The sequence below is a fragment of the Peromyscus californicus genome, unplaced genomic scaffold (genome assembly GCF_007827085.1).
Source record: "Peromyscus californicus insignis strain IS unplaced genomic scaffold, ASM782708v3 Scaffold_19__1_contigs__length_69161282, whole genome shotgun sequence".
In the NCBI taxonomy this organism is placed as follows: domain Eukaryota; kingdom Metazoa; phylum Chordata; class Mammalia; order Rodentia; family Cricetidae; genus Peromyscus; species Peromyscus californicus.
Window position 1 is genome coordinate 68,711,987 of NW_026294491.1, and position 288,358 is coordinate 69,000,344.

The following is a 288,358-nucleotide window of genomic DNA, read 5'->3' on the forward strand; positions in this document are numbered from 1 at the left end:
AGTTTTTATTGTAGATATGAGGGAGAATACAGCCAGAGCACAATAGCACAGAGAAAGAAAGAAATCTAAAACATTTCAAACTTTTTTACATACTTTAAATCACTTTCTTAGACCCTTACAACTTACTTAAGCTTTCACATCCCCAGACCTTTATAACTTATATTTACAAACCTTAAATTAACTTTCTTTCTTTCTTGGGGGCGGGGGGGGGGGGGGGGGGGGGGGGGGGGGGTGAGGGGGGGGAGGTGTTTGGTATTTTGAGACAGAGTTACTCTATGTAGTCCTGACTGTCCTGGAACTCACTTTGTAGACCAGGCTGCCCTGGAACTCAGAGATCCACCTGCCTCTGCCTTCTGAGTGCTGGGACTAAAGGTGTGTGCCGCCACCACCTGGCTATTAAACTAACTTTCTTAGACAGTTAAAACTTACATCAGGGGCTGGAGAGATGGCTCAGCGGTTAAGAGCACTGGCTGCTCTTCCAGAGGACCCAGGTTCAATTCCCAGCACCCACATGGCAGCTAACAACTGTCTGTAACTCCAGTTCCCTAGGATGTGACATCTTCACACCAATGCACATTAAATAAAGTTAAATAAATTATAAATAAAAGAAAACTTACATCAACTTCAAACCTTTTCTTTCCATCCAATCATTTACCATGAGACACAAGTGGTTGATTGCAAAGGAGGTTCCTTTAAACAAAGGAATAGTAAAAAGTTACATTGAAACCTGTTTTGAATTTATCTTTCAATATCAGCAAGGCAAACTATTTGTGTCTGCCTTTCTCAGTAGGAAACCTAACAGCTCTAGAGCAAAGTAAAGCCTGATTTTTACATATGAAATTCATTGACACAGCTTAGGGAGAGGAACTGGTTTGCTTGCTATTGTTAAATGGATAAATCTACAGTTGGCCATCAAGATTAATCAGAGATCTGAGAAGGATAGATTAGAGCAGGAAGTATAATGACTTCTGAATCAATTAAAATGATAGAGACTTTCTCACTACCTACATGGTTACCGTAGGCTCCCAGATGGTTTCACTGGGGGCAGAGTTTGTGCTTGGGTGTCACACAGGAGAGCATTACATCTTCAGCAGCATTGGCCTTCAGCTGCCAGACCTAGAAGCTCAAAGAGATTTTACTGTGGAGGAGGAACTTGGGAAAACTGACCTATTTTGGTGAGATAGAGTAGGTCAGTCAACCCAATAGTGTTCACAGTCTGGCCAGAGCCCTAGTGGTAGGTAAGGCATGGGCCAATTCTTGGCCCACATCACCAGACTATCCAGGTGGAGTCTGTCAGGTCGAAAATAAACCCAGGACAAATAGCTAACTGAGGTGCCTATTAGCATACCAAAGTGTATGCTAGGTCTACTTAGTACCTGTGGCTCCTCTCAGTTCCTCTCCCACCCCCTACCTAAACTTCTCCAGCCTATGAGCTTCCTCTAGCTTCTGATTCCTATATAATCCTGACATTTTTACCATGAGCTCTCCTGGTTCTCTTTGCCCTTTCTTCTCTTTCTTCCTCCCACTTTCCATCCCCCTCCCCCACGGTGGCCCACTTCAGTCTGTTCGACATGTTCCTTCTACCACTCTCTCTCCTTGCTCTGGACTCTTGCAGATGCTTAATTAAGTTAGCAAAGACAAAGAGGCTAGACACATATCTTTAAGTCAGTTACTGTTAACCTGAATAACCTTAAGAATTTATAAACCTTATTTATTAAATATACTTTTGTAGCCAGAAGGTTTCCTCAGTCCAGCCCAGCCCCACAGTCACTTATAAAATAATCTGTCAGAGGCTTAATATCATTTACTAACTGTATGGCCTATGGTAGGCTTCTTGCTAGCTGGCTCTTATAACTTAATCCATTTCTATTAATCTATAAATTGACACATGGCTGTGGCATTACCAGTCTACTGGCATCTTGTTGCTCCTTCAGTGGCAGCTGGCATCTCTTCTCTCCTTTTTTCTTTCCATATATCTGCTTGGATTTCCCACTTGCCTCTAAGCTGCCTTGCCATAGGCCAATGCAGGTTTATTTATCAACTAATCAGAGCAACACATATTCACAGCACACATAAAGACACCCCACAGCACATTTTATTCATCAAACATATGTTGTTCCTTGTTTAACATTTGCTTTTGAACAGTAGCAAAGATATAAGTAGTTATACATACCTAAGTCAGAATTTGTTAATCTGAGTAGATCTTTATAACCTAAGGAATTTAAACCTTATTTATCAAATATACTTTATTCATCAAACATGTTGTTTCTTATCTAAAAAATTCTAGAAGCCTGGTATTGAGCAGTTAGCAAAAACATAAGTAGTTAGACATACATCACTAAGTCAGTTTCTGTTAACCTATATAACTTTAGGAATTTATCATCACACAAAAATTTATCCTAATTCAAAATATTTTGGTGACATGCTGCTGCCTCCTTAGTCTAAAAGGGAGATACAATGATAAAAGTGCTCAGTAAGACTAAGGAGTTTTATCTTTGTTGCTTTAGTTGGTTTATACCATGTGGTCATCTTAATCAAGATGGTGGTAAAGTTTCACAGCATGGATTCTCTTTTAACCTCAATAAAGATGGCTGTCAGCCACATAGTTGCTCCCATCCTGATGAGGCTATCAGCCAAGATGGAGGCAAGTCACATATTTGTTATGAAAAACATTTATTTCCCTAAACAAGAATCCAAGTTACAATTACAGTAAGTAGTTCTATTTTTCTGAACAAGAATTGAATCACATACACAGAATGCTGTACCAAATTAAGATTTACCTATGGGTCCTGCCCCGGACTTCCCTTCTGGACCACAGGTGAGTGCCCTGGCTTGGCCCGGACCTCATCCCTGGGCACCAGCCACTCCTGGGAAGACCTGCCCAACTTGGCCCCAGGTTCTGGCCACCGGGCAGGTTCCCTTCTAGCCCCAACGGGAAGGATCCTTCTCTCCAAGACCCCCGGCAGACCCTGCAATCTCCACGCCCTGCCCCCATGCCCATCCGCCTGAGCCCCCAGCCACTTCCTGAGACTTAGAGACTGGCCCCCAGCTCCCATCTTGCCCCGGACTTCCCTTCTGGACACGAGAGAGAGAGAGAGAGAGAGAGAGAGAGAGAGAGAGAGAGAGAGAGAGAGAGAAGAGCTCCCATCCTGCCCCCAGACTTCCCTTCCCTTCTGGACAAGAGCGCCCATCCTGCCCTGGACTTCCCTTCTGGACAAGAGTGCTCATCCTGCCCTGGACTTCCCTTCTGGACAAGAGCGCCCATCCTGCCCTGGACTTCCCTTCTGGACAAGAGCGCCCATCCTGCCCCGGACTTCCTGTCTGGACAAGAGTTCTCATCCTGCCCTGGACTTCCCGTCTGGACAAGAGCTCCCATCCTGCCCCAGAGTTCCCATTTGGACAAGAGAACTCCCATCTGGACAAGAGAGAGAGACTTCCTGAATCTGTCAGCTCTGTCTGAACCAAGTGTGCTGATAAGACCAAGAATGAACCACAAGGAGATGGGCAGACGTCAAGGCAGAAATACATACAACAAAATGAAGAGCAATACAGCATCACCAGAACCTATCCCTCCTCCAACATCTAGACCTGAACATCAAAAATTGGAAAAAGCAGAAGAAAAACAGCCTTATGAATGACATCATGAAGAAGGTAGAGGCTTGTGTAGAGGAAAAGACAAAAAAATGGGAAGAACGCTGTAAACAACTAGAGGAAAGGGCAAACAAATTAGAAGAAAACAATAAAGTCCTGGAAGAAAACAATAAAGTACTGAAAGAAAATCAAGAAAAAGCAATGAAACAAATGAAGGAAAAAGTCCAAGACCTGAAAAGGGAAATAGAAAAAATGAAGAAGACACAAACAGAGGGAATGCTGGAAATAGAAAATCTAAGTAAATGATCGGGAACTTCAGATGCAAGTATAACCAACAGAATGCAAGAGATGGAAGAGAGGATCTCTGGCGTTCTTCAACGCCAGAGAAATAGAAGAAATAGATTCATCAGTCAAAGAAAACACTAAAGCCAACAAAGTCATGAACCAAAATGTCCAAGAAATTTGGGACACCATGAAAAGACCAAACCTATGAATAATAGGGGTAGAAGAAGGAGAAGAATGCCAACTCAAGGGCACAGAAAATATATTCAACAAGATCATAGAAGAAAACTTTCCCAACTTAAAGAAGGAATTGAAGATACAAGAACCCTATAGAACACCAAACAGACTAGACCCCCCAAAAAAGTCCCCTTGCCACATAATAATTAAACAACTAAACGTACAGAATAAAGAAAGAATATTAAGAGCAGCAAAGGAAAAAGGCCAAGTGAGTTATAAAGGCAAACCCATCAGAATAACACCCGAATTCTCAATGGAGGCTTTGAAAGCCAGAAGGACCTGGACAGATGTAATGCAGACACTAAGAGACCATGGATGCCAGCCTAGACTAATATACCCAGCAAAACTTTCAATCATCATAGATGGAGCAAACAAGACATTCCAAGACAAAGCCAGATTTAAACAATACTTATCCACAAACCCAGCCCTACAGAAAGCACTAAAAGGAAAATTCCAACCTAAGGAAGTCAGATACACTCTCCCAAATCGAAAATTAACAGAGAAATAAGGACTTAACTGATGTCATGACTCAAATGGACTTAATCGATATCTACAGAACATTCCATCCCAACCAAAAAGAATATACCTTCTTCTCAGCACCCCATGGAACCTTCCCTAAAATCGACCACATACTTGGCCACAAAACAAATCTCAACAGATACAAAACAATTGGAATAACCTCCTGTGTTCTATCAGACCACCATGGTCTAAAGTTAGATTTCAACAACAACAAAAACTACAGAAAACCTACAATCTCATGGAAACTGAATAATACTCAACTGAATCACCAATGGGTTAAGGAAGAAATAAAGAAAGAAATTAAAATGAAGATACCACATACCCAAACCTATGGAAATTCATAGCACTAAATGCCCACATAAATAAGTTGGAGAAATCTCACACTAGTGACTTAACAGCACACCTGTAAGCTCTAGAACAAGAAGAAGCAAAGTCTCCCAGGAAGAATAGACGCCAGAAATTATCAAAGTGAGAGCTGAAATCAATAAAATAGAAACAAAGAGAACAATACAAAAAAATTAATGAAACAAAGAGTTGGTTCTTTGAGAAAATCAACAAGATAGACAAGCCCTTATCCAAACTAACCAAAAGACAGAGAGAGAGCATCCAAATCAACAAAATCAGAAATGAAAAGGGGGACATAACAACAGACATTGAGGAAATCCAGAGAATGATCAGGTCATACTTCAAAAACCTCTACTCCACAAAACTGGAAAACCTAAAAGAAATGGATAACTTTCTGGATAGGTACCACATACCTAAGTTAAATCAAGACCAGATAAACTATTTAAATAGTCCAATAACCCCTAAGGAAATAGAAACAGTCATTAAAAGTCTCCCAACCAAAAAAAGTCCAGGACCAGATGGTTTCAGCGCAGAATTCTACCAGATCTTCAAAAAAGAGTTAATACCAATACTTTCTAAATTGTTCCACACAATAGAAACAGAAGGAACATTACCAAACTCCTTCTATGAGGCTACAATTACCCTGATTCCTAAACCAAACAAGGATACAACAAAGAAAGAGAACTACAGACCAATCTCCCTCATGAACATTGATGCAAAAATACTCAATAAAATACTGGCAAACAGACTCCAAGAACACATCAAAACAATTATCCACCATGATCAAGTAGGCTTCATTCCAGGGATGCAAGGGTGGTTCAATATACGAAAGTCCATCAATGTAATGCACCATATAAACAAACTCAAAAAAAAAACCACATGATCATCTCACTAGATGCAGAAAAGGCATTTGACAAAATCCAACACTCCTTCATGATAAAGGTCTTGGAGAGATCAGGAATACAGGGAACATACCTAAACATAATAAAGGCAATTTACAGCAAGCCAACAGCCAACATCAAATTAAATGGAGAGAAACTCAAAGCAATTCCACTAAAATCAGGAATGAGGCAAGGCTGTCTGGTCTCCCCATACTTATTCAATATAGTACTTGAAGTTCTAGCCAAAGCAATAAGACAACATAAGGAGATTAAGGGGATACAAATTGGAAAGGAAGAAGTCAAGCTTTCCCTGTTTGCAGATGACACGATAGTATACTTGAGTGACCCCAAAGATTCCACCAAGGAACTGATACAGCTTATAAACACCTTCAGCAACATAGCAGGATACAAGATCAACTCAAAAAAATCAGTAGCCCTCCTATATACAATGGACAAAGATGTTGAGAAGGAAATCAGAGATATATCACCCTTTACAATAGCCACAAATGACATAAAATACCTTGGGGTAACACTAACCAAGCAAGTGAAGGACGTATATGACAAGAACTTTAAGTCCCTGAAAAAAGAAATTGAAGAAGATGTCAGAAAATGGAAAGATCTCCCATGCTCATGGATAGGCAGGACTAACATAGTAAAAATGGCAATCTTACCAAAAGCAATCTACAGATTCAATGCAATCCCCATCAAAATACCAACACAATTCTTCACAGACTTGGAAAGAATAATACTCAACTTCATATGGAAAAATAAAAAACTCAGGATAGCCAAAAGAATCCTGTACAATAACACAACGTCTGGAGGCATCACGATCCCTGACTTCAAGCTCTACTATAGAGCTACAGTAATAAAAACAGCTTGGTACTGGCACAAAAACCGACATGTAGACCAATGGAATCGAACTGAAGACCCTGACATTAATCCGCACACCTATGAACATATAATTTTTGACAAAGAAGCCAAAAGTGCACAATGGAAAAAAAGAAAGCATCTTCAACAAATGGTGCTGGCATAACTGGATATCAACATGTAGAAGGCTGCAAATAGATCCATATCTATCACCGTGCACAAAACTTAAGGCCAAGTGGATCAAGGACCTCAACATAAATCCAGCTGCTCTGAACCTACTAGAAGAGAAAGTAGGAAGTAGTCTTGAACGCATTGGCATAGGAGATTACTTCCTAAATATAACACTAGTAGCACAGACACCGAGAGAAACAATCAACCAATGGGACCTCTTGAAACTGAGAAGCTTTTGTAGAGCAAAGGATACAGTCAACAAGCAAAGCGACAGCCTCCAGAATGGGAAAAGGTCTTCACCAACCCCACATCTGACAGAGGACTGATATCCAGAATATATAAGGAACTCAAGAAATTAGACATCAAAATGCCCAACAGTCCAATTAAGAAATGGGCTATAGAACTAAACAGAGAATTCTCAACAGAGGAAACTCAAATGGCTGAAAGACATTTAAGGAATTGCTCAACATCCCTAATCATCAAGGAAATGCAAATCAAAACAACTCTGAGATACCACCTTATGCCTGTCAGAATGGCTAAGATCAAAAACACTGAAGACACCTTATGCTGGAGAGGATGTGGAGCTAGGGGAACTCTCCTCCACTGCTGGTGGGAATGCAAGCTTGTACAACCACTTTGGAAATCAATATGGCGCTTTCTTAGAAAATTGGGAATCAATCTCCCCCAAGATCCAGCTATACCACTCTTGGGCATATACCCAAGGAATGCTCAATCAAACCACAAGAGCACTTGTTCAGCTATGTTCATATCAGCATTATTTGTAATAGCCAGAACATGGAAACAACCTAGATGCCCTTCAACTGAAGAATGGATAAACAAAATGTGGTACATATACACAATGGAATACTACTCAGCAGAGAAAAACAATGACATCATGAGGTTTGCAGGCAAATGGATGGATCTAGAAAAAAATCATCCTGAGTGAGGTAACCCAGACTCAGAAAGACAAACATGGTATGAAATCACTCATAGGAGGATACTAGATGTGGAACAAGGATGACTGGACTGCTACTCACATCACCAGGGAGGCTACCTGGAAAACAGGTCCCCAAGAAAGACATGGGGATTGCCCAATGACGGATAAATGGAAGAGATCTACATCAACAGCCTGGACATGAGTGGGGGTAATGAAGGGCGAGGATCGAGGGAAAGAGAGCTTGGGGGAGCGGGAGATCCCAGCTGGATCAACAACAGAGAGGGAGAACAAGGAATAGGAGACCATGGTAAATGAAGACCACATGAGAACAGGAAGAAGCAAAGTGCTTAAGAGGTCCACAGAAATCCACAAAGATACCCCCACAACAGACTGCTGGCAATGGTCAAGAGACAGCCCAAACTGACCTCTTCTGGTGATGGGATGGCCAAACACCCTAATCGTCATGCTAGAAACCCCATCCAACTACAGAGGGATCTGAATGCAGAGATCCATGGCTAGGCCCTGGGTGGAGCTCTGGGAGTCCAATTGGCGAGAATGAGGAGGGTTTATATGAGCGAGAATTGTTGAGACCAAGGTTGGATAAAGCACAGGGACAAATAGCCAAATGAATGGAAACACGTGAACTATGAACCAATGGCTGAGGGGTCACCAACTGGATCAGGTCCTCTGAATGGGTGAGACAGTTGATTGGCTTGATCTGTTTGGGAGGCACCCAAGCAGTGGGACCGGGTCCTGTGCTCATTGCATGAGTTGGCTGTTTGAAACCTGGGGCCTATATAGGGTCGCTTGGCTCGGCCTGGGAGGAGGGGACTGGACCTGCCTGGACTGAGTCTACCAGGTTGATCTCAGTCCGCGGGGGAGGCTTTGCTCTGGAGGAGGTGGGAATGGGGGGTAGGCTGGGAGGAAGGTGAGGGGGGCCAGAGGGGGGAGAACAAGGGAATCCGTGGCTGATATGTAAAGCTGAATTGTACTGCAAAATAAAAATTAAAAAAAAAAGATTTACCTATGTATAGATTTTTAAAATATCAACCTTTTGTTACAGGTTTTAAACTAGCTTTTTGTTACAGATTTTTTAAATCATACTCAATGAACTGACAAATCCTGAGATAAAAAAAATTTATACAATGATTTTAGATTTCTTGAGAGCAGAGAGCAAAGAAATCACAGAGATAAAATATTTTCAAGAGTGGAAAGTAGAAAAAAATTAGAGATAAGAGACTTTTGAAAGTACAAAGCAAAGACTATTTAGATATGAGAGACTTTGGAATCATTTGTACAATACCAGAAGTTATTACTATATGCAAGAACTTGGGAATTAAGTGTGCCATTTTGGGCCATTGAGCAAGCAAGCAGTCCTGAGGCCAAACTGTTTGCAGTAACACAATGAGGCTTTAATGAAGTCTCTCAGTCTGAGGAGGAAACTGAGTCTAAAAAGAAAAGGAGAAAGGGTTGAAAACTGAACTCCACCCAAGGGAAGGTTCCAGTAAGCTCCAGGAGAGAACTAAGAGACAGAGAACAGGGTTGCCATGAGGATGAGGATCACAAGTAGAACCTCCAACCAAGGAAGGATTTCAATATCATATAGGCCCAGGAGGGCATAGAGAAGCTGCAGGACTTCCAAAAGGGACAGGGTCTCAAACAGAAATTCCACCAGAAGGAGGGTTCCAGTACTGTAGAGGCCCAGAAGGGTGTTAGGAAGCTGTTGGGTTTAGCAGGTAGCTCCTAGGGGAATTGAGAAGGAGAACAGAGTGACAATATATAGGCCCAAGAAGATAGGCATAAAGATAGATACAGCAGATAGCTCTAAGGGGAAGGAAGAAAAGAAGGAGTCACAAGCAGGAACTCCACTCAAGGGAGGCCTAGGAGAGAGTAGAGAAGCTTTGAACTACAGCTCCTGGGGGAGGCAAGGAATCTCCAGGAAGGAGCTGAGAACAAAGGGAACAGAGGAAGGTAAGTGTTGGGTGACAAGAATTTCAATCTAGAGTGTTCCCAAGAGGACTGAGAGACTTGCCAACTAGAAATGTCCCAAATCACAGAGCACAGGCACCACTTTCCACATGATAAAGGCCCAGGAGGGCAAGAGGAGCTTTTGGCACACTGGTGTGTCTTTTGTAATAGTCTAACAGAAACAAAGCAGGAAGCTCCAGGGTGACACTTTCCAAGTAGAGAAGGGCAGACAAATGGTTAGAGCAGTTAGGAGAAAAAGAGCTAAAGACGTGGACTAGGAGAGGCTTTGGGGAAAGGGAGGGTTCCAACAGAGGCAGAGGAGAAAGTTTCTTAGTAGAGATGCCCAGGTGACAGGCGCCCAGGAAAATGTAACAGGCTCCAGGAGCCAGAGAGAATGAGAAGACACTTACCAAGTGGTCGAGAGACAAATGGTTAGAGCAGGTGGAGGGAAGAAGTAGCTGAGAAGATGGATTCTAGAATTCAGAGTCAAATATGATGAGTGTCAGAAGCCAGCAGAAACAAATGATCCATACATACTTTAGGAGAGCCAAATTAGCAGCTTAGTTCGGTAAGGAGAGGCTGAGCCGCTTGGGAGGGGGCTCATCTATGCCCCTCCTGGTTTTAGTCACCAAATGAATTAAGTGAGAAATGACCGCTCCAAGGTATAGTTTAAGAGAAGGTTTTTATTGTAGATATAAGGGAAAGTACCACAGAGGCACCTGGGTAAGTCCAGAGCAGGGAGAGAAAGTGCTAGACTGAACCAGGCCATGGGGTGGAGGTGGGGATGTGGTTAATGAGAGTGGAAGACAAAGAGAGTGTGGGCTAAGGAGACCAAGAAGAGAGGGGAGGAAGACAAAGGGGAGAGCATGGCCAAAATAGGATTATATGGGAATGAGAAACTGGGAGAGGGAAGAGCCTAGCAGAGCCACAGATACTGAGTCAGCCTGGAGACTAGCATGTGCTTCCCTAAGCTAATAGGCGCCATTGATAGCCATTTGTCCCTTCTAGTGGTGACCTCCTTTTGGTCTAGGGAAACAGGTGTCAGAATTTGGGGGAGTGGAGTTTCTTTCGGACCCGACAGTGTGAGGATTAACAGAATGCTTTAAATAGGTGTGCTGTGGGGAACCATGAACATCTTGGGCTGCTGTTCACTAGAAATTTAAAAAGTAGTGTTCTGGAGCCAGCTGCAGCATAGAATCTTCATCACCAGACAGACAGCGATCTTGGCCATGTTACTTGCTTGCCTCCCTCATTCATTCCACAAACACGAAAACTCCTGGCTGCCGGGGGCGTTGCTAGACACGGGTTTGTAAAGGTGTGAATCAATGGGTTGGGGGTGTGTCTGATCCTAAAATGGCAATATGTTGGTTTCAGAAAAGCGGACTCCAAAGTGTTTAGTACTTAGTTCAAAGGTAAATTCTGAATAAACGCAATTATTAATGCGTTTGCTCCTTTCCACTCCTTATGAAACACAGGTAAACCATCAATAAAAGCGAGTTATTCTTTTGAGGTTTGTTGTATAAAGTCAGCTTCTGAACGGAAAGAATCTTGATTCTCCGAAATTACCGACACACCATTTCCAGGGACACACCAGCCCCTGGCCTAAACTCCTTTGCTGTACTGCTGCTGTTAATCCCCACCAGGCGAAGGACCACTCCCTCAACTGCTATGATTAAGTGATGTGAGGCCTGTGAGTGAATCCTCGGAGCGAATCTCGGCACAATGGAAGTGAGGCTGCCAGTACCTCCGCCTAGCCGACAATGGCGATGAGGACTAAGGCGCCAGTCCTGAAGATACCCAGGTGACTCAGGTCTGGCCCACGCCCCTCAGGCTCACAGCCGGCGCAGAGCGATGCCCGCCCAGATAACAATGGCGCTAGTGAGGGCGGGGCCCGTAGAAGGCCGAGCAAGGATCTGAGGAGGCCGGGCCCCGGCTGCTGGCGAAAACACGTGATACAAGCCCGCCCCCTTCATTCCTGACGCTCCGACCGGCCGGGCAGCCAGAGCCGAGAAAGATGTCTACTCAGATGAAGAAGGCGTTTGCGAGGGCCCGACCCGTCGCCTTTAGCGGACAGGCAGAGGGCGGGGGCAAGATCGCGCTTGGTGAGGTCACGTGGCGCCGGCCCCGCCCCTTAGGAGGCCTTTGCCGGGCCCCTAGGAAGGGGCGACAGCGGAAGTGACCACACGGCGTACTTCGCTGCGTGCGGCTACGTGGCGGAGCCGGCGGAAGTAGTTTCTTCGCTGGACCCTGCGTGTTTGTGTTTTGGTTTGTGAAGGAGCCTGGCCGCCTGAGGGGAGGAGACGGAGGGAGGAGGAGGAAGAAGTCGTAGGAACTCTAGTGCGGCGACTGCGGAGGAGGAGAGAGGAAGGCGGAGCGGAGAGGCGGAGACGCAGCCCGGCAGGGGCGGCACGGCGCTCGGAGCCCCGCGCCGGCCAGTGTGAGAAGCGGCGAGCAGGCGACGCCGCTGCAGCTGCGGCGCATCCCATCTCCGGGCCGTGCGTGGACTCGCTGCCGGGAGCCGCGCCCCAGGTAAGCCGCCGTCGGGGCGCGTCCCCTCGGCCCCGGGCTGTGCCCGGGTCTCCAAGCCTCTGCCGGGCCTCAGCTCTGGAGCCTGGGATGCCGGGACCCGCTGAGGGAGAGGCGGGTGTCACCCTCTTCCCAAGATGGCGCCGTGGGCCGCGGCGGTATCCGGCCCGGTTCTGGGGTCTCAGTCCTGGCCGGGCCGTGTCGGAGGTGAGTGGGTGGCTTAGGAGCACAGCTTCAGGGCTCGGCCGGACTGCTGGCCCTGACACCCAGAGTTGGTTCTCGAGTGCTCCGGGAATCCAGGCCTACAGCAGGTGGGGTTTGGGAGCTCCGCCTACCTCTGACTGGCTTGGCCGAGCTATGCGAATGGTGGGATCTTCTTGTCTCTTCCGTGGGAGATGGTGAACCGAAGCCGCGGGGTTCTCTGCAAGCAGGTTAACATCCTGACACTTCCAGAAGTTTAAAGCTCGGACTGTCACACTTGGCATGTTTAGTTTTTGTCTAGCTGAAGTGGATTCAAAGTGCTGAATCAGTTGCCTTGCAGGTAACTAAACAACAAAAAACTCTGTACGTCTCTCGGTATACTCAGGACTGGCCGGATCATTTTTAATGTAAAATTTGAACCCGTAGGGTTGTCAGCAAGTACAGACAACAGTGCCTGGCACAATTTAAGGGCTCAGTAATTTTTTAAATCAAAGATAAGAACTGTATAAAATAATTACCATTTTCAAGATTTAAGATACATATTATGCAAAAGTTTGTTTTGCGGGATAAGAAGTACAAGCAGTGAGTACAAAGGATTGCATGTATCGAGCTTCTGTGTGTGTGTTTTGCCAGGGGTTGAACTCAGAGCATCTGTGTGCTGAGCAAGGGCTCTACTGAGCTACTCCCAGTCCTTGCACTTAATTTTTAACATTAATATCATGGTCAATGTGTGTATGTTTATAATTTGACTTATTTCCTGTTTGAGGTCTTTGGAAGTAAAGATTCAGTAGCTTTGAACTTTAAAAGGCGCTGAATATGGAGGCACCCATCTGTCATTCCAGCACTCTGGAAGCTGAGGTAGGAGGATCTGGAGTTCTAGGCTATCCCTAACTTACCCCTGTGCTTGCCTAGGCTACAAGTCTCTGTCTCAAAAAAATGAGGTGGGGAGGGGAGGGAGTACTTCAAAAAGCAAAACTAAGTATAAGTTTTTGTTCAGTTTTTCTGTGAGAATCAGATGTTTCCTTGAAATTTTGGAAGTACCGTGGACATTCACAGTTTTGTCCTGGATAAGTCATTTGTTTTGTAGGTAAGGAACTATTGGTAAACGTTTAGGCTGAAAATGTATCTGAAGGTCTGTATGACAGTCTATTGATCTACAGCATTATCTCACCAAGAGGCCATTTAAACTGCCAATTTCAAACACTGTGTACTTAGTATTAGTAGGTACTGTATTAGAGACTACGTGGGTTGTCTTACTTAATTCTCACAGTAGCTATGCAATGTTAGAATATAATGGAGATTGAGATTTGGAAATTAAAACTTTGCTCTGGCAGAAATTGGCATATCCAGGAATAGACTTCAGTGTGGTTTTGTGGGTTGAGGAGAAATGGGAATTTTATTTATTTAGAGACAAGCACTGACTGCGTAGGTCTGGATAGCTTGAAACGTGCTTTGTAGACCAGGCTGTCCTGGAACTCAGATTCATCCACCTTACTTTGGACCATGAGTGCTGGCATTACAATCTTGGACTGCCAAGTCTCTGTAGGGGGTGGGGGCGGGTTGAGACAAGGTTTCTGTGTGTGACTTGACTATCCTAGAACTGGCTTTGTAGACCAGGCTGGCCTCGAACTCAGAAATCTGCCTGCCTTTGCCTCCCTAGTGCAGGGATTAAAGGAGTACACCAACAACAACCAGCAACCATATCTGTTGTTTTGAGACAAGGCCTTGCTATGCCTTTCTGACTGACATGTTTTTATCTTGGCTTCCCAAGTGCTAGGACCACAGGCAAGCTCCATCATTCCAGGCTGGAATGATAGTTTTGTGTTCTGTTGGTTAGAAGCAACTCAAATATCATTTTATCTGTAAATGTGTCAGTATTTATTGATAAAGATAAGGAACATTCAAAGGTATTAACTAGATCACGCCAAGAGGTGGTATCTTAAAATCTAAGCTGGGCTTGGAGATGTATACCTTTAATTTCAGCACTTGGGAGGTAGAGACAGGGATCAGTCTCTCTGAGTTCTAGGACAGCTAGGATTACATAGAGAGACCTTGTTTTAAAACAACAACAACAAAAATAACACGAAGGTCTTATGGATATATTTATCAGTGAATTAGCCATTATCAAGAGTGTTTCAAGTATCAACTCAAGTTTTATGGGGAAATATAAATTTCTTACTTGAAGTGTAAATTAAATGTAGCAGCTTTGGGGCAGAGAATTTTCTTTTAGGGAAGAAATCCTTAGTACGTTTTTTGTTTTGTTTTGTTTTTTAATAAGCTTTTTTTTTTTTTTTTTTTTTTTGGTTTTTCGAGACAGGGTTTCTCTGTGTAGCTTTGCGCCTTTCCTGGAACTCGCTTTGGAGACCAGGCTGGCCTCAAACTCACAGAGATCCGCCTGGCTCTGCCTCCCGAGTGCTGGGATTAAAGGCGTGCGCCACCACCGCCCGGCTTTAATAAGCTTTTAAACCACATTTATTTTAGTTTATGTGTGTGATTGTGTGTATGTGTTTCTGTGTGAAGGTGTATGCATTCCACAGCATTTGTGTGGAGATCAAATGGACAACCTCAGGTCTTGGTCCTCACCTTTTCACTATACATGGTTCCCTGGATCCAAACCCAAGCTTACACTGCAAGGGCCTTACTCAGTGATATTTCTTCTTCTTTTTTGAAACAAGGACTCTGTGTAGCCCAGGCTAGCCTAAATAATACTTCACAGCCCTCCTTCCTCAAGGTCCTTGGGTACTGGGATTACAGGCTTGCCCCATCCATGTTCCATATATTGATAAAAGGTTGGACTAAAGTGTCCAAGTTGACTTGTAAACTGAAAAGACTGTTTTAAATATTTGCTGGTTCTACTGAGATTAAAGACAAGCTGGATGTCTTGGTGCAGATCTTAAGAGCCTGAAGTATGAAGATTACCATCCTGTGCTACTTTGTGACACCCTGTCTAAAGAGGAGGGGAGAAGACTGCCATTCAGGTTTTTTCAAATGCAATGTTAAACAGATAATACACATATTTTTAGCCCAAAAACTACCCCCCAAAATTACTGTAAGTAAATAGATCACTCCTAATCCTTTTCTTTTTTGTTTTGTTTTGGTTTTTTCGAGACAAGATTTCTCTATGTTGTTTTGGTACCTGGCCTGGATCTTGTTCTGTAGACCAGGCTGGCCTTGAACTCACAGAGATCCACCTGGCTCTGCCTCCCAAGTGCTGGGATTAAAGGCATGTGCCACCACTGCGAGGCTCCTAATCCTACCAAATAGAGAAATCCTTATCAGCCAGCCATACAAACTTGGGAGTTAAAAAATATTTGGTGTTTGGGAATTACTATTAAATGAAAAATGTATCATTTAGTGGAGACCTTCAAATAGTAAACTCTAGGATTTGTTCTAAAAGCTTTCCATTTACTAGCATAATTTTCTTCAAATAATTTTAATCCAAGTAGTATGACAGTAAGAACCTGATTTTCTTTTCTTCATTTTAAAGATTTTTGTGGTTAAAGTTACCTTTATGTCTGTGGGTGTGTACGTGTGAATGCCAGTGCCCAAGAAGTCCAGAGGAGGATGTCATATAACCTGGAACTGGTGTTGCAGGTGGTTGTGAATCACCCTATAAGCTGAACTCCAGTCACCTAGAATAGCAGTACTCAGGCTAAGATGCTCTCTCTCCAGCGCCCACAACCTGAATTCTTGATTGACCTCTCAAGTTGCTCTGTCACAGTTGCTCTGTGATCTCAATGAAGTTACTTAACCTTTTGGTACCTGTTTCCTCATTTATAAGAAGCCAGCCTGCCGGGCGATGGTGGCGCACGCCTTTAATCCCAGCACTCGGGAGGCAGAGGCAGGTGGATCTCTGTGAGTTCGAGGCCAGCCTGGTCTACAGAGCTAGTCCAGGACAGACTCCAAAGCTACAGAGAAACCCTGTCTGGAAAAACCACAAAAAAAAAAAAAGAATTGTAAGAGTACTTGATACTGTTGAGTGACTGTATTAAATACTTAAAATACTAACTGGCACAAAGCCAAGTCTTTCTTTCTTTCTTTCTTATTTATTTATTTATTTATTTATTTATTTATTTATTTATTTATTTGGCCTAGAGCCTGCTGTTTGCTGGGCAAGCACTATCCCAGTCCCTAGCCCCAAAGTGAAATTGTTAAAGGTTAGTTGTTGTGTTTTGCAGTTAGGTCTTATATGTTGTTTGTGGCTTGAGCTCCTGCTTCAGCCTTCCCACAGTGGAATTGGTGTTGCTATCACACCCTGCTGAAAGCTTGCCTCTTCCTTTTATTAATTTTTTTTTTTTTTGGTTAACATACAAAGATGTGGGTTACAGGTGATGTTTTCATTTGTGTCGTTCTTCCCTGTCTTCTCCCATCCCCTTCCTCTCTGCAGATTGTCTCCCTTTTGCTTTCATGACATATAGATTCTGTTACTTTCCTCTTTTTTTAGACTTCTCACCCTTCTGTTGAAGGTTAACTTGAGGTGATTTTAGTTCAAATCTTGTACCATTATTTCCCTTGAAAAGTGCTGAAATAAACTAAATGACCTTGGCTGTCTACTTGTCATTATAATACTCTATTATTAAACTTATTAAGTGACTAATACTCATTTATTTAGTTTTGATTTGTTTATTTAATTATTATTTGTGTCTCCACAGGTATTTTCTACAGAAAGAAAACAAAATTGATACCTTGCATCCTGGAAGTTCATTTAGGAATTTGAAATTAGGGACTTCTTTCAAATTTGGACATGGCTAATCGAGGAGCAACAAGACCCAACGGGCCAAATACTGGAAATAAAATATGCCAGTTCAAACTGGTACTTCTAGGAGAGTCTGCTGTTGGCAAATCAAGCCTGGTGCTTCGCTTTGTGAAGGGCCAGTTTCATGAATTTCAAGAGAGTACCATTGGGGGTGAGATTGTTATTTTCTTTTAATCATTTAACTGAATCATACATTAATAAATATTTGTTCTAAATGTGATCTTGAAGAGCTAAGTAGATCATACAGGGAAGGAAAAAAAAACTTTCAGCAGACCTTGGACTTTAAAATATTTTTGTTTGTAAACAAGGTATTGTACCCTTAAGCTATTCTGAAATTTCTATAAACTTATTATCAAGCATGGTTTGGGGGCTTAAAAGAGTATTTAATGGGAAAACTTTGAAAAACAAGCTAAATGGGGTGGCCAGGTTTATCATTCCAGCATTCTAGAACCTGAAGAGGGAAGACTGAGAGTTTCAGACCAGTGGCTGTGACACAGTGGGATCCTGTCTCAAAAAAGGACAACGGAACACAAAATTGAAATGTCTTATTTATTTAGGTAGGAAAGTCTTTTCAAGACAAGATCTTGCCCTATATCCCATGAACTCTTGGTGATCCTACTGCTTTAACCTACCAAATGCTGGGATTACAGGTATAGTCACTATGCCTAGCCTATTTTGTTTTTGAGACAAGGTCCCAAACCTAGCAAGACTTTATTTCATAGGGTTCCCCCCCCCCCCCCAGGGTGGGCTGGAGTGGGATGGAAGGGAGGGCATTCATAAGATAGGTTTCATGTAGCTTAGGCTGGCCTGGAACTAAGCTAGGTAGTTGTGGAGGTCCTCTGCCTCCTGAATGTTGAGATTACAGGTGGTGCTGGGGATGAAACCCAGGATTTTGTGCATGCTGGGAAAGCATACTACCAACTAAGGTATGTCTCTAAGCCTCAGTCATTTTTCAGTGTTTTTAACTTAAATCCTTCCTCTGTTGACTATTACTTTGGTTAGGTTAGGGAAGTCACATGTTTATTTTCCTTTTACATGAAACAGAAATATCAGTACCTTGCCTGAAATGAAAACAGATGTCTTAATTAATGTCTTAACTGGCAGAAAATAAATGCTTAGTAAGTGCATCTAAACAAGTACCAGTGTAGCTTTTTGCTGAGTCATTTCTAGCATTGTTGATATGTTACATAATAATATTTTGGGTGATAGCTGCTTAATATTTGATTTGGGGTTTTAAAATTTTGTTTGAGTTGGGGCTGAAGAGATGGCTAAGCCAGTAGGAACACTGGTTTCTCTTCCAGGGGTAAGAACTTTAGGCCCAGAGTTTTCTTTACTTAGACCAGTGGTTCTCAACCTATAGGTCGAAACCCCTTTGGGGGATCAAATATCCTTTCAGAAGGGTGGAATATCAGATATTTACATTACAATTCATAGTAACAAAATTACAGTTAGAGAGTAGCAACAAAATAATTTTATGATGGGGGGGTCACTGCAGCATGAGGAACTGTATTTAAGCATAGCATTAGGAAGGTTGAGAACCACTGACTTAGACAATAAAGTTTCTTAATAAAATTTACAGTTGCTAGGCATGGCAGTGCATCCCTTTAATCCTAGCATGAAGAGGTAGAGGCAGGTGCATCCCTCTGAATTGAAAGGTGGAAGCAGGAGAGTTGGAGTTCAGGCTAGGCTTAGGTATGAGTCTGAGGCTAGCCTGCTCTACATGAGGTGCTGTCTCAAACACAGTACCATTAACCATGTGAGAGTGGAGTGTAGTCGAACACACCTATGAATCCCAGTCCTCAGGAGGCTGAGGCCAGCCACCGCTGTCTTAGTTAGGTTTTCTATTACTGTGGCAAAACACCATGACCAAAAAACAAGTTGGGGAGGAAAGGGTTTATTTGGTTTATATTTCAGCATTGCTGTTCATCACAGAATGAAGTCAAGGAACTCGTACAGGGCAGGGTCCTGGAGACAGTAGCTGATGGGGAGGCCAGGGAAGGGAGCTGCCCATCTTCTTATAAAACTCAGGTCCAGCAGACTAGGGATGGCACCACCCACAGTGGGCTGGGCCCTCCCCCATTGATCACTAAATGAGAAAGTGCCTTACAGCTGGATCTCATTAAGGCATTTCCTCAGCTGAGGCTCCTTCCTCTGATGACTCCAGCTTGTGTCTAGTCGACACATAAAACCAGCTCTTACAGAGACCCTGTCTCAAAAAAAAAAAAGTAACTATTTACAATAACATACTTGTGGTTGTTTATGTCTGTTGTAACCCTAGTACTTGGCAGTTGAGAAATGAGGATTGCTGTGAGTTTGAAGGCAGCCTAGGCTTGCATGAGACATGGCTCAAAACAACAAGAAACACAAGAACCAAGTAAACCAATAACAAATGAAATACAAAAATGTTAAAAATACAGAGAAACCCTGTCTCGAAAAACCAAAAAAAAAAAAAAAAAAAGTTAAAAATCAAATATTACCTAAACCTGAGACTACCTAAAGAAATTAGTTCTGCAAATTCACTTGCACAGATGTATGAGCATTTTGTAGCCAAGTTTCTGGAATTAGGTCTGGTAACTTCTTGTAGTCATTTTAAGTTCATTTCTTTTTTTTTCCCGAAAGTGTGCCTAGTCGTGTAGATTGCATTAAGTGGCTTTCACTCAACAGCAAATGAGTTACTTGTTAGAAGATTACTTGGGGGAGAAAGTACAGGTAAATGGAATATTACCTATATATATGTTAATTCTAGTTATTACAGTTAGTGATAATGTAACTAAAATATTAGTGGTATAGATCTTTTGTGCTCACAATTTTAAATGTGGGTATGTTTATTGGTTTAATGTCTTTGTTTGTTTTTGTTTTAGACACAAGACTTTGTAGCCCAAGCTGACCCAAACTCACTCACTGTGTGTGTAGCCCAGCCTGGAATTGAACTCATAACCATCTTATCTTACCCTGTTGGAATTATAGGCTTGGGCCACCACACCAAGCAGTTTTTTTGCTCCTTAAGACAGTGTCTATGTATATGATCTCTGCTGGCCTTACTTTATTTATCATTATGTTTATGCATTGCATGAGTATGGACAGAAGTGTGCCACAATGCATATTTAGAGGGCAGAGGACAACTGTCTGGAGTTGGCCTCATTCCACTGTAGGTTTCCATAGATCAGACTCAGGTCATCAGGGGCTTTTTTTTTTACCCACTGAGCCATTTTGCCCACCCTAAAATTAGTTTTCATTGATAGATAACATGATAGTTTCAGTCATCGAACAGTATATGCATGTATCAAAACTGTCTATGTTGTAAGTATACTTAACTTTTATTACTCAATTATACCTTTGCTCTGTCCTTGCAGGGCTCCAGGGACAGACCTGGCTAGGACAGTGAGGGATGAAGAAAAGGCAAATAATGGACACACAAATTGCTAGGATTGGGTGGACTGGGATCTCTGATGGAGAAACCACTGTACCCTAGAAGCTCAACGAATTTATTATATAGAGTTGAACAGGGAGGCAGGGCTATTGCATACAGCAGAGCAAGGAGTAGGGGTTATTACATACAGATAAACAAGGAGGCAAGGTTTCTGCCGTACGACTGGATCAAGGAGACAGGTTTGGCTAATCTTGGTAATGATAGTGGCTGTATCGGAACCGTCCTCAGGCTATAAAAATCCCAGGGGAAGAAAGCTATGGTGGAATTTTCTGCGCACACTGTCAAAACTCACACTCTTCCCTCTGAGCCTGAGGCTATGGGGTCCTGATGGGCTGTGTCTGACAAACCTATGTCAACAACACACATTCGATTAGGACCTTACACAATCAGAGCTTCTTACAACACCTTAATAAAACTAGGGAGAAATAAGTTTATTCCAAAATAAAAAGAAAAGCTAACTGAAATTTTTACATTTAACTATGTTTGTCTTTGTTTTGGTTTTTGATAAAGGGTCTCTGTATTATAAGCTGGTCTAGAATTCAAAGCAGTTCTGCATTAACCTCCTGAAGGCTGGTATTTATAGGTATGTGCCACCATACTCAGCTTTCACATTGTTGATGGTACTATTTGGTTTTTGGTTTGTTTGGTTTTAGATAGGATCTCATATAGAGCAGACTGGCCTCCGACCTACTGAGTGAGCTAGCCTCAACTGATTGTCTCCTGTTTCCACCTCTCCAAGTTCTGAGACTACAGATGTGTGCCAGTACCATCCCCTACTTTTTGTTAAAGCTACCTTTTAAGAAAATGGTAGAACACCCAGATGTGGGAAAGGGTGTTACTATTTGAAACAAGGGTAGCCCAGACTGGCCCTGAATTCCACGTCCTCTTGATAGCTGGACCTGGTTTAATACATAGTTTTTATACATGAATAAAGGGTGCTGATAGCTGGACCTGGTTTAATACATAGTTTTTATACATGAATAAAGGGTGCTTTTAAAATGCTTTCACTGTTTAAAGATTATTGTTGTTGCTGTCTGGTTTCTTGTTTGGGCATTGAGATGCTCTTGATCTGTATGTAGCCTAGGTAGCTTCCTGCCTCAGCTTACCTGAGTAATGAGACTATAGGCATCAGCCACCACATCTAATTTATTGTGTTTTTTAATACAAAGATAAAATTAGTGTATGATGTCCATTGGTTTTAAGTGAAAGAATATTATCTTTATGCACATTATTTCCTCTTAGAACATTTATCTCCATGGAGTTGTAGGTTGTATTAGATGGTAGAAATTTGGTTTTTCATATTAGTTTGTTCCATTTAGGACCTTAGGAGATGATGTTTCAGTAGTTATAGTATCAGTCCTCACTCTGTATAATTGAAATATTACTGTTGTGTGGTGATATATTGTGCACCCCAATAAAACTTATATGGGGATCAGAGGACAGAGCCAGCCACTAGATTAGACATAGAGGCCAGACAGTGATGGCACACATCCTTAATCCTATCACTCGGAAGACAGAGCTGGATCTCTGTGAGTTCAAGGCCACACTGGGAACAGAGCCAGGCATGGTGGCATATGCCTTTAATTCCAGTACTTGAGATCTCATGCCTTGCTACCAAGTATTTGGGAAGCACACATGCCTTTAATCCCAGCACTAGGAAGGAAGGGAGGGAGGGAGGGAGGGAGGGAGGGAGGGAGGGAGGGAGGAAGGAAGGAAGGAAGGAAGGAAGGAAGGAAGGAAGGAAGGAAGGAAGGAAGATGGCAGGGCACAGAAAGTTATATAAGGTGTGAGTAAACAGGAAGTTTTGCTCTTGAGACTGAGGATTTCCTAGAGGTAAGAACTTGTGGCTGGCTTGCTCTGCTTCTCTGATCTTTCAGCTTTCACTCCAGTATCTGGCTCCATTTTTTTGTTTTTAATAATAAGACCTTTTAAGATTCATGTTACATCTCGAATTACAGAGTTGAGTAGGATTGATTGCAATCCTAAGATGTTTATAAACACTTGGGCCCTGTTTACACAATTTGCAAATAAGAGTATTGAACTGGATAAGGATTTCTAAAGAACACCTTTTGTTGATGTTCTGTTTTGTTGACAGTACTGGAGATTGAACCTAGTTCCTCATGTATACTAGGCTAGTGCTCTACCGCTGTGCTGCATCCCTAGCCCAGGTGTTCTTTTAAATTGCATGTGGTGGTGCACACTTTTTATTCCAGCAGTTGGGAAGCAGAAGCAGGCAGATCTCCTGAGTTTGGGGCCAGCTTGGTCTACATAGTGAATTCTAGGACAGCCTGAGCTGTATAGTAAGACCATGTATTAAAAACAAAACAAAAAATATTGGGACTATATTTGGTGGTAAAGTGTTTGCCTAGCATTCATAAGGTCTTAATTTCAGTCGTCCCCCCCCCCCACACCACCACAGAAGATACAGTCACACATATACACCCCTACTATGGTCAAGATTATTTATCTTTTTACCCTCTTAAAATTGATTGCAAAGAATCACTATGAATCATGAGTATTAATTTTTGCTCTGTCTCAATTTTGTTAGGGTCAGAGTGCTGGTACTGTTCAAGTATTTGAAGCTGCTCAGCAGAATAGGTTGACCAAGGAGCTCTAAGCTAGTGTATTGCCTCTGCTGGTTCACTTGACTGTTCTGTTGTGTACTGAGGCATAGTAGGTTGTCTGAAATTCATTACCTGTCTGCAGACACTATTCTACCTGAAATCACATGTGACTTAACTGTGTTAGCTGAGTATAATGATACATATCTATAATCCTGGCAGTTGGCAGGGAGGATAAGTTCAGTACTAGCTTAAAGTATATAGTAAGTTTGAGGTCATGTCTCCATATAAAGGAAACAATAATTCAAGATTTTTTTTGTGGTTGATATGTTTTTGAGACAGGGTCTCTTGTAGGCCAAGCTGACCTTGAAATCACTGTGTAGTGATGGCCTGTTCCTTCTGTTTTTACCTTCCTAATGCTAGAATTATAGGACAATGAGACTGGAGTATATAGTGGTGGGAACTGAACCCATGGGTTAGTATGTGATAATACGAACTACTACCACCTAAGCTACATTCTTGGCTCAATTTGAGAAATTTTTGCTTTTTTATTATTATTATTTTGTATGTATCAGTGTGGGTACTCTGCATGTTGGAGGACTCTGAGGGTCAGAGGACTAATTTGAGGAGTCAACTCCTTCCTTTTGCCATGTATTCTAGGGACAGAACTCTGTTTATCAGGCTTATGTGGAAGGCACCCACAGCCGTTTTTTGCTGACCCAAATTTTTGTTTTTGAGTAATCATCTAGCTTGATGTAAGCATAAATTCTAGCTACTTAATGGCTAATCAGTCAAGAAGAGATTTTGGTTTTTCAAGACAGGGTTTCTCTGTTACAGCTCTGGCTGTCCTGGAACTCATTTTGTAGACCAGACTGGCCTCAAACTCACAGAGATTCCCCTGCCTCTGCCTTCCCAAGTGCTAGGATTAAAGTCGTGTGCCATCACCGCCCAGCTAAAGAAGAGATTTTTTATTGGTATTGCATATTGGACTTTTTTCTCTTTGTATTTTTAACATTAGGGATTGAACCTAGAGCCTCACCCATGCTAAACAAGAACTCTTCCACTGAGTTATAGCCCAGACGGTTTTCCTCATTTTTATTTTGAGACAGGGTCTCAGTAAATTGTTCTGGCTGTATTTCAACTCACTGGCTCAGAGCAGGACTTGAACTTTGAATCTTCCTCCTTCAGCCTCCAGAGTAGCTGAGGTTTTTTTTTTTTAAAGATCTAGTGTAAATCTCTCTGCCTCTCCCTTCTTGATTTCTTTTTCTTTCTTCCCCCTTTTCTTTCCACTCCTTCCCTTTACTTTTTGAGACGGTCTTGCCATATAATCTAGGCTGGTCTTGAAATCACAATTCTCTTGCTTCAGCTCCTACTACTGAAATGACAAGACACTGGGGCAGGGTGGTTATGTTTGAAAAATAAAACATAAAATAACAAGAGTACATTTTGAGGCTTTTATTACATTTGTATCTAATTTGTAAATTAAATTTCAGAAAGATGTTACTTTTCAGAAACAATTTGACTTAAGACAAAGTACCTTAAGTGTATACATGTGCACCCATGGGATTTAGACCATGTATTTCCAAGTTTCATCAGTATATTAGCATGGTTGTATAAAAACATTAATAGTTGAGGAAAGCAAGGCAGTAGCTTAAATAGTTTGCCTCAGGTTTTTGCAGTTCACTCAAAGCAGGTCCTTCTTCAGTGCAACCATTGTTCTGTAAGTGTGCACATGGGTTGTTTTTTGTTTGTTTGTTTGTTTTGCAAGAATTTGAGACTAGAAAATCAGAGTACACATGACAAGCTTTGTGTTGTGTAATCGAATATTTGGAAGTTATTGACTCCTCTTTTACGTGTCAGCTAAAGAAAATAATGTGAAAGTGTTTTCAAAAACTTTGCCTTACAAAAAGGAGGTAAGAGAGCTGGGTGTGGTGGTGCCTTTAATCCCAGCACTTTGGAAGTAGAGACAGGCAGATCTCCATGAATTCCAGGCCAGCCAAAACCACACCTTTACTTAAAAGAAGAAAAGGGGGTTGGGGGATAAGAGATAATGGACTTAAGAAGGTTTCCAGTGGATCTCCAAGATACCACTTTATTGTTTGTCCTTGGAGGCTGCTGTTTTCCCTCTACAGCTGTACATTGTTTTATAAATTTTGTTTGCATATGGTTACATATATGGGGATTGGAGGATGACTTGCAGGAGTTCTCTACTGCCACCATGTGGGTGCTCGAATTGAACTCAGTTGTAGCAAGCTGGCTTTTACATTAATTCAGCCTAGGTTTTCCCTGACAAGAGCTGAGTTCAAGCATGAACATTATGAAAGTACCAGGTAGAAGCTAGAGGCTTTTTTATGACCAAGCTCAAGTTATAGTATCAGTGCCAGTCATGTTGTAAGAAAAATGTACTGTGACACCATTGCTGGTAGGTCTCCTGGAACATAGTCATTGGCTGTAAGATCTTAACAGAAGAGCTTCCTCAGTTTTCTTTATAATGGTCATATGATATAACTGTTCCTTTTTTTTTTTTCTAATGGTAAAATTTCTGTTCTCTTTGTCATCATATTTTCTTTAGTACCTTACAATCTCATTTTTGTGGTTTCTTGTTTTTCTTAGGCTACTCTTACACACACACACACACACACACACACACACACACACACACTCACACTCACACCACACTCAGACACACACCTTCCCTCCATGATGTCAGGGACCAGACCTAGCACCATGTTTGTAAGTTATGCAAAACACCCTACTGCTGAGCTATGTCCCCTGCTATGTGTTAGACATTTAACTCTTGCTTTTCTGTTTGTGGTTTCAGGTTACAGTCCTGTAGTGGATGTCATCTTCAAATGTTTGCTCCTGAACTTATTTCTGTAATGTGATCCTTGCACATGGTTATAAAGCCAAAAGAAGCTTTAATGACTAAGATTTAAAGGGTTCCTGGCTTTTTATAAATTTCCTCCCTTAGAACACTGCTAGTTTCTATGGGTGTCTTGGCTTAATTCCTGTTAATCTGGGTGGATTTGGGAGGTTACTTTAATTTTTTGTTTTGGACCGGCACTCAAAACATCCTCACATCTCAGCCCCTCAAGTACTGATGTTATTAGGGTTATGTGCCACCACCTACATCCCTTATCTATGCTTTGTTCCTATCTCTGCTGGGTGTGGTAATGGAATCTCAGCATTCAGGAGCCAGAAACAGGTGGATTACTGCCAAATTCAGGGCAAGTCTTTTCTACCTAAGGAGTTTTAGCCAGTCATAGTTACATAGTTTCAAAGTCCTGGTTTTATTTATTTTTTGAGTGTGTGTTTTTTGTTTTTTTTTTTTTGAGCTGAGGATCAAACCCAGGGCCTTGCGCTCTACCACTGAGCTAACTCCCCAACTATTTTTTGAGATTTTTAAAATATGTATGAGTATTTTGTGTGCTCAAATGTGTATATCCACCTACATGTCTGGTGGCAGAGGAGGCCAGAAAGGAGGGCATTGGATCCCCTCCAACTTCAGTTACAGGTGGTTAACTGCATGTGAATGCTATGAAGCAAATGTGGGTTCCCAGAATCCCAGCTTCCAACCTCATAACTTTTTTTTTTTTTTGCCATTTCTATGTTGTAAAATTCTCAACTTTTAAAGTATGCTAAAGAGTTTTGTAGACTTTTTCCACATACAGCTAAACCCCTTAAGCCTAACTTAATTGCATTAACTTTTTCTGTGGTGAGTATGTTCAGGACTCATGATACTACTAAGGCTTGGCTTTTGTTTGTTTTTTTAACTATAAGGAAGAATTTTATTATCAGATGACCAGATCAGGAAGCAAAATATTATGAAATGTGATATTAGGCAGCAGATAAGTAATTAGGTGACAAGCAAAATCATTAATTCAGCATTTCAAAATATTTCCACTTTATTGATACTATCTCCCCTCTCCTGGTCCACTAAGAATTAATATCAAGGAATTTACTGGTGCTCCTTCAAAGTCTCTGTCTTACTTGCTTCTGTTTTGTCTCCATTCTCTATCTTCCTTTCCCCTTTGCCATTTTTCTTATCTTCCCCCTTCTTTTGTTTTCTTCTCTCTTTCCCTTTCTCATTTAAAAAAAATCGACCAAAAATATGTATAAAATCAAACCATCAAGATAAGTAAATTGTGACTAATTTTTGGGATTGTGGTTAAAACCTTTCTGTGGGTGGGCCTAAATGGATACATGGTCAGACATCAGTTGTCATGGGCTTATGTTCTTGCCGAACAGTGGGGAAGAAGGGATGGTAAAGTGATATTTTCATGTTTATTTTGTGGAAAGGGGTAACAGGGACTGATGAGGCATAAATACTGCCACAGAAAGGAGAGTAGTCGAAACCCAAATAGGAAATGAATGTGCCTCCCATGCAGCATTTTCTGCTGCATCTGATGACTGAATTCAGTAACAGATTCCCTGAGGAAAATAGATCAGCAAGTCACATAGTTGCTGTTGAATTTCTACTCTTCAAAGAACCTATTTGCTTAAGGAAGCCCATCTTACTGTGCTTAGGACCATAAAGATGTCTGGGTGCCAGAACTAGGATGTGACATATAGTGTAAAACCAGGTGTAAAGTAAATACCTAGTAAATACCTATTGATGGTTGGGTAATTCATCTAATAGGAGAAATAATTAAAGCAAAGAACCTAATTTAGAAAGAAACAATCCTAATTTAGAAAGAAACAATCCTAAAAGTTAATAGACATGAAGCATATTCTTAGTACACTTTATAAAGGCAAAAGAGACTGGGGAAAGAAAGAGGAGAGGAAAGGAAGTGAGGTAAGGAAATGTGTGGACGTAGAATATCTGAGCAGTAGCATAAACATTTTCACCTCTGTCAGTTCATGAAGTAGTTAGTGTAAAACTAAAAGTCCTGTTGGTATTATTTCAGGGAGTGAGGAAAGGACCAGAGAAAAAAAGCAGTTCATTTAACCTCAATAGTATTGAAGCTTTAACATTAGCATATGCCTGTGTACTCACATACGCATAGCCTGGTTGGGTTGGGTTTAGTTTTGTGACAGGGTCATGTGTAGCCAATGATGGCCTTGAACTTTAGGGTGATCTGGAACTTTATATTCTATTTCCCTCCCCAGCTCTCACTGCTGGGATTACAAGTGTGTACCACTATACCCTGGTTTTTTTGGGGGGTTTTTTTTTGGGGGGGGGCGTTGATTGGTTGGTTGGGGTTTTTTTTTGGTGCTAGAGATGGAACCTAGGACTTTGTGCTTCCTAGGTAAGCACTTTAGCAACACAGCTATATCTCTGATATCTACTTAATAAGTTTTAATAATCTCTTTCCTTTTCTCTTTTATTTTTTATTTTCTTGGTGTGCATGGGTACTTTGTCTGCATGTATGTACACAGTGCCTGTAGGGACCATAGGAGGGTGTTAGATCCCCTGGAACTTGAGTTACAGACATTATAAGCCGTCATGTGGGTGAAGGAATTGAACCCGTGTCCTCTGGAAGAACCAACAGTACCATTAAGCACTGAGCCATCTCTCCAACCCCATTATTTCTTTCTTTCTACCTTATTCTGCTTCAAATAAAGGAAATGAATTCTAGTCCTGTGAACAAAGACTTCATTAGGATTACACCCCTTTTTGAAGATACATCAGTGTTTTAGCTCTGAAAGTTGAAACGCTGACTTGGTTTGGTTTTGATTTTTAAAAAGACTCAGTCAGGTGATTGTGGTGGCACACACCTTTAGTCCCGGCACTTGGGAGGCAGAAGCAGGTGGATCTCTGTGAATTTGAGGTCAGCCTGGTCTACAAAGCAAGTTCCAGGACAGCTAGAGTTGTTGTTACACAGAGAAACCCTATGGGAGGTGAAGTGGGGGGCACAAGGCTCACAGTGTAATCCTAGCTGGCTTTGTACTTGAGACAATCCTGCCTCTCCAGTGCCAGGATGATAGGTCAAGTATAAGGCACTAAATGTTAAACTCCTAAGACTAATTTTAAAACCATATCCATGTACTAGCAGATTTCCCCCATATTACCATATGTTCAAACGATAACATATGACTAGTTTATGCCCCCTGGCTAGTTGACTGCTTTAAAATACTTTTTACACAGTTTTAATTGCAGCACTCAGATGGCCAAGCTAGGAGGGGGAGATCCTCCCATCTCTGCTTCTCAACTTCCAAGGTCATAAGCATGTGGGTTCATACCTCTATTTTTCCTTTTTTCTTTTTTTTCAGTGTGGAAGATTGGACCCAAGGCCTCAACTATTGAACCAGTCTTCAGCCTAGTCCATCCATCTTTCTTTCTTGAAACAGGGTCTTACTATGTAGCCTTGACTGATCTGGAGCTCACTCTGTATACCAGAATGGTCTTAAAATCACAAAGATCTACCTGCCTCTCCCTCCTAACATCTGGGACATACATTTTTTATAACCTCAATTACTTCCATTTTTTTTTTCTTTTAATGGTGAAAAAGTATATTTAGAAGCTACACAGAGAAACCCTGTCTCGAAAAACCAAAAAAAAAAAAGTATATTTAGAATTAGCCAGCTGGACTCAGTTTAGATGATCCCAATTTTGTTGGCAACATCCAGAGCATCATAGTCAGGAGCCAACCAAACATATGCCGTCTTCTCTCCATCAGGCCTTATGAGGGTGCTGACTTTGGCCACATCAATGTCATAGAGTTTCTTCACAGCCTGTTTGATCTGGTGCTTGTTGGCCTTGACATCCACAATGAACACAAGTGTGTTGTTGTCTTCTATCTTCTTCATGGCTGACTCAGTGGTCAGGGGGAATTTGATGATGGCATAGTGGTCAAGCTTGTTTCTCCTGGGCACGCTCTTTCGAGGATATTTAGGCTGCCTCCTGAGCCGAAGGGTCTTGGGCCGCCGGAACGTGGGTGACGTGCGGATCTTCTTCTTTTTGTGGCTGTGGATGCCTTTCAGCACTGCCTTCTTGGCTTTCAAGGCCTTCGCTTTGGCTTCGGCTTTGGGAGGTGTAGGAGCTTCCTTCTTCGCTTTCGGCGCCATCTTGGCGAAAAGGATTGCTTATTCTACTTCCATTCTTTAGTAGCTATTGTGAACAATGCTGCCTTAAACATTGGCATACAAATATTATTCGATACTCTTTTTATTAATATTGGATATCTGTTACCTACAGAGGTCAGAAGAGTGTATCAGGTGCCCTGGAACTGGAATTATGGATGGTTGTAAACTGCCATATGGGTGCTGGGAAGTAAACTCGGTTTTCTATAAGAGCAGTGAGTGCTTCTAATCGCTGGATCATCTCTCCTGCCCCAACTTTGTGTTGTATGAAGAATGGAAGTATTTTTGTGGACAGAACACACCAGACACCAACTGCCAGCATATCTGGGGCTTTTGATATGAGAAAGGGTCTCACTGTATAACTGAGATTGACCTTCAACTCTAACTCCTTTTTGTTTAAACCTCCAAGTGCTTAGATTACAGGCATGTGGCACCATGCCCAGCTTATTTTCTACACACTAAAAATCACTTCACCTTCACCATAGGAATTTTTTTGAGTATATTCACCTGCATTTTGGGTGTTTCAAAAACTTAGGAGTCTTAGGTTTTTGTATATTTAAATCCAGTAGTCTTAAGGATGTGTGTGTGTGTGTGTGTGTGTTAATTCTAATAAATAATTTTTAGTTGAATTCAATACCTAACTTAGAAGCCTGAGGATGTAACTTGCCTGAGGATGTAACTTAGTGGTAGAGTGTTTGGCTAGCAGTAGTCAGGTCTAGAGTTCTGTCCTCAGCATTACAAATAACCATCTCGATGTGGAGTGGAATTAATTCCTGTAGTTTTTCTATACCCTCTGTGTTTAATTGGTACAGTTGTAGGAAACATTAACTGTTTTTGTTACTCATTTCTCATAATATTGTTACTCATAATATTAAAATATTAAATTATGGTGATGTGGGCATTATTGTTCACAGAGTCATAATTCCTAAGAACCTTGCTATTGGGTGGTATGCTAGTTTCGTGCTTATGGATGAATTAGTTGCGGTGTTCTAAGAAAGAACTCTTAAGGACTGAATATTAATTCCAATGCCTTTCATAGTTTATGTAGATGAAAATGTTATTTGTTTTAGACTATTAGTATAATGGTTTACTGCTTCTGAAAAGAACTCTTAATTGAGTTATTGTTATGCTTTTAATGTATTTAATATTTTTTGTATGTACTTGGCATTTTTAACATTTATGAATATGATTGGTTGTCTTTTTAAATATTTTTCCTTTTTTAAAAAAATTTATTTTTATGTGCATTGATGTTTTGCCTACATGTTGAGGGTGTCAGATCTTCTGGAACTAGAGTTACAGTTGTGAACTGTAGGTGTTTGGAATTGAACCCAGGTCCTCTGGAACAGAAGCCAGTGTTCTTAACCACTGAGGCATCTCTTCAGCCTTTTTTTTTCCTTTCTTTATTGTATACATGTGTGCATGTAGCACAGGGGTATAGAGATCAGAGGATGACTTTTTCTTCTTCCTTTTGAGGGTTCCAATAATGGAACTCAGATTTACCTGAGCCATCTCACCTACCTAGATAAGTGATCATTTCTTATAACATAACTTGTTTGAGAATTGGACTGGACTTTTGTTAAAGTAACTTAATTGACAGTTATCTCCATGTACTTAGAATTGATTCCTATTTATGCACATTGTATGTTTGTTTGCTTTGCCTTTTTGGAGTTTGGGGTGGGGGTGTTGAACAGGGTGCTATTCTGTAGCCCAAGCTGACCTGAAACTCCCTGTGTAGCTCAGGCTAGCTCCAAGCTTGTAATAGTCCTTTTTATGAGTGCTAAGATAACAGGTGCTGTGCCTGCCTCTGCCTCTTCTTGGCTTTTTGAGACAGGATTTCATTCTGCATCCCAGGCAAGCCTGGATCTCAGTAGATATCCAAAGCTGGTCTTGAATTCACAGTAGTCCTCCTGCCCCAGACTACTGATTATGATAGAATGTGCCACCACACTAGGCTAAAATGGAATATACAATAGGATATATTCTAGTACTAAAGTTAAAGTAGGAGAGGAATTGCAGGGTGCAGTGGAAATGGCTTAAAAGTGGATGGTGCATGGGTTTGATGGTTAATTAAACTGAGGGCACATATATGAACCGAACTAAATTGTCAGCCCTTGTTTATTGCTCTAAGGGCAGTGGGATATGGTAGAGTGGAGCCTAAAAATGAGGTGGACTAAAGTCTCGTGCAATAACCATTCAGAGCATCAGGCAATTTATACTCTGAGGGTCAAGAAAAATCACTTGAGTAAAGTTCTCATGAGTTCAAAATGTATACAATAACAAAGACAAGGTGCATGTGGTAAAAACGAGTTTTTCCATAGAGGCATATGAACAAATAGCAATAGCCAGTTGTAATTAGTAATCTAAAATAAACTCACTCCTATCTGCTATACCTAGGAGGGGCATGAAAGCACAATCCAAGAACAGTTCCCTGTTTTTTGAGGAAATATGTCAGAAATCTTGGCTTGCTTTCTTGGAGTTTTCTCACAAGTACTCAGACTTCTCATACAACTCTATTCTTGGACATGTTCTGACAAACCCTTAGGTTTATGTATGGATTTTAGACCTAACTGGCCTCAAATTCATGATTCTTCAGCTTCCAGTGAATAAACACTGGGATTACAGTTTTGTGTCACCATGCCCGATTAAAGTACTCTTTTATAGTGGCACTTTTTGTTAAAATTAGAATCAGAATAAAAAAAAAAGTCTCTTGCCACATAGCTTGACCTGAATTCAGTCAGTGTAGCCCACACAGTGGAAGGAAAGAACCAATTCCTGAAAGTTGCCCTCTGACCTATACACATACTGGGCACACACATACATGCACAGAGTATTTTTAAAGATTTGTTTTACTTTATGATGTGAGTATTCGCCTGCATGTATGTATCTGCACCTTGGATATCAAATCTCCTGGACTGGAGTTACAGATGATTGTGAGCGTCCATGTGGGTGCTGGGAACTGAACCCAGGTCCTCTGCAAAAGCAGGAAGTGCTCTTTACTGCTGAACCGTCTCTCCAGCCCCATTTCTTATTTTTTTTTTTTTTTAAAGACTTCTTTATTTATTATGTATACAGAAGAGGGCGCCAGATCTCATTACAGATGGCTGTGAGCCACCATGTGGGTGCTGGGAATTGAACTCAGGACCTCTGGAAGAGCAGTCGGTGCTCGGTGCTCTTAACCTCTAAGCCATCTCTCCAGCCCTTGTTTTGTTTTTTATTTCATCTATATACAGAGTTCCAGTACAGCCAGGGCTACATAGTGATACTATATCTCAGAATAAATAAAAAGGAGACAGGGAAAGGAAAAGTTAAAAATTCTTAAGATGAAGGAGGAGAAGGGTGGTGAAGAACTGGTGGCTCAGTGATGCAAAGTGTGTACTGCTTCTGCAGAGGACCAGGTTTGCTTCCCACCATCTTCTCACATAGACTAGCACACACAGTAAACAGAGCATCATGGCACACCTTTAATTCTGGCATTTCTCTGGCAGAGGCAGACAGATCTTTAAATTTGAGGCCAGCCAAGGCTACATAGTGAGAGCTTACATATTTGTGTATGTGTGTGTGTGTAATATATTTTTTTTTCCCTTAGAATGAGAGAGGATCTAGTGACTTGAGTTTAAACTCCAGTGGTCTTCTGAATTAAGCCATACACACACGAAAAATAATAAACTTGTTTTTAAAAAGAACATAGGAACTCAGAGAGACTAACAACATGCACAAGGCCTGCACAAGTTCAAATCATGCAATACCCCAGCAAGGAGAAGGAAAGTCTTATCCCTAACTACAAAGAAGCTATTTTCAGTTGATACCTTCGGGGAAAGGGAAATGAATTCTATCCAGTGAGAGACACTGGGTATTATCAACCACATTCTAGCACAGGCCCCATGCCCAAAAGTAGTTGGCCAATATAAAATGGACTCCATAATATGTGTGTGTACACGAACTTAATGTTTTGGGTTTTTTTGCTTTGATTTGATTTTCATTTTTTGAGAGAGAGAATGTGAAGTTTGGGGGATATGGAGATTTTGGGGGAAGTTGGGAGGGTAACTTAGTTAGGGTTTCTATTGCTTCAACAAAACACCATGACCATAAAGCAAGTTAAGAGGAAAAGGATTATTTGTCTTACACTTTCAGATCATATAGTCCATCTTTGGAGGAAGTTAGAATAGGAACTCAGGCAGAGCTGGAACCTGGAGGCAGGAGCTGATGCAGAGGCCATGGAGGGGAGCTACTTACTGGCTTGCTCAGCCTGTTTTCTTGTAGAACCCAAGACCCACCTGTCCAGGGATGGCCCCACCCACCATAGACTGGGCCCTCCCCCATTGATCACTAATTGAGAAAATGCCTTACAGCTGGATCTCATGGAGACATTTCCTCAACTGAGACTCCTTCTCTGATGGCTCTAGCTTGTGTCAAGTTGACACACAAAACCAACCTGTACGGAGAGGAAATATGATCAATAATATATTGTATGGAAAAAAAGTGTAAATAAAAAGAGAGGGAGTATTGGATCTGTTTGACAAATCAGATATGTACAGAAGCAATGATGAGTATGTATTTGTGCCTAGATAACAATAAGGGCTTGGTTTTAGGAAATTCACAAGTTCTTTATATGAAAGAATATTGTTTGTGTGTAACTGTACTTCTGTGTGGGTTGTGGGGGGCGGGGTAATTGGTTTTGTGAATTCTCATGTAGACCAGGATGGTCTTGAACTTACTATGTACCCAATATTGACTTTGAACTTCTGGTCCTCCTGCCTTCCACCTCTTGTGAGCTAGGCTTACCATCATGCACCACTACACCCAGCTTACTAAAATGTAAGAAAGAACTTAATCTGATTTCACTACTAAGGTCTTCTATGAAGAAATGTATTTATCTAGTTTCAAGCAAGTTTACTAGGTCTACAGGGTTGGGGCAGTCAGTGAGATGGCTTAGCAGGATCTGAGTTTATTCTTTCTCTCACAGTGGAATAAGAACACCAACTCCTGAATGCTGTCTTCTGATATCAATGTATATCCATCATTCACACAATAAATACAATAAAAAAAATATGAAGTGGTAGGCTAGGGTTTGGTTCTGTTGGTAGAGCACTTGTCTAGCATGCATGAAGCCCTGAGTTCTATCCCTGGCACCACATGTGGCATCAGTGGAGAGGGAGAGACAGGAGGATCAAAAGTTCAAGGTCATCCTTGGCTATGAAGTGAATTCCAGGCCAACTTGGCCTTCATGTCTTAACAAAAAGTTGAGAAAAAGGATAAACTTATTACAGATATTTTCTTTTTCAGCTGCCTTTCTAACCCAAACTGTGTGTCTTGATGATACAACAGTAAAATTTGAAATATGGGATACAGCTGGCCAAGAACGATACCATAGCCTAGCACCAATGTACTACCGAGGAGCACAAGCAGCCATAGTTGTGTATGATATCACAAATGAGGTGGGTATGAAATCTTACTACCCTGACTGAAGCCAGTTGGAATAATCATTTTTCGTATTCAGAATTCAATTCCTTTGTAGCCAATCATAACATTTCTGCCAAAGCTCTTGTGAGTGAGATATAAGATGAAGGTGTCTAAATGATGCAGGAATCCTAAGAATTTTCTTCCCAGGAGGCTGGAGAGATGGCTCAGCAGTTAAGAGCACTGGCTGCTCTTCTAGATGTCCTGAGTTCAATTCCCAACAACCACATGGCAGCTCACAACATCTATAATGAGATCTGGTGCCCTCTTCTGACCTGCAGACATATATGCAGGCAGAATACTGTAAACATAATAAATAAAATAAATCTTTAAAAAAACAAAAAAAAAGAATTTTCTTCCTACAGGGCATGCTAGACCAGTGGTCCTCAACCTGTGGGTCGTGACCCCTCTGTGAGTGTGAATGACCCACAGGGGTCACCTGAGACCATCCTGCATATCAGGCATGGACATTACAGTTCATAAGAGTAGCAAAATTATAGTTAGGAAGTCGCAACAAAAATAATCTAATGGTTGGGGGTCACCACATCATGAGGAACTGTATTATATTAAAGGTTCACAGCATTAGGAAGGTTGAGAGCCACTTCTCTAGAGTCTTTAAGCCTTGTTTCATAGAAGATGCTTCATAACTCTATTTTGAGCCTGTGCCAAATAGCTTTTTTTTTTTGTTTGTTTAATAGGAGTCCTTTGCAAGAGCAAAAAACTGGGTTAAAGAACTTCAAAGGCAAGCAAGTCCTAATATTGTGATAGCTTTGTCAGGAAACAAGGCTGACCTAGCAAATAAAAGAGCTGTTGACTTCCAGGTATGTGGAATTTTACTTTAACTTAAAAGCATATTTAAAGCAAGAGGATCAAGAGTTTAAGGATAGCCTGAGCTACTTGAGACCCTGTCTCTTTCCCAAAAAATAATTTCATGAAAAATTACAGAAATACTGTTCTGTAACCTTCCACCCCTCCACTCATATTCACACCTGAGAAAGGCTAATGTTCTTCCTACTTTCTCATGTACGTGCATGCTTCATATATTACTACACACACATACACACATGCACGCATGCATATTTAGATAGCTGTCCTTAAAGGAAAATTTAAAAATAGAAGCGCAGCTGCTCTTCATTTGAGGCCGGGCAATGTGACTTAGCATATAAAGGTGCTGAGTTCTATGCCTAGAAATGCAGATTTTCCTCTAACCTCCATATGCATACTGGCACGTATATACCCCAAACATATGCATACACACACAAACACATGTAAATTATGTATGTGTAGTTATGTATGCAAAAATAACAATGTTTGAGCCAAGTATGGCAGTTCATCACTATAATTGCACCACTTGGGAGGCAGAGGTAGGAGGATTGCCATAAGTTTGAGACCAGCCTGACTTTGCATAGTTACATGGCATCCAGGGCTACACAGTAAACCCATCTCAGAAGAGGAAGAAGTAGGGGGAAAAAAGCCTTAAGTGTAAGAGAGGCTTCATGAGCAAAGGTGCTGTCAGTCATGACAAGTGACAATCTGGATTTCTAGAAGTGAATATACTGATTTGTCATCTGACCTCTAGGCTCCTCTATCTCCAAATAAATTAATGTAAAAAAAAAATTTTAAGACCTCTAATTTGTGTATATTTAAGATAATTCTGAATGTCCTCCACTACAAAACAGTGTATGAGTGAATGCTAGTCTTTTAGAAATAAAACAGATCTTTCTAGATTTATGAAAACTGTTTCTATTTCTCTTGCTCAGAAAGCTCTAGCTGTGGCCTAATATGTACATCAGTGATGAAATTCTTTCTTCTTGACATTACAGGAATAGAGAGAAAAGGAGCTACTGTTACATATTAAGCAGAACACTTTGCACTGTGACTTAAGACAGCCATGTGAGGTTTTGTTATCTGCTATGCTGTCCAAACAGTTAAGCTCCCCAGCAAAACATGTTAGAGAGCTTCAATTATGTTCAAAAGTGGCCCTGTGCTCTAACAGCTCAAAGGGGCCTCAGTTGTTCCTACTCAGAAGAGCTGTGGGAACCAAAGGCAACAATATAGCTAAACTAGTAAGTGTGACAGAAATATAGGGCAGTTTGTAATTTTGAAGGAATTGTTCATAATATAGTTGGAATTTTAAATCTGTATGTCATTGAAAATTAAACATGAGGGTGTAATTCCAGAGTTGTTGCCAATGTTCAGACATTGGATTTCCATATTTATTGCAAATTCTATCTTTTTTTTTTTTTTTTTTTTTGGTTTTTTCGAGACAGGGTTTCTCTGTGTAGCTTTGCGCCTTTCCTGGAACTCGCTTTGGAGACCAGGCTGGCCTCTGAACTCACAGAGATCCGCCTGGCTCTGCCTCCCAAGTGCTGGGATTAAAGGTGTGTGCCACCACCACCGCCCAGCCGCAAATTCTATCTTTATCTTTAAAAGGCATAATAAAAATTGCCATTGAAAGTAAAGAGTATTTAGAGTAGTAAAATTATACGCTGTCCCCAGTTATTGTGATTAGATTTAATATTAGACCTGATGACCAAAAGTGGAATAGGCAAAAAGTTAAGGTTAAAAAAAAAAAGTCTGGTGAATTATCCCACTCATTGTTTTTTCCTTTGCCACAGCATATTCTCTGACTCTTAGTAATAAGTAATCAAATAAATCTATGAAATAAAGCAGGTATACAGTATATGTTCAAGGGACAAATCTTTTTTTATAAACAGGAAGCACAGTCCTATGCAGATGACAACAGTTTATTATTCATGGAGACATCAGCTAAGACATCAATGAATGTAAATGAAATATTCATGGCAATAGGTAAGATTAATAATAACATTCTTCAAATGATAAGCAAAATACATTGAATATTTGGTCCATGCCCTCTAAAACATTATTTGGTTTTCTTAACTGATTATACTTTTAGATCCTTTCCACTAAGCAATATTTTGTTAGTAATACTGTAAAGACTGGTTGGGAAGCAGGACATACTAGCCAGCCTGGGCATAAGACCCTGCCTCTTAGTGGGGTCTTAGTGGGATCTTAGAGTGGGGAAGAAAAAAAGATTGATTGATTGTCAAAAGGTTCCTCCTCTTCCTCTCCTCTTTTTTCCCCCTCTTCCAATTTTATGAATTAAATCCAGGGTCTCCAGCATGCCAAGCAATCTCTGTACCTACCACATCACATTCCCAACCCCAGTAATGTCAGATTTATATTGATTCATGAATTCAGGGTTATATAATACATGTGAATTAAAAGTTGATCTCAGATAAGAGGTAGATTGTCCAAAGGTTTCACTAAAAAGTTTGAGCAAATGAAAGTTTTCCTGTGTACAATAGTTCCTCTTACCTGTAGGGACTATATTCCAAGACACTGTGGATGCCTGAAACTATGGGTAGTGTTATAACGCCTTTGATACTTTTTCTGTCCTAAGTATACACAGAGATGGAATAGCAAAACAAGCATAGATTTCCTTCTCCTTCCCATGTACAGATTTTTTTCTGCATGGGAAAGAGATCAGACTCCAAACATTAAATATGGTAGGCAAGTGCTGTACTTTTGAACTACGTCCCCACTGTTGAAGATTTGTTTTCCTGAGTTTGAGTTTTGTTGATGCTGAGTTCAAGTTTAGGCTTGGTTTTTATCTAGGCTGGACTAGAACATGGGGTCTTTGTGCCTCAGACTCTAGAGTGCTGGGTTTATAGGTGTACCAACAGGCCTGGCTTGGAAGTTTCCTTTTTTAAAAAATTTTTATTTATTTGTTTGTTTATTTATTTATTTTTATTTTATTTGTTTTGTTGTTGCTTTGAGATAGGGTCTCACGTACCTGAGGATGACCTTGTACTTGTGCTTTAGGGCCATTCTAAGTAAAATAAGGTCATGTTAACATGAACACTATGATACCAAGGTAGTCTGATAACCAAGCTGGCTACTAGTAGGTAGGTAGTTGGTACATATTGTTGATATGTTAGACAAAAATGATCCATTCCATGTTCAAGGCAGGAAGGTGGGGACAATTTAGAATTTCAGCATGTGCCTTAGAACAGCGTACACTTTTGTTTCATATACATACACCTGCACACAGGTACTCTTGCTAGTGTGAGTATACATAGAAGCCAGAGGTTGACACTGAGATATTTTCCTCCGTTGTTTCTCCATCTTTCTTTCTTTTTTTTTTCTTCTTTTTTTTAAAGATTTATTTATTATGTATACAGTATTCTGCCTGTGTGTGTCCTTGCAGGCCCGAAGAAGGCACCAGATCTCATTATGGATGGTTGTGAGCCACCATGTGGTCACTGGGAATTGAACTCAGAACCTCTGGAAGAGCAGTCAGTGCTCTTAACCACTGAGCCATCTCTCCAGCCCCGTCTTTCATTTTTAAACATTTATTTTGTGTCTTCCTCAGCACAAATGTGGAGGGCAGGACAATTGGCTCTACTCTTTATAGTAGATATGGAACTGAAGTCATAAAGCTTGACAGCAAGCACCTTTAACTCCTGAATCATCCTACTATCCCATTGTTTTGACCCTGAGTCTTTCAGTGAACTCTGAGCTCTTTGAAAAATCCCAAGATATTTCTATTCCTACATGATCCACCCCAGTTCTGGAGTTACATGTTCATGTTTTTTTAACTTGGGTGCTGAGAATCCAGACTCAGAACTTCATGGTTACACAACAAACATTAACTGAACCTGTTTTATTTTTTTTCAGACAGAGCCTCACTGTATGGCCAAGGCTGGCCTGGAACTCCAGCTCCTCCTGCCTCAGTCTCCAAAGTGCTGGGATTACAGGATGGAGCAACCATTCCCAGTTAGGCTATACTTTAGACTTGTTTAAGACTTGTAGGCTGGGGAAATAGCTCTGTGGTACAGCACTTGCGTTGCATTCTTGAAGCCCAGTTCTGTTCCCAGCTTCCAGGTTCTGTTTCAAATTAAACTCTTTCCCTTTTTAAAAGAAATCTCCAGTGTAAATAGAACTATGGTCTTTTCTTAATAAAGTTAGCATCTCAAATCACATAGTGCAGTCCAATTAACAAAAACAGTCCTTGGTCCTGTTTGCTTCCTTCTTCCTCCTGATTTCAGTCAGATATGATTAGAGAAAGTCCTTAAAGGAGTAGGCTATAGGGAGAAATTCTGCACATTCCAAAACCCAACTCTGTATTTATTATAGTACAGTCTACAGTGCTAGCTTATTCTGTGTCCATAGTACAATTGTTAATCCACTTACTGGGCATTGTTTGTAAATACATATGACTGAACATTTGTCTTTATTGTACTTTATGGTACCATCTCTAGAGCCATTCCTAGGGTGGCCCAGTGGAAGCTCTTTCCAAACGTCAGTGCTCACCAGACCTGCTTCTAACATCTGAGATTCTAAAAATAATATTGATGTGGGAAAAGTAAGAAAAAATAGAGCGTTAAAAAATGCAGGATGAAAAAAATGCAAGATGAGGGAGTGTGGCTTAGTGGTAGTTGTTAATCTGTGTAACGTGTGCAGGGTCCAGGATTCCAGGGGGGGATTGGGCATAAAGTACTACTCTTAGGAATATTGCTACTTTGTCCTCAGGATTAAGCCATGGACCTAGCAGGTAAAGTTTTAGTGGGAAGCATACTCCATAGAACCGCTTTTAATTGTAAACTCACAAAGCTAAATCTATTTGTGTATATTAAGTATCACTATTTTTGTAGATCAGATCGAGATTCTCAGCCCAAGAGGGAACAACTTAGATATTTGAAGGTGTGGAAGCCAGGAAGGAAGTAGATGCTGTGTGTCATCTAGTTCAGTTTCTGATTAGGTTGCACAGTAATGGACAAGTTTGGTTGTGTTGGTGTGGTGGTTATGTTTATAAAATTTGTTCATATCCTGGGTTGTTCTCAGATTATTTGGGACAACCCAGAGAATGCTGCCATAATGTGAGCTTCTTTATAAACTTTATAGCTGGCCATGATCTATTGACTGAATTTTATGTCTCTCTTGATAGTTTTGTTTTTCAAAATGGAGTCTTGATGTGCTTACTCAGGGTAGTTTGAACCTCCTGGGCTCAAGTGATTGTCCCAACTCATTCTCTAGAGTGAATCATGGGAATTACTGAGAGCTGCTCTAGCATGCTCTCACACCATGTCTCATCATGTCTAGCAGATTGTATATAGTAGAAATTTAATGAATATAAAACAGTCTGAGTATAGCTAAGTGGTAGTGGACTTGCCTATTTTGCATGTGAACCAGCACAATGCAAAGTATTAATACTTAAGTAAAATATGCTATTTCTAAGGGAATTGATGTAAAAAATTGTGTATAGTTCTAGTTAAATTTAAGTTTAAATGGTATGCCTACAATTGGCCTCTTCGCAAACACTAAGTAATTAAACTTTAGTACAGCAACCAGTGGGGTGTTTCTTGTGGGTTATTTTGGTATTTTGTTTTGCTTTTGGCATTTAATAGACGATAAACATTTGAAAAGAGCAAACATAAGTCAGTCACATAAAACTTTGGAGATAGCCCAACTGGGAAAATAAGCAGGTCTAAGTGATTTTAATATGAATATTATAATTTTATTTTGGTCATTTCTTTCTTAGCTAAAAAGCTGCCAAAGAATGAACCACAGAATCCAGGCGCAAACTCGGCCAGAGGACGAGGAGTAGATCTTACTGAGCCTGCACAGCCAGCCAGAAGCCAGTGTTGTAGTAACTGAATTCCAGTGTGAACTTCCTAAATTGCAAAAAACGTGGAGTGGGAGCATTTAGCCGGCCCATTGTGACTTCCAAAAAGAGACTTATGGTAGAATCAAGTTTCTAATACTGAATTATTTTGAGTGTTTTGAACTTAATTTTTAATAACATGCATGTATTCTTCCGACTAATGTTTCGGCAGTAGAAAGGGAAATGAGAACTGTGTACAATTTTTTCCATGGGAAAGTACAGGGGAACCATTCGTCTCCAGTTGGTATGGACCCACACTTAACCCACCTAGTCTCCAAACTGGGATAATAGTCAGGTGTGAAAGACTCAAAATTACTAATGTGAGCTTTAGAGAAACATTTTTAGAAGACTAAAAATATTTATGCTTAGCAACAGAAGCCAAGCAAATGGTAATTTCTTCTATTGTCTAATAAGTGTACATTCCACATATTAATAAATAATCCTAAGAAAACAGTCCTACATCTCCAGAAAGAATGAATATTAGTAACATCTTACTCAGTCCTGTTATTTCTTAAAATATGATTGAAAAGAAGTCATGTGTAACCCCATCTTGTTTTAGGAATATAAAAACTGATAAATGCATCTTAATGGATAATGGTCCCTTCACGGGAGCTCTTCAACAAAGTGGAAATAAACCAGGTGTCTGATTTCTCTTTAATCACTGTTGGCCATTACATAGAGGTCTGTCTGGAGCAGGGAGGGAGCTCTGGTTCCTTTTGGACATGATTAGTCAGTGCACTAACAATTATGTACATTCAAACTTGATGATTTTAAATATGATCTTCAGCTGTACTGTAAATAGAGTACTGCATTATAGTCTCCATGTTTATTATTTTCTGTAATATTTAAGAATTGCCTAAGAGTATACAAAATGTACAGTTACTAAAACAGCTAATTATTTCTTTCTCCCCCTATGAAAGGAAGGGGCTTTGCTGTTCTTTCATGGCTAGAACCATAATAAACACTGTACCTGTAATTTGTAACATAAGTATTACAATGTTATTAGTAATAATCTTGAAACCTTGTTTTTCAAAGTCCATTTTATTTTGATCAGTATATTGCACTAATTATTTTAGGTATTTTCATTATATGAAATCTACCATGTGTCAGATGATTTAATCTATTTAAGTGTTGATCTGCTAGCAGAACTTGTACATTTTACAGTAACTCAAAATTAGTAAGGAAAACAGTTCACCAGTGTTTAGTTTTATATTGAGGTGCTCAGGTTGGAATAAAGTGGTATAAAAAGCAACATTGAGTTTTCTTTCTCTTTAACATAAAGTAGTGAGCATAACACGCATGGTATATAACTGGAAGCTTTTGTATTTTCATTCCCTTTTCTTAAGAATGATTCTCACAGTCATTATCTGTCCTAGAGTCTGACGCACTGAAGTCTTTGTGGTACTGTTTGCTGCTGTAGGTCTTCAGAATGTTTTTATGACAGCAGCTGATACTCACTGCCATTTAGAAACATTACCATAACAGTAATGCTGTCTCTGGAACCACCTTCTAAAGCAGTATTTATAAGTTCACGGCCAATGTACTCAGCTGCACCTCCATAGAAATTCTTAGCATATAGTTCTTCCTTGCTGCAAGGGTCATAATTAGTCACTTCTGGAGGAAATGTTTCTGTATTTTTAGCCTGATAAATGCAAGCGTCAGAAAATACTGAATTAGATGACCTTTTCATTAGATTAGTAGTTGACATAACTTCTTCATACTCAGGTTTGTACTGGAACAGCACTCGGATGTTACTGTCTGATGGCGAAAGAGGCTCTTTAGATGGCCAGGATTTGTTTTTAGGGCCAGAAGCACATGTTTGTTTATATGCATGAAACAAGGTTATTACCAGTGCAGTGACTTCCTTCTTGTCCAGAACTTCCCAAAGCCCATCAGTGGCTAAGATGAGAAACTGACATAAATCATCTATAGGGACAGAAATCGTTTGGGGTGCTGGAATAATGAACTTCTTCAGTGTGAGGTTTCCATGGAATCCAAGACCTCTGGTGGTTTTTATGTGCCCTTCCAGGAGGCCATTTGAACTGATGACTGCTCCTCTCTGAAGGACTCTTCTTCTCTCTTTGGTGTTTCGTGTAGTGTGTTCTTTGGTCAGGCAAAATCCTTTTCCATTTCTGCATAAGACGGCTTGCACATTGCCTAAAAGGGTGGTTTGTTTGTTTTTTTTAAAGAGAGAGACCTAATTATCAGTTTGTGTTAAAGTATGCTACTTACTAATTCTGTTTCAATACTAAACACAAAGTATGCCATGTAAATATATTTAGAATACTTAAGCTGATCACTGTACAAATACGATTTTGAACTGGGAAACCACCTAATTCAATTATCAGTGATAACCAGTAGCATTTAAAATATTTAACTAAAACTACAGGTCATGAAAAATAACTTCTGAATCAAGTTTTTATGAAACTTATCAAAATGATTTTTACTATTTCTTAACATCTATGCAGATTTTTTAAATATTCAAATAAAGTTTTTTTAATGACTAAATTATGTGTATGTGTGGGTATGTGCACATGAGGAGGGTAGAGGCCAGAAGAGAGTATTGGATCCCCTAGAGCTGAAGTTACAGTTGGTTGTGAGCCACCCAGCATGAGTGCTGGGAACTGAACTCTAATCCTCTGGGGAAGCAGCAAGTGTTCTTAAACACTGAAACATCTCTCCAGCAACAAGTTTTATTATTATTATTATTATTATTATTATTATTATTATTATTATTATTTGTTTTATTATTAAAAAACAAGGCCGGGGGTGGTGGTGGCGCACACTTTTAATCCCAGCACTCGGGAGGCAGAGCCAAGCGGATCTCTGTGAGTTCAAGGCCAATCTGTTATACAAAGTGAGTTTCAGGAAAGGCGCAAAACTACACAGAGAAACCCTGCCTCAAAAAACCAAAAAAATAAAAAATAAAAAACAAAATTTTGGGGGGTTGGAGAGATAGCCCAGCAGGAAAGAACACATACTGGCAGAGGACCTGCGTTCAGTTGCTAGCACTCACGTAGGTTGGTACACAACTGCTTGTAATTCCAGGTCTAAGGAGATCTGATGCTCTTGTATTTGTGTGCACAGACCCACACACATACACATAAAAATAATAAACACTTAAAGCACTTAGGGATTGGTAAGAGGGCTAGTAGGTAAAGGTACCTGCTGCCAAGCCTCATAAACCTGAGTTCCATCCTTGGATCCCATGTGGTGAAAACAACTGGCTTCTGCAAGTTGTCCCTGTGTGTTCATAGGTACATAGGTACACACACAGACACACAAAGTAAAAAAAAAAAAAAAAAAAAAATTGTAACTGGTTAAAGTTAAAACTTGAATATATTTAGGATATGGATCATAAAATTGGCTTCTGTAAATGTGTGATTAAACTAAGTTCTGTGAAAATTCCTATTAGGGAAATAGCCACTTTAAACCCTGTAGTTGAAAACTGAAGTCTTCAGTAAATGATGGCAGTATAATATGATCATAGTTGAGATGAACCTGTGATATTTGTGTCATATTGCTTCATGGATGTTCTGAAGTCTAAACATGGTCTGAACAGATTGAGATGCTGTTAAAAGAGGGGTCCCCCCCAAGATTTTAGAATCATCATTATGTTTAAAAACAAGCAGTGGTTCTTGGTACAGAATTGTGATTCACAAGTTACTTAAGCTGGCATTGGTATCTGAATACTCTTATCCTTGAAAATTAAAATTCCTACTTTAATATGCCAATTCTAAAAGTAAAATATTGTGGGACCATTGAGATGATTCAGTGAATAGAGGCACCTGATGACCTGAGTTTGATTTCCTGGAACCCATGAGGTGAAAGGAGAGACCCTGCTTCCAAAAGCTGTCCTTGACCTCAACATATATGCCATGGCATATATACACACGTACCACACATTTTAAAAATAAGAATATTTGTTGGGTGGTGGTTGCAAGCCTTTAATCCCAGCACTTGGAAGACAGGCAGGTGGATCTCTGAGTTTGAGGCTAGCCTTGTCTGTCTACAGAGCGAGTTCCAAGACAGCCATGGCTATACAGAGAAATCCTGTCTCAAAAAAAAAAATAATAATAATAATATTATGGTCTTAAACCTAGAGCTATACTTGGAATCAGAATTTTGTTGCTAATGAGTTTAATTCTATTCCTTCTACTTTTAACTTATTTTTGTTTTGAAATAGAATCTCAGTATATAGCCCAGGCTGACCTAAACTTGAGATCTTCCTGTTTCTGCCTCATTTGCTGGAAAAGCCTTCAATTTTTTTTTTAGACAAAAAAAAAAAAAAAAAAAAAAAATCTAGGCTTAGGAGCCTGAAATACATCAAACTAGTATGATTGGACAGAAAGCCTGACTTGGTATCAGATATACAATGGAATTGGCTCATTAACATAATGGAATGAATGATTATTTGAGCTCGTGGTTTGGTTGCAAAATGTGGCCCTAGAGGTAATGCAAATGATGTTTCTGCAAATTGCATGGCTTTGTGTTTTGGTTATTCTTTTATGCTTACTTGCGGACTTTCTGCTTTGATTCTGTAGCAGGTAAGTCAGTAATTCTTGGATGGGGGTGGGAGTTATTTTGGGGTTTTGTTTGTTTTTCGATTTTTCAAGACAGGGTTTCTCTGTGTAACAGCCCTGGCTGTCCTGGAACTCACTCTGGACCAGGCTGGCCTTGAACGCACAGAGATCAGCCTTCCTCTGCTTCCCAAGTGCTGGGACTAAAGGCATGTGCCACCATCACCCAGCTTTGTTTTTGTTTTGAAACAAGCTTTATGTAGCTGAAGCTGGCTTTGAACTCCCTTTGTAGCTGAAAATGTCTAAGCTCCTGGTCCTTCTGCTATCATGTGCCATCATGTCCTATTCGCCTGGGTCTTATGCATGCTGCAAACTGAGCTATGTCCCTAGCTTTAAGTCAGTAGTTGAATCCTGTCAGGTTATAAGTAACTGTCACCAGCAAAGCAACACAGAGTGGCACTTAACATGGCAACTTGGATGAACTATTAGGATGTAGGACCTCGTTTAAAACGGAGGAGATAATGTGTAAATAATGCTACCATAGCTTTAAAACTATGGAGGCCATAGTTCTACTCCCTAATGTTGATTACCATGTGGAATTCCTAAGCCCACTCAGTAAAAGAAGTCATTGCTCCTTGATGTTGCAGAAGAGCTTGAATTCACATACCAACTTAAAAGGGAAGGTGGTAGGCAAGCATTTTGACTTTATTTACTTCTATTGAGAGAGGGCTTGGTAAATTTAGCCTTATATCATGGTGTGTGTGTCCCCCTGCCCTAACATACACAAAATGTAGATAAAGGTACTGAAATGGCAGAGAGATGAGAATAATTCAACTGTTTAGAAGGAGTAGTATCTTGGGAGGTTAAGGCAGGTGGACTGCGAGTGTGAGGCCAGCCTGAGCTTAATATGAGACCATTGTGTCCAAAAAATTAAAAGGGGGCAGTAGTAGTCTGGGTCAGGCACTAACCCATCTCACCAAACAGGGTCCTGAGTAATGTACTGTTAAGTCCCCTATATTGATGAGCTGATGAACAAAGTACGAAGTTCTTAAGTCAGAAAGTAATAATAGATTTCAGAGATGGATCGATGGCTAAGAACGCTTGAGGCTCTTCTAGAGGACCCCAGTTCAGTTTCTAGCACTCTATCCGGTGGGTAACTCCAGCTTCAGGGGATCCAGTGTCCTCTCTTCTGACCCACTGGCTACCTGCACATGGTGTGTTAAATTAACAAAAATGCAAAAAAAAAAAAAAAAAGTATTGTTTAAAAAAAAAACAGGCCGGGCGGTGGTGGCGCACGCCTTTAATCCCAGCACTCAGGAGGCAGAGGCAGGTGGATCTCTGTGAGTTCGAGGCCAGCCTGGTCTCCAAAGCGAATTCCAGGAAAGGCGCAAAGCTACACAGAGAAACCCTGTCTCGAAAAACCAAAAAAAAAAACCAAAAAAACAAAACCTGGTGCAGGGTGGTGGTTGTGCAAGCCTTTAATCACAGCACTGGGGATGCAGAGCCAGGCAGATTGCTGTGAGTTCAAGGCCAGCCTGGGCTACAGAGTGAGTTCCAGGAAAGGCGCAAAGCTACACAGAGAAACCTTGTCTTGAAAAACCAAAAAAAAAGCAAACAAAAACCTGGTAACTGACCAAATCTCAGAAAATGAAAAAAATAAATAAATAAAAGGGAGTAGGAAAGGGAAGGAGAAAAGGTGAGGGGAAAGAGAAGAAATGGTAAGTGAATTTGAGAACAGTCAAGGAGCCCTGTGTAGTGGTGCACACCTTTAATCCATGGACTAGGGAAACAGAGGCAGGTGGAACTCTGAATTGTGAGTTCCAAGCCAGCCATGGCTACATGTGATACCCTGTTCCAAAAAAAAGGTAGTGGTGATGGCTGTGCTCAAGGTTGTGTCTCATACTTGGGAGACTGAGGCAGAAGGGTTGCCACAAGTTGAAGGCCAGACTGGGCTACAAAGTGATGAGATCCTGTCTCACAAAAACAAGGGTTGGAGAGATAGCTCAGTGGTTTAAAGCACTTATTGTGCTTTCAGAGGATCTGGATTCAATTTCCCACACTCACAACTGTTCATAACTCCAGTTCCAGAGGATCTAAAACCCTCTTCTGAGTCTACCAAGTATGCACAAACTGCACATACATATATCCTGTCAAAACATTCATACATGTAATTGAATCTTTAAAGGTTTTAATTTTTTATGATTTTAAAAAAAAGAAAGAGGAGGGAGGGAAAGAAAGGCCAGTGAGATGACTCAGTGGGTGGAGGTGCTTGCTGCAAGCCTGATGACCTAAGTTCAATTCCCAGAAGCTACACTGTAGAAAGGAAGAACTACCTCCTGAAAGTTGTATGGCCTCCATGTATGTACCATGACCGGTGAGCACATACAAACACTGAACTCAGGCCAATATATATATTCAATTGAAAGAAAGAAAACAGTGAAACAGCATAAAGCGAGAAATGAAAAAGCTCAATCACAGGCAAATGACTTAAAACCAGAGAAAGTAATACTCTAAAGCAGCCACAAGGGGGAACCACTTTGTGGATAGAAGAGCAAAAGTGACAGCAATGCCAGCCAGGTTCCAACAACGCAGAAAAACCTCCAGTCTGGAATTCCACACCAAGTGAATATTTCCTTTAAAAACGAGAGGCAAATAATACCTTAAGAATTCATCACCAGCCTATGTGATGGTGAATGCCTTTTTGCCTAGCACTTGGAAGGCTGAGGCAGATCTCAGTGAGCTTGAGGCCACTCTGCATTATATAGTGAGTTACAGGACAGTCAGGAATACATAATAGAGAGACCCTGTATCAAAAAAACAAAAATTCATCACCAGAAGACAGACATCACAGAGACCAAGGAAATTTTCCAGGCAAGGAACACCAGATGAACAAGTCTGCACAAAGAACAGGAGGAGTATGAGTTCCTGAAAGATGCAGTATTTTTTCTTATTGAAATATATAAAAGATAATTGACTATTGTGGTAGTTTTAATGTAAGTGGCCCCCATAAACTCATAGGAAGTGGTATTATTAGGAGGTGTGGCCTTGTTGGAGTAGATGTGGCCTTGTTGGAGGAAGTGCTTCATTGTGGAGGCAGGCTTTGAGGTTTCATGTTGCTGGAGCCATGCCCAATGAGACAGTCCACTTCCTGTTGCCTGCAAAATGTAGGATTTTCAGCTCCCTACCCAGCATCATGTTGTCTGCATGCTGCCATGCTCCCTGTCATGATAATAATGGATGGAAACTCTAAAACTAAGCTACCACCTCAATTTTAAATATTTTCCTTTATAAGAGTTGCCATGGTCATGGTATCTTCACAGCAATAGAAACCCTAATTAAGACAACTGTTAAAAATATAAAACTATACAGAATATACAAATATACATCATAGAAACATCATTTACAAATAAATGTATTATGTAATCAAAATAATGACTGAACCAGGTGTAGCTATACACCTGTAATCCCAGCATTCTTGAGTTGGAGGGAGATTCCAGGTTAGCCTAAGCTACCTAGAGTCAAAAAACACAAAACAGGGCTGGAGAGCCAGATCAGGGGTTAAGAGCACATACTGCTATTGCAGAGGACAACAAACAACATGACAATACTCAAAACATTAATACATGTAAATGAAAAAGCTGTTAAAGGAACATGGACAAATAGGAATTTTAGCCATTGCTAAGTGGGTAGTGTCATGGCGTCACCATTCTGGAAAGCTGTGATAATTCCACCCCCAGTATATGTATGTGTGTGAGCATTTTAATCCCATAAGGATTTAATGACGTACAGAAATAGAAGATCAAGAAAGATTGTAAGATAGAATATAAATGATAAGGACAAAAACTCAGCCAGGGCTGATTATAGGCTGGCACCCCAGTTTTAAGAGGCTGTGGTAGCAAGATTACAGTCAAGACTGTAGGTCAAGTTCAAGACCACCCTTGAAATGTAGTGAAACCCTGTGTTAACGTGAAAACAACAAAGTGGGCTAGGAATGTAGCTTAGTAATAGAGGATTTGCCGAACATCTTAGCTAGTAGAAAACCTGGAAAACTGAAGGAAAAATGGTTATTCTACTGTTAAAAAATTGATAAAACATGGATGCTGAGCATGAAAACAACCTGTTACACATGTATTAGTCTCTTGTTGGGAATGTAACTCTATTAGAGTGGTTGGCCAACATTCACAAAACCCTAGGTTATACTCCCAGCACCAAGAGTAATGGCACATGTTTGCAACTCCAGCTCTCAAGCGGTGGAGGCAGGAGGATCGGAAGTTCAAGGAGATCCTCCTGGGCTACTTAGTGAGTCTGGGGCCAGCCTGGGATACAAGCTATAAAGCTGCTGAGAGTCACTCTCTGACAAGCCAAGCAAAGATGACTCTCAGATGAGACAAGCTACAAAAAAGGCCCAGAGGCCAGCCCAGCTATTTAGAAGAAGCAGAAACGACCCTGTCTGCCTGGGAGAGGATTAGGCCAGAGTCACTTGGAAAGGATACTCTCCATCCTGTTGAGCTGACTGCAGGCTGTGCAGTGTGCTCCAGGTTCCCAGCTGTCACCCATGCTGGTGTGGACTTTGGTGATGCAGCTGCCTGTGAGTCATTTCTGCCCCTGTAAGTAACCCTTCATCCATATTCCTATAAGTTACCTCAATAAAACTAATTGGTTCACCAAGTTGGACTTTGGTAGTATCTGTACTTTGGTCTATCATGGGCTCCTTATCTGGGGTGAGTAGATGTGTGTGTTGTGTCTCCCCAAGAAAAGTTTTGTCACATAACTAATATCAATGCCTATAAAAATAGTTACAATTATTTTTGTACCTTCGATCTATATTTAAGCTGGCATTTTTTGTTTCTTAATTGTTCTGTGCAATGTCTAGACATTAATAAATCACTAAATGACTGACTAATTCTGGAAGCAGGAGAGGTTTTCTGCAGGCATTTACAATATTTAGGTGTCATGGATACACACCAGCATTTGCAATGTGTAGTACGCCAGAGATGATCTGTGGGATCTTTTGGGAGGGAAAACTGTCAGCGCACTGCTGATCCATTTTTGCCCAGTCCTTATTAGTGTATGGGTTCTTAATCACACCCTCTAATATACAAGTGAGCGCGGAGCAGCCACTCCACCGAACCCGGGAAACCTCGTTCCTTCCAAGCCGTAGAAGCCTATCCATTCTCCAAAATGCCTTTGCAAAGACTTTGTGTATTTCTTCATACTCCCGTCTATTGGTTCTGAAGGTTTTGTATGTGGAAGAGAAGGCCTCTTCTGCGCCTCTGTATTCTTCCCTGAACACAGTCTGAAAGGAATCAATCAGTTGCTGCTGCTCAGCTGTCATTTGGTAGGAAGGATCCTGTTTAGACAGTTGATGGAGAAGTAAAACCTGGAACTCCTTTGATGCCAGATCTGCTGCTGCATTGCCATGATGGCCATCAAACAAACCAAAAAAGCACACATTGGCTTTATCACCAAAATCATTCATGATCGTGAATTTACCATCTGGGTCAGCTTTCCAGGTTGAATTAGTATTGCCACAGATGGCTACACCTTTAATCAGCAGGTGGGAGATATTTGGAGAATGTGTAGAAGTCTGGCCAACCTTATCACAGAGTCTGAAGTATGATGGGACTTGTTTCTTCCAAAGCAGCTCAAATGCGTAATTCAAACTCTGAAGAACTTTTTCACTGAACATAAAAGATGTCAATAGTCTAGAAATCACTAACTGTCTCTGAATACTGACCACAGAGGGCTTCGGTTTCTTCCCTCCCATCCACTGGAAACCCAGCATACTCAGAGCATTGTGATGTTTCTTATGGAGAAAAGTTTGAGCTGCATTGATTTCTTGGTGGCAGACAGAGCAGGGGAATGTGACTCTTTGACTGGAACTCAGCTGCTCATTACACTCCGAATGGTCACTTGGGGTTCTTCGTCTCTTACGCTTTCCCTTTTTTTTACCACTAATCTTTTTGTGTTGTGTCAGCGACTCCTCTGAAGCAAATTTTGAAGCTTTGGAATCCCACTCTTTTGATCTCCAAAATACTCTGGAAGAAAGGTGAAATATGTTTACTGATCAGGAACTAGAGAGGTGGCTCAGTGGTTAAGAGCACCTATTGAGCCAGGGCGGTGGTGGTGCATGCCTTTAATCCCAGCACTCAGGAGGCAGAGCCAGGCGGATCTCTGTGAGTTTGAGGCCAGCCTGGGCTACAGAGTGAGTTGCAGGAAAGGCGCAAAGCTATAAAGAGAAACAGAGAAACCTAACTTTTTTTTTTTCCATTTTGATCATTATAGGACCCAGGGTCTTGTATGTGCTAGGCAAGTGCAGTATTTCTGAACTATAGTTATAGCCTGTAATTAACTATTCATTCATCCTTCCAAATGAATGGATGAAGAGAGTAGAGGAGGAAGGGAAAGAAGAAAGGAAGAAAATATTTGCTACAAGCCAGAAGTGATGTCAACCCAGCACACTTATAATACCAGTACTTAGGATGCTGAAACAAAATAGAGAGTTTGAGACCAGCCTGGGGTATGTACTGAGACCTTGACTTAAATTAAATACACACATATCCATAAACTTCCTGAGAGTCCTGCTTCAGGAGCCCCTCTGCTTGCCCCATCTCCATTACCTGGGAACTCCACTTCTTGGTGAAGAGCTGGGGTCACCCTAACCCTTTTCCATTGAACACATTCCCTTGTATCATCTGCCAGGCCACAGAAACACTTTATACCAGGGACCCTGAGTGCCATACTATGCTGACTCAGGTAGGTGGTCTTCACTGTTCTTCCTGTCTCCCATTCTGGTCTCTCCAGACCTTATTTGCCCCACCTCCCACCCTACTTCCATTTTCTGGGTACTATACCTCTTGGTGCACACCCAGGTATCAGCAGCCTTTGGGAGAGCCTGCTCCAAGACCACACCACAAATAAGGCAAGGGCTAGACTTCTTCTATCTGAGGAATATTGGCAAAACACACAGGTTTTGATGGTAACTTTCTCTTTTGTTTCATTTTAAAAAATCTTCTCTGAAAATCTCTTTGTCTCCACACAGCTACATTCTCCACACAGTTACATTTTTCAAACACCTCTTCTATGTAGCTATACATCTCATCTACATAGCTCTCTTCTGTTTATACATTTCTCAACAGCTACATACCTTCTCTCCATACATCTCTTTTATCGAGCCACACATCTCTACACACAGATCACTTTTCACACAGCTACACATCTCTCTCTACACACCTCTCTACACAGCTAGTGCTCCATCTCTCTACACAGCTCTCTTCTACATAGCTGCTTATCTTCTACACAGTTCTCTCAGCACACATCTCTTTAAACAGTTACATCTCTTCTCTCCACACATCTTTCTTTACCCACGTCTCTTTCCCATACACACATCTCTCCCCTACATACACACATCTGTTGTTCAAATCTTAGATGGTCTTTTAATAAAAAACAACAAACAAACCAAAAAAACAAAAAACAGATATCAAGGTGAAAGCTGAAAGATCAGAGAAGCAGAGCAGTCAGCCACTAGTTCTTACCTCTACGAAATCCTCAGCCTAAAGAGAGTGAGTTCTTGTTTCCTCATGCTTTATATTTTATATGCCTTTCTCTGCCCTGCCATATTACTTCCTGGGATTAAAGGCATGAGATCTCAAGTGCTGGGATTAATGTGTTTGCCACCACTGCCTGACCTCTATGCCTAATATTTGACTGTGGGTCTCTTCATCTGCTCCCATCAGCTACCTGAGGCAGCCTCTTTAATGATGATTAGACTATAGTAGAATATCATTAGGAATCATTCATTGATTTTTTTTTCCCTGCCAGTCATTGTTTGGTTCTACTCTAGGTCTCTGGTCTAACCTCCTGTTCATCCAACCCTTGTTAGGTGTGTGCTCCCTCTGGTGGCATGGACCTCAAATTAGACCCTCAAATTAGTCATGGTTGGCCACTCCCACAAGTTCTGTAGCAACATTGCCCCAGCACATCTTTCAGGCAGGACAGATTGTAAGTCAAAGGTTTGGTGGCTGGGTTGATGTCCCAGTCCTAACACTGACTGCCTTGCCTGGTTAGTTCAGGCTTCATATCCTCCATTACTAGGAGTCCTTGCTGGGGTTACCCTTGTAGATCCCAGGAAGTTTCTACTACACTAGATTTCCATATCACCTCTCAAATGCCCTACAATTCCAGTTGTCCAGCTGGTATTCTCTTCCTCCATCCCTCCCACCTGATCCCTACTATTCCCATCTCCACCCACCCCCGGTCCACCACCAAAACCTACTCTATTTCCCTTTCCTAGGGAGATCCATGAATCCCTCCTAGAGCCCTCTTTGTTACTTAGCACTTCTGGGTCTGTGAATTGTATCGTGATTATAATTTACTTAACATCTAATATCCACTTATAAAAGTACATACCATGTTTGTCTTTCTGGATATGGGTTATCTCACTCAGGATGATTTTTTTCTATTTCTATCCATTTTTCTGCAAATTTTACTTTTTTAATTGCTGAGTAGTACTCAATACCATATTTTCTTTATCTATTCTTTGAGGGACATCTAAGTTGTTTCCAGTTTCTGGCTCTATGAACAGAGTTGATCGAATATCCTTGTAATAGGATGAAACATACTTTGGATATATGCCCAAGAGTGGTATATCTGGGTGCTGAGGTAGATCAATTCCCAATTTTCTATGGAACTGCCATATTGATTTCCATAGTGGCTATACAAGTTTTTACTCCCATCTGCAATGGAGGAGTGTTCCCCTTTCTCCACATCCTTGACAGCATGAGTTATCACTTGTGTTATTGATCTTAGTCTTTTTGACAGGTGCAAGATGGAATCTTAAAATAGTTTTTATTTGCATTTCCCTGGTGGCTAAGGATGTTGGACATTTCATTAAGTGTTTTTCAGCCATTTGAGATTCCTCTACTGAGAATTCTCTGTTTAGGTCTGTACCCCATTTTTTGTTTGTTTGTTTGTTGATGTGTAGTTTCTTGATATATATTGGATATTAGCTCCCCATAGGATGTGGAGTTCGTGAAAATCTTTTCCCATTCTGTAGATTGCAATTTTTTGTCCTTTTGACAGTATCCTTTACCTTACACAATTTTTCAGTTTCATGAGGTCCCATTTATTGTGTTGATTTTAGTGCCTGCACTAGTGATGTTTTGTTCAGAAAGTCATCCCTGTGCCAGTGCGTTCAGGGCTATTCCCTATTTTCTCTTCTATCAGGATCAGTGTATCTTGTTTTATGTTGAGGTCTTTGATCCACTTGGACTTCGGTTCTGTGCAATGTGATAGATAGGGACCTATTTATGTTCTTCTACATGCTGACATCCAGTTAGACCAGCACCATTTGTTAAAGATGCTTTCTTTTTTCCAGTGTGTCTTTCTGATTTCTTTCTCAAAAATCAGGTGTCCATAGGTGAGTGGATTTATGTCTGGGTCTTCAGTTAGATTCCATTGATCAACGTGTCTGTTTTTATGGCAATACCATGTGGTTTTAATTACTGTAGCTCTGTAGTACAGCTTGAAATTAGGGATGGTGATACCTCCAGAAGTTCTGTTATTGCTCAGGATTGTTTAAGCTATCCTTGTTTTTTTGTTTTTCCATATGAAGTTGAGTATTATCCTTTCAATGTCTGGGAGGAATTGTGTTGGAATTTGGATGGGGATTGCATTCAATCTGTAGATGGCTTTTGGTAGGATGACCATTTTTACTATGTTAATCCTCCCAATGCATAACCATGGGAGAGCTTTCCATCTTCTGACATCTTCTTCAATTTCTTTCTTCAAAGACTTGAAGTTTTTGTCATACAAATGTTTCACTTGCTTGGTTAGAGGTACACCAATATATTTATATTATTTGTGGCTTTTGTTGTGAGGGGTGTCATTTCTCTGATTTCTTTTTTTTTTTTTAAAGATTTATTTATTTATTATGTATACAGTATATATGACTGCAGGCCAGAAGAGGGCACCAGATCTCATTACAGGTGGTTGTGAACCACCATGTGGTTGCTGGGAATTGAACTCAGGACCTCTGGAAGAGCAGTCAGTGCTCTTAACCTCTGAGCCATCTCTCCAGCCCTTCTCTGATTTCTTTATCAATCTGTTTGTCATTTGTATATAGAGGGCTACTGGTTTTTTGTTTTGTTTTGTTTTGTTTTTTGTTTGTTTATTTTAGTTAAACATGTATCCAGCCACTTCACTAAAGATGTTTATCAGCTATAGGAGTGCCCTGGTAGAATTTTTGCTTATGTATACTATCATATCATCTTGCAAATAAGGATAGTTTGACTTTTCCTTTCCAATTTGTATCCCCTTGATCTCCTTTATTTGTCTTATTGCTCTAGTTAGATCTTCAAGCACTATATTGAATAGATATGGAAAGAGTGGACATCCTTGTCTTGTTCCTAATGGTAGTGGAATTGCTTTGAGTTTCTCTCCATTTAATTTGATATTGGCTATAGGCTTGCTGTAAATCACCTTTATTATGTTTAGGTATGTTCCTTGTATCCTTAATCTCTCAAGACTTTTGTCATGAAGGTGTGTTGGATTTTGTCAAAGGCCTTTCAGCATCTAATCAGATGATCCTGTGGTTTTTTTTCTTTCGGTTTGTTTATATGGTGGATTACATTGACTGATTTATGTATGTTGAACCATCCCTGCATCTCTGACATGAAGCCTACTTGGTCATAGTGGATGATGCTTTTGATGTATTCTTGGATTCAACTTGTATTTTATTTTTTAACCTTTATTGGTTCTTTGTGGACTTCACATCATGTATTTCAAATCCATTTATCTTCCTGTCTCCTCACATCTGCCCTCTGCCGTTGCAACCTCCCCCACCCCCAAAAAAACCAAAACCAAACTTAAAAAACCCAAAACTAAACAAAACAAACAAGACAGAACAAAAACAAAAACCCCAACAAAACAAAACGAAAAAGAAAATTAAAAGAAAGAAGAATTTTGTTGGAAGCTGTAGTGTGGCCCGTTGAGTCACACAGTTTACCCTTTAGTCCATTCAAGTGTTCATTGCCAGAAGTCATTGATTGGTCTGGCTCAAGGCCTCTGGCTTCTGCTATGAATGGGCTCTCACTGGGGCTCCTTTTGCATATTCTGTTGTTGTCTGGTGTTGGGGAGATTCTGCTATTTTGGTTCTGTAGGTTTGTCCCCTTCACATGCTCCAAGAGTTCTTAGATGAGCAAGTACTTTATTAAGTATTTTTGCATCTACATTCATAAAGGAATTTGTAATTCTCTTTCTTTGCTGAGTCTTTATGTCGTTGGGGTTTCAGGGTGACTGTGGCCTCATAAAATGAATTTGGCAATGTTCCCTCTGTTTATATTTTGTGGAATAATTTGAGGAGTATTGGCATTAGTTCTTCTTTGAAATCTGGTAAAATTCTGCACTAAAACTGTCTGGCCCCGGGCTTATTTTTTGGTTGGGAGACTTTTAATGACTGCTTCTACTTCCTTGGGGGTTATAGTTCTATTTAAATTGTTTATCTGATCTTGATTTAACTTTGGTAGGTGGTAACTATTGATAAAATAATCCATTTTATTTTTAGATTTGCCAATTTTGTGGAGTACAGGTTTTTAAAGTATAATCTAATTCTTTAGATTTCTTTGGTGTCTGTTGTTATGTCCCCCTTTTTGTTTCAGATTTTGTTAATCAGAAATTTTGGATATTCTCTCTCTGCCTTTTATTTAGTTTGGATAAGGGTTTATCTATCCTGTTGATTTTCTCAAAGAACTAACTCATTTCATTGATTCTTTGTATTGTTCTCTTTGTTTCTCTTTTATTGATTTCAGCCTTCAGTTTGATTATTTACTGCTGTCTATTCCTCTTGGGTGTAGTTACTTCTTTTTGTTCTAGAGCTTTTAGGTGTGCTGTTGTTAGTATGAGATCTCTTCAGTTGTTTTGTGCATGCATTTAGTGCTATGAACTTGCCTCTTAGCACCACTTTCATTGTGCCCCATAAGTCTGAGTGTTATGCATTCATTTTCATTGAATTCTAGAAAGTCTTCCTTTCTTTGTTTCTGTCTTGATCCCTTTTTCGTTCAGTAGAGAGTCATTCAGTTTCCATGAGTTTATAGGCTTTCTGTTATTTCTGTTGTTGAAATCCAGCTTTAATTCATGGTGGCCTGATAAGATGCAGGGGTTTATTTCAATTTTCTTGTATTTGTTGAGACTTGCTTTGTTACTGAATATGTGGTCAGTTTTTGGAGAAAGCTCTATGAGGTACATACTGAGAAGAAGGTATATGCTTCTGTGTGTGGATGAAATGGTCTGTAGATATCTGTTAGGTCCATTTGGTTTATAATGTTTGTAGCTCCAGTATTTATGTGATTAGTTTTTGTCTAGATGACTCGTCCTTTGGGGAGAGTGGGGTATTGAAGTCTCCTATTACTAATGTGTGAAGGTCAGTGTGTGATTTAAACTTTAGTGATGTTTCTTTTACAAATGTGGATGCCCTTGAGTTTGGGTCGTAGATGTTAAAAATTGAAACATCATCTTGGTGGATTTTTCCTCTGATAAGTATGAAGTGTTCTTCCTTATCCCTTTTGATTAATTTTGGCTTGAAGTCTGTTTTGTTAGATATTAGAATGGCTATACCAGCTTGCTTCTTAGTTTCATTTGCTTTGAAAATCTTTTTCTAACCCTTTACTGATGTAATTTCTATTTTTGATGTTGAGGTGTGTTTCTTATATATGGCAGAAAAATGGATCCTATTTTTTGCATCCATTCTGTTAGTTTGTGTCTTTTTATTGAGGAATTAGTGTTATGAATTATTATGCAGGGACCCCAAGGGTATCCTGCACTTGCAGGGAAACATGCTGGCATGCTGGGTAGATGCAGTGGTGGGCTGGCGGGCAACCCATTCCATATGGGCATGGCGGCAGGGTGGCAGGTGAACATTCACAACCCAGATGCTACATCTGCATGGAAATGATTCATTATAATAGAGAGATCAAGAGAAGATAGGAAAGAAAAGAGAAAGAGAGAGGGAAAGTAAGAGGAGTCAAGGGGTGCACACCTCGTGGGAGTGGAGGGAGAGAGAGGAACAAAGGGGTGGAGGTTTTCCTTAAGAGGCTTCTATGTCAGGATGCAGGGCAGCCCCAGCATTAATATTCTGACCCTCGCCGTGGGTCATTCAGACAGGTCACCATAGTAGCTCTCAGGGTTTGTAGCTCAGTTGATGTTTACCTTTGTCCTTTGATATCATGTCCTTTGATATTATGCAGAGTACCTTCTAAGCCAAATTCTAAGTATAAATAGCCAATATGTAGAGAGTGAGAAACTTTGTAGCTTAGTCTAAATTAGGATGCCTTCATTAAACCATTTCCTTTGATGCTTGGGGAGGAAAGACTGTAGGAGTCAGAGGTAATGGATAACTCCAAAGGAACAGTGTATTACAGACACAACAAGTCTGACATACATATGAATTCACAGAGACTGTTGTGGTGATACTTTATTTGTGCTTTAATAAAGCTTGCCTGGAGATCAGGGGGGAAAGACCAGCCATTTTAAGTAAATAAGCAGTGAGGCAGCACATGCCCTTAATCCAATCACTTATCAGGCAGGGTCTTGGTGTGTTCAAGGCCATACTAGGGAACAGAGCCAAGCATGATACATGCCTTTAATCCCAGTACCAACCATAGAGACCTGGAGGTCTGTACAGACAGGCAGTGACAAGGAAGTGAGGTAGCTGGGCTAAGATAGCCAATGAGTGGGCAGAACAGCAAGGCAATAAAGGCATGGGTATGACAGGAAGTAGCTTGCTTTTGGAAGTTGCAGAGTTGGTGAGGTAACGTTGGCTGGTGGCTTTCCCTATTTCCCTGATCTCTCCAAGGCTTTCACCCCTATATTTGGCTCCATGTTTTTTATTTGATAAGACCATTTAGAAATTCATCTACAAATGGCACCAAAATGTGGGGCAAGAGTTTCCACCTAAAATCTGAGAGATCTTAAAAACAGATTATAAATGTAGCAAAGAGCAACTTCCTAGTTCATGTCGCTCATGGCCGGCCTAGGTACAATGATATGTCCCTTGGCTGTGGCAGGTTCATGGCATGTGGACTGGAGCTACAGCATGGCAGATTCACACTGAGTTACACAGAGGTTTCTACAAGCCACACAACATGGTATGTGGTGGATATAGCTTTTGCTACTAAAAAAAAATTTTTTTTCTGGGCTACATACTGCTTTAATGGAGGCACAGACCCACTGCTTCTGAGAGTTGGTGGTACACATGGCTTCCAGAGTCAGAACTGGCAGTAAACATACCACTGCCATGCTGGAAAGCTGAGGTGGGTGGAGCCAGCAGCCAAAGCTGCCATTTCAGTCCTAGTAATGCTGCAGTTTAAAGCAGTAGATTCACAATAAGGCAGATTCAGATGGAACAAGACTTTAAATGGTTTACAGTGTGTATAAAAATGTACGTAGGCTTGGAAGAGAGAAGAAAATGAATATAGATAGTTATATAAAGAAATCATTTTAAAAAATAAAGTCTTTAAAGAGGCAGTAAAGGTAATATAAAAAAATAAGGCACATAAAGATGGAAATCACACAGAGTCTGGATTATATTGTCTTTGATATCTTTAACTGCAGAAAGACATTTGATTGTAAAGACTGCTCAGTTAAACCAATATGTATATTTTAAAAGTATTTTGACTTCAAAACTTGGATCTAAGGATATGTTGCTTCAGAAAGGAGGCTCTGCTTTTGTTTTCACAGGAAGCAAGAAGCTATGGATTTGTTCCAGGTTAAGATGGATCAGATTTGATCAAGCCAGACTTCCTGAATCTTAACAGATGGTACTTATCAACAAAGGTTATAGCTGGTCTTCCCAGGACTTGACCATTATCTCGAATTTTCTCAAGATCCCCACAACACTACCAGCACCCCCATCAGCAGGAAGTAGCCTAGAAAACTATACCCACATTCGCCCCAAAAAATGGATTATGGATGTTTGTCTTTGTTTAGGTTGTTGATTACAAATTGTTATTGGTCATAGTCAATCTCTTTCTAAAAAAGAAAGAGGGATATGATATAGAAATATAGGATATAGAAATGGTGGGATAAAAGAGTAGATTATTGAATTTACTTTTAAAGAGCAACAACTTGTTTGAAATGTTTTACATTGCTATGGATTTTAGTTTATTGATACAAATTTAAAGTTAATTTTGTTATACTGTATGTGTATTTCTACTCTTGTATTATGTTTAAGGTATTATGTTTATGTAACTCATTTAAATTATAATGGATAATTAAGAAATACAGATTAATAATTAGTCATCTATGATAATCACACTTGTAATCATATTAGTTAAGTTTTCTAGATACACATAGATATATTTCAGTTAGGTAGGTAATCTTCAAACACTTCAAAGACCTACAGAATATGTTTTAAGAACTTTGACTTTTCTGGACAATGAGACACATCTGCTCCTGGCAGCACTGTTTTACTTCAAAGAGAAAGATGGGCATTGAAGACACTCCATATAGAGTTTATCTTCTTCTTGGCAAAATAGCCATTAGGGCAAGAAACTGTTCTTGCCTGGACTGCTTGACAAAATATGGTATCCACTGGACATGCAGGACCCATAGGAAGGTGACCACTGAAATTGCAAGACGAGAGGGTCCTTCAGGTTCCTGCTTTGCAGAAGAAACTGCCAGACATTCTACAGAACACAGAGAAAAGTGACTGAGAGACTAGGCCTATGGGCAAAGATGGATGCCACAACGCTACAGAGGAACTTTGGATGACTGTCCAGGCAGGCAGATGTCTCTGTCATTTCTAGAGTTTTGGAAGTTGCTTACAATGCTCTTCCTATTTACTTAGGTAATATATCCTTCGAGGTCTCTGATATAGTTGAAGACTAGATAGTTATAATTATGGTTTTCCTTGCTTATGATAAAATTAAATTAGACATGAAACTTTAGACTTATAAATATAGGATAGATAGAATATTTTCTTTAATTTTGTCAAATACAAATAGACTAGATATTATAACTGTAATTCTTGCTTGATTACCATTCTATTATATGTAATTTTACTATGTTAAAGTTAAAACCTTCCTTTTTGATTAGACAGAAAAGAGGAGGTGCTGTGGGACGTTTTGTATGCTATGAAAATGTTGCTCTGATTGGTTGATAAATAAAATGCTGATTGGCCAGTAGCCAGGCAGGAAGTATAGGTGGGATAAGCAGACAAGGAGAATTCTGTGAAGAGTTAGGCTGAGTCAGGAGACGCCAACCTGCCATCCAGGGAGCAGTATGTAATGGCACACAGGTAAAGCCACTGAACATGTGGCAACATATAGATTAACAGAAATGTACTGAGTTTAAGTGTCAGAGCTAATCAGTAGAAGGTCCAGCTAATGGCCAAGCAGTTTTAATTAATATAAGCCTCTATGTGTTTACTTAGGTCTGAGCGGTTGAGGACCAGGCAGGACACAGGAAAACTTCCAGCTACAGACTATAGCAGCATGTACAGGGCCTGTACAAGTCCAAACCAGACAAGGTCCCAGTGCTAAGAGGGAGAAGTAGCCAGAAGCCCCCATTTCTAAGCTAGAAATTCTTTCCAATTGATAACCACTTGTAAAGTTAACTTTTGCCAATGGAGTATCTTGCTGGGTATATAAACCACACATCAAGGCAAGCCTCAGACCAAGCAGTAGATGGCCAAGACAAATTGAACTCAAAGGTATTTCTGCAATTTTTTTTTTGCCTTATATTGCTTTGTTTAGGCACTGTTTAAATCTTACTGGTCTTTTGCTTATGCATTACGGTTTATGATTTTGTGTTTTTATGAGGTTTGTTTGTATATGTGTGTTTCTTGAGGTTTTGTTTATTTGTTTTTATTCTATTTTTTGTTTTGTTTTTTGTAGTTCATGGGATTTTTGTTTTCTTGGCCTGTTTTCTAGAAAGAGAGAGAGAAAGGAAGTGTGGAATTGGGTGGGTAGTGGGGTAGGGAGGATGTAGAAGAACCCATAATCAGAATAAACTGTATAAAAATTATTTTCTATTAAACACTGAAAAAAAGAATACTGTGGATATAATTATCTATTGATGATATTTCTTATCTAACCAGGGTTGGTTTTTTTTTCAGTGTAAAAACATTTATTATTTATTTTTATATATGTGTGTGGACATGCATATAACACAGCCTAAGTGTGAAAGTTAGAGTAAAATCTACAGTAATTTCTCCTTCCACTATGTAGGTCTTGGGAAACAAAATCAGACAGACTATCAGGGTTGGTGGCAAGTGCTTTTATCCTCTGAGCCATCTTAGGCCCTTTTTTAGTGTAGGGATTGTGTTTGTTTTGCTTTTGTTTTTGCAACAGGATCTTATACAACACTCTCTTGCCTCTAACTTGCTAGGTAGTCAAGTCTGGCTTGGACTTCTGATCCTCCTGTGAATCACTATGCCTGGCCTTTGACTTTTCACTTCCTTTTTTTCTTTTTGTAAAATTGCCAAGCATCACCAGTGGCTCATATCTGTAATCCTAGCACTGAGGAAGCTGGGGAAGGTGGATTACCAAGATGTCCCAGGCCAGCCTGGCTAATAGAATGAGGGATGCTGGAAAGATAGCTCAATGGTTACAAGTATCCAGTGTTCTTACATAGGACTGGAGTTCAGTTTCCAGCACCCATAGTGGGCACCTCCCAACCCTCTATAATTCTACTTCTAAGGACATTTCCTATCTCTAGTCTTCATGGGTACCTGTACTTATGTGCAAATACACACACATACACATAATTAAAAATGTGAACTGGGCTGGGCTGGGTGCTGGTGGTGCACGCCTTTAATCCCAGCACTCAGGAGGCTGAGTTCAAGGCTACAGAATGAGTTTCAGGACAGCCAGGGATACACAGAGAAACCCTGTCTCAGAAAAACAAAAAACAAACAAAGAAAAATGTGGGCTGGGCATAGTGGAACATACCTTTAATCTCAGCACTCAGGAGGCATAGGCAAGTAGATCTCTATCAGTGTGAGGCCAACCTGATCTACAAGGTCAGCCAGGGTATCATAGTGACACTCTGTTTCAAAGGCAAATAAACAAACAACAACAACAACAATGAAATAAAATAAACTGTAACAAGGGCTGGAGAGTTGACTCAGTAGTTATACTTTATACTCTTGCAGAGACCCTGGGTTGAGCTCCACCTACATGGCTCTAGTTCCAGGGGGTCTGATACTCTATAACTCCAGTTCCAGGAGATCTGACACCCTCTTCCAGTTTCTGAGGGCACCAGGTATGCACATGCCTGCCAGCAAAACAGCCATACACATTAAATTAAAAAATAGAAAATAAGCCGGGCGGTGGTGGCGCACGCCTTTAATCCCAGCACTCGGGAGGCAGAGCCAGGCGGATCTCTGTGAGTTCGAGGCCAGCCTGGGCTACCAAGTGAGTCCCAGGAAAGGCGCAAAGCTACACAGAGAAACCCTGTCTCGAAAAAACCAAAAAAAAAAAAAAAAAAAAATAGAAAATAAGTTAAAATAAGGCGGGGGTAAAAACTGCAGCTAGTGAGATGACTCAGTGGTTAATGGTACTTACCACACGAACCTAACCTGAACTCCATTCCAGAAGTACAAAGGTGGAATCTGTCCTCTGCTCTCCACATGTGCACCAATAGTATGTATGCACACACACATCAGGACCACACATATATAATAATACATTTAAATGGATGGGCATTGTGGGACATGCCTCTAACATGGCACTCAGAGGCAAAAGCAGGAAGCTATCTGGGTTCAAGGCCAGCCTGTCTGTATAGCAAGTTCCAGGACAGCCAGAACTATAGAGAGACACCCTATCTCAAAAAACCAAAATAATACTAATAATATATTTTTAAAATTTTTAGGGAGCTAGAAAGATAGCTCAGCAGTTAAGAGTACTGCTCTTCTAGAGAGCCTGAGTTCAATTCCCAGCACCCATGTTAGAAGCTCATAACTCCAGCTCCAGGGGATCTGATGTCTTCTGGATTCCTTGGGCATCTGCATTCACAGGTGCACACACACACACACACACACACACACACACACACACACACACCACATATATAAGTAATTAAAAAATAAATCTTGGGGCTGGAGAGATGGCTCAGAGGTTAAGAGCATTGGCTGCCCTTCCAGAGGTCCTGAGTTCAATTCCCAGCAACCACATGGTGGCTCACAACCATCTATAATGAGATCTGGTGCCCTCTTTTGACCTGCAGGCATACGTGGAAGCAGAACACAGAACATAATAAATAAATCTTAAAAAATAAATCTTTAAAATATTAAAACAGATGACTCAGAAGTTAAGTGCACTTGCTAAGCAATCATGAGAACCACAGTTCAGATTCCAGCACCCTCTAAACAACTGGGTATCACATGCATACCTGTAACCCCAATGACGAGGAAAGTGGAGACAGGAAGAAGATCACTGGGGCTTGCTGACTTGCAGTCCAGCCAAGAAAGCCCCAAACTCAGGGTCAGGGGACAGTGCCTCACAAGCAATAGACAAGGGGTGATAGAGGAGGACATTGGTGCTCTCTTTTGGCCCCATAGGTGTGTGCACACATCAGTCAATCAAGAGTCAAATAATTAAATCTTAAGAGTCAAAATAATAAATACCTTAAAGGACCACTCATTTCCGAATCTATGTTCCTTTGGACGTTATCTTTTTCTCTGTCGTTACTTTGCTCCATTTGCAGAGCCTTTGTTCTTCTATATTGAGTACAAGTGGAGGGAAGGGAGAAAGAAGTGGAGGATAAGGAGGAGGGGACGTGGAGGAGAGGAGGAGTAAAGTGGAAGTTGTTATGGCAAGCAGTGACGGGGGTGGTGATGGAGGAGGTAAGGTCTTCTCTGAGTGATGGAGGCTCCCTGTTAGAATGTTGACAATCTCACCTGGAATTTCAGCCTCAGCAACCTTTGTGATCCAGGACTTGAAACAGTAGGTCACAAGAGTATTAGCAAACTTTGCTGTGGAATTTCTAAAGGAGGGCCCAAGCTTCAAATGCATCATCTTATACCTATTCCACAGAATAAAAGTATCAGTTGTGGGTTTTCTTATTTTTTTTCTGGTTAATTATGGAATTTTGAAAACAACAGTTATAGGGGGCTAGAGAAATGACTGGGGAGGGGGTTGGTGGTTAAGAGCACTGAATCCAAGTTTGATTCCTCCTACTCAAATGGTGGCTCACAACCACCTGTAACTCTAGTCTCAGGGGATCTGACACTTTCTTCTGTCCTCCTTGGGCATCACCATGCAGGCACATAGCAGGCACATACAGACAAAACACCCATACACAAAAATACCTTGACAAAAGTAACATAAGGTAGAGTGGTTCATTTGGCTCATGATTCCAGATGACAGTCTATCACTACTGGGAAATCTAGGCAGTAGGAACTTGTAAGAAGCAGAGAGCTGGCCAGTGAGATGGCTGGCTGGTCACATTATGTCACATCACGCTCACAGTCAGAAGGGAGGGCTGGCCAGAGATAACTTGGTAGCCAAAGGCTTTGCTAAGCTTGACAACCTGAGTTGGATCTCAGAATCCACGTAGTAAGAGAGCTGACCCACTATATTATCTCTGACCATAAACACACACACACACACACACACACACACACACACACACACACACACACACACAGAAGAGAGAGAGAGAGACAGAGAGAGACAGAGAGAGAGATCACACAGAGAGAGGTTGGAGACAGAGATTTTTTTTAGGAGAGATTAGTGATTTTGGTGATTTTGGTCATGAAGTTTTATCACAGCAATAGAAACCTTAACTAAAGCAGATTTGGCTTGTAGACACAACACAGGATCTGCCTCAGTAGTCTATTCTTTTTTTTTTATTAATTTATTTATTATGCATACAATGTTCTGCCTGCATGTATGTCTGCAGGCCAGAAGAGGGCGCCAGATCTCATTACAGATGGTTGTGAGCCACCATGTGGTTGCTAGGAATTGAACTCAGGACCTCTGGAAGAGCAGTCAGTGTTCTTAACCTCTGAGCCATCTCTCCAGTCCTCAGTAGTCTATTCTATCCTGCAACTTGCTATTCTGCCTCTACTTGTAAGGGATTATACCACCTACTCCCTACTTCTTGTCATGTGATGCCCGGGACCACCGTGGGACTCCGTCAAGAAGGCCATTACCAGATGCAGCGACTTGATCTTATGTTTGCCAAATGGAAAGCCAAGATAAACAACTTTTTTAAAAGATGAGTTTTCATTGTGGCCTCACACTCAATTTATAGCACAGGCTGTCATTTGATTTGAGGTAATCCTCCTCCCAGGTACTGGGGCTACAAGAATACACCAACATGACCAGTCTGTAAACTACTTTTCTTTCTGGGGTTAAACAGCCGGGCGGTGGTGGCGCCCGCCTTTAATCTCAGCACTCGGAAGGCAGAGGCAGAGGCAGACGGATCTCTGTGAGTTCGAGGCCAGCCTGGTCTACAGAGTGAGTTCTAGGACAGCCAGGGCTACACAGAGAAACCCTGTCTCGGGAAAAAAAAAAAAAAAAGAAGAAGAAATCACTATGATGTTTTCCAAACTGCTAATTTGAGTTCTATCTTTCGGACTGAAAGATGAAAGTCAAAGACAGCACTTACTACCAGATGTGAGGCTCTCGAGTTTATTCTAAGCACCACATTTTTTAAAATGTGGTATATACACCTCTAATCCTATAACCCCAGCAGAGAAGCAGGAAGAGCATCAAGAGTTCAAACACGCCCGGGCGGTGGTGGTGCACGCCTTTAATCCCAGCACTCCAGAGACAGAGACAGGCAGATTGAGGCCAGCCTGGGCTACAGAGTGAGTTCCAGGAAAGGTGCAAAGCTACCCAGAGAAACCCTGTCTCAAAAAACCAAAAAAAAAAAAAAAGAAAGAAAGAAAGAAAGAAAAGAGTTCAAGCCCACTTGCCTGCACAGCCACATAGAGCCGTCTCAGTGACCCTCTACAAAAACAAACAAACAGTTCCTGTAACCCCAGCTCTTCGGAGGTGGAGGCAGGAAGATCAGCTCATCCTTACGAGAAAATAATTGTTTTAAAACGTAAAACAAAACAAAGAACAGGCTGGAGAGATCATTCAGTAGTTAAGAGTGTGCACTGCTCTTTCAGAGGACTAGAGTGTGAATGCCAGCACCCATGTTGGGCTCATAACTACCTGTAATTCCAGCTCCAGGGGATCCAATGACCGCTTCTGGCCTCCATGGACACCTGTACACATGTGCACATATATACAATAAATAATAAATAATAAAATAATTTTTTACCACTAAGTGTCATCTCCAATCATTAGTTTTGAGATAGTGTGGTGGTATTTTACTTGTACTGAAATGTGATTTTAATTGTATGTTAATAAATAAAGTTGTCTGGGGGTCAGAGCTATCAGAGCCATAGCAAGTGCGTGGCGGCGGTGGCGCACGCCTTTAAGGACCTGGAGGGCGGTACATTCAGGCAGTGATGAGGCAGTCACATGTTTGGGTTTACAACCAATGAGAAGGCAGAACAGCTAGACTATATAAAGACACACACAGGAAGTAGGTCCTTTTTTTTTCGGAGAGCTCTCTTGGCTGAAGAGGATCCCTGAATCAGGAAGGGTGAGGCTCTTAGCTCTGACCTCTTGGCTTTCTTCTCTGAATCGGCTCTGTGTTTCTTATTTAATAAGACCGTTGGTTACATCTACAAGATAGTATCTTGTAATATATCCAGACTGGCCTTGAATTCCTGTCCTGCTGTCTTGGCTTCCACTTGTCAGGATTGCAGGTTATAACACCATGTCTTACTCTTTTAAATATATTACATATAAACTTTAATGAATTTCTGTCTTTTGAAAACAACCCATGTTGCCTTGATGGTAAAGGCCTGTAATCCCTGTACATGGACTGTGCGTTCAGGAGAATGTCAAGTTCTAGGCCAGCTTAGGCTATGTTTCAAAAATAAAAGTGAGCCAAGTGTTGGTGATGCCCACTTTAATCCCACCACTCAGGGGAAGCAGAGGCAGGTGGATCTCTGTGAGTTCAAGGCCAACCTGGTCTACAGAGGGAGAGCCCAGAACAGCCAAGGCTACATACAGAAAAACCCTATCTTGAAAAACCAATCAATCTGCTAGGTGTGAGGGAAGGGATGGCCAGACTGCAGCCCACAGTTCCAGAGAGGCTAGCTAACAGGGAAAGACCCTAGAAGGGACACATGGATGGCCCAGTGAAGGAGAAGTGGATGAGATCTACATGAGTGGACTGGGAGGTGGGGGTGGGGTGGGGTGGGGTGGGGTAGTGGAGGTCGAGGATTGGGGGATGAGAACATAGGGAAATGGGAAGGTTGAGCTGGAACAGGGACAGAGTGGGAGGGCAGGAAGGGAGATACCATGATAGATGAGGACATCATGGGAATAGGAAGAGGCAGAGTACCAGGGAGGCTCTCAGGAATCCACAAGGATGACCCCACCTTGGACTGCTAGCAGTGGTCGAGAGGGTGCCTGGACTGGTCTACTCTGGTGACCAGTCTAGTGAATACCTTAACTGTCATCATAGAGCCTTTGTCCAGTGACTGATGGAGGCAGATGCAGAGATCCATGGCCAGGCGCCAGCCTGAGCTCCAGGAATCCAATCGAGAGAGAGAGAGAGAGAGAGGAGGAGGGATTCTGCAGGCAGGGGATGTCAAGATCATGATGGGAAGACATGCAGAGATGACTGGCCACACTAGTGGAAACCATGAACTGTAGACTAGTGGCTGTGGAGCCCGCATGGGACTGGACTAGGCCCTCTGGATACTGAAGACGGTTGTTTGGCTTGAACTGTTTGGGGGGCACCCAGGCAGGGGGATCAGGATCCATCCCTGGTGCATGGGCAGGCTTTTGGGAGCCTAGTGCCTGCGGTGTGATGCCTTGTGCAGCCTTGGTGAAGTGGGGAGGGGCTTGGACCAGCCTAGGCTCAGTGTGCTGAGCTCTGCTGACTCCCCATGTGAGACCTTGATTTGGGGGATGTGGAGATGTAGAGTAGCTTGGGAGGGAGGGCTGGGGGTTGGGAGGAGGGAAGAGGTGGGATCTGTGGGTGGTATGTAGAGTGAGTAGAAAATTTCTTAATAAAGAAAAATGAAAAAAATGATATAAAAAAACCAATCAATCAATTAATAAGTGAATAACTCACTGAGGAGATAGAGTACTGGCCTTTGGTTTAATTATCTAATTCATATATATATATTTGGCTTTTTGAGAACATATTGATATATTTTTAAAGTTCAATTTTAAAATCTTTTGAATTGGGGCTTGCTCACTTGCTGCTCTTTTAGAGGACCTGAGTTCAGTTCCCAGAACCCATATAGGGCAGCTCACAACTCCAGTTTCAGAAGACTCAGTATCTCTGGCCTCTGAAGGCACCTGAACACAGGTACACAGACACACATATAGGAATAATTTAGAATAATTAAAATAAATTTCGTTAAGACATAAAATTCAGGTGATTTAAGCTGGATCTAATCTGAAGGCTTCCTTCCTTTGTCTAGCTTCCATAGTACCAGAAGGCACCATGCAAACAGCCAAGAGAAGAAAGCGGTCCACAACCCTCTAGCTGTGTTACCTATGAACCACAACAGTGACCAGCATGGCAAGACATCCTTAAAGGTGCCATTGTTAGTGGCGACCAACACTTGTCAAATTGTACTTGAGGCCCAGTCAACAGAAGAGAAACCATGCCTGATACTAGAAACCTAGCCAACTATTCAGGGATAGTGAGTCATGGATCTACGAAGTGAACCTACCACTTTATTAGACCAGCATCCTTATACTCACAGATAAGTATAGCTTTTACTCTTCATCAAAGAAGTTTCTCTTTACATCAAATAGAGATGATTACAAAAAAAAGAAAACACACACACACACACACACACACACACACACACACACACACACACACAACTGAACACAATACAAAGATCAATCTTGAGCAGCCTAGCCCAGTGGATACATCTACAACACCCTATACCTGAGGCTCTAGGAAGAGAGGGCAAAAGGGCTGTAAAAGCAAAAGGCTGGATGTGGTGGCACACACATTTAATTACAACGCTTGAGAGGCAGAAGCAGGCAGATCTGATTTTGATGCCAGCCTGGTCTACACAGAGGGTTCCAGGACAGCCAGAGCTGCATAGAGAGACCCTATCTCATAAAACCAAACAAACAAACAAACAAATAAAATGACTGTAAGAGCAGAGGGGTTGGGAAGTCTGTTGTGAGACTAGGTATCCTAGAAATGACTGTCTTAGTAACATTCACCAGGGAAGACTGCTCAGACATGGGTTTAAGTCAAAGTCTTTATTAGATGGCCAGCAACTACACTGGGTGTTCAGGATCCCAGTGTAGCACTGACCCTTTCTTAGGGTTTTGTGTGTGTGTGTGTGTGTGCGCACACACACACACACACACACACACACACACACACACACACACACAAAACAAAACACTGTTCTGGGTTGACATACTTCAGTTAACAAGAACAGTTAGCCGGAAGTGGAACTGCAGAAGCAAAAAACCAAGGTTAATACAAACGAACAACAAAAGTGGACCTAGCAGGATGTATTATATATGTATGCATCTCTCACTATATATGAAACAATAATGAAGGAAAGACCATCAACTTAAGCATTGGAAAATTGGAGGGAGGAAAGGGAAAAGGGAAGTGATGCGATTATAGTTTAATTTTTAAAATATATATAAAAATAAATCTTTTTAAAGAAAACACCAATTTTTGAGACAGATCTCATGTAGCCCAGTCTGGCCAAGAAGAGACAAGGTCTCATCTAATCCAGTCTGCTCTGGAAGACACTGTGTGTTTGTTGCTCTAGTTACGCTAATCCCACTGAAAGAGAATAAAGACCATGATCCAAAATCTTTTGGTCAAATTAAGCAAGTTTTATTTTCTGTCAGACAGGGCTATCTCCCTAAAGCAGGATTTGAGAAACTAGCAGTGACCATAGGAGACAGTGGGGTTTTTATAGCCCCCAAAACTGTAAGGGGTTTTCAAGGGTTGGAGGATTTCCAGAGGAATTTTGGTTACATAGGAACTTGACTAAACATTTCAAAAGTACTTAACAGAACATCTTCTAAAGGTAGTGGTCAGGGTATGGGGGTGGAACATATTAAGTTCCAGAAAATGGGTCAAGATCTGGTCCAACCCAAGTTTTACAAAAAAACAGAATGAATGTATTTTGACCTTGTAACAAGATGGCTTTTAATCTTAATGTGGAGTCAGGCTGGTCATCACTTGGCAGTGTGAACCTGGGAGAGTGGAGCCTAAAATTAAGGTGGACTAAAGTCTCATGCAATAGCCAGCTTTACTCAGAACCTCAGACAGTTTATACCCTAAGTGTTAATTAAGAAAGGTCACCTGAGTAAAGTCTCTTGAGTTCAAGCCATAATCAGGGTATAATCACAGGGACAAGCTGCATGTGGCAAAAACGTTTTTCCATAGACACATATAAACAAATAACAATAGCCAGTTGCAATGGATAATCTAAACTCACTCTATCCACTACACCTGGGAGGGGAACGAAAGAACATTACAAGAACAATTCCATATTTTTAAAGAAACTGAGGTCACAAGACTTGCCTTGATTTCTTGGAGTTTTCTCACAAGAACTCAGAATTCCCTTCACATGACTCCATTCTTGGACCATGTTAACAACTATGTGCTTCCAAGGATCACCTTGAACTTCTTTTTATTATTATTATTATTATTATTATTATTATTATTATTTTATTTTATTTTACAATACAATTCAGTTCTACATATCAGCCACGGATTCCCTTGTTCTCCCCCCTCCCGCCCAAAGATTTATTTATTTATTTATTATAGTGTTCTGTCTGCATGTATCCCTGCAGGCCAGAAGAGGGCACCAGATCTCATTACAGGTGGTTGTGAGCTACCATGTGGTTGCTGGGAATTGAACTCGGGACCTCTGGAAGAGCAGCCAGTGCTCTTAACCTCTGAGCCATCTCTCCAGTCCCTTCACCTTGAATTGATATACTTTCTCTTCCTGGCATGTGTCCCCAGAGGTTTTAGAATGGTTAAAGGGAGTCAGACAAGCAGAACCCCAAACGTGAGAACTCGGCTAAGAGCTTGGCTACCACGCAGTGTTACTCTTTAAACCTTATTGTTTTACTTGGACCTGAAGTTTCAGCTTCTGGGACGTCTGAGCTAGGACGACCCCCAAGTTCAAAGCCTAGCTGGATTACAGAATGAGTTCAAGGCCAGAATGGGTATTTTACTGAGACCCTGTCTCAAAATAAAAAATAAAAAAGGCCTGGGATGTTTCTCTCAGTATGCATTTGCCCCATAAAGTGCACGGAGACCCACCTAGTTCAACCCCTGGTGTCACAAGAAAGCTAAACAAACACAAAAATATAGTGAGGGTGTGTGTTGTCTTGGCTGAGGGTGTAGTTCAGGGCAGTGCTTAGCACATGCTGGGTTTGATCAGAAAACAATATAACTGCAATACCCAACAGCGAAAGAATTCTGTTGTTTAGGTTATTGTTAGAGAGCTTGTCTATCATGTGTGAGCACTACAAAACAAAACAATCACAAGAAAACGAAGCCTTAGCGATGGAGAGATGGCTTGATAGAAAGATACACACTGTGGCACAAGTTAGCCCACACTCATATACTGACATTCAATAAAAAAAAATGTAAAGAGGCATATGTTGTGGCTTGAGAGAGGGCTCAACAGTTAGGAGCATTTATTATTCTCAAAAAAGACTGGAGTTCAAATCCCAGAATCCACAGGTGGCTTACAACTGCCTGTAACTCCAGTTCCAGGGCACCTTACATCCTCTTATGGCCTTTTTAGGCACTACATGAATGTTACACATGTACAGGTGTGTACTCTGGCACACACACACACAATAAACAAAACAAATCTTGTTAAAAAGCACCTGTTAAGTTCATTCCACAAAGATCTCTTCTATCTCTATCTGTTTAATATCTGTCTATCTATCTACCTATCATCTCTCTCTCTCTCTCTCTCTCTCTCTCTCTCTCTCTCTCTCTCTCTCTCTCTCTCTCTCTCTCTCTCTCTCTCTCTCTACCTACCTACCTACCTATGTGTGGAGGGAACCATCAATGCAAACTTCTAGCACTTTCCTGCATTTTTGCCAACAACTGGCAAACCAACATGAAGTCACACTGTCTGAAAAGAATTAGCTTCTCCTTTGCCACACCCACATGAACTCCTCATGAGGCCTAGAAGTTCCTAGTCTGTGTTGGAAGTCAGAGCTCTGCTAACAAGAGTCAGCTGGTTTGGTTAGACAGCTGTGTTGTCTTCTCTTCTCAGACCTATTTTAATAAAGGAAACTCAGTTCCAAACAGGCTATGTGTGTATGTATGGAGGAAGGAAGAAAACAAAGAAGAAAAGCTGTATTTTAGCTGATTTCAAATTAGAGTACCCCAAGATTTACTGAATATCCACTATTTCTAAACATGGCTCTGATCCTTATTTGTTGGTTTGTTTACTCATTTTAGAGATGATTTTTAGTGAATTAATTGAGATGTGGTTTCATGTAGCCCAGGCTGGCCCAAACTCTATGGAGATACCCTTGAAGAACTTCTTTGATCCTGATGCCTCCACCTCTGCTTGCTGAGATCACAGGTGAATGTCACCACAGTTTATGCAGTAACTGACCATTGAACCCAGGGCTTCATATGTTCACTCTACCAACTGATATACTCGTGTGTGTGTGTGTGTGTGCGTGTGTGTGTGCGTGCGCGCACATGCGTGCTGCATGGGTGTGTGAGGGTATGTGTATGTGTTTGTGTGTCCTATGTGTGAGTGCATGCATGTGTGCTGTGTGTGTGCTATGTTATTGTTGTTGTTGTTGTTATTGATATAGCTGATTCTCAAATTCATGGGCTCAAGAAATCCTCCATTCTCAGTTGTCTGAGCATACCCATAGTTAGCCTTTAAAAACAATAGATTTTCTTTGTATTTGTTTAATTTTTAATTCAAAGTAATAATGTGTATGTATGGTTTACGTGTTACTACATTTATATGGCTTAAAACTTAATTATAGGCTGTGTAGGGCAGCAAATACTTATAGTTTCAGCATTCAGGATCCAGGTCACAGACGGGAATATAGCTCCTAGGTTGAGCACTTGGTTAGTGTACACAAGGGCTTGATTTGATCTGCAGCAGCACAAATAAAAATAAAAGTGAAACAGAGTTTGTGATGGTGTGAATAAGATTTACCCCAACTGCTCATATGTTTGAATGCTTAGTCATCAGTGAGTGACACTATTTGAGAAGAATTAGAAGAGGTTTATGGCCTTGTTGGAGGAAGTATGTCACTGGGGGTTGACTTTGAGATTTCAAAAGTCTATGCCAGACTCAGTTCTTTCTCTCACTGCTGCCTGCAGATCAGGTTGTAGAACTCTTAGCTACTTCTTCAGCATCCTCCATGTTACCCAACATGATGATAATGGACTAAGCCTCTGAAACTATAACCAAGTCCCCAGTTAAATGCTTTCTTTATAAGAGTTGTATTGGTCATGATGTCTCTTCACAGCAATAGAACAGTGACTGAGACAGTACTTAAGGTCAGTCTGGACTCTACAGTAATTTTAAGGCCAGCCCAGGCTTACTAGTGTGGATTACTGGTCACAGTGTAACTTACATCAAAAACTCAAAAAAGAGAAGGTGTTCTGAAGTATTCAAAATCAGGACTGAGGAATTACCTCAATAGCAGAGTCCTGGCCCACCCTGGCTCACCCTGGAATCTGTCCCCAGCAAGTGTGTGTGGGTATGGGTGTCAAACTCACAGAAAGACCAAACAAACAAAAAAAAAACCAAGGCAACTTAAATATTTTAAAAAAATCTATTAAAACTCTAAAAACAAACGGCAGAATGAAATTATAGTTAAGTCACTATCACACTTTTAGTTCAATTAAACCGTAAAGAAAAACAATGAATAAAAAATATAAACCCCTAGAATTTTGAGTCAAGTCACAAGATATTTAAGCACAGCTGAACACCACTGGCTTTTACTACAGCAGCTCTACACAGATAGCTGATTTCACAGTCATTATCTCTGGACTTGCCAAAGACTCCTACCACGCTTCCTGTAAAAAGGTTTGGGTCTCTCTGCCTATGAAGCTGAGGGTGAAATGAATCCATCTTACCAAGAGTTTCCCAACCCCACTCTATTCAATCTTACTGCTTGAAGAGGAGCTAATTCATAAGATCTACAGGACCATGAACTGAGTACAAAGGAAAAAAGAAAAGAAAAAGGGCTGCTTGGCATGCTGGGAACAACACTTTGTTATGCAAGAGTCTTTCACATTCATGTTAAGAAGGAGGATTTGACAAGTTAATTAATTTGTCTTTTTACTTACCTAAGTACTTCTGCCACTCAAATCCTTTATGCATTTCCAGGCCAGGCTCTTACCAGCAAACTGAACACATCAATGCAAATGTCTTTTGTCTTGAGGATTTGAGACACAGAGATGTGAGTAGGGTGGGAGGGTGAGTATCTAGATTTATGAGGTCGCCCTGTCTGAAAGTGACAAACACCCCCACATTCACTGATTTTTTTCATGTAATATGAGGCACTCTCTGAACTATGTCTCCCAGAGGAGGGTCCCACTGTCTGAGTTCCAGACACAGCTCTCTAAGTAATAATTCTGAGCAGGGCTCAGGAAGGCGCACCCTGTAACTACAGCTTTGAGAAGTGGAGGCAGGAGGATCACTGAGTATTCCAGTATAGCTTTAGTTACAGAGTGAGATGCTGACACCCAAAGCCAAAAGGAAAACAAAACAAAACGGCTCAGTTCGGGCTGAGGGTGGTCACGCAGTAGTCTAAGTGATAAAACAACCAATAATCAAAGGCCTGTTCCTGTGGATCGAACCCAAGGCTTCATGCACTTAAGACAAGTAAGTGCCTTACCACTAATCTATACCTTAGGACACTTTTTACAGTTTTTCACTTTTTAGACAGTGGCCTTGAACACACTCTGTAGCTCAAGAAATGTCTTGAGCTTTGAATTCTCCTATCTTACCTGAATAATTGGAATTACAGGTCTGAAACGCAGGCTTAGGCAGACTATTTATTTTGCTTTGTTTTGTTTTATTAAATGGGGAGTGCAGCCACCATGGTAAAAACATATTCTTAATCTCACCACTTAGGGGGAAGACCTAAGAGGCCTCTAAGTTTAAGGCCAGTCTGCCTACCTAACAAGACCTTTCCTTTATTTTTCCTTTGAGACAGCATTTCTCTGTGTAGCCCTGGCTGTCCTGAACCTGGCTGGCCTTGAACTCAGATCTGCCAGCCTCTGGTTCCCAAATGCTGGGATCAAAGATGTTGCATTACAATGCCTGGCTAAATCTCTTTCCAAAAAGCTAGAAAATGGAAAAAAAGGGAGTGAGTTAGATGGCACAGTGGGTAAAGATGTTTGTTGCTAAGCTGTATGACCTGAGTTTGAGCTGGGGACCTACTGATGGACAAAAAGAGCCAAGACAGTGAATGAATAAATAAGGAAATGTTGGAGCCTGATTTAATGGTGCATGCCTGTAATCTCAGCATTTTAAAGGCTGAAGTGGGAGGAGTTCCATGAATTCTAGTTTAGATTGGACTGCCTAGTGAGTTGCAAGCCAGCCTGCACTACAGAGCTAAATCCTCTCTCAAAAATAAATAAATTGACAGTATTCAAGAAGCAGAAAGAAGAGGATTGATGCAAGTTAGAGCCCACCCTGTTCTACATAGCAAGTTCTAGGCCAGTTAGGGCTACTTGGCAAAACATTCTCTCAAAATGCAAAAATGAGGCCAGTGATACAGAGCATTGGGTAAAGGTACTTGTTACAAGACCTGACAACCTGAGTTTGATCCCCAGAACTCACATGGTAGAGGAAAAGAACAGACTCCTGAAAGTTATGCTCTGACTTCTATGTGTGGGTGTATGCACAGACACCAGTACTCTAAATAAATAAATACATGTAATCAAAATAAAAAATACATAGTTTTAGCAGTACAAGGAGAGAACTGGCTCCCTTAATTTGTCCACTGACCTCCATAGATGTCATTGCATTCATGATGCCCTCATATAAATGAATAAATTGTAATACTTTTAAAAAATATTTAAAAACAAAAATTCTAGGACTGGAGATATATTCAACAGAGAGAACATGAGCTTAGCATGGGCAAAACCCTGCCATTCCCAGTTACATAAGTTAATTAATTAAAATTTTTAGACACTATGAAGAAGGAACAAGGGGGCTGGGCAGTATACACCTTTAATCCCAGCACTTGGGAGGCAGAGATGGTCAGACATCTGTGAGTTCAAGACCAGCCTGATCTATAATATAGTGAGGTCCAGGACAGGAAGAGTTGCATAGTGAGACCTTGTCTCAAAAACAAAACAAAACAAACAAACCAAAAAAGAACAAACATGGGGATGTTTGATGGGATTGAACCCGGTGCTCTTAAGATCAGCCAGTTGTTATGTAAGTTTACTCTGAGACTGAAATATTCCACCTTGCAACAAAACTCCTTAAGGAAGGTAAACAACTCAAAATAGATTCAGAAAATCTCTGACACTGTCCAGTTTCACTAGGACCCTCCCTGCCAGAGTTGCAAAGAAGACTCCAAGACCAAGCCAGCTAGCTGCCTGGAAGAGGTTTGGACCAAATGAAGTACCTGGAAAGGACATCCTCTATCCCATTGAGCTGCCGATATACTGTGTAACATGCTCCAGGTTCCCAACTTTTTGAACCATTGCCCATTCTGGAATGGGCTTTGGTGATGCATCTGTCTTGAGTCATTTCTGCTTCTGTAAGTAAACTCAATAAAACTCATTGGTTCACCAAATTGGACTTTGGTGGTATCCATACTTTGGTCTATTATAGGTTCCCTATCTAGTGTTGCATCTCCCCAGGAAAGGTTTTGTTTCAAAACTCAGTGCACTTACCCACTGAGCCATTTCTCTAGTCCCTATTTGTTTTTTGAGACAAAGTCTTACCATGTAACTCCTGGTAGCCTGGAACTTACTATGTAGCAATGGGTTATCCTGTAATTCACTATGTAGACATGCTGGCCTCTATCTCACTGAGATCTGCCTACCTCTGTCTGCCCTGAGTGTTGGAATCAGAAGCATGAATTCACACTTGTCTGATGAGGGTTTTTTGTTTGTTTGTTTGTTTTGTTTTATTTTGTTATGAGACCTAGCCTCTCAAAGCTCAGGCTGGCCTTGAATTTCTGATCCTCCAGCTTCTGACTCCCCAAGGCTGGGTTACATGTAGCTTTGGTAAGTGCAACCAAAATTTTTGAAATTAGGTGTATTCCATCTGCAATCCCCAAACTCCGGATGTAGAAGAAGAAGGATCAGGAGTTCTAAGTCAGCCTGTGCTACATACATGAGACCTGTTACAAAGAAAGGAAATAGGTAAGGGAGGGAAGATTTTACTTGTACAGCAGGCTTATAATCCCAGTTTCTCTGCTGAGGCAGGAGAATTTCAAGATCAAGGCCAGCCTACTCAACTTTGTGAAACACTGTTGAAGCTCTAGCTGTTCCGATCACAGCAAGCATGGCTCTGGCAGGCCTTGCCCTTTTCCTCTATTCCCTCTGCCTTGCTACAAACCTTTAAGTGATATTCCCAAAGATAACCACCAAGGTTTCCCTGTTTACCTTTATAAACTGCCATTTGCCTATGGGCCACATCTATCTCCTCTCTATCCAGAGGCAGTCAGTTGTCTCTCGGACAAATATCCCTTTCCTCCATTCCTTGTCCCCTTTCTTTTGTCCCTCTTCCTCTCTCTCCTGTCTTTGTCTCTTATTCCCTGCCCTTTGTCCCTCTGGGACAAATAAATCTCCTTTGTGCTGAGAACTTGATGTTGAGTTGTCTTGTCCCTTAGCTGTCTTAACAGTTTTGTAAAAATTGATGAGGACTGAGGTAGAATGCTTGCCTATCATGGACCAGTACTATAAATGTTTTAAATGAAATTTTAAATATGTATGTTTAAACCTTTTTATAGATAGGATCTAGAATCATTCTTAAGTTACTTTAAATAATTATCTAGCATTAACAATAATAAAATTCACAATATTAAGATTGTTCAGAAAATCTAGGTCATACAATGTAAATGGAAGTTTCTGTACCACCAGCAACTCCCAAATACCCAGCAGCTGCTTCCTGAATTACCACACAGAGGCTTATATTAATTACCAATGCTTGGCCAGTAGCTCAGGCTTACTACTAACTAACTCTTACACTTAAATTAACTCATAATTCTTATTTATGCTTAGCCATATGGTTTGGTACCTTTTCTCACTACAATATCCTCACCTTGCTTCTTCTGTATCTGGCTGGCAACTCCTGGCTCCACCCTTCTCCTTCCCAGCATTCTCAGTTTGGCTTTCCCACCTAACTTCTTGCCCAGCTACCGGCCTGTCAGTGTTTCATTAAACCAATTCTCGTGACAAATCTTTACAGTGTGCAAGAGGATTATCCCATAGCATTTCCCCCTTTTTGTCTAATTTAAAAAGGAAGGTTTTAACTTTATTATATATGACATTATATATAACAAAAACAGTTATTAAGAATTACAGTAACATTATCTAATCTATTTGCCTTTAGAAAAATTAGAGAAAATACTTAATTATCTATCTTATCTTGGTGAGTCTAAAGTTTTGTATCTAATTTACTTTCTATTATAACTAAAGAAAACTATAATTATAACTATCTAGTCTTCAACCATCAAAGACTCCAGAAAGATGAAATGCTACCTAATGACAGGGACATCAGGCTGCCTGGACAGTCACACAAAGTTCCTCAGGAATGCTGGGGCATTCAGCTCTGGCCTACAGACCCAGCATATCAGACAGACCTTTTTTGGAAGCAGGAAAATTTGAAGGACTGTCTTAGCAAAGTTCAGCAGTCACTTTTCTTTGTGTCCTGCCTGTCCAGATTGGACAGCATACTTACTGTCAGCAGTCAAGTCAAGAACAATTTCTTGGCCCACAGAGCTAGCTTTTGCCATAAAGAAAACAAACTCTACACAGAGTTTCATTAATGCCCATCATCTTTTCTGGATTATATTGGTGCTGCCAGGAGTAGATGTGTCTCACTCTTATGAAAAGCCTAAGTTCTTAAAACATTTTAAATGCCATGTTCTGTAGGTCTTTGAAGTGTTTGGAGATTGTCTATCTAGCTGAAATAAATCTCTGTATGACCTTAAAAACATACCTAATATGACTATAAGTTTGCTATTATAGATTACTATTAATCTGTATTTCTTTTTTTTTTTTTTGGTTTTTTCGAGACAGGGTTTCTCTGTGTAGCTTTGCGCCTTTCCTGGAACTCACTTGGTAGTCCAGGCTGGCCTCGAACTCACAGAGATCCGCCTGGCTCTGCCTCCCGAGTGCTGGGATTAAAGGCGTGCGCCACCACCGCCCGGCCAATCTGTATTTCTTAATTATACATTACATTTTTAAATGAGCTGCACTAACATAATACCCTAAACAAGAGTAGAAATATACATACAGTATAACAAAATTAACTTTAAATTTGTATCAATAAACCAAAATCTTTACCAATATATAATATGGAACATTAATTGTTGTTTTTTGGATTAAAGTAGATTTAATAATCTACCCTTTTTTCCCATCATAATAATCTACTCTTTTTGTTGTTGTTGTTTTAGTTTGTTTTTTTCAAGACAGGGTTTCTCTGTGTTGTTTTGGTGCCTGTCCTGGATCTTGCTCTGTAGACCAGGCTGGCCTCAAACTCACAGAGATCCACCTGGCTCTGTCTCCCAAGTGCTGGGATTAAAGGCGTGTGCCACCACCGCCCAGCTAATAATCTACTCTTTTCTGCCCTCATTTCTCTATCCTATCTTCCTTTCTTCTTTTAGGAAGAAATTGACTATGACCAATAACAATTTATAACAACCCCCTCTTAAGTGAAAAGAAACATTTATAACCAATATTTTGGGAATGTGGGCATAGTTCTCTAGACTACTTTCTGCTGCTTGGTGGCACTGGTTATCTTTGGGAGACCCTGAGAAAATTTAAGATTATGGCCAAGTCCTGACTGGAGTATTCTGTGAGGCTGGCTCATCTCAGCCAGCAGCCTTGAAGCTGTTCTGAATGCAGAACTCAGAGGAAACTGCAACAGAGGTGCTTTGAAATGCTGGATCATCTGGGCCATCCATTCCCAGAGATTTTTCAGGGGTCTTCCTTGATCAAACCTCATTTTTCTTAACTCAGAATGAATACAGAGCTCCTCACTTCCTATGGAAATAAAAGCAGATCCTCTTTTCCAAAGTAACGTATCTTTTGACTTAAAATTTGAAGTCAAGATATTTTTAAAATATATAGGTTGGTTTAATCTAGCAGCTTTTATAATCAAATGTCTCTCAGTAGTTACCATTTGTTCAATAGCCATCAAAAAAATTTAAAGACAGCACAATAAAGATACAGTATTCAGACTCTGTGTATTTTCCATCTTTGTGTGGCTTATTATAGTTTTTTATTACTCTATTTCTTTTTTAAGGACTTTCTTTACCCTTTTTCTTTTTTCTCTTCTTAGCCTACACATATTTTTAAACATACTGTAACCTGATTAGAGATTTTTTGTTTTGTTTTGTTTTTGTCTGAATCTGTCCTTACTGCCTATCTTTATCTTTTTGAGACCACATAAGCATTTAAACTGCTAAGTGTCATGGCTAGGAATAAGTGGCTGGCTCTGCCCTACTCCTTGGCTTCCTGAGAGTCTAGCTTCATGGCAGAGGTACTGGTGGGAGCCACACATATTGCCCCAACTCTGGGGAGTTTCCAGAACCATGCCACCACTGAGTAGCACTGCTCATAAACACCATATAAGTGTTGGTAGCAGGGCCTTTTTTTTTTTTTTTTTTTTGAGCTGAGGTTCGAACCCAGGGCCTTGTGCTTGCTAGGCAAGCGCTCTACCACTGAGCTAAATCTCTAACCCAGTAGCAGGGCCTCTTAAAAGAGCCACCTGTTTTTACTGCCAACACTGAGTTAGGAAGCCATCTTTTTAAGGAGCTGTGTCTTTGCTCACCACCAGCAAATAGGGCCCAACCAGAAAAATGTGGTTACCAAGAAGCTGAGTTTGATTCCATTTTTGTGTGTTTAGAATTCTTTTTCAAACTTTTTCAGGCTTTATGTGGAAATTCTTGCCAAACATTTAGGTGCCATATATAAACAGAAGTTTCTGTCCCACCAGCAACTCCCAAATACCCAGCAGCTGCTTCCTGAGTTACCACACAGAGGCTTATATTAATTACCAATGCTTGGCTGGTAGCTCAGGCTTATTACTAACTAGCTCTTATACTTAAATTAACTCAAAATTCTTATCTATGTTTAGCCACGTGGTTTGGTACCTTTTCTCACTACAACATTCTCATCTTGTCTCTTCTGTGTCTGACTGGCAACTCCCAGCTCCACCTTTCTCCTTCCCAGTACTCTGTTTGGCTTTCCCACCTACTTCCTGCCCAGCTACTGGCCTGTCAGCACTTTATTAAACCAGTTCTCATGACAATCTTTACAGTGTACAAGAGGATTATCTCAGAGCAATACAAAGTTTTGTTCTTTGATATTTAATTTGTTTCTATACTTGTCAGGTTGCTTAAGAGGTACTCACATTTGGCTTTCCAAAAGCAGCAAGTCTGTCAGCCAAAATCAGAAGGTATGAGCTTCATTTCTTCTACTTGCACAGCACTTTCTTCCCAGATAGGAGATACACTGGTAAAATATCTATGTGTTTGCTTTATACATAGGAAGACACTGTCTCAAATGATATTTAATAGACCTAACTTACAAAACACCACAGAAAAACGCAGCCTACCTTAGGCATGCTTGGAATAGTTCATGCTAGTCAGCCTGGTGGTGCGGGCCTGGAATTGTAGCTTCTTGGAAGTCTGAGGCAGGAAGATTGCCAAATTAAGATCAGCCGGGGTTACAGAGCAAATTCAAGGCCCACCTGAGATAATTCTTGAGACTGTCTCAAGATATAAAGTACATGGGCTGAGGCTATAGGCTGTTTTTGTGCCTAGCAAAGGGAGAGCTCCAGGCTCAATCCCTGGCTCCCCTGTCCTTGGCCCCCAACCCAAGAAAACTAGAACACTAACCTTAATTTACTATTTCACAAATCATCTAGCATAAATCCTGTTTTAATTAAAGCACTGACTAGCTCATGTAGAGCTGTATTCAGTGAGACGGTTCAGTGGGTAAAGTTGCTGCCAAGACAACTTGAGTTTAACCTCCAGGACCCATGTGGTAGAAGGAGAGAACTGACTCTGGCAGGTTGTCTTCTGACCTTTACATGTACAAAGGGACTTTGGAACACACACACACACACACACACACACACACACACACACACACACACACACCAGGGAGTGTGTAATGAATAGTTTATGTAACTTATCCAAACTTCATTGAAGATGAAAAGCAGATGGATGTATGGGTACAACTTCACACCATGGTTGTGATGACTAAAGAAGCTCCATTTTATACTAGGCATCTGTCTTGGTACCCACTGGCTGTTTATCTCTGACTCCAGTCCCTGGAAGATAAGTTCCAAGTAACACTGACTAAGGGGCCCAAAAATGTACAGCCATGACATTTATGTATCACACAGTTATGATATGACTAGCTGATTTTTTGCTTCTGTAACTTGTGTACACAGATACCCAAAGATTATTTTGAGTTGCCTTAACCACTTAACTTAGCAAAATACACCAGTTTTTGCTTACTTGCATAGATAGTGAAGGTCTTCTTTTTGCCTTTAAAAAACCCTTCCCTAGAGCCCTCCTTCACAACATGCCTGAGATTTGGCTTTAAGGCTGATGTCCTGCCAGCAGCTAATCAATAAATCTTTTAATTATAATTGGATTGAGTCTAGGCCTTTTCCCAGGGGTTAGGAACTCTATAACACAGTGAAGAGAAATCAGAAAGCCACCTTTTTTTCTCTTTTTTTTTTCAAAGATAAGATGAACCTTTGAGTTTGGCGATTACAGGTGTGCACCATCATGCCAGGTCTAAATTCTTTTCTTTTCTTGCTTGTTTGTTTGTTTGTTTGTTTGTTTGTTTTCTGAGTATCCTGGAACTCATTATAAAGATGAGGATGACCTTCGACTCACAGAGATCCACCTACCTCTGCCTCCTGAGTGCTGAGATTGAAGGTATGTACCACCACACCAGGCTAAATGATTTTTGACTAGATAGTTTCTTTGGTTTAAAAAATTATTTTTAGAATTATTTTATTTTGTTTGCATGGGTATTTTTCATGGATGTATATATATGCACCGTATGTGCGTGCTAGGGATAGAACCAAGGTCCTCTGCAAAGTCATTACATGCTCTTAACCACTGAGCATGTCCAGCTCCATAATTAATCTGTTTCTTTTATTCATTGCTTTCCTAGGAGTGGACCCCACAGTTTGCTGTGTGCTAGCTGAGAACCACATCACCAGTCCATTCCTCCTCTCCTTTTTTTCATTTATGAGACCAAATCTCATGTAGCGTAGCATGGCTTTGAACTTGTGATCCTTCTCCCTCTACCTCCTAAGTGTCATACCTATAACCCCAACACTTTGGAGACAGAGGCAGAAAGATTGCCATAAGTTCTAGGTTTCCAGGGTCTATATAGCAAGTTCAGGGCTATAAATGAGGGCATAGTGAAATCACCAAACTGGAACTCTCCATGGGTAGAAAGAAAGGCTTATTGGGGATCAAACTGTCAAGGCTATCTCCTGGGGGAGGGGGCAGACTAAGATGCACCATTACAGTCAGTTTTACACAATGCTGGGATGGAACCCAGGACCTTACCTCCTGTTTGCTAGTCATGTACTCTGACTGAGCTACATCTCCTAGCTCCCTGATTTTTGCTTTTCCTATAGGATCTCACTCTATAGTCCTGGGTGACCCTTGTTAGGTCCAAAGCAGGCCCCCCAAAGTGGCAATGCTGGTGACAATGTCTTGAACTGAAGGACTCTGACTAGGTAAACAGAAGCCTAAATTCTGCATTCTTCAGGATCTCCTAAAACTGATTTCTATTTATCAGAAGACTCCTTTAATCTGACATCAAAGGTCAACTACCTAGGACAAGGTCATCTAGTTCTTGATTAGTCCTAACAGCCTGCATCAGCTCAAAGAGTCTCATCCCACTGACTCAAATAAAATCTGCTTGCTTTCCCACTATGCTGTTTCTCTCTGCCCACCCCACCCCCCACAAGATAGCCTTGTCAGTCGGATCCCCAGTAAGCCTTTCTTTCTACCCATGGAGAGGTCCAGTTTGGTGATTTCACTTTGCTATATGGACTCTGGAAACCTAGAATGTATGGCAATCTTTCTGCCTGTCATCAAAGTGCTGGGGTTAGAGGTATGAGAAGCCAGGGACTATTAGTCCTGTATATTTTGAGACGGACAAGGAGAAGAGGGCTTTTTCAGCGTAGCAGGAATGTAAACATGTATTTCATTTACCCCTCTAAAACTTGATACTATGGAGAGTAATGTGAGACCAAAACAGGAAAAATATACCTTGCAGGTTAGAGTTCTGTTTGCAGCTAAGAATAAGTTCTTGTTTGTTTGACCCATTTGCATCAAATGTGCTTAATCACATATGAGTAGAAGGTACATGAGTAGGACATATGTCAGCATGCATACTTACCCCTGATTGGATGTAGGCAAGAGGTACATAGGCAGGAAATACATCAGGATGTATGCTTGCCCATGATTAGACCTAATGGGAAATTCAGGGAATTACTGATTTTACATTTTTTTTTTTTTTTTTTTTTTTTTTTGGTTTTCCGAGACAGGGTTTCTCTGTGTAGCTTTGCGCCTTTCCTGGAACTCACTTGGTAGCCCAGGCTGGCCTCGAACTCACAGAGATCCACCTGGCTCTGCCTCCCGAGTGCTGGGATTAAAGGCGTGCGCCACCATGATTTTACATTTTTAAGCCCTTGCAAAATGTGATTTGTGGCCATTTTCTGGGAATCCAGTGATGGAACTGGCCAGAGTCCATCCACCTAGCCAGTATTTAAGTAAAACCTGCTTCAAATTGGGCTTTAAATTGTGGTAGTAGTTTTATTCTTGACCATGGATTAACATTTTCTGAAGGCCCCCAGTGAGATTCAGCTCACCTGTAGCTAGAAGTTTTCCTGTGTCCTGCCCAGCCCTGAGGTCCTTCAGCCACTTGCAAAATAATCACTCAGAGGCTTATATTAATTACTAACTGTATGGCCTATGGCAGAATTCTTGCTAGCTGGCTCTTTCATCTTAAATTAACAATTAAATTTATTTATATAATAGAAATTAATTAAATTTCTATTAATTTATATTTTGCCACGTGGCCTTGGTGTTACCAATCTGCTGGCATCTTGTTGTTCCTTTGGTGGTGGCTGGCTCACTTCTCCTCGACTCACCTTTTTTTTCCTCTCTCTGCAGTTCAAATGTATTGCCTAACCTTATTCTGCCTCACCATTGGCCAAACAGCTTTATTTATTAACCAATCAAAGCAACACATATTCACAGCATACACAAGGACATACCCATAGCACTTCCCCTTTTCTTTCTAATAAAAAAAGGAAAGTTTTAACTTTAACATAGTAAAATTACATATAACAAACAGTTATCAAGCAAGAAAATTACACTAATATCTAGTCCATTTGTATATGGCAAAATTAAAGAAAATATTCTATCATCTATCCTATTTTTGTGACTCTAAAGTTTCATATCTAATTTATCTTTTATCATAACCAAGGAACATTATAACTATCTAGTCTTCAAATCCATTGAAGTCCCCAGAAGGATATAATATTACCTAAGTAAACAGGAAATGCATTGTAATCAACTTCCAAAATTCTGGAAATGAAAGACACAGCTGGCTGCCTGGACAATCACCCAAAGTTCCTCTGCCATGTTGGGGCATCCATCTTCAGCCTATTGGCCTAGAGTTCCTCAGTTGCTTCTCCCTGTGTCCTGCACAATGTCTGGCAGTCTCCTTTGTGAATCAGGAACCTGAAGAACCTTGTTTTGGCAAAATTTAGTGGTCATTTTCCTATGGGTCCTGTATGTCCAGTTTTTACAACATCCAGGCAAGAGCAGTTTCCTGCCCAAGTGGCTAACTTTTGCTATAAAGAAAGCAAACTCGATATGGAATTTCTTTGATACCCATAATCTTCTCTGAAGTAGATTGGTGTTGCCAGGAGCAGACATGTCTCAATGTCCAGAAAAGTCAAAGTTCTTAAAACATTTTAAATGCCATATTCTGTAGATCTCAAGTTTTGAAGATTACCTACCTAACTGAAATATATCTGTGTATGCCTAGAAAATTTAGCTAACATGACTGTAAGTTTGATTATCATAGATGACTATATTTAATCTATATGTCTTAATTGTACATTACAATTTTAAATGAGTTGCATAAACATAATACTTTAAACAAGAGTACAACTATATGTATAGTATACCAAAATTACTTTAAATTTGTATCAATAAACTAAAATCTATAGCAATGTAAAACATTTTAAACAAATTGATGCTCTTTAAGAGTAGATTCAATACTATACCCTTTTATTCTTTCATATCTTTATCCCCTTATCTTCCTTAGAAAGAGATGGCATTTATAATGAACCCCCTTTAAATAAAAATAAACATTTATAAACAATATTTTGGAAATTTGGGCGTAGCTTCTCATACTACATTCTGCTGGTTGGGGGCACTGGCAATCCTATGGGGATCCTGAGAAATTTAAGAATTATAGTTAAATCTTGGTTGTTGTAGTCTGTGAGGCTGAATCTACCTTTCAAGGGGTCTTGGTTGATCAAACCATATTAGTCTGGAAACAATCCACAGGTTCTCATCTTCTGTTGAAACAAACGCAGAACCTCTTTTCCAAAGAAACATATCCTTAGACCCAAATTTTGAAGTCAAGATACCTTTAAAATATATATACTGGTTTAACTCAACAGCTTTTAGAATCAACTGTCTCTCTCCAGTTAAAAATCACAAAGACAACACAATCCAGATGCTCTGTTTAATCTTCATCTTTTTGTGGCTTAACTTTTATATTATTCTTATTGTCTCTTGAAAGACTTTATTTTTTAAAACTATTTCTTTATATAACTGCATATATTACTTTTTCTCTCTTTTCCAAGACTATGTACATTTTTACACACACTGTAAACTGTTTAGAGTTTTATTCCATTGGAATCTTTCTTATTGTGAATCCTTCTCTGACCAGGAGAGATTTTAAATTGTTAAATTGTTTTTTTTTTTTTTTTTTTTTTTTTTTTTTTTTGGTTTTTCCGAGACAGGGTTTCTCTGTGTAGCTTTGCGCCTTTCCTGGAACTCACTTGGTAGCCCAGGCTGGCCTCGAACTCACAGAGATCCGCCTGGCTCTGCCTCCCGAGTGCTGGGATTAAAGGCGTGCGCCACCACCGCCCGGCAAATTGTTAAATTGTTAAACTGCATGGTGACTTTGGCTGTTGACTCCACTCCCCTCAGCTTCCCATCATGACAAAGATATGTTTACCACTAGCTATGGGATCCATGCTTACTCTTGAGTCTGAGAAGCAGTGGTCTGTGCCTCCATCCAGCAGTATGTAGCTCAGAAACTTTTTTCTTTATACTAGCAAAAGCTAAATCCACCGTGCAGTGTGCTGCACAGCTTCAACCACCCACTCAAATTCCAAATCCAGACCTTCACTCTTGAACTCCAGGGTCGAGGGGCCACTTCAGGGGGCACATGCCTTGGGATGTTCCAAAGGTTCAAGGCTGTCTTTGGTTCTCAGACCCTCAGGGTGAATTTCTGTGCTGAGAAGAGCAGCAAGCACCTATGGAAGCCCCCTGGTGAGTCGTAGTCTGTTCTGTTCTGTGGGATTCCTATCTGGGATGTGGAGGGGCTTTGACAGGACCCCAGTATTCTCCCTTCCAGGGCAAATGCTGAGATGTCACTGGCCTGCCTGCTTCTGGGTGGATGGATGGAAGGTTTTATCCATCTGTGTTATGCAGAAAGCTTTGTCTGTCTGTTTTATATACTTGGACAGGTCTGAGTTTTCTGGTGTGTCTGTAAGTTTTGTTGCAAAATGTATAAACGAAGAGTGGCTACCACATGTTTCGTTTCTGACTGCTCTTCTTTGAGTATATGAGTTTTCTGTGTTCTGTGTTTCTCGGGTATATTTTTGCTGTCTCTGCTGTTGCCAGTCACCAGCCACCACGACTGTCATGACTGCTTTTATGGCCAGGGCTCAGAATTTATCTCTGATCTCTGAGCTCTGTGGTCACTGGATTTGGTTAGCAGGATTTCAGATGTCTTTTGGGTGTGGATAGCATTAAAGTTGTTTTATGCTGTTCTATTTTATTGGAAATCCAGTCCTAGAGTTGGGTTGTGGTTCTCCTTTCTCTAGACCCAAGCATATTTAAAAGTTTCCTCTCTGTCGTGTGTCAGTCGAGTCACCCGACACTGTGACAGGAGGAAGAAAACAAAGCAGAACAACCAAAAATTAGACTTGGTTTATATGAACATTCTGTACCTCAGGATTTATAAGTTTATTTTATTGGGTATGGTTAAAAATCTGTAAAATCTGTGAAAAAAGTTAACTTAAACTTGTAACAGGGAGCCAGGCACTGGTGGCGCAAGCCTTTAATCCCAGCAATCTCAAGAGGCAGAGGCAAGAAAGTCTCTTTGAGTTAGAGGCCAGCCTGATCTACAGAGCTAGTTCCAGGACAGCCAAGGCTACACAGAGAAACCTTGTCTCAAAAAAAAAAACAACTTGTAACACAGGGTTGACATTTAAAAATCTATGCATAGGTAATCTTACAGGAACCATGTGACATGATCCTATTTTGGAATATAAACAACACATGCCTTGATGCCATCTTTAGGCAGCAGTGGCTGGCTGCCAACTTTGCTAGGGTTGGAGTGGGTGAATGTCATGTGACTTCACCACCATCTTTTGACAGCCATCTTTGCTAGGGTTAGAGAAGACGGATCTCATGTCTTGATTAAAAGAGACTATGTGACATGGGCCAACCAATGAGGCAACAACACGTCTCTATACAATTTTGGATTAGGATGGATTTTTATATGATAATTTCTGTCCTGAAAACAAGGTTGATAAAAGATAGGATTTAAAACAATGCATGTTTAATAAGGTATTAAAATAAAGGTATTTGCTGGATGTAAAACTTTGTAACACTAGAGTCACCCAGGTAGTATTGGTTTTAAAGATAGGAAGGGGTCATGGAGAAAAGCTGAGGCTTGCAAGTGTGTAGCAGGGTTGGAGTTCCTAAAGAGAGCCCAATTGCAATGGACCATAGCAGTTTTGGAGATGCCTGTTCCATGTGATAGTCAGTAGAAATACCAGCTGCATTGAAATGGAACAGGCTGGGATCTAGAAATCAGGCTGTATATGCTACCAAGAGTGGAGCCAGAGGGGTGACCCAAGGAGAGTGAATGAATCCCAGATATTGAACACTGAATTGTTTGTACTACTGGAGGGTGATTTTGCCTTGTGCAGATTATGGTTGTGCCATGTGTCTTTCCTCTTGAAGTAAAAAAGGACTTAATTTTTTGATATTGCAAGAACACACAGTTGCCTGGCGGTGGTGGCCCACGCCTTTAATCCCAGCACTCGGGAGGCAAAGGCAGGCGGATCTCTGTGAATTCGAGGCCAGCCTGGTCTCCAAAGTGAGTCTCAGAAAAGGCACAAAGCTACACAGAGAAACCCTGTCTTGAAAAATCACACACACACACACACACACACAAAGAACACACAGTTGAGAGACTACAAACTTTTTTAAGAGGAAATTTTGGTTACAGAAAATTTAGGTTAAAATAACTTGATTTTTTTTTTTTTTTTTTTTTTTTTTTTTTTTGGTTTTTCAAGACAGGGTTTCTCTGTGTAGCTTTGCACCTTTCCTGGAACTCGCTTTGAAGACCAGACTGGCCTCGTACTCACAGAGATCTGTCTGGCTCTGCCTCCCGAGTGCTGGGATTAAAGGCGTGCACCACCACCACCACCACCACCACCACCACCACCACCACCACTGCCCTGCCTTGCATCTTGATTTTTTTAAGGAACAGCTTTTAAAATATTTAACTTTAAAAGACTATGGGACACTTTTAGTTTATAAAATGATTTATATTATTAATATATGATCTTAAAAAAAATAAAAGAACAATTAGGGCCACACCTATGAGCACCAAACACTAAACACCAGCAACTGGAATATTCCTAACTTATTATGCAGCAAGAAAATGACCTAAGCAGTCTAGCAAAGAGCTTGGAGCAATTTTCACCCTATGGGTCTCAACTCTTTGGGAATTGAAAGACCTTTTCACAGGAGTAGCCTAGGACTAACATGTTGGATGTTTGGACTGCAATTCATAACAGTAGCACAATTGAAGTTGTACCATGGCAGTGAGAGTGACTTTATAGTTGGGGGCCACCACAACATGAGGAACTTTTTGAAGGGTCTCAGTTTTACAAAGGTTGAGAACCACTGGCTTAGAGAATGTCTCTCATTACTTAAGGTGTTTTCAGGCTTGTATATATGTATGTATGTATGTATGTATGTATGTATGTATATATGTATGTAAGGATGTATGTCTAGCCTCCTTATCTTTGCTAACTTTGAGCTTTAGCTATATTGATAAACTGAGTCATACAAAAAACTGTCATATTCTGTGATGGTGTACTATAAAAAGATCATGAAAGTTCCCAGTCTCTCCCATGGACTGTATTTATAAGTTAAAGATTTATTTTGACACTAAAAGAGCTTCAATTCATAAATTGTTATATTTTTAAAACTCAAGCTTAACAGAGATAAAGCTGTAAAATCCCAATCTTTATAAAAGCTACTAACTTACTGAAAACTGTTAAAGATAATTAAAACATGGTCAGTCACCTTATAAATGATCAAACTCTTAAATGTGTTCATAACTATACTTAAAGTTATTCTAAGTAATAATGCAATTAATTACAGGAAAAATTTAGCCTCCTGTATGTATTTTCAAGAATAAGACCAAAACAAGTAACTGAAAACAAGCAAGTTTATTTAGCTCAGATATACTTAATAGATAATAGTCTTCAAACTTGTCAAAGATCTGCTGAATATGGCATTTAACGTGTTTAATGGAAAAAGCTTATTATAACAGAGACCTCAAGTTCTCCAAAGAAGAAGATGGGGCACAGCAATGACAACTCCACCTGGACTGTGGTAATGCTAACCACTGGGCTAGAGTGCCCCGTTGCCTCCCCCAGCACCAGGACCCTGCCCAAACTGTGGAGAAGCAGGACACTGGAAAGTTAATTGTCCCACTTTGCCTAGGCAAACTAAAGTCAGGCCCCCAAGTTCCTCCTCCACAGGAAAAGCCTCTCAGGTCTCCTGGACCTGGACACAAAAGACTGATGCTACCCTGGTACCTCTGCCCCAAACAAAGCTCTAAAGACAACAGGAGCCTGGGATGACCATCTAGGTAATGGGTAAACCTCCGTCATTTTAAATGATACATAGGCCATTTGGATTATACTTCCTGCTACAATTTATCCTTCTCAGATCTCTGATGCCATTGATGATGAGGCCAGCTATAACTTTGTCAGCTTGGGAGTAGCAGGCAACCAGGTTCTTAGCCAAGGCTGCAGCCACCTTGTTAGTTCACTTCATATGTTTAAAAAAAAATCAGGTCTTGCTTTTTGTAGCTCTACTAGGTCTTTTGTTAAGAAAAGAAAGTCAGACACAGAGAAACCCTGTTTCCAAGAAGGAAAAAATTTGAGAAGAAAGTCAGGTTTGCCTTGCTTCATATTAAAGGATAAACAGGTTTCAGATATAACTTTTTACTAAAAGACCATACTCTGTGGTTACTGTTCTCAGGAATAACTACTAATGCCTCTGGTAAATGATTAGATGGGGGGAGGGGAAAGGCTTAAAGTGGATGCAAGAACTATTCTAAGGTATATAAAGTTTTGAGGTTACAAACACTTAGTAAGTCCTGAGGGTCTAAGAAATGTTTTAAGGTATGTAAATACAAGTTGTAAAGGTACAAGAAAGTGATTTAAGGTATGTGAAAAATGGGAAATGCTTCAGATTTCTTCCCCCCTCTATGCTGTTATTATACTAAGATTTCAAAAGTTCAGAGTTTTAACTGATCAATGGAATTCTGATACTCTGGTAGAGCACTGATTGCTATTATCAGTCACAGGCTCAAGATTTCAAATTTCCTTTGGTTGTTGTGGTAGTTTGAATAGACATGGCCCTCAAAGACTCTTGTGTTTGAATGCTTGGCCCATAAGGAGGTGTGGCCTCATTGGAGTAAGTGTGTCACTCTGAGGGTGGGCTTTCAGATCTCAAAGGCTCAAGCCACTCTCAGTGTGGCTCAGTCTTCTTCTGCTGCCTACAGATCAAGATGTAGAATTCTCAGCTCCTTCTCCAGCACCATGTCTGCCTGCATATCACCATGATTCTCACCATGGTGATAATGGACTAAACCTCTGAAACTGTAAACCAGCCCAATTTAAATGCTTTCCTTTATAAGAGTTGCTGTGGTCATGGTGTCTCTTCACAGCAATAGAAACCCTAACCATGAGAGTTGTCTTCTTTTTGTGTTTTTTTTACCAGTATCTCAAAACAGTATTTGTTTTTATTATTATTATTATTATTATTATTATTATTATTATTTTGTAATTAATTTAATTTTACATATCAGCCACCGATTCCTTTGTCCTCCCTCCTCCCACCCCCCAGCCTTTCCCCCCAGTCCACCCCCCATTCCCACCTCCTCCAAGGTAAGGTCTCCCCTGTGGATTCAGCTCAGCCTGGCAGGTTCAGTTGAGGCAGGTCCAGTCCTCTCCTCCCTACACCCAGGCTGAGCAAAATGTCTCAGCATAGGCCCCAGGTTCCAAAAAGCCAGCTCATAGAGGAGGGATTATATGAGCAAGAGATATTGAGACCATGATTGGAAAAAGCACAGGGACAAATAGCCAAACTAGTGGAAACACATGAACTATGAACCAATAGCTGAGGAGCCCCCATGGAACTGGATCAGGCCCTCTGGATAAGTGAGACAGTTGATTAGCTTGAACTATTCAGGAGGCCCCCAGGCAGTGGGACCAGGACCTGTCCTTAGTGCATGAGCTGACTGTTGTCTTCTAAGTATAGACTTAAAGATGCTTCTTACCAGACTAAAAATATCCCTGTTCTTTGTAGCACAAATTCTAATTGGTCTTAATAATGAAAACCTGGAGTCAGATTTAGTGGTAAATGCTGAAAGATCAGAGAAGTAAAGGAGCCAGCCACTAGAGAGACTTCTTACATCTACCAAATCCTCAGACTGGTTAGGAGTCTGAGGAGCTCCCATCCCTTTCTGCCTTATATTCCTCTCTCTACCCAGCCATATCACTTCCTGGCTTCACCTCCCTAGTCCTGGGATTAAAGGTGTGAGCCTCCACTGCCTGGCTCTGTTTCTCTTTTAGACTGGATCAATCTGATGTAGCCCAAGATGGCCTTGAACTCCTGATCTTCCTGCTTCCTCCTCCCAAGTGCTGGGATTAAAGGTGTGTGCCACCACTGCCTGGCCTCTATGATTAACTGGTGGCTAGCTCCACACTCTGATCTCCAGGTAAGCTTCATTTGTTAGAGCACAAAAAATATCGCCACAGTTCATGCTTTTTAACCCAAATCTATAGCTTTTGCTAAGATTCAAAGGTGTGAGTCTGCTCAGATCTTTTACAGACCCCTGTCAGCCACTTTTTCTACAATGTGGATTTCAGTACAGACTACAAACAGTAGATATCTAAAATTTTTATCCCTTTTTGTAAACTAAAAATTCAGGTAAGCTTCAGGGGGTCAAAGAAGTCACAAGACCTGCATATACCTCTCACAGATCAAAGGACTCCAGATAAGTACAGCCTAAATTTCCACACATGCCTATTCCTGAAGGTGGGATCTCTCTCCTGGTCTTTGGACTCCTCCCATTCCCAAATTACTAGGACTATGGGCCTGAACATTCCAAACATGAGATTTTCCTTTAATTAAGTTCCTAAACTTTAACTTCTGTCCCTAATCTATATTTGTCTCAGCAGATTTCCACTTGCCTGATAGACACCATCCAGGCATCAGCTGCTGACTACTGTAGCGATAACATCCATACTATCACCACCTGTTCATCATGTCCGAGCGAGGGCCTGTGGATCGAAAAACAGAGACAAAAGACAGTGGGTCACTTGCCTCAGCAGAATGCCGAATGCCAAATGCCGTTTATTGAAAGAGGGAGGAAACCTTAAATACAGGCTTACAGCACAATGGGAGAACCCCAGAGGGCAGAAGTTCACTACTGATGTTTACAATCTTGCATCTAAGCTATTAACGCCCAATATGCAGGATACACAAACAATGAACTTCCCTTAAGCATTCAGGAGGGTGGAAAGTGGCAGGGAATTAGCATAGGGAGGACATCTGGTCAAGGTCAGCAAACAGGCAACAGCTACGCAAATTGGGAAGGCCAGGGCCCTACAGGTCACCCCTTTTTACTAAAAACTGAGCTTCTGACTTTGGTTGCGTGGGACATCAGCAGGTCACCTTACCCGTCATGGAGACACCTGCCCAGGCCACACAGGTGCTCTGCCTTAGGTTAGTGACTGCCCCCCAGGCATTACCTGTCTCTGAATACTCATTATCATACAGGCTCAACCATGTGAGCTGTAGAGTTAACTGCTGCCAAAGATCTCAAAGTGGCACTAGGCTTGCAAACTGTGTGTTTGACACAGAAAAGACCAACAGAAGTCCTAACCCACCCATAGCCAGGAGGCTAAAGGCAATTGAGCCATTCCCTTCCTTGGAGCCTTATGCAAATTGGAGTCCTCATAAGATGGTATCCCAAAAGTAAATGGAACTTGAGTTTTACAAATTTCAAAGCCAATCAAAATGTATATAACTACTGAATTAAATTTATCATGTTCAATAGAATGAAAGAGTAATTAACTGCAGTAGCTACTTTTGCTGCCAGGGTTTCCATTATGCTAGCTGTAGTAACCAATTATGAAACGGCAATCCCAGAAATAATAGCAGCAGTGGCCACCACTGCTATAACAGCAACAAGGCAGCAGTGGTGTCAAGTTCTCTTCTGGAGCATGTGAGCATCCACTGGCATGGATACAACTCCAGGAACATGAACCACCAAGGCCCATATTTTTTGATCCCAGCACGACTTAAGCTGGCAGTTCTGCAAATGAACAACTAAGAACCATAAAGAAAAAACAGACAGCACACAAGGAGCAGAACAAATGGTCTCAATAATGGCTACATTAGAGAAGAATATGTATCAATAGACACATGGACATATTGTAATTTCCCAAAGGAAGGCACGTGTGTGACATTCATCTGCCACACATGATTAGGTAAAAGTCCTCGGGGATTAACTCCCAAGTGAGGAACAGGTAAAAATTCAACACAAGTAGGACATGATTTAACTATCTGGATGGCTTGTTCCTGGGTTATGCCCGTATGATGACGGAGAGATCCAGCATTAAGATGATAACATTGATGCAACTGAGTAGCCTTTTCAAAGGCACAACAAATGAATGTGACAGCCATATGAGTAATGGCATCAGCCCTCTGATTACCTTCGCTTAGAGGTCCAGGCAATTGGGTATGAGCTCTAATATGGCCCGCATAAAGGTTATGTGAGTGGGACCATATGAGTCCTTGCACTTGCAATAAATGTTCATGAATGGGAGAAATGGATGGTATGTAGGCTGCTGTCTCCAACGGCATAACTGCATGTGCCACATATTGGCTATCATATTAACACTCTCATCAGAAAACATCTGTAAAGCAAGCAACAGTGCCTGTACCTCTGCCATCTGGGCAGAAGTGCCCTGGACTTTCATTCTCTTCACTATGTTACCAGAACCACCATAGCAAAACCACGTGAAATGCCATCAGTAAATACCACACAGGCCAGAGGAATAGGAGTCATCTGTACTATCTTGGGAAATATAACAGGATGCAATTTAAAAAATTGACACACATCATTGGAGGGGTAGCGTGCATCAAACAGACCCTGCATGGAGCATGTCAATATGGCCCAATCATTATATTAGCTTGCAACCATGCTATTTGAGACTGGGTATATGGGGTCACCACGATATCTGGCTCCTTACCAAAAGTTTGAACACTGATCTTGATTCCCTTAAATATAATCTGAACAACAACCTGAGGACAGGAGTAATGGTTTTTTTGTTGTGGTAACGCCCACGCTACTGCCACCCATTCACCATGTCCGAGCGAGGGGCTGTGGATTAAAAAATAAGAGACAAGAGACAGTGAGTCATTTGCCACAGCAGAATGCCGAATGCTGTTTATTGAAGGAGGGAGGAAACCTTAAATACAGGCTTACAGAACAGTGGAGGATACCCGACGGCAGAAGTCCGCTACCCAATGTTCTACATTCTTGCATCTAAGCTGTTTACACCAAATGCAGGATACACAAACAAAGAACCTCCAGTGATGGTTCAGGAAGAAGGAAACTGGCAGGGAATCAGCATAGGGAGGATATCTGGTCAAGGTTGGCAAGCAAGGTGGCAGCCACTCACAGTGGGGGGCCAGGACCCACAGTTTTTGCTGGAGAAGCTGGGGAATGTACCCATAGAATAGGACCTGTTTGCCATAACACTCCAGTAGGTGAATGAGAAAAACAAAATATCAAATACAATAAGGAAGAAGAAAGATCTATCTATATATTGCACTTGAGCCTGCTCGAGGGCCTCTTGCACATTGTAGGGCTGTATGCCCTTCAGCTGTTAATTCACAGGGAGATAAAGGGTCAGGGTTGCCCTTTAAGACATCATACAAAGGACGAAGTTGACCTGTTGGAATCTTTAAAGTGGACCGAAGCCATTGAATATCTCCCAGAAAGGTTTGGAAATCATTAAGTGTGCGTAGCTGATCCCTTTGCAGAGTAATCATTTGTGGACATATGCCTGTGCATAATAATTCATGACCTAATAATGATAGGGAAAGGATACCTGTACCTTCTCTGGAGCTATTTGTAAAATAGCCAGGCTAAGAACCTCTTGTAATTTAGAAAAGGCATCAAAAACAAGTTTTTTATCTTTAGCAGCCAATAATATATCATCCATATAAGTCAATCACAATTAAATGTCAATGTTAGGAATTGCCACAGGGGCAGGCAAGCCAGGCTGTGTTGCTCCCATGAGAAGCATGGTTCCTGACTTCTTATAGAGGCCAGTTGGGATCTCAGGATTCTTGTGAAATTATAGATATATCCAATACCAGAATCCACTAATCTTTTAATCTCAATCCTATATAATTTTATTTTTAATTTAGGCTGTTTATCATTGATAACTGTTTGTCAAAACACCTTTTTTTCCTGTACTTCCAAAGCCCCCAGTTCTACATATAGGTGCCATTTTGCATTTAAAATATGAAAGCAATAATAATTAAGCAATTCTATCACCATCTTCTGTTTCCATGGTCCTTTTTACATATGCCAATTATAAAATCATTAAATACAATCTCTATAGGATTTGAAGAGGTAACTTTAGGTAATACTCGAGTATTTTTATAAAATCTTAAAAAGATTATCCTTTTTTATTGATTTCAAGTAACACATTAGCACAATTAGCCAATTATTAACAATGTGGACCAAACAATTTACCTATATTTTATTTACTGGAAAGATAATTTTGTAACCTCTTTATCAGTAAGAGATTATTTTTTATGGGTTTATCTTAGCAACATTATTTAATAAGCTAATAACCCAATCCATTTCAGGTGTTACATTTCTATAGAATTCTAGAAAGCAACTTAAAGAGCAGAGCCAAATTTTCAGTAATGATCAACAGACAAGAGCATACCTAATATATAATTCAAAATTATGAATTCTGTTCCTTAGTTTATCTACCATGAGAATCAAACATTCATCTAAACATTTTTTTAAGACATCAAAAGAACAGAATATCCTTTATACAATGAATGATTAATATCCCTAGAAATTCAAACAGCATTGACTTAGCATTCCGTGTCCTGACCGAAACCATTTTTCACCAGAAGTTGGGCCCGTTTAAACTTTTAGTGCCTGTCCCTCTCCCGGCCTCTGCTCACTTGGCCGCCTGAGAGTCTGTTCCCCTCATCGGCCTCGTGGCTATGCCTCCCGCCTGGGCGTACCTGCCTGCCTGCTGCTCTGGGCTATCTCGCACATGCCTTTGCCACCATGCTGGGCGTGTGCCCTGCTCACACACTCCTGTTTAAGCTTTCTCTAACTCCCATGAAGAGATTACCTAATAATGAGTTATTCCCACCGTAACGGAAAAAACAAAAAAACATTTCCCACGAAAGGATCCTAAATATCGAATTATTCCCACTCTGAGGGGAAGAAATGAACATTTAAACCAAAATTAAGCAAACAGACAATGAAACTTCTATGACTCTTTGTAATTCAGATGCTGCCGCTCTGTGCTGGCAGGCAGAAAGAGCTCAGAGTTTTAGCTTATCCTAAATTGAAAATTCTAAAATTGGAAGGAGCCTTTTCTTCCTCTGTTACCACTGGGAAGAGGCTTCTCTCTTTCCGTCATCCTTGCTCTATAGGGCCTCAAAATCCTTAAGCCTAGTTTCAAAATTTTTCCCCTTTTTACCAGGAAAATCTTTTTTTCTCGATTAAAATTTTTCTCCCTTTTCTAATGGGAAATTTCCTTTCCTTCCCTCTTCTCTATTGGGAAGATTTCCTTTTTATTTAAAATCTTTAGCTGTCTTGCCCTATCTTAGCCTCAGTGCCCTCCTGCTTCAACAGTCCAATTAACTGACTGTGAGCTAGCTGCACCCGTTTCAATTCACCCTTATCTTTTCTTTTCTTTTTTCTTTAAATTGCTGGCCAGCCTTACCTTTCAGGTGTCCATCAACAATGTCCCTTCTTTCTCGGATCTCGGTGGACCCTCCATTCATAGGAATAACACCTGTGCTACCACCACCATGTCCAAGCGAGGGGCTGTGGATCGAAAAACAGAGACAAAAGACAGCGGGTCACTCGCCTCAGCAGAATGCCAAATGCCGTTTATTGAAAGAGGGAAGAAACCTTAAATATGGGCTTACAGCACAATGGGAGAAACCCAGAGGGCAGAAGTTCACTACTGATGTTTACAATCTTGCACCTAAGCTGTTAATTCCCAATATGCAGGATACACGAACAAGGAACTTCCCTTAAGCATTCAGGAGGGTGGAAACCAGCAGGGAATTAGCATAGGGAGGACATCTGGTCAAGGTCAGCAAGCAGGCAATAGCTACCCAAATTGGGAGGAGGCCAGGGCCCTATACTCTAGCAGTCAAATTCAATCTCACCTGCACAGAGACTTCTGCCTACAAAGACAAGCAGGCCACATTATTAACAGACTGGGTGTTAGAAGCAAACAAATGGTCTTGGTATTGCACAAAGGAACACACAAACAATTCAGAAGTAGCTCCACAAGAAAATTATTTTTGCAAAAAGGATGTACCAATACCCAAATGGGGCTAATAAGCACACAGACAGGAAATGAACTTGATTTGTATTCTAACACAGATCATGACAGTGTCTTTTCCCCATTGACTGGGGTCGGACTTCATATTCTTTCCTGATTGGCTAGTTTTAAAAGAGTTAATATGAAGGAAAGCAGGAAGCTACCAGTTAAGACCTAAATCACTCGCTGGGCAATGGTGGCACAAGCCTTCAATCCCAGCACTCTGGAGGCAGAGGCAAGTTGATCCCTGAGTTCTAGGCCAGCCTTGTCTATAGAGTGTGTTCCAGGATAGCCAGGGATACACAGAGAAACTCTGTCTTGAAAAAAAAAAAAAACCAAAAAGTTATTTTCAGAGCCTGACCTTTAATTCCAGTCATGAACCTGCCCTAGCCACTCTGCAAACCCTTATTATTTTCTCAATATAGCAAATAAATGACAGAAGCTTTGTAAACTGAAACATTGGCTTTTATCTGGCACTCCCTGCAAATGCTCTCTGCAGAAGAAGATCCCTTAAAAGCTTATGACAGCCCATTATGAAGAGGAGCAGACCTAAGATCTTTTGCCCTTGAGATTTCTCTGCCTGGTCCTATCATGTGTTTCGCAGAGACCTTGAAATGTTGAATCTTTGGCCTAAGGCACTATGTCATGTGGGTCCTCTGAGCAGGGAAACAATGAAAAAGAATGCTCAATCAATGTCAGAAGTCATTCAACATTCAAACAGTGATGGTTTCCAAGGAGGAGACAAATAAAGCTGGCAAGCTTCTCCTCAGAGCTTGGAGAAGCAGCTTGTCTTCCCAATTAAGAGGGGGAATGGGTCTGGAGGGGGAGGTGAGTTGACATCAAACCTTAGCCTCATCCCCTCCATTAAAGAATATTTGAAACACACAGGAAAGCTGAAGTAATCATGACTCCATAGTTACAGTGTTCTGCTCCCTTCAGTGTCTCTGTTCACCTGTCCATGTTGTTTTCTCTGACATAGCAGTAAGACATTCCACATGAAGATATTGTGTAAGTAGACTATGCATAGCAAACGTTCAGGCTCCAGCAATCCTGGCAAGCTATCCTGAGATACATACATTAATCAAAAAGATCAAGAATATTGAGAAGCAGAGATTTTTACCCTGTTTGATTTGTTTTTGGGGTTTTTGTTTGTTTGTTTTGAGATAGGGTTTCATGTAATCCAGGCTGGCCTCAAACTCCCCAAGTAGCAGAGGATGACCTTGAATTTCAGATCCTCTTGCCTCTACCTTTACAGTGTTGGAATTACAGGCTTATGCCACTACATCCAGTTTATGCAGTGCTGAAGATAGAACCTAGGGCTTTGTACAGGCTGGACAAGCACTCTACTAACTAGACTACAGCCCCCAACCCCAGGAGATTAAAAAATTAAGAATTAGCTGGCAGGTGGTGGTACACGCCTTTAATCCCAGCACTCGGGAGGCAGAGCCAGGCGGATCTCTGTGAGTTCAAGGCTAGCCTGGTCTAGGAAGCGAGTTCCAGGAAAGGCCCAAAGCTACACAGAGAAACCCTGTCTTCCTTCCTTCCTTCCTTCCTTCCTTCCTTCCTTCCTTCCTTCCTTCTGGCATGTCTTTATGGGATGTGCATACAGGCATTTCACCTCACATGTGTGGAGGTCAGAGGACAACTTGTATGCCTATATTCTTTCTTTTTACTAAGTGGGTCCCAAGGATTTTACTTGGGTCATCAGGTTTGGTGGCAGGGTACCCATACCTGTTGAGCCACTTCACTGGCCCCCTAAAGAGATTTTTTTCAACACTGAAAAAAAAAAAAGAACAGATAAAAAGGTCTCCAGTGACCCTGTTAAGCAATGTAGAAGCCATGGTTCTTGCCCCCTCTCACCAGCTCAGGTTATGCAAGGTGGTTATATGTCCTTATTGTTTGAAGAGAAAAGATGGTTCTCAGGAGAATTCATTTCTGCTTCAGAGTAAGGCCTTGACTTTGTAGATAACTGCCCTCCTGCAGGAGGGATTCAAGGTGACTCAAGAGGAAAGTTTAAGGAGAACAATTTGGTGCCTTCTGCTAAAATGAAAGACAGGCATAAAATGAAGGTAGACATGACACTTTCATCTTGCTTTTTTGTGACCTGATGGGCCCAAGTTACTAGCCAGTGCTTTTTAGCAAAGACCATAGATACTCGTTTATTTCAACTGCAACCTTCTTCAGCTCAAACACTATTGCCTCCAATAATGTATATAAAATGTATATACAATAATGTATGTGTATGCAATATATGACACATATATTCTGTATGTAATGTATTTATAATAATTATTATTGGAGTCTGGAGAGATGGTTCAGGAGTAAAGAATATTTGCTGCTCTTGCAGAGGACCTGGTTCAGTTTGAAAGGTTTACAACACGCCCCCACGGTCGGGCGTGTTCGCATATGCCCAACAGACACTTCCACCTAGCCAGTTCCAGGTCAGGATAGCCATTTCCGGGTCAGGCCATCTCACGTGACCAAGATCCATGACATTCCATTGGCTACGTAGGCGTGCAACATGGCCATGTGATCTACGCGCTTGTGTGTAGTAGTGACGCTGATCTGTCCACGCCCAGCCTTTAAAATCTGGCGCCATGTTTCCGGTTCCTTCTTCTTCGTCTTCCTCCTTCTTCTCCACACACGTGTTTCCCGCAGGCCTGTTCACTCTCTGTCCCTTTACCTTTAATAAAACTCTTGTTAGCGGATTCTGTCGTGTTTCGTGGCATTTCCTTGCAGGGTAAGAACACAACGCAGCCGAAAAACTAACACAGTTCCCATGAGGAACTTATTTTGAAGGCAGGAGCCATTATGCTGTATTGTTAAAAATAAGTTTACATTTACTGTAAGAGCTGTGTTGCTGTTTTTAAGTCTATTTCCTGGAGCCTGACCTTCCCCAACCTATGACCTTGACTTGTTTCTGAGAAAACCCCAACCCTCCCTAATCACCCTCCCTAATCACATGTCGACCACCTGGTGGGTTTTGTTGTTCTTGTTTTGTTTTTCCTGTATTTCTTTATTGCCCCATTGTCTTTCTTCTGTAAACTTGCTTTGCAACTACTTGTGATTTTACTCCTTAAAAGGGGCCCAAGATGTTAACAGCTTAGATGCAAGATTGTAAAACATTGGTAGTGAACTTCTGCCCTCTGGGGTTCTCCCATTGTGCTATAAGCCTGTTAAGACCTCCTCCCTCCTTCAATAAATGGCATTCGGCATTAAAAAAAAAAAAGAATAAAATATTGCAGTGCTGGAAAGACACACACACACACACACACACACACACACACACACACACACACACAAAGGGGGGGGCAAGAAATAGATGCTGGGATATTCTCTTTAATACAACTTAGGAAGCATCAAGCTTGCTTCAAAATTGACCCAAAATTGCAGACCACCCATGCAAAATTCTAAAATCAGAACTCTGGAACTGAGGGGCTACTTGAGGAGGCACATGCCTTAAAACATTCCAAGGCTTTGAGGCAGCCTTTGGTTCTCAGACTATCAACGTAAAGAACTTCCATGCCTAGAAAAGCTGCACGCATCTATGGAGGCCTCCTAGTGTGTCTGGTTCTGTTTTTGTAGGATCCCTATCTGGGATGTGGAGGGGGTTCAATGGAACCCAAATGTTCTCCCATCCAGGGCAAAAAGCAAGACATCACACCATCCACCTGAGGTTCTTGGTCTGGTTTTATGTACCATTTGTCTTGTCTTTGTACGTCTTGTCTTTGGCTTCATTTTTACTATCTCCATTCTGTCTTTTGTACTTTCTGTGTTAATTGGTTTATCTTGGACTTGGGATGACTGAACTGATGGACAGTGTGGGTAATAAGACTAGCAAGCCTAACAGCCCTCTAACCTGTGTTCTAAAGAATTTTGATAAACTTTAACCCCCTATAGTTAAGGAGGATTATGATTGTCCTATCAACAAGAGTCATCTCCAAACGTTCTGTGAAACTGAATGGTCCACATTTAGGTTGACTGGCCCTTCCAGGATACTTTTGATTCTCAGATAGCCTGAGCATGGTTAATGTCACTCTTGGTAAGTCTGGCTATCCAGATCAGATTGGATACATCTTGCTTTGGGCTGAAGCCAACTTCCAACCCGACCCCTTGGATGAAGGTCTGTATGGTGTTTAAAGGGCAAGGTAGCTTGATTGTTGGCAGATGGGCCCTTAAAGGGCCTGTAGCAGAGACCCAGGAACCTCTTCTAAAAACTATTTTGCAGAATTCACAGGAGGAAGTGTTATTTATTTAATGACGTTATTTACCAGGCATGAGAAAGCACGAGGTACAACAGAACCTACTATAAGAGTTTTTATTAGAGAAGGGAAAGAGGTGGACAGGAGTAGGCCTACTGGTGAGGAACGTGTGGAGAGAGAGTGGGGAGCAGGTGGAGTCTGCTACTATAGGTCACCTCACACATGCATTTGACTTATGTAGCTACGCCACACATGTGCGTAGATTACATGACCATGCTGCCACTGATTACATAGGACATAAGGCCCCGGAGTGACTAAGCATTTTGCCTGACAGCTGACAGCACGTGCACGGTCATGTGACCCCAGAAGCGGCTAGGAGGGTGTTGGAAATAGTAACAGGAAGAATCCCTCCTCTCTCCATATAACCATCTTAACCACCCTCCTCTCCTTACCTCAACCTCCTCCTTTGCCACCACGGTCCTCACCACTATGGCCTCACTGTGCCTCCTGTCCACATATACCCTAGTCTTACCATCTAGCTCTTCCCTACCTCCATCTGTCTTCCTTCCCTAGCTCTTTCCTAACTCCCTATCTTTTCCCCTCCCCACATCCACCCACCAGGGGGGTCACACATGGCCCTCCCAACTACTCCTCTGATCCTGGTTCTGGGGTGGCACCTCCTTCAGTCCTCATTCTCCTACAGTGTGGAGGCCCAAATTAGTCAGGGTCAGAGAATCTGAGCTTGCTTCACCCAGCAGGGCTGCATGAGGGGATGATTTGATCACGGGTGTGGTTACCACGTGTTTGGAAGGGTCTACGCTTGGCTGTATGGTGTGCTTTGATCTTGCAAGGGGGAGGTCTTTTGCCTCTCCCCTTGGCATATTATAAAAAGCCCTTTGGAATAAACAGAAAAGGCCATTGGGTTTTGATCCAGGTCCTCCCGAAGCTATCCTGTGTTTCTGTCTTTCTCCACTTCACTCTCTTTCTACCTCTCATTTCTTATCCCTCTCTCCTTCTCATAGGAATCCTTTAAAAGGTGGGAGCTGGTCTCCCACATTACAGCCTTTTCCTGACAATTGCTACCTGTCCCTTTCTCTACTACAGATCTCTACAACTGGAAGAACCAGAACCCCCCTTTCAGCACTAACCCTGATACCTTAGTTTCAACTAACTGATTCCATGTTTTTCAATCATCTCCCCACATGGGGCAACTGTCAGCAGATTCTCGATACCTTTCTCACGAAATCAACTGAAGGACTTCCTGGAATAGCTTCAATGGCTGATGACCAGAGGGCAGAGTCAATTGACTCAGTCTTTTATTAGTAAGATCCTTTTAAGATTCATCATACAAGCCGGGCCCTTCGTAGCCCTGTCTGTAAGTAATATATGGGGTATAATCTCTGGGTCCATCTAGCACTAAAAAGCCAATGAGGAAATTCCTGTGTCAGAGGAGATCCCTCTATTCCCTGGCTCTTAAAAAGAAATTTGTATAGAATAGGGGTTTCATATGAAAATTATACAAGGATAATGAGGGACAAAATGGAACATGTCCCCACTAATGATTTAGAAACTGTTGCTGATGTTCCCATTGATGATGTCTTTTCCCCCCACTGACTGTGTTTTGATTGGGCTAATGTCCCTTATTGAAATTCCACTTCTTATCTCACCCTTCCCTTTGGTAAACAATTGCCCTTAGGACTTTTTTTTTTTCTATGAAAATATTTATTTTGCACTCCCTGCAGGATATAAGGGTTTATGTAGGACAGGGTGTGTTATGCCTATTTTACTCAGCAAATCTTTACAATCTGTAAAAAAATTACAAGAGCTCTTCCTGAAAACTGTGATGATTCCTCACATCTAATAGATCCTGCAATAGTAGCCTTTCTGTTGCTTATCCCAGAACTTCTTGTTGTTGGACTACAAAGAGAGGTTTCTGAAATGGCCTGTTTAATTAAAAAAACTACCAATATTACAGCAAAAATATTAGCAGAAATTAATCAAGAAATGGGAGAACTGAGAACTGTTCTTCAAAATAGAGCTACTATAGGTTACCTGTTGCTTATATAATCTTAGTTGTCAGCAGCTTACTGGAATATGCTGTTTTAATATCTCTGATTTCTCTCATACTATTGACAACCGAATTGATGATCTATATAAAAAAATTAAACAAAATCTCTCAAATATTTAGACTGGCCGATGGTTCTCCCCCTTCATTGACCCTCTAATATTATTTCTACTGGTTATCATAATTAGGCCCTGTGCCCTCCTATGTGACACTAACTTGATCACACATCAGATGAACAATTCTAGAATCATTGCCAGTTGACAGCATTATTAGGACATTTCCTAGCAAAGATTAGACAGGGAAACATAAGTCACTGTGTAAGGAACCTGTCTGACTCCACTATGAAGGCAGGAGCCATTTGCTGTATTGTTTATGGTAAGAGGGGAGTTGCTGTTTTACATCTGTTTCCTGGGGCCTGACCTGCCCCACCCCATGACCTGGACTTCTTTCTGAGAATTCTCTCACCCTCCTAATCACATATGGACCACATGGTGGTTTTTGCTGTTGTTGTTGTAGTTGTTTTGATTTTTCTGCATTTCCTTATTGCCCCATTGTCTCTCTTCTGTAAATGTGCTTTGCAATTACTTGTGATTTTACTCCTTAAAAGGAGCCCAAGAAATGGATTCCATGCTGTTCTCTTTAATCTGAGGGCAGTAGCCAAGCTTGAGTCAAAATTGGCACTAAATTGTAGTAGTGATCCTATTCTCACCTGATGGGACTGACATCCACTATCCACATGGTGGTTTGCAACTATCTATAACTAGTTTCAGGGAGTCTGATACATTCTTCTGACATTCTTGGGTATCATGCATACATGTGGTGCACATATATACATGCAGGAAAACAAACAAATAAAAATAAATCTTTAAAAATAATTGTTTGATTTTTGTTTAATTTTATTACATTTTAATTTAGTATGTGTGTATGTGTGTGTGTGTGTGTGTGTGTGTGTGTGTGTGTGTGTGTGTGTATGAATGCACAAATATTTAGAAGGTAAAGATGACAGCATGTCTGTCCACTTGGCAAAGCAACAGTGAAAGGAATCTTCTTGGGGCCTGTGACCTCCAAGCCATGGGCTTTCTTCCGCGTTTATAATACCAGGCATGAATTCCCTCCTGTGGAGCTGGCTCAAATCCAAGGAGAAAGTGGTTAACTGTGGAGGCCCACAGAGGCTATCTAGTGAGACCTTATTCAGGGTCAGAGAATCTGAGCTTGCTTTACCCAGCAGGGCTGCATAATGGGATGATTTGGCCAGGGACATGTTTACCAGGTGTTTGTCAGGGTCTACACTTGCTTGCATGGTGTGCTTTGATCTTGCAAGTGGGAGGTCTTTTGCCTCTCCCCTGGAAATATTATAAAAAGCTCTTTTGAATAAAGCTCTGGGCAGCTGGGTATTGACCCAGGGTCCTCCCAAAGCTATCCTGTGTCTCTGTCTTCTTTATCATCTCTTTCTACCTCTCTATTATTTCCTCATTCCTCTCTCCTCCACCCAATAACCCTTCAAAAGATGGGAGCAGGTTGGAGCTGGACTCTGACAGACTTCCACAGTTAACTACTCCTATAGCCTTCCTGCTACTCTAGGCAAGAACCTGTCAAGATGGTATTGTAACATTCAGGCTTCACCACTAGATACCACTGTAGCTAGAGTTTTCCTGCCTGGCCCACAGTCAGGACAAATCTCTCTCACCTGCCAGTCCCAGAGCCGCTCAGACCCAACCAAGTAAACACAGACTTATATTGGTTACAAACTGTATGGCCGTGGCAGGCTTCTTGCTAACTGTTCTTACAACTTAAATTAATCCATTTCTATAAATCTATACCTTGCCACGTGGCTTGTGGCTTACTGGCATCTTCACATGCTGTTTGTCATCATGGCGGCTGGCAGTGTCTCTGACTCAGCTTTCCACTTCCCAGCTTTATTCTCCTCCTTGTCCCGCCCACACTTCCTCCTGCCTGACTACTGGCCAATCAGTGTTTTATTTACCAACCAATCAGAGCAACACATTTGCCACACAGAACATCCCACAGCATACCACTGATTTCTTTTCTCCCCCAGCAGCCTATATAGCACCTGTGTGGAACTATGAAAACTAGTCAGCATGGAATTAGTTTCTCAGATTAGTTCTAGCCCAATTTTTCAAATGTTCTGCAATCAGAATATGTTGTGTCTTCAGCAATAGGGTCTTGCCTTCTAGTTATGGTGGGTAACCAAGAGCTATGACAGTAGTTTGTGCTGTTTTGGGGGCCTCTGGAGCCTCCCTGACCAATAATTTACAGGGAGGTATCCTATGCCTGGCACTGAGGTTTTCATTTAATAACTTAAGTCTTCTTGAGGAAGAATTGTCCACTCATGTAGGGTATGGATTTGTTTTTGTTTCTGGCTTTTAAAGGCAGGGGTTTTTCTGTGTAGCCCTGGCCATCCTGGAACTCACTGTATAGACCAAGCTGGCCTCAAACTCAGAGATTTGCCTGCCTTTATCTCCCAAATGCTGGGATTAAAGACGTGTGCCACCACTGCCCAGCATGATTTGTTTTTTCATAGATAATATCTTGCTATGTAGTTTGGGCTAGCCTCAAACTTCCAACCTGCTTGACTCAGTCTCCAAAGTCCTGGTGTTAGAGTAAAAAAAAGTCTCCAAAGTCCTAATGTTAGAGTAAAAAACATCTGATCAACAGAATAAAATCTCAAGTTTGGGTCAGACCTAACATTTCAGTTGTGCTGGTTCATTACCTAGCTTAGAGACCACCCTAGGAAGGTGGGCACATCTTAAGCCATGCTAAAGAGATAGATGGAATAATGAGTCCTTTAATGAGATACTGTGCTTTTCCTTCCCAGAATCTCCACCCCAGGTGCAGTGGCTTATGCACTGGGCTGTGGCTTGCAGTTATATAGCTTGTAAGTCTGTCAGGTTTTCTGAATTATTCAGTAAAGTATAACTTTTCCTCTACTTCTCTTTCTATTTTTTTGTTTGTTTGTTTGAGACATGGTTTCTAGACTGGCTTGTCCTGGTACTCCCTGTGATGATCAGGCTGGTCTTGAGTGGGGAGATCTGCCTGCCTCTGCCTCCTAGTGCTGGAATTAAACACATAAACCAACAACACCTCCAGCCTCTGTATCTCTTTTCTTTTGTTGGTTTTTTGAGACAGGGTTTCTCTGTGTAGCTTTTCGCCTTTCCTGGAACTCACTTGGTAGCCCAGGCTGGCCTTGAACTCACAGAGATCCGCCTGGCTCTGCCTCCAGTGCTGGGATTAAAGGCATGTGCCACCACTGCCCGGCCTGTATCTCTTTTCTAAGCATGCTTTCATCAATACTTTGGGCTTCCCTCACAGCATATTAGGCTTCCTTGACTCTCTAAAGTATCCCTTCCTGTTATGTGGCTGTTTGTCCACTATGTGTCTGACCTACATGTCAGCTTCCATGTCATGATCTTTTCCCTTCCGCTTCTGTTCTTCAAGCAGGGACCTGATGTCCTTGTATCATCTGGGCTGTACATGAGTATTACCATGTCCAGGAAATCTTCCTTCTTTTAAAAATGTATTTAATTAATTTATTTTGGTTTTGAAACAGGGTCTTGCTATGTTGCTTGAACTGTCCTGGAACTGTTTATGTAAGAATAGGCTGGCCTCAAATTTGAACTTTTTGATTTTTTGTTTTTTTTTTCCGAGACAAGGTTTCTCTGTGTAACACCCCTGGCTGTCCTGGAACTCATTCTGTAGACCAGACTGGCCTCGAACTTATAGAGATCTGCCTGCTCCTGCCTCCCAAGTGCTGGGATTTAAGTTATGCATCACTATTTCCCAGCAAACTTTTTGATTCTTAAGAAAGCTAATTGTTATTGTTTTAAAACAGAGTCTTACGTAGTGCTGACTTGCCTGGAATTTACTATGTAGACTAGGCTAGCATTGAACTCAAAGAGATCCACCTCTCTCTCACTTTTGCTTCCTTTCCCCCCAAAGCATGCACCACCACAGCTGACCCTCCTCCCCACTTGAGATAGTATTTACATCCAGTAGCACATAGAAATCTCAAGTGGACCATTCCATCAGTGTAATAAATGAACATAGGGTGGAACACAATACCCTATCATCCTTTGTTAAGGTTGTGATGTAAGAAGTTGTCTGATCTGAAAACTATGGTCACTTAGTCTTTTGGGTAGCTGGATAGGCATTAGCAGGCCAATCCTTGAGGATAGATCTCCTCCTTCACTATAAGCCTCAGACTCCATCTCCTATCTACATGGTGTCTTAGGGTTTTATTGCTGTGAAGAGACACAATGACCATTGAAACATTTAATATAAAGGAAAACATTTAATTCAGACTGACTTACAGTTTAGAGGTTTAGTCCATTATCATTATGGTGGGAGGCATGGCAGCATGCAGGCATGGTGTTGGAGAATAACCTGAGTGTTCTACATCTAGATCTGCAGGCAGTGACACACTGGCCAGGCTTGAGCTTCTGAGACCTCAAAGCCCACCCTCTAGTGGCACACCTCCTCCAACAAAGCCACACCTACTCCAACAAGGCTAGACTTCCTAATAGTGCCACTCCCTATGGGGCTATGGGGGCCATTTTTATTCAAACTACCACACCTGGCAACACAGCTTTTAATTTAATTAAGTAATTTAAAGGTAACATCTCATTATGTAGTCCAGCCTGGCTTTGAACTGGCTACCATATGCTTCCAGAGTCCTGGGATTACAAGTAGGCATTGTCACCCCTAGCTACCACAACCATTTTGTAGAAAGGGAACTATCACAATTGCCCCTCCTTAGAATTTAAAATACTATATGAAACAGAGGAAGGTGGAAGTAGCAGAGCTTTGTTGAAGGCCATTTTGGAAAGGGGTGTTTTCTTCTCTGAAAGCTTGGCTATTTAAAAGGAATTGTTTTGGGTTTATTGATTTTTTATGTGTATTTGTGTTTTGCCTGCATGTAATGTATGAATGCACACCACGTGCATGACTGGTGCTCATGGAGGTCAGAAGGAGTGGATCCACTGGAAGTAGAGTTGGGATGGTTGTGAACTGCCATGTGATGCTGGGAATTGAACCTGGCTTCTCTGCAAAAGAAACAAGTGTTCTGAACTGCTGAGCTATCTCTCCAGCACCAACCTTGGCTATTTTACATGTTTGTTTTTGTTTTTTGAGGCAGGATCTCACTATGTAGCCCTGCCTGATTTTGAACTCACAGAGATTCACCTGCTCTGTCTCCTGAGTGCTGGGATTACAGGTGTGTGCCATCACACCTTGCATAGATTATTTTTTAAAAGATTATCTTTAATATACTGTGTTACTTGTTTTTTTGTTGTTGTAGAGAGAATAGAGAACTTAGATGTGTCTCTGACTCTGGGTGGAGATAAGACATTTTAAGCTGCTCAAAACAAAATACAAAGGTTACAAAGACAAACTATTGTTCTCTTCCAACTGGACTTGTCCAATCACTTGACCAGCAGCAGATGGTAGAGGAAACACTGCCTCAAAAAAAAAAAAAATTGTTCCATTGGAACCTCCAGCTTACTCCTGAGTGATCTGAGAAGCCCTATCTCTCTTTCTCCAACCCCACCCTCTCAGATAATCTCCAACAAAGAAAAGGTAACAAAAAGCCCAGTTACACATTCTGGGCAGCTACAGCAGCTCCTCCCCTGAAGTTGCCAGCAACCCAATTCATGGTCTAAAGTGTTCAGTCTTTGAACTTGGGCACAAACCTAGCTTGTGGCAGACATGTGATCACCCCTCACCTACAGGCTATATAACCTCCCCACTTTAGTTCAGGCACGTGACTTTTCTTGCCTCCATCTCTGGAACTGGAGAACTCACTTTTTCATTTAGGCTTGATCTGGTTTACTGCATCAGCAGAGAAACCTATTATCACGATACAGAAAGCCTATTAAAAATCCCACCCCCCAAATTTGATCACCTCTTAGGAAATCAGATATACCCACAACATATTAACATATTAAGTAAGGAGACGGGAAAAATTCTCACCTCTTTAAACGAGATGATGCTCTTATACCTACCTACCCATAAGCCCCTCTCTCTGAGTAGATGCTTAAAGGTCTGCATTGTGAAGCTTGCCTGAATTTTTGACCTTTAACTCAGCAGATTTATCTTTTACTTTCCCACCCTTTCTATCTGCCGTTACTGGCCAAAAGCAAAAGCATATTCTCCCTGACACTCTGGGTGGGCATTCTCCACTTTTCTCTGAAGGATGCACCCTCTTAACCCACCCTTCAATACAGCTGATTACACCCCCCACTCCAATTGCAGAACAGGTTTATTTTTCTGGTTCTAACGAAAAAGGAGCCCGTTTCTCTCCTCTTCTGAGTCTTCCTCTTGGCAACTGCCAGGATTTACAGCTCACTACATACAGTGGACATCAAGCTTCCTTCTGAATCCATTTAAAAATTCTTGGAGGAAGGACACTAAGAACATGTAAAAGAACCTGGATTCCCCAGTAAAGTTATTAAAAACTCGAAGAACACCGGAGAGCAACTGTAGAAAGGAAAGTGCTGTAAATCCTGAGGTTTTTGTTGTTTTGTTTGTTGGTTTATACACAGGGTCTCTCTGTTGTCTCAAACTCACATAGACTGGCCTGTCTTTGCTTCTGTAGTTCTGGTATCAAAGGCATAGGCCACCTGGCCTTGTTGATTTATATTTTTGAGGCAAGAGTCTCACCCTGGAGCCCAGTATACCCTGGAACTCATGGCCAACCTACTGCTTCAGCCTCTCAGATACTGAGATAATAGGCATGAGCCTCCACACTGGGCTAATGCCAAGCCTAGGAAGGACGCAATCTATTAAGAGGCTGCCATTTCACAGCGGCAGGCTTCACTGCTCAAGAGAAGAGACTTCCTTTTCCCCAGCGGCGTAGCATCGCCCTTAGAAACTGTAACCACAGTCACACGTGAGCCCGCGTTAAAAGGACTGAGGATCTTCAAAGGGGATCTCGGAAAAACAAACTGCAATAAACAAGATGGGCAAAGGAGGATTTACAAGGGAAAGTACATGCCTTACGGCTGGAGTTGCGAGACAACCAATCACAAACACATTGCGACCCATGTCCCAGATTATGCCTTTGCTTGCTTCGCAGAATTAGGGCACTTGCTGGCGGTGCTGACAGTCAATGCAGGGCTTTTTAAGTCGTTTTAGGAGGGTAGACAACCTGCCATCAGTGACAGGCAGAGTTTTGCTTATGAAGTTTAAGTCAAAATCAGCATCACTCCCGGACACTGTCTTTCCAGTTAACACCAGCGCCGGGGTTTCACCTTTGAAAACATAATAGACAAGAAACTAACAGCAGACTATAATCCTGTCAACCCGGGTGAACCCTGCAGACAGATTCATTTCAAACTTTTCCCACGCACTTAGCTTTCATTTTGCCGACCCGTAACGTTCTCTAATCAACGAAGGGGTGTGTGTGTGTGTTTAACAGGGCCCATTGAGTTTTCTCTCTCTTTGGGCAGATTCGGTTCAGAAACTACCAGGGGAAGAGAATGGGGAAAAATTCTTAAAAGAAAAAGTTTGACCCAAAGTCTCTTAAAAAAAAAAAAATGGAACCTCTCTCGCCATGATTTGGGTGAATTAGCAACAAAGAGGAGGATTGGCCGCTGACGGATACTTCTGGAAAACATTTTTTCCTCCGGCTCCCGCTAGGGTGGAGGAAGTTGGGTCTCGGCGCGGGAGGGTGTCAGGCCCAGGAACGCCGCAGCGCAGGGCGGCAGGTGCCTGGGCTGCAGCGGCCCAGCCTCTCGGGTCGCTGGTCACCCACGGGCCCTGGCGCGCCGGGCGGGTGGCCACGCTCGCAGCAACATGCCAGCGGCCCAGGGGAGCAGAGAGCGGCCCCGGCGCTCAGGCCCGCTAGCGTCCTAGCCGCCCCGGGCGGCTCGGGGGCCTGCGAACGCCAGCGGCGGAGCGCGGCGGGGGCGGGGAGGGCTCAGGGCGGCGGCCGTGGGGGGGGGGGGGGCAGGGTCTCGGCTCCGCCACCGGCGCCGCGGGGACCCTGGCGGCTGCGGGTGACACTCGGGGCGGCATGGCCGAGGCTGGCGGGGCCGGCCCCCCCGCACTGCCGCCCGCGCCCCCGCACGGCTCCCCCCGGACCCTGGCCACTGCCGCCGGGAGCTCTGCTTCCTGCGGGCCAGCGACCGCGGTGGCCGCGGCGGGCACAGCCGAGGGACCCGGAGGCGGTGGCTCGGCCCGGATCGCCGTGAAGAAGGCGCAACTGCGCTCCGCTCCGCGGGCGAAGAAACTGGAGAAACTCGGCGTGTACTCCGCCTGCAAGGTACCCGCTGGGACGCGCGCAACCGCGGGGTCACGGGCGGGCCCGGACCCCTCCTCTCCCCTCCCCCACCCTGCTCCGGGCCTCCCGCGGGCACCGCGGAAGTGCTGCACTCGCTGCGCGCGCTCCGTCGCTGAGGCTTGCACAGCGTCCCGCAGGGGTGGGGGTCATCCAGATCTGCCCAGTTTCCCTCTTTTGGGAATGATGAATCTTAGCTTCCAAGCGCCGGGGCTACCCTGGGGCTTTGTTGCTCTGTAGGAGTTCGCGAAAGACCTTTCACGGGTAGCTGAACTGTGTGCTTGGTGTGGCGAGCCAGTCGCGGCTGGGAAGCATCTTTTTGGGGTGGGGGATCTGCGTGTGTCTCCCTGAGCACGCCCTCCCCACTGTGCCCCGCTAGGAGGAGCTGGGTTCCGGAGTGAGCGCGCCGAAGAGTCTCGGAATCCTGGCGCTCTACGGGAGCAAAGGGGCGGAGCTCGGGGTGGGAGGTGGGCACAGCCCCAAGCCCGGGTCCTTTGGCGCCTGGCGGCCTCGGCCGCGCGGCGACAGCCCTGTCATTATTGTGTTATTACTTGTTTAGTGAAAGAGCGATCCTGGCCGCGTAGTGTGTAAACAAGGTCTGGCAAGGTGACGGCCCAGGCGGCGAGTACTTGTCAGTTTGAGGACAGTTTTCTTGCCATTCTCTCTCTTTGAGGGCTCCCGGCATTCCGCAGCCTCCAGCTGGAGATACACGTGTAGGGGGTTTCGCTCCCTACGCCGCAGGCGAGACTGGCCAAGAGGTGTAGGCAGCGGCTTTGTTTTGACAGGGTGACAGCAGAAGGGGGCGGGGACTTGGCCTTGTCAGCTCAAGCGGCTTGTGGCTTGGTCCAGGAAGAGGCGCACTCACTCACACCTCCCATGTTGCTGCTCCTGCCTACTGCAAAAGAGGTCAAGTTCCCAGCATCCGCATTCTCACCCCCACCCCCCACAGCGAGGATGGATAAGCCTAGTAGATGACATTCCTCCCGGGGAATGCTGGTTGCAGTGTTTACTGGAGGGCCTCAGATGGTCTCCTGCAGGCCCTTTCAATGCGGCTCCTCCTGTTTAGGTCGGGCAGTCACTCTGCCTTCCTGTGGAGGCTCTAGCGCGGTGCTTTATGCACATTAGTGTGCGCTGGAATTGCTGAATGAGCTGATGGGAATGCTGATGCTGAATCAGGTCGGGGTGGGGGTGTTTGAGGATCTGCATTTCTAACAAAGCCCCTGGAGATGCGAGTGGCAATTGAGAATACTTTCCACGAAGCAAGTATATTACTACTTTTGAATTCTGTAGAGGAGCTATGAAATACTAACATCATGTCATATATCCTAAAAAGGAATGCAAAAAGGTGAATCAGGAGTATATGTCTAAGAAATGGGAAAGGGCTGGAGTTCTACTCCAACAGCTACAGACTAAGGAAGTCAGGACCCCTCGTGTAGCACGAAGGCATAGGGAGAGAGAGAGTGGCAGACAGGACCCGGAGCAAGCTCAAGGACTTAATAGGCTTGGCCTTTGCAGCTGCTTTGGGCTCATTCAGAAACCCAGTCAGCTATGTTAGTCCTGCTTAGGATTTAGTCTGTTGCCTGAGTTCCCATCACTGGCATCTGCTGTTGTGTAGAATCTGAAAACTTTCCTGATGTTGCAGGCATGCATTTTTTTCTTTTGATTTTCCCCAGGTCTCCCTGTGAAGCCCAGGATGGCCTTGAACTCCGATCTGCCTAAGATTACAGCCCTGCCACCATGCTCCTCCACTGGCCTTGACGTTTTCTCCCCAATATTTTAGCATTTTCTTGAGTAGTGAAACATACTTCAAGTGTATAACTTTGGTATTTCTTGGCCATATTTTTTGACAAACTCATAGGAAAAGAAAACCTTTGTTATTCAAGCCTTTCTGCTTCTGAGAAGCTTTGAAAGTATGGGAGTTTTGTGTGCGTGTGTGAGTGTGTGTGTGTGTGTGTGTGTGTGTGTGTGTGTGTGTGTGTGTGTGTGTGTGGTGGGTATACATGTGCCAGAGCACTCATGTGGAGGTCAGAGAGTAATGGTCAGTTCTCCTTCCACGTGGGTTCTGGGATTTGAACTCAGGTTGTCAGGCCTTTGAGATGAGTGCTTTACCCCCTGAGCCTTCTCACCAGCCTGAAAGTGTGTGTTCTTAAGTGCTGATTTGTTCAGTAAATGTTATGAGGAATTCTAACTGGGGGCCAGGCTGGACTTATGACACCAGGCTTTGTCTTTGGAGTTGTTGATGGAGTATGTGTGTGTTGAGATTCTGGGTAAAAGCAGTAAGCCATTTTCAATGGAGTCCTGTGAAGCCTTCTTTGAGTGTAGGGGCTGGGAGTTGGGGAACTCAGGGCCTGCAGCTCCAGTGGGTGACTTCCTGGAGGATGTGCCATCCTGATTTACAACTTTTGCTGGCTGGTGTTGGGTGGGGTATGGTTTCTTGCTGTGAAGAGAAACTGAAAGCTGTTTTGAAAACTTGGAGTTGGACCAGCTAGAGCCTGCCCTTTGCTGGGGCCACTGGATTGGGGGAGGGGTAGGTGTGGCCTAGTGGGCACTTGGGGATCCAGAACTAACCTGGGAGGGACATTATCTTAGATTTTAAAAAAAGATTTATTCCATTTTCAATTATGTGCATGTGTGTGCACATGAGTGCTCAGCTTGTGTCTTCTTTAGACTGAGTTGGTTGGTCTGACAAGGCTTCCTGTGTAATCTGTGGCTTTATCCAGCTTGTCTTGGTACTTAATATGAGCAGGCCACAAAAGACAGATGGCTCGACCTTTGCCAAGGGCTCCTGGGCCAGTGGGAGAGCAAGGGAGCTGGAACAGCAGAGGCTGGGAAGACACAGTTTCCTAGGGGCTGCCGGAAGAAGAGCAGGCCTGGAGACCTAGACAAGATCTGGCCCAGAGAAAAGAGTGAAAAGTCTGTGTGTAACAAACGAACTTGTTTTACAGGCTCCAGCCTAGAGTTCTTTGAACTGTGCCTGGTAAAATTGCATCAGAACCACTTGACTTGTGTGACACAGCCGGAGTGATAAGGAATATGTGGTTTAGACCTTGCTGACGTCTGATCCTTTAGTTCCCATTGTCTAAGTCCATAATCTGTGCCTGGCTTGGCTGATGTCTCAGGGCCTTGCTGAACAGTTTTTTTTCTATCTCAGGTCTTTGCATGGTTCCTTTAGGATCTGAAAATTCTTCTTCCCTCTTGAAAATTAATTCCCTATCCTGAGGAGGTAGTTTATCTCAAGCCCTCTCACGGTTCAGCATTGATCTGACATGCAAACACACACACCAAACCTAACAAAAACCAAATACCACCCCCCAAATTTGATCTCAGATATCTTGTCTTTCCTTTGACCTTAACCAACATTTTTGTTAGGAGTTACTCAAATTTCTTCTTCTGGCAGATTTGATTGTGGTATATGACTTACTTATTTATTGAGATAGGTATGTAGCCTTTATGTAGCCCTGGCTACCCTGGAACTCCATTTGTAGACCAGGTCAACCTTGAACTCACAAAGATCCTCCTGTCTCTGCCTCCTACTGGGATTAAAGGTATGTGCCACCTTGCCCCAGCCTTATTAATTTATTTTAATCCAGGCTGATTAGGAGTTCAAGGTCCCACAGACTGAGCTTGGTAAGTGCTGGAATTATAGATTTGCCCCACAGTGTAATTTCCTGCTCTGTTTAAATCAACTGACTGGATTCTGTGTAGAGATTACTGACTGAATGAATGAAAAGAGATGAAAAGATCAAACTGCAAAATTCACAACATTTCCCATCAGGTCCAATCAGGGGCAAGCATACATCCTGACATATTTCCTGCTTATGTATCTCCTGCCTATATCCAATAAGGGGCAAGTACACATGCTGACAATTTCCTCCTGCCCACATGTGATCAAGCACATCCTGTGCAAATGGGCCAAACAAACTTGTTTAGGGAAGTGAAAACATAAACAATAGCCTCTAGCACTTAACTTTGATTCTCACATTCCACCTTTGAGTTATATCCTGAGTCAAATCCTTGACTCTGTGATGGGTACCTATTTATATTGGGATTTAATAACCATCATCTTAGTGGTACCCAGACAGGAATTATCATCTAGTTAAGGCATCAGTGATGTAGGAGCCAACTGAAAATAGCAGAAACAAAAGGGGCAAAAGCCCTATGACGGCTGACATCATAGAGTCACTGTCTAGAATGAGCCAGGATATGGACGAGGCACAATTTATTTCATCTCAGGTCTACTTTTTTGCAATGCTTTTTTGAGTACATCCAGATTATTTCTAATGATTCCTGAATGTTTTGTATAGTAACATTTTTTTTTTGTTAAAATCAGATAATACCTCCTTGTTCTGCTTAAGCAGGCAAAGTGCCCTATCATATTATAGACATATTTCAGCTAATTTATCTACCTATTGATTGATCTGGATTTATTTGGTTATAACAGATACCTTTCCTGGTAGCCAATAGGCACTACGGTAACCATTTGTCCCCTATGCCAGGGAGTTTCCTTTTGATATAACATCCCAGCCTGTTGGGGGACATGGGGTGAGATACTGTCTTCTGTAACTACTTCCTAATGAAACTAGGGTGTCATTGTCAATACCCAGGAGGGCTGGAATGCTGGTCAAAGGCCAGGAGAGGATTTGGGCAATCATCAGAACCATCTGGTTAGGTGACTCATCTGAAGAGACAGGGAGAAATCCGATTGGTTGGACCAGTCCACATCAGCTTTCAGCAAGTCCAGGGCTCACAGATGTTTGGAACAGGTTGTAGTCAGCAGCTGATGCCTGGATGGTGTCTATCAGGCAAGTGGAAATCTGCTGAGACAAATATAGATTAGGGACAGAAGTTAAAGTTTAGGAACTTAAAGGAAAATCTCATGTTTGGAATGTTCAGGCCCATAGTCCTAGTAATTTGGGAATGGGAGGAGTCCAAAGACCAGGAGAGAGATCCCACCTTCAGGAATAGGCATGTGTGGAAATTTAGGCTGTACTTATCTGGAGTCCTTTGATCTGTGAGAGGTATATGCAGGTCTTGTGACTTCTTTGACCCCCTGAAGCTTACCTGAATTTTTAGTTTACAAAAAGGGATAAAAATTTTAGATATCTACTGTTTGTAGTCTGTACTGAAATCCACATTGTAGAAAAAGTGGCTGACAGGGGGTCTGTAAAAGATCTGAGCAGACTCACACTTTGAATCTTAGCAAAAGCTATAGATTTGGGTTAAAAAGCATGAACTGTGGTGATGTTTTTTGTGCTCTAACAAATGAAGCTTACCTGGAGATCAGAGTGTGGAGCTAGCCACCAGTTAATCATAGAGGCCAGGCAGTGGTGGCACACAACCTTTAATCCCAGCACTTGGGAGGAGGAAGCAGGAAGATCAGGAGTTCAAGGCCATCTTGGGCTACATCAGATTGATCCAGTCTAAAAGAGAAACAGAGCCAGGCAGTGGAGGCTCACACCTTTAATCCCAGGACTAGGGAGGTGAAGCCAGGAAGTGATATGGCTGGGTAGAGAGAGGAATATAAGGCAGAAAGGGATGGGAGCTCCTCAGACTCCCTAACCAGTCTGAGGATTTGGTAGATGTAAGAAGTCTCTCTAGTGGCTGGCTCCTTTACTTCTCTGATCTTTCAGCATTTACCACTAAATCTGACTCCAGGTTTTCATTATTAAGACCAATTAGAATTTGTGCTACAAAGAACAGGGATATTTTTAGTCTGGTAAGAAGCATCTTTAAGTCTATACTTAGAAGACAACAGTCAGCTCATGCACTAAGGACAGGTCCTGGTCCCACTGCCTGGGGGCCTCCTGAATAGTTCAAGCTAATCAACTGTCTCACTTATCCAGAGGGCCTGATCCAGTTCCATGGGGGCTCCTCAGCTATTGGTTCATAGTTCATGTGTTTCCACTAGTTTGGCTATTTGTCCCTGTGCTTTTTCCAATCATGGTCTCAATATCTCTTGCTCATATAATCCCTCCTCTATGAGCTGGCTTTTTGGAACCTGGGGCCTATGCTGAGACATTTTGCTCAGCCTGGGTGTAAGGGAGGAGAGGACTGGACCTGCCTCAACTGAACACTGCCAGGCTGAGCTGAATCCACAGGGGAGACCTTACCTTGGAGGAGGTGGGGAATGGGGGGTGGAGCTGGGGGGAAAGGCTGGGGGGTGGGAGGAGGGAGGACAAAGGAATCGGTGGCTGATATGTAAAATTAAATTAATTACAAAATAATAATAATAATAATAATAATAATAATAATAATAATAATAATAATAATAATAAAAACAAATACTGTTTTGAGATACTGGTAAAAAAAACACAAAAAGAAGACAACTCTCATGGTTAGGGTTTCTATTGCTGTGAAGAGACACCATGACCACAGCAACTCTTATAAAGGAAAGCATTTAAATTGGGCTGGTTTACAGTTTCAGAGGTTTAGTCCATTATCACCATGGTGAGAATCATGGTGATATGCAGGCAGACATGGTGCTGGAGAAGGAGCTGAGAATTCTACATCTTGATCTGTAGGCAGCAGAAGAAGACTGAGCCACACTGAGAGTGGCTTGAGCCTTTGAGATCTGAAAGCCCACCCTCAGAGTGACACACTTACTCCAATGAGGCCACACCTCCTTATGGGCCAAGCATTCAAACACAAGAGTCTTTGAGGGCCATGTCTATTCAAACTACCACAACAACCAAAGGAAATTTGAAATCTTGAGCCTGTGACTGATAATAGCAATCAGTGCTCTACCAGAGTATCAGAATTCCATTGATCAGTTAAAACTCTGAACTTTTGAAATCTTAGTATAATAACAGCATAGAGGGGGGAAGAAATCTGAAGCATTTCCCATTTTTCACATACCTTAAATCACTTTCTTGTACCTTTACAACTTGTATTTACATACCTTAAAACATTTCTTAGACCCTCAGGACTTACTAAGTGTTTGTAACCTCAAAACTTTATATACCTTAGAATAGTTCTTGCATCCACTTTAAGCCTTTCCCCTCCCCCCATCTAATCATTTACCAGAGGCATTAGTAGTTATTCCTGAGAACAGTAACCACAGAGTATGGTCTTTTAGTAAAAAGTTATATCTGAAACCTGTTTATCCTTTAATATGAAGCAAGGCAAACCTGACTTTCTTCTCAAATTTTTTCCTTCTTGGAAACAGGGTTTCTCTGTGTCTGACTTTCTTTTCTTAACAAAAGACCTAGTAGAGCTACAAAAAGCAAGACCTGATTTTTTTTTAAACATATGAAGTGAACTAACAAGGTGGCTGCAGCCTTGGCTAAGAACCTGGTTGCCTGCTACTCCCAAGCTGACAAAGTTATAGCTGGCCTCATCATCAATGGCATCAGAGATCTGAGAAGGATAAATTGTAGCAGGAAGTATAATCCAAATGGCCTATGTATCATTTAAAATGACGGAGGTTTACCCATTACCTAGATGGTCATCCCAGGCTCCTGTTGTCTTTAGAGCTTTGTTTGGGGCAGAGGTACCAGGGTAGCATCAGTCTTTTGTGTCCAGGTCCAGGAGACCTGAGAGGCTTTTCCTGTGGAGGAGGAACTTGGGGGCCTGACTTTAGTTTGCCTAGGCAAAGTGGGACAATTAACTTTCCAGTGTCCTGCTTCTCCACAGTTTGGGCAGGGTCCTGGTGCTGGGGGAGGCAACGGGGCACTCTAGCCCAGTGGTTAGCATTACCACAGTCCAGGTGGAGTTGTCATTGCTGTGCCCCATCTTCTTCTTTGGAGAACTTGAGGTCTCTGTTATAATAAGCTTTTTCCATTAAACACGTTAAATGCCATATTCAGCAGATCTTTGACAAGTTTGAAGACTATTATCTATTAAGTATATCTGAGCTAAATAAACTTGCTTGTTTTCAGTTACTTGTTTTGGTCTTATTCTTGAAAATACATACAGGAGGCTAAATTTTTCCTGTAATTAATTGCATTATTACTTAGAATAACTTTAAGTATAGTTATGAACACATTTAAGAGTTTGATCATTTATAAGGTGACTGACCATGTTTTAATTATCTTTAACAGTTTTCAGTAAGTTAGTAGCTTTTATAAAGATTAGGATTTTACAGCTTTATCTCTGTTAAGCTTGAGTTTTAAAAATATAACAATTTATGAATTGAAGCTCTTTTAGTGTCAAAATAAATCTTTAACTTATAAATACAGTCCATGGGAGAGACTGGGAACTTTCATGATCTTTTTATAGTACACCATCACAGAATATGACAGTTTTTTGTATGACTCAGTTTATCAATATAGCTAAAGCTCAAAGTTAGCAAAGATAAGGAGGCTAGACATACATCCTTACATACATATATACATACATACATACATACATACATACATACATATATACAAGCCTGAAAACACCTTAAGTAATGAGAGACATTCTCTAAGCCAGTGGTTCTCAACCTTTGTAAAACTGAGACCCTTCAAAAAGTCCCTCATGTTGTGGTGGCCCCCAACTATAAAGTCACTCTCACTGCCATGGTACAACTTCAATTGTGCTACTGTTATGAATTGCAGTCCAAACATCCAACATGTTAGTCCTAGGCTACTCCTGTGAAAAGGTCTTTCAATTCCCAAAGAGTTGAGACCCATAGGGTGAAAATTGCTCCAAGCTCTTTGCTAGACTGCTTAGGTCATTTTCTTGCTGCATAATAAGTTAGGAATATTCCAGTTGCTGGTGTTTAGTGTTTGGTGCTCATAGGTGTGGCCCTAATTGTTCTTTTATTTTTTTAAGATCATATATTAATAATATAAATCATTTTATAAACTAAAAGTGTCCCATAGTCTTTTAAAGTTAAATATTTTAAAAGCTGTTCCTTAAAAAAATCAAGATGCAAGGCAGGGCAGTGGTGGTGGTGGTGGTGGTGGTGGTGGTGGTGGTGGTGGTGGTGGTGGTGGTGGTGCACGCCTTTAATCCCAGCACTCGGGAGGCAGAGCCAGACAGATCTCTGTGAGTACGAGGCCAGTCTGGTCTTCAAAGCGAGTTCCAGGAAAGGTGCAAAGCTACACAGAGAAACCCTGTCTTGAAAAACCAAAAAAAAAAAAAAAAAAAAAAAAAAAAAAAAAAAAAAAAAAAAAATCAAGTTATTTTAACCTAAATTTTCTGTAACCAAAATTTCCTCTTAAAAAAGTTTGTAGTCTCTCAACTGTGTGTTCTTTGTGTGTGTGTGTGTGTGTGTGTGTGTGTGTGTGTGTGTGTGTGTGATTTTTCAAGACAGGGTTTCTCTGTGTAGCTTTGTGCCTTTTCTGAGACTCACTTTGGAGACCAGGCTGGCCTCGAATTCACAGAGATCCGCCTGCCTTTGCCTCCCGAGTGCTGGGATTAAAGGCGTGGGCCACCACCGCCAGGCAACTGTGTGTTCTTGCAATATCAAAAAATTAAGTCCTTTTTTACTTCAAGAGGAAAGACACATGGCACAACCATAATCTGCACAAGGCAAAATCACCCTCCAGTAGTACAAACAATTCAGTGTTCAATATCTGGGATTCATTCACTCTCCTTGGGTCACCCCTCTGGCTCCACTCTTGGTAGCATATACAGCCTGATTTCTAGATCCCAGCCTGTTCCATTTCAATGCAGCTGGTATTTCTACTGACTATCACAATGGAACAGGCATCTCCAAAACTGCTATGGTCCATTGCAATTGGGCTCTCTTTAGGAACTCCAACCCTGCTACACACTTGCAAGCCTCAGCTTTTCTCCATGACCCCTTCCTATCTTTAAAACCAATACTACCTGGGTGACTCTAGTGTTACAAAGTTTTACATCCAGCAAATACCTTTATTTTAATACCTTATTAAACATGCATTGTTTTAAATCCTATCTTTTATCAACCTTGTTTTCAGGACAGAAATTATCATATAAAAATCCATCCTAATCCAAAATTGTATAGAGACGTGTTGTTGCCTCATTGGTTGGCCCATGTCACATAGTCTCTTTTAATCAAGACATGAGATCCGTCTTCTCTAACCCTAGCAAAGATGGCTGTCAAAAGATGGTGGTGAAGTCACATGACATTCACCCACTCCAACCCTAGCAAAGTTGGCAGCCAGCCACTGCTGCCTAAAGATGGCATCAAGGCATGTGTTGTTTATATTCCAAAATAGGATCATGTCACATGGTTCCTGTAAGATTACCTATGCATAGATTTTTAAATGTCAACCCTGTGTTACAAGTTGTTTTTTTTTTTGAGACAAGGTTTCTCTGTGTAGCCTTGGCTGTCCTGGAACTAGCTCTGTAGATCAGGCTGGCCTCTAACTCAAAGAGACTTTCTTGCCTCTGCCTCTTGAGATTGCTGGGATTAAAGGCTTGCGCCACCAGTGCCTGGCTCCCTGTTACAAGTTTAAGTTAACTTTTTTCACAGATTTTACAGATTTTTAACCATACCCAATAAAATAAACTTATAAATCCTGAGGTACAGAATGTTCATATAAACCAAGTCTAATTTTTGGTTGTTCTGCTTTGTTTTCTTCCTCCTGTCACAGTGTCGGGTGACTCGACTGACACACGACAGAGAGGAAACTTTTAAATATGCTTGGGTCTAGAGAAAGGAGAACCACAACCCAACTCTAGGACTGGATTTCCAATAAAATAGAACAGCATAAAACAACTTTAATGCTATCCACACCCAAAAGACATCTGAAATCCTGCTAACCAAATCCAGTGACCACAGAGCTCAGAGATCAGAGATAAATTCTGAGCCCTGGCCATAAAAGCAGTCATGACAGTCGTGGTGGCTGGTGACTGGCAACAGCAGAGACAGCAAAAATATACCCGAGAAACACAGAACACAGAAAACTCATATACTCAAAGAAGAGCAGTCAGAAACGAAACATGTGGTAGCCACTCTTCGTTTATACATTTTGCAACAAAACTTACAGACACACCAGAAAACTCAGACCTGTCCAAGTATATAAAACAGACAGACAAAGCTTTCTGCATAACACAGATGGATAAAACCTTCCATCCATCCACCCAGAAGCAGGCAGGCCAGTGACATCTCAGCATTTGCCCTGGAAGGGAGAATACTGGGGTCCTGTCAAAGCCCCTCCACATCCCAGATAGGAATCCCACAGAACAGAACAGACTACGACTCACCAGGGGGCTTCCATAGGTGCTTGCTGCTCTTCTCAGCACAGAAATTCACCCTGAGGGTCTGAGAACCAAAGACAGCCTTGAACCTTTGGAACATCCCAAGGCATGTGCCCCCTGAAGTGGCCCCTCGACCCTGGAGTTCAAGAGTGAAGGTCTGGATTTGGAATTTGAGTGGGTGGTCTGGATCTTCTTGGGATCCTCCAGAAAATGTTAAAGAATAAGGCCACTATTACAATTTAAAGCCAAATTTGAAGCAAGCTTTAATTAAATACTGGCCACGTCCATACTGGAGTTTCAGGAAATGGCCACAAGTCCCTCTTTGCAGGGAGCTTAAAAAGGCAGACCCCACAATTCACCACATTTCCCATAAGGTCCAACCAATCATAGGCAAGGATGCATCTTGACGTGTTCCCTGCTGATGTACCTCCTGGCTAATATAACAACCTACTGTAAGACAAAAGCCATCACTGACCTTTCAACAATCACTGGTGTGTGTGTGTGTGTGTGTGTGTGTGTGTGTGTGTGTGTGTGTGTGTGTACACACCAGCATGCACACTCATGTCGAGTCAGAGGACAACTTTTTGGAGCTAGTCTCCTTATACTTTTAGGCTTGCTCAGCAAACATCTTTACCCACTAAGACATCTTACTTGCCCTTGACTGAACCTTCTTTTAGGAGTGTGTCTTTTACAAATGAGGGGAGATGTGGGAATTTAATCATGGGACCCATGTAAAGATGTAAGAAGAGCACTGACTCCATATGTGTGCATGTCATGTGTCCTCCCCCCTCATGCACACACATATACCATGATGATGATGATGATGGTGATGGTGATGGTAGTGGTTAAGAGCTCCTGTTATCTGACAGCACCCATGCAGAATGGCTCACAAGAGGCCTGTAACTATAGCTCCAGAGGATCTGATGCCACGTTCTTCTGGGCCCCATAGGCATCTGCACACTCACATGCATACATGAATAGAAATTATAAAGTAATTATAAAGTAGCTCTGACTGTGGTATAGGAGGAAGCGTGTCCTATGGCTGAAGCAAGCCTTGTTGCTGCAGGGACAGCAATGGCACCTGTATGTGTGCTGGCCAGTCTTTTGGCTTTTTTAAGCTGGTCTCATGGAGTCAGGGGCTCTGCACCCCTGACCTCCTTCCACTTCTGTAGCACTGGGACTAAGGGCTCCTCTACCACACTGGCTGCAACTTTCTATTTAAATTAACAGCCCCTCCTTTGGGGTTTGCTAGCTCCTCTCTTGGGGGGCTTATGGCTGTGTCCTGAAGCAGAAACATTCTCCATTATTGTGTCTCGGAGGAAGGCTAGCTGAACCTTCACCAGATGGAGAGGAGGGGACAGCACAACAAAAAATTATCTGTCTCGAATGTCAGCAGGCAAGAGCTGAAATTCTGCTTTGGAGGAAAACCATTCAATAGTCTCATAAACACCTTAGCAGTGTGCAAAATTAGTTCCTTTAGTATTAATTTAAACAATACTTGGAATCTGAAAACTTTCTTTTGAATAATAGGCATATTTATGTATGAATAGCTTCCTGTTCTCTCTCTCTCTTTCTTTTCAAAAGAGGGTTTCTCTGTGGGGAGCCTTGTCCTGGAACTTGGTGTATAGAGCAGGCTGGCCTCAAGCTCTGAGATCCACCGGCTTCTGCTTCCCAAGCCCTAGAATTAAAGGTATGCACCACCAGAGCCCAGCTACTTACAATTTGTACAGCCCACTGTTTGTTCCAGCTTATGTATGTGATGTGTGTGTGTGTGTGTGTGTGTGTGGTGTTTCTGCACATGTGTTTGCCAATGCCGAAGAAGGACCATCCAGTGTCTGTTTCTATCATGCTTTGCCTTATTCCCTTCAGACAGACTCTCACTGAGCTTGGAGCTAAGTTGGCAGCCAGCAAGCCTCAGTGAGCCTTCTGTCTCCACCATCCTCAGCCTGGCTTTTACTTAGGTGGTGAGGATTTGAATGCCACAGTCCTCACGCCTACCCAGCAAGCATCTTATTCTGTAGACACGTTTGTAAACAATTTTATTTTCTTGTAACTTGAGAATCATTGCAGGTAAGAGGATGTGCACAGTGAGTCTGAGTCATTGCTAGTGTACAAACTGGAACCAAATTAAAAGTGTACTTTTGGACATTCTTCAAATTGGCAGCATTGTTACAGTGAGATACGAAACAGGGATGAAGGTAGATAAAATGCCATTTAAAAGATTTGTCATCAGGTTTGGTGGCCCTGTGTCCCTGATCTCTGAATTTAGGAGGTAGGGGCAGAAAGATAGAGTTCCAGGCCAGCTTCAATTACATACTGAGTTTGAGACCAGCCTGGGCTGCTAGAAACCCTATCTCAAAAACAAACAAATGAAAAACCAAGGCAAGATCTCCTCTCCTCTCTTACCCTGGTCTTGGCCCTTGCCAGCCTCAGATGTTCTGTGATCCTCCTGCCTCTGCCTCCTACCAAGTCTGGATTGAAAGAGTTGTCCTCAGCTGTAAAATGTATAGCACACATTTTGCAGGTGGTGGCACCGCTAAAGACTGCTAAGTGTCAGAGCTTAGCACACAGACAGTGCTATTTGGCAGATTCAGAACAAAAAGGTAGGGAGAAAAAGATCTAAATTTAATGTTTTTGTGTGTTCTCAGAAAATTTTCAGGTTTATAAAAACTTCAGATTGTAATTTGTAGTTTTGTTACACCTGAGAAAGTTTGCAGGGCAAAACAGAACAAGATCTCCTGAGGGCTGTTTCAATTTAGGATAACTACTTGCAAACAATGATTTGTGATGTTTAAGGTTTCACTCTGTAGATCAGCCTGGCCTCACAGAGATAAGCTTGCCTTTGCCTCAGAAGTGCTGGAATTAAAGGCATGTGCCACCACTGCCCAAGTTTTTTGTTTTTTTGAGATAGGCTCTCACTATGTATCCCTGATTGGCCTGGAACTCCTAGGGATTTGCCTATTTCTCCTCTTTCAGTTCTGGGATTACAGGCACATGCCACCATGTCCCTTTTATTTTATTTTTGGCTTCAAAGTTAGTATCAGAGGATGGCTTTGAACTCTTGACTCTCCTGAAGCCACTTCAGAATGCTGAGATTGTAGGTTTGAACCACCACACCTGATTTTAGGTAGTGCTATTGATTAAACCCAAACTTCATGTATGCTATGTAAGCACTCTACCAACTAAGTTGTAGAGCCACCCCACCCTGTGACCCTCCATGCTGTGCTTTGTGTGAGACAGACTTTAACAGTTGGTACCTCTTTCTTAGATGAAAGATACCACTGCTCACTACAATTCTTATTTATCCACCTCCCAAGAAAGAAGCAGCCTTTTTTTTTGTTTTTGTTTGTTTGTTTGTTTTTGTTTTTGAGATAGGATCTCTCCCTACACAGCCCTGCTTGTCTTGGAATTTACTACATAGATAGTGCTGGCCTTGAACTTAAAAGATTCTCCTACCACTGCCTCCTTAGTGCTGAGATGAAATGTGTGTGCCACCAAGTCCAACCTGTTTTATGTTTTTCAAGACAGGTTCTTGCTACTTACTTAGTCTAGGCCTAACTCCAACATGCCCCACTACACTTATTTTCTTTAATTTATGTTATTATTATTATGATGATTATTATAGTGTGTATGTATGATGTGTATGTGTGTATACACATGCTGAGCTCAGGGGACAACATATGGAATTGGTTCTTTCCTTCCACCTTTAAGTAGGTCCTGGGGAAGAACGCACAAGAACTCACCTTTATCTGGTGAGCCTTGTGGGAAAAGAATAATCTTGGTGTTTCACAAAGGAACAAAGTGAAAGTAATGTTGCAAGGTTTTTTCTTTTTGCAAAAAGGGTGCTTCAGAATTCAAACTGTGCTAGTGAACCAAGTGAGCCAAGATGGCCTCTGTCTTTTATGCCTGTAATAGGCACTGACTGCATCTCATCCCACTGGGGTCTTGACTTCACAATTTGACTCTATTAGCTAATCAGCAAAAAGGAGGAAGAGGGAGGCTCAGGATATTTGGGCGCCCTTATCAGCTAACTACCTTGAATAGAAAACAGAGTCTCTCACAGTCCCTTATTTTATTTTTAAAGGTGTTTAGGTAGCCAAGTGTAGTGGCTTACACCTGTAATCTCAGAGCTCAGGAAGTTGAGGCAGAGGGAACTCTGTCTCCCTTCATTTGATTACCCTAGGCGAGAAGACAGCAAGGAAAGTCACTTTAAAAGTCACTTTATGGATGCAGAACAGACACCCAGAGGATTCAGAGATGCCTCCTGCTGCTTGGCTGCTCTGGAAAGTCCATGCTCATGTGGAGTTTCTTTCTTGGGCATCAGTTTGCCTCTTCTAGGGCTTCCTCCAGTCAGAGAGGGTCCCTGCTTCTGTAAAGGATCCCTTGGAATTGGAGTTACAGATAACTGTGAACTGCCTGACTTAGGTGCTGAGAATCAAACTTGGATCGATTGAAACAACAGGAAGCACTCTTAACTGCTAAGCTATCCCACCCCATCCCTCCTTTTTTAAAGACGAGATCTCATTGTGAAGTCCAAGTGTCCTATTGCCTCTGTCTCCAAAGTGATTATAGTCACACACACACACACACTGAAGTTATAATATCAACATAAGTGTACAACTGTGCATCTGTCTGCCGAGAAAGCTAGATCTTTCCAGACCCTCAGCAGACTCTGCCTCTTCCCACTCCAGTCACCCTTATTGTGACTCTGTTACCTGAGATCATCCTTTATCTGTTCCTAAACTTCCCTGTATACAATGGAATCATCTCAGGGCTGGGGATGGACCTCAATTGGTAGAGTGCTTGTCTATCTTGTGCATGAGGCCTTTGGGTTTCATCCCCAGCACCTCAAGGTCATGTTGGCTTACTTTCATAATCTTAGCACTCAGCAGGTGGAGGAGGGAGCATTAGGAGTTCAAGGTCATCTATTAGTTCGAGACCAGCCTAGGATACATAGACCCTGCCTCTCTGTGTCACACACGAAAGAATCATTTGGTCTGAATGTACCATTTGTGACTGCAGCCAGGTTATCATGTGTGACAGTATTTTGTTTGTTTATTGGTTTTTTGAGACAGGGTATCTTTGTGAAACAGTTCTGGCTGTCCTGGAACTCACTCTGTAGACCAGGCTGGTCTTGAACTCAGAGGTCCACCAGCCTCTGCCTCCTGAGTGCTGGGATTACAGTATTTTATTTTTTAAGATTTGTTTTATTTCATGTGTATGAGTTTTTGCCTAAATGTATGTGCACCAGGTATATGCAGCCTGAAGAGGGGATCCGGTCCCCTGAATATGGAGTTAGAGAGAATTGTGAGCCTCCATGTGGGTGCTAAGAACCAAACCTGGGTGCTCTTCAGGAACACTGAGTGTTTTTGACTGCTGGGCTGTCAATACAATCCCACATGTAGCAGTAGTTTATAACAACATGTGCTTTTAAGTTAAAAAACAAAGTTAAATTTGCTAGCCACTTTCAAAATGAAAGTAAATGGATATGGAAGGTTCAGAGAACTGATTTCATTTTTTAAAACTTAATTTCAGTTTAGTTGTTTGGCCTTTTGAGGTGAAGCTCACCTGGGATTCACAGTCCTTCTGGCCCAGCCCAGTGGGTCCTAGGATGACAGATCTGAGTCACCTCCACCACTAGGCTCCTAGACTGGAATTTGATTTGGTTTTTGAAAGAATAGATGGGAATTTGACATTCAGATGTACTGAGAAGGCCTTTTGAGGCAGGAATGTGAACAAGAAGTCAAGGTGTGCTTGGTCACTCTGACATGGGCAGGAATGGAATGCTGGGAGACAGCTGGTGGGTGAGAGAGGTGATGTCACAGTTGGTGGAATGCCAGCTACAGACTTCCTTCTGTTTGGTGTCATGGTTTTTGTCCTTGGTGTTGGCAGTGGTGAGTGCTGAAATGGTGACTGTCATGTGAAATCCTACTGCTCCCGCCCCTGGTTCTGGAAAATGACTAGAATTGTTACCCGTTGTATTTCAAAAGCTGTGTAGACTGGAGGGTTTGGGGAGAGTGGCAGCCTTCCTGACAGGATGGCAGAAGCCAGCATACAAAGCTGGAAGGGCAACAGCACCCCTGTGATGTTGGCCTACGGGGTGGAGATTCTGGAAAGAGAACGTTCATTCTTGTGTTCTCCTCAACTGATGTCAAGCTCTTGGATGCCACCTTCTCAAGAATGGTACCAAGAAGTGGGATTCTCTACAGCTCCTTACAGCTTTTCCATAACTGAAAATTAAGATTGAGTTAGAAAGAGCTTTCTGAAAGGACTCATGTGACTAGCCATCTCTTTGTAGCTGACACTGTTCACCAAGCATGGTTTTCAGTGCTAGGATGACTTAGTGTGTGCACAGTTCTGAATTTTACTGCTTTTGCTGCAATTCATTTAACTCTGCAGACCATTTTTTTTGAGACAGAGTCTCACTTAACTGGCATCTAACTCTTTAATTACATATTTTCAATTTATTTTGTGTGCATACATGTGTATGCATGCCACAGTTTGCATGTGGAGGTCAGAGGACTACCTGCTGGAGCAGTTCTTTCCCTGTACTACATGGGTCCCATTTATTAAACACAGGCCCATCAACAGGCACCTGTGTCCACTGAGCCATATATGTGGTCCTGAGTCCCTAATGTTTTGAGTTGTTTTCATCTCTGACATCAGATTATACCTGGGTTACCTTTGTCTTTGCACGTGAGCAGGGACACCAGTAAACACCCTCCCCCCTTCCCTTTTTCCTGTGTTTTTTGTGCTGAGAATCGAACTCTGGAGGGTCTTGTGTATGCTAGGCAAGTGCTCTGCCACTGAGCTATATCTCAGTCCTTTGTTCTGTGTATTTCTGTATCTTGTTCTTAAACTTCCTTCTGATATGTCCTCAAATTTCATTATCTCATCCTCTCCCCTGCCTGTAATATAGCAGCATGCCATCCATCCCTCTATAATATTAATCATCCTTTTCAAAACTTTGATATATTTATCAATAGTTGGAAATCATTGTGCATGTATTCTATATGCCAGTTATATATAATATATGACATATAATAATATATAAATTATAATATTATATAATATATATGTTTATTGCTGTGCTGAGGATGGAACCCAGGACATCTTGAAGGGTAGATAAGTGCTCTCCTGAACTACACCATTAGAAATAAAAAGTTTAAAAGCCTTGTCCATGTTCTAAGCCCCATGAAGCAGGGGTTTTGATTTTTTCATATAGCAGGAAGGTTATGTCTCATACATACTAGGAACTCAAAAATAGCTATTGAATAAAAAATTATATTCAGAGGCTTTGTGAGATTACAGCAAAGAAAACAACACTTCTTTGTTTGTTTATTCTTGTGTCCGGTAACTCACTCTGTAGACCAAGCTGGCTTTGAACTCATAGAGATCTGCCTGCCTCTACCTCCTGAGTGCTGGAATTGAAGTTGTGCACCACCATACCTGGCAAGAAAACACTTTTACAGGTGGGACAAGTAGCCATATGTAGTGGCTTACACCTATAATCTTGACAGCCCAGCCCTGAGGCAGGGGATTGCCTAAAGTTTGAGGCTAATCTGGGCTTCATAGTGAGTTCTGGGCTATTCTGGATTGCAGTGTGAGACTCTATCTTGAAATTAAAGAAATGAGAAACTGAGGCTCTAAGAGGCTTCGTAGCTATGGGTCCAAAGTAGAGGGGTTGGCAGCTGGGGAGAGGCATCGGCAAGTGTGGCTCTCTTCACTCATGGCTGGCTTTTCTTTTTCTGTTGAGATAGGCTTTCATTATTTAGTCCAGGCTAGCCCATGGTTCTTCACTGCTGGGATTACAGACTGGTACCACCTGTCCAGCTTTTTGTTGTTGGTGGTATTGAGAACAGTGTCTTCTCTGCGGCTTCTGTTGGCCTCAAACTCCATCCTCCTGCTCTGTCATTTGGCCTCAGGGTAGATTCAGTAACAAACAGTGCATTTCTCATTGCCTGGATTTCTACTACAGGACCAAGCAAAGAGAAGTCAGAACTACATTTTAATTCTCCTCTGAACAAATACTGTGAGTTTCTACCAGGTGAGGTAGCACAGCTCTAGAATCCCATCTAGGCTGAGGCAGAAGGATCTTAAATTTGAGGTAAGCCTAGGCTACAATGGAAGAGTTTGTGTCAAAAAACCAAAACCAACAGCAACACAAATTTCTGAATTTCTGCAAGTACTGTCTCCTTGTCTGTATATTAGAATCATATTTTCATAAAGACACTGTAACTGTTATGAAAAGCATGGTGGCACACACCCTTTTTTTCATTAAGAAATTTTTTTTATTCATTTTATATACCAATCAAAGGCCCCCCCTCTTCCCTCCTCCCACTCCTCCAGCCTCCCCCTCCCAACTCACCCCCATTCCCTCCTACAAGAAGGTAAGACCTCCCATGGGGAGGTACATTTAGTAGAGGCAGGTCCAAGCCCCTCCCCCTGCCTCAAGGCTGTATAAGGTGTCCCGTCATAGGTAGTGGGCTCCAAAAGCCTGTTCATGTGCAGTGATGGATTCTGATTTTATTGCCAGATCAAGCAGATCAAGCTACACAACTGTCTCAAAATGCAGAGGGCCTAGTCCAGTCCCGAGAAGGTTCCACATCTGTTGTTCTAAATTTCATGAGTTCCCACTAGTTTGATATGGTTGTCTCTGTAGGTTTCCCCATCATGATCTTGATGCCCTTGCTCATAGAATCCCTCTCCTCTCTCTTCAACTGGATTCCTGGAACTAGGCCTGGTGTTTGGCTGTGGATCTCTGTATCTGCTTCCATCAGTTACTGGAGAAAGGCTCTGTGATGACAGTTAGGGTATTCACCAGTCTGATTACTGGGGTAAGCCAGTTCAGGCACCCTCTCCACTATTGCTAGTAGTATAAGCTGGGGTCATCCTTGGGATTCCTGGGAACTTCCCTAGCACCTGGCTTCTCCCTATCCCCATGATGTCTCCCTCTATCATGGTATCTCTCCCACTCTATCTCTGTTACAGCTCGACCATCCTGTTCCCTTATGTTCTCATCCCCCATCCCTTACCCTCCATTGCCCACCCCTCATTCCCAGTTTACTCATGGAGATCTCATCTATTTCCCCTTCCCAGGATGATCCGTGTGCCCCTCTTTGGGTTCTCCTTGATAACTAGCTTCTGTGGAGCTGTGGGTTGTAGTCTAGTTATCCTTTGCTTTACATCTAGTGTCCACTTATGAGTGAGTACATATCATGTTTGTCCTTCTGAGTCTGGGTTACCTCACTCAGGATGATATTTTCCACCCATTGGTGGCACATACCTTTAATCCCAGCACTCAGAGCCAGGCCAGCTTGGTCTACATCCAGGGAAGCCAGAACTGCATAGAGAAACCCTGTCACAAAAAACAACCAACTAACCAACCAACCAAAATAAACCTATACAGTACAATAAAAGGTCTTTCCAGAAAGTTTAAAAACTATTATATTAATAAAATAGAAACATCAGTTGTGTATAAAGCTATGTGGCATAGCTCCTGTTAAAACTTTTTTTGTACATTGCTTTTATAAGTCAAGTTAGCAATAGGTTGTCTTTGTTTCCTGTTCCTTTGTTGAGTTGTCAGCTATTCCTCCCCGACTCTCTTCACTTTTGAGGCAAGGTCACATGTGAACCCAGCCAGGGCCTAGACGTACTATGTTGCCAAGATTGCCTTTGAGTTCTGATCCTCTTACCTCCACCTCTGTGAGTTCTGGTATTACAGACATATGCCACCATGCCCAGCTTTATTATTTTTAAATCATGAGTATATTGATTTTGGAAAAAAGTGAACCATGCCCTTGGAATGAACATCACCTAATCTCTGAAAGAGGCATAGACTCATCTCTTTGTTTGCCTCAGGGTGCTAAATTTCATGTAGACCATGGGTCCCAATCTTCGTTTGTTACATGCCTCGCTGCAGCCATCTGGGCCCTTTGTTCCTGCTGTGCAGAAGATTCCAGGACAGGGCCCAGACCAAGGAATGCCAGCCACTGTCTCAGTGATGGATGGTGGCCACACTAATTTGCATGTGCTCTAACAAGCTAGTGTTGAAATGGGTGGCTGGATGCCAAGGAAGCCAAGGTCAGCATACTTTGAAATAACAAGTGAGTCATGCAACCTAGGATGGCACATCCCTATAGGACCAACTACCTGACTCTTCTTGCATCTGAGCAGTGCCTGGGCCCAACATTACTATGTGTGTAAAAGGCCAGAACCACAGGAGCCTCTTGATAGAGAGACAATACTGGAGGAAGAGAAAAATTAAAGTGAAAAAAATCAAATTTAAATTCCCCACAGAGAGAACCATCTTGAGTTGGAAGTGTAGAAGAGAGTGATATGAACTGACTGAAAGCAAGCAAAGAAACAAAGCGAAGAGACCCAAACCTCAGGGTGGTTAGAACATGGACTTGGGTTCAAATTCTATCATGCCTCTTTGCATCTGTGTGGCCCAGGGAGGTTTCTTTCTTTTCCCAGATTTGGGCTCCATTGTGGTGGATTATAGATAGTGACTCCAGCTTTTCCATTCACTCAGCATTGTTACTCTGGGTGCCAGGCATTGATGTAGGTACTGTGGGGGTGTAGTGACAGATGGGTCCTTATTCTCATAGAATTTGCTTTCTGGTAGCAGAAACAGATGGTAAGAAAGAAAACAACAGAATGTGGTAAGTGCCACACAGAAGGAAGACAGAGAAGGTAATGATGGTGCCTGGGGAATTCCCTTCTGTCATACCCCCAAGAACTGTGCAGAGACTCGTTTTAAGTGAGGAGTGTGCTGGGGATTGAAACTAGGGCCTCACACATTTGAAGCCAGCCATATTCCAAGCCTGAGACAGGATGCTACTTGTGTAGCTCATACTGGTCTGTGACTCACTATGTAGGGTAGGCTGGCCTTGAAGTTGTGGTAATCCTCCTGCCTCAGCTTTGCAAGTGCCTGAATTACAGATGTGCCTCATCATGCCCAGGCAAGAACATTTCTGTTATTGTGGAACTCTCCTTCTACTGCTCTTTCCCTGTCAACCCCACCCCCACCTCAAGAAGCTGCTTCTGAACTTACTGTGAGTCATTTGGTGGTTTAGACCTTGTAATTCCAGCTGCTCCGTTAATAGGATAAAAAATTCAAGTCCTACTGGGATCACAGAATAGGGGCAGAATTTAGATCTGGTTTCAAACAAACCAAAACAAAACAGTAAAAAGGAAGCTGGAGATGTATCTTGAGAGGTGGAATGACCCTGAGTTCCATCCTTAGTACCACTAACCATCACCAGAAAAAAGAGGAGTATGCAGTACCTCTTCTTTAATTCAGCAGTGTTTTTTAGATTCACACATGTGGCTGCATTCATCGATAGTCACCTTCTTTTGGAGGGGGCAAATTGCGACAGGGTCTCGTGTAGTTTAGGCTGGTGTCCATCTGCCTGTGTAGCTAGGATGACCCCTGGCCCTGTTGCTTTCACCTACTGAGTGCTGTACTACAGGCTGTGTGCCACCTCACCCAGTTCTGTGTCCCTGCGCTTTAAGGAGGAGGCGCCACAGATACTTTCCATTGCCAGAGCTCAGTTCTGGTATTGGTTTAGGCCCCTTGCTCTTTGCCAGCTCTGTAAACTCAGGCCAGGGTCTGCTGCAAGATCAGCAAGCTCATAACCTCTAAACCTTCTCTCCCGAACCAGAGAACTTTTTAAAATGTAGAATTTTAGCAATCTAAGAACAATAGCTTATTTCTGTAATCTCAACATTCAAGAGATTGAGACCAGGCAGAAAGGATTTACTTAATCTTACAATTTATAATGCATCCTCCAGGGAATTCAGGGCAAGAACTGATGCAGAGGCCATGGAAGAATGTTGCTTACTAGCTTGCTCCCCATGGCTTGCTCAGCCTGGTCTACCAAGTGAGTTTCAGGACAGTCAGGGCTATTACACAGAAAAATCCTGTCTCAAAAAACAAAAACAAGGCCAGGCGGTGGTGGCGCACGCCTTTAATCCCAGCACTCGGGAGGCAGAGCCAGGCGGATCTCTGTGAGTTCGAGGCCAGCCTGGGCTACCAAGTGAGTTCCAGGAAAGGCGCAAAGCTACATAGAGAAACCCTGTCTCGAAAAACCAAACAAAACAAAACAAAACAAAAAAAAAAACCAAAAAAAAAAAAAAACCAAAAAAACAAAACAACAACAAAAAGAAACTGCCCTAGAAGTTTGCCTACTGGCCAATTTTTTTCAATTGAGTTTCTTCTTCCTAGATAACTCTAGTTTTTGTCAAATTGACAAAAAAACCAAATAAGCAAAAAACAAAGAAACAAAACAAAACTAACCAGGACAAGTGCTGTGAATTCTAGTCTAACCTGGACTACAGAATGATACTGTCAGAGAACTTGACCATCTTGACCATTTTAAGTCTATAGTTCAGTAACATTAAGAAACTTACATAGGGAGCTGGAGAGATGGCTGTTCTTGCAGATGACCTGGGTTCAGTTCCCAGCACCCAGGTCAGGCTGCTCACAACCACCTATGACTCCAGTTCCAGGGGATCTGACTGTTCTGGGTTCTCTGGGTAGTTGTCACTGTCAATCCAACAAACAAAACTTTTCAGCTTGCAAAACTGAGAGTGAGCAGATTAAAGTCTGGGGATTATTAAGCACTCTTTCCTTTCTTCTAACTCCTGACAACGGGCTAGCTACTTATTAATTAATTAAAATGTATGGTTTTCCCAGACAGAGTTGTTCTGTGTAGCTGTGGCTATCTTGTAAGTCACTCTAGACCAGGTTGGCCTTGAACTCAGAGATCCACCTGCCACTGCCTCCTGAGTGCTGGGATTAAAGATGTGCCACCACTGCCCTGCTTATTTCTAATTTTTCATATTATTGGGGTGTGTGTGTGTGTGTGTGTGTGTGTGTGTGTGTGTGTGTTCACGCGTGCACACTTTTATATGAGGGAGAGAGGGTTGGGGAGAGGGGTGATTGTGGGCCCATGGTTTGTGGAGGGCAGAGGATAAGTTTGTGGTATCCACTTTTTCCCACCATGTGGGATCCTGGGATTGACTCACTGTCTGGCTTCCACAGCAGTCGCTTACCTGCTTAGCCATCTTGCCATCCTGTTCTCCTTTTTATGAATGGTTTTCATTTGTTCTTTGATATTTCATACATGTGTATACTGTGTTTTGATCATATTCACTCACTACTGTATTTATATCTCTACAAATTTGGCTCTTCATAGAAGTGAAGTCTTACAGTGCTTGCCTTTTGTGACTGGCTGATTTCACTTAGCAAACTGTCCTTGTTTCATATTGTAGCAGGTGTCAGGTTTTCTTTTTCCTTCAAGGTCAAGTCACACAGGCGCTCATGTATATGCACACACAGACATGCATGCATACACATATGCATTCACACACACATACACAGGCATGCGCACAGGCACATGCACACAGGCACATACACACATATAGAGGCACATATATACATTTCCTAAATATGTATGTGTATATATACATATATATACATATACATATATATATATATATATATATATATATACATACATACATATATATTTCAAAAACATATGCCAGGTTGAATTTACCTGTTCATGCATTGCTTTTGACTTTTGGCTATTGTGCTAAATAAATAAGGCAGCTACACTGTGGGTGAACAAACATCTGTTTTGATTCCCTGTAATAGTTTTTTTTTCCCATGATTACTGAGGCTTGAACCCAAGGCCTCATACATCTAGGCAAGCATATTACTGCTTCAAATTTTTAAAAATATATGCTCATAAGTGTAATTCTGATCATAAGTGGATCATATTTCCGGAAATGGCGTTTTAAATTTCTGAGGTACTGTTCTGTTGTTGTCCACAGCAGCCACTCCTGACAGTTCCCACCTGGAGTGTTTTCTGAATCATTTCCAGCACTGTTCTTGTTTCTTGTTTCTCCCTTGTAGCTTGTAATGGGGGTGAGAGGTCCCTCAGTAGTTTGTGTTTGTATTTCCTAGTCATTAATGATACTGAGCATGTTTTCATGCTTTTTTTAAGACTTAATTTTTAATTTTATGTATATGTGTCTGTGCAAATATATGCTATATGTGTGCAGGTGCCCAAGAAGGCCAGAAAGAGAGCATCAGATCCCATAGAGCTAGAGTTACAGACAATTGGTGAGTTGCCTCCTAGGAAGTACTGAACCCAAGTCCTCTGCAGGAGCAGCAAATGCTTATAACTACTGAGCCACCTCTCCAGTCCCTTATGTTGGCACTCTTGCCTCAGCCTCCTGAGTACTGGCATGAGTCACTATGCCTGGCTCTTTCTTCTTCTTCCTCCTCCTCCCCATCCTCCAACTCCTCCTCCTTTTTTTTTTTTGGCAGCTCTGGGTTGCTTCTTAGGCCTCACACGTGCAGTAATTACTCTGTCACTGAAGTATATCCTCAGCTTCCCCTTCTTTTAATTTAAAAAAAATATTTTTTTATTTTATGTATATGGATGTTTTGCTGGCATGTCTGTGCACCATGTCTATGCAGTGCCCATGAGTCCAGAAGAGAGTTTTGGATTCCCATGAACTGGAGTTACAGACATTTGTGAGCTTTCTGGTGTGTGCTGGGAGTTGAACCTGGGTCCTTTGGAAGAATAGTCAGTGTTCTTAACTTCTGAGCTGTCTCTCCAACTCCTGACTTTTATTTTTTAATGTTTATTTACTCATTGTGTGTATATGTGTAGGTTCGAGTGTACCACAGTGTGCTTATGGAGGTCTGAGAACAAGTTTGTGGAATCAATTATCTCCTTCTGTTAAGTGGGTTCCAAGGATCAATCTAAGACCTTGAGGCCTGGTAGCAAGTGCCTCCACCCACTAAGCCTTGAGTCATCTCACTGGCCTACTTTGACTTTTAAATAGTATGTCCTTGTCAAATTTCAGAGATCAGAGGTAGGAAATACAATGTCCACTACCCCCCTCCCCCACACACACACACTTCCAACCCCATGAACAGGATCTATGCTTCTGCATGGTGGACAGAGTTCCCAGCCTCAGCTTGGCTCTAAGCAATGTGAATGCAGGAGGAAAGATAGAAATGCAGGTATTTCTTCCAGTGCAATGGCACATATATGTTAGATTCATGGTTTTTCTCCTATACTTGGTCTGAGCCAGAGGGCTGAGAAGGGATTTTACCATTTATTTCCCATGAGTGTGCTTTTTCCGAGTTTTCTACCAATGTGAGTCAATCTAGCATTTTCAGCATGACAGAGTTCTGTTGGATAGCATGACTGTCTTTCTCCCCTTTCCCCCATATGGCCTCCAGATATCACATACTTACACATAAACACTGAGCAAATTGCAGTCTCTGCCTCTCTGTGTGTCTGTCTTTGGTGGCATGACCACATGTCTATCCAGCTCAGTTCCCTAGAGTTGCTCCAATGTCTTCAGCTCACTGTAAGAAAGTCATTGCAGACACTGTATGCCCAGGATCCTCTTATGAAGATAAAACCACTTTTTTTCTCAGGCTTCTGGAGATCATTTTCTTCTTTCTTGGATATGTCCTGCCTGCATAAACTTGCTCTTGGGGAGATGACGTCACCTGGACAGCTGGCTCCTCCTTGGTGCCCAGGTTTCTGGCTGCTGTGGTAATTGGCTTGGCAGAGGCTCCCTGAAAGGTTGTCCTTCAGCTGTTATTCAGTTAAGGCCACTAGGCTAACCCTGCTAGGAGTTCTCTTAGGCAGCAGCTGTCATGCCTAATTACCAAGAGCGATGGAAGAGGTGTTTCCAAGGGGACCACTTATCTCTGAGAGCAGTAGCTTGGCTATAACATTTGGAAGGGGAGATGAAGGCCAATGTGGAGGGCTTGGTTGCTGCAGCTCAAAGCACATGTCAGAAATGTTTTCTTGACAGCCAAGGACAATGGAGCTCACTGGTTTGTTTATTTTTATTTCTGGTGCTGGGGTTGGAACTCAGGGCTTTGTACATTCTAGGTAAAAACTGAGTCACTGACCTACACCCCAAGCTTTCACTGACTCTTAAAGGACTTATTTCCCCTTCTCAGGGTAGACAATACATCACACACAGTATCAACACTATACCCTCAGATTTAATTTTCCTGGGCATGCACAGGTGCCAGAAGTGTTCTCTATACCTGAGCCAAAAAAGGAATCCTCACAAATAAGCATAACTCAAGGGAATCCCATGCATCGTGGGGTGTTCTTAACCATATTAGGGATATTGAAACTTTCTACCCTAAACTATAATGTCCACAGTAAGGATGTGGGGTCTGGGGATGGTTTCCCTTCAAACTCCAGTGCAATAATCACTCACAGTTATAATGTGAGCCATTTACACAATTCAATTATTTTAGAAGCTCAGGGTGGCCTATAACTCACTATGTAGTCCAGACTGGCCTCAAAGTCATGACAGTCCTCCTGCCTCAGATTCCCAAATATTGAGGTTATAAGCATGAACTACCATGCTTTAACTTACATACTACTTGACGTATCAGTTTCTTAGAGCTATCTAACACACGATCACAAAATTGGTAGCTTAAAATTACAGCTTCTGTGTTGGTTCTGGGAAGCTGAAGGCAGGAGCAGCTTTAGCAAGGCTGATTCTTCTAGAGGCCCTCCCCTCCCTAGTTCTAAAGACCTCCCTGTCTTCTTAAAGACTCTACCCCTCCTCCTCCTAAAGACCCCTTTATTACCTTTCCCCAGCCTTTCCTCTTCCTTCCTCCTCTCAGTGGCATCTCTTGACAATCCTTGACGTACTTTTGTTTGTCTGGTTTACCGCTTCAGCCTTTGCCTCTGTCTTCATCTGGCCTTCTTCCCTGCTTGGGTCTTTGTGTCCAAATCTTTGAGCTTTGGGGGTGGGGTGTGGTGGAGGGGTGGGGCACTATTCAACCCACAATATCACATTAAAAAGGGGTGTGGCTGGGGTGTGGCCCAGTTGTACAGGGTTTGTCTAATATGTTAATCACTTGAGTTGATCCCCAGCAAAAGGAGGGGGAGATGTGTGTGTGTGCACATATGTATGTATAATATGATATCTATCTACACATATGTCTCTCTCTATATATAGACATATAAATTTAAGTGTGTGTGTGTGTGTGTGAGAGAGAGAGAGAGAGACAGAGAGAGAGAGACAGAGACAGAGAGACAGAGACAGAGAGACAGAGAGACAGAGAGGAAGAGAGAGAGAAACTAGAACTTAAATTTCATTAAGTTAAATGATTTTTTTTCTGACTGGTTTTCTACAAGTTATTATAATATGTAGTGAATATAAAATAATTAAAAATTATTTTGAATGATATGCTATTTATCTGTGTATGTGTGAGAGTGCAAGTGTATGACAACCTTTGAGAATCTCTCCCTCTACCTTGTGGGTCCAATAGATTATTTCAGGTTGTCAGGCTTGGTGGCAAGAGCCTTTGTCAACTAGTCATCTTGCTGGCCCAATGATTTTTTGTTTGTTATTTTTAGGGACTTAGTCTTGCCCAGTAGTCTAGACTGGCCTTGTCTAGACTCACCATCGTCCTTCCTCAGTCTCCTCAGGATTATAGGAAAGTGCTGGGATTTTATGTATGAGCTATTATACTCAATTTAATAAGATTAAAAATTATATTTGTCTTTTAATTAGCATGAATGTGTATGTATATATGTGTGTGCACATGTACTGGGTGACAACCTGTGCAAGTTCATTCTCTTCTACTCTGTGGGTTCTGAGGATCAGACCGAGGTCATCAGGCTTGGTAGCAAGTACTTTATCCACTGGGCCATCTTGCTTGCCCCATATATTTTAATATGGTTTGTGGTTACATATCTCAACTTGGATTGCCATGTGGACTGCTAGGGAATTAAACCCAGTGTCTCAAGCATGCTACCTAGTGCTATAACAATGAGTCCTAGCTCCTTCACTTTTTTATTTTTTTAGTTTTTAGTTTTGTTTTGTTTTGAGACACAGACTGTTCATGTAGCCCTGGCTGTCCTGGAACTCGATACGTAGATCAGGCTGTCTTTGAACCCACAGAGATCCACCTGCTTCTGCCTCCATAGTTCTGATATTAAAGGCAGCCACTACCACACCCAGCCTTGTTTGTTTGCTTGTTTTCTTGAGACAGGGTTGTAGCTAGAGTTTTCCTGCCTGACCCACAGTCAGGACAAATCTCTCTCACCTGCCAGCCCCACAGCTGCTCAAACCCGACCAAGTAAACACAGAGACTTATATTGCTTACAAACTGTATGGCCGTGGCAGGCTTCTTGCTAACTGTTCTTACAGCTTATCTTCTCCTGTAGAAATAAAAGCAAAACCTCGTCCCCAACGTAACACATACCCTGGTTTCCATTCTGAGGTCAGCACATCCTTAAAGTATATAGGTTGATTTAATTCTGTAGTTTTTTCTATTATCCAATGTCTCTCTGCAGCTGTTGTTCCTTTCTCATTGGCATTGAGAAAATTCAAAGTTAATAGAGCATTATGTAGTCTATTTCTGGGGTTTTTTGTTACTCCTTTTTGTTTATTTAGCATATCCTTTAGAGTTCTGTTTGATCTTTCTATAACTGCTTGACCTGTAGGATTATGTGGTATACCTGTAACATGGTTTATATTATAATAAGCAAAAAACTGTTTCATTTTAACAGAGACATATGATGGAGAATTATCAGTTTTGATTTGTGCAGGTATACCCATAATGGCCATAACTTCTAGCAAATGAGTGATTACAGAATCAGCTTTTTCAGAACTCAAAGCAGTTGCCCATTGAAATCCTGAATAAGTATCGATAGTGTGGTGTACATATTTCAGTTTTCCAAATTCTGCAAAGTGAAAAACGTCCATCTGCCAGATTTCATTCCTCTGAGTACCCTTTGGGTTACATCCTGCTGGTAATGGTGTTTGATTATAGAAGGAACAAGTAGGACATTTCTTTACTATTTCTTTGGCTTGTTGCCAGGTTATGGAAAAATCCTTTTTTAAACCTTTACTATTGACATGATGTTTTTTATGAAATTCTGAGGCCTCCAGCACATTTCCTATCAATAATTTATCAATCTCATCATTGCCTTGTGCTAGAGGGCCTGGCAGACCAGTATGGGATCGGATGTGAGTTATATATAAAGGATGACTCCTTTTTCTGATTGTATCTTGTAATTGAATAAATAATGAAGTTAATTCTGAAGCATCGTGGATAAATTCTGCAGTCTCAATATGTAATACTACTCTTTCAGCATACTGAGAGTCAGTTACTATATTGAGAGGTTCTGAAAAATCCATTAATACCAACAGAATAGCATACAGTTCTGATTTTTGAACTGAATTATAAGGACTTTGAACCACTTTACTTAAATTTTCTGATTTGTAACCTGCCTTTCCTTGTTTGTTGGCATCTGTATAAAATGTACGAACTCCAGATATGGGTTTTTTCCTCACAATTCGAGGCAAGATCCAATCAGCTCTCTTTATAAGATCAATTCTATTGCTTTTGGGATATTTGCTGTTAATTTCTCCCAAAAAATTACTACAAGCTTTTTGCCAAGCTTCATTTTCTATCCATAATTTTTCAATGTCCTCCTTAGTTAAAGGTACGACAATTTCTGCTGGGTCTATTCCTGCTAATTGACGAAGTCTCAATTTTCCTTTCCAAATCAAGTCAGAGATTTTTTCCACATAAGTTTTTAATTTTTTATTTGGTTTATTTGGTAAAAATATCCATTCCAATATAATATCTTCCCTTTGCATTAATATTCCTGTTGGGGAATGCCTAGAAGGTAAAATAACCAAAATGCAATCTAGCTTTGGATCAATACGATCTACGTGCCCTTCATGTACTTTCTTTTCTACCAAGGCCAATTCTTTCTCAGCTTCAGGTGATAATTGTCTTGGACTATTTAAGTCCTTATCACCTTCTAAGGTTTTAAACAAATTATTCAGTTCATCATTTTTTACCCCAACAATAGTTCTTAGATGAGAAATGTCTCCAAATAATCTTTGAAAGTCATTAAGAGTCTGTAGTCGATCTCTCCTAATTTGCACTTTTTGAGGTCTAATTTTTTGAAGTTCTATTTTATATCCTAAATAATTAATAGAATCTCCTCTTTGTACCTTTTCTAAAGCAATTTGTAATCCCCAGCAAGGCAAAATTTTCTTTACTTTTTCAAACATTCTTTCTAAAGTATCTGCATTTGAATTAGCTAATAAAATGTCATCCATATAATGATAAATTATAGATTTAGGAAATTTTTTACGTACCACTTCTAATGGCTGTTTTACAAAATATTGGCACAAAGTTGGGCTATTCAACATTCCCTGTGGGAGAACCCTCCATTGAAATCTTTTAACCGGTTGAGAATTATTATAAGTAGGCACTGTGAAAGCAAATCTTTCTCTGTCTTTTTCTTGTAAGGGTATTGAAAAGAAACAGTCTTTTAAATCAATAACTATGAGAGGCCAGCCTTTTGGTAACAGAGTAGGTAAAGGAATTCCAGATTGTAAAGAGCCCATTGGCTGAATTACTTTGTTAATTGCTCTAAGGTCTGTTACCATTCTCTATTTACCAGATTTTTTTTTTTATAACAAATACAGGAGAATTCCAAGGGCTGGTTGATTCTTCAATATGATGAGCAATTAACTGTTCTTCCACCAGCTCTTGTAAAGCCTGGAGTTTCTCTGTTGTTAAAGGCCATTGCTGAACCCATACAGGCTTGTCTGTTGACCATTTTAAAGGTAGAGCTGTTAATGTTTTTGGAGGATTATCAGTTGTTGTGCCCTGTTCTTGTATGACATGGATGGCTGGTGAGCACTCATTAGAATAATATCTTTTAATATTTCTCTCAGAAACATGTACTAATTTATGATTTGTTTCTGAGATTGGAGGGATATTAATCTGAGTATTCCATTGTTGTAACAAGTCTCGACCCCACAGGTTCATAGCTATGTTAGCCATATATGGTTTTAATTTTCCTTTCTGTCCTTCTGGACCTATACATTCAAGCCATCTTACACTTTGTTTCATTCTAGATAATGTCCCAATTCCTAAGAGTTGAATGTTTACCTCCTGAAGAGGCCAAGTTGGATGCCAAAATTCTGGTGCAATTATGGTAATGTCAGCACCTGTGTCTACCAGACCAGACAACAAAACACCATTTATTTTTATTGTTAGTTTTGGTCTTTGTTCATTAATAGAAGTTTGCCAAAAAATTTTCTTTATGTTTTTTCCTGTATTTCCTATTTTCTCTGTTTCATCATCTCGACTAACATGATTTATTCCAATAGACATTTGGTTATTTAGTTGCTTTGAGTAGGGGTTTCCTCTACAACTGCAGGAAAGGTTTGAACTGGATTTACTGTGGGGGCCTGCCTGAGGCCCCTCTGGGAGTTTCCCGAAGCTCGAGGCAGAGGGTTACCCTGTCTGTCCCTTGTTGATCTACATTCGTTGGTCCAGTGTTTTCCCTTACCACACCTTCTGCATACTCCAGAAGGAAGGGGCATTCTGTTGCCAGTGTTCCTTGAAGAAACATTATTTCTAGGAATGACCTGTTTACAATCCCTTTTCAAATGTCCTTGCTTTCCACATCCAAAACATCTAACATTGCTCAAACCTTTTGAAATTGCTTTTCCTACCCACATATCATCATGGTCATAAGCCTCTACATTAACTGTATCTCTAATCCAATCTTCCAAAGGTGCAGATCTTACCTTTAACGGCCTGATTATTCTTTTGCACGCTGCATTTGCATTCTCAAAGGCTAAAGATTCAATTATTATCTGACTAGCCTCTGAATTCGGGACCATTTTTTGTACTGCTGAAGTCAATCTTTGTAAGAAATCTGTGAAAGATTCTTTGGGGCCCTGTATAACCTTTGTAAATGACTCAGTTTTTTTTTCCTGGTTCTTCAACTCTGTCCCGTGCATTCAAAGCTGCCGTTTTACATAGAACTAGGGTTTGGACATCATATGAACATTGTGTTTGTACTGAATCATATTGGCCTTCGCCAATAAGCTGATCCTGGCAGACTTGTATTCCGCTATCCCTCCATTGTCTTTCTATATTTTTAGCCTCATTACTGAACCACATTTTCCACTGGAGATTTTGTCCGGGTTCAAGAACAGCCTGTGCCAATTCCCGCCAGTCCTTTGGTAGAATCCTATTACAAGTTGACCAGGTGTTTAACATTTGCTTTACATATGGGGAGTGCATGCCATAAGATGCTATTGCCTCCTTAAATCTTCGTAAGTCTAACATTTCAACTGGAACCCAAGTATTTTGTTCATTCTCTTCATCAGGTAGCTGCTGTACGGCTACTGGATAAATTAAGGGTGATTGTGTGAAAACTGGCTTTCTTTCTGTAACCTTATGATCCAATTTTGAAACAACTTCACTATTTATTTCTTCTGTCTGAATTTGAATTTCTCTATAATTCATTTTTACCGGTTTAACAAGTTTTTCTAAGACTGTTATCCTGGCACTTAAGTTGACGATCTTTTTAAATAGTAAAATGAGGATAAGAAAAGTAATAAACTGAATAATTCGATCAATATTAATCTTTTCATATAGTTGTTCCATTGTCAGAGTGCCTAAAATTTCAAACAAAGCCCAATTTTCTTCCAATGTACACATAAAGCCCATTTTTTTTTTTAATGTAGAAAAAAATTCTCTTTTAAATAGATATGTTAATTGACTTACCAAGTCTGGGTAGAACAGTAGAATCCCAGGGAATTTCACAGCCACCTGGTGTTCGAGGTGTGAATCCAGCGAGAGAGAGAGAGAGAGAGAGAGAGAGAGAGAGAGAGAGAGAGAGAGAGAGAGAGAAAGAGAGAGAGAGAAAGAGAGAGGAGAGAGAGTCAAGCCTTGGCTTTACAGGCAGGGGCCCTGTTCAGCAGGGCAGGTCTGAGTTGTTTGTAGCAGTTGCAAGTAGCTCCAGCTGCGGGTCAGTCAGGCCTGGGCCCAAGCTAGGCAGCCGGGCCGCCCAGGCTGGAAACCAGACCTGCCGCCAAACCAAGCCAAGCGGTTTTTAATGAATTATTGTCACGTTGGGCGCCACAGGGTCTTAATATGTAGCCCAGGTTGGCCTTGAACTCATGACCGTCCAGTCTCAATCATCTCAAGTGTTCAGATTGTAGGTGAACACCACCATGCATGCTTTTTTTGTTTTTTTGTTCTAGGGATTGAACCCAGGTCCTCATGCATGAGCCACATCCCCAGAAGGCTTTCACTTTGCCTAGACATGCTGTCCCTGTGGCTTATCCTTCTTGCCTTGCACTGTGGGGTGCCATGGGGCCACAAAACCATTGGGCTGTCATTGTTCTGCTTTATGCCTTCTCCTTGTCTTCTTTCACTTTTGGAGTTTTCTATTTATTTAGAAAAAAACCCACTCATTTAGTACAAAAGAAACCAAAACTGACTTTGTAAAACCTACTGGAGTCCTGAGATTTGATGGGAAATCAAAATTAGCCAATTTTGCTAGGAAAGCCATATATACCGAATCCCGGACATGTTTAAGTGCCAGAATTCATTGTGTGGTAGACTAGAGTCAGCATTCTGTTATGGTGGCTTAAATAAGTGTGGTTAATATTTTGATAAGTAGGAGAAATGTAAGACTTGATTATTATAAATCCCCCTGCTTTGAGATTTGTTTTTTTTTTTGTTGTTGTTGTTGTTTTTGTTTTGTTTTGTTTTTTTTTTTTTTTTAGGTTTTTCGAGACAGGGTTTCTCTGTGTAGCTTTGTGCCTTTCCTGGAACTCACTTTGTAGCCCAGGCTGGCCTCGAACTCGCAGAGATCTGCCTGCCTCTTGCTTTGAGATTTGTGACTCGAGGTTTATAAGCCCTGGTGAGCAGGGCTGTTATTTTATGTCATGTATAGGCAGGTAGGGTGTAAGCTTGTCTTTCTTGGCTGATTGCCTTAAGTCCATTTCAGTAATGAAGTTATGATCTCTGGCCTGAAAGTCTGCAGGGTCTTGCCCAAGATTAAAAGGTAGTTATTTGTTCACTTGAGTTTCAAAGAGGAAGAAAAGATTTTTTTTGGTTTGATTTTTAATTTTAATTAATTTATTTTTATGTATATGAGTGTTTTGCCTGCCTGCATACCTATTGCTGAGGAGGCCAAAAGAGAATGTCAGATTCCCGGAGAATGGAGTTACAGAAGATTGTAAGCCACCATGGGGGTGCTGGGAATTGAACCCAAGTCCCCTGGAAGAGCAAACCAGTGCGCTTAACTGCTGAGCTATCTCTCCAGCCTTTTACACTTTTTTATTTGTATTTATTATTTTTAATTTTATGCACATGGGTGCTTATCATGTGTCAGGTGGGCTTTTATAAGCAACTCCACAGGGAGACAAGTTTTGTATTCTTGAATTCTCTATCCTCACCTAGTACTGGGGATTGAATTCAATGTCTCCCATATATTCACCTAGCCACATCTTCCCTTTTAAAATGTTTTTGTTTTGACAGGGAGCCTCACTAAGTTATCCAAGCTGGCCTTGAATCCACAGTGCAGCTCTGGTGAGCTTCAATTTACAACCCTCTTGCTCTGTCTGCCTCCTGAGAAGGCACGTGTAACCAAGTCAGCAAGGTCCTTCAATTCTTCTTTGTTGTTGTTGGCTAAATCTTGGTGTGTGTTCTGTGTATGCATGTGTACAGTGATACAAGGAGGCCAGAAAGCTCTATCACTTTCTGCCTTTATTCTCTTGAGACAGTCTTTCACTGAACCTGGAGTCTGCTGGTGACTCAAAAGATCCAGCTGTCCTTTTTTTTCCACCTCAACACCGGGCCTTTTACATGGGTGCTCAGGTCCTCATGTTTGCACCACAAGGGTTTGTTCTTGCTAATTCTATTTGTGTGTGTTTTGAGACAATGTCTCTGTGTAGCACTGGAGCTGGCTGGGTAGATGAGGCTGGCCTCAAACTCAGAGATCTACCTACCTCTGCCTCTCAAGTGCTAGATTAAAGAAAGCTATGTGCCACCATGTCCAGCTTTGAATCATTAAGTTTGCTGCTTGACAAAGATGTAGCTTCCTGTTCTTCAACTTGAGCAGAATGACAGCTACTGGTTATGGTTTTGTTCCAGTCCATCCAGAGTGTCCACCAGTCTGCTCCCTTCATGGAGCAGCCTTCCAAAGGAGAAGATGTAGGCTATGGTCACTAGTGTCTCAGAAGCGAAAGGGTTAAGCTTGTGGAAAGTTAAAGTTGTGGGTCTGGGGTCTCTATACAGTGGGAAAGCACTGCCTAACACGGGCAGGATCCTATCACTCTCTGCACTGCAAAGAATTTTTAGAAAACATGGGTGTGGTTACCATGGTGAATGAAACTCTTCAGTGGTGTGATGCCTTGGAGTTCAGACTTGGAGTTCAGACTTGGAGTTCAGACTTGGAGTTCAGACTTCTGATTCCTACTCAGCTGAACCCTAACCAAAGTAAACCTTAAGTCTTCTGATAACAAAGCCTTTGGCCAGAACACCTGCCATCTTTGTGATAACTCAAAGTGAAATCAGTGTTCTCTATTTATTTGCATGTTTCTTATTTTGTTTTCAAAGAAAGGCTTTTCTGTGTAGCCCTGGCTGTCCTGGAACTCATTCTATAAATCAGGCTGGCCTTGAACTCAGAGATCTGCCCACTTCTCTGTCATGAGTGGTGATTAAAGGATTAAAGGTGTGTGCTCCCACACCCAGCTCCAGTACTCTCTATTTTTAAAGATATCTCATGCATGCCACCTTTCATTGGTGCCCCTTGCTTTTATTAAAGAAGGCTTTAATTCTCTGTTGTATTTTTGTTTTTGTTTTTCGAGCCAGGGTTTCTCTGTGTAGTTTTGGTGCCTGTCCTGGAACTCACTCTGTAGACCAGGCTGGCTTCAAACTCACAGAGATCCACCTGGCTCTGCCTCCCGAGTGCCGCGATTAAAGGCGTGTGTCACCACCATCCGGCTCTAATTCTCTGTTGTATTAATGGGGGCATGATCTCTTTGAAATGGAAATTTAAAGAAAAAGGAAATAAGGTGATTCTTTGTGGACATTAGTAACAGAGAAGACATAGGTTCCTTCCAAGCCTCGGCGACTGTCATCAAAGGAGAGAAAGTGTGGATGCTGGACTAGGTGGCCACAGGAGAAAGCAGGAAGGGTGAAGGGCACCTATCATTCCAAACCCTGGAGTTCCTGTTTGAGAGAGAGGGTTGATCACAGTCAAGGTAGAGGGTTTGGCTGCTCATGCAGCCTCACAGGGTTCTTTCCTTCACCACCTTCCCTCATGCCTGCTTCTCTGCCTTCCTGGCTGCACTGCAGCCCCACCCAGCAGCCATGGATCCCCCTTTGTCCTTGCAGTCCTCCTCACAATGCTCCTTCTCATCTGCTTCCAGCCAGCTCACCTGTAGTTGTCTTTTTACTTCTCTCTGCACAGCACTGATGCTTTGAAATATAATTTGCTCATTTTGTGTTGCCTGGCGGCTTGCTGCACCAAAAAAGGCTCTTTGTTTCCTGTCATATAGCAAAATTACTGCAATTTTCCATCTCAATCTGGCTTTTTCCTCCCTCTTGGAATTGTGGCAACCATGATACCCAATTGAACAGAAGCAAGAAGCTTGTTCTTAGCCAAGGACAGAAGTGTAAGGTGAACTTAAGAGTCACCCTATCTGTTCTTGTAGAGACCCGGTAAGAGAAGGGACTTATGAAGGGGAAGAATGTTCATGTAGTCTTCTGGGAATGTGCAGAGGTTTTCTAGGGGCATCTAAACTCTGCCTCTAGCCAGGTGGTGGTGGCATACACCTTTAATCCCAGCACCTGGAAGGCAGAAGCAGGTGAATCTGAGTTTGAGGCCAGTCTGTTCTATAGAGCAAATTCCAGGATGGCCAGGGCTACATAGAAACCTTGTCTCAAAAAACCAAACTAAACAAATAAAAACTGCCTCTTTTATCTTTGTTTTTGAGCCTTTCTAGTTATTTCTGTGGCAACTGTCAATTGTCATGGGACTAGGGAATGTCAGTTTCAATGGTGTTATAATGGAGTTGGAGACTGTTTTGTAGTTACCCCTCCTGTCCTATTAGATCCGGTAGTTTTGACTAGTCCCAAACAGGGGATTCTGGCCTTCAAGTATCCTGTCCTCAGAGACAAACAAGTGCAGCTAGGGTGCTGAGTGGAGGCCAAGGTTCAAGGTTGATTGACTTCCCTCAATCTTTTTCCATCTTATTATTTTAAAAAATATGTGGTGTGTGTATGTGTGTGTGTGTGTGTGTGTGTGTGTGTGTGTGTGTGTGTGTGTGTGTGTGTATGTTCACATGAGTGCAGGTTCTGGCAGAGTCCATATGAGGATGTCAGATCCTTTGGAGCTGTCCACCTTATTTTTTGAGATAGTCTTTCATTGAAGCTGGAGCCTACTGCTTTGGCTAGTAGACATTTTGAGAGTACTAGTGTCTTAGTCAGGGTTTCTATTTGCAGTGGTTCAACACCATGACTGAAAAGCAAGTTGAAGAGGGAAGGGTTTATTCAGCTTATATTTCAGTATTGCTGTTCATCACTAAAGGAAGTCAGAGCAGGACCTCAAGCAGGGCAGGATCCTGGAGGCAGGAGCTGATGTAGCGGCCATGGACAGGTGCTGCTTACTGGCTTGCTTCCCCTGGCTTGCTCAGTCCACCTTCTTATAGAACCCAGGGCCAGCAGCCCAGGGATGGCACCACTCATCATGGGCTGGGCCCTCCCCCATTGATCATTAATTGAGAAAATGCCTTACAGCTGGATCTTGTAGAGGCATTTCCTCAGTTGAGGCTCTTTTCTCTCTGATGACTCTAGCTTGTGTCAGGTGGACACTTGAAACTAACCAGTACTACTAGTAAACACTTTGGGGAAGGAACGGGGGTTTCCAGGAGTAACAGGACACTAGCTGAAGGCCTCCAGCCACACACAGTATGGCAAGCCTGGTAGTATAAATGATGAATTCTTCATGTTTATTCTGTTTCAGAGCCCAGATCAAGTGGCACAGACTCTAAATAAGTCAGCTTCATTCTTTCCTACAGAGCTAAGGAGATGTGAGTCTTCAGGGAAACTTGAGATTCATACCAAGTATTGTAAGCTCTTTCTTGTCCTATCACTGTCTGGGAGTATGGCTTATTTTATGAAGCTAGTACTGCAGACCCATCCCCTGAATAATCCCCTGAGCTGCAGGTACCACCAGGAGAAGCAAAAATTAACCCCTCCTCCAAAGCACCCCCTTTGCTTTCCCCTGGTTTTGTTTCTTCTGCTTACATCTATAGTAATTTACATAGCGTAGGTGTGAGTCCCTGTCGGATAACTGGTGTGCATGGCTCTCTTGTAAAACTGTCCATGGCTGCCCATTACAGAGCTGTTTCTCTCTTTATTCCCTTTTGTAGGCAGAGGAGTCTTGTAAATGCAATGGCTGGAAGAACCCCAATCCCTCTCCCACTCCACCAAGAGCAGACCTCCAGCAAATAATTGTCAGTCTGACGGAATCCTGCCGGAGCTGTAGCCATGCCCTTGGTAAGTCCCCAGATCAGCTTCCTGAGTGCTGGAACTAAAGGCGTGCTCTGCTACGTTCAGCAACAGTTATTTATTTTTTGTGTATCTATGTACCATGTTTGTGCTGGAGCCTGTAGAGGACAGAAGAGGCTATCAGATCCTTTGGGACTGGAGTTACAGATGGTTGTGAGCTGCCATGTGGGGGTTGGGAATTGAACCTAGGTCCTCTGTGAGAGAGCCAGTGCTCTTAACTGCTGAGTCTTAACTCCAGTCAGTCTACGTAACACTAGTCTTAGGATAAATTTCATCCACCTCTTTTTGGTGCTGAGGATGAAACCAGGATTTTGCACATATAAAGCACATGCTTTGACACTCAACTATGTCCTCAGCCCTAGATGAATTTGTTTTCCTTCTTTTCTTACACACAAATACATACACACACCTAGCTTGCCTTTCAGGTCTCACTGTATAGCCAACTTGGTCCATGATGTTGTGCTTTACTTCTCAAGTGCCAGGATCACAGATATATGCAAATTCTGTTTCTGATCAAGTTCAGTGGGAAACTGGTTGTTCTTAGATAACAGCATTTTGGTTGGAAAGGCCCCATGTATTACACTTGTCTGCCATGCCAACTAAGTCTGGTTTACTGTCCAGTATGGCACTGGGCAAAGTGGGATCATCAAGTCCTCTCTTACCCCTTCTACCCATGCCATTTTTGGCATTGTCTTTCTCTCAGACTTCGCTGTTGGTTCAAATGGTGCAGCCCCACCTCTGAGGCCAGCCCCCTGTTAAGCTGAGTCTGATGTTTTGTTTTGTTCTCTGCTAGAGGGTATCTCAGTTTTGATATTTTAATACTTGCAAAGCAAAAGAGTAGACAATGATGTGATCTTCCCTGGAAATGTCTGTACTGGAACACTCCTCAAAAAGAAACAGAACCTATATCTCACAGAAGAAATCAACACATTAATAAGTGCATCATTGTGTTGAGTGAATTGGTGTCAAAAATAACCTAAGCTGTGATTAAAAGAAAAATACTTTCATTACAAAAACATCTTGTTTGAGGCTGTAGGCTGTGGTATTATTTTAAAGCAGTGCAAAGGAAAGATTCCAAAAGTTCCAGAGATGTCTTAGCTTATAATATAACTTTATTTTATAACCCATCTGTGGATTAATAGACTGGGTGCCCTTTGAATTAAATCACCTGGGAAACATAATGCACTTAATAGTGGAGTTCAATAAATCTTTGCCTGGGCTGAGCTGTGCCTATATTGAGTGGGAAATCCTGTTATCCCAAATCAATTACCATTAAAAAAAAAAAAAAAGGGGGGGGCTGGAGAGATGGCTCAGCGGTTAAGAGCACTGACTGTTCTTCCAGACAACCTGGGTTCAATTCCCAGCACCCACATGGCAGTTCACAACGGTCTATAACTCCAAGATCTGACACCCTCACACAGACATAGATGCAGGCAAAAACACCAATGCACATAAAATAAAAATAAATAAATTAAAAAAAAAAAGATCTTTTTTTTCTTCCCTAGCTGGGAATTGTCTGGTTCTATGCACATGAGCACACATGCATGCCAGAATTGGTGTGAGTGACAAAACCTAGCTAACTTTGTTTCCTTTCATGTTTCTAAACAAGCTTTGGCAGCAGATACCCTTATTTTTCAATACATAGTGAAGAATGGAAAAATAAGTATGCAATTATTTTATTTTGTGCTAGAAATGTAGCTGAAGACATTGTGTCAATTAGCTAAGTACTATGTCACTGAGCTATTCTCCAGTAGAATGTGTACATGTGTATGTGCATGTATGTGTGTGTATCTGTATAGCTCCATGTCCTTTATACTTGTAAAATTAACACCTGAAATTAACCTATGCATATATTAAGATGTACCTTGAAATTAAATTAAAAGTATTTTGTAAAATATTTACTTATTTAAGTATATTTTATTTACTCTGACAATTTCATACATATACACATATTTTGGTCATATTTAATCTCAGCTCTCCCTCCGACTCCTCCTAGCTCCTCAAATACATCTCCTTCTACTTCCATGTCCTCTCCTTTTTCCTCGTAACCTACTGAGTTCAGTTAGTGCTGCTTGTAGGAATGTTGAAAAAGTTCTGTTTTTCTAGCTATATTTATATTTAAAGAACTAGGTGCTGGACAAGATGACTTGGTGGTTAAAGTACTTTTGATGACCTGAGTTCAATTCTTGGATCTCATATGGTAGAAGGAAAGAACCACCTTTCCAGAAATTGTCCTCCACATGTGTGTTGCATCATGGCACATATGCATGCACATGCATGCCCACACACAGTAATAAAAAAAAGTGTCATGAAGAAAAGGGAAATAATTGTTACTTGTGTAGAACTCTACCTGTCTTAGCCTAACCCTGAGTTCCACTCTCAGAGAATCTCATGGAAAATAGTCCTTCCCAAAGGCAGAGATAGCTATCAGGAACTCCATGGCCTTCCTAAGTACATCCCCATTTAATTAGTTTTGAAAATAGAACACTGTAGAACAGTGGTTCTCAACCTTCCTAATGCTGCAACCCTTTAATGCAGTCCCTAATCTTGTGGTGACCCCAACCATAAAATTACTTCCAGTGCTACTTCATAACTGTTATTTTGCTACTGTTATAAATCACAATGTAATCTGATATCCAGGATCTGGTATGTGACCCCTGTGAAAGATCATGACCCACAGGTTGAGAACCACTGTTGTGAAGGAAAGAATAAACTTTTTGATTTATTCCATTTTGTCAGAGATAGGGTACCTTCATGTGATCCTCCTGGCTCAGCTTTCCAAATGCCATTGTGCTGGGCATCGACCATTACTCCCTGTTCCTACACACCTTTCTTAAATGGAAATGTCTGCATGTTTTCAGGAACTCTTGGAATTCTTGCTGGAATGCTAGTGTACTCATTTATCAGGGGTCTAGAAAACTGTTTTGTGATATTACATTGTCCTCCCCACGTAATGATCATTAACATTTGTTTATTTTGTTTTATCTAACTCCTACCACCCCTCCTCAATCTTTTAATCCCCTCACCTCCACCTTCAGGGTATTTTAAGCAAGCTCTCTGGGCATTTAATCTTATCTTAATCATACAGATTATTTCTCTCTCTCCCTCTCTCTCTGTGTGGTGCTGAGAGTTGAACCTAGACTCTTACATATCTCAGACAAGCATTCTGTCACTGAGGTATTTCCCAAACCATTTTTTAAAAATCTATCTATCTATCTATCTATCTATCTATCTATCTATCTATCTATCTATCTATTGAGACAGAGTCACCATGGAAATACATCAGCATGTGCTGTATTGTTGCTAAGAAAATTGTGAACTAGGGAATTATGTTAGGAATCGTGTAAGCTTGAATGCTTAAGTACCTCGTGAGCTATGTTCTGTTTTCATATGACCACTTCTGAGCAGTTAAAGAAGACAACACAGAGTCAGTTCATGATGTTCTTGAACTATATACAAATCATGCCAGCTTATTCCCTCTACTGACTAGGCCTTACGTAAAATTTACCTCTCACATTTATGTTCTTTTGACCCTGAGGTTTTGGCTTATATTGCTGTCATCCCAGGCATATATGGACTGTCATTATAGAGACTCTTCTGTATCTTTGGATGTAGGATAATCTGCTCAGATAAGAAAAATGTTCAACTGAGAGTTAGGAAATAAGCATACTGCAGTCTAGGGAAATGGCTCAGTGGATAAGTACATTTGCCATGAGAACAAGAGGACCTGAGTTCAAACCTGCAGGTCCCACTTAAAAGCTGGGCAGGCCCAAACTGTAACCTCACTGTCAGTGGGCAGACAGAGGAGATTACAGGAGCTCACTAGCTGGATTCACTGAGAAATATTATCCCTGGAGAAAGGCCGAATATATACTTTTAAAAGGAAGTAAGGTAGTGTTGGGGTGGTGCACACCTTGTTCCCAGAACTCATTCAAGCAGAGAAGTAGATCTTTGTGAGTTTGAGATCAACCTGGTCTACATAGTCAGTTCCAGGCTATCATGAGAATCTGTCCTGACAAAAATAAACACAAACATTCATTCATTATTGGCAGCTGTACATTTATACAGAAGGTAGTTTTTAAGACCAGGAAGCAAGAGATACACCATGTGACCTAGTACAACTGGAATTTCTGTTTTGGAATTTATTGTTCTGAACATTGTCAGCTGCTGAGGATCAGACTCCACTAGTGATGAGCTGTCAGTTTTTTTTAATACATTTATTTTAATTTTATGTGTATGAATGTTTTGCCTGCAGGTATAAATGTGCATGGTGTCCTCAGAGGCCCGAAAAAGACATTGGATCTCCTGGATCTAGATTTACAGTCAGTTGTGAGCTGCCATGGGGATGCTGGGAACTGAACCAGGGTCCTCTGGGAGAGCAGCACATGATCATAACTGCTGAGCCATCTCTCCAGCCTTGAGTTTTTAGTTTTGTGAGTGTATGTGTGAGTGTGTGTGTGTGTGTGTGTGTGTGTGTGTGTGTGTGTGTGTGTATGTATGTATGTGTACATGGTTGTGAAGGTCAGAGATCAACCTCAGTGTTCTTCCTCAGGAACACTGTTGTCTACTTTTGTTTGTTGGTTTGTTTTGTTTTGCTTTGCTTTTGGAGACAGTCACACTATGTAGTCCCAGCTGGCCCAAAACTCTCTATGTAGACCAGGCTGGCCTCGAACTTACAGAGCTCTGCCTGCCTCTGCCTCCAGAGTACTGGGATTGCAGTTGTGCACTACCAACACAGAACTACTTTGCTTTCTTTTTGAGACAGGGTCTCTGGCTGACCTGGGATACCCAGGAATCTGAGGTCTCTACCTCTCCAGTTCTGAGATTATAAGCATGTGCCACCACACTCTGATGAGGAGTGCTTTTACTTGTTCTTCATCCACTAATGTCATCAGCTTGTGTTGATGTTTTCAGTGCCAATGAACATTCTTTGTTATTGTATATTATATTCATCTTGTTATCGATCTGCTTTCTAAGGAAAGTAGAGGTAGCTTCTAAAATCTTGTTTTGTATTCATTCACAGTTCTCTTGCTTCAGCTCCTACTACTGAAATGACAGACACTAGGTGGGGGAAGGCGGTACTTTTTATTTTTTAAAAACAAAACATCGTAAGTCTTGTTTTATTTGTTTGAGGTTGGGTCTCATGTAACCCTGGCTGCCCTTGAACTTCTGGTTTTCCTGCCTCCTCCCAAGTTCAGGGATTAAAATGTACACAGTTACACCCAGCCCCCTTAGAGTTTCAGCTGTACTGGAAGTGAATCCAGCCAGCATGCAGGCTGTAGGATCTCAGGGTCACAGGCTGGATCAGGCAGCTTGACTTTCCATCCTCCTGCACAACACTTTTTCTTGAAGGCTCCCTCCCCAGCTTCAGATCTGGTTGTCCACACCTTATGCCTTTGTTTTGTTTTCTGCCAGGAAATTCTTATCCTACCAAGCCTAATAATTCCTAAAAAATAAAGGTATTCTTAGAGGTCTGCTGGATGCTTCCCTGTGTATAATTGTAAATACATACCTGTTGTTTTACTGAACTGTGATTAGGGGCTGACCTTTGTTTGCAGTTCAGAATATATTTAATTTCTTGGGTAAAATTGGGTTTATTCTTTCACTGATAAATAGTTATTAAATTCAATAATGGTTTAAAGAGGGGTAGCACGAGGGGGTGAGAGGGCGAGAGAGGGCTACCTAGCTGTATTGAGTGGCATTGACCTACAGATGTGGTTTCATAGCTTAGACTCTGTAGGTACAGTGTTTAAAACTAGGCCCTGTGTGCCTAACAGTACTTGAAATGTGGCTCACTGATAGAGTTTTAGGTATAAAATGCATACTTATATTGAAGATGGACTACAGCAAATGGATATAAAATAGATGTAATTATGTTACTTTTTTTTGCTGTGACAAAACACCATGACCAAAGTGACTTAATAGAAAGTGTTTAATTGGGCTTACAGTTTCAGAGGGTTAGAGTCCATGATAGTAGAGTAAAGGTATGGTGGCAGGGACTGCTGGGAGCTCACATCTGGATTTGAAAGGAGGAGGCAGAGTTTTGAAACCTCACACCCTCCCCACCCCCCAACCCCCCACAACCTGTGACACATCTTCTCTAACATATCACACCACCTAATCTTCCCCAAGCCATTCTACCAACTGGGGACCAAGTCAAACATATGAGCCCATTGGTGCCATTCTCATTCAGACACCATGGTAACTTTCAAATATGGAGTACATGACAGCAGTAATCATTTGATATATATTATTAAGTTAAATATATGATTAGAGTAGACTTTGTCTACCTTTACCTTTTTAATGTTTTGGGGGTATCACATCAGAATCAGGGCTAGACCATGCCTCATACATGCCCCATACTGACACATCCATAGCAGTTCTTTTTTATTTCAAATATTTACTTATTTATTGTGTTTGTGTTTGCATGTTTGTGTGCATATGTAAGAAGATAAGAGGAGAATGTTCTGAGTAGGTGCTCACCTTCGCTTTACTGAGAGGTGGTCTCTCTTGTTTCTGTTATTTGCTGTAGTTGCTCAAGAGCCCCAGGTCCAGGCTTGTGTGAAGCCAGCTTTTTAACCTTCGGAGCTATCTCCACAGTACTTCTTTGTTCTTCCTGTGCCTTCATGTTTGATTGTTTGATTGTTGTTTGTTTCTTTTTTGTTATTTTGTTTTATTTTAAAGCGGGGTCTTATATAGCTTAGGTTGGCCCGAACCTGCTGTGTCCCACAAGTGACTATCACCATACCACTTCTCTTTACCATTTCCAGTACAGTTATGGGGACATTTAAGTCTGAATGTTGGTTACCATGAGTTCCATTGACCACAATCCTCTAATGGGCTCTGACTCTTAGACTTCCTTTTTTTCCATTTCAAATCTGTGATTATAAAAGAAAAACAATTTTTTTTTTTTTTGGTTTTTCGAGACAGGGTTTCTCTGTAGCTTTGGAGCCTGTCCTGGACTAGCTCTGTTGACCAGGCTGGCCTCGAATTCACAGAGATCCACCTGCCTCTGCCTCCTGAGTGCTGGTATTACAGGCATGCGCCACCACCACCCGGCAGAAAAACATTTTTAAATGATCAACCTTTTGCCCATTAGTCTGTTAACAGTTTTCATTGTAGGCATTAATTTTACCTCTTCTAAAGAGAAAAACTGATTTTAAGCAGTGTGGTGGCGCATGCCTTTAATCCCAATACTCAGGAGGCAGAGGCAGGTAAGTCTCCATGAATTCAAGTTCAGCTGGGCCTACTTACTAAATTCTGAACAAGAGTTACATGATGAGACCGTTAAAAACTACAATAAGAAGAGACCCCCCAAAACTAAAAACCCAAAACTAACCACAGCAAACTGGTTTGTGCTGCTTCCAAATCATGCAGACACTTTGAGTTTGCTTCCAGTTCAACAGGCCTCAAAATGTTGGCAGACCAGCCTTGAGAAGTACAGGTAAGTGTAGTCAGTGGAACTTAGCAAGGGTCACAGCACACAGTGACCATGAGCTGCTGGTCTCCTGCTAAGCAGCAGCTGCACTTTGATTCTCAGCAGCAGGCACACAGCAGGTACTTCGTGGCTCTCTGGTCTTTGTGATGTGACATAGCCAAGGTGCCAAGGTGCACTGTCCTGGAGAGATGTCACAAGATGCCCGACTCCCCTGACCCTTGAGGTCACCCCACCTTCTGCACAGAGTGTGACTGCCAGGAGCCATCTTTCTTAGGAGTTAAGATGTGGCCAGTCTTGAGTAATTATTTTTATTCAAATTTGCAGGTATGATCTCACTATATATCATAGGCTGGCCTTGAACTCATGATTCTCCTTTGTCAGCCTCCTGTTTTCCTGGACAATTTGGGATAATTATATCGATATTCTGTAACAGGCCTTTGGAAGACTATTTGAGTTACAGCAAGGCCCAATAGATTTGACAATTAAGTTTAGATGTATTAAAAGTAATTAGCTTGATGTGGTGAACTGTTGTAATTCCAGTACCAAGGAAACCAAAGCAGGAGAACAAAAATGAAATCAAAGCTATCAAACAAAAATATAACTTATTTGGAAATAACATTGTTCTTTGTTTTTCTTTTTGAGATAGGATCTGCCTGTGCAGCTCAGGCTGGCCTTGAACTCAGAGATCTCCTGCCTCTACCTTTTCAGTGTTGGAATTAATGCTCTGTGGCATGATACCTAGCTGGAAGTAACTTTAAATTTTTTATTTATTTTAATTTTGTGTATATATGTATGTGTATCTTATGCATGTGGTGCCTTAGGAGGCCAGAAGGCTTTATCAGGTCCCCTGGAACTCGAACTCAGATGGTTGTGAGCTGTGATATGTGTGCTGGGAACTGAATCTGGATCTTCTACAAGAGCAGCAAGTGCTCTTAATTACTGAGCCATCTCTTTCGTGCTTTAAATGGCTAGGTGGTGGTGGCACACGCCTTTAATCCCAGCACTCAGGAGGCAGAGGCAGGTGAATCTTTGAGTTCGAGGCCAGTCTGGTCTACAGAGTGAGTTCCAGGACAGTCAAGGATATGCAGAGAAACTCTGTATTAAAAAAAAAAAAATTAAAGTCATAAAATTTTGAAGTCAGTCGTGAAGAATATTTCATAGGTCCTTCCCCTAGGTTTTACTTGTTGGTAGCAATTTATCTTATTTGCTTTTCTATTTGTTCTAATTTTTATAGTTACACACACACACACACACACACACACACACACACACACACACAAATATAAATATCTGTGCTGGATAGTTTTATGTTGACTTGACATAAGCTAGTGTTACCTTAAAGGAGGGAACTTCAATTGAGAAAATGCCTCCATGAGAGCTGACTATAAGGCATTTTCTTATAAATTATTGATAAGGGAGGCCCCAGCCCATTGTGGGTGGAGCTATCTGTGGGCTGGTAGTCCTGGGTTCTTCAAGGAAACAGGCTGAGCAGGCCATGGGGAGCAAGCCAGTAAACAGCACTCCTCCATGGCCTCTGCATCAGCTCCTGCCTCCAGGTTCCAGCCCTGCTTGAGTTCCTGTCCTGACTTCCTTCAGTGGAATCATAAGCTAAAATAAACCCTTTCTTCCCCGAGTTGCTTTGCTCATGTTTCATCACAGTAATAATAACCCTAATTAGGACAATATCTTTATGTAATCTCTACTCAGTTCACAATTAGAGTAAGTTTAACATTAATATGTGTGTCTAATTTTCTCAGCTAAACATCCAATCTAGAACTAGTTGTCCTGTCTTCTTAGTCTTCTTTAATTTGAAACAATTTCTTAGCTCTTTAAAAAAGTGATACTGATGTTTTCACAGAGGCATGTTTTAAAATTTGAAAACATACTCATTGAAGTGCTAGGGTGGTGGCTCAGGCTAGCACCAGGGAGGCAGGGGCAGGAGGACCTTTGTGAATTTGAGATTAGCCAGGTTTATATAGCAAGTTCCTCACTAACCAAGACTACACAGAGAGACCTTTCTCCAGAAAGAACCAAGTGTTTGGGGAGATTCCTTTCCATTGTCTCTTGGTTCTTTTAGGACATACTGTTGACAGACCTAAAAGAAATGCCAGACAACAGAGTAGAGTTGATATTCTAAACAATAATTTAAAATTTCTTTCCATCTTTTCCTTCCTTCCTTCCTTCCTTCCTTCCTTCCTTCCTTCCTTCCTTCCTTCCTTCCCTTCCTTCGTCCCTCCCTCCCTCCCTCCCTCCCCCCTTTCTTTCTTTCTTTCTTTCTTTCTCTCTCTCTCTCTCTCTCTCTCTCTCTCTCTCTCTCTCTCTCTCTCTCTTTCTTTTCTTTCTTGAGACAGGGTTTCTCTATGTAACAGCTCTGGCTGTCCTGGAACTCACTTTGATTAAAGGCATGGTGATGCCTTGCTTTAAATTTCTTTTTTAAAAAATTATTCATTTATTTTATCACGATTTTTTTTCTCAAATGTGTGTATATGCACTGCATGCATGGAGTGCCCATGGAGACCAGAAGAAGATGTCAGAATAGCATCCTACCCACTCCGGATTGGAATAACAAACAGTTATGAGCTGCCATGTTGGTTCTAGGAACTGAACCCAGGTCTGCTAGAAGAGCAGCCAGGGTTCTTAACCACAAAGCCGACTCTCCAGCCTCCAAATTTAAAAGTTCTGTACCACTAAATCTATTCAGCCAAATACAGGCCCTCACAAAACCTGTAAGACACTGCATAGCATATGCCAGATGGACCATTAGTACCTCACTTCTTTTAAGGCAGTAGGAAAAGACCAGCATCCTCAAAAAGCAGGCAGAGGAAATGGCAGTACTAGAGAGAACAGTATCTTGTGGAAAGTAGTGGACTAAGGCATCTACAGAACACCAGCAGCCATTTCTGTTCTACAGCTTGATCTGCTATGAGAGTAAACCCAGATAAGGGCCATGGTTAGAGGACAGGAGATTCTCCCACACCAATGTGACACTGTACTGGTGAAAACTTCTTGAGGGGTCAGGAAGCACCTATCAAAGCTTAAAACGGCATGTCCCAGCCAGACTTGGCAGGAGCTGGGACTTGGCAGGATTGTAAAGTTGAAACCAGCCAAGACAGTGAAGTACACAGTGAGACATTGCCAATGGGGGGGTGGGGAACCCAGGCATCAAGGTGCATGCTTGCAATTTCTGCACTTGGGAGGCAGAGGCAGGCGAATTGCCACAAGTCTGAGGCCAGTAGCCCAGCCTGTTCTACATAGCGAGTTCCAGGAGAACCAGGGCCACATAGTAAGACTCTGTCTCAGGAAAATAAACCAAACAACACCCTGGAATAGGAACTGATTAAATTTCTATTATTTCTAGGACTATATATAGTTTGCATCAAAGCTGGATATGGCGGCATACACCTTTAATCCCAGCACTTGAGAGTCAGAGGCAGGCAGATCTCCTTGAGTTAGGCCAGCCTGGTCTACATGGTGAGATACTGTTTCGAAAGAAAAAAAAAATAGTTTGGTGTGGTGGCATAGGACTTTTATCCCAGGGCTCAGGAGATAGAGGCAAGTGGATCTCTAAGTTTGAGGCCAGCCTGGTCTATAGAACTACTTCCAGGACAGTCAGGGAAACCCTGTCTCAAAAAATAAAATAAAATTAGATTTAAAAATTACAAAGTACATTTTGAAAATGTTATTTTATATTTGACTACAGTATGTGGTCATATCACTTTTGACAGTATGCTCAGAATTAGACTTCACGTGAGGAGAGCATTTGTCAGGTCACGTATGTCTTAGATTGTGCAGGAAACCTTTAGGGAACATGCCTCATTTGTGTCAGTTAATTGCAGGAATAATATATTTTATTATTACTATTTTTTGGCCGCTCAGGCTGGCCTTGTGCTTTCATTCCACTGCCCAAGCCTCAAGTTTATGGGTGTGTGCCTCTCAGCTTTTGCTCTCACCCAATTCTCATCACCAGCTAGCTTCTTTAAATGTCAGTCTATTGGGAACCCCTAGCCTCCCTATCCCCAAAACATAAGGGTACCACCAGCAAGGCAAATTGGACTCTAAGATAGCATGACATGTCATCCTGAAATGACAGCTGGCCTGTCTCTCTCCTTGCCTTCCTCCCCATCAATCACTGGATTCAATCATTCTTTGTCACCTTCCAGAGCCACTGCATTTCTTTAAATTCCAGTCTGCCCTGTCTGTTCCCAGGGTAGTCTCAACATGGCCTTCCTCAAACAACCATATCCCTAGAGATCCTAAGATCACTTGTCTGCTTACTGTCTCCTTGCTGTGTGACATCTTTCCAGGTGGCTAAAGGGAGGAAGGGCTTGTTTTGGTTTGCAAGTGTTCAAACGTGTCACCGGGATGGGGTGGGGACTTCACATTTAAACCACACTTCTCATTCTTTGGGGCTGTTGAATTGGACATGCTAAGCTTATCTCTGGACTCCAGGCATTCAGGCATCCCTCACTCATGCCAGCACCTCTAACTGAAAGGCAGAACTGTTCACTGATAAGCAACTTGTACTATGTCCTAAAGAACCAGTCATCACTAAGAGAAACCCTTAATCTTAAAAAAAACAAAAAACAATTAGATTTATTTTGTAGTGGGTAGCCATTCCAGCTTTGATCTGGAAGTTCCAACCCCCATTGAGACTTCGGCAACTGTAGGCGGGGCCAAGGGAGGCGCCTGGAGACCTGAGATCTGGATGGGTCAGGCTCTCTCTCTGTTCCGGGACCCTGGACGGTGGAGGTGGGCCAAGCAGAGCTCCAGAGAACACTGCGATACACCTTCCCCAGACCCCGCGACCTACCTATCCCTTAATTTGTAAGTTACGCCATTAAATAAATCTCTTTTAACTACATGGAATGGCCTTAATAATTTCACCATATTATTTATTCTTATTTTATGTGTATGGATGTTTTGCCTTCTTATATGTGCCTGGTGCTTGTGGAGGCCAGAAGAGGGCATTGGATCCTCTGGAACTAGAGTTAGGTTGTGAACCTCCATGTGGGTGCTGGGAATTGAATTAGGATCCTGAAAGATCCAACTTGTTTGTGTGGCTGCTAGGGATTGAATTCAGGGCCTCAAGCATGCTAGGCAAGTGCTACATTAAACCACACCAGCCCTAAGAAGGTATGCTTTTTAAGACATGGTTCCTGGGGATGGAGACATTGTTACGAACACTTTCTGCTCTAGTAGAGGACCCAAGGTCCAACTCCCAGCTCATGAATGTTTACTAATGCTAGTGCCAGGGTATCTGACGTTCTCTTCTGGACCCCTTAGGTAATAGGCCGGCATATGGTCCATATACATACATGCAGACAAACATACATACAAAAGAATAACTAATATTTTTTTAAAGAAAAGGAAGCTGAGTGGTGGTAGTGCATCCCTTTAATCCCAGTGTTCTGCAGGCAGAGGCAGACAGATTTCCTAGTTCAAAGCAAGCCTGGTCTACTAAGTTCCAGGAAAGACAGGGCTACACAGAGAAACCCTGTTTTGGAACAAGCAAGCAAGGAAACAAACAAACAAAAAAGGAAGAAGAGATGGTTCTTTATGTATTGTGTGCCAAGAGAGTGGATTTTAAATATTCTCAGTACTACAATTGGGCAGATTCTCTTTCTCTCTCTCCTTATCCCCCCCCACGCACGCACGCACGCGCGCGCATACGCGCGCGTCCACACACAAGCATACCAGGTGAAGGTGGAAGCAGAGGCAGGCAGGTCTCTCTGAGTTTAGGGCCAACATGGTCTACATATAAATTCTAGGCTAGTCAGGGATATGCAGTGAGACCCTGTCTCAAACAAACAAAACAAAAATCAGCACCCCCCCAAAAAAAAACCCTCAATTAATTTCAGCATACAAATCTCTAGTGCTTAACCTGACACAGGGGAGCTCGGTGTGGTGATGTATGAAGTGATAGGAGGTGTGGTTACAAGGTGCTAGCCTGGGAAACAGAGCCTATTTCATCCACAACAAAGCAAACCTCAGACACAGGAGCACTGCTGAGGCTTTCCTTTTTGTAATTAATTTTAACTTAGTGTATGAGTAATGGAATTCATTATGGCGTTTTCATACATATGTACCATTATACTTTGTTCTAATCCAGGATCCTCTAAGTCAGAGTATTATTCTGTAATCCAGGCTCTTCTTAAACTCTCAGTTCTCCTGCCTCAGTCTCCTGGGTGCTGGGATGGCAGGTGTCCTCCACCACGCCCAGCTAATCAATTCCTTTTCAATTTGATAATGCAAAGATGCAGTGTTGATGCTTGTGAATTCAGATGTGTCCATTAGATTTATTCAGGTAAGCAGATTACAAGGATTGCTTTGACCTCTGTAACTTTGTATTGTGTGTGTATTTGTGTACTTGTGTATATGTGTGTGTCACAGTGTGCTTACGGAGACAGAGGACAACTGTTCAGAGTTGGTTCTCTCCTACTGTGTGAGATGAGGAGATTGAACTGAGGTTCTCAATCTGGGTAGTAAATACCTTTATCTACTGAGCCAGCTCATTGAAAGCCACCATGCTTGCTTACTTGTGTGCATGTGTGTGAGTGTAGGTGTGAACATGATGTGGCATATGTCAGGACATCAGAGGACAACTGTCAGGAGTCTTGTCATTTCTGACCAATGTGGGTTCTATGGATTGAACTTGGGCCCTCAGGCTTGTGTGGCAAGTGGGTTCACCTGCTGAGCCATCTTGACGACCCCACTGTTTTATGACTTTATTTGGGATCTTGCTTGCCTGAAATTTGTGTTCCACCTGTCTCAGCCTGCCAAGTGTTGGCATTATAGGCAAGTGCCACCATGCTAGTTGATAACCTGTTTCACTATGGATAATGTTTGTGACTGTCTCTTGAGTCTTACACCTCTTCCTTGGTATCACCTTAAGCTGCTCATGTTTCCCACTTGGAGAATGTGTCAGAGGAGGAAATGAACAGACTCCTGGGAATTGTGTTGGATGTGGAGTACCTGTTTACCTGTGTCCACAAAGAAGAAGATGCAGATACCAAACAAGTTTATTTCTACCTATTCAAGGTGAGATTTTTAACATTTTATTTATTTATTTTTTACATTCAACTACTTATTTGTATGTGTGCATGTATATTCATGTACTCACACATGTCATGGCTTTCATGTGGAGATCAGAGAACAGCTTGTGCAAGTCATTTTTCTCTTTCCCCCAAGGATTAACTCAGGTTGTCAGCTTTGGTAGCAAGTGCCTTTCCCTGCTGAACTATCTTTCCGTCCCCTTATTATTGTTTTAAAGATTTATTTTATTTTTAATTATATGTGTATGTGTGTGTCTGTGTAGAGATATGGGCACATGAGTGTGGTACCTGCAAAGGCCAGAGAGGCTGTTGGATCCCTCGGAGCTGGAGTTATAGTCAGTTGTGAACCATCCAACATAGATGTTGGAAACTGAACTCAAGTTCTTTAGAGGAACAGCAAGTGCTGTTAACCACTAAGCCATCTCTCCAGCCGCCCACTCCCTTTTTTGGTTTTTGAAACATTGTCTTATACATTCTGTGTTGGCCTCAAACTCCCTGTGTAGCTGAGACTTGCTTTAAACTCCTGATCTTCTTGCCTCCACCTTTTAAGATCTAGAATCTAGGTGCTGAAATTTTAGTTATGGGCCACTGTGCCCAGTGTGAGGTGAGACTTTTGCATTTCCAAAGCAAAAGTTCAGATGAGCCCAGTCCCATGTGCAGTTTATGGGTGGAAGGCACTCAGCTTTGCTTCTGAGGCTTTGCTCCTCAAGAGTCTCTAATATGAGTGCTATGAACACATTTACGTGTGTGCAAAATTGAACATCTTGATTCACATATGTTTATAGATTTCTTAACATCCACCAAATAAGTGTTTATCACAGCCTGAACTAGAGATGGCATTGGAGTATCTTGAGGGACAGAACTGTAACAAGACAAAGTTCTTCCGTTTTGGACTTACATGTCTGTCAAGGAGATGGCCAGTGAACAATCAGTAATGTTTTTGCAATGTTAAAGCCTGTGAGGGGAAAAGAGCCATTCCTGCTCGGGGAGATTTCCAGGCAGAGTTGTGCGCTAGAGGGGCTGTGGCATACAGGCACAGCAGCGAAGCCTTCAAGGAGGAGCCTGGAGGGAGGTGTCAGTGGAAGGAAGCTGGCCAGGGGTCTGTTATTTTAGAGGGAAGCCCTTGACTGGCACTGGCATTGCCACCACTGTAGCTAGAGTCTTTTTGGTCCTGCCTGGCCCACAGTCAAAACAAATCTCTCTCACCTGCCAGTCCCACAGCCACTCTGACTCAACCAAGTAAACACACAGAGACTTATATTATTTATAAACTGTATGGCCGTGGCAGGCTTCTAGCTAGCTGTTCTTATATCTTAAATTAACCCATTTCTATTAATCTATACTTTGCCACATGGCTTGTGGCTTACCAGTATCTTACATGTTGGTACTCATGGTGGCGGCTGGCAGCGTCTCCTTCTCCGCCTTCCTGCTTCCCCAATTCTCCTCTCTGCTAGTCCTGCCTATACTTCCTGCCTGGCTACTGGCCAATCAGTGTTTTATTTGTCAGTTAATCATCCACAGCACTTCCCCTTTTTGTCTTTCTTCAAAAAAGAAGGTTTCAACTTCAACATAGTAAAATTACATACAACAAAACAATTATCAAGCAAGACTCACAGCTACAACATCTAGTTTATTTGTATTTGGCAAAATTAAAGAAGATATCCTATCTATCCTATATTTGTGAGTCTAAGGTTTCATATTTAACTTATCTTTTTTTTTTTTTTTTTTTTTGGTTTTTCGAGACAGGGTTTCTCTGTGTAGCTTTGCGCCTTTCCTGGAACTCACTTGGTAGCCCAGGCTGGCCTCGAACTCACAGAGATCCGCCTGGCTCTGCCTCCCAAGTGCTGGGATTAAAGGCGTGCGCCACCACCGCCCGGCATTAACTTATCTTTTATCATACATAACTAAGGAAAATTATAACTATCTAGTCTTCAACTACATCAAAGACCTCAGAAGGATATAATATTACCTGAGAAATGGTAGACATACACAAGCAACTTTTGGGAGTCTTGCGAGAGTAGACAGAGACAGCTGGCAGCCTGGACAGTTATCCAAAGTTCCTTTGTAAAGTTGGGGCCTCTGTCTTCAGCCCACAGGCCTAGAGTCTCTCAGTCACTTTTCTCTGTGTCCTGTAGAATGTCTGGCAGTTTCCTCTGCGAGGCAGGAACCTGAAGGACCATTTTGCCAAGCAAAGTTCAGTAACTTTTAAAGAGCATGAGACTCTTATTCTCAGGGTCGTGAGTTTGAGCCCCACGTTGGGCACCACACCACTCCCTGGAGCTGCTGCTTCTTTTTGTGCCTTTCCTTCAGTCACACAGCTGTTCACAGGTGCTGATGGGGGGACAATTTGCCAAAACCAGATTCCTAAAGGAGGCAGCAGAAGAACAATTAAAGCAAGAAACCTGGGGCTGGAGAAGATGGCTCAGTGGTTAAGAACACTTGAGTTCAGTTCTCAGCATCTTATAAAGAAACACACCAAGAAGCAAACAAGCTGTTTCTGAGTTCTTTGCAGATGATGTTGTATTGTGCAATCCTTGTAAAAATGTTAGGAAACATATCAAAACAGAAGGCATGGCCAGGAAACCTGTGCCAGTGTCTGTATTTTCTTTTTTTCTTTCAGGTTTCACTTTTTTTTTTTTAAAGGTTAGTTTTGAAATAGTGTCTCCCAGTGATTTCCAGACTGATTTTCAACTCAGGATCTTTCTGCCTCAGTTACTCTAGTGCTGGGGTTATAAGCACAGGCCACCGTGCCTAGTTATTTACACAGATTTTTATGAAGCCTCCCTTCCCTGGTGGCTCTCTTTCTCTGTAGTGCTTTTTATGTACGTGTATGAGTGTTTTGCTTGCATGTATGTCTGTGTACCACATGAGTGCAAGGCACATACCAGTTGCTCTACCACTTAGCTACATTCCCAGCCCACAAAATTTTCTTCTTTTAATAAGAACAACTGTGCTTAACTTATTTTTAATTTTAGTTTTTACTCCTTGTGGTACTGGGGATTAAAACAAGGGTGTTGCTTGTACCAGGCAAGTGCTCCATTGAGCTGTATTCTAGCCTCTGCTTGCTTTGGGTGACACAGAGAGCTAAGTTAGCCATGAAATTCCCTCTTTGTTGTGGCTGCCGGGAACCTCAGTGGATTCTCTATAAGATTCTCATAATTGTTACCTTTTAAACATTTGCTCTGTATTCTCTTTTTTCTTTCCTTCTTTCTTTTCTTTCTTTCTTTCATTCTTTCTTTCTTTCTCTCTTTCTTTCTTTCTTTCTTTCTTTCTTTCTTTCTTTCTTTCTTTCTTTCTCTTTTTATTTTATTGTGTTAACTGAGGGATTGCGGGTAAATAGAAGACAGAAGGGAGAAGGAGAATCCATTTTTTAAAAAGTTTTAAAAGTTTGGATATTCTAAAATGGGTTGGGGTGGGTGGGAGTTGAATGTCATCAGGTTGAGCCCCTCAGGTGGCAACTTTCTGACATGGCTGTGAGGCTGGAGTCATCTGATTGAACCCTGGCAGATTCTAGCTGTTCCTGCTTCTTTGGAGAAAGATCGTAGTTGAGGGAAAACAAGGCCTGCATAGCTCCAGCTACTGTTTGTCTTGGAGCAAGTGCCCTGGCAGCTTTTGCTGCCCTGCCAAGTGAAGGAGCTGACACTTTCCATCCTGTAGGCCATGTGGCTTGCAGCCAGTATAAGCGAGCCAGCAAGCATTGCCTTGCTTGGGTCATAGCACTGTGGTATCTGCAACTGCCCGCCCCCATCTTCAAACAACAGTCCAGATATACTTGCTTCTAAAATCAGAATCCAAGCTGGTCAGTGCTTTCTCCTCTTCCAACCATCCCTCTTTCTCTGCTTTTCCTTTCCTTTCTTTTCTTTTGTTAGGTCTTTCTATGTAATCCAAGCTGATCTTTTTGTTGCGTTTGAAACAGGGTCTTTCTATGTAGCTATGGCTAGCCTGGAACTCACTAGTGTCATGGGCTAGCTTTGAATTTGCAGTAGTCCTTACTGCCTCAGCCTCCTGAATACTTTGTTGGTACCATAAGCCCTTATGCCCAGTTTCCAGCTACATCACTTTATATTTGAAGAAATAGATTCACTGTCTCCCCCAGTTCACATCAGTTCACCTCAAAACTGAACATTTCTGTGGATCAAGTTCCCAAGTGGCTAACTGAGCTAAGGAAAAAAGATTTTATTTAAATCAAAAAATAAACACAGGCAACTGGAATTGCTTTTTTTTTTTTTTTTTTTTTTTTTTTTTTTGGTTTTTTCGAGACAGGGTTTCTCTGTGTAGCTTTGCGCCTTTCCTGGAACTCGCTTTGGAGACCAGGCTGGCCTCGAACTCACAGAGATCCGCCTGGCTCTGCCTCCCGAGTGCTGGGATTAAAGGCGTGCGCCACCACCGCCCGGCTGAATTGCTTGTTTTTAAAATTCACGATTAGTTGTTTTAATATGGAGTCTTTTGTAGCTGAGGATGACCTAACCCTTCTGGCCCTCCTGACTCCTCCTCTGTGGTACTGGGATTCAGGCAGGGCCACCACAGCTGACTCATGACTAATCTTTATCATTGGAAACACATGTAATGCTTATCTTTATTACAGTTAATTTTTGTGAAGATGAACACAGCACATTAAGGATCAGTAAGTGGTCCACACTCATAACTTATATGGGACCCCCTAGAAGGTATTGTGCTCTGTGGTGACATATTCCTTTTTCTGTCCCTTTCCTGTCTGTCTGCTCTTTGGAGGCTTTTGATCTTAGAGTGGGAATTAAAAGCAGTTCATTTGGTTTGTGGGCACTGAGAACACAGGCCTGCTGCCTGCAGATGGAGAAGCTCTGTCTCTTGGATTCATCAATTTTGTTAATATAGCAAGTAGTTGTCCTCTTTCACGTCTCCTGGAAAGGCAGAAATGGAGTAAAGAAGGAAAGAGTAAATAAATGCAGGACCTACACGTGAAGGAAGCTATGGGCGATTTCAATTAGAGTTGAATGGAAAGAATGTCAGTGTCTTTTTTCTTTTTCAGAGTTGGAGTTTATTGAGAAAAAGGTCTGGTAAAATGGCTCAATGGGTAAAGGTGCTTGCAGCCAAGCATGATGACTTGAGTTCAAGTCCCAGGAGTCACGGCGTGGAAGGCCAGAATTGACTCAAGTTGTCCTCTGAATTCCACATATACACTGTGGTTCATGCATCATCCACATACACACATACACATGAATATATGTAAAAATATTTTAAAGAAATTTTTTATTTCTTTGAGATCTGACTCTACTCTGTAGCCCTGTTTGGCCTCAAACTCATTTTGTAACCAGTGGTGGCAATCCTCTGGTCTCACTCAGCCTTCCACGTGTGAGTCACCACATTCAGACCAAGAAAAAGTGTTTAAAATAGATTTAAACATAAGCATCAAAGGAGGAAAAGAAGGGGGCAGTTGTTCACACCCAAGTGTAGATTTCTCCAGAGTCCTTAGGGTTGAATTCATCTTCAGCGTAGTTCTAGGTAAATGGCTTTGTCCCTTTTCTCTCTGTTTGCTTTTTGGAGGCTTTTGATCCTAGGACAGGAATTAAAGCAGTGTATTTGGTTTGTGGGCATTGAGAACATGCACCTGGTTTCTACAGATAGACAAGAAATAGAAAAAGACAGAAGTAGAGAAAGCTCCTTCCAAGCCCCTGAGCCCATGCATGTGTCTAGTACACATGGGCTTCACAGCTTCTGCAGGCAGCAGTTCTTTCTGACCTTATTTATGCGGAGTGGATTCTGGCTTATCTAATGTTTAAGATTGAGAGCTTCAGCTCCCTGTGGTGGCCTCAATGAGTCTAAATGGGTTTCTGGGTCCCTAGCAAGCAAAAATGGGAGAAAAGGGGAAATGGAGGGAAGGGTAGAGTATGGGGATCAGTACAGGGTAGTCCAGGCTGCTCAGAATTGAAAGGTGGCTAGCTCTGTGGCTAGCATGAATGTGAGTTTGTGGTATCTAGGAGTTCTTATGTGGCTAAGCAGAATATAGTTGGTGACTCCACTTAAAGGTTAGGTAGATGTGGGGTGGGAACTGGAAGGAAAGGAATAGATGTGATATGTGTGTGTGTGTGTGTGTGTGTGTGTGTGTGTGTGTGTGTGTGTGTGTGTGTGTGGTGTGTTTTAAGTGCTAGTTATGTTGGTGCATACCCATAATTCCATCATTTGGGAAGCTGAGGCTGAGAAAGAAGGGCCATGAGTTAAGGTCAGCCTGGACTACATAAGGAGACCCTGTTAAAAAAACCAAAACCATAAATCACATAGCCACAAACACACCATAAAAAGCTTTTCAAACTAAAGCTTGTTTTTAAAAATGATTTCTTTGCAGCTCTTGAGAAAGTCTATTTTACAAAGAGGAAAACCTGTGGTTGAAGGCTCTTTGGAGAAGAGGCCCCCATTTGAAAAGCCCAGTATTGAACAGGTAAAAGTATTTTGAGGATCTCTTTTACATGAATTTAAGACTGAAGGGCCCCTCCCAGCTTTTGTTTGCTGGGGCTCAAACCTGGAACCTTATAAATAGTCAGCATACACCATTAAGCTATTTTCCAGCTTGAAGAACTTTCATGCTTCCTTCCACATTTCTAAAATTTTTAAAAAAAGATTTATTTATTTATTATGTATATAGTATTCTGTCTGCATGTATGCCTACAGGCCAGAAGAGGGCACCAGGTCTCATTATAGATAGTTGTGAGTCACCATGTGGGTGCTGGGAATTGAACTCAGGACCTCTGGAAGAGCAGCCTGTGCTCTTAACCTCTGAGCCATCTCTCCAACCCTCTTCTACATTTCTATATAGGTCTTGCATCCATCCCAACCCAGCATCAAGATGTTAACACAAGACTACAGGAACCTAGGACATTCTGGGTCCCACAGTCACACCCACTTTAATAAATAATCTGGGCTTTGTCTTTTAGGAGTGTTGTGCACCTAGACTCCACTCTGTATGTAGGGAAAAATGAGTAGAACGTGTAGTTGGTAAGAATTCATAAAATGTGCCTTTTCTTACTCTTGATTGAAGTGAGATCCCACAGAGGTATATATATATATATATAATCAGTTTATTAAGGGGTGCAGTGGGGAAACAGACTCACTAATACAGAACAAGGAAGACACTGCCGCCACCGCCACTGCTCCTGCTGGTCCAGCTGTCACTGTCCTGTTCTGCTCTGCAAGCTGCTTCACTCTGCTTGACTCGGTCTCGACCACCCAGGAGAGAGCAAGCTGCCCCCTTCTCAGTTTTAACCAGTCACATACCCAGAAAGGGCCATGTCCATTGGGCTAGATAGCCCAGAGGTCATTGGTTGAATGGAATGAATTCCCACAACACTTGATGTCTTAAAATTAAGTCTTTGTCTTTTTATTTGGCACTGTCTGAAAAAGCCTATTAAGAAGAGAGGGAATTCATTAATGATGTGGAAAACATTGTATCTTGGGGATATGTGTGGTTAATTCTAATTCTAATTTCGTTTCTGTTGCTGTGATAAAAATATTTTTGCCGGCGGTGGTGGCGCACGCCTTTAATCCCAGCACTTGGGAGGCAGAGCCAGGCGGATCTCTGTGAGTTCAAGGCCAGCCTGGGCTGCAGAGTGAGTTCCAGGAAAGGTGCAAAGCTACACAGAGAAACCCTGAATCGAAAAACAAAACAAAACAAAAAAAATTGATTAAAAAAAAAAAAAGCAGTTTCAGAGGAGAAAGGGGTTTTATTCAGTTTACAATCCAGGTTATAATCCTTCATAGAAGGGAAGTCACATGGCAGGAGCTCCTCCAAGCTAATCAGATCATATTTACAGTCTGAGCAGAGAGAAATGGATGCATGCAGGCTTGTTTATGTTCAGCTTGGTTTCTCTACTCTTAGGAAGATCAGGACCTCCGTCATAGCGAATGGTGCCAACCCAATGTAAACAGTTACTCTTTGGGTCTCCTTCCCCAGGAGATTCTAGGTCCTATCAAGTTGACATAGGTAACCATCACACAGTGATACCAGAGTCTTTATAAATAAATGACTTTGTGTAAGTAAGCCTTTGGGAGAACAAATTTTATTTTTTGGGACTGTTTTGTAAACAGGTGTGTAGCCCTGGCTATTATAAAAACAGTGGAAGGGCCTGGCAGTGTCGTACACCTTTAATCCCAGCACTCAGGAGGCAGAGGCAGGTGGATCTCTGTGAGTTACAGGCTACAGAGTGAGTTCCAGGACAGGCTCCAAAGCTACAAAGAGAGACCCTGTCTCAAAAAACAAACAAACAAACAAACAACAACAACAAAAACCCAAAAACAAACCAACCAATCAAACAAACAAAAAACCAGCAGAAGGCAACCTTGGCAGTTGGAGCCATGAAAGCCATGCTACACAACAGAACTCACGTGGGTACAGTGTGCCTCTAGAGATAAGGGCTGAGGAGATGAAGAATAAGAAAGGAAGAGAAGAAGAGACAGGAAAGGGGGTAGAGAGGAGGTGTAGATGCAGTCACATGGGAAGAGAGAGAGGAGTGGGGGAGGGGTTTGCCTTTAATAAGGGGATTTAGCACATGTGTATAGAAACTATGTATCCACACAGCCTTATGTGCACAGACTATGGCCTTAGGACCTGGGCTGTCTAGGCATTTGCCTGAATCTTAGCAAGTGCATCCTGTCAGGTTTCCAAGGGGCGGGCCAGGTAATGTCTAAATGCTAACACTGGCTGTCCTAGAACTCACTATGTAGACCAGGCTGGCTTCAAACTCAGAGACCTGTCTGCCTTTGCCTCCTGAGTGCTGGTATTAAAGGCATGTGCCACCACCACATGGCTGAGAGAGTAAGTTCCATGTTGATTCTAAACTAATAAGAGTTCTTGTTCTTTTATGTGATGAGATGGGAGTATTCTCTAGAAAATTTAATCTACAACTCTCTTGGAAAAGTGCACATTTCTGCATGTTTTTTCTTCCTCTGATATTCTTGCTAAAACTACAAGAGTGATGAAAGATAAGGTAGCAAAGTATTAAAAATTTCACAGACCGAAACATTTATCCAAGAACCTCATTTTGCATCTTTTCTCATTAAAGGGGTTTTGACCTTTCCGTTCCGTGTCTATGCTTTTCTCCTTGATGCTCCAGGATTGAAGTGGAAACAGAATGATAATTCTGTTTTTCTGTTTGTCACTTTTTCCTCCACTGTGACCAGAAGGGAGATTTCCCTGTTTATTTTGAAGGAAAGGAAAGACATTTTTGTGGACTGAGATTGCCTGTTCTTTTGCAAATAACTCCTGAGATAACTGGTTGGATTTAGAGTTAGTGTGGTCATATAGCTACATGAACATGCTGCCTTCAATTCTTTTCAGGGTGTGAATAATTTTGTGCAGTACAAATTTAGTCACTTGCCATCAAAAGAGAGGCAAACAACAGTTGAGCTGGCCAAGATGTTTCTGAATCGAATCAACTACTGGCACCTGGAAGCTCCATCACAGCGGAGACTAAGGTCTCCCAATGATGACATCACTGGATACAAGGAGAACTACACAAGGTAATTGAGTTGAGGTACTGCACCCTGGCTCCAAACATGAAATTACTATTTGCCTCACAGGAAAGGGTTTGCCCACTTACGGTGACTCCACCAACTCATAGAACATGCCTATGTAGTTTAACTTTCAAGTTCTTAGTTTGCTTTTTTAAATCAGGCATTATGTATGTATGTATGTATGTATGTATTTATGTGTTTGTGTATTTATTCTCTGCCATGTCACTTGTGGGGTGGTCAGAGAATGAATTGTAGGGATTCGTTCTCTCCTTCCACCGTGTGATACAGGGGATGTAACCCAGCCCTCAAGACTGGTGGCATACACTGGCACTCACTGAGCCATATCACTGGCTCTGATAATATTAAACTAAATACGGTTAATTTAACTTGTGTGTTTTATTTCTTCAATGTGGCTACTATCTAATTTAAAATAGCTATGTGAGCCAGTGGCTACCACCTTTAATCCCTTGGTAGGCAGAAGCAGGCAGACCTCTGACAAGAGCAGCCTCGTCTACATTAGTGAGTTCCAGGTCAACCAGAGCTATATAATGAGACCCTAGCTCAAAGGAAAAAAATACAAGAACTAATACATAGCTTGCATTTTTAAAAAAAATTAGCCTTTTTATGTTAATTTTAATGAGAAGGATACAAAATCACATAATAAACTAGGCATGAAGGATAAATTAGAAAACAAACAATTTGGCACATTCAGTATACAAAGTATTAAGACCTATATTTATCTTCATTTAAATAGCAGTGGCCAGAATTATCCATTGTATCTCTTTTCATGATATTCTTACTGTGTGTTTGTTTGAGAGAGGGAGCATGTAGCCCAGGTAGCCTTGAACTCACTCTATACCCCAGGCTGTTTAGTTTTGTGTTTTTTTTTTTTTTTTTTTTTTTTTTTTTTTTTTTTTTTTTTTTTTTTTTTTGAGACAGGGTTTCTCTGTGTAGCTTTGCACCTTTCCTGGAACTTGTTCTGTAGTCCACAGAGATCTGAACTCACAGAGATCGCCTGCCTCTGCCTCCCGAGTGCTGGGATTAAAGGCATGTGCCACCACCGCCCAGCCCCAGGCTGGTTTTTAACATAGGATCCTCTGCTTAATGTCATGAGTTCTGAGATTGCAGCTGTACACTACCAAGCCTGTCTTTGTAGCTCTTATGGGAGAAAATTATTGTTTCATAAATAAAAATAAAAAGCAAATAATTAAAAGAAAAGGTATATGTGTGCATACCTGTGATTCTATGCTCTCAGGAAGTAGAGGCAGGAAGACTGTGAATCCCAGGCCAACCTGGACTGTAGGCTACATAGAAGCCTTGTTTTTAAGAGGGGGGTTTAGGGTAGAAGGGAAGGAAGAGAGAGAGAATCAAATGTATAAACAACATGAGAGACATGGCCATATTTTAGAAAACAAAATAAAGCAGGTATGGTGGCATATACATTTAATCACAGCACCCAGGAGGCAAAGGCAGGCAGATCTCTGAGTTCAAGGCCAGCCTAGTCTACAGAGTGAATTCCAGAACTGCCAGGGCTTCATACACAGAGAAACCCTGTCTCCAACAAACAAACAAGCAAACAATAAGAAATAAAAGAAAAGAAAGTAATAATATAGGGTGGCACTTGGGAACTATCAAGAAATGGGTAGCACATATTAATAGATACTTAAGGAATAGAAAAAACAGAAAATGGGTTTTGAGTGGGCTCAGGGCTTGCTTCTTTCTCTACCTTTGTGAGCTGTAGATGCGTCTCTTCTTCTCTGATGCTCAGTTTCTTCTTCTGTGAAGTTGTATTCTGTGGGAAGTTTTCACTGCTGCATGGCACAAAACAGGTGCAGGGAAGATTTTTGGTTTGTTTTCACCCCACACACAGTGCTGTCTAAAACACAGTCTGCCAATGTGGAGTTGTGTAGCTGGATAACAGACAAGAGTAATGGATAATTGAACAAGATTGTCTTTGGCAGCATGTATACTTCAATTGGAATGATACAGAGAAGATTAGCATGGCCGCTGAGCAAGAGTAATGCACAAATTCATGAAGCGTTCCATATCTTTATTTCAGTCTTCTCAGGGTCCCCTATAGGTGCCATTGTCCCAAGACAACAAGTAATTTTAAGAACACAATGCCCACATTCCCAAGAGGTGGGGTGGGTGGTTTTTGGTCATTTGATAAATGTTTGTCATCGTTTGGGGGAGTTGGTCACAAGTTGTTATTGGTCATGGTCAGGGAAGATACTAAACACAGCAAATTAGATTCAGGGATTTCATTCTGTAAAGAAAAGGGGGCAGGATATAGAAATGATAGGATAAAAGGGTATATTATTGAATCTACTTTCTAACAAAAAAAACTACTAGTCTCACTTATTTTACATTGATATGGATTTTTTCATATTGATACAAATTTAGGGTTATTTTTGTTATACTGTATATATGTTTTTACTCTTGTTTAAAATATTTTTGTATATTGATACAAAATTTAGGGTTATTTTTGTTATATTGTATATAAGTTTCTACTCTTGTAGAAATTATAGATATTGTACCTATGCTGCTCATTTAAAAATGCCATGTTAAGTTCTAGTTCTTGAAAGCTATTAAGGATAATAAAAAAGACAGGTTAACAGTTAGTCATCTATGACAATCAAACTTAAAGTCATGTTAGATTTGTTTTCACAGTTAAACTGATGTATTATAGATAGATAGATAGATAGATAGATAGATAGATAGATGGTCTTCATTCACTTCAGAGACCTACAGAATATGACATTTAAAATGTTTTAATAACCTAAGGCTTTTCATGACAGTGAGACATGTCTGTTCCTGGAAGCACCAATCTACTTCATAAAAGTATGATGGGCATCGATGAACCTCCATATGGAGTTTTCTTTCATTGTGACAAAGCTAGCCATTTGGGCAAGAAACTGCCTTTACCTTGACTGCTGACAGCATACTGTACAAACTGGACAAGCAGGACACAAAGACTGTCAAATTTTGCCAAGACAAGGTGGGACAGTCCTTCGAAATTCTTGCTTCACAGAAAAGTCTGTCAGATAGGGTAGGCTGAAGATGGATGTCCCAACACTGCAGAGGAAACTTGGGTGACTGTCCAGGCAGCCAGCTGTTTCCTGTCATTTCTATAATTTTGGAAATTACTTGCTTTGCACTTCTTGTTTGCTCAAGTAATATATCCTTCTTGGGTCTCTGATGGAGTTGAAGATGATATAGTTGTTCATTTTTCTTTGTTACCAGATTCAAAAAGGAAACTCACAAAAGAGGTGTAAAGTGTATAAGGTTGAGAGACACAAAACCTCAAATTGTTTGTCTAAGAAAATGTTTTGAGGTCTAAAAAAACAAAATAAAATAGTTTGGGGTTGCTAATGCAAGCTAGGATAAAAAGTAAATTCTTCAAAGTACAAAACTTTGGATTCACCAAGATAGGATAGATAATGGAATATTTACTCTGAATTTGCCAAATACAGATGAACTGGACATTGTGAATGTAGTTCTTACCTGATAATTGTTCTTATTGTTTATAGTTTTATTATATTAGAGTTAAAACCTTTCCTCTTTTATTTATTTATTTATTGGTTTGTTTGTTTGTTTGTTTATTTATTTATTTATTTATTTTCAAGACAGGGTTTCTCTGTATAACAGTTCTGACTGTCCTGGAAATCACTTTTTAGACCAGCTGGCCTCAGACTCACAGAGATTCACCTGCCTCTGCCTCCCAAGTGCTGGGATTAAAAGTGTGTACCACTACTGCCCAGCTAAAACCTTTCCTTTTATTTAGACAAAAGGAGGGGGGGGGTGTTGTTGAATAATCTTTTTGTACATTATGAAGATGTGTCTTTGCCAAGGCAACTTCTGATTGGTTTAATAAAGAGCTGAATGGCCAATAGCTAGTCAGGAAGGGGTTAGGTAGGACTTTCAGGCACAGGAGAAGGAGAGAAGATGAATCTAGGCATGGGAGAGATGCCAGAGGACACAGAGAGGAAACAGGAGGTGCAAGAAGGAAGAGAGGTAAAATGCCATGAGGTAGAATGTAGATTAGTATAAATGGGTTAATTTAAGTTATAAGTGCTAGTGGGACGAACCTAAACTATAGGCCGAGCTTTCATAATTAATAAGTCTCCATGTCATTTTTTGGTGAGCTGGCGGCCCAAAGAAAAATCCTGTCTACAGTGAGTATTTGAATGAGACCTTTGCAGCTATGATGGCTTCTGATAGAAACAGCACAAGAGCCTTTTGGTGCTCAGCATCCACAGCCTACAGCCGAAGGCAGAGCCTGCCCAGAGAGTCAATGGATGAGTCTCCATATGCACTAGAACTCGTTCATTTCTAGATCAAGAGCCTTAGTTCATAATATCAGGAAATGAAGGCAGGTGCACTCAACTCCCTGTTTCTTCTATCATGCCCTTTGATGAAGAAAGGAAAGCAGGGAGAAGAACCCAGCAAAGTTGGGGGAGTTAAAACAAAGAAACTTCATATTTATGGAGCACACTATTTTCATGAAAATGAGGCAAAATAGGATTTTCTGTGGTGAATATTGGACTCAGAGATGATGGTCATTGTTCCAGAGCTAACTTGTAAAGCTTTATTCAGTAAAAAATAAAAAACAACCTGAGGTAATACACACCTGTAATCTTAGTCCTCAGGAGGGTCAGGAGTTCAAGGTCTGAATGAGCTACAGGAGACCCTACCTCAAAATTCAAACTAAATGAAGCAGATTTAACAGTATTACTTTTTACTATTATGAATAAAAGAACAAGTGTTTCAAGTTTTAAATTATAATTTAGCCAGTTGTGGTGGTACACTCCTTTAATCCCAATACTTGGAAGGTAGAGGTAGATGGATCTTTGAGTTTGAAGCCACACTCTTCAATATAGCTAGTTCTAGGCCAGCCAAGGGTTACAAAGAAAGACTCTATCCCAAAAACAAACAAACAGTAAAAGCTTTTATTATATTTATAAATCATCATCTTTGTAGCAGAAATGCCAGTTTCTTAGCGTGTCAGCTGCCTGTAATGTACTTTAGACCTAAGTCAGTACCACTCAGATACAGATGTGAACCCCTGATGACACATACTTTTAACCCCACACTCAGGAGACTGGATCAGGAGGCTTTTAAGTTCAAGGCCAGCCTGCATGAGGCTCTGATTCACAGAGGGGTGGAGATAATAGATAGAAACTTTAAATAAGTTTTACTCTATCAAAAGTATGGTCATCTATACCAGGCGTGGTGGTATATACCTTTAATCCTAGAACTCCAGAGACAGAGGCAGGTGGATCTCTGAATTCAAGGCTAACCTGGTCTACAAAGTGAGTTCCAGGACAGCCAGGACTGTTAAACAGAGAAACTATGTCTCAATAAACAACCAAACCTAACCAGACCAAAATAGAACAAAAAAGTATTGCCATCTATCTATAGGATCAATGTGGAAAATTCCCAGATACTGTGATTAAAAGTGTGCTAGGATTATGAAGTGTGCTATCAAGCCTGGTTTATGCTATTTTGAGGATTGAATCCTGGGCCTGCATGTAAGGCAAGCCCTGTACCAACTGTGTTACAACTCCAGCCCTGTTTTCTTGTATTTTAATGTCAAATTTTAAATAGTGTCAAGATAATCAGAGTTGCATGGAGTTCAACTTCTGATTACTAAGATTTGTGACCAGGTAGCTCATGTGTTTGTATTTTATAATTAGTTATTGGGCTGGCCTTAGTTGTGGTTCTATTGCTGTGAAGAGACACCATGACCACTGCAACTCTTATAAAGGAAAACATTTAATTGGGGCTGACTTACAGTTTAGAGGTTTAGTCCATTATCATCATGGTGGGAAACACAGCAGTGTGTAGGCCAATATGGTGCTGGAAAAGGAGCTAGAGTTCTATATCTTGATCCACAGGCAACAGGAAAGAGACTGAACTACACTAAGCCTGTCCTCACAGTGACACACTTCCTCCAACAAGACCACACCTCCTAATAGGGCCACTCACTCTGTGCCAAGCATTCGAACACGAGTCTATGGCAGCCATTCCTATTCAAACCACCACACTTTCCCTTTCACTAAGTGAGCACAGTTAACATCCAATAATATTGGCTTCAAAGGAGATGAATTTTAGAATTGTAGAATAAATAATGCCTTTTTTGCTAAAAAGGTCACTTTCAATAAATTAGTAAAATTTAAAATTATTACAGAATAGTACTTGCACATGAAATATTAAGAGAGAAATTTGAGAGAAGAAACAGAAGTAGCATACACAGGGGTTTTAAGATTGTGAATCTAGGGAGATTGCTCAGTGGTTAGAGCACACTGCCTTTGCAAAGGATCTATGTTTGGTTCCTTGCACTCATATTAAGTGGTTCATAACCACCTGAAACTCCAGTTCCAAGGGATCTTACACCCTCTGCTGGCCTCCTCAAGCAGCACGCACACACATGGTGCATATACGTACTTGCAGGAAAAACAGCCATACAAATAAAATAAAATTTAAAAAAAGAAAAGATTGTGAATCAAAGCAGATGCAGTAACACTAACCTGCTTCTTCCTAATGAGTGACTCATGCCTGTAACCCAGTACTCAGGAGTTTGAGGTAGCAGGATTGCTGTGAGTTCAAGACCAGGATAGGCTACAGAGTACGACTGTCTCAAAATATGGAGGTGGGACAGGGAGCATGCAAAAAGCCTCTTCCTTCTCTTCCACCCATCTTCTATCTTTCCACCCCTCACTCCCTTCCCACTTCCCTGGTGTAGCTCAGCCTGGTGTTGAACCTACTATCCTCTTGCCTTAGCCTTCCAGATAAGGGAGCTTATAGGCGTGTGTGGTCAAAGTGAAACACTGCTGCTCCATTGCCACCACTCATTGGGTAGTATGGGGGTTAGGTACAGAATTAGATGGAAAAAAAGACCCAAAAAACAAGACCACAGATGTGCACAGTGGTATGCTGTTCCTTTGCATCCTCACTTCACCTTATGGGTGGTGTCCTCAGTGAGGGGAGGATGAGCTTTGATTTTTGGAAAGCAGCACTGACTTGGAAGAGGATGTTTTGCAAAATGACATTCCCACAAGGTTTCCTTAGTTACAGCTGCATTCTGGGACTCCCATGATCTATGCTTGTAGCTGTTCCTGGGAGATGCAGAGCCTGCGTCTGCTGCCTGAAAATCCAAGGACTGTTTCTGATTATTTTCATTCTTTAGCATCAGTGTTGGAAGAAGCTTTCTAAATCAGATGTCCCCTACTGGCAGTTCACTGCAGACTTGCGGTCAGATCAAGCAAACCTGGTTCCTCTCCGACCCTACAGTGCTGAAAGCAGTTTTGACTTTGAGCTTACAGAGTGTACCTAAGCGACAGATGGTCAAAGCTTATTACTTCCTGTACCTGACTGGGTTTTGAATAGTCTTAAAACTCTTTATCTTCTCTCCACAGCTTCAGTGGTAAGAAAGTGTTGCCTAGGCAATTCATTCATTTTTTCATTCACTCCACTTACTCATTTATCATAAGAAGGAAAAGTGTGTGTGAGTGTGTGTGTGTGTGTGTGTGTGTGTGTGTGTGTGTGTGTGTGTGAAAAGGACAACTTGTGGGAATTGGTTCTTTCCTTCTCCCATCTGGGTCTCGGGGATGGAACTTTGGTTGTAAGACTTAGAAGCAAATGGCTTCCCCCTTGAGTGATCTTACAAAAGGGAGTTTCTCTGTTGCTTTTCCTTTTTCTTTCTCACTTATATAGTTTATGTATTTTTTTTTCTTGTCAGTCCTGGGGATCAAACCCAGGACCTTACTTATGTTAAGAAAGCATTCTACCTCAGAGCTACATCTCAAACCTCACTTTATATACATACTTCCTTCTTTAATTTTTAAAAAATTTTAAGTATTTATACTATTAAAATATCTTATACCTACCAAACAATTTATAGAAAGCAGTCATCTCCCAATTCTCTGTAATTAGACACGGTCATTTAGGCCACTTGTGCTTTTTCAGGTGCTTACTATCTTGGATGCCTCAGATGAATAGGTTTTCTAATTGATGTGATCTGTCAGTCTGACTTTACACAAACAGTGATAGGATTATACCACACAATGCATCTGATTATGCTGAATTTTGACTTCCCAAGATTCAGTGACCCAGGCAGTCACACTTCCCTTGGTGTTCAGTGAGTTAGGTACAGATTCTCCTCCCTGGCCCTCAGAAGCTTCGATGTTGGCATGTAGGAATGTTGGGCTCAATCTTCAGTACCCATCTACCTTAGCATCCAAAGTGCAGGGTTTATAGGCCATAGCTACTGGACTATAATCTCAATATAAATCAAAATCAAATTACACTCTGTACCTTAAACATGCTATCTCAGTCCATAGAAAACCTGGTGAATTCACTGTGACTTGCCCCTGTCTTATAGACAAGAAAGTGGGCACTGAACAATGTGATTTTTCCATGTACGCTGGGCGCCAAATGTAGATGTAACCAACCGTCTTTTTAAATAAGAAACACAGAACCAATACACAAATGAGAGCCAAGAGGTCAGAGCAATAGCTAAGAGCTAAAAACCTTACCCTTCACTGTCACTGTTGTCCTGCCTCTCCAAAAGAGACCTACTTCCTGTGTGTTTGTGCTTTTTATTGACTTTCTATTCTGCCTTCTCATTGGTTGTAAACCCAACCACATGACCTCCTAGTCACTGCCTGTCTGTACAAATCTCCAGGTCTTCTATGGTTGGTATTGAGATTAAAGGCGTGTGTCTCCATGCTGGCTGTATTCTTGAACACACAGAGATATGCTTAGCTCTGCCTCCCCAGAGCTGGGATTAAAGGCGTGCACCACCACCGCCCAGCTTCTGCTAAGGCTGGCTATTAGCTCTGACCCCCAGGGAACTTTATTTATTAACATACAAATCACATTTTAGTACAAAGAAAATATCACCATATTTCCCCTTTTCTATTTTAATAAAAAGAAAAAAGGAAAAAAGTTGTAACTAATGTAAGAAAAACTATATACAAAAGTACAATAGCTATATACCATATATACAAGTAATAAATACCTAAACAATGTCTAGTCCATTTGTATTTGACAAATTCAGAGAAAATAATTCCATTATCTATCCTATTTTGGTAAGTCCAAAATGTACCTAATTCACTTTCTATCCTAACTAATCTTCAACTATAACTAACTAATCTTCAACTATAACTAACTAATCTTCAACTCCCTCAGAGACCCAAGAAGGAAATAATATTACCTAATAAAAAATAAAAACAGGAAGTGCATGCAAGCAGCCTCCAAAAAAAAAAAAAAAATGTGAGTTGATAGAAACAGCCAGCTGCCTGGACAGTCACCTGAGGTTTCTCTGCAGTGTTGGGGCATCATCTTCAGCCTATAGGCTTAGCGTATCTGACAGACTCATGTGTGAAGTAGGATGTACACAAGGTCAATAGTGAGGGCAGTCCATGTACCAGAAACACCTGAATTCCACTAGTGTCCTGTCATGATTCAGGATTTTAAATTCTGGAAATTGCTGATTTTTTTTTTTTTAATTCAGCCATCCATTCTTCTTGGCTATGTGTGTATGTGGCTTCATCTCAGCATCCTGTTCTTCTCCATATCCTTTTATTAAAAGCCAGTCTAATATTGAGAGGTGTAAGTTTAGTTACTCTTCAAGAATAACTGTTTCAGCTGTCATTCCACTGCACATCAGAAGCCATCGGCCCACTGCCTGTTCAGCTGCCTTCAAAGAAAAGGGTACTGTACCTTTTCCAGATTGTGAAGGCCACTTCAGGGATGGTGCCATATTGTCCTGGCCTAAGAAGATGCCTTTTGATAAAGCCATAACCACACTTGTTTTGGCAAGAATCGGTAGTCCTTTGTTTCATGTCCTGTCTGTTCTGTTTGTCAGCAGTTGATTCGAGGATACTTTGTTGTCTAGTGGCTAACTTCTGCCACAATGAAAGTTAACTCCATATGCAGTTTCATCAATGCCCATATTCTCTCTGAGGTAGATTGGTACTGCCAGGAGCCGACATGTCTCATAGTCATAACCAAAAGATTCTTTATATCCTAATAGTTGGTAATAATAACATTCAAGGATCAGAAAATTGCATTACATTGTTAAATGAACGTTATAAGTACAATTAGAAATATACATATTTTCTAACAATATTAATTTCAATATATATAATTTTTATATAATATAAAAAATATATAATTTGTATATAATATAAAACAATCCAATCCAATGTAAAGTATTTAAAACTAATAATTGTCTTTTTTTTTAAGCAAGAACCTTAAATCTAATTTCCTTTGCTTAGCCCTTTTCCTAACCCTTAACAACAACTTGTAACCAACCCCCCCCAAACAATGAAAATTATCTCAGTCCAAAAAGCCCATTAAAAAGATCAAAAAACCACCCACCCCACACCACCTCTTTGGGAATGTGGGCGTCGTATTCTTAAAATTGCTTCCTGCTGGGTATGGGCGAAGTTATCTTTATCCTGAAAAGAAAAATTTTAGGTTAATTGTCAAATTCTAGGAAAGGTAACTATATCCTTCGTTATCCAGTCTGTGTATAATGCCAAAGTTCAGGGTTTATCTCAAGTCCTTATTCAAGTAGTCATTGAAACTGGATCATCTCAGCTAGCCCTCTCAAAATTGCTCTGAGCACTTTGTAGTCCAAAGCTGATCTGTAGATGATGTTTGTCAGCTTAGTGATATTATTACTGTACACGTGGAATTGTTGTTGTGGGGTCCCATCTTCTTCAGTTGATGTTAGGCCTGGCCGTGATTTCCTGCAGAAAACTGGTAAGAGACTCGAACACAAAGACATATATATGCAGCTAATTGAAGCCTTTTTTCTAGAATTAGTTACTACTCTATATGACCATTCATATCTTAACAAAGTTTAAAATGTATATATATCTGTATATATATATTAATCTTGTAAATTTTGATATAAAATTCATACTTTAAGAAAAGTTTAAAGAATCAGAATAGAATCAAAGAGTTGAGATTAGTAATAGAATAGTCCCTTAATTAATTTGGTTTTTCTCCTGTCCCATAGCAGAAGATGGCTCTTTTCTTCTGACATGATTCAGGGAGTTTGCATTTTCCTTTTAACAACATGCTTGAGTTTAAAGAAGGAGAGAGCCATTCTCCAACACCAAAGTCAGCTTTAAATTTTAATTGAACTGGGACTATTAGAAGACCAATAGTGTTAAATTTCTTTAGAGAAGAGCAGAAACAAACATTTAGGAAGACTTATAAAATTTTTTAGATGATATACCCATAGGCCATTTCACTCTGTTTCCTGGGATAGATGAATTGTCCCTTTTCTTCAGTTGTCTCATTTGTCCAGTGTTCTTCAGATTTCTTAACCTTCATTCTCCTAAAAGACAAAAACAAAAACCTTTTCCCAAGACTAATTTTGGGGATGTTACCTTTTGGCAAGTTATTATCTGATTAAATGAAAAGGCATGTGATTATAAGTTAGTTTAAATTGGAAGTTTATGCAGGTTGATGAACTATCACCTCCTCTAATTAAGAGGTCTCTCTTGTTCACATCGAACCTTTATCAATTTTGATGGTACCCACAGCTTATCTTCTCCTGTAGAAACAAAAGCAAAATCTCGTCCCCGACATAACACATATCCTGGTTTCCATTTTGAGGTTAGCACATCCTTAAAGTATAAAGGCTGATTTAATTCTGTAGTTTTCTCTATTATCCAATGTCTCTCTGCAGCTGTTGTTCCTTTCTCTTTGGCAATGAGAAAATTCAAAGTTAATAGAGCATTATGCAGTCTATTTCTGGGTTTTTTTGTTACCCCTTTCTGTTTATTTAGCATATTCTTTAGAGTTCTGTTTGATCTTTCTATAACTGCTTGACCTGTAGGATTATGTGGTATACCTATAATATCGATGGTATGGTGTACATATTTCAATTTTCCAAATTCTGCAAAGTGAAACGCGTCCATCTGCCAGATTTCATTCCTCTGAGTACCCTTTGGGTTATATCCTGTTGGTAATGGTGTTTGATTGTTGAAGGAACAAGTAGGACATTTCTTTACTATTTCTTTGGCTTGCTGCCAGGTTACAGAAAAAACCTTTTTTAAACCTTTACTATTGACATGATGTTTTTTTTTTTTTATGAAATTCTGAGGCCTCCAGCACATTTCCTATCAATAATTTATCAATCTCATCATTGCCTTGTGCTAGAGGGCCTGGAAGACCAGTATGGGATTGGATGTGAGTTATATATAAAGGATGACTCCTTTTCCTGATTGTATCTTGTAATTGAATAAATAGTGAAGTTAATTCTGAAGCATCAGGGATAAATTCTGCAGTCTCAATATGTAATACCACTCTTTCAGCATACTGAGAGTCAGTTACTATGTTGAGAGGTTCTGAAAAATCCATTAATACCAACAGAATAGGATATAATTCTGAATTTTGAACTGAATTACAAGGACTTTGAACCATTTTACTTAAATTTTCTGATTTGTAACCTGCCTTTCCTTGTTTGTTGGCATCTGTATAAAATGTACAAACTCCAGATATGGGTTTTTCCCGTACAATTCGAGGCAAGATCCAATCAGCTCTCTTTATGAGATCAATTCTATCGCTTTTGGGATATTTGCTGTTAATTTCTCCCAAAAAATTACTGCAAGCTCTTTGCCAAGGTTCACTTTCTGTCCATAATTTTTCAATGTCCTCTTTAGTTAAAGGTACGACAATTTCTGCTGGGTCTATTCCTGCTAATTGACGAAGTCTCAATTTTCCTTTCCAAATCAAGTCAGAGGTTTTTTTCCACATAAGTTTTTAATTTTTTATTTGGTTTATTTGGTAAAAATATCCATTCCAATATAATATCTTCCCTCTGCATTATATTCCTGTAGGAGAATGCCTAGAAGGTAAAATAACGAAAATGCAATCCAACTTTGGATCAATACGATCCACGTGCCCTTCATGTACTTTCTTTTCTACCAAGGCCAATTTTTTCTCAGCTTCAGGTGATAATTCTCTTGGACTATTTAAGTTCTTGTCACCTTCTAAGGTTTTGAACCAATTATGCAGTTTATCATTTTTTTACCCCAACAATAGTTCGTAGATGAGAAATGTCTCCAAATAATCTTTGAAAGTCATTAAGAGTCTGTAGTCTATCCCTTCCAATTTGTACCTTTTGGGGTCTAATTTTTTGTAGCTCTATTTTATATCCTAAATAATTAATAGAATCTCCTCTTTGTATCTTTTCAGGAGCAATTTGTAATCCCCAGCAAGGCAAAATTTTCTTTACTTCTTCAAACATTCCTTCTAAAGTATCTTCATTTGAGTCGGCTAATAAAATATCATCCATATAATGATAAATTATAGATTTAGGTCAAGTGACAAAGCAGTATTGGACTTCAGGCTCCCTGTATGATGACAGAATAGGAGGAGGCCCACATGCAGCCACAAAGTGTGTATAAGGGCCAGCTTGTCTCATCCCAGGCTCACTTACCTGGTAGTGATCTTATTGGCTGTCATCAAAGGCCTAGTTCCTTTAGCTAAGCTTCATTGTCTAGAAGGTCTCTATGATTAGATGTTATGGATGACCAGGACTTGGTGGCCCCCTAATGGCACTTGTCTCCTCTTCTTACAGGTGGTTGTGCTACTGCAATGTGCCACAGTTCTGTGACAGCCTACCTCGGTACGAAACCACAAAGGTGTTTGGGAGAACATTGCTTCGCTCGGTTTTCACCATCATGAGACGACAGCTCCTGGAGCAAGCCAGACAGGAAAAAGACAAACTGCCTCTTGAGAAACGCACGCTAATCCTCACACATTTCCCAAAGTAAGGGGGTGTGCTTGTGGGGCTTTGCTTTATCCCAGGGTCTGAGGTTGTGGAGAACAAGCCAAAGCCAACTTAAGTACCAAAATCATGAACATTAGAGAAAGCATCCTGAGAAGAAGAAGAACCCTCAGTTCCCAGGAAATTTCTCTGCATTCCATACAGCAAACCTGTACTTATTTTATTTTTATTTGTTTATATTTTTTGAGACCCTGGCTGTCTTCGAACTTACTATGTAGATCAGGCTGGCCTCAAACTTACAGATATCTGCCTGTCTCAGCCTCCTGAGTGCTGGGGTTAAAGGTGTATACCACCACTTCTGTTTTAGTTAGGGCTTCTATGGCTGTGAAGAGACACCATGACCATTTTCCTTATAAGGAAAACATTTAATGGGGACTGGCTTACAGTTCAGAGGTTTAGTCCATTATCATCATGGTGAGAAGCATGGCAGCATGCAGGCAGACATGGTGCTGAATAAGGAGCTGAGAATTCTACATCTTGATCTGAAGGCAGCAGGAAGCAGCTGTGTGCCACACTGAGTGTAGCTTGAGCACAGGAGACCTCAAAACCTGCCCCTCACAGTGACACACTTCTTCCAACAAGGTGACACCTACTCCAACAAAGCCACACTTCCTAATAGTGTCACTCCTTTTGGGGTTCATTTTTCTTTCAAACCACCACAACATCTGACAGCACTTGTTAAATTGTTCTTTGACAATTTCATATATGTATATAATGCATTCTGATTGTTCTGACCTCTACTTTCTTTTATTGCCTACCTCCTCTTCCATACTAACTTCTTTTCCACATTCACATATTCTTGTTTAGTTTTGTCCCTCTGTGTTCTACCAAGACTGTCTATGTGGCCATGGGATTGAAACTATCTGTTGTATTCTGTGGGCCCACCAGTGGATACACAACTGAAGGCAATGTCTCTTCACCCTCAGAGTCTGTCAGTACCAATAGCTTATCATTGAGGTATGTGTCTAACTCAGATCTGTGACTGACTGTTGAGAGGGCCAGTCTTGTGCAGGCCCAGCCCTTATTTTGCTCTATGTATTTCAGCTACCAGGATGTTAAAGATGGATGAGGGAGAGCATGTAGGTGCAGTTTCTGTCCATTCAGGAGGTGCAGAGGAACCCACTGGCTAATCCTCTCTGAACCCTGTTGAAGTTCCTGCCTCTTCACTCCTGGCTCTGACCCTTTCAAAAGCAGCCTGCCAGAGCTGGGGTGGAAGCTTCCTTCTGTTCAGCTTTGTACCTCTGAACTATTGCTTGTAGAATGCACACTCTCTGTGACTCTTAGATCTTGCTTTGCTGCATATATAATCTTTCAGAAAATATGTTATGGCAAAAGGAAGTTCAAGTGCTATATTCTGGACTTTGGGATCATAAGGATTTTGTTTCTCCATCCCAGTGCTTGGGACCAAACCTAGGGCTTCACACATTAGGTATGTAGTCTGCCAGTGAGCTCCATCCCCAGGTTAGAACCATGAGTTTAAGCTAAGAGGTTGGCTGCTGAAGAGGGGCTGACAGTAAGAGAGCTGTAGCTCATGGCTTGTTGACCAAGGACAGCAATACATGAATGAGATAGATGGTTGGGTTTCTGGGGGTGGGTGGAGATTTTTTTTTTAAATTATGCCTAGATTGGTGCATAGTGGAAAAGAGTAAAGATTCAAAAACTATCAGGAGTGGCAAAGCATTTCTTCCCTGTCCCACTAAAAACTATCCATTTGGAACATACTGGGAGAAGCAGTTTTGTATTCTTTGATCAAAGATTATTGAAATTATGCTTTTGGAAAAACTAATATTTGGATCTATTTGATTTTTAATTATGTGTATGTGTCTGTGTGTGGTTTGTGTATGTAACCACTGATGGTTGAGAAGGCCAGAGGTGCTTGGTTTTGCTGGAGCTGGAGTTGCAGGCAGTTGTGAGCATACTTGATGTGGGTTCTGGGAAGTTAATTTGGGTCTTCCTTACAAGAGCAGTATATGATCTTAACTGCTGAGCCGTATCTCCAGCCACAGAAAAACTGAATTTGTATTATCAAGATACTGTTATTGAATTACCCAGTTTGTATTTCAGGAAAGATGATAACAGTTCATGTTTTGATACAAGGTCTCACTCTGTAGTCTAGGCTAGCTTTGAACTCTCAGTTTTTTTTCTGCCTAAGCCTTCCTAGTGCTGGGATTACAGGTGTGTATCACCAAATCTGGCTCTAAACATACATTCTAATTTTTAAGAATAAGATCGTTCTTGGGTTGGGGGTTAGGGATCAACTAAATTGAAATATGTATCAAAACCCTATGTGGAAACCTGTTACTTTGTAAGCTAATTTAAAAAATAAAAGTAGCTGGGTGGCAGTGGTGCATGCCTTTAATCCAGCACTTGGGAGGCAGAGCTAGGTAGATCTCTGTGTGTTCAAGGCCAACCTGGTCCGCAGAGAAACCCTGTCTCAAAATAAATAAATAAATAAATAAATAAATAAATAAATAAATAAATAAATAAATGTAGCAAAAAAATATTACAACAAAAAGGACTGGGGATGTCTCTTAGTAATAGAGTTTTTATCCATTAGGGGTTTTATCCCCAGCATTACATGTGCTTACATACTTGCATGCATGTGTGCACGTGCACACACACACACACATGCACACACATACTCACATACACATGCACACACATGCACTCACTTTCACACACACACACACAGGTACACAGTGTGCTCATGCATGAACACACACAACAATAGAGATTGTTTTCTGATAGAGATTCTGGGACTCTCCTTGACTGTTTGATCCAAATCTAAAGGCTGATTTAGGGAATGCTAAATAATAAGATAATGTTGAAGGGCTGGAACTGAGTACCCAACATTTGCAGTATCAACTTTTTCTAAGAAAACCCATATATGAGATGGAGGCATAAGCAACAGGGAACAAAATTCTAGTTATGAAATGTATAGGATTCCAGGAGAAAGTACAGGTTGCATGCTACAGCAGATAGAAGAGCTGTGATTCTGATCATGCAGCATCATGGAGGCCACTTTTCAGTCTTTTAAAGCTCCTTTTCCCCATGTTAAAGCCACTTCACACTTAATTTTTCTAATTTGCCACTTAAGGAGAATTCTACTTTCAGACTGTAGCTATATATCTCTGTCAAGGGATACAGAGGAACCCTGAGCCAAACACCTGTTATAGTGCTAATGGAGAATTTTTAATTACTTTGTATAGTGACAGTTTTTTCCCCCATAGCAAAATTATTTTGCTCTTTGTAGATATTTGCTAATTATAGTGTGTTCCCTCAGCTCACAGTTCTGGCATGCCTGTGCACTGAGCTGAGAAATCAAGGCTGCTCACTTTCCTTCTTCCATTACTAATGGTAGGGTAAAACTACCACCTACTTCTTTTAAATCCCCTTTCATAGCATGTGACAACATTCGAGACTGTGGAACCCACATGTTGGGAGTCTGAGGTGCTCTTTGAGTCTGGCTGATGTGTCAGATGGAGATCTAGGACCTGTTTCCCCAGCACACAGTGAGGGCTCTCTGGTTCTCTCCTGAATTTCACACCCTCTTCCTATCTTTATATGTTGCCTTTTCTTTCACTGCCTGTCTTTACTAATTTCTTTTTTTTTAATTTATTTTTCTCTCATACATTACATCCCAATCACAATTTCCCCTCCCTCCACTCCTCCTAGTTTCCCCTCTCTCCCATATTATTTATTTCTTGAAACAGAGTCTCATTATGTAGCCCTGATTTCTTGCTGGTCTGGAACTTACTATGTAGACCAGGCTGCCTTGAACTCACAGAGATCTGTCTGCCTCTGCCTCACAAGTGCTGTGATGAAAGGTGTGACCCAGCTGTTACTCGTTTTTGTGGTACTGGGACTGAATTTAGGGCTTCTTCATACATGCTAGCCATATCCCTAGCCTCCCCCCCCACCCCCCGCTTTCCCTCCTTTTTTTTTTTTTTGTGTGTGTATGTGTGTGTGTGTGTGTGTGTGTGTTGTTTTTAAATAGAGTCCCTTGCTGAATTACCCAGACTGGTCTTGAAATGGTGATCTTTCTGCCTCTGCCTCCTGAGTAGCTGAGATTATCGACTGGTGCCATTAGGCCTGGTCTCTTGTACTGGTTTCAACTTGCACCTTTTTTGTCTCTGTTGTTACAAGAATCCTTCCTCCTCCTTTCCCTCTTTTTCCACCTCTATTTATTAATTTCTCACTCCATCTTTTTTCTCTCTCTTCTTTTCTTTATTTCTGTTTCTTCTCCCTGAATCGAAAGTGGGGAAAAACGTAATCTGTGGTGACGTTGGGGTGTCTATTGCTTTTGGCCTCCAAAACTTGAGATGTAGTTGATTTATAGTGGGTTGGGGAGTGAGTACAGTAACTCACAATTGGTCTCAATTCACACTCTGCCATTTAGTAGTCATGGGTGAACCTTACATGTTTCCATGGGTGCAGTGGATTCTTTTATAGTAGGTTTACGAGGTTCAACTAAATGTGTCAACCCCTCACAATACTGTCAAGTAGTAAGAGTTGTGTACAGTTGTGTGGTAAGGAGCTATGTAGTTCACAGAGGTACTGAGGTGATTTAGTATGAAGTTCCAGAAGCTGCAGAAACAGTGCAGGTGCCTAATCAGTACATTACAACATTGGTGGTGGTGAGGCCAATGGCAGCTGGCATCCGCTGGGAGCCCCATCAAGCACACATCTGGTTAGAGTTTATTAGTACTCTGTAGCCAGTGTCCCACCAAGCTAGGCAGCATTAAAAGAAGATATTTATAGAAACACTTTCTGTATTTGAATATACAGGAATCTGAAATCATCATTTGAGTCATAACTCTAATATGTTTTATAGCTGAAATAAAAACCCTGTCCTAGGGTGGTTGCTATGAGTGGCTGAGGCTTTTTTCTTTTGGTAATAAATTTAAGGTTTATTTTTTATTTATTTAAAAAGTTTTTATTTTATTTGTGTGGGTGTTTTGCCTGAATGTATATCTATGTACTGAGTACATGCAGGTGCCCACAGAGGCCAGAAGAGGGCATCAGATCCACTGGAACTGAAGTTACAGATGTTTGTGAGCCACCATGTGGATGCTGGGAATTAAACCTGGGTCTTCTGGAAGAATTACCACTCAGCCATTTTTTTCTGCCCCTATTTTTAATTAAAAATATTGTTATTAATTGTTTGAGAATTTCATGTACTTTAATCATATCCATCCCCACTAACTCCTCCCAGATCCACCCCACCTCTCTAATACCCTTTGTGTTCTTATTTATTTTTAAATGACCCATCAAGTCCAATTTGTGCTGCCCCTGTACTTTGCATTGTGGGACCATCCACTGGAGCATGGTTGACTTCCCTTCCCCCATAAGCCATCACCTGACAATAACTCATCAGCTGGGGTGGGGGCTTGTGAGCCTTGCCCTCTCTCCAACCTGGAATATGGACTGGATTGATCTTGTGCAGGTCTTGTGTAGCCAGCCATGAATGCTGTGTGTTACTGAGTGCAGTGGTATTATCATGTCCAGAGGACAATGCATTGCCTCAGTCCTTCCTGGCATCTGGCTCTTACAGTCTTTTTGTTCCCTCTTCTAAGATGGTCTCTGAGCCTTGGTGAATACTTATAATTTTTAGAAGTTCACTCTTGTTTCTATTTTTGTGTCTAGGTTTCTGTCTATGTTGGAAGAAGAAGTGTATAGTCAAAATTCTCCTATCTGGGATCAGGATTTTCTCTCAGCCTCTTCCAGAACCAGCCCACTAGGAATCCAAACAGGTACATTTCCTTTTATGTAAATCAGAGAGCAACCAGGAAGATCAAGCCAGAATGTTAGTTGTAGTCCACTTTGCATTTATTAGAGTTTTTCATAAGGAAATGGATAACCAGAGCCAATAAGTCTTGTATCTGCATCACTAGTAATGATGAGCAAGTAGGTACTAACTCACATTATGGAACTGTGTCTATGTTGTTGAGCAGTGCAAGCACAAACCAAAAAGTTAAAGCTACATTAAGGACAGGAAATCTTTGTTTGCATGGTCCAATTAGTAGAGGATCAAATTCCAGGAAGCTGAGCTCTGTCATGAAATGTTGGCTTTTCGAAGATGCTTCTATTAGCAATTGTATTAATTTTCTTTTCTGTTGCTGTAATAAAATACTCTGACAAAAAGCAATCTAGGGCATAAAGGGTTTATTTGCGAACAGTCTATCATGACCGAGAAGCCATGCAACAGGTAGGGCAAGGCATGGTGGCAGACGCAGGAAGCTGGCTGATCACATTCCATCATCACACAGAAAGTCAAGAGAGAGATAACAGGGGTCAGATCTCCAAGTCTTCCCTCAGTGAGTGTACTTCTTCCATCAAATGTCCACTTCATAATGTTTCTATGACCTCCCAAAACAGCACTCCCAGCTGGGGACCAGTTGTTCCACTTCATGAGACTATTGGGGACATTTCACATTGAAACCACAATAGCAGTCATTTGCAAGCTATGCCCAGGAATCAAGCCTCAGGCTGGCTTTTTCAACTGTGATACCTATTTTATGAAAAATAGTGGGATGGTGGATAAAAGAAGGTGATCCTGGTTTCAGTATGTAAAGCACTTTTTAATGGGACCAGATTGTTCTTGCTACTCTCTTTGCCAGTTCCAAGTCTATCTTTATAATATACTAGGAGTTTTGACACACATGTACAGTTGGGTAACCATTGCTGTTTAGTTCCTTGGTGAAAGATCTCTGGAAAATATCTCTCTGTGTGTGAAAACCTTTTTGGCCTTTGCCTGATTAAACTCCTTCCCTTCTGCTTAACTTCTGATAAGGTTACCTGCCATAGCACCAGACAGACAAGGCAGAGGTTGCCTCTGTGTTTGATGTTGTACCCTTAAGCTAGATCATGCACTCTGGTGTTATATGAAGCCAGTCAGAAGTGAGTTGTTATCTCCTGTTCTGGTGTGTTTACAATGTGTTTTTTGCTGGGAAAACAGAGTGTAATCACCTACATTGCCACCATGTCTGCACATCCATGCCACAGTGATAAATGGCTGTCATAATAATGAGTCTGAAGTTCTGCCAGCTACTCCCAGTGTCTTCTGGATCCCCAGAGCTGCTTCTGTTCACATTGCTTCTTTATACTTTGAGACCCAGAAGCCTGTATGCTAGATGCCTGTGTGCCAGCTTTGCTCTTTAGCACCTCCTGAGCCTTCTTTTAGTGGTATAGAGGAGGGCAGAATCTTTCCATGTTGCCCAGACTAACTCTTGGGCTGAAACAACTTTCTGTTGAGTAGCAGGGACTGCAGGTGCTGCTGTACCCCATTTTTATTGTGATTCAGTTGCTTACAGTTAGAATTATCAGGGGTTGGTGGCTTATTGTCATCTGGCTTGCTTATTCTACCTCCTGACTTGGCTGCTGGGAACATCTGCAGAGTGAACCACTACTGCCCCAGAAGCCCCAGTAAATGACCTGTTTGGGTACCTGTGCTACAATGTTACTGGGAATGTTCACTCCCTACCATCTCTCACTTCCTCAGCTACAACTGAGTGGCACACCCAGCAAAGCAACATATTACGATGTATAGTGGGAACCACCAACACATTTTTTTTGGAAATAAAATTCAGATGTACAGAGCAGTTACAAGCTTAAAACAAGGCATTCCAGCCTTAGGATTTGACACACTTAGAACAAATAAGATTTGCTCCCCTCTCATTCACTTTGCATGTGTGTGTGCCCTCTGCCTCAACATCAACAGACACACACACACACACACACACACACACACACACACACACACACACACACACATACACACACACACCCCTCCCGGTATCCCTGCTGTATCCATTTTTCTGTTGCTATGATGTAACACCATGGCCAGAACCAACTTATAGAGGGAAGAGTGTATTTTGGCTTACAGTTCCAGAGGGCAAGAGTCCATAATTGCTGGGAAGGTGGTGGCAGGAACAGGAAGCTGTCCAGTCACATTTCATTCTCATGGTAAGCAGAGAAGGCAAGAAGGGAGTGGGGTGAGGCTGGAAACCTTCAAAGACTGCCTTCATTGAAGTACTTTCTTCAGCAAAGTTGCATCTAAGTAGTAAATAACCTCCCCAAACAGCACCATCAGCCTTGGATGAAAGATAAAAGAACCCATGGGGAACATTTCTCATTCAAACTACCATACCTACTGTATTATGTATTTTCTCAGAAATCAATTCACAATTACAAATATTTCTGCTTATGAACTCCTCTCAGAGGAAAGGACATTTTCTTCCTTGGGAATGATGTTGTTGTTAAAACCAGTAAGTGTATCTGGATGAAATCTTATCTAGTGAATAGGCTACCTATAATTTTTGCCTCTTATCTCAGTAAAATAGCATACTGAGAATTTCAGTCACCTCTGGAGGTTGGAGATAAGGCTTGTCCACTACTATTGGTATGGGGCTGGATTACTTATTAATTTGGAGTCCCCTGGCTTTCTTCACTTCGGGGAACAACTTTAGGCTCTGTCAATACCCCACCACTGTCAATTATACTCACAAAGTTCAGCCTCCACACTCAATCTTCTTTTAACTAGTTTTATCACAGTGGCTGCCAATTGGTGCTTTGTTTATTGAATGATTGATTAGATTTTTTTTTAAAAGGAGCAAACATCCATCCTTATTTACTTCTTGGCATCTGTGTGTATGAAAAGAGCTTTACCTTCGTGTTTACTCACTATTTTATCAGTGTGGACTTGGATACATTATAATTCTGTTCAGTTAGTTATATTACATGACTCTCTAGTATCTTGAAGCTCTGTGGTTTTACTGTAGCATGGCTTTGATGGTGCTGGGCAGTCATAGGATGGCCTCATGGCCTCACATGTACTTGGCTTCTTGTTGTCTAAGAAAGGAGTCACCTAACGCCCTCTTTTCTTTCTCTTGGGACAGTGATCAGTCCTCCTGTTACTGGACCAGCATCATTCAGTTCAAACTCCTCTTCCCATGAGCAGATCAATGGAGGGAGAACAAGTCCTGGCTGCAGAGGCCCTTCTGGGCTTGAAGCAAACCCAGGTAAGCTCTCAAGTGAGTAAGAGTGCTGCAGCTCACACTGGGAACTCAGTCATCAGAAGAGCCCCAGAGCTGGATTCAGACTCGCTAACAGTTATGTTTCCCCATGACTTTAATGGCTAGATATCATTAGACTTTGGGGGCATATTGCTGTGTAATAAACAAGCCCACAGTACAGAACTATAACTGTAAAAAACTTGCAATGGGTGATGATGGTGCATACCTTTAATCTCAGCACTCAGGATGAAGGCAGAGGCAGGTGGATCTCTCTGAGTGTGAGGTCAACCTGGTCTACAGAATGAGTCCCAGGACAGTCAGGGCTGCACAGAGAGATCCTGTTTCAAAAAACTAAGAACAAACAAACAAACAAACAAAAAACTTGTTATTACAGCACCCATGTGGTATGTCCTTTGGCAGTCACTAGCTTTCAGGTAGTGTCACTCAGTTTTGTTTGGACTTACCCACAACTTTGTGATCTTCATTCTTGGTGTGGCTTGGCTAAAGCACTTAAGGGGAAACAGCTTTCTTCCATGTGTATATCTTCCTTCTCTGGGGTCATTGTACTGCACAAAATATGTTTTTGTGATAGTGGCATCACCACAGGTCAGTCTGAGATACACTGTGTTATCTATAGGTGGCACCCCTTGTTGCTGCCTAGCCCACAGCCCTTACAGTGCACTAAGAAAATCTGTTTTCTTTCTGAAAACAAAGGAAATAGTGTCTTGAGGTGGAGAATCTGCCTCATTCTGGCATCAACAACAAATCAGATGGATGAACGTGGAATCACAATGGGGGAGAAATGAAGAAATGCTATTGGAAATTCCTTCAAAGTTCATGTGCAAATCATGGAATATGGTGACTTGTTGGTCAAATATCTAAAGATAATCCTCACTCATCTCCAAAACCAACTTTCATAGAGTTGGTACAATTGGAACCAAAGCCATGTAGTGTATTGTACATAGCATTATGGAGCCTTTTCTATAGACTATGTGCTTTATAGTGCTCTGCTTTTTAAAGTTAGTGAGAGTATGGTGTGGAAGTGTGCACACTGGGCTTCATATTTAAGGAGCAAATTGCATTTGGACATTGAAAATTACTCCTCCTCCTCCATCTTCTTCTTTTTTTTTGAACAGGTAGTTTTGTGTATCCCTGCTGTCCTAGAACTTGCTATATAGACCAGGCTAGCCTCAAACTCACAGAGATCTGCCTGCCTTTGCAGAGTTGAGATTACGGGAGTGCACTACTATGCCTGACGTCAAGTTGCTGTTCTTACTTTTCATTTAGTTATTGGACTGGTGATGCAGCTCAATGGTAGAGTGCCTGCCTGGCACATACAAAGCCCTGGGTTCTATCCTCAACAACACACACACACACACACACACACACACACACACACACACACACACACACACACACACACAGCAGTTATAAAAATTAAGTGCAGGATATAAATAAAAGACAAAAAAAAAAAAAAAAGCCAGAAAAACCAAGCACGAGAATAGAAAGGAGAAAAGGTCATGACAAGCTGGGTATGGTAGTAAATGCTATAATCCTAGCATTTGGGAGGCTGAGGCAGGAGGATTAGGATTTCAGGATTAATTTAGGTTACATAGTAAGTCCACCTCCAGACAGGGTCTCATGAGACATGTTTACATACCTTAAAAAAAGAATGAAAAAGAAAAAGCTTCTATGTTCCACTTTCTCAGGAGGAACTTTGGAGAAAGTTCTCTATGCCTTTGCATATTTTTCCCAGCCAGTGGCCTTCCTTACTTTGTGAAGTATCACTTTTAAGGTAAAATAATCCAATCCTTCCAAAAATTTACAACATGTGAATCTTAAAGTGGACCATTTTGTAATGAGAAAAGAAAATTCACCATTTTAAAGTTATTTATTTAACTTTTTATTATTTCCCTTGTGCATATGTATATGGTATACATGTGAGTGTGTGTGGTACACAAGTGTGTGGATCTTCAAGGTTGATGTTAAGAATCTTCCTCACCAGGTGGTAATGGTGGCAGTGAACTCTTTTAATCTCAGCATTTGGGAGACAGAGGCAGGTGAATCTCTGAGTTTAAGGTCAGCCTGTTGTAGAGAGGGAGTTCCAGGATAGCCAGGGCTACACAGAGAAACCCTGTTTCAAAAACAAACAAACAAAACAAAAAGATTCTCCTTTAATCACTCTCCACTTTATTCCTTGAGGCAGGGTCTCTCAGCTGCACCCAGAACCCACAGGTGAAGGTTAGTCTAGCTAGCCACCTTGCTGTAGAGACACTGGGCTCCTTCTTGCAATTACAAGTGGGTCACCATGTCTGCCTAACTTTTGTGGTTCTGATGATCTGAATTTTGATCTATACATTTACAAGGCAAGTTCTTTTACCTTATCCATCTCTCCAGCCCTGTTTTGTTTATTAAAAAATAAAACAATTTACTAGTATTTTAAAAATATATATGAATATAAATATATTATACCTAAATATAATATACATGCATGGACATATACATCTATTGTGTGGTGTGTAAATGGTGATAAGTGGGATTATAAGGAGAAATAATCAGATCAACCAGCACTGAAGGTTTGAGAAAAAACTCAAGTAATTCTTTGACCAAGCAGACAAAAACAGAAAAGAGAATCTAGGTATTCTAAAAATTTGTCTTCCAGCTCTGGTCTGCTGGGTGCTCAGGGATTATTCTACCACACCATTGGAAAACAGAGATTCTTTCTATGAAGACATGCAAATTTTAAAACAAAAAGAAACCCCAAACAATAACAACAAAAATTCTAATTTGGGACCATTAAAACAGTCTTTAACCATCTTTGACATTTATGATCACAGGAATATATTACAGTTTTGAACTCACTGTGTAGCCAAGGATGACTTTGAGCTCCTAATTCTCCAAGAATAATGAAACCAAGCTCTATATCTGCAGATGAAGAACCACGTGCTTGGGGTTGGAGAAATGGCTCAGCATTTAAGAGCACTAGCTGCTCTTTCAGAGGACCCATGTTTGATTCCTAGTATCCATATCAGACAGCTCACAATTGCCTGTAACTCTAGTTCCAGGGGATCTGATGCCTGTGCTCTGTGGGCAACACACACACACACACACACACACACACACACACACACACACACACACACACACACATACATGCATATATGCATACATGCAGGCAAACACTCATACATATAAAAATAATTTACAAAAAGAAACATGGGTGTTGAGGAGATGACTTAATGGTTAAGAGCACTGGCTGCTCTTCCAGAGGACCCAGTTTCAATTCTTAGCATCCACATGGCAGCTCACAACTGTCTGTAACTCCAGTTCCAACCCTCACACAGATATACATGCAGGCAAAACACTACTGCGCATGAAATAAAAATAAATTGAAAGAATTGAAAAAAAACATGCTTTAATAACTCATATGCCAAGTTGGAAACATCTTAGAAAATAGGCAATCTTTAAAATAGATCTGGAATTGGCAATGGTGGTGATCTCCTTTCCCTTCCACCTGGAAAGCTACAGTAGCCATCAGTGCTATTAGAAAATTAGATGAGAGACCAGTGTGATGGCATACACCTAATTACCCCAGCATTCAGGAGGTAGAAGCAGGATTTCCACAAGTTTGAAGCCCACTTGAGCTATATATAGTGAGTATTAAACCAGCCAGGGATACATAGCAAGAGCCTGTCTCACCCCCATATCCCCTTCCCAAAATAAGTTAGATTTATCAGTAATATTTTCCATGTCAAACCATCTGTTTTTTTGTCTTTTGTTTGGAACATCACAGGAGAAAAGAGGAAAATGAACCACTCTCATGCTCCAGAGGAAGCCAAGAGATCCCGAGTGATGGGGGATATTCCTGTGGAATTGATCAATGAGGTTATGTCTACCATCACAGATCCTGCAGTGATGCTTGGACCAGAGGTCAGCTGGGTGAACCAAGCAGGCAGTTGGGAGAGCCCTTCTGGTCTCCCTACCACACCAGCTGCTAGTTACCTGTAACTGGAGGTTACTGTGGGGAGGACAGGAATGGCTAACCAAGATATGGTTCCCCCCTTGATGAATATCAATTACAGGGCCACAAACTACAGTTTCAAGTAATTGGAAACCTTTCCATCTTGAAGAGTTTCAAACCTCCATCAGTAATGCAAAAAGTCTGTGATAAGAATCCATGGACTTTACCTAGAGATTCAGTGGTGATCACATGCCATTTCTCTTTGTTTACCTCCCTTTTCCTCTCGTGGACCTTTTAGAATCATTTCAGCATTCCAAACAGATACAATAAATACCTCACACCTAATGCATCTCCTCTGTCTCATATGAAAGCAATTCTCTTGTATAATCACATGAGTTAGCACTCAGTAAATTTAGCTTTGTTACAAGGTTCTCTAGTTTAGGATTGGCAGACTGTAGTGTACCAGTCGGATCTGCTATTCAGCTTATGGGCTGAAGTAATTTTTCTCCCTTGGCCTCCCAACTAGCTAGGAGTAAAGGTATGTCCCAGCAGGCTAGGCTTGTAACAGTTCTCATGGACTGTGTTATCTGTACACCAGTGCACATAGCAGAAAAATTTGACAATTGAAGCTTGGAATGTATGTCTTGCAAAATGTTTATCACTTGACTTTTCATAGAAAAGTTTGTTGACCTGTGGCCTAATATGCAATCTATATCTGATGGCCATCTTACCAATTTATGCCATTCATGACATTTATTATTATTATTATTGTTGTTCTTGGAGGCTCAGTTAGGACTTGAGCATGGAATTTAGTTTTCATTTTTTCATCTCTTTAGTGTCTTTTTTTTTTTTTGGACAGGTGTCATGCAGTAGTCTGATCTTGGAGTCACTATATAGCCAGGATGAATGACCTTGAACCAACATGCTAGGTTCATGTGGTGTTGGGGATCAAATCCAGGGTTTCCTGCATGCTGGACAAGCATCTTACCTCTGAGCCATATCCCAGTCTCTTTAGTCTGCTTTAACCCCAAATAGCTCTCCAGGCCCTTCCTCTTCTCTTGCAGTGCTGCCTTTGTTGTGGAGGCTTGTTGGCTAGTTCTGCATAATGTATCTGTTTGGATCTGTGTAATAGTTTAGGTCAACCCAGGTAAAACATTTTTGTTGAAAGTACTGCTGGCATCTTACTGCAAGACATCCAGGAACAGGGAGGTTCAAGACATTTCCAGGAAATGAAAACATGGCCTGAGTAGTAGTTTATAAACAACTTCTGTCTTTTCAGTGTGGCTCTGCTAGATTAAATCAATAAGCTTTACACTGCTCTGTTTCTGAGGTTCTTTATCAATGCCAAGGATAATTCAGAGAACTGAGTCTTGCAACAGAACCATCTCTTAAAATACTTCTTTCCTTCTGGAGCATCCAGTCTGTGGGGACCTAAAGCTGAGTTCCCTTTGTGTATGTGCTTTAATGTTTTTGTAACTTTTCACGTGAGCAGAGCTTGGTCTGCTCAGATGTAAAGTGGGGAGGCAGTCACCCATCTCACAATCTGTTGCTACAGTTAGTAGTGTACTGGCATGCCCAAGAAAGCTGCTATATTTCAGATGTCTTTGCAAGCTGGTTGTTAAATATCTTGGTAGCTTGTACCACAGTGATAGCTGGTCACCTGGACCACTAGCTGGAGCCCTCAAAGCTAGTGCTACAGTTAGGACTTTTCTTCCCAGCAGAACCGTCAAAAATTTCCTTGCCCAACATGGAGTGGATTAAAGCATGAGGTGCTGGCACTAGGCCGTGCAGCCTGCTATGAGTTAAGTCAGGATCAATAAAGAAAACTGTCTTCCAAAAAGAAGTGCTAAGACTATAAATATGACTGCTGCTTTATAGTGTATTTCAAGATTTGGGACCTGTTATCTTAATGGGCTTTAATTTTTCATTATTATTGCTACTCTGTTATTATTATGTTATGTGAAGGAGTCACTCCACAGGCATGGAGGTTAGAGGACAACTTTCAGGAGTCAGTTCTTTCCTTCAGTTGTTGTGGATTCTGGGCATCAGACTGAGATCATCAGACTAATACAGTGATAAGCCATCTTACCGGTTCTCTATTTAATGTGTTTGTGTGTTTGTGCACCTGTGTGCCGTTGTATGTGTATGGAGGTTAGGGGCTATAGGAAGGAATTGTTTCTCTCCTTCCATCAGATGGGTCTTGGTTCATGTGATGGCTATTCTGGTATGTGTATGGAGGTTAGGGGCCATAGGAAGGAATTGTTTCTCTCCTTCCATCAGATGGGTCTTGGTTCATGTGATGGCTATTCTTGGTTGTCAACTTGACTATATCTGGAATGAACTACAACCCAGAATGGAGAGCACACCTGTGAAAGATTTTCTACTTGGTTTGAAGTACATAAATCTACCTCTAGTCCAGACCTTTCAGGTAGGAAGACACCCCTCTGCTCTGGATCTTTAGGCAGGAAGACAACATGCCTTTGATCCGAATATTGAGATGGACAGGCACACCTTTAATCTGGGCCACACCTTCTGTTGGAAGCCTATATAAGGACATGGAAAAAGGAAAGTTTTGTTCTTTGCCTTTACCTTGTTAACACATCCATTTCCTCACTGGCATTGGAGCCTACTATTTTGGGATTCCAGCATATACAGCAGACCAGCTGAGACATCCAACCTTGTGGAACTGAGCAACTACTAGATTCTTGGACTTTCTATTCACAGCTAACTATTGTTAGATTGCAAGTCATTCCAATAAATTCCCATATATATGTATATATATATATGTATATATGCAGAGAGAGAGAGAGAGAGAGAGAGAGAGAGGAGAGAAAGAGAGAGAGGAGAGAGAGAGAGAGGAGAGAGACTCTAGAAAACCCTGACAAATACAGATTTTGGTACGAGAAGAACTGGTTCTAGAGGAAGAAGTATACAAATCTTTTAAGTATCTGGGATAGGCTTTTCAATTCTCCAGCACCTTCAGTTACTGAAGCCTCTCCAATCACTCCCTTTCCTGGGAGCTCAGAGAATACTGAAAGCTCATGGTGTGAACCGTATTACAAACTTAAAGAGATAAATGATTTGATTATCTTGATTCACCAATTGTGAATGGCAATAGATTTGATGACCCTGTATGTGAAACTTTTGACAGTTTGGGGGAAAATAATGAAAATGATGCTGCTGGTTGGTTGCTTTTAGCATCTCTGATAAAGGATAGGAATGAACTCTGAGATAAAAATTAACCAACTTCAGAATATGGTGAAAAAGAACAAAGGGATAGTCTGTGTAAAACCTAATCTTCTATAGTGGGAACTATTCTCCTTTTGAAAGACAGCTCTTGGTCTTCTACTGGGCCTTGGTGGAAACTGAACATTTGACAGTGTGCCACCAAGTACTATGCAACCTGAGCTGTGTTACCCGACCAAGTATAACCAAGTCATAAAGTAGGACATGCACAGCTGCAATTCATTATCAAATGGAAGTGGTATATATGAGATTGGGCACCAGCAGGTTCTGAAGGCACAAGCAAGCTACATGAAGAAGTTGCCCAAATGCATATGATTTCTACTCCTGTTGCAATGCTGTCTGCTGCCAAATTTGCATCTATAACCTCATAGGGTGTTCCTTATGGACAGTTGACTAAGAAAGAGAGGACTAGGGCCTGATTTACTGATGGTTCTGCAAAAATAGCAAGCACCACCCAGAAGTGGACAGCTGCACCATTACAATCCCTTTCTGGGACAACCCTGAAAGACACTGTTGAAGGGAAATATTTACAGTGGACAAAACTTTGGGTAGTACCATGGTATTACAGTTTGTTTCAAAGGAGAAATGGCCAGATGTGTGATTGTTCACTGATTCATAGGCTGTAGCCAATGGCTTGGCTGGACGATCAGGGACTTGGAAGGAACATGATTGCAAAACGGTGAGAAAGCCATCTGGGGAAGAAGTATGTGGACAGATCTCTTCAAATAGGTGAAAGATGTGAAGATACTTGTGTCCTGTGTAAATGCTCATCAAAAGGTCACTTCAGTTGAGGAGGAGTTCAATAATCAAGTAGATAGGAAGACCTATTCTGTGGGTGTGGGACTGGCCTGAAGCTAAGAAGGGGTCTGAAGCTAAGAAGGGGTTCAAGGCAGGCCTAAAAGCTCTGGATTTTCTCATCCTGAGAGTGGTAGGAGTTTGGCTGATCCTCTGCCTTGCTCAGAGGGCAGCAGACCCCAGCAGTTAGGCTTCCCCTAGTGTGGACATGCTCCGATGCACATAGCAAGCTCTTGCATTTCCAAGGCTACAGGAACTGGTTGCTGCTGACTGCTGAAACATTCCAGGCTATACTCCCTATGACCATATAAAGTTTTTTCCCCTGGACCCTGTTGCCTTTAAGTATGCAAATGAAGCACCTTCAGTGTTTTTGTCCCAACCAATAACATACCAGCACATGAATCCAACCAGCCATTCTTCCTAGGGTATAAATGTCCCTTGCCCCCTCCAAATAAACAAATTGTCCACTGACACAGCCTCCCAGGTGTTTTTTCCCCCTATGTACTCATAGCCACTTGGGATCTGCCTTTGGCCCCACCTGTGCTCAGGCCATTTCCCCTACCCAGGTTAGCCTGGTCCTCAATAGTCCAACCATGCTTGGTCCAAGTAGGCCTCACCATCCCAGTATGTGGATAGTCGGCCTTTTTTCCCCAGCCATTTCTGTCATTGCCCAACTGAGCCCCAGATATAGTGCCATTCCCTGGGTGACCAGCCAGCAACCTGGTGGTAGGTTGATTACATTGGACCACTTCCTTCATGGAAAGAATAACTCTTTGTCTTTATTGGATTAGATACTTATTCTGGTTATGGATTTGCCTTTCCTGCACATAATGTTTCTGCCAAAACTACTATCCATTGACTTACAGAATGCCTATCCACCATCTCATCATGACATTTTACACAGTATTGCTTCTGACAAAGGAACTTACTTCACAGCCAGAGACAGTGAAGGGACAGGGGCCCAGTGATTGATCTTACCTTATTCCCCAACATCCTGAAGCAGCTGGCCTGATAGAAAGATGGAATGGCCTTTGAAGGCACAGTTACAATGCCAATTAGGTGGCCACAGCCTGGAGGGCTGGAACAGGGTTCTCCAGAAGGCAGTATATGCTCTGAATCAGCGTCTGGTTTCTTCCATAGCCAGAATCCTCAAGTCTAGGAATCAAGGTGTGGAAAAAGGAATAGTTCCACTCACTGTCACCCCTAGTGACCTACTAAGGAACTGTTTGCTTCCTGTTTCCATGACCCTAATTTCTGCTGGCCTACCAGTTTTGGTTCCAGAGTGGGGAGTGCTCCTGCCAGGAGCCATAACAAACATTCCATTGAACCGGAAACTCAGTCTTCCCCCTGGTCTTTTTCAGCTTCTAATGCCCTTAAACCAACAGGCTAAGAAAGGAATAACAGTGTTAGGAAGGGTGATAGAGCCAGATTACCATGGGGAAATTGGATTGCTTCTCCATAATGGAGGTTAAGAAAGATTATGTTTGGTGGTGGGAAATTCTTTAGGGCATCTCTTGGTGCTATGGTGCTCTGTTATTAAAGCCAATGGGAAATTACAACAGCCTAATTCAAGCAGGATGACAAAGGATCCATCAGGAACGAAGGTATGGGTCACTGCCAGGAAAAGAGCCAAGTCTTGCTGAAGTGTTTGCAGAGGGTGGAGGAAATAAAGAATGGGTAGTAGAGGAAGGTAGCTATAAATAACAGCTAAGGTCACGTGACTTAGTTACAGAAATGAAGATTATAATTGACATGAGTGCTTCTGTTTTATTTTGTTAAGAATGCATTTGTACAGATATTTATATTTTCTTTCAATTTCCTTATCATATGTTGTCACATCAAATAATAGAATATTAAAAGGATGTTCCCCAAGGAACATTGTCACCTATTCTAAATTTATAAATGCATTATGGTTATACAAAGGATATTTATATTATGTTTAGGCATTATTATGACCTGTTTATTGTTTTCATTTGGAAATTAATCATGACATAAGGAGATATGATTATGTGTCAAATTGACAAGGGGTGGATTGTGATGGCTATTCTTTGTTTACAGCTTAACTATATCTGGAAGGATCTACAACCCTGAAATGGAGGGCACACCTGTAAGGATTGTCTGCTTGGTTTGAAGTGGGTAAATCCACTTCTAGTCCAGGCCTTTGAGCTAGAAAGACATACCTCTTGATCTGGAGGTTTAGATAGAAAAACATGCTTTTGATCCAGATCTTGAGGCAAGAAGACATGCCTGTAGTTGGAAGATTTCTCCAGTCCTACCTGAGCCCTGTGGTCAGGATGAATCTCTCCTGCAGCTGCTTGGTCCCAAATAAACACACAGAGGCTTATGTTATTTACAAACTGTATAGTCTGTGGCAGGCCTCTTGCTAGCTAGGTCTTATATCTTAAATTAACCCATAACTATTAATCTATGTATCACCACGTGTTCCATGGCTTTACCTGCATCCCATTGCATGCTGCTCCCTGGACAGTGGGAATGTGTCTCTCTGCCTCTCCTTTCTCTTCCTCCTATCTCTCTTGGCTTTTCCCACCTGGCTCCATCCTGCCCTGCCATAGGCCAATGTAGCTTTATTTATCATCCAATAAGAGCAACACATATTCATAGCATATAGAAAGATATCCCACAGCACTTCCCCTTTTCTAATCAAAAAGGAAGGTTTTAACTTTAACATTGTAAAATTATATATAACAAAACAGTTACCAAGCAAGAATTACAGTTATAATATCTAGTCTATTTGTATTTGGAAAAATTAAAGAAAATATTCTATCCTATATTTGTGAGTCTAAAGTTTCATATCTAATTTATCTTTTTTTTAAACTTCCTATAAGAAATTTTATTTTATTTTTTTCTTTATTATTTATTATGTATACAATGTTCTGCCTGCAGAACAGAAGAGGGCACCAGATTTGTGAACCACCATGTGATTGCTGGGAATTGAACTCAGGACCTCTGGAAGAGCAGCTAGTGCTCTTAACCATTGAGCCATCTCTCCAGCCCCCTAATTTATCTTTTATCATAACCAAAAAAAAAAAATTTGTTTTTAACTATCTAGTCTTCAACTTCATCAACTACGAAAGACCCCAGAAGGATATAATATTACCTAAGTAAACAAGAAATGCATTGTAAGCAACTTCCAAAATTCTGGAAGTGACAGAGACAGCTGCCTGCCTGAACAGTCATCCAAAGTTCCTCTGCAATGTTGGGGCATTTATCTTTGGTCTCTCGGCCTAGAGTTTCTCAGTTGCTTCTCTCTGTGTCCTGTAGAATATCTGGCAGTCTCCTCTGCGAAGCAGGAACCTGAAGGACCATCTTGCCTTGCAAAGTTCATTGGTTACCTTCCTGTGGGTCCTGCATGTCCAGTCAATACATTTTGTCAAGCAGTCCATGCAAGAACAGTTTCTTACCCAAATGGCTATTTTTGCCAAGAAGAAGACAAACTCCTTATGGAGTATCCATCTTCCTCTTTGAAGTAAATTGGTGCTGCCAGGGGCAGACATGTCTCATTGTCCAGAAAGTCTAAGTTGTAAAAACATTTTAAATGCCATATTCTGTAGGTCTTTGAAGTGTTTGAAGATTACCTACCTAATTGAAATATATCTATGTGTACCTAGAAAACTTAACTAATGTAACTATAAGGCTGATTATTGTGGATGACTCATTATTAATCTGTATTTCTTAATTATATATTACAATTTTAAATGAGTTGTACAAACATAATAACTTAAACAAGAGTAGAAATATACAGTATAACAAAATTAACTTTAAATTTGTATCAATAAGCTAAAATCCATAGCATTTTAAAACATTTTTAAACAAGTTGTTGCTTTTTCAAAGTAGATTCAATAATCTATCCTTTTATCCTATCATATCTATATTATCCTCTTTTCTTTTAGAAAGAGATTGCATTTATAATCAAACCCCTTTAAATAAAAATTTATAAACAATATTTTGGGAATTTGGGCATAGCTTCTCATACTATTTCCTGCTGGATGAGGGCACTGGCAATCTAATGGGGATGCTGAAAAAATTAAGAATTATGGTTAAGTCCTGATTGGAGTAGTCTGTGGGGCTGCATTATCTGGACCAGTTACCTTGAAGCTGTTGTGGATGTTGGACCATCTGGGCCATGGTGTCATCGGAGATCGTTCAGGGGCTCTTGACTGATCAAATCATATTAGCCTGGAAGCAATCTACAGGTTCTCATCTTCTGTAGAAACAAAAGCAGAACCTCTTTTCCAAAGCAATGTATCCTTAGACACAAATTTTGAAATCAAGATACCTTTAAAATATGCATATTGGTTTAACTTATCAGCCTTTACAATGAAATGTCTTTCTACAGTTAAAAATCCCAAAGACAGTATAATCCAGATTCTGTATGTGATTTCCATCTTTACGTGGCTTATTTTTTATATTACTTTTACTGTCTCTTTAAAGACTTTATTTTTTAAAACTACTTTTTTATATAACTGTCTGTATTCATTTTCTTCTCTCTTCCAAGCCTATGTACATTTTTACACACACTGTAAACCATTTAAAGTTTTATTTCATCTGAATCTGACTTATTGTGAGTCTATTGCTTTAAACTGTAGAGTGACTAGGACAGAAGCAGCAGCCTTGGCTGCTGACTCCATTCATTTCAGCTTTCCAACATGGCGGGGATAATTCACCACCAGCTCTGGGAGCTATACAGCAGCTTGTAGCCCAGAAACCTTTTGTTTCTTTGTTTCTCTCTTTCTTTTTTTTTTCTTTTTCTTCTTTTTTTCTTTTCTTTTCTTTTTTTTTTTTTTTTTTTTTTTTTTTTTTTTTTTTTTTTGTACTAGCGAAAGCTATATCCACCACGCACCATGCTGTGCAGTTTGGAGACACCTCTGTGTACCTTGGCGAAAATCTACCATGCTGTAGCTTAAACCCACATGCCACAAACCCACCATGGCCAGGGGACACATCACTGTACCCCAGCCTGCTATGAGCGACATGAACTAGGAAGGTGCTCTTAGCTACATTTATAATCTCTTCTTAAGCTCTCTCAGGTTTTAGGTTGAAACTCTTGCCACCACATCTGGGCACCATTTGTAGGACAAATGTTTCTTGGGTCCCGCCTGGCCCCCATGGACCCACAGCCACTTATAAAATAATCACTCAGAGCCTTAATATTATTTATAACTGCTTGGCCATTAGCTCAGGCTTATTACTGACTGGCTCTTACACTTAAATCATAATTCTTATCTATGTTTAGCCACGTGGCATGACATCTTTTCTAAGTTCTGCCTTGTCATCTTGCTTCCTCTGTGGCTGGCTGGTGACTCCTGACTCAACCCTTCCTCTTCCCAGAATCTTTTCATCTGCTTACCCTGCCTATATTTCCTGCCTGGCTACTGGCCAATTAGCATTTTATTAAACCGGTGTACAAAAGCATTATCCCACAGCACACGCCTTTAATCTGGGCCACACTTTCTGCTGGAATCCTGTATAACGACATGAAAGAAGGAGAGTTTTGCCCTTTGCCTGCTTGCCCTCACTTTAGTAGCACTTCCAGTCCACTGGAGCCGATATCTTTGGGATTCCAACATATACAGACGACCAGCTGAGGCATCTAGCATTGTGGGACTGAACAACTACTGGATTCTTGGACTGTCTGTTCACAGCTAGTTTTGTTTGATTAGTTGGACTGTAGCGTGTAAATCATTCCAATAAATTCCATGTATATGCAGAGAGAGGGGAGGGGAGGGGAGGGGAGAGAGAGAGAGAGAGAGAGAGAGAGAGAGAGAGAGAGAGAGAGGAGAGAGAGAGAGATTCATTCAGTACGTTCTGTGACTCTAGAGATCCCTGCCTGTCAATGTTCTGATTTGTGTGCTTCTGTAGAGGAGAAGGTTCATTCCAGCATGAATTTTAGGTTTAGCCAAATAGCAGGGGTGTCAGCTTCTGAGGAACTGACTGACCATTGCTTTGCAAAAAGGCCTTTTTAATTGTTATACGATTTACATATTAGCAAGTCAATTTCTGAATACCAAAACCTCTTATCTGAAGTCCTTTGAAGGAATCAAATGCCAAAGCAATTCTCAGTCACAAGACCTCTTGTTTTTTTTAAGTTCTCTCATAACTAAGTTTTGCAGACACGTTGAACCCTTCAGGGTGAACTCAGATAAAATTTAGACTCTTGAAACAAAGTATCAGTAACACAATGTAACAACACAAAAGGCAGTTCAAAGTCTAGGTGCTAACACTCCAGAATTTAAGCCAGATGCAGTACTCTGTGGGACCTCCTGCCACACCTGTATATATATATATATATATATATATATATATATCAAGACTTTGTCTAATCCATGCAATGTTATCTTTTTATAATGCTTTGTCTAGTTATTTTATTCTTTTGTGTGTGTGTGTGTGTGTGTGTGTGTGTGTGTGTGTGTGTGTGTGTGTGTGGTTTCCCATGCCTGTGTACACATAAAGGCCAGAAGAGGGTATCCAGGGTATGTTTTTCTATAATTCTCTGTCAAGTCTTTTAAGGCACATCTGTCTCTGCCTTATTTGGAGCTAGGGTTACAAGTGTACAAAGGATGCACCTGGCTTGTTACATGGACTCTGGAATCCAAACTCCAGTCTCCCTGATTTTACAGTAAACTCTTTTAACCACTGAGTCATCTATCACTTAATCCACTTTTCTGTTTTGTTTTCTTAACTTGTGGGGTAAGGATGCACATGTGATTATGACCCTGAAATCCATACCAGAGTCTTATTAGAACAGGGAAAGCTTTCATGTGCTCCAGTCCACTATTTTCAAAAAAGAACCTTTTGTAATCTTTTCTTGTCTCTTGGATCCCAGACCAATTTTCTGTCAGCACATTCAGCCAGAGATGAGGCGGCAAGGCTGGAAGAGCGCAGGGGTGTCATTGAATTCCATGTGGTGGGCAATTCCCTGAACCAGAAACCAAACAAGAAGATCCTGATGTGGCTGGTGGGCCTACAGAATGTGTTTTCTCACCAGCTCCCCCGGATGCCCAAAGAGTACATCACACGGCTCGTCTTTGACCCGTAAGTCCAACTCATTCTTAATTCCTTCTTTAAGGCAAGGGGGAACTGTTTAGTGACACTTAGCCCTTGGAATCCAGCTGCCTCCTCTCCTGATATGGATACATAATCACACTGATTTAATTTTCATGTCAAAAATCACTAAGATTATTTTGTCAGTAAATCTTAAAGGTTCTTATTAATAGATTGAAGCTTTATGGTTTAAATTGCTAGGATTGGCGGGATGGCTCAGTGGGTAAATTCTCTTGCTGCCAAGCCTGGTGACCTAAGTTCTGTTCTGGGACCCACATGATAGAAGGAGAGAACCAACTCCCATAAAATGTTCTCTGATTTCTATACGAGTGGCATGCATTTGTGCATACACACACACACATACACACACACACACAGTTAGTAGACAGAGTGGCATACACTAATGTACACACACACTTGCACACACAAACAAATAAATGAATGAAATAAATGATAAGCTGATGAGGACTTTTCTGTACCACACTCTTTAGCCATTGCTTCACAGTCAATGCCTTCTTGGTTTTGTTGTATTAATTAGGTACCACTATAGCCTAAATACTCACAGATAGGGTTGCACCAATGCTTTGTTGGATCTTCAGGCAAAGTACAGAGCATAGCACAACCCATTTATGCAATGTGCCCTGTAAACACTGGGAAAATTATTGGGATTTAGGATAGGTTAACCTAGAAAATCCAATGCTTTAAAGAAAAAAAAATCCAAGGATGAGGATGTAGCTCACTGGTAGGAGGCTTACCTGGCATGAACAAAGCCCTAGATTCAATCCACAACATTACAAAAATAAAAATGAAATCTTAAAAAAAAATCCAACATCAAGGAATTAAACTTCTCCATTTGGCTGTACTTTAACCTAGTTAACCAGACAGCCTATGTGAAATGTGATATGTATGTGTGCAAGTCAGAGTGAGACAGTCTGGTGAGATTTCACACTGCAGGGCTTGACAGTTCCTACATGTGAACAGTTCCTACTGTTCTTTGCTGTAATATTACACTTGTTGTGTGAACTCTTCAGAAATGTGTGCCACCCTTGCCCACAACTTTGAGCTCTGAGCTTTGAGCTCTTCCTTCAGCTTCCATCGTCAGTTCCAAAGCCCCTCCAAGAACATACTTTCAGGTCAGGCTTTTCTTAGGGAATTCTTCATTTGTTTTGGTGTGGGAGCGCTGAAGTAGGTTTGCCCTAATGAGTACAGGAAAATGGCTGCCTGCTGAGCTGGTATCTAGATGAAAGAACTTCCCTGCACCCCCCCCCCCCCCTTCCAAGCCTTCTTAGTCAACAAGGAACATCTCCAAAAGTGTTTTCTATAACGAAGAAAGATACAGCTCTGATTTAACCTTATTCTTTCAGGAAACACAAAACCCTTGCTTTAATTAAAGATGGTCGTGTCATTGGTGGTATCTGTTTCCGGATGTTTCCATCCCAGGGATTCACAGAAATTGTTTTCTGTGCAGTAACCTCAAATGAACAAGTCAAGGTAAGAGAAATTCTGGATCTTAGCAGAAAAGCAGAGGCCAGGTGTCTTGCTGAAGCTGTGGTGCATGGGAGATGGTTCAAGGTGAAGTTCAGGCTTTCCCTACAAGTTCTCTCAATGCTGAATGTCTAGGTGGGCACAGAGCCTCGGTCTGTGTCCTCTCAGTAGGGATACACAGAGGCTTTGTTCAACCATCCAGCAGAGTACAAGAGCACCACACACCCTAGCATATATCCCGAGGGTAGTGGATGGCAGATAGAGGTTTGAAAGTAAATCTGTGTTTATTGTTCATTTTATGTAACAGACAGACAGTCAGACAGACAGACACAATTTAGTTATCTCACACCTTGTCTATAAAGTCAGATAAGTATTAAAGAAATTCCAGGAGGACTTAGATGTGGTGGATCACATGTTTAATCCCAGCACTCAGGAAAGAAGGGCAGGCAGATCTCTGAGTTTGAGGCCAACCTGGTCAACCTATTAAGTTGAGGACAGCCAGGGAGACCCTGTCTAAAAAACAAGAGAGACAGAAAGAAGGGAATGTAGCTGGAGCCTTTTCTCTGTCCCACTTGGTCCTGTAGCAGCTTATAAAATAAAAAAAAGTCAGAGGCTTAATATTAATTATAACTGTTTGGTTTATGGCTCAGGCTTACTACTAGCTAGTTCTTACATCTTAAAATAACCCATTTCAATTAATCTATATATCGCCGTGTGGCCAGTGGCTTACCCATACTTTTGCATCTTGCTTCTTGGGCAGCTTGCTGGCATCTCCCCAGCTCCACCCTCTTCTCCCTGTATCTCTGTTTGGATTTCCCACCTGGCTATATCCTGCCTTGCTATAGTCCAAAGCAGCTTCTTTATTAACCAATGGTAATAAAGCATATTCACAGTGTATGGAAAGATATCTCACAACAGTGGTTCTCAATCTTGCTAACACTGTAATACAGTTCCTCATGTTGTGGTGACTCCCAACCATAAAATTTATTTAGATGCTACTTCATAACTATAATTTTGTTACTGTTATGAATCGTAATATAAGTATCTGATATGTAGGATATCTGATATTCGACCCTGAAGGGGTCAAGACCCACAGGTTGAGAACCACTACAAAGAGTATGAAGAAACTTTGTGATGATGGAGCTGTAAGCAGTTCAGGAGTCGATGGTCACTGCAAAAATTTGTTGGAAGTTCTGAGGCAAGTTGTCCAACATAATCATGTGAAAGCTGCACACATAAGCCATGTATGTACAGAGTACAAACTTGCTAGAAGATCCATTTCAAAAAAGCAAGTGAAAGCAAGAGGTTAATTTTTCAAATGTATTTCATTTAACCTAAAATTCATTATCAGGAGGAATTATCAACAGCATCTGTAGTCTCTGTATGTGCTAAGTGTTTGAAATTGGTGTGTAGTTTACCTTCACAGCTTGTCTTAGTTTGAAATGGCCACATTCAAGTATTTACTGGGCACAAGAGGCTTCTGTACTGGGTAGTACAGGGCTAAGGACCTGTAGGTACTTTCAGCTTCAAAGCAGCTCTGCCATTTGCAAAAACCAAAAGTAAGTCACTGGAAGAAGTCATTTTCTGTTTAAAATGTGGTTAGTTTTGGACACGTGCTTTCTTTTACGGTTCAACACCCCCTACTCCAGTTAAAGACAGATGATGCTGGTCAGACATGGAGCTGATGCTGGTCTCATATTTGCTTAAAACTGAGGATGGCCTTGAGCCCCTGATCCTGCTAACTCTACATTTTCCTCTCTTTTTATTGAAGTGGGTTTTCACTCTGTAACTCATACTCTCTTGAAACTCTCTATGTAGTTCAGGCTGGCCTTGAACTCAGTATTCTTGCTTTAACTTCTAGAGTGCTAGGGGTTATAGGTCATGGGAATATAGACCTGAAATCTAGCTCTTTGTGGTTTTGTTTTGTTTCTTTTTTCTTTTAGACAGAGTCTCACTATATAGCTATAGTTGCCATTGAACCTTTGTGTTGACCAGGCTGGCCTGGAACTCACAGAGGTCCACCTATTTCTGCCTCCTGGCACAAGTGAACTTTTTAGCTTTGACTCCTAATGCTCAGCACCAAATTGCAGATGGAGGCCTTTCACAGGTTGTCTGGGGAAGGCAAAGACTCAAATTAGATAGAAAGTTCCCTTTAGTGCTTTTTCAAGAATTCTGACAAGATGCCTTTAGACGCTGCTATTGCTGTCTTTATCACCAACCCATCCCCCAATGTGAAAAATGTCCGATGTCTCCCAAAGTACAGAACTTAGGACTTCAATTAAAAGAAAACTTTGTTTGGCTATATACAGAGAAAAACCTTGCCTTGGAAAACACACCAGTAGCTTATAAATTGAGGTAATTTGTTTTTTTTTTTAGATGGTTATACCAAGCACTTAGTCTGGAAGAATTGATTAAGGTGGACATAGGCACTCTTAGGAATACCAGAGGAAAACTGAAGATGCTTTCACACTGGTGGGAAACTTTTTAATGGCTTCCAGAAGGTTATTTCCCTCCCTGCCACAGCACAGACCATGTAATTTTCTAAAAACTTGAAGCAAGGTGGCCAAACATTACAGACTCAATTGGAATACCAAGGGGGAAAATATTCAGTTATTGCAGGAATATGGGTGAAGGGTCACTCACAGGGGCAGAAATTATTCATAGATAGCTGCATCACCAAGGCCCGCTGAAGCATGTGTAACAGCCCTCAAAACCTGGAAACCTGGAGCACACTGCACAGCCAGCAGGCAGCTCAACAGACTGGAGAGTGTCCTTTCCAGAGAGTTCCACTGGTCTGAGAGTGTCTTTCAGTAGTCTTTATTGTGTACACACACACACACACACACACACACACACACACACACACACACACACACAGAGGGAATGGAGGAAGCCTTGAGTGTGTGAAGTCCTGAGTGAATGTGTGTTGTAGCCACAAGTCCACCGTGTCAAAGACCCTAGCCTCCACCCATGGGAAAATGGCAAAGCCTCACCTCTCCTCCCAGAACAAGGCTCAGAAGGATGGCAAAGCCTTCCTCTGGTTCTTGCACAGATTTTGATACTATGTGCAGAAAATGTTCACCATAGTGTTCTTCCTTTAATACAGTGGTTCTCAACCTGTGGGTTGCAACCTCTTGGGGAGGGGTGGGGACAGTTCGAACAACCCTTTCACAGGGGTAGCCTAAGACAACCAGAAAACACAGATATTTACATTATAATTCATAACAGTAGCAAAATTACAGTTATGAAGTAGCAATGAAAATAGTTTTATGGTTGGGGGTCACCACAAAGTGAGGAACTATATAAAAGGGTCACAGCATTAGGAAGGTTGAGAATCACTGCCTTAATATTTACAGCCTGAGGACCTCTTCTCTACAGAGGCTGCCCCTACTGAGATTAGTTAAACCTGTTTCCTTGTTCAGTTGTATGCAACAATCCAGCCTCTGTGTTCAACTTTGTATAATAAACATGCTGAGCATCTGGGGTATCCTGAATTTGGGGGAGGGGGTGCTGTAGTTTCTTTATTGCATCACACTGATCTCAATGTGTGTGTATGCCCATCCTTTCTTAAGCCTCAGTCTTCCTGAAGCAATTTTGAGTTATTTGCTTCTATATGTGTACGGGGAATTGAACACAGGTACTCTGTAAGAGCAATTAGTGCTCTTAACTACGGAGCCATCTCTTTAGCCCCAGCCATATGACAAAACCTTTTTAATGCCTCACTTAATCATTTCTAACTCTTCTCCTTTTATCCATTACAAATACATTGTTCTGAATCCACACCACACAATAGAAACACAAGTTTCATATACAATTCTTTTTCTAAGTCAGGTGTAGTAGCTTCCAGGCCAGCCTGTCTCAAAACACCAAATAAATAAATGAATAAATAAAATAAAATTTTCTAGTAGTCATATTGCAAAGTAGAAAGAAACAAATGAAATATTTAAAGTTTGTATTTAACCTAATATGTCCAAAATATTGCCATATCAACATGGAAGTAAATATAAAATGTATATTCATATTTTTTGCTGTTGACATTTTATTTTATGCTCCTAGCACAGTCCAATTGGCACTAGTAAGCTGTTGTGCTGAATAGTGCAGGTCCATACTATAATTATGTGTTGTTTCTCTTCCCTATGTCACTATGACTCCTTCTAGGAGAGATAATTCACTTGTTTTTCTATTCACATTATATCCAAACTCACAGTGTCTTGGTGTTGTGGTGCTTTAAGGAAAATGTCCTTGGGTGACACCATTGGATGAACAATTTCCCAAAAAAGGAGATGCTCCTGCTGACCTTTATTGGACAGAGGAATGTACCTGATAGTTGGTCCTGGAAGCCATGCTGTAGCAATGCATAGTGGAGAAAGTCCTGAGAAGGTGCTTAGGTTGTTGAGGAGTCCCCCAGTCATACAAAGAGAGACTCTGGCTTGGATACTGTTTGGTTTGAGGCTCGGGAGGTGGAAATGAACAAAAGTGAGGGTCAGATCCTGTATGCGGTGCTGTGAATCTGTGAGGTGGTGTCTGTGGGTGTGGATGAAGTCTTTGTGTGAGGACAGTGACCTCTGGATGCTCCGATTCCTGTCTTTTTATGAGGTTCTGAAACAATCCTAAATTCACCAGTCTTTCCTGAGTTTTGTACTTGCATTTTTTCCATTTAAACCACTCAGTTTTCATTCTTTTAATTTATTTTTATTTTAAAAACACATTTTTATTAATTTTTTGATGGTTTTTTCTTTCTTTTTTCCTTTTTTTTTTTTTTTTTGTTTTTTTGTTTTTTGAGTAACAGTCCTGGATGTCATAGAACTCACTTTGTAGATAAGGCTGTCCTTGAACTCACTGAGATCTGCCTGCCTCTGCTTCCCAAGTGCTGGGATTAAAGGCATGTGCCACCACTGCCTGACCTATTTTTTAAATTTTTTCCTTTTGAGAAAGAGCTATATACCAAATATAGACCCTATCACTTCAGCCTCCTGAGTGCCAGCATCACACCTCAGTATCCTGAGTGCCAGCATCATACATCAGCCTCCTGAGTGCCAGCATCACACCTCAGTATCCTGAGTGCCAGCATCATACATCAGCATTCTGAGTGCCAGCATCACACCTCAGCATCCTGAGTGCCAGCATTACACCTCAGCATCCTAAGTACTAGCATCACACCTCAGCTGTGGGGGTCTGCCAGAGTCCAGCTCCAACCTTTTCCCACCTATCAAAGGGTTCTTGGGTGAAGGAGAGAGGAATGAGGAAATAATAGATAGAAAGATAGAAAGAGATGGTAAAGAAGACAGAGACACAGGATAGCTTTGGGAGGGCCCTGGGTCAATACCTAGCTGCCCAGAATTTTATTCAAAAGGGCTTTTTATAATATGCCAAGGGGAGAGGCAAAAGACCTCCTCCTTGCAAGATCAAACCTTACCATACAGTCAAGTGTAGACCCTTCCAAATACCTGGTAAACATGCCTGTGGCCTATTTGCATCCTATTATGCAGCCCTGCTGGGTAAAGCAAGCCCAGATTCTCTGACCCTGAGTAAGGTCTCACTAGGAAGCCTCTGTGGGCCATCACACTCAACATCCTGCGTGCTAGCACCACACCTTAAGGATCCTGAGTGCCAATATCACACTTCAGCATCCTGAATGCCAGCACCACACCTCAGCATCTTGAGTGCTAGCATCACAGGTGCACACCAGAATACTGATACTGTTTTCATATATTAAAGCATTCATTTATTCAGTGTTGTCCACAGCTTTTGTTTCCACTGTTTTTTGCTTACTCAGATTGTGGGTTTCTCAGATTTTTCTTGGTCTGATAAACCAAGCTGTACATCTGGTGTCTGTGATGCAGTTGCTAGAAGGTTTGTTGGTGCCTGGAACAGGTAAATGCTTAGATCAGTACACACTCCAATGAAGATCTGAATGGCTCATTTACATACCTCAGATATGCTAATGAGGATCAGCACCATTCATCTACCTATGTTCTTTCATCTCAGCTTCTCAAATAAGTTCAAGATTAAACTCACCATCAGCATTCAGCAAGAAGGATTGTAGGACTGAACTTACAGTCTCAATGTGTTATTTTCAAAGAACCAGGAAGTAGTATTTGCCAGTGATGGTTTTTGTCTTGAACAACAGATTTTGAATGTCTTACTTTGTGATTCCTTTTCAAAATTTAGACATGCAAGAAAGGTTTGTTAACATAATAACTCCTTCTAGAAAAACCCTGGTTGGTAAAATATTTAAAACTACGATCTCCTATATGCTTACATTTTCTGTCATGTTTTTAGGAATTTCTTTTCTTAAATATCTTTACTTCCACCAGGGCTATGGAACACACCTGATGAACCATCTCAAAGAATACCACATAAAGCATGACATCCTGAACTTCCTCACATATGCAGATGAGTATGCCATCGGCTACTTCAAGAAGCAGGTCAGTTCCCAGTGAAGCCTTTCTGCCTCAGCCTATTTGCATGCATGTGTGTGTCCAGGTGCACATACCTAATTATGCACACATGGCAGCCAAAGCAAGACACTGGATGTCTTCCTCTATTGCTTTCTGCCTTATTGCTTTGAGACAGAATCTTTCACTGAATCTGAATCTCTTTTAAAAAATTAAAAATTAAAGGCAAATTGATTCAATATCTGGAAAATGTTCATTTCTGACAAAGTCTGCAGAGAATTACAGTCCTAGGAACTTGGATGTCATTCTACTCTCGAATTTACAGTCCTCTTGCTGGGATTAGTGGTGTGCACACTGCTACCTCCAGACACTTTAGTTAATTTAAATTTGTTTCCTGTTGGCACTGTTTGATTTTTGATGATTCTGTTTGTCATGGGTTACTCTGTGTGGCTGCTGCTCAGAGCAGTGCAATGATGTTGGAAAGAGTGCTCGCCTTAATCCTTGGCACCAGGCTTGGCCCAGAGCCAGCCCTTAGCAGCCAGTTGGACAGTGTTACTATACATCATCCTGATAAGTGAACTGATTTGCCTTGTAGGGTTTCTCCAAAGAAATCAAAATACCTAAAACCAAATATGTTGGGTACATCAAGGATTATGAAGGAGCCACTTTGATGGGATGTGAGCTGAATCCTCAGATTCCATACACAGAGTTTTCTATCATCATTAAAAAGCAGAAGGAGGTGAGCTACTGACTCCTGTTCTGTCCAGGCCAGCCTCAGGGTAGGCTGCATTTCACTGTGTTCCATATCAGTGTGTGTGTATGTGTGTGTGTGTGTGTGTGTGTGTGTGTGTGTGTGTGCGCGCGCGCGCGCGTGCTAAATTGTGTGAAATACAGTATGTATATAGTACAGTGATATCTTAACTTCATTGGAGCCTTTTGCATTCTGGCCCCTTTGCAGTCTTATCTCTCTCTCTCTCTCTCTCTCTCTCTCTCTCTCTCTCTCTCTCTCTCTCTGTTTTTTTTTCGAGACAGGGTTTCTCTGTGTTGTCTTGGTGCCTATCCTGGATCTTGCTTTGTAGACCAGGCTGGCCTCGAACTCACAGAGATCCACCTGGCTCTGCCTCCCAAGTGCTGGGATTAAAGACGTGCACTGTCACCGCCCGGCCTCACAGTGTTATCTCTTCGCTTTCATCCCCTAAAGGATCCTCCAAGACCATTGTTGATGCTCTAGCTCTCTGTCTCACATTACCCTATTTCCTTTCACTCAGGCAAGTGACATTCTTTCAGGTTCTGTTCCAGGCTGCCTTTGAACTTCTGCAGCATTAGTCTGACCCACCCACTTGGATTTAATTATTTATCATACAGAGGCATTTCTTCTAGTGTCTGTTATTCTCCCCCTTTACACTGCAAGTTCTGAAGTCTTTCCTTCTAGATAATAACTAGTTTGTTATTTGTATTGGTATGGCTTCCTTTATGTTTACAAAGAAGTAGTAATAACAGAGAAGACTCCAGATATGGGTATACAGTGATTTAATGTTGTATGATATTTTGTTTGTGTTCTTACAAATAAAGCTTGCCTGGAGATCAGAGGGCAGAGCGAGACAGTAGTTAACCATAGAGGCCAGGCAGTGGTGGCACATACTTTAATCCCAGCATTTGGGAGGAGGAAGCAGAAAGATAAAGAGTTCATGGTCACCCTGGGCTACATAAGATTGAACCAGTCTAAAAGAAAAACAGGTGGTGGCTCACACTGTTGATCCCAGAACTTGGGATCTCATGCCTTTGATCCCAGTAGTTGGGAGTCTCATGACTCTAGCACTAGGGAGGTAGAGATAGGAATATAATGCTGGTGAAGACAGATCCATTCAGTCTGAAGATTTGTAGAGACAGGATTCCCTATTCGGCCTGAGATTTCATAGAGGTAAGAAGTCTCTGGTGGCTGGGTGCTCTGCTTCTATGATCTTTCAGCTTTCACCATCAATATCTTATTGTTAAGACACTTCATTTTAACACTTTAAAAAAGGCAGAATGGCATAAATGAAAGTCCACAAAGACTGTTTATGTATGTGAATGACATCAGTTCCAAATTAAGTAACTACTGTTACTTAATCTGTTGTTTTTCCCTGACAAGTTACTGAAAAAACACATCTGCCTTAAACCTGTCAGCTTTCTACTAATATCCTCACTCCCAACTCTTTTGCTTACTACATGTGACCCAAATAACATCCAGAAAGCTTATACTATGCTTAGTGACAACAGTCACTCACTGAGTATTTTATTTAAAGTTGGATCAGGCATGTGGTGCTACAGAAGTGAGCAAAAAGGCATTTTAAGTTAGAAAATCAAAACATCTTTGTTGCACAGTCAAAGATATCTGCCCAGGGGCAGTGATGGCGCATATCTTTAGTCCCAGCACTCGGGAGGCAGAGACAGGTGGATCTCTGTGAGTTCGAGGCCAGCATGGGCTACAGAGTGAGTTCCAGGAAAGGCGCAAAGCTACACAGTGCCCCCCGCCCCCCGCCAAAAAAAGATATCTGCCCAATAGGGAATTCCAAATAGGGCTGTAGAAGGATTACTAAAGGCAGCAGGTGCCTCTGGCCTGCCTTTTTGAAGAGTTGTCTTCCCTCACTGTTCTCTAAAGCCTAACAAGCAGGTCTGGACTTGGCAGTTCTTTGGTGCATTGGTGGTTGCTGGCCAGTTGACACTATGCTGTCAGCTGCTTGTTCTGTAATACTCCTCCAGCCATAAGAGTTCATTCTCTAGTATCAGAGTCCCTTGGAAGTCTGCAGATTCCCACGGACGATGATGTGTTAGCTCTTAAAAACTAGGGGAAAGCAAGAAGCACAGAGCTATTTCAGATTGCTAAAAAATGGTTCCCCTTTTAAAAGAAAATGTCTCTCTCCACTTTTCTGTTCCCTCTTGGTTTCCTCTTTTCCTCTTTTCTCCTTTACCCATCCCTCTTTGTCTCTAGCCTTTCCTCACACATACCATTAAATGGGAGTGTTTAGAATGTGAACATAGTTTTTTTCATACCCATATACAATGTATCTTGGTCATATACACTGTCTACTCCCTCCCTCCACCATCACCCCAATATATCTTCCATTTCTGACTCCCAACTTTATAATTTAAAAAAACCCAGCCCCCCAAATCACTAAGTCCTTTCAGTGCTGCCCATTTGCACATGAGCTAGAGTCATCCACTGAGGTATCATCAACCTATCAATGACTACACCCACAAAGAAAGACTCTACCCCTCCCTCAGAAGCCATCAGTTGCCCTTAGCTTCTCATCTAAGGGTGGGGCATCTGGAGTTCTTACCCCCTTCATGATGTAATTTTTAACTCTTGTGCAGGTAACGACTCATGTATGTATGCACCAACCGAATGGTGTCCAGAGGCCATCCTTTCACAGCGTTCCTCCATCTGCTGCCTCTTACTTTCTTTCTGCCCCTTTCTTCCATGATGTTCTCTGAGCCTTTGGGGAGGGATGTGTTGATAGAAATGTCCCATCTGTGTCTTTACCCTCAGAGCCTTATTCTCAGTGTTTTGAACTAGATTTTTAAAGAGAGTGCAATCTTACCATAATAAAATAATTATTTTCTTGTAGAGACAGGCTAAGTATCTCTTATCCAAAATGCTCTTGACCCAAGAGTCTGTTTCTTCTCCAATATTTTCATTGACTTATGACTGAGCATCTTTAATGAGAAAATCCAAAATATTCAAAAATGCCACACTACTTGTTGAAAGCTCCTTGAATAATAAATGCAGTGAATAAGTTACATAAATTGAGAACTTTTTTAGTCCCTGAAGGCATACTCCATCAGAACCAGCTGAAGGTGGAGAAAGAACACTCTGCTGGCCCACAGGTGAAATGGCTTCATCGAATACCTACATAAATTGGGGGCTTGAACAAAGGTCAAGTCACTTCCAGTGTATAAGATGATGGGCACAAGAATAGGTAGGACCATGTGTTCTATGAGAAAGAAAGGCACTACTTCAGCAAAAGAAAAGGTGATAGGCAGAGAGCTATGCAGCCACCTGTGTGTGCATATGTGTAGGTTGGTATGAGGGTGATTCTTCTGTCTCAGTTCACATGTGAGACTGCAAGAGGCTGGACCCAGAGGCCCGCTAGCCTCTCTAACCAGCCCCTCTCTCCTTCTCACTGATGGTCCTTTCCTTAGTGGCAAGGGTTTGTATAAACGTCACTGGTTGAGTATGGTATGAAAGAGTAGTTTTTTAAAGTTATATTTAAAAATTTTGTATTATATTTATGTGAGGTGCACACAGACATACTCCATGACATGTGTGAAGGCCAGATAAGAACTTGCTGGGGTTGACTCTCTCCTTTCACCATGTGGAATCCCAGTGACTGAAGTCAGGTCTTTGGGCTTGGTGGCAGGTCCCTTTACCCACTAAGCTGTGTCATGGGCCCCAAAATGCTTCTGCTTCTTACGTACTAATTTGTATTTAGCCTTCCATGAACATGTGGACAGCATCAAGAACATTGTCTCCTTAGTTTATCTGACTTGCCCTGAATCATGATGTGGCTTCTTTGACTAAACACACTTTCTCTCGTGCTTTTCAGATCATTAAAAAGCTGATAGAAAGAAAACAAGCCCAGATTCGAAAAGTCTACCCTGGACTTTCATGTTTCAAAGATGGAGTTCGGCAGATCCCTATAGAAAGCATCCCTGGAATCAGTATGTATAGACACTTTTAAAAAGCAAAATCTTCCGTTGATCCTGTAAGATATGTTTGAAATGATTTCCAGAATGCAGTCATTTGAAAAACTTTCACCTGTTTCCTTTCCATGTGTGGCACTTCTGGTCTTGGAAGTGGGCAGCAAGCTAGTGTGGGGTGCTTGCCTGTAATCCCACTATTGAGAGACTAAGGCAGGAAGATGTAGAATTTGAGGCCAACCGAGGCTAGAGTGAGACACTGTGTGGGGATGGGGAGGGCAGTAATAAATACTTTCTAATGTCTTTTTCTTCCTAACTCAACCCAGAGTACCTTTAAAAGAGTTATTAATATACATAATTTATTAAGGCCTAGCACTATACACAATGCTTGGCAACAGGAGTTTGTATTAAACAGAATGGAAAGTTTGGATTTTCATATTTACAAATGGAGGAACTGGTCTTCAAATGGTTGTGTAAATTAGCATGCAGAAGTTTAGAACAAGAAGCAACTCACTCTGCTCTCCAAATGGTCTGCTATGGACAACCCACCTTGACTCCACTGTCACCTGCATAAACCTGTTGCTTGACTTCTCTTCTTCCCTCCTCTCCAATTTTATTTTACAGTAGCTTTCTTAAGAATTCTTTTTAATATACTAAAAATGAACTGTACTGGGTTAAACCATACAAAATGATTGGGATTTGTAGATTGGAAGCTATTAATTATCATTTGGCAATCTTATTTGGTTTGAACCTAAGTTCTTATAATTACCACCCCCCCCCCACACACACACACACACTCCATCCCAGCACACAGGCAAATTCACCAGGAAAGAGACAAGATGCTGTTTCATTGCATCTGCCCTGTCCCAGTACTCTTGATGCTGAACCCTGGATCTCACTTCCCTGTGTTGTCACTGTTAATAGTCAAATAGTTGCCCCATTGTTCAATGCCTAATGCTGTCAGGTATTCTTCTGTTTTCATTTGTTCCCAATTCATTACTTTTTCCTTGTTCATCAAATGTTTAGCTATTTGGACTATTTTTTTTTAAACATCAACTAATGTCACAAGGGCTAATACTACCTAGTTTCTGTAGTTGCATTTTGTAGGTGGGTAAACTGAGAGAGAGGTAAAGTGACTTTTTTTTTTTTTTTTTTTTTTGGTGGGGCCAGGGTGGGGGGTTGTTTAGACAGGGTTTCTCTGTGTAGCTTTGTGCCTGTCCTGGAACTCACTCTGTAACCCCGGCTGGCCTCGAACTCACAGAGATCCGCCTGCCTCTGCCTCCCAAGTACTGAGATTAAAGGCATGCGCCACCACCGCCCAGCGTAAAGTGACTTTTTTAAGGAGAACAGAAGAATCAAATCCAGATTCCTCAGACATCAGGTCTCTGTAAACCATCTACATTGCAAGCAGGGCTTGGCCGAGCAGAGCAAGCACAGAGCCCTGTCCTGAGCTAAAATAACATCAGCACTTTGTTGTGTGATAATTGAAGATTTCTGACTCGCAGTTTAAAATATCCTGGTTTCTTCTCCTTGTTTTCTTCCTTCTTTTGAAGAGTTGGGCTTCCTGCCTTAGCAGACATTAATCAGCTGAGAAGATAGCTCAGGGAGAGAGCACTTGCCTCAGTAGTGATGTGAGGTGTTGGCTTCAATCCCCAGCACTACAAAAGAAATTAATAAATCAATTAAGAGAACAAAATATATTAATATAGCTGCCAGTCTGGGAAAGCATTTTATGTTGTAAGCTGTGTGAGAAAGAAAATAAATGCCATTAATTTCAGTGTGTTTCCCCAAATAGACATTTATTGAGACATGGCTGTCATGTGTGGTGCTTTTAATAAGTAGTAAGTATGTTATTCTCTTGACCCAAAGCAGTTCTCATTTAGTGTTTAATTTTGTTGACATATAGGAGAGACAGGCTGGAAACCAAGTGGAAAAGAGAAAAGGTAAGCAAGCCGGGCTAGAGGATGTTAATGGAAGTGATTTTGTCCCTTCCAGCACCTTCTAGGAAAAGGGCCAAGTGATGTAATTGGTAAATAGCAGTTGGTGGGCTTCAGTTCCTAGGCTGGGACCTGTGAGGCTGAGCTGAGTGGTGATGAGGCCTGGAGCACGAACACTAATCCTCCCTCTTTACTCTCTATTCTTTCAAGTAAAGAGCCCAAAGACCCTGAGCAGCTGTACAGCACCCTTAAGAACATCCTGCAGCAGGTGAAGGTGGGTGTGCTTCTTCATCTCATGCCCTTCTCTGAAATGATTTCCCACATGGCATTTCCATATGAGATACCTTATTTTATTTCTTTTATTCAAGAGCCATCAAAGTGCTTGGCCTTTCATGGAACCTGTGAAGAGAACAGAAGCTCCAGGATATTATGAAGTTATAAGGTTCCCCATGGGTAATGCTATTACAGTTTTCTCAGTATAGATATAAAACAAAAGCTGCCTAAGGTGGACTTACTACCCTCTATGGTAATGAGTGTATGATGAGTAGGATCCGTGAGAGTGATGTTAGAACAGAGGGGGAAGTGGGTGGCAGTCAAGGACATTCTGTGCATTTTCAATACACCAGTTGTGAAGTGCAGGTAGGAACCCTGTACACACTTCTAGGTTGCAAAGTGGCTAATTGGGTGTCGCTGTCTGCTATGTTACAGATAAAAAGATACTAGGTTTTATCTTTTTTCTATGGCTTAAGTCAGCCAAAAGTGGTTCTTTTTTTTTTTTTTTCTTTTTTTTTCTTCTTTTTTGGTTTTTTGAGACAGTGTTTCTCTGTGTAGTTTTGTGCCTTTCCTGGAACTCACTTTGTAGACCAGCCTGACCTCGAACTCACAGAGATTCTCCTGCCTCTGCCTCCCGAGTGCTGGGTGGTTCTTGTTTTTAAGAATTGTTCAAGATAGAGGGTTGGAGAGATGGCTGAGTAGTTAATAGCACTGGCTGCTCTTGCAGAGGCTTGGGTTCAATTCCCAGCACCCACATGGTGGTTCACAACTGTTTGTAACTCCAGTCTCAGGGGATCTGATTTCCTTAAGCATTGCATGCATGTAGTATGCAGACATACATGCAGACAGAATACCCATGTGTCTTAGTCACTGTTCTATTTCTGTGAAAAAACACCATGACCAGGGCAACTCTTATGAAAGAAAGCATTTAACTGGGGGCTTGCTTACAGTTTCAGAGGGTTAGTCCATTATCATCACAGTGGAGAACATGATGACACCAGGCAGACATTAGAGCAGTAGCTGAGAGCTACATCCTGTCCTTAGGCAGATGGGGAGACTAGGCCTGGCAATGGCTTTTGGAACCTGAACGCCCACCCACTAGTGACACACTTCTTCCAACAAAGCCATCCCTCCTAATCTTTCTAATCCTTTCAAATAGCACCACTCCCAGTGACTAAGCATTCAAATATGAGCCTTGAAAAGTCATTCTTAGTCAAACCACCATACCATATACATAAAGTTTTTTTGTCTTGCTTGCTTCCTTCCTTCCTTAAGTCAGGATCTCTCTATGTAGCTCTGGCTGACCTGGAGCTCACTATGTAGACCAGGCAGGCCTCAAACTTACACAGAGAGCCACCTGGCTCAGCTTCCCAATGCCGGGATTAAGGGTGTGTGCTCTCATGCTTGGCCACGTTTTTTGGTTTTGGTTTTTTTTTTGTAAAGAATCTTTCAAGGTTACATAATGAAGGTAGATTGAGCTCCTTTATGGCTGTCCTTTGAGAGGGAAAAACTCTAGTAAATGATTTTTCCTATACTGTGAATGTCACTGTATATTTCTTTAAGAAAACTACAAATTTTTTCTTAACTCTATTTCTGTGTGTGCATGATATGTGTGTGTGAGCAGAAGTGTAACAGCGCACAAGTGAAGGAGAGATGGCAGCTTTGTGGAGTCATCAGGTTTGTGCTGCAAGCACCTTTATCTGGTGAACCATCTGACCAGCTTCTGTATATTTCTAACCTAAATTTTTCCAAATCCAAAAACTACAAAATAGGCTTCAGAAGTACAGGATTATTGAATTTGTGCTTCATCTATGCTATGGTAACAGGAACAATTAATTGAGAATCCCCAAATTAAATCAGTTTGTCAGTGTGTATGTTGGGTATATGAGTACCACAGCACATGGGTACTTTATTTTTTGGTTTGATTATCTCCTGCATGATTATTTTTTCTAAAGCATTATAAACACTGTATTGGCAGCATATCTGAAGTGGTAGGTGTTAAGCAGAACTGTCCTTACTCAAAGGCCCAGCTTCTTTTCTCCTCCTTCCTTAGTGAGAACTGCCCCACAGAGCTACTGGGAATTGAACTGAGGTCCTCTGCAAGAACAATATGTGCTATTAACTTTAGTGTGTTTGTATATATGCGTGTGTAGATTATTTTAGACTGGAGCAATGGTTCAGCACTTAAGACTACTGACTGCTCTTCCAGAGGATCTCGGTATGATTCCCAGCACCCATATGGCCACTTACAACCCTCTGTAATTCTAGTTCTAGAGGATTCTATGCCCTTTTCTGACCTCAAAGAGTACCAGGCATGCACATGGCACACAGACATACATGGAAACAAAATATTAGAATAACAACAAATAAATAGATAAAGTTGAAAATCAAAAGTTAAAGTTTGACTTCCTTAATGGAGTCTTGAACAAAATTCATTTGTTTTGCTTTTAGCATTTTATGTGCAGGCCACTGATGTATTTGGAAATATGATGCTAGTTTCTTTCTTTGTATCTCACCAGTACAACTGTGAGTTTAGTAAAATGAGCTCAGTCTAATAATTTTTAGCAATCAAAGATTCTGTACCAGTGTTCTGCCTGCCTCACTCAGCATCCATGGGTCCACCACTGTCCCTTAGCCTCCTGGTGTGCAGAAAGAGATGGGAGGACAACTACTAGTGGTCCTTTTAATGTTAGTGTGGCTGCAGTTTACATACAAATCCTTTTCAGAAGAATAGACTTGAGAATTATTTGGCTTAATCCCAAGAATTTCTTTTAAGCACAGCATTGGAGTGAGAAAAATGTAAGCAAATCAACAGCATAGATTTCTTTTCATCCTTGTCAGCTGTTGTAGGAGGAGTCAACAGTTGCTAATGTTGTTGTTTCCTGTGCAGATCTGAAAACCATGAGTGAACGCCTCAGAAACAGGTACTATGTGTCTAAGAAATTATTCATGGCGGACTTGCAGCGAGTGTTCACCAACTGCAAGGAGTACAATCCTCCTGAGAGCGAGTACTACAAATGTGCCAGCATCCTGGAAAAGTTCTTCTTCAGTAAAATTAAGGAAGCAGGGTTGATTGACAAGTGATTTCTTTTCCTTCGACACTCATCAGCAGTGTGCCTAAAGCAGGTGGTTTAGGTTTGGGTTTTTGTTGTTGTTTGTTTTTAAGAATTGTACATCATGGGTTGAAGAGACTTGTAATAATTAGCACTTTTGAAAAACAAACAAAACCTCTTTTTAGCTTTTCAGAGACATATTTAAATGAAAATCATAGAAAAATTTTTTTATTTTGTGGAATAGATTTTACTCTATTTACATATCTATCATGTAAATTTTCTCTGGCATGTCCAGTAGCTAACTATTGCATGATAGATGATCAGGGTCTTCCTCAAAACCTGTATGTGAGGAAATTGCACACAGTACCGAGATTTAGGGGGATCTAGAGAAAATTTTGACCATGAATGTCTCCATTTTTTTCTAATGTAACATGAGAGTTTATTTTATTCTGAAGGACTTTAAGAAAAGGGTCCATGATACGCTTGTCAAGGTGAACCATGTGATGTTTCAAGTCTCATTGTAGACCTTTTACAAATATATATATTTAAAACACTCATCTAGATGAGGTGCTTTGAGCAGTTCTGAAAAATGCAGCTTCTGCAACAGCAGCTGCTTTGACTCCTAAGGACAGGACTTTCTATAAGTGCCCGGGGTTTTGATCATTCTGTCTACCTATCACAGACTTGGGAGTGCACAACCACTATTTAATAATTCTTGGCAGATATGTACCCATCTCATATTTGCCTTTGCTTGTACAGGTTCTAAGTTCTAAAAGATCCTTTCCCAGGCCACAAAGGTGTCAACTTGAAAACATTGGAGGTTTTGTCAATGTTAAGACATGTAGCCTAAATACTTATGAATGCCAGAGAGTCTTGCTCCAAATAGGTAAGGATTTTTTGTATTTTCTGGTACATTTAACCCCATCAGCAATGTCTGTGTGAGTATTTCCCATTTGCACTTCCAGATATGTTTGTCTGAGGTGAACTGAATTCTCACCAAAGTTTATGCCAGTATTTTAACATCTGCGTTGGTCATTGGTCCACAGTTATATCCCACTAACGTCTGTCCACTAAATAATCTTATTAACCAATCTGTCTGGGGGCTCAAGCTTAGTGCTTGGATTTATTTCCTGATTACACTACATAGAAAAGTGGGACACCTACCACCCCAACTCTGGGAAAAACCAACTAATGTCCAACCACATTAAATGAAGGCCATCTCAAAGGTCTCGACACTAATTCTTACGATGCAAATTTATAAACTGATTTTTTTGTAAAGGCTGAGGTTTTAAAAATGTATTTAATGTATGTTTTCTATCAGCATAAATTATAATGGGTCACTAATAGTCATTAAAAACAGCTTGCAGAGGTAGTGTGCTTGAAGGAAAACACCCTGGCAATGCTACTGAGTGCTGTTTCTGACATGGAAGGTATTCTATATGTTCAGAGTGTTCATTGAAGGCCACTCTGAAGATGCCTCAACTTTTTGAATTGCAAGGAACACTCTGAGTAGTGTTTAGACTTTTAATGAAGAATGATGATACAGATTGCATTAAGTATCTCAGACTGTTTTAAAACCAGATTTGCTGAAGCATCTGTCCAGCTTGGTATCCTGTGAAAGTTTGGTATTTCCTGGGTAGACATTCTTATAGAGTATTGTCTTTAAAATCAGATGATCTCTTCTATATTGAAAGCATTTTTATGTTTTCTAATTTAAAAATTAATATTTTCTTATAGATATTGTGCAATAAAGCTGAAGTAGAATGTGTGGTTTTTGCAAATGCTTTAACAGCCGATAAAACTTTACATTTGTAAAATTAATATATTGTACTGGTACAAAATAATTTTAAATTATATTTTGAAAAACTCTGTCTGGTGTTATGTTTTGTTCAGCTAATAGTCTGAGGTTAACACGACAATGTGTCAGCTGGTTGGTATGGGCATTGATTGTGCCCTTAATCCTTAGCTCTTAAGTTTTTGTGAACATGTCTAGAATTGCTGCAGTTGTAGGAAGTTTTATAAATGAGAGAAGGTTAAGAGCACCTTCCGTTTTTCCAGAGGTCATAAGGTTAATTCCAAGCACCGACATCTAATGGCTCATAATTAGCTGCCTTTAATTCCAGCTCGAGATTTGATGGAACTCTCTGTTCTCCATAGGTACCCATGCTCATGTGCCAAAACACACACACACACACACACACACACACACACACACACACACACACACACCCCACCCCAAAAAGTAAAATTTAAAAAACATCCAGTCTGCTGGAGTGTCAGGAAGACACTTCTCTGTCTTTTGTGTCACTCACTAAAATACCACCACTGAAGAAAAATTCATTCACAGAAGTATTGTTAGAAATAAAAAAAAATATTTCACATCATTTTCACTTTATATCTGTCAGAGGAATGAGGAAAGAGCAGAATGTATGTGATTTTAAAACATCTCCCATCCTCAAAACTCTCTTTAGGAATTGTATCCTATCTGGGTGTGGGGACCCAGTAGTAGCTGTGGTGTTTGATGACTTCCTCAGCCAGGAGCAGGGCTTTGGCCCTTAAGCTCTCTGTAGTATCAGAAGCAACGGTGTGAAAGGCAAATTTGGCAGAAGCACAAGTAGGAGGGAGGTGTGCACTACCTATCTTTTTCACAACCCTGGGTTCATCTCCACCAGTGCCAGTGAGGGAGGGGGCGGGCAGTTAGTCATGTCAACACATGTCCAACCTACAAGTATGCTTAGTTGAGTCTCTTCTAAGTAAGGAATGGATGATGTGCATGGGGGGGATTAATGCTGGATGTCCACCCCCACATGAGCTAACTTCTCCATCTTATATATAGTTTAGAAATCTCCATTTTTTGTGAATTTATTCTGTGTGTGTGTGTGTGTGTGTGTGTGTGTGTGTGTGTGTGTGTGTGTGTATGTGTAGGCCAGAGGGTGATCGGTGTCCTCTTCAATAACTCTCTGCCTTATATCTTGAGGCAGGGTACCTAGAGCCTGAACTTAGGCTTACCAATTAGGCTAGATTGGTTAACCAATGAACCAACTCCAGGTGCCCAACTTCATCCCTGTTTCCAGCACAGGGGGTAGGGATGGCGAATCCAAACTCAACCCCTCATCCTTTGCTTGGCAAATTCTTTACCATCTGAATCATTTCCCTAAAGGTTATTTATTTTGTATGTGTGTGAGTCTAAGATCTGGGTTGTGAACTCTAGTTGCCAACCTTGGCAGCAAGTGCCTTCACTGGATGCACCCCCAACAACTCAATGCTTTGATTACTCAGCTAGTAATTGAAAATAGCTACATTTAACCAGGTGTGGTGGTGCAGGCCTTTAATTTCAGTGCTTGGGAGGCAGAGGTAGACTGTAGCTAGAGTTTTCCCGCCTGGCCCACAGTCAGGACAAATCTCCCTCACCTGCCAGTCCCACAGCAGCTCAAACCCGACCAAGTAAACACAGAGACTTATATTGGTTACAAACTGTATGGCCGTGGCAGGCTTCTTGCTAACTGTTCTTACAGCTTAAATTAATCCATTTCTATAAATCTATACCTTGCCACGTGGCTCGTGGCTTACCGGCATCTTCACATGCTGTTTCTCATCTTGGCGGCTGGCAGTGTTTCTCTCACTCAGCCTTCCACTTCCCAGCTTTATTCTCCTCCTTGTCCCGCCTACACTTCCTGCCTAGCCAATGGCCAATCAGTGTTTTATTTATTGACTAATCAGCAACACATTTGCCATACAGAACATCCCACAACACTTCCCCCCTTTTTTTCCCAAAAAGGAAGGTTTTAACCTTAACAAAGTAAAATTACATATAATTTGGGAATTTGGGCATAGCTTCTCTTACTACTTCCTGCTGGAGGGGGGCGCTGTATCTTATGGGGACACAAAGAAAATTTTAGGATTATGGAATAGTCCATGAGGCTGTATTGTCTGAGCCAGATGCCTTCAAACCATTCTGGATGTTGGATCATCTGGGCCATGGTGTCATCGGAGACCTTTCAGGGGGTCTTGGCTGGTCAAACCTGATGTATCTTAATCTGGAACAAATCCATAGCCTTTGGCTTTCTGTGAGAACAAAAGCAGAGTCTCCTTTCCAAAGTAACATATCCTTATATCCAAATTTTGAAGTCAAGGTACCTTTAAAATATGCATATTGGTTTAACTCCGCTTCCTTTACAATCAAATATCTCTCTGCAGTTAAGAATCCCAAAAACAACACAATCCAGATTCTCTGTGTAATATTCATCTTCACGTGACTTATTTTTTATATTAATTTTACTATCTCTTTAAAGACTTTATTTTAAAACTATGTATTTGTTTATATAACTGTATATATCACCTTTTTTGTCTCTTTCAAGCTTACATATATTTTACACACATTTTAAACTATTACATCTGAATCTGTCTTATTGTGAATCTCTTGCTTTAAACTGCAGCAGCTGTGGCTGCTGGCTCCGCCCACCTCAGCTTCCCAACATGGGGGTGGTTTACCACCAGCTTTGGGAGCTATCGTGGGTCTATGCTTTTATCCAAGCAGCGTGTAGCCCAGAAACCTCTTTTTTTGTTTTGTGCTAGCAAAGTCTAAATCCACCATGCAGCTTAATGTGCCACTTGCAGAGGCCTCATTCCCGCCATACTGCAGGTCGAGCGCACACGCTAGGAACCCACCAGTAGCTCAAACCGGCAGCTGCCGCTCATTTGAGAGAGACAATTAGGAACTGTTTTTAGCTCCATTTTAGAATCTTTTTTTCTCAGTTTTTAGGTGGAAACTCTTGCCAACACGTTGGACGCCATTTGTAGCTAGAGTCTTCCTGCCTGGCCCACAGTCAGGACAAATCTCCCTCACCTGCCAGTCCCACAGCTGCTCAAACCTGACCAAGTAAACACAGAGACTTACATTGGTTACAAACTGTATGGCCATGGCAGGCTTCTTGCTAACTGTTCTTACAGCTTAAATTAATCCATTTCTATAAATCTATACCTTGCCACGTGCTTCTTCACATGCTGTTTCTCATCTTGGCAGCTGGCAGTGTCTCTCTGACTCAGCCTTCCACTTCCCAGCTTTATTCTCCTCTTTGTCCCGCCAATACTTCCTGCCTAGCCAATGGCCAATCAGTGTTTTATTTATTGACTAATCAGCAACACATTTGCCATACAGAACATCCCACAGCAGTAGACAGATCTCTGTAAGTTTCAGAGCAGCCTAGTCTATATAGAGTTCCAGGACAGCCAGGGTTACATAGAGAGACCCTGTCTCAAAACAAAACAAAATATAACAAACCAATTAAACAAACAAAAAAAGCTAAAATGGCTACATTTATTAGAACAAAGTATTGAAATGACTTGAGTTTTTCACATTTTCCTTCAAATGGAATTTCAAGTTACAAGAAGTGAAGAAGCAGATAAAAGATTAGATTGAGGGTACTGTGGACAGGTTGACAATCTGCAATCGTTTAGAAGCTGATGCCCTTCACAGCAGCACTCCCTTTAACTTAAGAGATTCTAAAGACTGGTTGCAGGCCTTGGCCTTTCCCTGTTGTTCTGAGCTTTGGATCTTAATCAGAGTCTCCTAGGCAAATAAAAATGCCCAAAAGAAAAAAAGAATCTGTTGACTCTGGAATATTGAAATCATTGCAAGGTTTTATTTAAGGTATGGGAATTGTTTTGACATTGTTTTTCATCTGTTGGAACATTTAGATTGCTTGAGAATTAATTCACGTTTTTGACATAGATTTCATTAACGTGGCCTAAAACGCAGTCTTTCTGCCTCAGGTCCCAAGGGCTGTGATTAGAGATGTGTACTACCACAGTGGCTTCAAGAAGAAATCTCTGTGTCTGTTTTTGCATCCCTGTGCAGAGAGGGTGGATAGGGTGTATGGTGGCAGGAGTGAAGAGATGGGTATTAGGGCTCCTGTAGCACATATGTTCTCCTCTGGTACATACTGCAAACATAAGTTCTGATGAAGACTGGCAGGGAAAAACCAGCATTACTATTTATATAAAGAAGTAAAGATGAATTTAGAGTGTGATGGCTTTATACTGTTTTTTTTTTTTTTGAGATTTTTTGTGTGTTTGGTCTGCATGCATGTCTGTGAACCATGTGCATGCACAAAGGCAATGGAGGCATCAAATCCCATAGAACTGGAGGTACAGATAGTTGTAAACCTCATCTTGCTGCTGGGAATTGAATCTGAGCCCTCTAGAAGAGCAGCCAGGGAACCATCTCTTCAGCCCTGATGCTTAGTTTTAAATGCCAACTTGTCACAACCTAGAATCATCTGAGGGCCTCAGTTGAGGACTCTTCTAGATCAGGTTGGTTAGTGAGGCGTTGTCTTGATTTGATGTGGGAAGACCCAGCCAGCCATTGTGGACAGCACTCGTATGAGTGGTTAAGAACAGAGAGGGCTGAATACTGGGCAACAGCAAGCAGGCAGCAGGCAGCAGGCAGCATGGGTTAATTCATTTTTCTTTGTTCTCAGCTGTGGATTTGATGTAACTAGCTGCTAGTGATGTGAGTTTCTCCCTTGTCTTCCCCTTGGGGATGGACTATAACCTGCAATTGTAAGCTGAATAAACCATTGCTCTCCTAAGCAGCTTTCGGTCAGGGTGTTTTATTACAGTATAGGCAGGAAATTAGAACAAAGGGCATGTGAAGGTTTCCAGGTTATCGTTGCAGGAAAGTCAACAAGGCAAACAAAAATATGCTTAAAGGAGATTAAGAACAATTACAAACTACAAAGGAAATCACCTTTAATGTAATCAGGGAACTCCATTTTGTCTGAGTAAAACAGCCATCACCTTTATCAGATCAGCTGTTATGTGCTTCCAAGGGTCCATTCCATGAGCTTGTGGACTGCTGACATTCTATCACAGAAGGGTACACAACAGGAGTTATTGGGTCCTTGCCTGCATACTTAGCCCTTTGTGGGCAACTTTCCCCTAATTGCACCCTGGTGGGGAGTGTATCTGTGAGGTGAGGTGTTAGCATATATTGGTTGGAAGGCTATTGGAAAGGCCTCCATTTGTGCAGCCATGATCCATGATGAATGCAGACCTTCCCAGTGCAGCTGCTTTAGAGGCACTCACATTCTTGCCCCTTAACCCCTTACCCATGCTCAGTAAGCAAGCCTAATAAACTCATGTGCTGTGGGATGATCTGTATGTCAAGTGTGTTGCTGATTGGTCAATAAATAAATCACTGATTGGCCAGTGGCCAGGCAGGAAGTATAGGTGGGACAAGGAGGAGAATAAAGCTGGGAAGTGGAAGGGTGAGTCAGAGACACTGCCAGCCGCCACGATGACAAACAGCTTGTGAAGATGCCGGTAAGCCACGAGCCATGTGGCAAGGAATAGATTTATAGAAATGGATTAATTTAAGCTGTAAGAACAGTTAGCAAGAAGCCTGGTAGAGCCATACAGTTTATAAGTAATATAAGTCTCTGTGTTTACTTGGTTGGGTCTGAGCGGCTATGGGACTGGCAGGTGAGGGAGATTTGTCCTGACTGTGGGCCAGGCAGGAAAATTCTAGCTACACTCATGGTTCCTCATGGTGAACTGTATTCTGTCAGATCTTACAGAATGAGTCAGGCTGACCCTCATTGTTAAGGAACAGTCTGTGTTATGATCTGACAGCTCTCATTTTATATTCAGCTTCCCTGTGTTCTGTCTCACATCCTCACTCTTGATGTTCCTTTATCTATGTTCTGTCACACATCCCTCTCTAATGGAGGCTAGTTCACATTCTTACTCTTGATGTTCCTCTCCAGGCTTTAAATGGAAACTGCTTCTGCAGTGGCTCTCAGCCTGTGCGTCAGGACCCCAAGCACCATCAGAAAACAGATATTTACATTATGATTCATAACAGTAGCAAAATTACAGTTATGAAGTAGCAATAGACATAATTTTATGACTGGGGGATCACCAAAATATAAGGAACTGTATTAATGGGCCACAGCATTAGGAAGGTTGAGAACCACTGCTCTAGAGGCTCAAACTCAAGTCATCAGGCTTGGCAGCAAGCACCTTCACCTCTTATGCCATCTCACTGCTCTGATAACTTTTGACAGCTGTATCCAACCCAGGACCAAATACTCTAAAGGAGGCAGATGAAAAGTCCCTCATGGCCCTTTCTACTGCAAAGGTGAGTCCTGTCCTTTGATTTCATGAGACCATGAAATCTGCACTTTCTGGTTCTGGACCATCCATGGGTAAAATGATGGTTTCTAGTGGCACTCTTACCCTGCGAGGAAAAGTCATGAAACATGGCAGAATCCTCTAACAAGAGTTTTATTAAGTCAAGGAGAAAAGGATAAATGTGATCAGGCCTGCAGAAGGACACGTGTGAGAAGGGGGCGGGGGGGAACATGGGGCCTGTGTAGATGTAACCAACCTTCTTATTAAATAAACACAGAACCAATGCAAAGAAGAAAGCCAAGAGGTCAGAGCTGAGAGCTAAAACCTTACCCTTCCTTCTGCGGTGGTCCTACCTCTCCAAACCACAGCTACCCCTGTGTTAAAGTCTTTATATAGAGTTCCTGTTCTGCCTTCTCATGGGTTGTAAACCCAACTACATGACCGCCTCATTACGGCCTGTCTGTATAGACCTTCAGGTTTTCTATGATTGGTATTGAGATTAAAGGCATGTGTATCCAATACTGGCTGTATCCCTGGACACACAGAGACTTACCCAGCTCTGCCTACCAAGTGCTGGGATTACAAGCGTACGCCACCACTGCCCTGCTTTCCTATGGCTTGCTAATAGCTCTGACCCCCAGGCAAATTTATTTAATTAACATACAAATAACATTTTAATACAAATAAAATATCACCATATTTCCCCTCTTCTATTTTAATAAAAAGAAAAAAGGAAAAAACTTATAACTAACATAAGAAAAACTATATACAAAAGTACAATAACTATATACAATATATACAAGTAATAAATACCTAAACAATGTCTAGTTCATTTGTATTTGACAAATTCAGAGAAAATAATTCCATTATCTATCCTATTGTATCTAATTCACTTTCTATCCTAATTAATCTTCAACTATAACTAACTAATCTTCAACTCCCTCAGAGACTCAAGAAGGAAATAATATTAGCTAACAAAAATAAAAACAGGAAGTACATGCAAGCAACTTCCAAAAAATTGTGAGTTGACAGAAACAGCCAGCTGCCTGGATAATCATCTGAGGTTTCTCCACAGTGTTGCGGCATCATCTTCAGCCTATAGGCTTAGCGTATCTGACAGACTCATTTGTGAAGCAGGATGTACACAAGGTCAACAGTTCAACCTCACATTGGGTGAGAGCAGTCTATACACCAGAAACACCTGAATTCCACTAGTGTCATGTCATAATTCAGGATTTTAAATTCTGGAAATTGTTGATGTTTTTTGAATTCAGCTGTCTATTCTTCTTGGCTATGTGTGTATGTGGCTTCATCTCAGCATCTGTAGCTTGAGTTTTCCTGCCTTGCCCACAGTCAGGACAAATCATTGTCACCCGCCAGTCCCACAGCCACTCAGACCCAACCAAGTAAACACAGAGACTTATATTGCTTACAAACTGTATGGCCGTGGCAGGCTTCTTGCTAACTGTTCTTACAGCTTAAATTAACCCATTTCTATTAATCTATACCTTGCCATGTGGCTTGTGGCTTACCGGCATCTTCACATGCTGTTTCTCATCTTGGCGGCTGACAGTGTCTCTCTGACTCAGCCTTCCACTTCCCAGCTTTATTCTCCTCCTTGTCCCGCCAATACTTCCTGCCTAGCCAATGGCCAATCAGTGTTTTATTTATTGACCAATCAGCAACACATTTGCCATACAGAACATCCCACAGCAGGCCTGCCTTTTAACGGCCAGCTTGCACCTGCACACACAGGCCCACATGGCTACTCTACGTATGCATATAGATCATGTGATCACACCGGCGCCATTATGTGACCACGCAACCATGGGGCATGGGTTATGTAGGACGTATGACCCAGAAATGACTAGGCAGAAATTACTAAGTGTTCTACAGTGCATGCGACCATTGGGGCGTGGTTGGAATTACTATCATCCTGAACTCTTTGTTTTCAGATGAATGGGTATGGGGCATTGTTTCTCCCAAAAACTGCTTCCAGCTGACTTGGTGGGTGTCGGTTGGCCCTTGGGAGGGATAGGGCAGGGAGCTTCTGAAGTCCTGGGATGGTGGGCTGTCTGTTGTCCATTGCACTGGAGTTATCCATCCTTTCTGGTTCAGAACTCTTTGGCTGCTAGTACTGGTGAGACAGAAAAGGCTTAGGAAAAAAGAAACATTATTACTTGTATTTTCTTGGGAGTGTTCCCAGACCAGGGGAGTTGGCACTTATCTGAAGTAGATCCAGCCTGTCTAGATGGATTTAAACTGGTTTCTGGAGCTTGGGAAAAAATTTGAACATGTTAAGAAGCAGCCATGAGAAAACTAGTGACTGTAGGATGGTCTGTATGTCAAGTGTGTTGCTGATTGGTCAATAAATAAATCACTGATTGACCAGTGGCCAGGCAGGAAGTATAGGCGGGACAAGGAGGAAAATAAAGCTGGGAAGTGGAAGGCTGAGTCAGAGAGACACTGCCCGCCGCCAAGATGAGAAACAGCATGTGAAGATGCCGGTAAGCCATGAGCCACATGGCAAGGTATAGATTTATAGAAATGGGTTAATTTAAGCTGTAAGAACAGTTAGCAAGAAGCCTGCCATGGCCATACAGTTTGTAAGCAATATAAGTCTCTGTGTTTACTTGGTTGGGTCTGAGTGGCTGTGGGACTGGCAGGTGACAGAGATTTGTCCTGACTGTGGGCCAGGCAGGAAAACTCTAGCTACAAATGTTGCCCAACGTGTTGGCAAGAGTTTCCACCTAAAACCTGAGAAAAGATTCTAAAACGGAGCTAAAAACAGCTTCCTAATTGTCTCTCTCAAATGAGCGGCAGCTGCCGGTTTGAGCTACTGGTGGGTTCCTGGTGTGCGTGCTCGACCTGCATTATGGTGGGAATGAGGCCTCTGCAAGTGGCACATTAAGCTGCATGGTGGATTTAGCCTTTGCTAGTACAAAACAAAAAAAGAAGTTTCTGGGCTACACGCTGCTTGGATAAAAGCATAGACCCATGATAGCTACCAGAACTGGCGGTAAGTGTACCACCGCCATGTTGGGAAGCTGAGATGGGCGGAGCCAGCAGCCACAGCTGCTGCAGTTTAAAGCAATAGATTCACAATAAGACAGATTCAGATGTAATAGTTTAAAATGTGTGTAAAATATATGTAGGCTTGGAAGAGACAAAAAAGGTGATATATACAGTTATATAAACAAATACATAGTTTATAAAAATAAAGTCTTTAAAGAGAGATATTTGATTGTAAAAGAAGCTGAGTTAAAACAATATGTATATTTTAAAGATACCTTGACTTCAAAATTTGGATATAAGGATATGTTACTTTGGAAAGGAGACTCTGCTTTTGTTCTCACAGAAAGCCAAAGGCTATGGATTTGTTCCAGATTAAAATACATCAGGTTTGACCAGCCAAGACCCCCTGAAAGGTCTCCGATGACACCATGGCCCAGATGATCCAACATCCAGAATGGTTTGAAGACAGCTGGCACAGACGATATCCCCTCATGGACTATTCCATAATCCTAAAATTTTCTTTGTGTCCCCATAAGATACAGCGCCCCTTCCAGCAGGAAGTAGTAAGAGAAGCTATGCCCAAATTCCCAAATTATATGTAATTTTACTTTGTTAAGGTTAAAACCTTCCTTTTTGAAAAAAAAAAAAAGAAAAAGAAAAAGAAAAGGGGAAGTGCTGTGGGATGGTCTGTATGTCAAGTGTGTTGCTGATTGGTCAATAAATAAATCACTGATTGACCAGTGGCCAGGCAGGAAGTATAGGCAGCACAAGGAGGAGAATAAAGCTGGGAAGTGGAAGGCTGAGTGAGAGAGACACTGCCAGCCGCCAAGATGAGAAACAGCATGTGAAGATGCCGGTAAGCCATGAGCCATGTGGCAAGGTATAGATTTATAGAAATGGGTTAATTTAAGCTGTAAGAACAGTTAGCAAGAAGCCTGCCATGGCCATACAGTTTGTAAGCAATATAAGTCTCTGTGTTTACTTGGTTGGGTCTGAGTGGCTGTGGGACTGGCAGGTGACAGAGATTTGTCCTGACTGTGGGCCAGGCAGGAAAACTCTAGCTACAGTTGTGGTGTTTAGTACTCTGCTTAATTTTTACCTGAGATAAGCTTTATTAGAGGTAGTTTATTTAAGGCACCTGTTTCTTTTATTAGTTTAGCATTCAGGAGACACAGGTGGTCAATTGCTGAGAGTATTCAACAGTGATACTCTGTTACATTGAAGTCTGTTTTTGCAGAGCCCAGACACTTTTGGGTCTGGGGGTATAAATACCTTTTGATTATTACTGTTTTTTTGTTTGTTTTTTCCTTACCATCTGGATATGTCTGATGGTACTTTTGCCTCTGGCTCTGTGGTGGCCCTAATTAGGAAAGGAAGAGCTTATGGGGTGATACCTTGTTCCTCTGGAATTGGTGACAAGGCAGTGGATCATGATGTCCTCTGGAGCTTGAGAGAACAGGGCCCTGTCTGTGTTCCTGTATATAAAGAGAGATTTTTTGGGATGGAGGTGAGATAAGAGGTTTCAGATGAGACAGGTGGACCCAGTGAGGGAAGCCCTCAAGTTTAGCAGCTGTAGGGATTACAAGAATTATTTTGAAGAGTCCCTGCCATTTAGGGGAAAGGGGTAAAAGGTGCTGATCTGGAGGGGGAAGAAGGACCTGATCCCCAGTGTGGATTGGGGGTGAGCAAGGACTGTCACATGGCTGAGGTAAGGAATGGTCTGCAAAGTTCCACAGGATAGACCTTAGGTGACATAGCAGGGAAGTTAACAGGCTATCTGGAATAGTTGAAGGGTTGAATAGAAGACCTGGTGTTAGGACCAGCCTTTCATACATTAGTTCAAATGGAGAAATTGAAAGAGGTTTTTTAGGAAGAGCCTTGAGCCTGAAAAGAGCTAGAGGCAATAATCTTACCCAGTCGAGGTGAAGTTCCTGTGACATCTTAGAAAGAATAGATTTTTAAAGACTGGTTGGTATGCTCCACCTTTCCTGAGGACTGAGGATGGTTGGGATATGAAAATGCCAAAGAATGTTAAGAGCCTTAGCTAGTGTCTGGGAAACCTGGGAGGTGAACTCCAGACCATTGTCAGACTGAAGAGAAGCAGGAATACCAAACCGAGGAATAATTTCTTGGAGAAGGAGATCTGCAACTGTCTGAGCCCGCTTATTAGAAACAGGGTATGCCTCCACCCAATTTGAAAATGAGTCCACCATCACAAGGAGATATTTAATTTTCCTGACAGTGGGCATTTGGGTAAAATTGAGCTGCCAGTCAGTCCCTGGAAGGGAACCTCTAGTCTGGTGGGTGGGAAAAGGCTGAGTTCTATACTTCGTATTGGGATCTGTAAGTCCTCAGAGGTGGGCTGCAGGTGGGCTTTTACAAATTGAGACAGAGCAAGACTGTTAGGGTGAAAGAGCTGGTGTAGATAGGACAGAATTTGTCTAAGTGTCAGGGGTTCCCTGTGAGGGTGTGAGCTGCACTGTATGGATTCCCTGTGGGTGGGATGGGACTTAGCCCTGGAGGGCCGCTGTTCTGGCTGCCTGGTCAGCCCGGTTGTTTCCCTTAGAGATGATGGAGCTATTGATCTGATGAGACTGGCAGTGGACAATTCCTATAGCCTTGGGGAAGTGGGAAGCCTCCAGCATGGCCATTATTTGGCCTGAGTTAGATATGGATCCCCCTTTTGCTATGAGGAGGCCATGCTCTCTCCAAATAGCAGCATGGGACAGGAGAATATGAAAAGCATATTTGGAGTCTGTGTAAACATTTAGAGATTGCCCCCGTGCCAATTGGAAGGCATGGGTGAGAGCTAGCAGCTCAGCCTGTTGGTTAGTGATGTGTGCAGGTAATGCCTGTGCTTCTATTACCTCAGTATCTGACACTATTGCATAGCCTGCTCTACGGGTCCCTTCATGTAAAAAGGAGCTGCCATCTGTGTACCAGGTATAAGTGGCCTGAGACAATGTGCCCTCCTATATGTGTGAAAGGTGAGTAACAGTTCCTCTAAGGTTTCAGTGCAGGAACGAGAAGGAGAATAGTCAGCATTAGGTTGAGGGAGGAGGCTTGAAATATTAAGGGGTGGACAGGTCTGGAAAGCAAGTGTGGCATCTTCTAGTAATGCCACCTGGAGAGAAAGAACCCAGGAAGGAGGTAAAGTTTGTAAGCCTTTATAAGTTAAGAGATGGGACAGGTTATGGTGAGAGAAGACAGTAAGAGGTGACCCAAAGTTTAGCTTCTTTGATTCCTGAATAAGGTAAGGTCTAGCTTCTTTGACAGGTATGCTACAGGTGCAAAGTAGGGTCACAGCTGATGCCCTAGGGTTCCCAGGGCAAATCCCTCCTCCTCTGCTACATAGAGGGAGAAGGGACAGGTTAGGTCTGGGAGGTGAAGCCCTGGGGCCTGGAGAAGATCCTGTTGGAACTTCTGGAAAGGATTAGTAACAGGGTGAAGGAGGGGCTCGTGTGGGGAGCCCTGAGCTGCCTCGTATAAGGGGTGAGCAAGGAGAGAAAAAGATGGAACCCAAGACTGTAGGAAGCCAGCTATTCTTAGGAAAGACAGAATCTCCTGTTTAGTAGAGGGGACTTCAAGAGACTTCATTAGGTGCTTTCTATCTACAATAATAGCCTTGTGGGTTGGAGTAATGGTTAGACCCAAATAGGTGACCCGAGGAGTGGACAGCTAAACTTTAGAAGGGGATACCCTATAACCTTAGCTGGATAAGAAATTTAGGAGAGCAGAGGTGTTAGTTTGGCTAACCCATAAGGATGGGCTACAGAGTAAAATGTCATCTACATACTGTATTAGTTTAGAGCCAGGGAGAGACAGAGAAAGCAGGTCAGAGGCCAGAGCTTGACCAAATAGGTGTGGACTGTCCCTGACAGTGGACAAGAGAGTATAAGGGTTAGGCACTATCGATGGAGGGGGACCACTGCAGAATTGATGAGCCGGAGGTCTTGAACCAGGCGATAGGTTCCATTAAACATTTTAACTGCAAGTATGGGGATATTAAAAGGCAAAGAGGTTGGGTGGAGCAGCTTTTTCCTGAGAGGGTCAGAAATGATAGGCTTAGGTCCTCAAAGGCTCTGAAGTGAGAGAGGGTACTGTGCTTGGGTGATATATCTGGTAGGGTCCTGTAACTGGATAGTAATAGGCTGATGGTGCCTAGCAATAGAAGGGTTCTGGGTGTCCCAGACTTTTGGGTCTACCTGAGAGGCTGGCAAGGGAAAGGAACAGTTAGAGTCAGTAGGGTGGGTGGCTAGGAGAAGAAGAGCTGCTGGCAAGTCTGGTGTGAGGCGAATGTGTGGAGCAAATGTGTGGAGCAAATGAAATGGACGCTTCTACCTTAGCTAGAAAATCCCTTCCCATTAGAGGCACAGGGCAGGTTGGCACCACTAAGAATGTGTGTGTGAGAGGGATGCCTCTGAAAATGCAATTAAGTGGTGGGGTCTGATGAGGTAGATAAGGCTGTCCCCCAACCTAGACAATAGGTAAATGAGGAGAAGTAGGGCCCCCAAACTGTCTCAAGACAGAATAGGTAGCTCTGGTGTCCAGAAGGAAGGAGATGGCATGACCAGATATTATTATTTCTATCCTGTGTGAGATGGGAGTGGCCGGGGTGGGACCCAGGCAGTGTCAGTCATCACTGAAATCAAAGCCTAGAAAGTTAGCCGGAGGGTGGTCTTCATCTGGCGTTCCTATGCTGCTAGGTGCATTAGGACAGTCAGCTGACCAGTGACCCTTTTGGCAACATTTTGGGCAAGGCCCTATGGGTGCCCCCCGTGGGGTTGTGGTGCAAGCCCTGGCCCAGTGGCCATCTTTCCTGCACTTGAAACAGGGACCCAGTGGCTTTTGGGGAGCCGTATGGACAGCATGGGCCAGCATCTGGCAGTTTCTTTTTTTGGGCTTTTTCATCTCTTCCATGGTACACCTTAAATGTCACCGCTAACACTTCTGCCTGTGGGGTCAGAGGTCCTTTCTCCAAGTGTTTAAGTTTTGCCCTTATGTCGGGGAAGCTCTGTGAGACAAAGTGGGTCATTAGGAGCTGCCTGCCCTTCGGGCTTTCAGGATCTAGGCTAGTATATTGAAGGAGGGCCTTACTGAGCCATTCTAAGAAATGAGGCAGATTTTTGTCCTTATCTTGAATTATCATTTTTAGTTTTTCATAGTTTACTAGGGAAGCCTTACAGAGGCCTGCCCAGAGACAGGTAATAAACCTATCCCTGGCTAGAGACCTGTCCTGGGTGTTATAATCCCAATGTGGGTCCTGATCAGGAACTGCCTCAGCCCCTAGAGGGTGTGCAGGGTTAGTTTGGTGAACCTCATCTGCATGTGTCCTAGCCTGCTCCCAAACCCGCCTGTGCTCCTCAGGAAGTAGATTATTAGCAAGTATCATATATATGTCATGAAAGTTGAGACTATAAGATTGAGTAATATATTGAAATTGTTTCATAAAGGAAGCAGAATTAGAGGTATAAGAATCCAGTTTCTTTTCTATCTGAGAGAGTTCTGAGAGAGAATGGGACATGGACTTTAACCAGTCCATCCACTCTGGCCATCTCTCGCAAAGAGAGTATGGTTGGTGGGTTTGAATGTCTAGGGGCAGACCCTTTAGCAGTCAGAGAGCGGGTAGCAGGAGGTGTAAAGGTTGGAGCCAGAGCTGGGCCTTTGGAAATGGCTGCTGTTGAAGAGGAGGAAGCCAGAGGAGGAGCCAAAGGGACAGGCGCCCTGGGAGCGGGAGTGGAAGCAGAAGGTCGGATAGGCAGAGGTTCATTTGTACTATCTAGAGCTAGAGGTTTTGGAGTCAGAGAATCCTCAGGTTCAGGTTGCATAGCTAAGAGCATATGAGCAGGAGAGAAAGAGTCCAGAAGGGATGGCTTAGAACTTACATAGAAAAAAATCTACAATGTAGGGCAACTCTTTTTATTTGCCGTTAGCTAGCAGAAGTTAGATAATTCCCATAAAATATCGGGGTCTAAGGTGGCCAATTTTTTGTTATTTTTCTAAGGCATATTTAGGCCATCTCTTAGTACAGAGATGGACAAGCTTAGGAATCTTTACGTAAGGCATTAAGCTGAGAGGTTTTAAAGCTTCCAGAAGACATCCTAGGGGACAGGTGGGACTGATGGGATTGGAAGCCTTATTTCCCATGTCTGCAGCAGAGAGGCAAAAAATAAAAAAATAAAAAAACCAAACGTGATCCCAAGCCAAGGCCCCAGGCGTCCCTAAGTCCAAGGATGGATCTCTACCAGGCACAAACCACCAGACGACTAGTCAGACATAAGGCGGGGGCCTAAGGCATGTGAAGGCAAAGACTCCCCGGGAGTCTGACAGCACTTACTACTTCATCAAGCCAGAAAAATGTGTCGGCCTTACACAGCCTGAAGACACACCCGAAGACAGGGGTCTGACTGTGAGAATTATATCTCAAACTGCAGATGTGGGAGATGGCTAGAAATTTTAGCTTGGGATAGGGACCAACTATAGCCATGGTCAGGGGGTACCCCTAGTCTTAAGAACACTAGTGGGGTGCCAGACATTCAATGGTCATCCCCATGGATCCAGGAGACTGTTTATGCTGGCTGAAAAGTGGGGGACTCACCAAGTCGAAGTAGCCAGTGTTGTGTATAGGATCCCACGGCCAGACAAATGGACAGTGGGCTGTCGTGGACGGAGCAGACTCCTGGGTACAGGTTCCCAGGCACAAAGTGCCCGAGAGTGGCTGTTGTGCATGGCACCAATGATGGTTTCTAGTGGTGCTCTTACCCTGCGAGGAAAAGTCATAAAACACAACAGAATCCACTAACAAGAGTTTTACTAAGACAAGGAGAAAGGGATAGATGTGATCAGGCCTGTGGAAGGACATATGTGAGAAGGGGGCGGGGGGAGCATGGGGCCTGCCTTTTAAGGGCCAGTTTGCACCTGTGCATACAGGCCCACGTGGCTACTCCACGCATGCGCATAGATCATGTGGTCACACCCACGTGGTTATGTGACCATGCAGTCATGGGGCAAGGGTTACGTAGGATGTATGACCCGGAATGACTAGGCGGAAATGACTAAGTGTTCCACAGGGCAGGGCATGCGACCATGGGGGCGTGGTTGGAATTCCTATCATATCTATCTTTGAGACAGAACTGTATTTTGTGGTATAAGCTGGTCCCATAGTTAGATCCTCCTGGTTCATGCTTCTGAATACTAGGATTAAGGCATGAAATGAACCACCAAGACTGGCTCCTTGTGAATGTTTTTTTTTTTTTTTTTTAATATTTATTTTGTATGTGCCAGAGGACAGCTTTGTAGAGTTGGTCCTCTCCTTCTACCATATGGGTTCTATGGATCAAACTTAATCAGTCTTGCTGGCAAGTGCTGTTAGTGAGCCATTTCACTGGCTTGAGTCTAGTAGTCATTGTCTCCATTCCTCTCCTGGTCTCAGTTGGTTATTCATTCATTTACTCATTCACTCATTTATTTTACATTTTCTCCATATTAGTTTTGCTTTTTTGGTGTGGTGTTGGGTATTGAAGCCAAGAGTCTCACACATGCTCTACCACTCTACATCTCTGGCACATACTCTTTATTGATCAATTACTGAACAGGATTTGATACCAAGAGCTAATGAGTGTTGTCATGTAGTTGTAGCACACCTAACGAATCTTCCTTCAAGCCACAACTCTCCATCTTTTCTAGAAACATAAAGCTGGAATATATTTTGTTTCCCTCCATCTATTTGTTACATGTACCTCCTTGCAGAATTGCTCCTTTTCTTTCTTCTTGTTTTTTTTTTTTTTGGTTTTTCGAGACAGAGTTTCTCTGTGTAGCCCTGGCTGTCCTGGAACTTGCTCTGTAGCTGGCCTCAAACTCACAGAAATTCACTTCCCTCTGCTTCCCGAGTGCTGGGATTAAAGGCGTGCACCACCACACCCAGCTCCTCTTAACACCTTTTACACTGTAATAAACGAGGACAGTTAAATGCTAGCTTTTAAGACTATTATTGGAGAAGGAATAGAATACCAAGGAATTCAGAAGTAAGACATTAATGTGAGGCTGGGGTATAAGCTGATGGGTTAGAGGATCATGAAACATCCTGATGAGGAGCCTGGCCTTTACAGAAGGCCCTGGAGAGCTAAAGACTATTAATTGCAGCTGTAATTTTTAAAATAACAAGAAAGTGGCAACCAACTATTTCTCAAAAGAGGCATTAAGTGTGGTTTATTACTAAGATGTTGTACAACAAAAATAACCTTTATCTACCAACATGGTAAGTTTCAAACTATACAGTGCATATCAGATAAAAATGTTGACACAAAACCCTTAACAGCTTATGAATAAACATTACACCAAGAATACAGAAACATGAAAAAGACTGAAAGTCTCATAGCAGTTTTAAGATAAATGACTGGTGCTCACTTTGGCAGCACACATACTAAAATTGGAAAGATAATAGTGACCGGCATGGAGTGTGGATCAAGGTTGACATAAGACACAAAAATCTTTGAAGTAAACATTCAGATGTCTACAGAAGGAAGTAGAAAAATATTTTTTTGGCTTTTTGAGATCATGTAGCACAGCTGGTCTAAAACAGGATCCTCTTGCCTCAGCCTGTATAGTACTGAGATTACAGGTATGCATCATCACACCAGGCTATGGAAAATTTTTTCGAAAAAGGGCCAGGAAATAAATATCTTGGGTTCTGTAGACCAAGTAGCAAAATTTAATCCAAATATTTGTTTTCAACTTTTTAAATACATAAAAACTAAACTTAGCTTGTATAAAACATGGTCCACATGCCAGTTTGCTCAGTGTTGATCAGAATACAGTCTACCTCTGGGTATGCTGCAGTGTAGTAATCACATCCACGTGAGGCCCATTGAGACAAAAATGGACTTTTACTTGTACATCTTCTTAGCTAAAACTGTCACTCTCAAGGTACAATGATATTACAAAGATAAACAGAGTGGTTGTACACTGCTGTGGCTGTGCTCCTATCACACACAGGGCCCTGGGTTCTGTCTTCAGCACTGAAAAAAAAAAGAGTGGCTGGAAAAATAAACCTGTGATGGGAGAGTGGGATGCACATTAGTGACGAGAAGAGCTGCCAGTGTGACTGAAGGGAAATGCAGGAAGTCATGGAGATGTGGGTAACGTCTGAGATGAACACTAGAAGGCCCTTCTGAGAAATTTTAGAAATCTATTGTTTGCAGTGGGATTTATTCCTGGGCCTTGCCCATATGAAGCAAGTGTTCTACTGCTGAGCCCCAAATTGAAATGTCTTGATTTGGGGCCTTATGGCTGCAGGTGGGAAGTCTTGATAAGACAAATCCAATGTGAAGGGAGGGAAAAGTGGACAGGGACAACAGAAGAGAAAACAGCTAAGGCAGGAGTGGTAAAGGAGAAAGAGGAAGATAATCAAGATGACTTGACAGTTAAGAGCAGAAAGAAAACATAATGGCCACCAATATGCATGGCCAGACTTCATTGTTCTTAAAAAATGGACCACTTACAGTGATTTAAGTTTAAGGAAATTTATACACACCCATAGACGTTCAACTTTTTGAACTGGACTATTTACATTTTGTACATAGATCAAAACCAGAAACCCTTACTATTCACACATTTATACTTGTGGACTTCTGACAACATGAAGAGTTAGCCTGAGGTCCATGACATGTTGATTCTGAAGAATGATGTTACACACACTGAGAGTTCACAACAGTTATCTCGTCCCAGAACCAAAACCATCAGTTCTCTTAATCATGATTCCATATATATTTTACCCAAAGAACCTGTATGACAGTAGAATAAGGGATTCTCAGCAACTTATGGTATGTCTTACTGTGATGTCAAGGATTTATGAAAGATTTATATCCTATCTTTACTTCTTGTCAACTCTGTAATTCCCCCTGCTTAAGGAAAAAAGTAAAGAAGCTAGAGAAATTTTAGATGTTGGTAGCAGTTCACACAATTACAAAGTATAGATCCATGGGACATCCTGATAAGGGATGGTTCTGCCCACTGCACACTGTCTCACAGGGTCTATTGGGTAAAAGAGAAGGATCATCCATCTTCAACAGCATCCAACAAAAGGAGTTACTGTGTTTGCTTTGTACTTCTTTTAGGACGTCTCATATCCTTTTTCTGCTTGAAAATAGGAGAATTTAAGAAACACAAGTCTGTGAAAGGGTCCCCTCTTCTTAGTTTCCTGTAGGTAAAAAAGAAATTTTAGGCATGATTATAAATAGATCAGCATTAATTCAGCACATGATTATCCTAAAAATATGCCAATCTTAATCCTCAAATATGATCCATTCATGACTAAAGTCCTTCTTCAGCCCTCCCATAAGAGTTGTTATAGATGAGTCCACACAGTACTTACGAAGCGAGGGTCGGCTCTTTATAGTTTGTGATGGTGGTGCACCTGCGCTTAGGCAGAGGCACTGTTGGGCTGTCTTCATTCCTTTTTGGAGATAGAGAAAGTTTCCTGATTTTCACTACAGGGTGCAGCAGGATATTGGTGACATCCTTTAGGCTACGACCAGGTGACTCTTGATTCTTGAGTGGTATACCTATGATACAGTGTTTATTAAATATGGACCCAAGGGATTAAAAATCACAGAAATAAAACTGTGGTCAATTATGTATTTTAAATACACAAAATACCTTGCACTTCATGATCTATGTTTTAAAAACTTGCTCTTGCCTTTTCTTCCTTTCAAACCAGATAATGTAAAAACTATAGCAGATATAAAGACCTGCTAGCTACAACAGAAATGTTTACTAAAACTTAACCTTTTCCCCCAATAGCTTAGATGTTATGAGTTGGTTTAAAGTATGAAACTGCATTTTAGTCACACTTTAATACTTAGAATCATCAAGGCTCCAGTCTCATTCTTCAACACCAAAGTTGTAATACTGTTGGAGGCCCACTGACCACAAAGGTCCTTCAATTCATTCCATTAAACATACAAGAACTTTCAATCAGTCCGTGAAGATCAGGATATAATGTGTTCCCACTGGTGCTCATGTTACAAAAATCAGATGTCTCCAACACCAGAAACATCTGATCCCTCTATCCCTGAGATCTAGATATCTCTTCCACCATAAACACCTAGGTCCTCTAGCTCTCATCTACATCTATATTGGGAGGCAAGTACCCATGTATAGTGAGAACACAGAAAGACAATCTTCTCCAACAGATTTTTAAGTACAGAGTACTCTCCTGTCACCATAAATATATACAACCATCCAGTATTAATAGTGTAGACTATCTCCAAGCAACAGGATTAGACCAGCTATTATATTCTAGAATGCTTCCCAAACCATAAGTGTTTATAAACTCCTAGGGGAACTTATAAAAATACTCCAATTCTAACTCAAGGGACAGGACAGAACTTGTGATTATGGCTGTTTTCATGCAATGCTGCTGGTAGAAGTCTGGGTTCAAACTATTTCAGTGTTTGTGTTTGTTCTTTTTGAAACATTGTTTTCAAAAGAACAAGAAAAGTGGTAACAAGAGTTCATTTAAGCTCCATGTTACTCAATTTCAATAATTATCAACAGTTTGCCAATCCTGCTCAATTTATTCTATCATTAAAATATTTTTATTTAAAGTAGAGAAAACAGATTTATTAAGAAAAAGAGAAACAGCTACTGAAAGCAGAGGGAATACCCATCATACAGTTTAAAATAGATTCTTGCAAGCTACACTGTCCAGCTGTTCAACTAGGAAATTGATTCATTGTTTCAGGCTTTAATATCCCAAGTTAAGCAAATCAAGCATGCTGACTAAGCTGTTAGAATGTGACAACATTCTGACACTGACAGCATGGAGCTATTGCCACAGGAATCAAACTCCCAAAGGAGTCTTTGTGAATAGGTGCAGGCTGATAACTAACACTGAACCATTTTTGATAAAATAAAAGCAGAGTTTCTGAGCTAAAGTTTTCAGCAAATGAGAAAAGAACTTCTTCCTCTCATAAGCTCACCTTCAACTAGAAAAATAAGCCATGGTTCCTGTTAAATTAAATATATAGCAAGTCCATTAAAATGAGAAGTTTTTTTTTTGTTTTGTTTTTGTTTTCCCATTTTCCAGGTGATCACAAGCGTAAAGAAAATCTTTTAATTGAATCCAACCACAACCTGTCCTCTCCTCATCCTGCTCAAGTCTCCTCTATTGACAGGAATCAGACTCTGAGAAGTAATACTCCTGTAAGAGTCCTATTTGCTTCTAAGTCAGAATAACACAGCCATGTTTCCATTTTCTGCCCCTACTATTTAATCAGTCTATAACTTCCCACACAGAGAACACAGATGGGAAGTATCTAGACGCCCCCCAGAGTAACAGATGGCAGGTACAGTATCTAACAGTACATCAGCATAAGCACTGCTTACCGGTAGTAGTTCTGGTTGGTGTCACCTTCTCTCTATCTTTTTCATCCGTGTACTGGAGTCCTCTTTTAGGCCGAGGCCTGGTGATTCTGTCTGACTCTCTGGTGTGGTCTTGCAAGTGCTTGTAAGGAGGCAGGTAGAGGTCATCAGACTCATCCTCAGAGGCACTCAGTTCGAAAGCACTCTCTTCCAAGTCCCTGCTGTTGATTTCTCCACTGCAGCCATTGCTCATTTTTTGTCGGAAAGGGGAGAGGTGAACACACTCTTCGAGATTAAAATCATAAGCGTCGCTGGAACTAATAGACCCATTCAGTTTTGTGGGGTGTAAAGTCTGCTTATCTTTGCTTTTGTTGCCCTTACACCTCAATGAGGGTTTTGATTTGCATCTCCGGTTGGCTCTTCTTTTTCGTGCACATTTATGCATACTTTTCATTTGTTCAGGTTTAGATGGTAAAATGACTTCTTTTGTTTTAGCATTCTTTTCTGGGCACTTCAGTCTAGGGGATAAGTTAATTTGGTCCTTGTTCCACAGACAAACATTTTGTTCTACATTTTCAAGTTTGTGCAGAGTTACAGTTGGGTCTCTACACCCACTTCTTCTAACTTCCAAAGACTGTCCCACCCAATGACTGGCTTCACAATCCTCCAAAGCAGTGGAACAACTTACATTACTAAAATCTTTCTTTAAGTGGCGACGGAAAGACACAGTTCTAGGTAAGACATCATTAGTAGACTCGACTTTACCTGAATCAAAATCACTCCCCAGTGTGTCTGGAGAAACAGTAGGACTTGGTTCTGAACATTTAAGAAACAAATTAGGGAAAAAGTGTTATGCTTCAGAAATTTGCATTCCAAGAACATTAGAAGTTACAGTAGTTATTCAGTAGTTTCCCTATATTTACTATAAGTAAATAAAAACATAGAAACATATTGAGAAAGCTCAATAACACCATCTATTTACTCATCATTGAATAACCAACAGCTTATATCAGCATTTGAAAATACTGTGGGAATGAAAATAGCTCATACTTGGGAGGCAGATGCAAGAGGATCAAGCAAGGTCCAGCATGTGGCACATAGCTGTAGGACTGCCTGGGCCACGGAATGAGACACTGTCTCAGAATAACACAAGAACTTAAGTCAGGTGTCAGCCTTTAATCCCAGCACTCAGAAGGCAGAGGATCTCTGAGTTCAAAGCCAGGTCTACATATATGAGACCTTGTCTCAAAAAAACAAAACAACCCTCCCCAACATAAGCAAATACATACTCATTATGTATATAAGAGGGGTTTTATGTGCCTCTGGTTCAAATGTTTAAAGAAAAAGGAATAGTCTCTCTGTTTAATCTGTGAGCACAGAGAAGAAGAGAACTTCAAATTCTGAAGTGAGAAAATATACCATGAAAATATAAGTTAAATTATTTTTTGAAAGTGACTAAGATTTGGATAATTGCTAAGTAGGCCTTTCAGATAAATATCATCTGTATTTATAGGAACAGCAGGGGTTTCACCTGGTTTTGCTAACTCAAATTCCATCCATTTTGTGAAGCTTAGTACAAAGTAGTACGGTCCTGGGTGTCAAAGTTCCCTCTCAATCACTTCTGGTAAGATGCTTTACTTTCTCTGAGGCTACAGAAAATGGATTACATTCCTAGGCTACAACAGGGTTAACTAAGACAATCTATGTAAAATGCTACAGCATATAGCAGTTGACTGCAACTACAGATACAACCAAAATTTCTCCTTGTAGTCTTGGCACAATGAATAGGTATGTTGCTATTGTTTTTCCTGACAGGGTCTCAACTATGTACTCTGATGGCCTTGAACTCTTGACTCCACTGCCTCACTGTGCTGGCTAGTTTTATGTCATCTTGACACACAAGCTAGAGTCAGCTGAGAGGAGAGAACCTCAACTGAAAAATGCCTCCATGAGATCATGCTGTAAGCATGTAGGGCATTTTCTTAATTAGTGCTTGATGTGAGAGGGCCCAACTATTGTGTGTGTGGCCATCCTGGGCTGGTGGTCCTGGGTTCAATAAGAAAGCAGGCTGAGCAAGCTATGAGGAGCAAGCCAGTAAGCAGCATTCCTCCATGACCTCTGCATTAGCTCCTGCCCTGTTTGAGTTCCTGACCTGTGTTTGATGATGAACTGTTACATGGAACTGTGAATGAAATAAACCCTTTCCTCCCCAAACTGCTTTTGGTTATGGTGTTTCATCACAGTAATAGTAACCCTAACTAGGACACTCATCCTCCTGAGTGCTGGGAATACAGGTATAAGCTACCACTCATGCTTTGGATGGATTATTTTAATCCTCTATCAGTCTACGTAAAGTAAAGTTACTCTGAGCAGAAAAACAGGCAGACTTGAAAATTAAAAAGGAAGAAAATAAAAGATTTCATTAGGTTACTTATTCACAATGATCAATATTTTTAGATTTTCTACCCAACTTACCTTTGGTTTGGAATAGCCAGTCATTTTCTTCAAGAGCAATTTGCCTTAAAGAATAACAATGGAAAACAGAAATCTTAGCAATTACGTAAAAAGAAAACCCCAAATTCAATATTTTCCCAGGCTATAAGCTTGTTATATCATTTCACAATTCCAGTCCAAATCCACATACTTTGTTCCTTATCTCAGAAAACCAAATGCTGTTTACATGAGGTCTGGTCTTTAGTCTAACCTCACATCACAGAAGGAACAGTCAATCCAAACTGCCTCAAAATTTTTAAGAATGAAGTTTGGTCACTCAGCTCTTCAGGACCTGACATCACTAGGGGGGCTATCATTTGGTGGTGATCCATGCTTTAATGGTATCAACTATAGATTCTCCTGCTCCCTTTGTTTTCTTTAAAACTTGCATTCTTTTCTTGCTTCATTAACAAAGTTTTCTTCCACTCAAAACCTGTTATTGACAATTTGCAATTTTTATCTTTGTAAAAGTTTTCCACTTTTTTTTGTTTTTTTTCGAGACAGGGTTTCTTGGTGAAGCAGTCCTATCTGTCCTCTCGAACTCACAGAGATCCGCCTGGCTCTGCCTCCCAAGTGCTGGGATTAAAGGTGTGTGCCACCGACATCCGGCAAAAGTTTTCCACTTTATGTTATAAAAAATAAAATATAGGTGTGGTAATAGAGTAGAGGGAGCTATTATTTTGAACTTTAATAAAAATCTGATTACCTCACCTCATCTAACTTCATTTGTCAGATCTTAAAATCCAACCGTTTTAAAACTACTGAAGTTTAATAGTGACCTGAGGGACTAGAAAGTTAAAAGTATTTATGGCTCCTTCTGTAAGAAAGGGACAGACGTGAGAGGACTACAAAGCACTGTCTATGGCAGTCAGTCCACTCTTAAGGCTAACTGCCAAGATCTGGAAGCATTGTTTGTCCTCACAGCTGGGGGAGGAGTGGCTCCTGGCACAGTGGTGCAGGCCAAGAGGCCAAGAACACTGCAACATCATTGCACATGGCAGTCGCAACTCAGTACCAGTACTGCCAAGGCTGAGATCTAGGCAGAGTGAAACCATTTTCTGTAGCCTTTCTAGTTTTTTGTTTTTTTCACAAGCCAAGGCTTAGCCATGTAGCCCAGGCCATCTTTGAATGATTCTTCTCCCACATCCGCCTCCTAAGTTTTGGATCTATAGCTATATATGTGAAGTCAAACTCACTAAATGGTGTAATTAAGAGCTGGATAGTTCATGCTGGCAAAGAGAAAATCAATTTTCTCCAATGAAGTTTCACTGGGTATATCAACTACACTCAAAGTCAGGCCCCATGCTCAGGAGTAGTTGGCCAACACAAACAGACTCAGTGGTATTTCTGTAGACTTCTTATTTTGCTTTGTTTGGGCATTTTTTTGTCTTATTGGTCTTTTGACTGTTCTGATTTTTATTTTTGCATTTCTTGTTTTTTTTTTCCTCTCTTGAGAGAATGAACATAACGTTGATTGAGAGGGAGGACCGAGGAGTTGGGGGAGGGGTAAATGATCAAAATATATTGCATGAAAAAAATTTTAATGAAAAAGAGCTGGGTATTTTGGTATATATAATTAAATCCCAATAGTTCATGAAAGAACTTAAAACATACATAATCAAAGAGAAGGGAAAGAGGGCATCTGGATCAGAACTGATCAATCAAACAGAGGTATTAAAATGTGATAGTTCACACCCCCCTCTCCTGATAAATTAGACAGATTTTAGGCCTGGAAAAAATATTAGTTTTAATAGTGACTCCTTACCAGAATGAAATCATGACATTAAAAAATAAATGAATAAATAAATAAATAAATAAAACAAACAAACCCGACTGAAAGAAAACAGTTAAAATCCTTGGTGAGTTTCTCTTAGTCATTAAAGCAACTAAACAGTAGAAAAAGAAAGTTCTAATGTTCCACATACAACAGTATTTTAATATTAAATTCTCTTACGTATACTCCCAGTAGAAAAAGCCTCAGACTGTAAACACAAATGATGTCAATTTCCTTTTACAAATGGATCAGTAGTAATAAAAATAATAATGAACTTGGCACTAACTGTAAGGTCTTCACAGACAAGTCCCCGATGGTGTTGTCACTACTGGAGACCACTTCTGAGGGACATCCTTTCTGGTTCTGTTAATATATTAAATCAAAAGAAAACGCTATTATAATCATTTACTGTTATGAAGTATGTATATGCATTCTGCATTATGAATGTATTGCTTAATAAACATATATGCCTGCGACAATAATATACACTTGCTGACAGTCTACAGCACTGCCATGCAGTTTCAGGAGCTAGGATTCCAGGAGCTGAAACATCACACACTGCCACTGCCCTCTTATAGCTTACATTCTAGTCTATATCACATATATATTGCCTCTTAAAACTTATATTCTAGTGTACATCATATACTTCCTTCTAAGAGGTTATATTCTAGTATACATCCCACTCTGCCTCTTAAAGCTTACATTCTAGTGTATAGAAAGAAATTTTAAAAAGGGTCTAGGAAGATAGCTCACAGGTAAGATCCCTTGCCATGCAAGCCTCAATCTCCCCTGCATCTGTGGAACCCATGGTGGAAGGAAAGAATCAGCACCTGAAAGCTGTCCTCAATCTTTACATGCACACTGTGGTAGCACATGTGCCCCTCCTCCCAATAAAGAGAGAGACATGTGTCTGATTTCCACACAATTAAAAGTGCTATGAAGGCGATCAGAGTGAATCGAGAGCAACTAAGCTGGAGAGCTCTATTACACAGTGACTCTGACCTGAAATATAAGAACTAATCAGCTTTGAGCAGGAGGAAGAAAAAGCAGTGTAAACAGCAAATACAACAGGAAAAGGAAACAGGAAAAGTCATAGCTGTGTTTAAGAGAATAGGCCAATATAGTTGAAACACAGGAATTGAGAGCGCAGGAGGTGTGCATACACTAGCCAGCTAGCAAAGAGCCTTGAGAGCTATGACTGTGATGGAAACATTAGTCTAAGTGTGATGGAAACTCACTTAAATATTAAGTAAGGGAGTAAAAAGATCAGTCTGGCCAACACGAAGCATGGCTTGAGAGGGATCTAAAGTGGAAAAAGTTAGGAGGTCATCATAGCAAATGAAGATATGAAACTAGGTAGGACAGGGGCTGTGGCTGTGATGGTAAAGCCTGTGGGGTGGCCCCATTACTAAAACATGCATAATCCAAGGAGTCTATGGTATATACAGAGTTAAGCAACCTGCCATGGAGTTTCTGTCAAGGGTTCCATCATTCTTAACATTTAGCAGATGAGAACACTTGGAAAAAAAATTCCAACCATGTGCAAGGATTGAAGATGGGGGAGATAACAGAGTAGGTTTGGCTGGAATGAATGAGTGAGCAGGCTACTTTACTGAGATGAGTAGCAGTTAACTGGAGAAAGATCTGGGCACAGCAGTGTATTTATCTCAGCACTCTGGTGCTGAAGCAGGAGGAAAATCAATGAGAGGCTAGCCAGGTTTCAGACTGAGTTCTGGGCTAGCTTGGGCTATATAGAGACCATGACCCAAACCACAACAAAAATAAATAAGTAAATAAATAGAAAAAGAATTATGGAAGAAGGCAGACGTACACAATATGCTTGAGAATTGGAAAGTGATGAGTTGTGCTTTGTATAAAGTCTGTTTGAGATGCTTTCTAAAATCAAGTAGTAGCTCTGAGAGTGTATATTTGCATCTTTGTTTAAGCTTTGATATACAAATTTGCAAGTCACCAGAAGACAATTATATAACCATAGGGGGATTTCACGTCTGTCTAGGGCAACTGGTATTCACCAATAAAGAAGCTGCCAACACAGGAGACTAATATGGAACAGCAAGGAAGTAGGAAGAAAACTTAGGGTGGGTATGATGGCAAGAAAATTAAGAGACCAATGTTTTCAAGTAAAGAGACTTTTCTTGCATATCACTGCAAAGTTAAGAAACAAGGGCAAGCTGGGTAGTGGTGGCACACGCTTTTAATCCCAGCATTCGGGAGGCAGAGGTAGGCAGATTTCTGAGTTCAAGGCCACACTGGTCTACAGAGTGAGTTCCAGGACAGGCTCCAAAAATACAGAGAAACCCTGTCTCAAAATCAAACAAAACAAGGGCAAACCAAACCTGGCAGCATGCAAGAATAGAGAATGGTAAGGACAGAAGCTATGTAAATAGTTTAAATGAGACAGGGTTTTACTATACAAACCAGGCTGGCCTTGAACTCACATAGATAGAGGGATTAAAGGTGTGAACACTACATCTGGCTTTTTTTTTTCTTTCTCTCTTTTTTTTTTTTTTTTTTTAAGTTGTGTTGTGAGGGGGAAACAAAGGGATGGAAACCTGACCAGGAGTGGTTTCACCTTAAAAGCAAAAGATAACTACAGACACTGTACAGTTAGCTGTACTAATCCAATAGAGAGACAGGGAGGAAAACAGATACTGAGGATCCACATTCACATGAAGGTGAGATGAGATATGATGCTGAGGGGCGGGGTAGGGGGGTGGGGGGGAGAGCTTTTAACCAGAGCAGGAGAAAATAGGGAAAGTACAAGCACACAGAGCAGGTTTGCACGTTTCTGTTAGAAAAGTGAGTCGCAGATGGAACACTAAGAAGAAGAGTTCCTCATCAAATTTAATTGACTTTTGAATTTAATGAACACATACTGGTTTTATTTTTATTTTACATTTTTTATTTATTCCATATGTGTATGTATCTGTTGAATGTATACACATGTGGCCAGAAAGGGCAACAGATCACTTCCAGCTGGAGTTTCAGGCGTTTGTGGAACATCCGGCTTGTGTGGGGAGGGATCCTAACTCAACATACATTGATTTAATAACAAACAGGATAAAAGTGCTGATGGAAATGAGCTCTTATGAAAGAAAGTTTTCAATTTGATATCAAATAGCTAACTTTGAAAGTAGTAACATTATTCAAGAGAAAAGAGAAAAGAATATTTAGTTGTATAGTAGCAATATAATTGAAAAGATTAATTATAGGGCTAGAGAGAGCTCAGTGGCTAGGAGCCAAGCACTCACTGCTTGGTCTGCAGCCCCTATATTGGTTGGCTCATAACTGCCTGATCTGAAGCCTCTGAGCTCTATGGGTACCTGCCTTCATGTGTATACCCCCCCCCTCCACATACATAATTAAAAATAAATCTTAAAAATATAAGGATTTGCCGAGCAGTGGAGGCGCATGCCTTTAATTCCAGCACTCAGGAGGCAGAGGCAGGTGGATCTCTGTGAGTTCAAGGCCAGCCTGATCTACAGAGCAAGATCCAGACAGGCACCAAAACTACACAGAGAAACCCTGTCTTGGAGGAAAAAAAAGAAAAAGATTATGAAACACAGGAACTACTAGAAAATGTTAGTGAGCAAGTTATGTGGGTCCCAATGATTGGACTCAGTTAGCCAAGCTTTCATCAACAAGTGACTAACATCTTCACCCAGTGTCTCTGGCTCCAAATCTTCACTTTTTTTTTTCAAAATTAATTTTGCAGCATTGGGGATGAATGAACTCAGGACCTTATGCATTCTAGACAAGTGTTCTTCCCTTAAGCTACAGACCCAGCCAAGAAAAACTTCATGGTTTTTTTTGTTCTGTTTTTTTGAGACAGGGTTTCTCTGTGTAGCTTTGCGCCTTTCCTGGAACTCACTCTGTAGTCCAGGCTGGCCTCAAACTCACAAAGATCTGCCTGCTTCTGCCTCCCAAGTGCTGGGATTAAAGGTATGCGCCACCACCACCTGGCAAGAAAACCTTCTTATACTAAAACATCTTTTTTTTTTTTTAAACTAAAACATCTTAAGCTGAGCATGGAGGCCCACACATTTAACCCTAGCACTTGTACAGCTGAGGCAAGTATATCTCTGTGAGTTTGGGGCCAGGCTAGTCTACACAGGGAGTTCGAGGCCAGCCTGGTCTACTTATCATGACCTTGTCACAAACAAACAAACATACAAACAAACAAATGAAAAAGCACTTTAAGCTCTCCACTACTGAGAAATCAACCTTGAACAATGAAAAACAAGTATAGAGTGGTTCAGAACAAGTGATACACATAGATAATATGACAGAAAAAAAAAACAAACGGCTTTCTTTTATGCTAAGAACATATCAGTAACTAGTAACAACATACTTAACTTAAAAGCATTGATAGTAGGCATTAAAGGGCCTACAATAATAGAATTTTCTCCCTACTGTTTGGGGTTTATGCCACTGAGTAACCACTAAATATTAGTTCTTGTAATTTCAGCAAAAACTCTGGAAAGTAGGGGGCTGGAGATCTGGCTCAGCAGTAAGAGTGTGTGGTGCTCTTTGGAAGAACCCAGGTCTGGTTCCCAGCACCCATTTCAAGGGGCCTAAAACTACCTATAACTATGGCTCTAAGAGGATCTAACGCCTCTGGCCTCTATGTGCATCCACACTAACATACATATGCCCAGATACACACAGACACATATGATTAAAAACAAAAAGAATTGTTATTTAAAAACACTGGAAAACATCAGGGAGATTCAGATGCCAATAGGCAGCCTCTAGTAAAGTGACGGAATAAGAGGGAAAAGGATTTAAAATGTTGAAGGAAAACAATCTTTAAAATGTAATCTAAATGTTAAAAATCTCTTTCAGAGATAAGGACTCACTGTATAGCTCAGATCAGTCTTTAACTTTGAGTCTTTCTGACTTAGCATTCGGAATTCTGGAATCACAAGATCACAGGTGTGCACGACACCCAGGAAGAAATACACCTGCTAGAAAGGCAATTATTTTTCTACACGGTCTACTATGTACATATTATATGTGAGGGTACACATATGTATGTCACATGTCTATATAACACCTGCAAGTTGTCCTTTAAACTTCTCTCTCTCACACACATACACACACACACACACACCTGAATAAATAAATGTAATAAATTATTTTTTAAAAAGTGATTCTCCAAAGAGAACTTAGAATACTTTCCATATCTAAAATAAAGTCATAAAGCTGCACTTCATACAGCAAAACTGCATAGAAAAGTTTTGTAATGAACATACCTGATCAGTTTCTTCACTTTGTTGGGAAGTTAGCTTCTGTTTCACAGTATATAGCTGACATGCAAGGTAATAACATTCTCTTCTCAGCTGTAGGATGATATCTTGGGCTTCTCTCACTTTGGATTTTTCATTTTCCAAAGCCAAAACTAACAACCTGTTGTTATCTTGGTAATTTTTCAGCAGTGTAGAAGTGTTAGCTATAAGATAAAAATTTCAATTAAACCTAGAAGGTAAAATGGGCTAGAGAGATAGATGGCTCAATGGATAGGCGTGCTTGCTAAGCAACCAATGAGGCTCAGAGTTCAAATCCCCAGAGCCCATATAAAGAGCCAGGTGTGGCCATGCACACAGGTAACCATATCACTGTGTGTGGGGGCAGAAAGGAAGGTAAGGCGTTGGAGGGTGTGGAGACAGGAGGATCTCTGGGGCTTGACTGGCTGCCAGTCTAGTTCCTGGTTCAGTAACAGACCCTTTGCAGGGGAACAGAACAGAGAGTAATAGCAGGGCTCATCCAGCAACACCCCTGTTCCCTCACCCCCCCCCCCACACACACAGAAGAATGCACACTACACATACAAATGCCACACTAACACACAAAATAAGAATGCTATAAAAAGACATCACAGAAATCTCTTACTGGGTACTTGGCATGGTGCAACAATAAAGGACTTGCGTTTGCCAATCTCTGCCAAGTTTTTATTCCTTTTCTCTTTCATTCGCTTCTTAATGTCTTCAAGACTATCTTGAAAGGATTTTTTCTGACACCTTTCCTTAACCATCTTTGTCTATGAATTAAAAAAAAAATTAACATTTCTCAGATATTTTCAAATATAAAATTTAGAAATGAAAACACAGGCTGTTCAAAAAAAGAAGGAATTAAGTAAAGACTAAATTGTAAACTCTTACTTCAAAAAAGGCAATTTTGATTTTTTAGCTTTAAAATATTATTAATAGTCAGGTGGTGTGGCATAATCCAAGCTGCTAAGGCTAAGGCAGTCAGATCATAAATTCATGCTTGGGTTACATAGTAAAACTCATTTCAAAAACAAATCAACAAAAATAAAAATAGACGTTAGAATCAAGCCCATCATAAGAAAAAAATCCTATAAAATGTCATTCATGTTTCTGACATGATCTTATCTTCTGCCATTTCATAGGAAAGTAGTAAATGATTCCAGAAAATGTTAACTATTCACTTTCTAGTAAATCCTCATTGGAGGTGTACAATGTTCTATGGGAACTGCTTATTATTATTCTGGGGCAGGGTATTGCTATGTAACCCAGACTGGTTTTGAACTTAAGAGCTCTGATGTTCTCAGCCTCCTGAGTATCTGGGACATGTGTAAGCCACACACTTGGTGTACTTTTCTTATAATGTTTATGGCAAACCTTTAGTGTTTAGGATTACAGTATTAGTTAAGAAGCAATTATATGTATACCTGGGTTTCTGTTTGGCATCTTTTCTCTAATTATTAATTCAGGGCAGAGAAAGCATGTACTCATATTAAAACATCAATGTGCTTCAAGCAAAACAGACATGCTTCAGCATGGTAGGCTACTTTTCGTTAAGTTTGTATCCTAGACTACAACTTCCAGATCTCACAACTGCAAACTGTTGCCACCTACAGTGTGTACACATAATTTTCACCACAATGGACTATCTTCATTCATCTCTTAGTTAAGTGTTTTCTTGAGTATTTTCTCCAGGACTTATTTTCCTCCATGCATATCTGGGGCTTTAAATACGTACTGTAGATCTCATCTTAACACTTTATTTCTACCAATTTATGTACGACAGATTGAAGGGAGAGTGCAACTACTTTTTTAAAGTACGAATGGGTTGCGTAAGACAGCCAGGCTATCACTACCAAGTTTTTAAAATTTGCATGGGAGATGTCAGAGTGCAAGACAGACTGAATAACTGTTGGAGTCAAAGTAGATTAAAGCTTGTGTGCGTGCGCGCGCGCGCTCAGGGAATTAAACCAGGAGCTTGTGCATGCTAGGCAAAATTCTGTCAGCGAGCCACATCACCAGCTCCTATTAGATACTTTAAAAACAAAGCCCTATCTAAAGTTTTCTACCATAACTAAGCAAACTAAAGTCGTACAAGATGTGTGCTAGAGCAAAAGCCCTGCCTACTGCGGGCTGCGCACTCCCTCGAGCCGAAGGCCTCTTCCCGTCGGTACCCCCGGCGCTCACCACCCGTCTCTCACCGTACCTTGGCCGCTCAAGTCCCGGCGAGCTTGTTCGGCCTCCCGCTTGGCCAAGCAGGCTACAACCACCGCGGCCACATTTGAAATCCTTCGTTGCGATCGTCTATTGGCTGGCCGGAGGCCGTCACGCGATCCGCCTCTCCGGGAAACACAGCGTCCCGCCCCTGAGCGGTATCATGTGACGTGCCTGCGCGCGCAGCTTTGGCTGGGGTTGGGTGGGGCGGAGGGGAAGGGGTGGGGCCACGCTGGCCTTGAGGCCTTTGCTCCGCGCGAGCTGTCGAGAGGCGGAGTCACCCGGAGCTTTGAGGTTCGATCTTGGAAGCGTTCATAACTTCCGATTTTAGGCCAGGGTGTTGACGCAGATCTGAGAGCCCAGCCCTGTGGAGACTGCGCAGGAGAATGACGACTTCGAAGCAAACCTGAATTGGAGGGCTAAAGACTAAAACAGACCCCGGTATAGCTTGTCGGTGCGCCCCGGCCCTCGCCGCTCTCGTGCTCGGGGGCGCCCCCTTGTGGCAAACGTCCAGCCAGCATGCCGCACACCAGTTCAGGGCAGATGTGAGAGATGGGCTGCCTGGGGAAAATGCAGGAGAGTTCTGCAAATTGATTCAAGGAAGAAACTCCAAGTGACAGCCTGATCCCGTCCCAAACATTTACTGAGGAGATTTACAACCGACTGCAGCCTACCCCCAGGACAGACATTAAAGTGCAGCAGCATTGACTGGGGCAGAGGATTGAGTTTACATAAGAAGTTAAGGAATGTTGGTTCAGGGCCAGGATCGGTTTTTAAAAGGGCTTTCTGGAGAACAATCTAAATGTCTTTATAAGTTCCTGAGAATAGTTAAGGAATTAGGTTTAGGCATGCTGGGAAAAGTGCAGCATGGCCACACATCAGTAGATGTAGTATGTTATTCTTGATCAGGAGACACAAAGAAATTGGGAGGGAGGAGGAATGTGGCAGCAGGGAACCCCACAGCAAGAAATTTAAAGCCTCAACAGTTAATCTGCTTCATAAGTCATATCCTTATTAGTAACCAAACAGAACTCTAGTTAAACCAAGAAGAGCCATCATAATTCTGAACAAAGTACCGGAGGCTTCAATTAAAACCAGTAATGTGAATAATTAGCATTGACATGTGGTCGCATTCATCTGTCATATCACTTCTCAGTTCCCTGCTGAAATGATAGGAAATGTAGCACCAACTGTGAATCTATGCCCTTTGAAGGTGTTTAAATCTACCCAGCCATTTTCCGACTGTCAGCAAACTTAGAAGTTCTGATGTCACAGGAAGTTACCAGGATGTCTGAAACACATTAGAGCTGAACTTGGCCTGATAATGACTGGCGCATGGGAGGCAATAAGCAAGCAAGTATTGAGGGATTGAGATGAAGGAAATAAACAGTTTCGAAGTTCACTTGTGATAAACAGAAGATGATTATGCAGGTACTCTTAGTGTAGGACATCTTGATCTGTCAGAATCACCTAGGGAGCACATACCTGGAATATTAGCTTAGGAGATTCTAATTCACCTTTTCTGCTGTTTCAGGTAGCTGTTGGTGCTGGTGATCTAACACTGGGCCTTGAGTATGTGAGGCAAGCACTCCACTATTGTTTGATGTTGGGTCATGGGTGCCATAGCAGAGAGAGCTCACCAAGATGCTAAGCCTTCATTTACTAAAGGAGCAGAGGGGTACAGCCTTCTTGGAAAAGGCTGACACCTGGTTAGCTCACTCTAGTAACTTTATTCAAACAATTACAAGCTTAATTGGGGCTGGGAAAGTTTCTAGTTACCAAAGTCATCTTGCTCTTGCTGCCCATGAGAGAAGACAATCCACACAAATCTCAGTCCTTTTTGATTATGGCTTGCCAGGTCTGCCAGGAGTGTCTTAGGGCCAAGGTCAGTGCAGCTGCAAGGTCTTACGTAGCACCAAGTGCAGACCTCCAGAGAAATGATTCTTCAAGGTTTAAACAGTCTCAGAACAATTTCTCAGCCTCTACTGGTTAACCAAAACATAGCAAAGGCTTAGCTGAAACATTGCTCTCAAAGCCACACACACACACACACACACACACACACACACACACACACACACACACACATTTTACTTAAAGCCAGACATAAAGGTTTTCCTAAGCCCATAACTATTAATCTATGTATTACCACATGTATTACCACCATGGATCTACATCCTTAGCCAAGGTATCTGGTGTTTTCAAATAGGTAATTCTGATGAAGGGTGTCCATTGACTACTGTTTAGGCAAAGCTAAAAATCAGGAACTAGCAACTTCAGGGACAAGGGCTTATCTAACTTTTTTATAGTAATTAACTTTATCTTGGTCTCAGGGCTTTGTGGATAAGCACCCTATGACTAGTTTATGTATGCAGCTCTTGTTTGTTTGTTTCCTTTTCTGATACTAGCGATTGAGCCTAGAGCTTCACACAAACTGGGTGGGCACTCTATCATTGAACTATGTCCCCAACTAAACTAATACGTTGTGTAAACTGCTTCATTACTGCTCCATGCTTCAGTTACCTTACCTGTAAATTGGGGGCAGGAGTGAAAGTATCCCAGCCTTCTAGGCCTGAGGAATAGTCAACGAATTCATCAGTGTGAGCTGCCTAGTCTGCCACTGTTGCTGAAAATTTTCCTGTGTCCTGGCCTGCCGATGGTCAGGACAAATCTCTCCCACTCGAATCCCACAAGTAAACACACAGAGGCTTATATTAATTATAACTGCATGGCCATGGCTCAAGCCTTTTGCTAGCTAGCTCTTAAATCTTATATTAGCCCATAACTATTAATCTATGTATTACCACATGTTCCATGGCTTTACCTGCGTCCCATTACATGTTGCTCCTTGGGAAGCTTACTGGCATTTCTCCCAGCCTTCTTCCTCTTTCTCTCTCCTTGAATTTCCCGCCTGCCTCTAAGCTGCCTTGCCATAGGACAAACAGCTCTGTCTATCAACCACTCAGAGCAACACATATTCGCAGCATAGAGAAAAACATTCCCCCATCATGCCACTGGCACAGAGACAAGTTTTGTCTTTCCTCAGGTACTTATTTTTCTTTCCCTGGTAGGAATGAGTTTGGGTTATAGTTGACTCACTCCTTGCCCTTGGGTTCTTGAGGCAGGGCCTTAATATAAGTGAGGCTGGCTTTGAACTTGTGATTCTTCTGCCTTAATCTTCTAAGCAAGTGTCACCAAACCTACCATCTCTCACCTCCAGCATTTAATACAACTTATTTGAGCAAGAAAAGGTAGGTCATAGAGCCAGCAGTATTCTGCACCATAGACAGTTCAGAATACCCCTCTTTAGTCTCTTTGTTTTGAGACAGCATCTTGATTATGTAGCCCTGTAACCCAAATTGACTCTCAGTGTACAATGTTCCTATTTTAACTTGCTAAGTGGTAGAATTACAGTCGTTTGCTGTCATGCAACATGGATCTCTTCTTTAGTTGTTGTCTGTTTGTTTTGTTTTATTTTTGAGACAGGGTCTTGTGTAGCCCAAGATGACCTCTAATTCCTCATGTTGTAGAGAAGTCTCTCTAGGTACCTATGACTGTCTTGGATCACACTATATAGGCTAAGCTGGCCTCAAACTCATACAAATCCACTTGCCTCTGCCTCCTGAGTGCTGGGATTAAAGGTGTGCACCACAACTCGAAGTGACCTTTAATTTCTGATTTTTCTGTCTCTTCCCTCTGAGAGCTAGATTACAGGTGTGCATCACCATGCCCATCCCTTTACTAAAAATAAAAATAAATAAATAAAAATTTTTGTCTGCTATTCAACAATCAAGAAATGGGCTACCCCCCTCCACCCCTGATTAATGTTGAGGCAGAGTTTCTACACAGTCTGAGCAGACTTCAAACTCGTGATCTTTCTGCTTTAGCTTCCTGAGTGTTGACATTATGGGTATGCATCATCATGCTTGGCTTAAAAGTGTTTTGTTTTTTTTTGTGGTTTTAGATAGGATCTTTCTGTGTAGCCTTGACTGTCCTGGAACTTGCTTTGTAGACCAGGCTGTCCTGGAATTCACCTGCCTCTGCCTCTCGAGTGCTGGGACTAAGGGCTTGTGTCACTTGCCGCCCAGCATTAAAAAGTCTTTTTTTTTTTTTTAAAGGAAAATTCATTTGGAAATGTGGATGTGATTCAGAGGTTGAGAGCTCTTGTTGCTCTTGCAGAGAACCTGAGTTCAGTTCCTAGCACATAAGTCAGGCTGCTCACAACCACCTGTAACTCCAGCTCCAGGAAATCTGATGCCCTCTTCATGGGCACCTGAGTATACCTGTGTATGGCATGTGATATACACTCAGACAAAATGTGTACATATATGCATACATAAATAAAAAGAAAAAACCTAAAAGATTCTTTAATAGTTATCATGTAATGTGATGTACATTCATGTAATAGCATACAAATGTTGGAAACTGGGTGACAAAAAGTTTTTAGAAATATGTCAGAACCAAACTGCAACAAAGTTTCAAAGTGTTTTGCAATTAGGTTTTGGTATCCACTTATATTGGCTTAGTTCTTTCTTTCACTCAGCAGTAGCAAGCTATGGAGAACCTACTCAAGTGTACAGTAAATAAACAGTCTTCAGGAAGGTACCACTTTCAGATATCTTGTAGGTCCCATTTGTGTGTTTTAGAAATGTGTATTAATCCTTTCAAACTCTTAACTTATTAGAACTCAGGAACCTTGTTTTATACTTTTATTTAGATGGCTGCATTTTTCAGCCTAGTGCCAAAATGTAAACACTTATTTGAATTATATGGTCTGCTGCTGACATTTTGCTTTGTTTGTTAATTTTTTTTTTTTTGAGACAGGGTCTCATTATGTAGCCTTGGCTGACCTGAACTAGCTATAGACCTCAACCAACCAGTAAAGCTGATTGGCCTGAAACTCAGAGATCCTACTACCTCTGCCTTCTGTGTGCTGGAATTAAAGGATTGAGCAACCACACTGGGCTCCTATTTTGGCTTAAATGTGAAATCTCCCCCATAGCCTGTGTGCTTGAATACTTTGTCTCTACATGGTAATGCTGTTTTAGGAGGTGGGGCCTAACTGGAGGAAGTAGGACAGTGGGGGATGGATGTGTGAGTGACAGACCAGTACTGCTTCAGGTCTGAGCTGTCTGTGCTTCCTGGTCAGTGTCATGTACAAACAATTACTGCATGCTCCCACTGCCACAGACCCAGTCTCTCACCACGTCTTTCCTGCCATGATGAACTGATAACTTCTGAACCATGAGCTGAAATAAGTCTTTCCTTCCTTAAGTTACTTCTGCTATGTATTCTATCACAGCAACATAAAAATACATAATATACTAATAAGAGCATGCTCTGTGCCAGGGTATGCTTGGGCTTTCTATGTATTAGCTATGCTTGGGCTTTCTATGTATTAGCTTTTTTTTTTTATCCTCTTTATATGTCTATGATATTCATTGTTAAGAAACTAGGTTTTTCAGATGAAAGAACTGATCTGTAGTATGGTCAATATGTTAAGTGTGAAGCCAGGTATTTGACATGCTGACTACAGCTCTGTGTATTTACGCAACATGATATAGATATATTTATACATAAATGGGTGTGTTTGTGTGTTTATTTAATTGGGATGGTGCTTTGCTTGCATGTATGTATGTGCAACATGTCTGGTGCCTGCAGATTCAGAAGAAGGCATCAACCCCCATGGGATGGGATTTATGGATGGTTGGAAGCCAACATGTGGGTGCTTGGAACTGAACTTGGGTTCTTTACAAGAACAGCAAGTGCTCTTTACTGTGGTCCATCTTAATAGACCTAGTGGGTGTTTTCTCTTAAATGTGGTATTTCTTTTTTTAAAGGGGGTTGGGTGGATGAGGAGGTGGAAAGGGTGTAGGAGGAGGTGGGGGAGGGGAAACCATGATTAGAATATATCGTATAAAAATGTATTGCTCAAATCAAAAGAGCTCTTATGCTTATGTGCCTAAGAAAAGCTTGCATGTTAAAACCAAGGGAAATACATGTACTCTTTTTTTTTGTCAAATACAAGAAGAAAGCCCTGCCAAATCCTCATCTACTGGCCCCTCACTGTATTCCTCTTGCACTGCTGTATTGAGAATATCAAAAAGACAGATTTTTTTCTATCAATTATTACTTGTTTCCTGTAAGAATTAAGTGAAAGTAGAAACATGGTCTGGGTTATTACAGTGCATTTAGAAGATCTAAATGATGGACATATACAACTCAGGAACAGATGATCCCATCCAAAACAGGCAAAGAACTTCAAATAATCTCCAAAGCAGACAAGTGGTCAATAAATACTTGAAGAGATCATTAGAGAAATAAAAATCAAAACCATGAGACACAATTTAGCTCCCATTAATAAGGCTATTGACAAGCACCTTTGCAGGAAGAGACAGGCAGATTTCTGGGAGTTCAAGGACAGCATGGTATATACAGCAAATTCAAGGCTAACTAAGTCAACATAATGAGACCCTGGACAGTTTTATGTCAATTTGACATAAGCTAGGCATCTGATTATGATGCCTCAATTATGAAAATGCCCCCGTAAGATTGGGTTGTAGGCAAGCCTATATTTTCTTAATATGGGCTATTTGGCTATCAGCACACAGAAGCTGTGTTCCAGAGGCAGCCAAGTTTGAACACATGTGCACATGCACCAAAGAATTAATTTTAAAATAAGATATAAATACTCAATATTTTAGTTCAATGTAGCACCTATCCCAAGAGTTATACACCAACAAGGCATCCTAAATATCTTACAAAGAAATTTTACACACTATACCATTTATCTATTTTCAATATATACCATAAGTCCAAGCATCTACCACCACCACTACCCAATTAGTTTCCCACTAGTATACATACAGATACAAACTCGGATATGCTAGTCCATGGAAGTTGTCTTGTTTGAGGCAGTCACCGCTTCCTAGCAAGTATCCTTTCTGTACTCTTAGGATTTGTTTTCTTCAAGGAGGCCAAGGACTGTTCTTAAATGTAGATCTTGTATTCTGCTTAGTCTCCCAATTCTGTTCTCTTCAATTTTAAAAACAAAATCTGAAGGGCTCTTCTCCTTCTCTATCATTTCCAATGTGGAAATCAACATTGACGTTACCACTGGAACATAAATTTGATAACATGAGGGATGAGTAAAGCTATGTATAGCAATACAGCTTTAACCTCAGAACTACTGATATTCTGGGCTAGTTCATTCTTTGCTATTTTCAGTTGAGTATTTTTTGGGGACTTCCTATGAGATTGTAAAGACCATGTCCCACTAAGAAACTATTTATTTGAAAATAGTTAGTAGACTTCATAAAAAAATAAAAATAAATAAATAAAAATATTTCAGAATAGAAGTAAAGGTGATTCTTATATACAATGTCTCCAATAAAAACATGTCCTATGGTCAAACCTGTATAGATCTCTATTATGTATCTGCCATAACATTGTCATTAGTAAATTAAATTCAAATTGTTGTATGCCGATTAATTAATCTAGAAGATGGTCTACAAAATGAGTTCCAGGACAACCAGGGCTACTCAGAGAAGCCCTGTCTCAAAAACAAAATAAAACAAAACAAAACAAAAGTTAATCTAGAAGATTATTAAATATTTTCTTAGTTTAAAAGACAGCTATTTTTTCAGTTTTAAAAAATACTATAGTGGAAATATCACTTGTTTTCAGAAAATTTAAATTCAGTCTTACAACTAATTAGCTAAATATCATTGGCAAGTTATAACATCTCACAAATTTATAGATAAAGTCAAAGAAGTAATGGCTACACTCTTTCCCCTCATGGGATAATTTTTCACAAATTCTAAATCACTAAAATAAAACTTAGTACTTATTATCATTTAAATTTTAAACACTTCTTGCCTTTATTTTAATGAAGAGAAACTAATGAGATTCCTAAGTACAAGCACTTCACCAATGGGCTACATCCCTAATCCTTTTATTTTTAAAATACACTGTAGGATAGGGTCTCATTAAATTTCCCAGGCTATCCTTGCACTTGCTTTATAATTGAACTGGAAATCCTTCTGCCTCAGAATACTAAGTAGCCTTTGTAACCAGACCCAGCTTCCATGTTCTTTCTAATTTTCTCTCTGACCACACTTTTTTATAAAATAATTTTTTTAATTGTGTGAAATTGGCATTTGTATTCAATCAAGTCTCAAGTTCTTTTGTCTTTCTAATGGGTGAACTACAACAAGAAACTAATATGCCAGTTTCCTTAGAGACTCAACACAGCTCCTCAGAGAAGGGGTAATAGCTTACTATTTTTCTCCAGGTGGCTAAACTACCTGGGGAAACATCAGATTCAAAGATCACAGTTTATCACTGCTCCCCAGATTCAAGTCTTCTTACTTGGCAGAAATCATAATCAGAGTTAGGAATTTAAGGTTATAAACTTTGTCCACCTTACTTACATATAATGGATTGTTGGGTATATATTATGTTTTAGCAAATTTGAACAAAAGTTTTCCTAAGCTATTTTACTAGGCTCCTGACTTTCTGTCCTTATGTTGTATATGTATTCATGAACCTTTGATGGTCTGACAGGAGATAACACAATGGAATCACTCAGATTTTCAAGGGAGATGGGGCTTACTTCTACTGAAATCATCTTCCAAATACCAGGAAAACTTTTGTAGTTTGTATTCATTCTATTAATACTGCCTTTTACAGTTGAATTAAATGATAGAACATACCAAATAACCTTATGTGAACTTTTTGATCTTCTTCAAAGAAAAAAAGCCAAAATACATACAGCATTGAACTGAATTATTAAAAATAAATGTATAAAGAATAATACACAAGAGTTCTACTTCACCAGTGCAAATTCTTAAACCTGGAAAACAAAAATCATTTCTGTGTTTAAGTCAAATCTTTACAGATAAACATTACCTCTCTATTTTGGGGGGATAATGCTAAAATAATTTGATGCTTTCTAACAGTTATTTAGTCAACCTCCAAATAAGTTATATAAATATTTTTCCAATCTCACCAGTGGCCTCAAAGTTGGTCTCAGTGCAGTGTTTCTTCAAGACACAAAAGAGAACTCAAGGCATTGCAAACTAAATGATATTTCATAGCTTACTATTTCAAAGCTACAAAATTCTTCAGAACTGATTTTTTTAATTGGTACAAGAAATAGAGCTATAGCTTGGTGGGTAGAGGGCCCCCAAGTATGTCAGATCCTATTATTTTTATAGGGATGGGCATTTTTCTTGCCTGTAAGTTGGTGTACTGGGATCTTGCCAGGAGCCCTTAGAGGACAGATGTGGGGATTAGGGTTCATGGGACTGGAGATTCAACAACTCATTCATCACTGCATGATGAATGGGACAAAACAGAAATCAAGAAAGAGAGAGAAAGGGAGAGAGATTTCCTTAAGTAAATGAAAATGAAAACACAACTACACAACTCTTTGCACACAGTAGAGTCAGTCTGATGAGGAAATTTGTATCTCTAATTGCCTACCTTAAAAAAATGAGAGCACAAATAATTGACTTCAGTACACAATTAAAAATTAGGACAAACACAAACAAATCAAACACAGACCCACTAGACAGCAAGTAATAACAACCAAAGCTGACATATAAAATGCAGAAAAATTATTTATTGAAATCCACCATGCCTTCATGATCAAAATTCTACAGATAATAGGACTAGAGAGAACATGTTTCTATAAATAAAAGCTAGAATCTTTGGGGTTTTTTGTTGGTTGGTTTTTAAATTTTTATTTATTTAATTTTATTTTTGAGACAAGGTTTCTCTTTGTGTATCCCTGACTGTCCTGGAACTCGGTTTGTAGACCAGGCTGGCCTCAAACTCACAGAAACCAGATTGTTTCTGCCACCTGAGTGCTGGAATTAAAGTTATGTAGGTAGACCTACATAAAGCTGTGTCACAAACTCACCAAAGAACAAAGGAACGAACTCATGAACAAACAAACGGAAGGTACCAATTCAACAGACGAAATCTAAAGATGGAGTTTTGGTGACTTCTTCTGACAAATTAGTCTTTATGTATTTTTAATGAGGAAATGAGATGGTTCACAACAGGCCAAGCATGCTATCTACCTTCTGTCTTTTTTTTTTTCGTCAAATGTCACTGGTCAATTAAAAATAAGGACAACCTTAGAATGATTTATAGGTGTCTACTAACCAGAGACTGTTTCGACTTGCCTCCCTTCTGTCAATTGGAGTGAGAAGACTGTGATAAAACAAAAGAAAAAGGTATGGGTGTGCAGCCATATTTATGTCTGGAGGAAGCCCGGGGTTACAGGAATGTTCTTTTTTTTTTTTTAAATAGATGGTGTAACCCTAGAAGTCATCTTGTTTTATAAGATGAAGTCAAAGAGGCTACAGAAAAACCAAAGTATAGAAGAAGAGCAATGAGTATTAAAGAGCAGAGTGGGGTGGAGGCTAAGAAGATATCTCAGCAGTTAAAAGCACTTGATATTCTTCCAGAGGATCTGGGTTTGGTTCCCAGGACCCACAAAGAGGCTAACAACCACCTGTACTTCAATTCCAGCACAAACAATGATATAATCTGGACTCTACCCACACCTGGCAAGCACATGGTACAACTACTCATACCATCAGGCAGAACACTCATAGACATAAAATAATAAAATAAAACTGAGGGGAGTGGTGGGAGAGAGGGAGAGAGGAAAAGAGGGAGAGAGGAAAAGAGGGAGAGAGGGAGACAGAGAGAGAAAGAACAGAAGGGGTTTCAAACAAGTTGCAAAAATAATTCCTTAGGCAGGAAACCTGGGGTTCCTCTTTACTCAACTAGAGCTACAAAATGTGAGAATCATGTAGCCAATCAGAATTACCTGCAACCAGATACTACAAAAATACTTTCATTTACATAGAAAGAATTGTTTGATGGGAAATGGTAAGCAAAGTTGCTCAGCATAAACATAAGAGAACTTTTTCTAAATAGATACACAGGGAACAGGAACCAGGAATCTTTGAAACAAGTTTTTTTTTTTCAAAGTGTATCTCTTCCAATCTTTAATGACAATGATAAATATGTATAACTTAGTTTGAAATTCTATTCTACAAATAACACTGGTCTCAAAGATATGGAAGGGATAGAATTGTAGATGAATTTCTAAACAGTCTTATTAAATAAGAAACACAGAGCCAAATACAGAGGAGCAAACCATAGAGATCAGAGCAATAGCCGCCAACTAACCGTAGCTCACCACGTCACCATAACTTCCCAAGAGAGCTTCTTCCTGTCAAACCTGTACCTTTATTGCTTTCCTGTTCTACCTTCTCATTGGCTCTAAGCCCAGCTGCATCACTTCCTCATCACTGCCTATCTATACAGACCTCCAGGTCTCTATGGTTGGTACTGGGATTAAAGGCATGTGTCACCATGCTTGATTGTGTCCTCGAACACACAGAGACTCTGCTTGCCATGTGATTAGATTAAGGGCATGTGCTACCACTGCGTGACTTCTGTTTATGGCTGACTATGACCTCTGATCTCCAGGCAAACTTTATTAATTAACATACAAATAAAATATCACCACATTTCCCTTTTTTCTAATAAAAATAAAAAATAATAAAAAAGTTATAACTAATATAAGAAAAACTATATACAAAAAGTACAATAACTATATACAATACATACAAGCAATAAATACATCAACAATTTCTAGTCCATTTGCATTTGTCAAACTCAGAGAAAATATTCCATTATCTATCTTATTTTGGTAAGTCCAAAATGTACCTGATTTATTTTCTATCCTAACTTGTATTACTAACAGAAAACTACCTTATAATGTCTTTCAAATTTATACAGTTTACACCTCTTTAGTGAGTTTCTTTTCTGAAATTCTTAACAAGGAAAACTATAACTATCTAATCTTCAACTCCCCCAGAGACCCTAGAAGGAAATAATATTACCTAATAAAACAGGAAGTTCAAGCAAGCAGCTTCCAAAATAATGAGTTGACAGAAACAGTCAGAAGCCTGGACAGTCACCCGAGGTTTCTGTGCAACGTTGGGGCATCATCTTCAGCCTATAAGCTTAGCATATCTGACGGATTCATTTGTGAAGTAGGATGTACACAAGGCCTACAGATCAACCTCACATTCGATGCAAGCATTCCATGTACTAGATAAACCTGAATTCCACTAGTGTCCTGTCATGATTCAGGATTTTAATTCTGGAAATTGTTGATGTTTTTTAATTCAGCTGTCCATTCTTCTTGGCTTGTGGATGGCTTCATCTCAGCATCCCATTCTTCCCTGCATCCCATTCTTCTCAGCTTGTGGGTGGCTTCATCTCTTATTAAATGCCAGTCTATCATTGAGAGGTTAGACCATCAGCCTAGTTACTCTTTTAAGAGTAACTGTTTCAGCTACTGTTCCACTGCAACCAGAAGCCATCAGTCAATTGCCTGTTCATCTGCCTTCAAAGAAAGGGGTACTGTACATTTTCCAGACTGGCTACTCAGTAATGATGCCATATTGTCCAGGCCTCAGAGGATGCCTGTTGCTGAAGCCACAACCACACTTGTCTTGATTAGGATCGGTAGTCCTTTGTTTTATGTCCGGTCTGTCCTTTTGTCCTGTTTGTCAGGAGTCGATGCAAGGGCATTTTGTTGCCCAGTGGCTAACTTTTACCACAATGAAAGTTAACTCCATATGCAGTTTCTTCAATGTCCATATCTTCTCTGAAGTAGATTGGTGCTGCCAGGAGACAACATGTCTCACAGTCATAAAAAAAAGAAAAAAATTCTAAATTATTAAAACATTTTAAATGCCATATTCTGTAGATCTCTGAAGGGTTTAAAGATGACCTGTCTATCTAATATATCTCTACTCGACCTTGAAAACTTACCTAATATGACTACAAGTTCGAGTGTAATGTCTAACTACTAACTTTCATTTCTTTATATCCTAATAGTTGGTAATAATAACATTCAAGGATTAGCAAGTTACATTACATTGTTAAATGAACAAAGTATAATATCCTGAACAAGATTAGAAAAAATACATACAGCATTTTCTAACAATATCAATCTCAATATGTATAATTTGTATACAATATATAACAATCCAATCCAATGTAAAGTATTTAAAACTAGTAATTGTCTTTTAAAAGTAGATTCAATAATCTACCTTTTTATCTATATCCTCTTTTCTTTTTCTTTTCAGAGCAGATTTAATAATCTACCCTCTATTCTATAATTTCTATATATCTTTTTTTCCAAACCAGAACCTTAAATCTAATCTCCTTTGTTTAGCCCTTTTCCTAACCATTAACAACAACAACTTGTTCAACCCTCCTAAACAATGAAAATTATCCCAAACCCAAAACCCATAGAAAGATAAAAAACCACCCACCCCACCCCACCTCTTTGGGAATGTGGGCATCGTGTTCTTAAAATTGCTTCCTGCTGGTTGTGGGCAAAGACATCTTTAGGGAATTCTGAAAAAAAAATTTTGGTTAATTGTCAAGATCTAGGAAAGATAGCTTTGTTGTCAAGTCTCTGCATAATGCCAAATTTCAGGGCTTATCTCAAGTCCTTGTTCAAGTAGTCTGTGAAACTGGATCATCTCAGCTAGCCATCTCAAAATTGATCTGAGCAGTTTGTAGTCCAAAGCTGATCTTTGGGTGATGTTTGTCAGCTTAGTGGTATTATTATTGTCCATGTGGAATCATTGTTGTAGGGCCCCATCATCTTTCTGGAAACTTCACATTCAATGTTTGGCCTGGTTGTGATTTTCTGCAGAAAACTGATAGAGACTTGAACACAAAAACATGAATAGGCAGCTAATTGAAGCCTTTTTTTCTAGAATTAGTTGGTACTCTATATGACCATTAATATCATAACAAAAGTTTAATATATATATATATATATTAATGTTATAAATTTTGATATAAAATTCATACCTTAAGAAAAGTTCAAAGAATCAAAATAGAACCAGAGAATTGAGATTAGTATCAATAGAATAGTCACTTAATTTTTATTCATTTTCTTCTGTCCCATATCAGAAGATGGCTCTTTCTTCTGGCATGATAGAGATTTTGCATTTTCCTTTTAACAACATGCTTGGGTTTAAAGAAGTAGAGAGCCATTCTCCAACTCCAAAGTCAGCTTTAATTTTTAATTGAACTGGGACAACCAAAGGCCATTTGTATTAAGCGTCCGTAGAGAAAATAGAAACAAACATTTTGAAAGACTTAAGAAATTTTATAGATGATATACCAATAGACCAATTTACTCTTTTTCTTGGGGCATTTTTTTCTAGATGATTTGTCCTTTTTCTTCAGATGTCTCATTTGTCCAGTGTTCTTCAGATTCCTTAGCCTTCATTCTCCTGAAAGACAAAAACAAAAACCTTTCCCCAAGACTAACTTTGAGGAGGTTCCCTTTAGGCAAGTTATATATGATTAAATGAAAATGCATTTGTTAGTGGTATAAGTTAGCTTAAATTGGATGGTTTTGCTGGTTGATGAACTATCACCTCTTCTAAGAGATTTCTCTTGTTCAAATAGAACCTTAATCAATTTTGATGGTATCTACAGCTTATCTTCTCCTGTAGAAAAAAAAAGCAAAACTTCGTCCCCAACATAACACATATCCTGGTTTCCATTCTGAGGTCAGCACATCCTTAAAGTATATAGGCTGATTTAATTCTGTAGTTTTTTTTCTACTATCCAATGTTTCTCTGCAGATGTTGTTCCTTTCTCATTGGCATTGAGATATTTCCAAATTAATAGAGCACTATGTAATCGATTTCTGGGTTTTTTTTGCTACCCCTTTCTGTTTATTTAGCATATCCTTTAGAGTTCTATTTGATCTTTCTATTACTGTGTGGCCTGTAGGATTATGCAGTATACCTGTAATATGCTTTATATTGTAATAAGCAAAAAAACTGTTTCATTTTGACAGAGACATATGCTGGAGCATTGTCAGTTTTAATTTGTGGAGGTATACCCATGATGGCCATAACTTCTAGCAAATGAGTGATTACAGAATCAGCTTTTTCAGAACTCAAAGCAGTTGCCCATTGAAATCCTGAATAAGTATCGATGGTATGGTGTACATATTTCAATTTTCCAAATTCTGCAAAGTGAAACACATCCATCTGCCAGATTTCATTCCTCTGAGTACCCTTTGGGTTACATCCTGCTGATAATGGCGTTTGATTGTAGAAGGAACAAGTAGGACATTTCCTTACAATTTCCTTGGCTTGTTGCCAGGTTATGGAAAAATCCTTTTTTAAACCTTTACTATTTACATGATGTTTTTTATGAAATTCTGAGGCCTCCAGCACATTTCCTATCAATAATTTATCAATCTCATCATTGCCTTGTGCTAGAGGGCCTGGCAGACCAGTATGGGATCGGACGTGAGTTAAATATAAGGGATGATTCCTATTCCTGATTATATCTTGTAACTGAATAAATAGTGAAGTTAATTCTGAATCATTAGGGATAAATTCTGCAGTCTCTATATGTAATACCACTCTTTCAGCATACCAAAAGTCAGTAACTATGTTGAGAGGTTCTGAAAAATCCATTAATACCAACAGAATAGCATACAATTCCAATTTTTGAAATGAATTATAAGGACTTTGAGCCACTTTATTTAAATTTTCTGATTTGTAACCTGCCTTTCCTTGTTTTTTGCATCTGTATAAAATGTACAAACTCCAGATATGGGTGTTCCCCATAAAGTGCGAGGCAAAATCGAATCAGCTCTCTTTATAAGATCAATTCTGTTGCTTTTGGGATATTTGCTGTTAATCTCTCCCAAAAAATTATTGCAAGCTTTCTGCCAAGGTTCACTTTCTGCCCATAATTTTTCAATGTTCTCCTTAGGGAAAGGTATGACAATTTCTGCTGGATCTATTCTTGCTAATTGACAAAGTCTCAATTTTCTTTTTAAAATCAAGTCAGAGATCTTTTCCACATAAGTTTTTAATTTTTTACTCTTTATTTGGTAGAAATATCCATTCCAATATAATATCTTCCCTCTGCATTAAATTTTCTGTAGGAGAATGCCTAGAGTGTAAAATAACCAAAATGCAATCAAGCTTTGGATCCACGTGATCCACATGTCCTTCCTGTACTTTCTTTTCTACTACGGCCAATTCTTTCTCAGTTTCAGGTAATAATTCTCTTGGACTATTTAACTCCTTGTCACCTTCTAAGGTTTTGAACAAATTCCTCAGTTCATCATTTTTTAACCCCAGCAATAGTTCATAGATGGGAAGTATCTCCGAATAATCTTTGAAAGTCATTATGAGTCTGTAATCAATCTCTCCTAATTTGAACTTTTCAAGGTCTAATTTTTTGTAGACCTATTTTATGCCCTAAATAATTAATAGAATCTCCTCTCTGTATCTTTTCAGAAGCAATTTGTAATCCCCAACAAGGCAAAATTTTCTTTACTTCTTCAAACATTCTTTCTAATGTATCTGAATTTGTGTCAGTTCATAAAATATTGTCCATATAATGATAAATTATAGATTTAGAAAATTTTTTATTTATTACTTCCAATGACTGTTGTACAAAATATTTGCACATGGTTGGACTATTCAACATCCTCTGTGGGAGAACTCTCCATTGCTATCTCTTAACCAGTTGAGAATTATTATAAGTAGGCACTGTGAAGGGAAATCTTTCTCTGTCTTTTTCTTGAAAGGGTATTGAAAAAAAAACCAGTCTTTTAAATTGATAACTATAAGAGGCCATCTTTAGGTAACAGAGTAGGCAAAGGAATTCCAGACTGTAGAGAGCCCATTGGCTGAATTACTTTGTTAACTGCTCTT

At 41.2% G+C, this 288,358-nt stretch overlaps 5 protein-coding genes and 1 non-coding gene across 11 annotated transcripts; 3 read left to right on the forward strand and 3 right to left on the reverse strand.

Moving 5' to 3' along the window:
- Positions 1-12,213: 12,213 nt before the first annotated feature.
- Rab5a (RAB5A, member RAS oncogene family) lies at positions 12,214-43,726 on the forward strand. Of its 4 annotated transcripts, XM_052745631.1 has the most exons (8): positions 12,218-12,327; positions 13,292-13,383; positions 17,178-17,432; positions 35,579-35,730; positions 36,451-36,573; positions 38,470-38,563; positions 40,454-40,552; positions 42,318-43,726. In XM_052745631.1, the coding sequence occupies exons 3-8, from the start codon at positions 17,270-17,272 to the stop codon at positions 42,431-42,433; spliced, it is 747 nt and encodes a 248-aa protein (XP_052601591.1). In that variant the 5' UTR covers positions 12,218-12,327; positions 13,292-13,383; positions 17,178-17,269; the 3' UTR covers positions 42,434-43,726. The 4 variants fall into 4 exon arrangements, with proteins under 4 accessions (XP_052601590.1, XP_052601593.1, XP_052601591.1 ...); XM_052745630.1 differs by lacking the exon at positions 13,292-13,383 and having other exon boundaries at positions 12,214-12,327; XM_052745632.1 differs by lacking the exons at positions 12,218-12,327; positions 13,292-13,383 and adding an exon at positions 12,391-12,531.
- Positions 29,795-30,295, reverse strand: LOC128115061 (60S ribosomal protein L23a-like). Its single transcript, XM_052745634.1, has one exon. The coding sequence runs from the start codon at positions 30,278-30,280 to the stop codon at positions 29,810-29,812; it is 471 nt and encodes a 156-aa protein (XP_052601594.1). The 5' UTR covers positions 30,281-30,295; the 3' UTR covers positions 29,795-29,809.
- Pp2d1 (protein phosphatase 2C like domain containing 1) lies at positions 42,955-101,919 on the reverse strand. The gene is made up of 3 exons (XM_052743806.1): positions 101,859-101,919; positions 51,926-53,023; positions 42,955-44,597 (listed from the first exon to the last, which is right to left on the reverse strand). Exons 1-3 carry the CDS (start codon positions 101,917-101,919, stop codon positions 43,876-43,878), a joined length of 1,881 nt encoding a protein of 626 aa, XP_052599766.1. The 3' UTR covers positions 42,955-43,875.
- A 14,807-nt stretch (positions 101,920-116,726) lies between these two features.
- Kat2b (lysine acetyltransferase 2B) lies at positions 116,727-238,133 on the forward strand. 3 transcript variants are annotated; one of them, XM_052745635.1, is made up of 18 exons: positions 116,729-117,015; positions 156,433-156,559; positions 170,902-171,047; positions 177,384-177,476; positions 180,369-180,550; positions 194,151-194,342; positions 200,007-200,113; positions 203,258-203,380; positions 207,168-207,304; positions 218,221-218,429; positions 219,803-219,929; positions 226,241-226,351; positions 226,917-227,060; positions 230,908-231,022; positions 232,908-232,944; positions 233,149-233,212; positions 233,307-233,391; positions 236,102-238,133. In XM_052745635.1, exons 1-18 carry the CDS (start codon positions 116,767-116,769, stop codon positions 236,293-236,295), a joined length of 2,442 nt encoding a protein of 813 aa, XP_052601595.1. In that variant the 5' UTR covers positions 116,729-116,766; the 3' UTR covers positions 236,296-238,133. The 3 variants fall into 3 exon arrangements, 2 of the variants coding, with proteins under 2 accessions (XP_052601596.1, XP_052601595.1); XM_052745636.1 differs by lacking the exon at positions 177,384-177,476 and having other exon boundaries at positions 116,727-117,015; XR_008219964.1 differs by lacking the exon at positions 232,908-232,944 and having other exon boundaries at positions 116,728-117,015; positions 236,102-236,129.
- On the forward strand, positions 182,493-182,596 carry LOC128115085 (U6 spliceosomal RNA). Its single transcript, XR_008219983.1, has one exon. It is a non-coding gene; the product is annotated as a U6 spliceosomal RNA (small nuclear RNA).
- Positions 238,134-255,598: 17,465 nt separating the features above from the next.
- On the reverse strand, positions 255,599-271,723 carry Sgo1 (shugoshin 1). Its single transcript, XM_052745637.1, has 8 exons — positions 271,537-271,723; positions 269,956-270,103; positions 269,319-269,515; positions 264,329-264,405; positions 262,251-262,294; positions 259,800-260,591; positions 257,785-257,974; positions 255,599-257,610 (listed from the first exon to the last, which is right to left on the reverse strand). Exons 2-8 carry the CDS (start codon positions 270,095-270,097, stop codon positions 257,499-257,501), a joined length of 1,554 nt encoding a protein of 517 aa, XP_052601597.1. The 5' UTR covers positions 270,098-270,103; positions 271,537-271,723; the 3' UTR covers positions 255,599-257,498.
- Between the last annotated feature and the right edge of the window lie 16,635 nt (positions 271,724-288,358).

What these genes read in the sequence shown, in the direction of transcription:
- Kat2b (XM_052745635.1), top strand. Translation starts at nt 116,767, where the DNA reads ATGGCCGAGGCTGGCGGGGCCGGCCCCCCCGCACTGCCGCCCGCGCCC. An exon ending in TTTATTTCTACCTATTCAAG is followed by an intron (nt 171,048 to 177,383) that starts GTGAGATTTTTA and finishes ATTTCTTTGCAG; the next exon opens with CTCTTGAGAAAGTCTATTTT. An exon ending in CCAAGTGGAAAAGAGAAAAG is followed by an intron (nt 232,945 to 233,148) that starts GTAAGCAAGCCG and finishes TATTCTTTCAAG; the next exon opens with TAAAGAGCCCAAAGACCCTG.
- Pp2d1 (XM_052743806.1), bottom strand. Translation starts at nt 101,919, where the DNA reads ATGAATGGAGGGTCCACCGAGATCCGAGAAAGAAGGGACATTGTTGAT. An exon ending in TGTTGATGGACACCTGAAAG is followed by an intron (nt 53,024 to 101,858) that starts GTAAGGCTGGCC and finishes GTTCCTGATCAG; the next exon opens with TAAACATATTTCACCTTTCT. An exon ending in ACTACACATTGCAAATGCTG is followed by an intron (nt 44,598 to 51,925) that starts GTGTGTATCCAT and finishes CCACCCTTTTAG; the next exon opens with GCAATGTGCAAGCCGTCTTA.
- Rab5a (XM_052745630.1), top strand. Translation starts at nt 17,270, where the DNA reads ATGGCTAATCGAGGAGCAACAAGACCCAACGGGCCAAATACTGGAAAT. An exon ending in TCAAGAGAGTACCATTGGGG is followed by an intron (nt 17,433 to 35,578) that starts GTGAGATTGTTA and finishes TTTCTTTTTCAG; the next exon opens with CTGCCTTTCTAACCCAAACT. An exon ending in TGTATGATATCACAAATGAG is followed by an intron (nt 35,731 to 36,450) that starts GTGGGTATGAAA and finishes TTTGTTTAATAG; the next exon opens with GAGTCCTTTGCAAGAGCAAA.
- Sgo1 (XM_052745637.1), bottom strand. Translation starts at nt 270,097, where the DNA reads ATGGTTAAGGAAAGGTGTCAGAAAAAATCCTTTCAAGATAGTCTTGAA. An exon ending in TGCACCATGCCAAGTACCCA is followed by an intron (nt 269,516 to 269,955) that starts GTAAGAGATTTC and finishes TTTATCTTATAG; the next exon opens with CTAACACTTCTACACTGCTG. An exon ending in ACCAACCAGAACTACTACCG is followed by an intron (nt 257,975 to 259,799) that starts GTAAGCAGTGCT and finishes ACTGTATCATAG; the next exon opens with GTATACCACTCAAGAATCAA.
- LOC128115061 (XM_052745634.1), bottom strand. Translation starts at nt 30,280, where the DNA reads ATGGCGCCGAAAGCGAAGAAGGAAGCTCCTACACCTCCCAAAGCCGAA.